The following is a 243,329-nucleotide window of genomic DNA, read 5'->3' as shown; positions in this document are numbered from 1 at the left end:
GGACTTTTCCCAGTGTTTTTTAAAACAGTAGCCCCACCAAATGCACAAACACAACCTGTGAAATCATATACTAAGCCAATAATAAGAGATAGAAACACAGCACTGCTACCCACCCTAACTTTGGGGAACAACTGAAAAGATGTGGTGCAAGGGGATGAGCTCCCCTACGGCATCTCATTGTGGACGTGCCCCCACTCTCTCCTGTACTTGGAAGGCCATCAGAGCCTTCCAAAGAGAGTAACCCGGTGGAGCAATGCCTATCATGAGTTGAAGTGAGCGGTCTACTTCTCTTAGTGGTGGAGCGATGCCTATCATGAGTTGAAGTGACAGTTCCACTTCTTAGCGGTGGAGCAATGGCTTTCATGAGTTGAACTGACAGCCTTGCTTCTTAAAAGACTGGTTGACCACCAGTCAAATTGGCAGCTGCTGCTTCCCCTCCCCTGGGCACGTCCCCCTATTGCTGGTAAAAGACAGATATAGCCTTTTTAAAAAAGTTCTTCTTGCTGTTTATTCAGCAACACTGCTGCTTTTAATTCCACCCCTCCTTTGTTTATTTATTTATTTATTCCATTTTATATGCATTACTGGCTTATCCTTGGCTCACTTCCTTATGCCCCCAGAAATGTCTGCTGCCTGCCTGCCTGCCTGCCTTCCCTCTCTCCTCCCCTGCCCGCCTTGCAGGGATGTTGTGTGTGTCTGGCTTTGACTCAGGGGAGAAGTCCTTCCTGCGCTCACTTGGAGTTTTGGAAGTTCCAAATCCATTTTTCAAGTGTGGAAGAAGATTCATATAGGTTTATCTCTACTCCCCAATTCATGGCATGTTGGGATTTCCTTTGAAATGGCCCCATTGAGATGTCTGCAGGTTTAAGCCCTGCCAAAAAACAGGGGATGATGGGACTGCCTTGAGTCTCGGCGTGTGGCGTATGTATCCCTGGATAAGCTGTCATGGTGGTGAGTTTGAGGTTTTTTTTTAACGTGCAAATTGACGGAGCTATTGGAAAGGGGTGTGAATGGGTGTTGGATTTTCATAAATTCCCCAAAAATCAGGGGATGATGGGACTGCCTTGAGTCTCGGCATGCGTATGTATCCCTGGATAAGCTTTCATGGTGGCGAGTTTGAGGTTTCTAACGTGCAAATTGACGGAGCTATCGAAAGGGGTCTGAATGGGGTGCCCGATTTTCAAAAATTCCCCAAAAATCAGGGGATGATGGGATTTCCTTGAAACTTGGCGTCCATGTGGACACATGGATAAGCTATCATGGTGCCGAGTTTGAGGTTTCTAACGTGTAAATTGACGGAGCTATCGAAAGGGCTGTGACTTAGGGTTATGGGTGGTGCGTTAGAGGTTAGAGCCCCGCCAAAAATCAGGGGATGATGGGACTGCCTTGAGTCTGGGCGTCCATGTGGACACATGGATAAGCTGTCATGGTGGCGAGTTTGAGGTTTCTAACGTGCAAATTGACGGAGCTATGGAAAGGGGTGTGAATGGGGTGCCCGATTTTCATAAATTCCCCAAAAATCGGGATGATGGGATTGCCTTGAAACTTGGCGTGCGTGTGTATACGTCCATGAGGTGTCATGGTGCCAAACGTGAGGTTTCTAACTTGAACCGAAAAAAAGTTGTTTACTTTTTTAGCTTTCAATGCAAGCCTATGGGGGGGAAAAACGGAGCTCCGATCCGGATCCGGAGCTCCGAGCGGAGCGGAGCAGAAATGGGCAGAGCGGGGGCGTGGCGAAGTGGGCCGATCCGAAAATCACGGATCTGGAAGTGAAGCGGAGCGGGGGGTCCATGCACACCCCTACTACACGACAAAAGTGCACTGGTGTTATACGCATTCAATTTCCCTCTTGCTTTGAAGTGTAAGTTTGTGGTGTAGCTACGTTTCTAAAGCCCATAAGGGCACAATCCAATGCATGCTTAAGACTGAAAAAAAATCCTACAACTCCTGGCATTCCCTAGCTAACATGGCTGGGGAATGTGGGAATGGTAGGACTGTATTGTGTCTAAACATACATAGAATTGCCCCCTACAATAATCTCCTCCTCTGGATGGAAGGATAATGCCCCGTCTAATGTGTTATTAGCCTCCCTCATTGCCCCCATCCTGCTCAGTACGGCGCTGAGTCAGAGGCGCCGGAGAGAAATCTGTATTTTTACATTTTTGCTGTCGTTCTCGAAGTCATGGCGAGCCGCTGTGTGTACTTGTCTTGTCCTCTTTCCTCATCCGGAAACCATAGCATGCTCAGCGTTAACCTAGTTATAGAGTCTCCTAGACTGGAGTGGAGTGGAATATAAATCATCTGGCTTGGAGTTTTCAGTTTCATGCACCTTTTCAAAATGATAGTGCCTGTTTGCTGCTTGCCGGCGTTCGAAGTGGGGAGGGGTGGTGGGGAGTAGTTGGGTCGGGGCGGGGGGAGATACTAACTACCACTCAGGATTGGTATCCTTATAAATATGCAAACTCTCCTACTCTGCCTAAAGAAGAAGTGATTTATTGACTATCTTGGACTGCAAGCGCCTACATGCTTTCTGGAACTCCGCGATAGTAAAGATAATATTTTGGTTACTTCTGCAGTGACACAGCCTGGGGTGAATGTAAATATACACACAATTGATTTCCAAAAGTGCTGTTTTCTCTTCACTTCTTTTTTCTATCTCCTCTGCTGTACAAATTTGTGTGTTATAAGTAGAATGGCTAACAAATCAGGCTTCTAATTAAAAAGTAGCCAAGTGTTCACACCTTCACGCCTGCTGATTCTCGGATCAGAAGCTTCTGGTAGATGAGTAAAAAACACGAGCAAAGCTCTACTGGTCACTTTCTAATTATTTTACTCCCCCCCCCTCCCTGCCCCCGGTGAACTTAACAGTTCATAGTTTATGGTAGCACTCACTGACAGCCTATTAACATAAAAGGAGCTCTGCTGGACTAGAGCAAAGGCCTGCGTCCAGTCCAGTCTCCTGTTACCTATAGTGTCCAAGCGACTTCCTCTGGAAAGCCCACAAGCAGGAAGTGAGGTCAAGCGTCCTCTCCTGCTATTCTACTCCAATAACAGGTATTCAGAGCCATTCTGTCTCTGAATCTGGAGGGTGTGAATAGCCGTCATGGCAAGTAGTCATGAATTTGTGTCTCCCCCCCACCCCTTAAAGTTGTTTGCCTCCCCATATCTCTAGGCTATTAGAGGATAATTTAGGGCACAATCCTATGCGTGTTTAGACAGAAAAGGTCTGAAAACTCCCAGCATTCCCCATCCCGCATACAGACAGGACATGAGTGCAACAGCACCCTTCTTCGGCTATTGGGTGGTTTAAAAATGTAATAAATAAATTCTGTCCATGTTTCCCAGCAAGTGGTAGATAACAGGCAGAGGGCACCAGGTTGTGGAAGGCTACTCTAGGCTTCTATGACACAGTTGAGACTTTTTATGATCTAAACCTGCCTCTTGCCCCAGACGTTGGGGTCACTAGGGGGCAGGGAATGGCTTGAGGCCCCATCCTAGTGGTTTTGCTATGAACATTATTTTGAGTTCTCCTGCCTCAGTGGTTTCATTCATTCCAATGGGGAATAATCAAGCGCTGTCCTTGCAGTGTTGCAGCATGACGGCAAAAACCTAGCCTCCACCTACCACTTGGCACCCAATACTAGGTGTCCCTCAGTGGGGTTCAACATTACTCCTCCATGTCCTTGCCATACACAGCCCTTTGCTCTGCACCCACCCGATGCATCTTAAGGGTGGACATTTTATAAGTTAAAAATTACATTCTCCCATTTAAATTACTATCTATGGCTACTGGAAGCTGCTGGCTCCAATATCAGTGAGGCAGTGAATCCTCTCTAAGTTTCAATCCGACCCAGTCAGAACTCTAAAGCAGCACCTTGGAGAGCTCCTGTAGGGTTCTGACCAAAACCTGGAGTGGATTCACTGCCCCACTGACATCAAAGCCACCAGCCTCCACTGGTGAAAGCTCAGAACAGGTGAGCTGGCAGGTGACCCCCCATCTGTGCTTTCAGATCTCGCCGGATTCCCTGATCCTCTGTGTAGCATTTTTGGAGGGCTGCTGTGCGGGGTAGGAGGGGGCAGGGAAGTCTGTTTCCACCAGCCCAGTTGCATGTGCCTAAGTCTGAATCTAACTCCAGCCTGGCTGACCTCTGACCTCATCCTTGCCTTCAAAAGGAGGCTACTCAATGTTGGGTAGCCTCCAACTGAGGACGATGCCTTTGTAGGTAAATTAAAATAAGGTCTGGATTTGCCCATTGGGCTGTAGGTTCCCCATCTCTCTGTTAAGGCATTTGAACCCCCCACCCCAAGGTTTTTTAGGCATCTCCCCTTTGGGGGGCACTTGGGATTTCCCCTCTTTGGTGAGTTACCGTGCAAGGATGTGATGGTGGATCGGGTGCCTCCTTACTTGGGGGAGACTGAGTATGATGTTTTGTCCTGATTCTGCAAACTTCCAGTGTTTCAGAGGAGAAATAGCACTGCTGCTTGGGTGGGAAGACTGCAGCAGAACAAGGGTGAGTCAAATTACAGGCAGTAGCTTAATAAGCTACTCACAAAGTGCCCCCAAAAGGTGAAGATGCCTTGAAAACCTTGGGGTTTGCAGGCTCCACACACAGCCTCTCCTATTCGGGAGGCACCCGATCCACCATCAATCCTATCAGTAGCTTATTAGCCTACTTGTGTGGTTGGAGATTGTTGGCTATTTAAAAACTAAACTACTGTGAGTAGTGTAACCCATCATGGCTATTATGATGTCTGAATACAGCCAGTGCTTTGACCTGGCCTGCTTCCCCTCTGCCTTCTTCAAAATCTTACACTTCGTATGTTCCTATAAAATAAAAAGTTGCCCCCTCTCTTTGATTACAGCAAAGGTAATGTTCTTATCCCTGCACAGAGCAAAATGTAGAGCGTTTTAACTTAGGCGGAATGTGAAATTCTGTTTTAGAACTCTGTTATCTCGCATAGAATAGCTATCTTGGATTGAGGCGTGGTGGTGAATAATGGTGGCTCATGTTCCCTCATGCACCATTTTTCTTGTGGATCTTCTCAAGCGCATCCCCATGAAGGACAAAAAGGCCTTCGGCTTTCATCTACAGAATGGGACGGTTCAGCCACTAGGATTTGATGCCGCTTTTCAGTTTAATTCATTCCCGATGCTGGAACGACCCTAACAAGAATGGCATATTTTGACTTAGCTTTTCTTTCTCGCTTTTCCCATTGTTAAATAAAGCGTAGGGAGTTCTTTGAGATGGTCAGCATCCACCTACACAGGACCTCTGGATGAGTTGGGAAGCCATATTAGGTGGAACACTTCACAGAAAACGGCTGGTGATATTCAAACGTTATACAAACCAAATCCAGGGCTCATTAAACGTGGCCATTTTGCTTCAAAGGCCGTCCAAAGGCGAGACAGCCTCAGATTTAATTAGGACAACCTTGCTCTGAAATAGGTGAGAAATCTATAATGTCTTTTCTAATAGAAAATTGTGTGTTGCTAATTTGTGGACATGAAAATACAAAGACAACAAGGCGTGATTCCATCTTGCTTGGGGATTTCGTAAGGTGTATTGTGCCAGGTCCAGTTTTTTTGAGGCCCTATGGGCAAGACACTCTCAATTGCCCCCTCATTGAGTCTACTTATGCACTACCAACTAGGCATGTGCTCCGCTCCGATTAGAAGCGCAGAAGCAGGAGCGAATTGGCCTGCTCCGCCTTGCCCAGAGGCGGAGTAGAAGCGGACCGCGGACCCCTAGAAGCAAGGCGAAGAGAAGCACCCATTTTCGGAGCGCTCCGGTTTCCGCATTCCGCTTCTATCGCCATCTTGAAACATTTCGCCCATAGGATTGCATTGCGGAAAAGAAAGGGGGATAACTGTGTTGTTTTTGAAGCTATCTTTCTAAAAATTCTTGTGCTTGGAGAGTCATGGATGGGGGTCATTTTGAGACTACTCTCAGCTCTCTGCGTGGTGCAGGTCGTGCGCTAGATTTTTTTAAAAAACCGGCGGGAAAAATACCTTTTCCGAAGGGCTGAGGGGCAGAGTCAACTCCCGGTCATGATCACATGATCCCAAAGTTGGAGGAGGGGATAGGCAAAACGGGTAACTTGGGATTCTGGGAACTTCTCTTTCTTAGTCTGAACGGACTTTTCCCAGTGTTTTTTAAAACAGTAGCCCCACCAAATGCACAAACACAACCTGTGAAATCATATACTAAGCCAATAATAAGAGATAGAAACACAGCACTGCTACCCACCCTAACTTTGGGGAACAACTGAAAAGATGTGGTGCAAGGGGATGAGCTCACCTAGGGCATCTCATTGTGGACATGCCCCCACTCTCTCCTGTACTTGGAAGGCCATCAGAGCCTTCCAAAGAGAGTAACCCGGTGGAGCAATGCCTATCATGAGTTGAACTGGCAGCTGCTTCCCCCTCCCCTGGGCACGTCCCCCTATTGCTGGTAAAAGACAGACATAGCCTTTTTAAAAAAGTTCTTGTTGTTTATTCAGCAACACTGCTGCTTTTAATTCCACCCCTCCTTTGTTTATTTATTTATTTATTCCATTTTATATGCATTACTGGCTTAAACTTGGCTCACTTCCTTATGCCCCCAGAAATGTCTGCTGCCTGCCTGCCTGCCTTCCCTCTCTCCTTCCCTGCCCGCCTTGCAGGGATGTTGTGTGTGTCTGGCTTTGACTCAGGGGAGAAGTCCTTCCTGCGCTCACTTGGAGTTTTGGAAGTTCCAAATCCATTTTTCAAGTATGGAAGAAGATTCATACTCCCCAATTCATGGCATGTTGGGATTTCCTTTGAAATGGCCCCATTGAGATGTCTGCAGGTTTAAGCCCTGCCAAAAAACAGGGGATGATGGGACTGCCTTGAGTCTGGGCTTGCATCTGCATCCCTGGATAAGCTATCATGGTGGCGAGTTTCAGATTTCTAACGTGCAAATTGACGGAGCTATCGAAAGGGGTGTGAATGGGGTGTTGGATTTTCATAAATTCCCCAAAAATCAGGGGATGATGGGACTGCCTTGAATCTTGGCGTGCATGTGTATCCCTGGATAAGCTGTCATGGTGGTGAGTTTGAGGTTTCTAACGTGCAAATTGACGGAGCTATGGAAAGGGGTGTGAATGGGGTGCCTGATTTTCATAAATTCCCCAACAATCAGGGGATGATGGGACTGCCTTGAGTCTTGGCGTGCATGTGTATCCCTGGATAAGCTGTCATGGTGGCGAGTTTGAGGTTTCTAACGTGCAAACTGACGGAGCTATCGAAAGGGGTGTGAATGGGGTGCCCGATTTTCATAAATTCCCCAAAAATCAGGGGATGATGGGATTGCCTTGAGTCTTGGCGTGCGTGTGTATACCTCCATGAGGTGTCATGGTGCCAAACTTGAGGTTTCTAACTTTCACAGAAAAAAAGTTGTATACTTTTTTAGCTTAATGCAAGCCTGTGGGGGGAAAAAAACGGAGCTCCGATCCGGATCCGGAGCTCCGAGCGGAGCGGACATGGGCGGAGCGGGGGTGGAGCGAAGTGGCCCGATCCGTAAATCGCGGATCTGGAAGTGAAGCGGAGCGGGGGGTCCGTGCACACCCCTACTACCAACGCTATTGCTCCCCCTTCTCTTATTCATGACTGCTACTGCTTGATAGCCAGTGAGCAAGTACACAGTAATTACTACTATTCCTTCTCTCTCTCTCTCTCTCGAGGCAGCTGAACAAGCAGGTTGTAGTGGTGAAAAGGAGGAGCAACTCCATGGGGCTCTTGTCAGTGGGCCTCTACTGAGGTGGCATGTGCCCAACCCTTGATGCTGGCCTGGACATAGTGTCCACAAAAGACACTCAGATATTTGACTGTAACCTAGCAGGAAAACTCAGACATTGTTTCCCCTCCCAAACTTCTCTAACAACACTGATGCGAGTGTCTGGACCGGACTTGAACTACTATTTTCATCTCCTTTTCCACACCGCTGTGATAGCAAAAGCGCAAGTGAGTTCTTCAAGAGTCTATTCCCTGTGCCAATCTTCTTGGAGTGTTCACCACACAGTTGTTCACCACACAGAATTTCTGAACATGGGCACATTTCTCCAATGTGCAGAGTAGGGATGTGCCATGTTCCTCTTGTGATTTGTCTTACAACAAGCAATGCAATGTTTTTTTAATGGGGACTTAACATGGTGGCAATGAAGAAATCCAGAAAGGATGAGATTCATTGATAGTATGTTCATGATAGTTACTCCATATACCATAGGCAGAATGCCTTAGAATAGCCTCGCCCAACCTTCATGCCCTCCAGGCATGTTGGACTACAACTTCCAGAATTCTCCAGCCTGGCTGGAGGATTCTGGGAGTTGTGGTCCAATACGTCTGGAAGTGAACCATGTTGGGGAAGGCTGTCTTAGAAGGTGTTTTGGTGTACAACTGAGCACATTGTGAGATGGCTAATTGAATTAGGAAATGGATCTGACGAGAACTGGTTGGGTATTGAAATGCAGGACTTGTTCTGTAGGTCAAGAGTTGGGATCTGTATCGGGTTGGTAATGATTTTCAGTCATTGCCCGTTCTTGGTTTACCATTGAGATTTGGCCGGACTGAAAAAGCGATCACAGCCCAGAGCTGCAAGAGTTGAGGCTAATGCAGGAAACATGCCAGTAAATAAATCAATGAAAACTGGTTATCACTGTGATGAATAAAACAGAAAACCAATATCACTGCATCAGCAGACAAGCCATGGGAGGAATGAACCTGGTCATTATAACAAGTTTCAGACCCTGTAATTTAGGAGTCAGAGATTAAGGGTGAGCTACAGTTTGGAGAGAGATACAGTTCCTCTAAATCAGTTCTTTACTGGCCAACTCAAGAGTAGCAAATTGTGCCCCAAACTCAGAAATCTAGAGAAAGTGAATTGTGTTTGCATCCTACTAAAAGTTGGCCATGATCAACTTAAATTCCATTAATTGCAATGGGGCTTAAGTGTGGTGGTCTTTCTCTTCTTTGCGGCACACAGAAGTTTTCATTTGTCTCCTTGCCAATGCAAATAGCATAAACTTGTTATTTTGGGCTCCAGCCAGGTAGATCACAGGTGTGAGATGCTTAAGCATCAACTAATTGAAGGCTGTTTATTCTGGAACCCTCAATTTCATTGCTGAATATAGAACAAAGTCACTTGCTTGTACTAGCTATTCCTAGACTTTTAGTTGAAGCTATGTTGATATACTTTTAAGCTGTGGATAAACAAAGCTCCCTGCACCAGGTTTATTCAGGGATATATGCTGTAATGTTTCTCCCATCACATGAAGAAAAATAGAGGATTTGCTCATATCATTTTTCTCCTCTGCTTCTATTGCTGCCAGGCAGAGTTCAAACCCTTGTCAAAAATTTTCTTCCACTTACCTGCAATATCTCCTGAAAATGGTAGACTTGGTGGGGGGTTGTAACATGTGTGTTGACAGAGAGCCTTCCTATTCAATAATCACTTACACCATGCTCAGGGAAAAGCCTTATATCGCCTTCTCTTCTTCTGTTTGTAGCAGTACAGCCAGAAAATGTCTCCCCACTGCCAGTTCAGACAACATGTGAAGCCATAGTCTAATGTGATTGCAGCAAATGGTTAGTGAGCGTGTTTAAACCGTAGTTATGTAGCCACCATGGTTAGGAATGGTTGGCATGACACACTACGGCTTAATAATGTTTAGCTCAAAATGCTTAACCTGCATGAGGCGATGCCTGGGTGTTCAGTCTAACAACCTGTTATGAGAATAAGGCATTTGTAGCTTCTCAAAGCAGAATGCGATACCAGATTTTGAATACCTCCCTTGCCAGAGGCTGACTGGGAGGGTGCCATTCAGTATTAACCTTTTTAATATTCTGCAGGCTAATTGACTGTCCATGCCTCCCTTTCCCCCTCCCAGGTTAATGAAGTGGTTAAGATGGGAGGGAGAGAAAAGCTTCCCAATCGCATTGCCAGGCAAACGGAAAAGGTCAGGGTAATACATTCTATTATTATCTCTCATGGGCTGTACAAAGGCATCCCAGATTTGGTGTCGCCTCATGACGGATTGTAACAAGAGAAGTGCTCACTGTTAAATCTGGTCTTTGTGACAAATAATTGTTGTTTAAAAAATGGGAGCTGGAAGAATTGTAGCCCAGCTTCTCCGGCTGGTTTTCAGATGAAAAGAAGGCAGAAGGCTTCTCTCAGACGATCACCAGATGCTATTCTTAAAAACAGCAAGTGTGGCTTTGCGTATTTCTGAATTCCTCTTTTGATTGTAATTACTGCATGGTGATATTTTATCCTCTGGGGTTCCTTTTCCTTCTCTGCCTCGTGCTGTCGCCCCTAAGCAACTCATTTAACTTCTCAGTAGGTGCCCACCTTCCCATCCCTGCCTTTCTTCAATTTAATCTTGCCACATGCTTGGCTTCTTCGACTCTCGAGACAGAGTGGGCCGGGCCTTTTCCAGAAGTTTTTTTTTTTTGTGTGTGTGGTTGTTCTTTTGAGGGAAAACATATTTTTATCAGCAAAACCAAAAGTTTCTGTCAGGAAGATGGCAGCCTCGTTATGATGGCTATATGCTACCTCCAGCACCAGAGGCAGTATGCCTCTGTATACTAATTGCTGGGGAACATGGGTGGGAGGGTGCTGTTGCACACATCTGGTCACTTACTGTGTGAACAGAATACTGTACTAGGTGGACTCTTGGTCTGATTCAACATGGCTCTTCGTATGTTTTTAAGGAAACAGTCCATTAATTTGTGGTGTTTACAAAGTGTCTGGAGATATTTTTTAGGGCTGAGCAAGCCTCGGCCTCAGCTTTGGAGTTCCAATGCCTTGACCGCCATTTTATGTGGAAAATGCCATTTTAACTGTGGGAAAGGGGCCTGTAACTCCCAGCATCCAGGAAATTACCAGACCCAGGAATGATGGGCACTCTTGGCCTTGCTGCCACTGCCGTGAGCTCCTGCCCACCAGTGTGCTCGCCTGTCTGGCCGTGTCATACAGGATGCATAAGTCCCTTGAGGTGGCTGCGACCTCGGGCTGTGCATAAAAATGGCAGTTTCAGCATAAAATGGTGGGCAAGGCTTCAGAATTCCGAGGCTGAGGCTGAGGCTTACACAGCCGTAATATTTTTGTTTTCAAATATAATTCCTTAAGACTTTGCATCACAGTGTTTGTATGGTACTTGTAAAATAGGCTGATGCAATTTATGACCCACCAAGCCTAAATGCAGTCCGCCAGCCATTTGTGGCAACCTGCTCGCACCCCAATTAACCTCCTGTTTTTTCTGCCTGGCCACTGCAGCAAAAAAAACCCCACAGTCACTAAGCACGAGGTGGGTCTACAATGCCTGGGTTTGCACACAACGTGCTAACCCACACTCAGTGTTTGAGTGTGGGTTATTGAACCATGGGTTGTTTGTTGAACTGTGGGTTAGCATGTTGTCCAAACCCAGGGTGGCTTGTTAACCATGCAGTGTGGCTTGTTAACCATCCTGAACAACCCAACAACAAACCATGGTTTCTCAAGGTGGCTTGTTTGAGAAGAATAAGCCGCTTTGCATGGTTAACATGTCACCATGCGGAAAATGTCCTGGATTTGGACAACACGCTTTCCCATGATTCAACAACAACCCACATCAGTGAGTGTGGGTTAGTGTGTTGTGTGAATCCAGCCACTATGTGAGTAGTGAATGGTATTTGGTTTGGTGGGCCCTAAGTTGTGGAGGCCTGGTGTAGAAGTCAACGTTTCTGTCATCCCTAGGGTGGTCATGTGTCCATTTATTTATTTTTAGAGGGCAGTCCTTCAATGCATTTAAAGGACGATCCCATCCAAGCCTGGTGTAAAGATAAAGAACCCTAAAAAAGGAGAGTAAGGGGGGGCCTTGTTATTCTCCATCCACAGTTAGCACGTGGACAGCTGACTGAGCAGACTCAGAAGCCATTGTCTTCCCCACTATGGTGTATCTTATTTCTATTTAAATTACAGTAATTACTTCTAAACTCAAATCTATACCTATAAATCAGCAAATGGAAATTTTCTGCGTTTCACCGTTTTTGGTGATGCCTGTCCTCTCTTTTGGTGACACGTAACTGGCAACCCCTTCCCTCCTCCAAGTCATTCTATCTTCTATTAGGATACAATTATGTAACTCTTCTTGGTGTTCGGATAAGGAGAATCGTTTTTAAAAACGTCTTATATAAATATTTACTCAGAACAACTCGACCTGAGAAAAGAAGAAGCACTCAGAAGCTAATCTTAATGACGCTTGTGCGGAGTTATCTTTCCTATTTATTTATCTTGCCCGCATTCATCAGAAAGAGATGCTTGTCACAGTGTCATAAAATTCCATCAGAAACCAAAAAATTGGCACAATTACATTTGCCTCCATAGTGCAATCATACTTTGTCGCTTCGTCTCAGGAGTCCACACAAAACTCAAGGTAGCTTGGATTATGCAGAAAACATTTGATCAGTTTTTGATTCCATTACACAATTTCTTTGAGTTGCATAAATCAAGCTGTTATCATGCTGGTGGGCTCCTGCGTTTTGCATGCATTTTGATTTAGGAGCTTATGAAAATCTTGCTGGGTTTTAAGAGGCAATACATTCCGGGAGTGCATGGCAAGAAAGCCATAGGCGTCTGAAGTGCTTCAGCCCAGTGCTAGCCAGTGCTGGTTCTGGCTGAACCATTTAATGCAGCAATGCAAACAGTGTTGTAGTGGAGGCAGGACATGTGGGGTCAAAGCACTGGGACATTTTGATTAGCAGGGACCATGACATAATCTGCCATCCGCTCCAACTTCTCTGTTCCTTCTGAAGTTTGCTGCAATTCTCACAGTAGCTGGAGTGGGTGTGGGGTGTGGCAGGATAGTTGTGAGCTATCCCTGTTGTAATGCAAAAATGTTTTGGGGTGACCTGGCATTGAATAGGCAACAAAATCCCATTAGCCTTACGGAAGACCTACTCCTGGCAGAAATGAACACTGCTAGAACTGGCTTGTTGATAAGGAACAATGCATCTGCTGGCATTTGGGGGCTTTCATTGAGGGTGTGGCTATGGGGGCTGTCATCATGAGCACCCACACTTCAAAATTTACCACTTATCGGCAAATTGTCCAATGGCAACTGGGCTGAAGCACAACTGGTCTGACTTGGACAGTCCTTGGTTGGGAGACTCCCTTCAAAACATATATACTGAAATTTTATTTTATATAAGAAATGTATGTTCCACCTTTCAAGGCAAAGCCTTCCCAAGGTGGGCTGCAAACACAATGGGCAGAGCACTTTTACTTTGCCGGGAACTGAGGGGAGAGATTTCATGGTGGAGCAGCCATCATATGATCTGCTGTTGCAAGGCAGCCAGGGTGGGAGGGGTGTTGTGTGAGGGGGCAAGTTTAAGAATATAAGAAGAGCCATGCAGGATCAGATCAAGGGTCCTTCTAGTCCAAAACTGTTCACACAGTGACCAACCAAATGTTGATTAGGAATCCAGAAGCAGGACACAATGCAACAGCACCCTCCCACTCATGTTCCCCAGCAGCTGGTGCATATAGGCTTACTGCCTTGGATACTGGATGTAGCACATAGCCATCAGGGCTAGTAGCCACTGATAGCCTTCTCCTCCAGGAATTTGTACAACCCCCTTTTAAAGCCATCCAAATTGGTGGCCATCATTACAACTGAAGATAGTGAATTCCATTAGGGGTGTGCACGGACCCCCCGCTCCGCCCCGTGGGCCGATCCGAAAATTTCAGATCGGCCCGCTCCGCTCCGCCCATACTCCGCTCCTCTTCGCCGCGGAGCTACGGCTCCGAATCGGAGCTCCGCAGTGGAGGGGAGTGGTGCCAGGTAAGGCCAGGAGAGGAGGGCGGGGGAGGTTACCGGGCCCTGCCGCCGTCGCCGCCCATGCGGCGACGGCGGCAGAGCCCGGTAAGGGACCAAGTGGGAGGGGGGCCTTACCTGCCTCCGTCCGCGGTCCATTGGCTTCTTCAATTGAGCCCACGGTTCAGCCAGGAAGTCTGAAGACGCTGATGGACCGTGGACGGAGGCAGGTAAGGGCGAGGAGGGCGAGGGGGGGTTACCGGGCCCTGCCGCTGTCGCCGCATGGGCGACAGCGGCAGGGCCCGGTAAACCCCACTTACCTTTCCGGCGGAGCTCCGGATCGAGGCAAGGATCCGCCTTCACCTCGATCTTCTTCGCCACGCTCCGCCGGCCCCCCAATCCTCTTCGCCTCTGCCTTAAGGGCAGGCGAAGCCCCCCGCTCCGCTCCTGCTTCTCCGGTCCGATTAGAAGCGGAGCACATCCCTATTTTATACTTTGAATGTTTTTAATTTTTGTGAACCGCCCAGAGAGCTCCAGCTATTGGGTGGTATAGAAATGCAATAAATAAATAAATATGCATAGGATTGCACCCTTAAAGGTGTATGACCAGTCACACAGTGAAGTCAGGGCTCACAGGCTCGAAGGGCCAGGGCATTTTGCTTAGCAGGGACAGTGATGTCATCTGACATCCCCTTCAGACTTTCTTGCTCCCTCTATGCTTAGCTGCACGCATCTCAATACCTGCGGAGGTGTGAGGAAACAGATGTCCCCAGCAACAATATATTGGTGTGACCTATCATTGTTGCAATGCAAAGTGTTTGGGGCTGGCTTGGTCTTGAATGGGCGATTAAGACTCATTTGCTTTACCAAATATATGTAAAACTTATGTTAAAAAAATACTTATCCCTGCTCAGATATATAGGAGGAGGAGCCTGGGAGCCCCATCGAGAGCATCTGGATTAAAATAAATGGGGCAAGGAATAAAAGGAGCATGATAGTCGGAGTCTACTACGGATCACCCAATCAAGAAGACAAGGATGAAACTTTTGAAAAGCGAATTGCGATGTAGTAGTGATGGGGGACTTCAATTACCACGATATCTTTTGGGCGACAAATTCTGCCAAAAGCGGCCCTTCCAAGCAATTCCTGACTCTACTATTCTATGGTTCTATGAAAAGGCCTGCTCCTGGTGTAGATGAAAATTGCTAGAAGCGGTGTTTTAATATGGATCAACACAGCTGCCTGCAGTTTTGTACTTTCCTTGGGGCATGGCTATGAGGGCTGTCATGATGAGCCCCTGCACTGCAAAATGCACCACTGCACCACTGGTGGGTTGAGTTCAGCTTGGCAGGTCATGACTTGTACAAGTCTAGTCTACATGCTTGAAAGACAGCTACGGTCAAAGGCTTCTGGATTTTTACATGCTTGACCTGCACGTCAGTGCCATTTCTGTAGAAGAGACAATCCACTTTGGAGTAAAAGGCTGCTCACTCCAATGGGCATCTTCTCATGGGAAAGACCCACAGACATGAATAGGAAGAGTCATGCAATGGAACCAATGACCAAAGAGTCGTGGGCTCTCCCACACTAGAGACATTCAAGAGGCAGCTGGACAACCATCTGTCAGGTATGCTTTCAGGTGGATTCCTGCATTGAGCAGGGGGTTGGACTCGATGGCCTTGTAGGCCACTTCCCACGCTACTATTCAACGATTCTATGATTCTATGACCCCACCAATTGGACAGTGCCTAAAACAGGGGATGTTGCAGCGATCCAAAAATCCCCTACCAGGTTTGAATAAACAAGACCATTTGGCATAAGATTCCAGTCAAGGTTCCCATGAACGTTTATTCCTGTCAGTGGAGACTAATGAAGTGCAGAAGCTTGTTGCTAAAGATGAGCTGTACGAAGGGGGCACCTCATTAATTTGAAGGCCAGCCTTTGTTGTCCCAGCTGTCAAATCCCTGCTATATTAATGTCCTCTGTTGCCATCTCCGGTGCAGGATGAGAGCCTCCTTCCCCTGGTAGGCCTAGCACGGCTGTTCGCTTTGAAGCCGCTTCATTTTCATTTTCTGCCTCCTCGCTGTTCTGAGTTTTTTGGTCTTCAAGAAACTATCTTCTAATTGGTATAAGAAGTCTTCTATTATGCCAACCTGCAGGCAAACACAAAAGGATACAGGCTGTCAGACAATGCAGCATCCACCTGCTTGCAGATATTCAGTGTTCTTTGCTACATGGATTACTTCCCCTTCAAACTGAAGTGGTTGGCTTTGTGAATATCTCATGGCGATGACGATGAGATGACGATGCACAAATTCTTTCCCAACAGTGCATTTCACACCCACGCTATGAGTCCAGCCTCTGCTATTCCCGTTTCACAGATGGGGAGTAGAGTTTGAGATGTAGCGGCCGTTTTAATCGAAATAAGAGCGAGCGCAAATGATAGGAAAACCATGTACCTGCGACTTTTCTTTGGCTGTCACGCTTGGAAAATTAATAGATTGCACCCACCTTTTAAGAGAGGCTGCTTAACTTCTTCTATTCACATATTTAAAAGAGCTGTCATGTTCAGTTAAGTCACTTGGGACCCCAGGCTAGGACAGACAGGAAGGTCTTACCAGCCTTCGCCAACTTGGGTACCTCCAGATGTTTTTGGCCACAACTCTCATGAACTCTGGTGGTTGGGGCAGATGGGAGTTGTAGTCTAAAACATGAGAAGGAACCAGGCTGGGGAAGGCTGTCTCAGGCAATGAGAGGCTCTTAACACTGCATTATCCTCGGAATCCTAAATTAAACCTAACTTTCTGGAGCAAATAACTACAAGAGAGGTTGTTGTCTATCAAAAAGATATTCAAGTCAAAAGATTATTCTACCTTACAAATTTAAATCATTTTGAATCCGGTTTAAGGAATAATGAGTATTATTGTTTTGAGATGGAGCAAAGAATTACCTGTTAGCGACTTCCGCTACACATTTAAACAGGCTGGAAAAAGTTCTGCTGTCTCAGCTTCCTCCAATCACTCTTAGGAATTACAACCATGGCAAATCAACAGTTACAAATCCCTAGTCCTAGAATCCTATCAGAGAACAATATTCTCAAGGTGTCCTTGGTTGAAGGCCAAGGTCTTTAAAACGTACTTAGAAAATGGTTTATATTTGTAGGGTAGACATGCTTTAGACCAGGGATGGGGAACCTCCAGCCCATGGGCCTAATGTGGATTTCAGAGTTTTCCCATCTTGTCCACGTAGGACTGGATTCCTTTTGCAGGACCCTAACCCCATCCCCAAGCCCTGCACCTGCTTTCTGGAGGGCTTGTGGAGGCAGTGGGGAGAAGAATCCCCTTGTTATATCCAAAGAGAGATTGGAGATATCAGTGGGGATTCTCCAATGCGCCGCTTCCACTATTGGGAATATTGCAACCTTGTCTGCAAGTTACAGGAAGGGGGCAGTGTTGCAGTTAGTTATGGGAGTAGCTAGCCTTAGGATCTCTATAGTCGACAGCGTGGTTTTCTCCTTCCTGTTCCTCCCCCCCTCTCTCCCTCTGTTTCTCTTCCTCCATTCCTGGGAGCATGTTACTGGCTTTCCCTCCTGCTGGTGTTATAGAACACTAAGAAATGGACTGAACAAAATCCCTTTTTGAAACTATGCTGTGCCTGCATCACATGCACAATAATACTTATGAATAAAGCTGAAGTATTTCTTCACTAAAAGAAAGGTGTGGATTCTTTTATTGTGTGCATGTTGCACTGGTAAATGCTCATTCCGTTTTGCCTTTTTTGTTTTTCCTCTGCTAACTGCCTTTCTAACGAGAGGCAGCAATATCATATAAACCCATTATCACCCCTTCCCAGTTGGACGACTGAGCAGGGGAGTCCCTGATCAGTGATCTGAGAGAAAGTCTTACTGTGAAATGCTTTCCCCACCACACATTCTCCCCAATAGGGGAAGGTTCAGGGCCGGCAAAGCTGCTCTGACAAAGCTATGGGCTGGAGGGTTGATCATCCACCCAGCACCTTGGCCAAGGAGGTTTCAGTATGTGCAGGTTGGCCTTGATGTCAGGAGGAGCCACCCGCCCCTTGGGTCATTCAGTCTGTGTATGTGTAGGGGGTGTGATCTGGCTCCCGTGCCCTCTAAAGTTCCCCACCCCTTCGTTAGACTCTTGACTGACTTGAACTGTGCACATTGGCACATGAGTGCAGTTACTGTTGTGTGGTATAAAAGGCAGGCTCTTGTCACACTACTTTTGACCAGGGCCATTATGAATATATTAGTTATTTACTGACCACATTTATATGCTGCCCATGTTCTGTAGGCATCTTACAGTACCATAAGGGTGTATAAAATGTTGTAATTTGCCCCTCTCCATTCCCCATTTAAGAAAAACCAAATAGTCTGTTGCACTTGACAAATCCTGCTTTAAGACTATGGGGCTGTTCACACAACACACTAATCCATGCTCAGTGGTTGAGTATGAGTTGTGTTAAACCGTGGGATAGTGTGTTGTCTGAACACAGCCACAGTGGCTTGTTAACCATGCAATGTGGCTTATTTTCTCGAAAAAGCCTGCTTGAGAACCCATAGTTTGCTGTTGCATTTTTCAGGGTGGTTAACAAGCTACGCTGCGGACGTTCAGACAACACTGTAACCCACCTGTGGAAAACAGACTGCATTCAGGCAACACACTAACCCACATTCAACAAACAACCCATGGTTCGAAACACTGAGTATGGGTTAGCATGTTGTGTGAACAGCCCCTGTGTGTATGCCCTCATATATGCATGCACATGTAGTATTCCTTTTGCCCTCTTCATAAGTCATCTATTATTTTTCCTGACGTGGGATCTGTTATTTTCCTGATGTGATGATAGTGCCTTCTTTGAGTTTGTGCACACTGCCGACGAGAATTTATCAAAATGCTGTCTTTAACTGGCATTGAAAAACAGCCACTTTAAAAGAAAGGCACGCCGGAAAAATTAATCTTGAGCAAGTTTTCCTGATAAGAAGAGAACGCCAACAGAAGAGCGGATGCTTCTGGCGTTTGCAAGCTGAAAGTCAGTGCAGGGAGAAAAATGTGCATTCCATACCGCCATGGCAAGAACCATTTTTCTATTAAATCAAAATGAAGTTCTGAATAAATACATTTCCCTGAGAAATATCATTCACCAGAGGGGTTCAGTAAAAGAATAAAGGATGCCAAAAAAATAATTCTTGCAGAGGCCATCCATCGTCTTCAAGAACAGACCAATAATTATTTTAATAAGTGGCATATTGAAATGCCTATCTCCCTCCCCCCCACATATATCACAAACAGCTCTAAAACAATTTCAAAGAGTATCTTTATGTGTACAGATGAGGACAGCATCCAGGTGTTCTGTATGAATAGCGCACGCACGCGCGCACACACACACATATAGCAGCATATAGTCATCATTCATGTTTATTCATAGGCATCACTATTCTCAGAAATGCAAATAGCCTGATAAAATGAACACAAGATAGCTGGGAGTTTGCAATTAATTATACACCGAGCCACCCCATCGCCTCAGTTCTGAGATACAGGTACAGAAGATCTGTTCCTACTGGATTGTAAACTGCTCAATCCCTTTTCTTAAAAAATACAAATGCATCGCTCTGACATCAGTCTGGTGGAGCGTGGTGTGTGTGTGTGTGTGTGTGTGTGTGTGTGTGTGTGTGTGTGTGTGTGAGAGAGAGAGAGAGAGAGTAGTCATAACAGACTGGAAAAATAAGAATCAATCTCAATATGGTTTGCTTACCGTTGCAACTATCTAAAGATAGGGCTCCCACATTTGGAGCTGAATCTATATAAACCCTTTCTACAGTGCATACTCCGATAGCAGGTAGCACTGGCGTGCTGCTCTGTTAAACTTCTAAGCATGGCTTAAACAGCTCTGTTTTAACCAGATTTCCCCATAGCTCTGGTTGTTCCATGTAAATCATCTGGTGTTAAAAGTCATATGGTCCCTGAAGGACGAGTGTCCACCATATGAAGCCACTGGTTTAGTTAAGATCTCCATTGCCCTGGGCCAAGTGCCGGTGGCAACCAGGAATTGGGACTGCTGCTCCCATGGCGATGCCCTGTTTATTTCCTCTTCCTTTTCAATCCCTTTTCCATTTGGGCCATGTCTTTCAGATTGTACCTGAGGCCATAGCCTATCTTACTAGTAAACTTAGGGTGACCATATGAAAAAGAGGACAGGGTTCCTGTATCTTTAACAGTTGTATAGAAAAGGGAATTTCAGCAGGTGTCATTCGTATGCACGCATGCAGTACCTGGTGAAACCCCTTCTTCGTCACAACAACAGTTTTAACTGGGGAGGATGGGAAAGGTGGGGGAAACAGATTCTGTAGATTTGAAGACATTCCCACTGGTAAAAGTTATAATTCTTTTAGATTTCCTCTCTCATCTCACACTATTGCCCCGCTCGTGCTCTTCGCTCCTCTGATGCCATGTTTCTCACCTGCCCAAGGGTCTCTACTTCCCTTGCTCGGCTTCGTCCATTTTCTTCTGCTGCCCCTTACGCCTGGAACACTCTTCCAGAACATTTGAGAACTACAAGTTCAATCGCAGCTTTTAAAGCTCAGCTAAAAACTTTTCTTTTTCCTAAAGCTTTTTAAACTTGATTTTGTTCTGACTTTTATACTGTTAGTTTTACTCTACCCTGTGCCTGTTTGGTGCATTCTCTTCCCCTTCTTATTGTTTTATTATGATTTTATTAGAATGTAAGCCTATGCGGCAGGGTCTTGCTATTTTATTGTTTTACTCTGTACAGCACTATGTACATTGATGGCGCTATATAAATAAATAATAATAATAATAATTTGAGCGCATTGAAACTGCAAGCACCAAAAAAAGTCATTGTAAAAGCGGTCAGGAGAAAAAATGGAATAATGAGTCAGAAATAGCAGTGGGGCAATGGGCTAGGAAATATGTCATGTGCTGCACACATCAGAGAGATGTTGCAGCACTAGGATGAAACGCTACTTTAGCTTGGCCCCCTGGTCCTGCTATTCCTATGGTTAAAAAGTTAGCTTAGTTCTTTGGAAACCACAAGATCATCTTGCCCCCAGTATTTCTTTTCCGGTAGGCCTTTGCATCTGTAACTGTTTTCAATGGATGTGCTAGGCCCAATCCATTGCTTTCATTGGGACTTGGGATCGCTCCTCATGTTCGCTTGAGTGTTATAGAAACTGCTAGAGCTATTGTCCCCTCTGCCCCCACTACTCCATTATTGTTGGAGGTGCTAGGTCAGGGAGGAACCCACAATGTGGCCCTTACCATAGGTGTATGCAAGGGGTGTGCTGGGTGTGCCCCCCGGCACACCCTAATGTCTCAAGCAATAAATGCCAAATTGAGGGAGCCATTGAGTAGGAATCCTGAGGGGGATTCAGTGAGAATGGTCCTCTGGCTGCACCATTGCCGCCTCCCCACCAACAGCACGCTGTTGCTTCTAGCAGTGGGAGCGAAAAGGAATCGCTGTGCTGGAAGCCTTTCTGCCAGGAGTCACACTTCAAAGAGGCCAGGAGGAGCGTCCTGAAAGCTAATCTCGCCTCCCAAGCACCTTGACTGAGTATTCAATGAATGTTTGCCTTTAAAAATAAATAAAATTCCCTGGGCGCACACCCTAATGAAATGTGCTGATCATGCCTGTGGCTCTTACACCAGCATTGCCCCTGCTGCTCCTAGGAAGGGTGATACTGGTGTGACTATGGAGCTGCTTCTCCCATCTGATTGGAACTTCTGACATTCAGTGCTGTGAATGAGTCAGGGGACAGCGGACAACCAGGTTGATCAGGGGTCTGGAAACAAAGCCCTCTGAAGAGAGACTGAAACAACTGAGCATGTTTAGCCTGGAGAAGACAAGATTGAGGGGAGACATGATTGCACTCTTCAAATACTTGAAAGGTTGTCACAAAGAGGAAGGCCAGGATCTCTTCTCAATCATCCCAGAGTGCAGGACACGGAATAATGGGCTCAAGCCACATTCTGGCTGGACATCAGGCTCTCCCACACTAGAGGCATTCCAGAGGCAGCTGGACAACCATCTGTCAGGGATGCTTTAGGGTGGATTCCTGCGTTGAGCAGGGGGTTGGACTTGATGGCCTTGTAGGCCCCTTCCAACTCTACTATTCTATGATTCTATGGACAACATGCTCCCAAGGACCAACAAGGGGCCTGTAGTCATACATCAATTTTGCCTGGTTCTGCCCATTGTACATTCCTGTTTGTGATAAGAAACTGGGGAAATGACCACTATATGCCTGCAAATTCCAGATTCTTGCTGTACTAATTCTGAGTTTCTCAAGTTCTTGAGGGGAACTGCTAGAGGGAGGTCAGCCTTGAACAGAAGATATTGGCAGATTACTCGGTACATCCTATTCCTTTCTTGTGCATCCTTGATCCCTCTCTTTATTGCAGTAGTTCCAAACCTTGGGCCTCCAGATGTTGTTGAACTCAATGTTTTCAATGATGTTTGGGGTAATGTTTATTATTGTATTATTTTGATATTTTTATTATTGTATTTTTTGTTTGTTTCATTGTTGTTTATGACTGTAAACTGCCCCAAGAAAAGGAAGCATGAGGCTCTTCATTCCTGCATTTTAAAACTGAAGTGCAAATATAGAAAGCCAAGAAAACGTCACCTTGCTCTGCGATTCTCAGCATTAAAAGCTAAGTTTGCATGTTTCATGGTAAGGCTGGGCCTGGAAGCAAGACAATGTCGCCCTGTCTGCAGTGTGCTGACTCAAGCAACTGCATCATGCTGCTTCATGATAAGGCTGCCCCTGCTTTGTTTTGCCTAGTCTGTAAAGTGTGAAGCATCTCTCTGCATTATGTTGTTGACTCATGATTCGACTTGCTCAACTTGATAGCAGGAAAGCAATAGGATTACAAAACAATCTGATTCCTCGGGTAACACAAAGCCAGAATAGACCATCCGGGTTGTGTTACAGCCATAGTATTTTCTATTTCTACCTCATCTGTCAAAACGAGATTCCGAATACCTGCCCACTGTTGTGGTGCGTGACAGGGTTTTTTGAAAGCAAAATTTCCAACTGCACAAATGCCCTGTCAGACATGCCCCCCCACCCCCGCATAAGCCAAACACATTATCTTTTCTTTCACGACTGGACAGATTATCAACACCAGTAGCAACTTAAACTTAAAGACATATTGACAGGGCCATACGGATACCCAGGAAGGACGGCAGACCAAGAGAAGTACACCACTGGTTGTCACCTACAGCCCCCAATTGAAACCACTGCAATGGATCATCAGTGAACTCCAACCTATCAGCAGCACAGGCATTTTTCTCTCACAAGCCTTGGGAGGCAGACCAGTCCTGGCCTACAGGCAACTTCCCAACCTGAAGCAGCTGCTAACCAGCAACAGTACACAGGACAGAGACACCAACAGAGGGACCAGACCATGCAATAGACCCCCGTGGCAACTCTGCCCCCGCATGTATTCAGGCAACACTGTCATAGACCCAACAACATCAGTCACACCATCAAGGGCTCTTTCGGCTGCATCCTTATACATGCCATCCCTGACTTTGTCTATTGTCACGTTCTTAATAAACACATCCACATAACACGTGTCTTATATTTTTCACCACTTTTTTCAACTGCACATTATCAGATTTGCATTTGAACATTTCTTTTCCCAACTGCACATTTTGTGTCCAACTGTACACTAAAAAAAACAAAAAACACCTGGTGCGTGAAGGGTGGGAGGAACTGTCGGCTGCGTAATTGATTTTTTTATGTCACCGCCGCATCTGATGATGTTCGTGACATAGCACTGAGACCAATCAAGTCATATAATTAAACTCTATGTAACCAGCTTGTGCGAGCATCGAAATATCACATGAGCAGAATGGGGATAAACACGCACATGCGCGCACTCACAGACACATGCAATTCTATCTTTTGACAAGACATTACGTGGAAAGGTACTACAAAAAACATCTGTTAGGCAGTTGTAGCGCCCATTTGTGAGTTCCTGCCTGCACATTTGATTTTAAAAAGCTGGGGTGGGGGTGGGGGTGGGGGTGGGAAAGACCGCCTGCCCTTTCCCTCTTTTTGTCTTTTTAAAGGTGCCAGTTCATTTCCCTTTGAAAAGAAGAAAAGCTGTGATGGTGCATCTCCCTGGGAAATGCCAGCACTTTTTTTTTCCATTTTGTGCTTTGTGGGGAAATGTTTAAAGTGCAAGACCTGGACGTCAGGTAGAAGAGCTGCAGTTGGCAGGTGGCAACTGAGGGGATATCAAAGAACAGGTCTTCATTGAAGCTGCCAACGCTGCTGCCACAGGGATTGGGATGTTTCCAGCGAAAGTGCTTCTGGCTTAAAACTAGAAAGAACTGCTCAGAAAAGAGCCGATTTAGCCTTTCAGTAATCAGGTTCTATACTGTGTCCTGGTACACTTCACAAGTACATGGGACAGGGCCTTCTCGATGGTGGCACCTAGGCTGGAGTTGGAGGGAAATTGAATGCACAGGCGACATGGACCTGTACTGGGATATTTTGTAGTATTGAGTATAGCAGAACACCCTAGGTAATGACAAAAGGATCCATCCCAATCCAAGGCCCAAGAATGAGCCTGTCAGAATTTGCCTGCCTGGAGACTTGGGTGATGAAGAGAGAGATGGATAGGCCCCAAAGGCCCTCCAGCTGAGGCTGGGGTACAGCTTTGCCTCTTGACTGGGGAAAGGAGGGAAGGAGAGCCCCTCCCTATCCATGGCCCAGGAAGGCCCCAAGTGGCCTCAGCCTTCGGTTCCTAGAGCCAAAGTGGTTCCTGCTTGAAAAACAGTGAACGTCACTGATCTAGGTAGCATTGTGTATCCTGACCAGTAGTGGCTTTCCCTGATTCCTTTAACCAGAGGCCCCAGAGACTGAATCGGGGACCTTTGGCATGCAAAGTATGTACCCCACCATTGAGGTAAAGTCTACCTCCAGTATTCTAAGCAGTAGGCCTATATGCATCAGTTGCTGAGGAACATGGGTGGATGCAGTTGCACTCTGTCCTACTTTGTTGGTCCCTGGTCGACAGCTGGTTGGCTGTTGTGTGAACAGAGTGCCGGACTAGATGGATCCTTGGTCTGATCCAGCAGGGCTCTTCTTATGTTCTTATGTAAATTCCTTCCCTAAAAACCAGCTCCTGAAGTTCTAAAGCAAGTTTTCCCTAACCTGGTACTCTCCAGATGTTTTGGACTTCCAACTCCCGGCAGTGGCAGCCTCCATATCCAATGCTAAAGAATGCTGGAAGGTGTAGTCCAAAACATCTGGAGGGCACCAGGTTGGGGAAATCTATTTTAAAGTTCCATTTCCAGGGATGGCTTTACCATGAAGCAAAGTGAGGCAGCAGCCTCAGATGGCAGATTGTGAGTAGCATCCAAGCCTGGCAAATGGCCGCCTCTTGGATTGTCTTATTGCTTCTCCTTTTATTATGTTGTTTTGATTTTCACATGATGGCATATTGCTTTGGCAACGAGCAGAAGGTACATTTTAGTATAAATACATGTATTATTTGATTGTGAGGAGATGGTTTGGATATCCCTTCACCACCAGTCTCCCTTTGTAAATTCCAGCCTGGGCTGGTACTATAAGTAAAAAAAGAAAAGAAAATGACGAAGGAAGAACTACGTGGATTAACATCAAGTGTATTTTGAGCCTTGAAGTGGTGTGAGAAGCTGAAGGAAGCGGTGGGGAACAGCGTAAGGAAAGAGACAGGGTGATGTGGTCCCCCAATCTGGTGCCATCTATATGTGTTGGATTACAACTCCCATCATTCCCTGGAAATGTTGGGAGTTGCAAACTAACAAATCTGGAGGATGCCAGGCTGGGGAAGACTGTGTTGGCTGGGGCATGCTGGGGGTTGTAGGAGGTTCCCCCCCTGTCTAAACATGCATAGGGCTGTTCCTTTAGAGTGTTAGACTAGGACCAGAGAGACCCAGGTTCAAATCTCCACTCAGCCATGAAGCTTACTGTCACTAGGGTGACCATATGAAAAGGAGGACAGGACTCCTGTATCTTTAACAGTTGCATAGAAAAGGGAATTTCAGCAGGTGTCATTTGTATATATGGAGAACCTGGTGAAATGCCCTCTTCATCACAACAGTTAAAGGTGCAGGAGCTATGCTAGAGTGACCAGATTTAAAAGAGGGCAGGGCACCTGCAGCTTTAACTGTTGTGATGAAGAGGAAATTTCACCAGGTTCCCCATATGGCACCTGCTGAAATTTCCTTTTCAATACAACTGTTAAAGATACAGGAGCTATGCTAGAGTGACCAGATTTAAAAGAGGGCAGGGCACCTGCAGCTTTAACTGTTGTGATGAAGAGGAAATTTCACCAGGTTCCCCATATGGCACCTGCTGAAATTTCCTTTTCAATACAACTGTTAAAGATACAGGAGCCCTGTCCTCCTTTTCATATGGTCACCCTATTACTGTCACTGTCTTACAGCCTAACTTATCTGACAGGGTTGTTGTGCGTATAGAATGGAGGAGGAAAAACCATAAATAAGAACTTTAAAGATAATATACCCCTGGTTTCTTTGGCAAGTGGAACTGTTCCTCCTTTGGGACCACACGACTGATATTTGGATTGTGTAGATAAGTAAATTGTTTGTACAATCACCTATATGGCTTGAACACACTGCCTGGTTAAATGACTAGGCCTCAGTGACCAAAGGAGTAACCTCAGCTCACAGGTTGGCAGCTAGAGTCAAAAGCCTCACTTAGCGTTCTGTCAACCTAGAGGCACAGATGGTTCCTTCTGGAAGAGGCCTCAGGTTCTTTTTGGCAATTGAGGCCCACCTTCTGTGGAGAGGGCGTCACTTTCCCACAAAACATCTGTTGGATGCCAGGTTCTAAGTGCTGTGGCAGCTTCAACGAGACATAAAAATTGAGGTTTTTTTTATGGCATGAAATATGTAAACAGATAATAGGCTCGGTACAGTTTATTCCTTGTGCTATTTAATTTGATATTAAATCCAATTCGTTTTACGTCGTCTATAAATTTTCCTTGGCGCTTTAGATTTTAGCACTGACAGCTCATAACTGCACTGCAGACATTGTCAGTTTTAGGAGCCAGAGGTTGATCTTGAGGGCTCGTGGGAAGCACTCGATGCCAGGAATGGAAGAGGGAAGCAGTTTGTGGCATAAATAAATTGGGCAGATATTACAAACCTGCCACAAAGATCTGTAGGGAAATTCTAAAGGTTGAAACAGCCATCTTCAAAATTACAACGCAATGTCTCTGCTGTTTTAAACTATTTTAACTCCCCCAATGTGCGGAAAGTATGAAGTTCATTTACATTTGCTGCTTGCTTGTATGATTTGCTTAGCTGTCATAAGGACAAGAAACTTAGGAAGGTATAATGAATTCCTTTCATATTTAAAGCTGAGATTAGAAAGTAGTCCTCAGCTCCTTCTGACTTTGCCATTGAATAGGAGGCTGCAGCAACTTAAAAGTAAATAAGATCTCTTAAGAGTAAATGAGATACTCACTGATCATTAGATTCCACAGAGGCTAAACTGAAGAACAAAACTGTTTATTCATTCTGGAAATAATAATAATAATAATAATCTGTATCTGCCTGCTTTTAAACAGGCATTAAAGCCTTTTTTTTATTTTAGCGGGCAATTTTTAATTAGAACCCCGAAAAGATGTGTTTTCATTTGCATTTCTGGATGTGTTTCATTGTGCCCTTTAATTGCTGCTATGGATTTGTTGTTTTTAGAGTTGCAATTTAGCTTGTTTTGTTCTTATGCCTTGAGTATGCCTATGACACTAAAAAGTGGAATATAAAACGAATAAACAAACAAACAATATGCTGCTAGAAAGCTTCATTCATTTGTGCTTTATAGCTTTTATCTTGTTTGCACACATGCATTGTCCTCCTGTTTCTCTCTTCCTCCTCTATTTATTTATTTATTGCATTTATATACCGCCCCATAGCCGAAGCTCTCTGCAAATATTTTTAGGTACATCCTGTTCAGACTATTGTAATGCACTCTATGTGGGGCTGCTTTTGAAAACTCTTCAGAAACTTCAGCTGGTCCAGAATGCTGTGGCCAGGCTGTTGATATAGCTGGTTACAGGGAGCACACAATTCCCCTGTTATGAAAGCTTCTCTGGCTACTGGTTTGTTTCTGGGCAGAATTCAAAGTGCTAGGGGCCGTCTATACGCACAGAAAGCCCCAGGGTGACTGCGCGGTGGTGCTGTGTCGATTATACGAAACAGAAGCCACCTTGCAGCCATCACAGGATTTTCCTGCAAAGCTGTGAAGCACAAAAGCCGGGGATTTACCCGACTTTTTTCTCTGGAGCGAAGTGAGTACGACGCATCTGCCATCTATCCTCACTCCGGAGTTGTGGTGGAGGCACGGCCAGGTGGATGGCGACCCCTGATTGGTCACTGTCCACCTGGGCAGAGGGCATAGAATGGGCCCAGCTGCCAGAAGCCCCACACTTTCGCTGCTGCGGTGTGATTAGCTGCCGCCACCCCAACGCAGCAAAAGTGTGGGGTTTTGCTTATCGTGGCGGCAACTCGCCACCATATAGACAGCCCACTACTTATGATCTACTTGGGACCAGGCTACCTGAAAGACCACCTTCTCCCATACAAGCCTGCCTGGTTACTACAGTCTTCTGTGGAGTCCCTTCTTTGGAGACCACCACCTTCAGAGGCACATTTGGTGGCAACATGAAAGAGAGCCTTCTTGGTGGCCGCTCCCAGGCTGTGGAACTCCCTACCGAGGGAGGCTAGGTTCACGCCCTCTTTGATGTCCTTCTGCTGGCAGGCATTGACTCGCTTTATTCAAGAAGGCCTTTTGCCTGTAAGTGGGTCTGGTGGGTTGGGCGTTGTTTTTTTAAGATTTTTTTCTGCGATTGTTATGTTTTAATGTTTTGTTTTAATCAAGTTTAATTGGCTCTGTAAGCGGCCTTGAGTGCCATTTTTTTGTAGAAAGGCAGGATATAAATAAAACAGTAATTCTAGCTTACCAGAAAGAAAGAAAGAAAGAAAGAAAGAAAGAAAGAAAGAATCGGGGCAAACTATATGTGAAGCATACTAAACGTGATTAGATCACTCAATATCTTTTATTTAATGTCTTTTTAAAAATGGGCTGAGGGCTGCCATGGGAAGGCTATGGGTGTGGGCGCTTGTGCGTTTCATTCTTTCTGGGATGGCTCCACATAACTGCTGCTCTAGGCCTCATTCCTTAATGTGGACATCTAAGTAATCATCAGATGGGAGGGGGGAATTGCGTTTCCCTACCATTGCTTTGCTCCTGCTTCTCTCCCACAATAGGATGAGCAGCTTTCTCTTTCTTCACAAGGGGAAGAAAGAGGAAGCAAGCAACGACCACATGGCCCATTCAGTGGGCGTTTTTATGGTGCAATCTCTCCTGCATATGGCAGAAAATACCGTATTTCTTCGATTCTAAGACGCCATCGATTCTAAGGCGCACCCCATTTTTAGAGATGTTAATTTGGGGAAAAAAGGGCATCTTAGAATCAAAGAAATACTTCCCTCACCGCCCAGCCAACCTCCTCCCCCCCCCGCGCTTTCTTCTAATGGTTGTGTCCTTTTCTTTTTTCCCTCTGTGAGAGAAGAAACTGCCGTTTGCGCGGGAAGAAGGGGGGGCGTTGAAACAAAGAGTAAACTTAACTCACCAGTCCCGCTCTTTACTTGTCTGTGCACCAGGGGACGATGACACGCGAGTAAGTCCCATGGAAATCGATGGGACTTACGAATAAATTTGCCTAACAAAAAAACAGGCGCTTACTCAACCAGCTCCTCGCTCGCATGGCTTGAGGCTGCTGCAGGAGCTTCCTCTTTTCCTCTTACCGTATTGCTTCGATTCTAAGATGCCATCGATTCTAAGACGCAGTCCATTTTTAGAGCTGTTAATTTAGGGGAAAAAGTGCGTCTTAGAATTGAAGCAATACGGTAGCACCAATTAGCCTCACAGCCAAAAGAATCGGATTTTCCGAGTGGCATTTTGAAGCTGGCAAAATGACAGAAGGAACGGGGGTCACACGGGAGGATTGCAGCAGTGTCAAAATGTCCCCTGAAGATCTGTGAGTGCCCAGTTGTGAGCGTGCCATAAAACGCTCATCTGATGACACACTCCGTCTGTGCCAAAATTTGCTGGACAGACCTGCCTTGCCTTGCTCTTGATGGCCAGCCTTACACCCTATTATTTGCCTCTGGCCTGTGGTCTCTTCGGCTGCCCATTGCACGACCTCTCTACTGCCTCCTCTTTGACCACGTTGCTTGCCTCTGACACCACCGCAGGGGGAAGGGAGTTGATTGGAAGGGAAGGTTTGCTCATCGACTTCTCCCAACTCCCAACTCCGGCCTTGTGCAGGCAGTCTCTCGGTTATGGGGCACCTACTGCAAGATGAGGAATTGGGAAGCAATAGAAGGGCTGAGAAGGTTGGAAAATCCATGGATCATTTCCCTCGGATTGTGGGGGAGTGTTAAAATGGGAGTCATTTTTTAATTTGAGATATTTCTTGGCTCTGGTGCTCAGGCTGCTTAGATGAGGTTGGCCCCCCTGCCAGTGACGAAAGGGGCAGGAAGTAATGCTTAAACTGGCCCTCAGCAACAGGTCTTGATTTTTGTGTGTGTGTTCCTTGCTCAAAAGGAATCTTTTCATCGAAGGGCTGTGGTTAAAGGGTATTTATATTCAATTTTCTATTTCCCCCCTTTTCTGTTTTTAATCTTCTTAATGTTAGAGATGGAGCACCTGTATCTTCCTGCTTTCTGTGCAACACCAAAGGAACTTTCAAGCACTTTTCATCCCTGTGCATCGGGAAAAGATGAAAGGTATAATTCACTCTGTAAATGGCTGGGTGGCCGACAAGTCAATTATTCGGCATTATATGTTAATTCTAAATTGACTACAGCAAAGGAGATGGCCTATGGTTCATTTAGCCACAGAGGAGAAGAGCAGTGTACATTTAACAAATATGCTATTATATTAGTCTGCAATAATGTGAGGAAATTACAAACAGTTAAATATTTTCTCTGCAATTTATTAAACGCTGTCGGGTGGCAACGAAGTCTCGTTTTGCAAGGTAACTGGATTAAGTTGAGGATGCTGAACTGTGGAATTGGTTCTCAATCAACAAGATGGATTTTTTTTAAAAAAAAAAAGTCCAGGGGGGATTTTTTATTTGGAAGAATTTTTGTACTATTCTTCCCCCCTCCTCCCAAAAGCTATATTAGATGGAAAGAGCTTCTAACTCTTCTGGGAGATAAGAAACAACACAATCGTTGTGTGAAATGAATAAAGATCGCTCTCAGGTCAAGAATGGCCCTATCTCAACAGAAGCATCTTGTCAAGGGCATAGACTGTTGGCTGGTAGATAAAAGAGGGGGAGAAGATAGAAGGAGCAGTCAGCAGACCCTGCCAGTCAAAAGAAAATAAAAAGGATTCAAGGTATAGCCACACACTACAGACTTAAATTGATCCGCTATTCCCTCTTCCCAGGGAAATGTGGGAATTGTAGGTCTGGGAAAGGGGGAAGAGCAAAGGTCTTGTACAGAATTCTCAATACTTTTTTCAACTCTGATTTCCAGGATCCTTTGGGGGGTGGGGGGAAAACCACGGTAGATAAAATGTAATAAAAGTAAAGCAAGTTTGTAGTGTAGAGAAGGGGGATCTACACTACTGCTTTTAAAGCGCTTTGAAAACGTTTTGAAACCTGTATATGCAGTGTGTCCTGGGCCCCAACAGTTGTCAAAACTGTTATAAAGCGCTTTAAAGCAGTAGTGTAGATCCCCCCTTAAGGTACAAACTGCTGAAGAAACGTTCTCTGTTCTGTTTTGGCAACACCAAATCTATGATGGCCACGTGCCCTCTTTTACATATGATAGTCCTCTGCTTAAAGGGCTGTCCAGTCCAATTGCAGGTTAAAGATAAAACTGGTGGCTGATTCTGGTCCACGCATGGTTAGCCTGGCCACTTGTAGTCTGCAGGTGGCCCCTACAGCTTGCAGAACCTGATTTATCATTTTTGGAGGCAAGTCTCAAAACAAGTGGAAATGCTCATTTCTGGAAGGGACGTATGCTGACCGAAAGGGGGCAGATTCGTTGGTGTTACCGCTTATTTTGTTCAATTTTCTAATTAAGTCCCATAGAACCCACATGAGTAGAAGTTATACTGGCTGGAGGTGATGAGGGTTGCTCCCCCATGTAGTGTAGGCTGCTTCTAATGGTACGTAAAGACTCAACACTTGGAAAAGGAGGGTTTTTTGCGGGTAGGGGAAGCAATGTATTTGACCCTTTTTGTCTTGGTGTTATTTTCATGCAATTCTGCAAATTCTGAGCTTTTCAACAGTACAAGAATCAGGCCTGTCAGAGCCGAGTGAGTGCCTCAAAATGACGCCCACACAATGCTGGTAGGAGGAACTTTTCAGGAATTTAAAAGAAAGAAACGGAAGGAAGGAAGATGTGAGTACTCCACTTGAATTCGTTTTCTTTTTAGCTGCAGTGCAGAATAGATCCTCAGTTCAATTAAAAAAAATTCACATCATTCAGAATCATTAGGATGGTCCAAGGAAAATGGAAAGAGAAGAAGATATATATCCATAGACACTATGAGAAGAAAATAAACTAGCCAACTGGCAAGTTCAGGGCTGACATCAAGGGGAGATGTGGTTGGGCACATATTGAGGTCCCACACCCCAGCAGAGACCCACTAATGAGACTCACCTTCTCTTCACCATGGCATCCTGCTTGTTCACCTGCCAGCAGTGGCAGTGAAAAGGAGGCGCAGTAGCTGTCACTGCCTACTTGCTGCGTAACTATCTGACTGTCAAGGAAGCAAGTGGTCACAATGATGGGAAAGAGATGGAGGAGCAATAGCAGCTGTTGACAATGGCCCTGTTCAGACACTACGCTAAACCACGATGGTTAAGCATTTTGAGCTAAACCTTATGGCTTAGCATGTCGTGTGAACCATGACTTAGTGGCCCTGTTCAGAAGACAGCTTAAACCGTGGCAAATAAGGCAAAAAGCCTTACTCACCATGGCTAAAAGCTGTGGTTTAAGGTGTCTTCTGAACAACCAATGTGTTGTGTGAACCATTCGTAACCACGGTCGCTACATAACCATGGTTTAAACACGCTCACTAACCGCTTGCCACAAAAGGGTTAGCAGCCTAACCATGGCTTAGCGTGTTGTCTGAACAGGCCCAGAGGTAGTGAGAAGGTAGACTAACTGGGGTAGGGCTATTGAGGGTGTCTTGTCCAAGAGGCCTGAATGATCTGGAGCTGGCACTGCTGATGCTATTTGCATTTATCAAAAGATGTGTTTATAGTCATGGTCACCTCCAGTTTGGTCTTAAGAGATGCTGGGGCTCAACCCTCCTCAAAGTCACAACATTTGGATTTTTTAGTGCTAAAGAAAGAGAAAAAAAAGCTACTTTGCCCATGCTCAATACATGGGCCCTTGCTAGACCTGCCGGCTTATGCCGGCAGGGAGGCGGGGCCGAGGCGCGCTGACGTTGGCGCGCCTCCCCCAGGCTACCAGACGGCGGACGCGTAGCGACGTCGCGTCCCTGCCGGCGTCCGCCATTTTTTTTTTAATTTTAAAGGGGCCGGGTGCGGCCTGAAGACGGCGGACAAGGTAAGTGGTGTTTTTTTGTTTTTTTTACGGGGGGGGGGGGGCGAAGGATCACAGGGTGGGTGGCAGGGTGGGTGGCACGGGGGGAGGCCGGGTGCGATCGCGCCGCGCGCCGCCCGAGCCCGGGCAATGCCTGGCATGGGGCGGCATTGCCCGGGCGGCGCGCGGTGCGATCGCACCCGCCCTACCCCCGTGCCACCCACCCTGCCACCCACCCTGTGATCCTTCAGGCCCCCCCCCCGATGTGCCTGGTCCGCGCTGTGCCCGGTCCGCGGCTTTTCGTGGCTCCTCGCGAGTAAGCGAGGAGCCGCGAAAAGCCGCGGAACTCTCCACACTTCCCCCAGCCCCGGCCTGAGGCCGGAGCTGGGGAAAAGGCGCGCCATAAGCGGCTTCGTTTATGGCGCGTAAGACCAGGCCTCAGCGCGGCCTGTCTCCGGATTCCCCTGTGCGTCATCTGGACGCACAGCAGGGAAGCCGGGACAGAATGCGCGCTAAGGCCTCGTCTAGGAAGGCCCATGGTTAGCATATCCTTCAGATATTAAAGTAAAGCTATGCTCTTTTTGTACCAAGGAGCACTTTGCAAGCCCCACCCCCTCTGCTATTCCACTGCTGGGCTGTTTGCTGTATTTCTTTCCTCCGCAGTAGTCAGCACTCCGCTGATCTAAAAGCCGAGAGGTCGATAGCTCTTTTGGTTGAAGATGGACTAGGAAAATGCAACAGCCCTAACGATGTGCTGTGAACAGTTCAAAATATATCGTAGGCTGCAACCCAAATATGTTACCTTGTTTGTATAACATGTCCGGAGCAGTGAAAAAAGAACACAGCCCCAGTTTCAGGGAGGTGGAGGAGGTGGGGAATATTAAACCTTGTCCTCCCACTGCCATTTTCCTAATCTAAATTCACACCAAAACTGCTAGAGTTCCTCAGCCAAAAATCTACAGGTACCTGTGGCTGCCATGCCTGTTGTGTTTTCCCTCAGTGGGGCTCCTAGCACCTTCAGGAATGGTCTGTTTAGATGAGAAAAATGATGCAGGGCTTAATGGTTAATTCCCTCTCCTCTCAGTACTGCTGCTCCAATCAAACCTGGATCCCCTGTGACTGCTCTGAAGTAAAAAAACGAAACAAAAACCCAAATAACAAAACCACAGGGACGTCCCATATCGCATCTGTTTTATCCCTACGCCCTGCCTATTGCTTTTTAAGTGAATGCATTAATATGATGATGAATGTAACAACTGGGACAGTATGTATGAGTGAGTTCAAATGCTGCTGCATGCTGTTAAAAGCTTGGTTCTTCTCAGTGTGCACAGCTACAGAACACAGTTAAGGAAAGACACCTTTGTTGTTTTCCTGGTAGGACGCTAATCTGCTAAATGCACGGTCCCACTGTCTCCTACAGTGTCCCATGGAGAATCATCTGTTGCCGCTCTTTGAGCCTTTTTATACAAGGCATTTATTGTGCACTTATAAGTCCTCAATAATGGTAGTTTGCAGGTCTTTTACATGACATTGTCATCCTCCTGGGCCTCTTCTGTGCTTTGCAACCATTTTAGTGTGTTTCTTTTTCCATTGAATGAAGTCATAGAATCATAGAATCATAGAATAGCAGAGTTGGAAGGGGCCTACAAGGCCATCGAGTCCAACCCCCTGCTCAATGCAGGAATCCACCCTAAAGCATCCCTGACAGATGGTTGTCCAGCTGCCTCTTGAATGCCTCTAGTGTGGGAGAGCCCACAACCTCCCTAGGTAGCTGATTCCATTGTCGCACTGCTCTAACAGTCAGGAAGTTTTTCCTGATGTCCAGCCGGAATCTGGCTTCCTTTAACTTGAGCCCGTTATTCCGTGTCCTGCACTCTGGGAGGATCAAGAAGAGATCCTGGCCCTCCTCTGTGTGACAACCTTTTAAGTATTTGAAGAGTGCTATCATGTCTCCCCTCAATCCTCTCCTCTCCAGGCTAAACATGCCCAGTTCTTTCAGTCTCTCTTCATAGGGCTTTGTTTCTAGACCTCTGATCATCCAGATCAAGTCTGGTATTATTGGGAATGGTGGGATAAAGCCTAGTATATTTGCGCAATTCTGCCATACCACAGTGCCACCTAGTGCTTGTGTAATGGAACGTAAGGAAAGGAAGAGAACGAAACCCTCCCAGAAAAAAAAAAAAAACCCATGTAAAGGAGCCAATCCTACAAAGAATCTGGAAACAGAAGCCTCAGTAAAGTGGTGGGATAAAAGCCTCATGTAGAACAGCCCTGTATGTTTGTCATTGTTGTGTCTTCCTCTTCCATGGAAGGTGAAACATTTTGGGATGGAAAGATGACTACCAACTGTGGAGACCCCTTGGAAATATAGTTTTTTTGTGTGTGTGTTTTTAAAAAATGGCAGGTAGTGAAACTGATCCTCTGGATATTGCCAATTTCCCACTCTGGTGGGCCAATGGTTGAACATTTGCCACTGGGGCAGGGTGGGTGGGTAAGTGAGGTAACAGCCAACAGCCTGCTCTTGGCTGTCCTGCAGCTTCACCCAAGCTTCCTGGTGGCTGCCATGGGGGACCTAGACTGTAGGGTGCCTCTTATGAATCGCCAAAACAGAGGAAATGGATCACTAAAAAAAGAGGACAAAAGAGAGCAACAATTTGCATGAAATTTGCATCTGCTGATTTATAGGTATAGATGCAAATTTAGAAATAATAATTATTAAATATTATAAATATCATAAATATTATTAATATCATAAATATTAAAAATATTATAAATTTAAATACAGTACATCTCACCATACCAGGTGATTTGTGTGCCTGCCTATTTAATCTGTTGTTCAGGTGCTTACTATTGATGATCAACAATTCTTACGGTTATTTTATCTTTAAACTGGAATTGGACATGACAGCCCTTCAGATAGGGGACAATCCTGTGGCAGCTTTTCAAACAGAGGACTGTTGTTTGTAAAAGAGGATGTCTGGCCACCCTACTAGGTTGGCTGACCATGCTCAGCTAGCCGCAGGCCCCAAATCTGTTGTTCATTTCATTTGTTACATTTCTGTACTGTCCAGTAGCTGAAGCCGAATGTGGGTTGTTCCGGCCTCTTGCGATGTGCTTCCTCTGAGCTCTAGTTGTCACCCCCTGCCGCATAGGGTGACCATATGAAAAGGAGGACAGGGCTCTTGTATCTTTAACGGTTGCATAGAAAAGGGAATTTCAGCAGGTGACATTTGAGTGCATGCAGGACCTGATGAAATTCCCTCTTCATCACAATCGTTAAAGCTGCGGGAGCCCTGCCTAGCATGACCAGATACAAAAGAGGGCAGGGTGTGGGTGTATGTTGGTAGGCCCAGTTTCTGAAGGTTTTCTGTATAATTTTTTGATGTGATGCTGGTGACTGATGTGACTAACAGAATAATTGTGACCTTTTCCTGTTACCATAGTTCTTTAACTTCCATGGCCAGTGGTGTATCTTTTCCTCTTCCTTTCCTAAAACATTTTTGTCATTAGGTATTACAACAACAACAAGCATGTATCACTTACTACTACAAAAAGCAATCTCGAAGCAATTTGCACACACAAATACAGAAATCCATAATCAATATAAAAACCCCAAATCAATATAAACTATAATCAACACAATAATGCAAATGAAAATGAACACTATAAAAATACAATTCAAATAGCGTTCACCAGCAATACACAAAATCATCCCCGCTCAACCCTGAACAGCCTACAGTGAACACCGCTTAGGGTGGCCAGGTGTCCTTCTTTATAGAGGACAGTCCTCTGTTTGAAGGTGTCCTCTGTTTAAGGGCTGTATAGTCCCAAGGGTGGTTTAAAGATAAAGAACCCTAAGAAGGGAGTTGTGCATCAACAGTTAGTATTTGGACAATGAACTGAGTAGCCACATAGGTCACCAGGTCACAGCCTTCCCCATTATAATGAGATATATTGATTCCTGTATTGAGCAGGGGGTTGGACTTGATGTCCTTATAGGCCCCTTTCAACTCAACTATTCTATGGTTCTATTTAAATTATGTTCTTTTTAAATTTGCATCTACACATATAAGTAAGCGTATGAAAATTTTTATCTAAATCTGTATCGTGTCCTTGGCCTTTTTTTGGGTGTGTGTGTGTGATGGATAGAGATGCACGAATCAGCAAAACTAAGGCTTGCCAAATTTCTCCAAATTCCTTCTCGAAGCTTGTTCTGGATCAAGTCAGTTTCAGATTGTGAGCTCTCCACTCCCACCCCATACATCTTTTCCCAAATGTACACATCAGTTGGGTGAATCTTTGAAATGTATGCATTCGTCTCTCGTTGATTAAAGTGTATTTGTGTGCATTTTTCAGAGGTACGCATTTTTTGATGAACGTTTTTCAAATGTACGCATGCTATTGATTGCATTTTTGGGAGTCTTCGAATCACACCGCAAGCTTGGAAATGTACAGACTTTGACCACAGATGGTGTACGGATCTGGATTGAGCCCAGAAGTGGCAAGCTGGGTAAATCCTGATAAAAAGTGAACGAAAATGAATTTCTCATACGTCCCTAATGCGTAAGTGGCCACCCTACACTCCAGTCCTTTCGGTGGCTTAGAAGACTTAGTCCTCCTCCACCCATGAAAGGATTGCAAGGGCTACAGGTTGCAGTTCTCCCCCTTACTTCTTTTGCAGTTGGGGCTGTGTGGGGCAGGGTGGGTTGGAGTGGGGGAAGAAATCATAGTGGGAAGTGCAGGAGGTAATTTCTAAGGGGGGGGGGTTAATATCCAAAGCAAATTTGCCACTTGAGTTTGCAATTACCGCATGAAATTAACATTAAATTGATGTGGACGAGCAAACAGCATGTTAACGCTTCTAGTATAGCCTTTTAGTAGAGCAAAATGGGGATTGGTCTAGATAAACTTCTTCCACTCTAACGTTATCAGTACAAAGTGTATTTAATAGTATCCCAGCAGGCGCTGGAGGTCATGCCGTCCTGAAATGCAACTTTCCCTACAGCAGTTATCTTTGTTTGCATTATCAAGTCCTAAGAAAAGCCGTCCTGTGGCCAAATGCTTATGCTTGAGAAAATTGTAATAGTACAGGGAAGTAGTAGAATATTCTTTTTCCCGCCATTAGCAGGGCTGGATCTTTTCCGGCTTGTATGTACACTCAGTGGTGCCATTAGGGCTGGACCACAAAGCGAAGGCCCAGCTCCCCCTAGTCTGGGGAGGGCTCTCAAACAACCCTCGGACAGGCTGTGGCAGGGCCTCCTGCCGCGGTAGCTCTCCACCACTCCTGGTCTACAACATCGACTGGCTGGCTGTTGCGGTGCTTCCTTTTACCAGTGAGTGTAAAACAGGAGGAGGAGGAGCCGCAGGAACGTCTCCTGGTAAAAATAAATAAAAGGGAGGTTTGGCAGCGCAGTAAGGCTGTGCGTGTGTGGGGAAAGCAACTTGCCTGACCCCCCATCCCCAACTTAGCAGCACCGCTTTGTACTCTGTTAGGGGCTGGGCCAGCCTGGGACATTTTGCTTCCTTAGGGGAAAGACAAGATAGCATCCTCTCATTCCATGTATAGAAGCTAAGTGGGCTGATAGATGAATTTTACTTCAATATGGGTGCATGGCTAGGATCCTCCACCTCATTTCAGGGCAGAAGGTTAGAGGTTCAGGTAGGCCAGCTCCGTCCTTGTAACACCTTCTGCTGCTTTCTGCCACCTGAGCTGGCTCCCTTTCTCTCTCTCTCTCTCTCTCTCTCTAATGGTTGGGCTGGTCCTAGGAGGTGTACAACCCTCTTGTGAGCACAGTTATCTGCTCATGGAAGGGCTGCTGAGGGAGAAAGAGGTTCCTCAAGGAACTCCCATCTACAGAACGGCACCTATCAGGGGGAAGGAAGGATGCAGCAAGGGGCAGGATCAGGCTGCACAGTCTTGTATGGCTTTAGTCGAAAGGAGAAAAAAAGTGTAAGGTCAGTGGGGCTTCTCTGGAGAAAACGGCTTTACAGCAGAGGCAATGAGCTACTGCTGAATTCAATACTGGAGAAGCTCTCGTACCATGTTATAGTGGTGGGTGGTACCCAAGGCAAAAGGGGTGGTGCCGAAAATACTAAAAATACCAGCATATTTAAGCTTACTCTTACATGCTTTGAGTGCTGTTTGGGGGCAGAAAGGCAGGAAATAAATCAAATACATTACTAGCAGTAAATAAGCCTTAGGGGAGGCATTTCAGCCTTCTAGAATGGGAAAAGAAAACCTTGTGCAAAACCCAGGAAACCACTAAACAACCGGCAGGCAGGCAGGGGTGAAGGGGCCAGGAGAAGGGAGACAAGCCATCAAGGCAAGGGAAGCCTGGAGGGGCGGATTTGGTTTGCATGTAAGCCAGATTTGATCCGCGGGTGGGCTGAATTTGGCCCACAACCCTGAGGTTCAGCGCTCCCAACTTTAGGACTGTAACCAGAGTAATTCCCCCCCACCCCAACGCACCCCAAGAAGAGTGGCACGCACGTGGCTTCAACGAGCCGTGTGATCAATAACAATATTCTTCCCTTCCGTGGATCTCTCTAGCTTCCTTTCGGAAGGGAGTTATCTTTAGTCCTGTCCTGCGGTTTGATTTCCATTTACAAGGCAGTACTAACCGGGGGGGGGGGGGGAATCTACACTACTGCTTTTAAAGCGCTTTAAAGCACTTTGAAAACGTTTTGAAACCTGTATATGCAGTGTGTCCTGGGCCCCAACAGTTGTCAAAACTGTTATAAAGCGCTTTAAAGCGCTTTAAAGCAGTAGTGTAGATCCCCCCCAGGAAGCAACAGCAACAGTTGATATGCTGATTTTATAACTGACCCAAGAATAGTTGTTTTAAATGGATATTGTTGTTTTTATACTTTTAGTGGTTTTAAATTTTGTATATCTGTTTTAATGTTCATTGTTTTTAACTTTTGTAAACCGCCCAGAGAGCTTCAGCTATGGGGCAGTATATAAATGTAATTAAATAAATACATAAATAGTCCCTGGCAGTTCAAAAAGTCAGGCATAGAGAAAGCAACGGGCTGCCACCTCGAAAACCCCACATATTTCCCCACAGATACGGTTGCCCCGTTGCGCTCATTTTAATCCTTCATAGTCCCATCTCTCGGCATAGCTTTCTACCATGTGTGTTTACTTTGATGCCTGCCGCGTCTGTTCTTTTAATGCTCTAAGAGGTGTTTATTTATTTATTGCATTTATATACCGCCCCACAGCCGAAGCTCTCTGGGTGGTTCACAGGTGTTGGCTTTGCTTTTCCAATTTATGAAACTGGAAATTCTTCCGAGACAAGTGCAGCTGTAGAAATAACAATAATTCCTGGAAGTCTTGGCCTCTGTCTGGGAACCCCCCCCCCCCATAAATTCAAGAATTGCATGAGATAGTTGCGTTTACTCAGTTGTGAGGGGAAAAATACACTCTGGCCATGCTCAGAGGCAATCTCTTATTTATCATTTCCCAGCCTCTAGTTTTCTTGATATGGGAAATATGTTTTGGGGTAAACCTCAAATGTTCACTGGCTTATATTAACCCCTGGTGTAAATTGGCTGAAGGTCCTTTCTTTTGGTGATGCGTTTCCTCTTTTTTGGCGATGTATAAGTGGCCAGTTGCTTTCCCTATTAAACATACACACAGACACCCTCATTGTTTTCAAGGTTAGGATGTGCCAGTACTGGCCAGCTATTTAGCACCTTTGTCCAGTGAGCAGTAACCTACATATGGAGGTGGCAGACAATTAACATCTGGTCAGATTCAATTTCCCTTCACTGCTTTCAGTTGAGGCCCATGGATACGTGGAAAGACCTGGCTCCAGGAATTCAGAAAATGCAGCAAGTGAGCAAAACCAATCAAAATCTGCAGGAGTCCTAAACTCTTAGCTACAGCACCATTTTCACTTGCAAAAATCAAGCATTTTTCTACTCACTTGTTTTCCAGCTTAAAAGGAAAACAGAAGTTAAAAAAAAACACACCTAAAAAATAATGTGTGCTTTCCCACCTTTCTTTTAAAGATGCTCCTCTTTGCAATGCTGTTTCACATTTCTACATCCTCCCCTCCACCTTTTCTTTTGGCTTCAGTTCTGTTGGAGCAGGAGAGCCCCATGGCTAAGTATGTTTTGATCCCCTTAATGACTTTGGACCCAATAGGCAACCATAGTTTGGCTGTGCCATATGTTGCTCACCACTGGGGCCTCATTTAGCTTTTTGGAATGTCAAACCAATTTCGACTTCTGCCTGAACTTTGCCAGATTTTAAACAAGGATGCAAATAATTACTCATCAAAGGATGCATGCCCTATTTTCTTACACTGTTTTCTTACACTGCCATATTCATATATATCTTGTTCTGTCTCCAACCCAATACGATGGTCTCTTTTGCAGACTTCAGGGCTTTTCCATCACACCCAGCATTCTCTCCCCCCCCCGCAAATCTCCAACCTGCTTTTCCTGTTTTGCTTAACAAAACAAACAAACAAACATGAAAGCTTGCTACTACATGACATTTGGTTGATCCTAATAAAGCTATTTACTGAGGCTATTGGGTTCCCCCCCCCCCACACCCCGGTAGTGGCCCAACGTGTCTATGTACAATTTCTGTCTCTTTTGTAACAAACCTAACAGAATTGGCTCCTCTTTCATCAAGTATCCAATCTACGTCCCCACTTAGAATCATAGAATAGTAGAGTTGGAAGGGGCCTATAAGGATCCTGGCTTCCTTGCTCTCTTGCTCTTTAATGATGTCTTTTGCTAGATCTCTTTGTTTCTGTTAATCATCCGAAACAGAGGTCAACAGCTACATTCTCCACTCAAGCAGGCTTAATACAATCATCCCCAAATGTATCCTTTTTTCCCCCTGGTCAATTTCCGCATATGGTTCACATTCCAGAAATAAAGAGGACGTGTTCCACTTTCTTCCAGGGCAAGGCTATTAAGTATGGTGCAGAATAGGAATCAGGCAGTGGCGTTGCAGAAATCCCATTCCTTTCCACTAGAGGTGTGCTCCGCTCCGATTAGAATCAGAGAATCAGAAGCGAATTGGCCTGCTCTGCCTTGCCCAGAGGTGGAGTAGAAGCGGACCGCGGACCCTTAGAAGCACGGCGAAGAGAAGCGGCCATAGGCGGAGTGCTTCTCTTTTCGCGGAGTGCTCCGATCGCCATTTTGGAAAATTTCGCCCATAGGATTGCATTGCGGAAAAGAATAGGGGATAACTGTGTTGTTTTTTAAGCTATCTTTCTGAACTTGTGCTTAGAGAGTCGTGGCTGGGGGTCATTTTGAGCCTACTCTCAGCTCTCTGCGTGGTGCGGTTCGCGTGCTATAATTTTTGGAAAAATCGGGTAAAAAACCCAGGAGAGGTACCTTTTTGAAGTGCTGAGAGGCAGAGTTATGATCACATGATCCCAAAGTTGGAGGAGGGGATAGGCAAGACGGGATACTGGTAACTTGGGATACTGGGAAACTTCTCTTTCTTAGTCTGAACAGACTTTTCCCAGTGTTTTTTAAAACAGTAGCCCCACCAAATGCACAAACACAACCTGAAATCATATACTAAGCAAATAAATAACAGATAGGAAACACAGCACTGCTACCCACCCTAACCTTGGTGAACAACTGAATAGATGTGGTGCAAGGGGATGAGGTCTCCTAGGGCATGTGGACGTGCCCAGTGCACACACACTGTGTCCTGCCCTGGAGGGTCATCAGAGCCCTCCAAAGGTTAACCAGTGGAGAAGCAAGCTATGCCTATCATGAGTTGAAGTGTTAGTTTGCTTCTTAAAGAATGGTCCCTAGACAGGGCCAGTCAAATTGGCACAGTTCCCCCTCCCCCTGGGCACGTCCACTTCCCTCTTACTGGTAAAAGACAGATATAGCCTTTTTTAAAAAAATCTTCCTGTTGTTTATTCAGCAACACTGCTGCTTTTAATTCCACCCCTCCTTTATTTATTTATTTATTTATTTATTTATTTATTTATTTATTCCATTTTATATTTACACCCCATAGCCCAAGCTCTCCTGGCTTTTCCTCTTCAGTGAAGTCAGGCAGGCTTTCATTGTGGTTCAACTCCTTATTGTTGTTGTTGTTATTGTTGCTATTAATATTAATTAGTACTGCTATTAACATTATTATTTTGTTGTTTAGTAATGGCTATGATCACAGTGCAGTCAATCAACTCTGAAGCAAGGATCACAAAGCTTTACTCTTATCCTCCTAGCCTCCTAGTTATGGGATGCAAAAGAAAAGGCATCTCTCTGTGCTGCTCCCACCTCACAGGGATGGTTTGCATTACTGGCTTTGAAACTATCCTTGGCTCACTTCCTTATGCCCCCAGAAATGTCTGCTGCCTGCCTGCCTTCCCTCCCTCCTCCCCTGCCCGCCTCGCAGGGATGGTTTGTGTGCGTCTTGCTTTGACTCAGGGGATAAGTCCTTCCTGCGCTCACTTAGACTTTTGGAAGTTCCAAATCAATTTTTCAAGTGTGGAAGAAGATTCATATAGGTTTATCTCTACTCCCCAATTCATGGCATGTTGGGATTTCCTTTGAAATGGCCCCATTGAGCTGTCTGCAGCTTTAAATCCCTGAGATACTGGGGTGTCCGATTTTCAAAATTTCCCCCAAACTCAGGAGAGGCTTGGATTGGATTGAGTCCATGCATGTGTATACGTCCATGAGGTGTCATGGTGCCAAACTTGAGGTTTCTAACATGAAAATTGACGTAGATCTAGCATGGGACTTGATTTGGGGTGAGTTAAAAGGTTAAAGCCCCGCCAAAAATCAGGGGATGATGGGATTTGCTTGAGGCTTAGCATGCATGTGTATCCATGCATGTGTATCATGGTGTCGAGTTTGAGGTTTCTAACGTGAAAATTGACGGAGATATCGAAAGGAGTGTGAATTGGGGTTATGGGTGGTGCGTTAGAGGTTAAAGCCTCTAAAATCAGGGGATGATGGGATTTGCTTGAAACTTGGCATGAATGTGGATCTAGAGGGCATCTGTGAGGGTGCCCACTTCAAATTTTTTTATCTGTCAAAATGTCGGGTAACAGTCAATGTCTGAAAATGGGGTGTCCAATTTTCATAAATTCACCAAAAATCAGGGGACACTTGGATTGACTTGAGGATTGGCATGCATGTGTATATGCCCATGAGGTGTCATGGTGCTAAACTTGAGGTTTCTAACTTTAACAGAAAAAACGTTGTAGACTTTTTTGGATTTCAATGCAAGCCTATGGGGGGGAAAAGCGGAGCTCCGATCCGGATCCGGAGCTCTGCAGCAGAGCGGAGCGGACTATAGGCGGAGCGGGGCGGAGCGAAGCGGCCCGATCCGCAAATTGCGGATCTGGAAGAGAAGCGGATCGGGGGGTTCGTGCACACCCCTACTTTCCACGCAGGTTATAAAACAGCAGGGTGGGTTGTGCTCTAGGAAGGAGAGGGTGGTGGCTCAAATTCCGGTGGGGCAGAGATACCGTTCTGGGTTTTAGATACAACCAGCCAGAAGTCTAAAGGAGCTATCCAAAGTACTGGACCCTATTCCCATAATAGATCCAGCACCTTGGATATCAGCTTTAGATTTCTGGCTGGTTGTAACTGAAACCTAGAATGGAATCTCCATCCCACCAAAATGGGAACCATGGGCGTTCCCTGGATCTAGGACCCTAGTTAAAGCAAACTAGAGCCCTCCCAATATTTTGGAATGCAACTCCCACAGTCCCTCACCATATAATCATAGAATAGTAGAGTTGGAAGTGGCCTATAAGGCCATCGAGTCCAACCCCCTGCTCAATGCAGGAATCCACCCTAAAGCATACCTGACAGGTGGCTGTCCAGCTGCCTCTTGAATGCCTCTAGCGTGGGAGAGCCCACCACTTCCCTAGTTAACTGGTTCCATTGTCATACTGCTCTAACAGTCAGGAAGGTTTTCCTGATGTCCAGCTGGAATCTGGCTTCCTGTCACTTGAGCCCATTATTCCGTGTCCTGCGCTCTGGGAGGATCGAGAAGAGATCCTAACCCTCCTCTCTGTGACAACCTTTTAAGTATTTGAAGTGTGCTCTCATGTCTCCCCTCAATCTTCTCTTCTCCAGGCTAAACATGCCCAGTTGTTTCAGTCTCTCCTCATAGGGCTTTGTTTCCAGACCCCTGATCATCCTGGTTGCCCTCCTCTGAACACGCTCCAGCTTGTCTGCATCCTTCTTGAAGTGTGGTGCCCAGAACTGGACTTCCTTTTGTGGCCTCTGTCTTGCTTTATCTCCTTACTGTGGATGCAGATTAAGTATGCTGTAACTCAGTCTCTCGCAACCTGGTACCCTCCAGGTTTGAGATGACATGCTGGCTGGTGCTGACAGGAGTTGTAATCCAAAACATCTGGAAGACACCAGGTTGGGAAACGCGGGTCTAGCTGACCAGAGAGAAGAGTTTTTCCTTGCTAAGCACTGAGAAAGGGAGTCTTTTTCAGTGCTCAGCAGGGAACAGGTCTTCTTTCTGATCAGCTGCTGGGAAATGGGCAGGGCCTCAGAAAAAAGCTAGAGGACTTAATGAGGAAGCCTGACAGACTGCACCTGGACTGCGGCTTGAAGATTCCCCATGTCTGCTGTAGCCTTTTAGGCAATGTATTTACTGGTCAGGAAGGTGGGGTGGAGAATAAATGGTACAGGAAACACAGATCAGGGCCGCCTGAGATATTTTGGTGCCTGAGGCACCAAATGTAGGACACAACCAAGTTAAGCTGCATAGCACTCAATGCTGGCCAAGTTATTTTGGCACTTCCTGGGTGTAAAGATACAATCATAAGTTGCAACCCTATACACACATACCTAGGAGTAAGTCCCATTGAATCCTATGCATATCTTCTGAGTAGATGTGCATAGGATTGTGCTGTAACTTAGGATTTTTTGGCCTTACATGACATCCCAGATCAGCTGTGGGAGACAGACGCCTAATGGTAGGGCTGGCCCTGGAGGATTTATGTCCTTCACCTCTTCTAGGAAAATGAGTCACAGGTTTCCAGAGGCAGGAATGGGAGCAGGGCTAGGGCCAGGGCAGTCCCACTGGGGCGGGGTAATGAGGCATCTGGCATGCCCAGCCAAGCAAGGCCAAAGATGCATAACAGCCAGTGAACTGGACAGACCTGCTTGTGGCCAAAACAACATATTAGCAACCCCAAATGATCATCTTTTTCTTTCCCTCCTGATGCCTTAAAAAGAAAAAAAAAAGATGCCAAATATATCTATTTTGAAAATCCATTTGCACACAAAAAAAGTTTTTAGAGACCCCTTTTGTCCCCAAGTTTGCTACATTTCTCTACATGTGGCTAAATCTGGTTGCCTTGGAATACAAATCCCTTTAAAAAAAAAAAAAAAAAAAGTGGTATATGTACTGTAGCCGGAACGCTGTCCGCCCCCTTTCTAGCTGTTTGGAAAATAGGCACCGCAGCCCATATTCTGCTGCTTCAAAGGAAAAAGCTGAATGTTTTTCATTAAGCACAACAGCTGCTTCTTTTGCAAGAGCCAGACTTCAGTACCGGGGACGGCAGTATCAGCACTCTTCATTTAACACTAATTGCACAGGCTTAAATTGTGGTTATTTTCTCCAACATGTGTAAATTAATTCGGTAGCAATAAAGACAAAAGAAGCAAACCTGGCGTTGTGATTGTGGGAATTTTTTGGGGGGTGGGGGGAACAGGTGGCAGAGAGCTGCAGGCTTGCTCACGCATGGGATGTCAGAGTCCACTGGGTCCATTTGACCGACTGAGATGCGTTTGAGCCAAATTAAAAGTGCAGGGGAAAAACAAACACTTGGGAAGCAACGTGCTTGAATGCTCATCCTTCACCCGCCCCTATGCCCCAAATTCTGCAAATAGAGAGCAAGTATTAGGGTGAAGAGATGTGATCTAGCATTCTCCTTAACGGGATAACTTTTTAAAATTCACTGAGTTTCTGGTGCGGGGAGAATAAATCCACTTTAATCGATGGGACAAGCAGGCCTGGCCGAGAGTATCCTGCTGCTTCAAGTGAGGAGGCGGTGCTGCCCCTGGCGCTGGTAACTGCTACCCTGTTTCTTCTGGGGGATGGTGGTAGCAGTGGGTCCTCTACCTTTCTTCCCGCCCTCCTCACCAGCTATAGGAGCCTCCCGGGACTGCTCAGGATACTTTGGCTGACTCTACCAGGAGGCCCCTGTGGCTGGGGAAGGAGACAGAAGTGGGCAGTGAGCCAACTGGCTGGCAAGTATGGAAGCGGGTGGGCGCTGCAAGAGGTGGTGGCAGCTCTTCCTCTCCTCTCTCCATTCCTTTCTCCTATGCCACCGCTGGCACCTCTGCTTGCCTCCCTGTTCACCGGCCTGCCTCTTGACCAGCGGCTTCTACCTTCTTTCCCAGCCGCGGGGGCCTCCTGCAGAGTCACAAAAGGTCCTGGCCACCCCTGTGGTCAGGATTTTGCATGGTAGTTTGGCAAGCTCTCTCAGGAGCTCTCTGCAACTGGTAGAAGCGGTTGGCCAGCGAGCAGGGAAGCAGGGGGGGTGGGCCCCAGAGGCAGTGGCTCTTCCTCCCCAATCCCTCAGCTACAGAGCCTCCTGGAGGAGAGTTGGCCCAAATAATGTGAGGGTCCCGGCTGCAGGAATGGCCAGGATCTCTGATATATTTTGGCCGACTTTGCCAGGAGGTCTGGACGGCTGGGGAAGAAGGTAGAACTGGCCAGCCGGCCAGCGATTAAGGAGGCAGATGGGCATCTGAAGTGACATAGAAGGAAGGAGAAGGGTGGCTGGCTGGTTGATGGTGGTCCCTTTGGGTGGGGAGAGCGGTGCAATTCACTGCTCTTCCCATTCCACACTATCTGAGGTGCTTAATTGTAGGACCAGCCCTGGGGAGAAGAACGTATGCTCAGAATTGATGCATACATCGGACAAATATACTCAGAAATATGCACAGATCTTCACACAAAAAGAAACCCCCAGCCAAAGCTTGCAAACTAATATGGACTCGCATAAGAACGGGTTTCGAGATGGGATTCGGAGAACTTCGGTGATGCTGAATTTTGCTGCTTCGCATATCCCTAGCTCTAGTTAATTTGTGTTTACTCTGATGCTGTTGATTACATTAATAGCACAGAACATATTGTGCTTATTATTTCTAAAGGAAGTTCTCCCAAGGACTCTGTAGGCAAATGGGAGATCAAACAGCAGCAAGCCTGGGAATTGTTTTTGTGTTTGCATTATTTATCTCTCGAGATGAAACACGCAGCAAAAGGGGGCACTGTTTGTTTCTTGGTGTGCTCTCAGGACAAATAGCAATAACAAATAAATTATTTGCACAGGGAGGCATCCCGTACAGGCATCGTGAGTCATCAGTCAACAAAACAAGGCACGGTTATTTTATTTGCTCTGTCAGATAGACAGAGGTGCACTCCCAGAACTACATTTTAAACCAGGTCCTACTTGGGGCCTTCCAGATGTGCTGGGCTACTACAACCCCCATCATTCCCAGATAGCATGGCTACATGGATGCTGGGAGTTGCAGTCCAACACATCTGGAAGGCGCCAGGTTGGCGAAGGCTAGTATAAACTAAGGACGTCCACTGGCGAATACCCGTTCTAAACGTGGTTGGATCCCTTGGTACCAGGGCTGCAGGGCCTCTTCTTCCATTTCGAAGAAGCTCTCGGGGGCCCCATTCCAGTGATAGGTGGGGCTGAAGGCAAAACGGGCAAGGCCACAAAACCCCAAATACCAGCGTATTATAAAGCTCTCACTGCCATTAATGAAGCCTTCGGAGCAGGAGAAAACGGCACAAAAGGAAGGAAGCCACCAAATGATCAGTGGTTGAGGGGAAGGAGGTGGGGCAATGAGCAGGGGGCGTGGTCTCCTGGGGAATTTCAGAGAGTTGGATTGGGACTTCCACAGGGCTGGATTTGGCCTCTGGTCCTGAGTTCCTGTACCCCTGCTTTACACTTACCCAACGGTTATGTGTTCTAATGAACTCAAGACATCTTAGTTTTACTTGATTAAAAAGAGAAATGTTGGCTTTAATATTGAATGACCCTCTGGGGCTGATCTAAGCCTGCGGCCCCAGAATATGCCTGCAGAGGATTTCTACAGGGTTCACTGGAGCCAGCTTTTTCCCTTCTCCGCCCCCTTGGCAGCATGGACACATGCATCGGCAGCATGATGGATGGTTGTGGTGAATGGGAGGACTGTGTTGCCTCCCACGTCCTCCTTCACTGCCCCTCTTAATGGGGACGGCAACAGCTCTGTGATAGGTGTAACAGCTCCAATCCCTGGCATGATGCTTCTGCAGGTGAGGCTGCGAAAGACCCCTGACTGAAATCCTGGGGAGCCAGTGCCAGTCAGCGAAGCCCAGGGCATGGGCTGCCTTGAGGCCCAAGAAATTTGGCTGCCTGAGGAAAAGAACAAGATGGCGGCCCCTCCCGTTTCACTGCACCTGAAGGTAAGAGGCTAGCTTTGGGGGTGCGGGGCAGGCTGCATGGCACACAGCTCTCTCCTCCAACACCTGCTGCCTCCCAGCATCTGCCACTTGAGGCAGCTGCCTTACGCTGCCTAATGGTAGGGCTGGCCCTGTGTTGAGGGCTGCATTGGCTCTGGGCATGGACATAAGGTGTTGCATGCCCACAGTAAGTGGGGCTACTGCCAGTGCTGGTATGTGTCCCCCTGGCATACTTTCCCAGACACACCCAGTTTCACACACAGACACGCTCCTATCCATACACATATGGCCACATATTTTTGGCCCCTCCCCTTTTGCTTGCGGTCCAGCCCCCTGTGCTTTTGGCCCCACCCACCACTGGAATACGCCCGCTGAGAGCTTCTCTGAAATGCAATTCTCTCCTCTGGCTGAAAGAGGCTCAGTGCCTTTGCCTTAAACTAAGGAATACAAGGACGTAAGGCCCATTAGCATTTCCAGCTCTCTCTTAAGGTCTTGCTCTGCTCTAAACAAAAGGCCGGGCACAGTGACCTCCGTGAATCAATTTACACGTTGCGTGAAGCACGTCTTTTTGACTGTCCGAATCTACCTCCAGTCTGTTTCATTGGGTGACATCCAGTTCTAGTATTATGATGTTGTGCAGACTTTATACTGTTAGTTTTACCCTACCCTGTGCCTGTTTACCCTACCCTGTGCCTGTTTGCATTCTCTTCCCCTCCTTATTGTTTTACTAGGATTTTATTAGATTGTAAGCCTATGCGGCAGAGTCTTGCTATTTACTGTTTTACTCTGTACAGCACCATGTACATTGATGGTGCTATATAAATAAATAAATAAATAAATAAATAATAATAATAATAATAATAATAATAATAATAATAGATGCAGCTGAGTGTAAATATAACATCCACAGATCCAGGGCTGTTGTACAGATCATTGAAATAACGTATGGTAAGAACATCTTTTCGCAAGAGCATGCCACGGGGGGCAGCCACCTGTTCTCCTGTATTTTTAAATATGCGCCTGCAATCCAAACTAAAATATTTTTGGGGTAAAATATAGAAATTGATAGGGGGAAAAAGTCTTTGAAAACTTTAAAGAAAAAGCCCTCCTTTGAGGACCTTCAGCTAGGCTTTTTCCGGTTCTGCTTGGGAAGCCAAAATATTCACACTACATTACGCAGGAACAGTATCTTTTTCCTTTTGCGTTATGCAGTGGGCTTGTTTGGATGTAAATGTGAAATTGTCGTTTGGCATTATGAGACGGAGCCCAGCCTCTCCCAAGACTCCCCCCAGTGGTTCTCAAACTTTTTTGCTCCATTCCCCCCTTTCACCATTGTTCAGAATATAATCCCCCCCTTCCCAAGACAGTCTAACTCAAAAGGTGCATTCCAAATAATATGCATATAATATTGAAAATCTTTTATTTTTTCTATATTAGTCCCATTTAAAGGGGCAACACAAAGCACGGCCCCTTTTACATTCTCAGCTCCCATGCTTTGTGTTGCCCCTTTAAATGGGAAGCATGAAACTTCTATGATTGCGAGGGAGGGAGGGAAAAGAGAGCAAAGGCCTGGCTTTTGCAGACGACATGACGCTTTTCTGGGATGTTTTTAATAACATGTGTAGGAAGACATAATCTACAGGACATCATACTATGCTGAATAGTGGTCCCAATTCCCCCCCCCCGAACCCTAAAATTCCCCCCTTGTTGAGAACCCATGCTTTAAACTAACTTTCACTTTAAACTAACTAGAGTTTACTGTGTCATCTGAAGCCAGAGAGGGTGGTTAATCTTAATTATGAATAGCAACAAGAACTTCAAATCATAGGGCAGTGTCCAATGCTGCAACTGCACCTCTGCTGTTTGTGTTGCACCAATCTTGTGCTAGTGCAACGTAGGTCTATTGCTTCCTACTGTCAACCCCGGAAATGAGCTGAAATGCTGCTTTCTAGAATGGGCCAGGTTAGCAGAGCTCCCTGCTACTAGCTCTCATGACCTTTTCTGTTTCGGGAACCAGCATTTAGGCTCATACCCAGTTGCTTTATGAAGCGCTTAGCTTTCCCTTGTAGCGGTGGTCCCTGCTGGCGCATCAGCAGCATTGGATACTGCCCATAGTTTACAAAACTGACTTTCCCCCACTAAACAGTTTTGGGTTCAGACACCATGCGAAACGGTGGTTAATGTAAAAGGGAAGTGGAAGCTTCCAATCTACTCGTTGCGGCTGTGACACATGAGCCAGGGGAGGGCGGATTAGGCTTGTCCTCACTTGAATGCAGCCACTTTCACAACGCTCCTTGCAGCCCTGGACTAACCTTTAAGCAATATCAGCACGTGCTTAGGGCACCAAGGGAAGGGGGGACGGGACCACAGAGTACCAGTACCATAGCTGTAGCCATCTAATTTTAAGGAATTCCAGATTAAAAATCATTCTCAATAAATTTTTGCATTTGCATTTCTCCCCTTATAACAGTTTTATTAAAAATATATATGCATACACAGTGATGAAAATTTGTATTTTTTTTCTGTTGCCCTAGTTATAAGAAAGTAATTGGCTTATACTGCTTGCTGCTATTTAGTGCTAAATAAATAGAATAAAAACAGTTTATATTTAATAATAATAATAATAATAATAATAATAATAATAATAATAATAATAAATTTATTTCTTACTCGCCTCTCCATTTTGATCGAGGCAGGGAACAACAATAAACGATAAAATACATAAAACTGAATTAAAAAAAAAAGGTTGTGTGTTCTCGTGTGGGAGATGGACTTGAAGAAAAATGAGTTTTTAATGTCTTATTTCACCTTCTGCACTTATTCAGTCTTAGGCCATGGCTAGACCAGTCCTATATCCTGGGATCATCCCCGTGCATCCAAATGACACACAGGGGATCCCGGGAGCAGGCAGGGACGACCCTTCCATTTGCCTGGGATAATCCTTAGGTCTAGCTAAGGCCAGTATGTCTTGCCGGCTAAGCAATGGGAGGGCCAAGGGGGCACCATTATTGGGCTCTGGCCTTAATCCAGCCCTGGCTCCTTGCATCGCTTGATCTCTGTCTCTGTCTGTGTGCGCACGCACACACATGCATGTCTATGGGCCTGTTCAGACGACACTTCAAGCTCTGTGGTTAGCGAAACTGTGGTTCTCTGGGGGTTAGCACTAACCACAAGCCATGCTGTTGCACACAACACTTTGAGCCATGATTAGAGCTGCTAACCCTGCTGCAGATGGTCCGACTGTAGTTAGTGAGTGAGCAGGGTCGCACACCACACCTTAAACCCTGCTGCTTAACCGAAAGCCTTAACCAGCAGGGTTTAAGGTGTCTTCTGAACAGGCTCTTTGTGTACATGTATATTGCACTGACCCTATTGCAGCTTGCTCAGTACTGTTCTGGGCAGATATTCACCAGTATCTTTTCTGTTCCACCATGGTGGATTGCACAGGAAGGGCTGGGGAGGGTGGGGGACAGGCTAGCTGATTGCTTATCAATGCAACAAACTGATTAGTTTGGGCACGAATTTGTGATGGCCAAACTTCCAGATAGTGATGTCACCAACGTTTTCAGCACCTTCAGAACAAATTGGACCCCCCCCGAGACAGACCTTTACTTCCCAGCAACTGTGATATCTGCTGAGTCTTCAGCAATGCCCTTTTTTTTTACCTTTTGAATTTTATTCCAGACACGTTCTTTATCACTTTTCCTTCCTTCGAGGGTGTCCATGGCATCTGCCATTAGTGACTGCAGCTGTGACACCAAGATAAAAATTATCGGAATGGAATTCACACAGAAATAACTTCTCTAAATACACAGATTAAAACCTAATTAAAAAATCATTTGTACGCTGATGATTTTATTGCTCATCTTTCGCACCACCATCTCTTCTTTCTTTCTTTTTTCTTTTTCTTTTTTGGTCTCATCCACATTGGCCTTGTGTTATTGTGGGATGTATAATGCCCAACAATAAGGAAGCCTCCATCGGAAAAATGTGGTGTTTTTTTTAGTGTAGGAAGTTTTTCCTTTTTAACAGGCAGGTTCGTAACTATTGTATTTTATAAATATAGAACATGAATATGAAAAAAAGTTAAATGCATTTATGTCCCATTAATTTCACTATGAGAGCGACTGCTTGAATTTCTTCCACTGATATTGACAGGGAAGCAAGCGTGTGGAACTGCCTGGATGGTGCCCATTAAAATAAATATAGAAATAATGACATTCCTTTCAGACTCTTAGGGGCACATGACGTGATTCATAAAAACCATTAAACCATTAAAAACATGCACTCTGTGATAGAGGGTTATACCTGCACAGAAGAAGCATCTGTCCAATCTGATTGGGAAGAATGCATCCGTCCAATTTGATTGGGTGCAACTAGTCAGGACAGGAGAGAGCCGTATCTCTCTCATTTTTTTTAAAAAAGTAGCAGCTGTGCATTTGTGGCGGTGGGTGATGAGACTGGACCCTTTCCCTTTGCTAGACCCTTTCCCAGTAGGGTGGTGAATCTGCACCAGATTTCAGTCAGAACTCTAAAGGAGCTAGCCAAGGTGTTTCTGACTGAAACCCGGAGCAGATTCACCACCCCACTGACATTGGAGCTACCAGCCTCCACTGTTCCCTACCACCGCTATGATTGCCCTGCAGGGGAAAACATAAAAGGAATGATTTCTTGCATGCACAGAAGTTTGGAGGCCCATTACATGGCATCCATAGAACCATAGAATAGCAGAGTTGAAAGAGGCCTACAAGGCCATCGAGTCCAACCCCCTGCTCAATGCAGGAATCCACTCTAAAGCATTCCTGACAGATGGTTGTCCAGCTGCCTCTTGAAGGCCTCTAGTGTGGGAGAGCCCACAACCTCACCAGGCAACTGATTCCATTGTCAATGACCAGAATGTCTCCCCCGCTATCCTCTGGAAATCTCGCTGTTAAAAGAACCACAGATAATATGGTAATGTACTAAAAAAAAGCAGGATTTTCTGCCACTACATGGTTCTGTATCAATGGAATTGAACAGGGCATGCTTAGAGAGGAAGTATTCAGTTTGAATCATGTGGTTGCACCTCTCTGCCATTCTAATGCAGCCCATTGCAGTTGTGCGAAAGAAGCAGGGAGCACAAAGCCCCAGTAAGGCAACAGGATTTCCCCTTAATGTAGAAACATTCATAGATTCTTGTATGTGTTCCCCCATGGAGCAAATAGCAGCTTTAAATTGGGGAAATGTCACACTGGAAAGAGATAAGCTTTCCCTTCCTTCTCTAGTGTTCTCTGCAGTCCCAGTCTAATTCAGTTCTCCACTAGTGGCTGCTATCAATGTAAAAACAAAATTGCAGGAGATTCCGATCATGGATCTCCTGCTGCACTACGTCTCGTTGTGCCCTAAGAAAGATGAGCTTAGTCATTGCTGAATATTCAGTCTGGGCTTCTGAAGCTGCCAAGTTTGATAAAGAAAAGACCAAAAGCATTGCAAACACTCCAGAGATCTGCTGGAATTCTACCCTTGAGAAGGTCACTGCGTTTTCCGGAAGGTGACGTTTGCAGCTGGGAGAGCGGGTGTTTAAGTAATGTTTTCACAGCATGTGCTTAAGCCGTGATGTATGACTTGGGCTGCCACCCGTCCCAGAGGAGAAACACCAGCCACCGCTCATTTGCATATAGTAATTAATTTAGATGCATGCACATTTAAAATTACCCATTGCGTCAATTTGAAGCTGAGCGCCGGTTTGCATCTTACGGCAGGAGGGCCGTTACATTTACAGAGGGTCTTCCGGGAATCTTTTTGTTGCCGACTCCCTTGATGCCCCCGAGGTCATGGAAAGAAGAACAAACACGCCCTTCCTTGGGATAAGTTCTTGTTGCAAAACCAGCTGCTTCTGGAGGCCTCTCAGACGAGGGTTTGAGCGTACAGGAAATGTGGTGGCTGAAGGATGCCAAGTACATAGTTCCAGACTAGATCAGGGGTGGGACACCTCAAGCCCAGGGGTCAAATGTGGCCCTCCTGGGGGGCACGCCCCCTTCTGCTGGCTCTACCCTCTTTCTCCCAGTCACCAATGGTTGCTGGGTGGCAGCACTGGGCTCAATCACTTTAACCTTTACCTCTAAGTTCTAATGAGCAAAACAGACTGCAAAGGCTGTGCTGCCGGATCAGAGATGAGCTCCGTGCAAAGACTCAGCTCCTTTGCAGTGAATGTGATATGTAAGACACAGTCCCATCAAGTGCCATCAAGGACTCGGCTCCTTTGCAGTGAATGTGATATGTAAGACATACCATATTTCTTCGATTGTAATACGCCATCGATTGTAAGATGCACACTAATTTCAGTACCACCCACAGAAAAAAAAGCTTTGATTCTAGAATAATAATTGTACCTGCAATTCTAAGACGCACCCCGTTTTTAGAGATGTTTATATGGGGAAAAAAGTGTGCCTTAGAATCTAAGAAATAGGGTAGTCCCATCAAGTCCTTGGCTCCTTTTCAGTGACTGTGATATGTAAGACACAGTCCCATCAAGTAGTTGCATTGCACTGATTGCTGAGGACATTTAGGGTGCAATCCTATGCATGTTTAGATAGAGAAAAGTCCTTCAACACTATTCTCCAGCCACCCAGCAATTGAGTGAACGCTACCTGAGATGTCCAGGCAAGGTGCCATGAGGGAGTAATTTTCTGTGGCTGTTACCACAGGGAAAGGGGCGTGAGGCTAGGCCTTAAAGGAGGAATCCTTCCTTCCTGAGTAGTGGAGAAGGCCAGTAGCAGGACATGAGCAGTAGACCTGGCCGACTGAGCCTCAGGAAGCAGAAAGAAGCTCTGCCAGAATTTGGAGGAGGTACTCAGGAGAAGAACAACCCAATCCCAATGAAGCACATCTATCATTCTGCTTGATCCCAGGCCAAGGAAGAGGTGTGGGCGAGAATTCTCACATGCAGTTCATGCCGGCCCTGGTGAAACAGCATGTGCTTTGCAAGCAGAAAGTCACCAGCTCAGACCTTGGCATCTCCAATTAAAAGGGATCAAGTACCTGATGAAGGGGAAGACTAGTCTCTGCTTGAAAGCCTGGAAAATTGCAGCTGGTCAGGATCAGCATCAAGGGTGGGCATGTTTGGCTACCTGCCATGAACCCACAGCCAGCAGGGGCCCTCTGACAGTGGCATCTGCATCTCCTTCTCCTCCTCCTCGCATCCTGCTTGTCTGCTGCCTCTTGCTCTGGGCCAGACAACATTGGTGGTGGTGGTGGAGAGGAGGAGGAACAGTAGATGCCATTGCCTCTACTTGCTCACTGCCTCTCAAGCAATCAAGTGGGAACAATGATGACAAAGAGGATGAGTGACAATGGCAGCAAGAAGGTAGACTCACTGAGGGAGGGTGTCTATTGAGGGTGTCTTGGACAAGAGTCTTCAAACACTTAGAATAGGCGATACTGGGTTAGACGGGCTAATAATCTAACCTGGTCAAGCATGGCTTCCTACAGGCTACAGCCCTCTGTTACTTTTGCACCCAGCAACCAGTCTTCAGCGGCCAGCTGCTTCTGCATCTGGAGATTCCATATAGCCATGATAACTAACAGCGATTGGCAGACCCATCTTCCATTAATTTGCCTTGCCCACCCTGCTTTTAAAGCCATCTAAGCTAGCTGCCATCCCCGTGTGTTGTGATCTTCCTGGTGAGCCTGGAGTTGCCACAGAATCCGTCCTAAAAGCCTTCCCTGTTCCTTCTCTCCTTACAACAAACTGCAACTGGGGCTACTTGGCCTGCCTGTCCAATCTTATCTATTGCTGCCTGGACATAAAGAAACATTTTACCTTGCTGCAATGGGTTTAGACTCCTTTTACAGCACTGCTTGGTGTTTTCCCTAAGCACAGCTTGGCATCTCCATTCAGCTCAGCTCGGCACCCCTTCTCAGCTCAGCTCGGCGCCCCTCCTCAGCTCAGCTCGGCGCCCCTCCTCAGCTTCAGTTTGATGCCCCCTTCAGCTCAGCGGCCCGTGTGATGCTAAGGGTGGACCTATGAGCCACTATACCACAAGCAGGGGAGGGAGCTATGGTCCCTCCACAAGCAGAGGGATTTGTGGACTTCCTGGTAGCATCTGGTTTTGCCTTTGAGAACAGTGTGCTGGACTAGATGGGCTTTATTCTGATCCAGCAGGGCTCTTCCTAGATTTTAACATTTGTTTCCTTAATTACCGTGTGATTCAAACGCAGTGCAATTGTTGCTCTTCTTTGGCTAGCACCAGTTATGGATATTGGAATGAACAAAGCTCCTTCTCTGATTTGAGAGGGGATTTTGCTCGCTTTTTGTTGCTCTCTGTATTGTGCCATAATTTATGCCATAGAATGCTAATAACGTTGTTTATAATGTGCATTGTTTCATAACACATTAAAACACAAAAGCGCATTCACACTAAATTGGAGAGTGGAAGGTGGCCCTTTGAAACACAATCATGATTCTTGGTGCTTTATATGGATTCTCTCTGCTCAGCTTTTGCTCTGCCAAAACGTGGTGTCCTGTTTTTCAGAGCTACCACTACTATTTTGTTTTAAAGTGCCAAGAGAAAATCATAATGACGTTATGCTTTGCTTCCTTGGTTGACTACTGAAGTCAACATGAGAATTGGAAAACAACAACAACCCAGAATGCTTACCAGTTCAGCATCCTGCTGGCTGATATCTTGAAGGTAGGGAATGGTAGCAAGCTCAGCCATGGCTTGATTGATCACTTGGGACTGCTCCTTGATGCGTTGCAAACGGCCAAGCAGGCTGGCGTGCTGCAGCTTCTCTATCACGCCTGAACACGCACAGAAAGTCTCCTGCACTCAGAACGGAAAGCAAATGGGTCAGATGAGAGCCACGGGATAGGGCGCACCCACCATTTTCTTTGAGAGCTTACTTTGCAGCTTATTGCCTTATATAGGGTGACCATATGGAAAGGAGGACAGGGCTCCTGTATCTTTAACAGTTGCATAGAAAAGGGAATTTCAGCAAGTATCATTTGTATGCATGCAGCACCTGGTGAAATTCCCTCTTCATCACAAGAGTTAAAGCTGCAGGAGCCCTGCCCTCTTTTGTATCTGGTCACTCTAGTATAGCTCCTGCAGCTTTAACTGTTGTGATGAAGAGGGAATTTCACCAGCTGCTGCATGGATACATATGACATCTGCTGAAATTCCTCTTTCAATACAACTGTTAAAGATACAGGAGCCTTGTCCTCCTTTCCATATGGTCACCCTAAAGCTGACAAGGGGCTAGGAAAGGGGTGGGGCCTTCTCGGGAATCCCAGAGTGCCAGGTTAGGACACCAGAAGGGGCGGATTTGGCCCCTCGGCCTGAGGCTGCCCACCCCTGGTTTAGACAGCACAATAAGATGTGGTTAAACAGAAATGGAAAAACGGAACTGGGGCCTTCTGACCTCCTTGCAGCTGCGCCATAGGAGAGATCAGAGTGGGATGGGGGGGAATGCATGAGACCGAGGCTTGCTTAGGCTTGTTCATGTCACACTAAACTGTGGTGTAGCATGACATCTTCATACAGCCATTGTGCTGGACTTCAAAAATTATGCTGCCATAGGGGACATCCTTTATCCACATCTTTTAAGCAATTTCCTCTAGCACAAACAACAACAACAACAACAACAACAAATGCAGTGCTTAGAGCAGATATGCAAGGATAAACTGCAAATAGGTAAAAGAATGTATTTTTCTTCCCATTGTCCAAGCTTTCCATAATCCTCCTTTTCCCCCCTTTTTAAATACTAAAAAAGGGGTTTTGCTATTTTAGTGAAATGTTAAGGTTGAAAATGACAATACGGTAATATAAATGTCGACACCCTTTTCACTGTCAATGTATATCCAGAATATTTAAGCAAAACCTTACAATGCTGACAAATGGAAGGATTTTAACTTGACCTTGCACACACATCAGGGATGGGCTTAAATTTATGCTCCTTTCCTCTGATGGAGTCAACAAAGCAAGTTGCTTGTTTCTGCTAAGGTCCTGTAAGATCACATGCTAACCTGGGACAGTGTTATCTTCGACCACGCTTTCGAGGGAATTAATTAATCAGAGGTTGAAGATTTAAAGAGTCTGGAGTGTCAATTGCAGATATTTCACAATTGTCTCATCTAGTTTAGCCATTAGCTAGGGGCAGAGTTCTGGACCATACCATTTCAGGCTGCAAGGTGGGGATGTAATATTTTTTAAAAAACTTCTTACACGTAGTAAATGAGCACAGTAGGTGTAGAGCTACAGTAAACTTTGCTCTCTACTGTGCTCATTTAGTAAAACAGGGAGTCCCCCCCCTTGCTTCCTCCCCAAGACCAAAATTGGGTACCTGATCTGGCTAAAACTCAATAGACAGGGGCTTGTCTATACCCCGACTTAAATGCGCATATTTGCATTTCAGGACACACGACGCAGCTGTCCATTCGCCATAGCGCTGGGTTTTTTAAGCGATAATGCGTATATTCGCATTTGCGATTTACGTCCGAGTTTGCACCGTGTTATGGTTATAAGTCTTTGGGGGAGTTAAATTGTATTTTGACATGTAGGCGGAGCTTTGAGGGTAGGACAACAGGATTGGCTAATTTCCCACCAATTGGCTGCCTCGTTCCTTCGTGCCATTTTTAGTTTGAATTCTCTGATTCTGCGAAGCTCCACAGAGAAAACTTATTAAAACAAAGAGGGGGAACAGGCATCCTTCTCTGCTGCCTTGTTCCTCCCCCCCACTCTCAGTTTCTTTGTTATATGAATCTGCGGAGCTTTGCATATTAAATTTATAGTTTGCATAGTCTCTACTCCGTAGCATTGTATATGCGCATGTGCGCTTTTATAAATGCACTATTAAAAAAATTCAAGAAATAAATCGGTGTTGCTGCTGCAGTGTGATGCTGTTTACCTAGATTCGAATCAACGAAAATTTGGGTTTGTATTTAATGAGGAGCAATCCCATTGTCGTATAGTTTTCTATAAGCCTACAGTGGGCCAGGAACTAATGGAACCAATCACCTACAGACTCATTCTCATTTTTTAAAAGGGGGAAAAAAGGGGGGGTTATAGTAGGTTGGTTGAACGCTGTCAGGGGTTGTGTTTCAGTGGCAACGAAAAATGCAGAAAGAGAGTGTAAATAACTGCTTCTGGCAGCAATAAGTGTCCACGGGGATATGAAGTGCATGATGAGAATTACCTGAGCTACAGTGGAGTTCAAGAGGCGACTAAGCTGCTGTAAAGGAAATAATAAAGTGGCCAAGGATGAAGCTGAAACCACCTCATCCTGGTACAGTGAAGGTTAAGTAAATAGCAAGCTTAAATGGAGGCTTTAGGCCGACAGAATTGGATGATTTAGCAGAGGAAAGAGCTGAATCTGACAAATGAGAACGGGGGCTAAGAAACAAACTCCGCGCAAGGTTTCCGAAAATGGGCTTTCGACAGGAATGAAATGAGCTAACGGAAGGGTTGTTGGCAGCAGGTAGAACAAGCTCCGGTTCCCCCTCAATTTTACAAAAGGCAAAAACAACAAACAGCAGCAGCAGCAGGAGAAGCGGGCAGTGGAAGAAAACGATAAAGGCAAAGCAAACACAAACTTGGCCCGCACCTGTTGGTCGGCTAGGATGGAATGACATGAACAATGGTCTCCAGAAAGGGCCACAGATGCCCCATCAGCGTTTTGCATCCTTCAAAGCTAATTGAGCAAAAGGGGAAAGCCGAAAAGAGTGCAATCCCACCCCTGCCCACAATGTAGTATCTCATGCATTGAGGACACTGCTTCCATCTGTTCCAGAAGGACTAGGAATGTGGTGTGAAGATAGTCTTTGCAATGCTGATGAGGCAAGGCGGGATTGGTTTTTTAAACCCTAAATATAGTTGTCTGTCACAGTGAGTGCAGGGTACTTCGTTTATTATTTGTTTATTACATTTACATCCAACCTGTCTTCCATCGTGGAACTCAAGGGGGGGTATATGTGGTTCCGACCTGTAGCTCTATCCAACGAGCATTTTATTGCATGCTCGTGACTGGGCACTCATGGATTTTTCTCAGGTTCCTCCCATGACATCGTCTGCCTCCCGTGCCCCTTCCGCCCTTCCTTGCACTGCAAGAAAAACCAGAAGAAGTCTGGTTGCTGCTCTCTCCTGCTGAGTGTGGGAGAAGGAGTGTGATTACAACGCTCAACTGAATGGGCCTCGTGCTCATTGTTTACTTCCTGTTTTCAAACAGGAAGCAACTGAGCAACGAAACCAGGAGCGGAGAAGAAGCCACGGTCGCCGGCGTTTCCCCCCAGGTGTGATGGAGGTTTCAGACTCCCCTCCAGCATTGACCAATTCCACACCTGCTTAGTTTCAGCAAAATGACCGATCCATGTGGCTTCAGACCAGAAGTGGGGAAAGCTCTAAGGCAGCCTTCCTCAACCTGGGGTGCTCCAGATGTGTTGGACTACAACTCCCAGAATGCCCCAGCCTGGCTGGGGCATTCTGGGAGATGCAGTCCAACACATCTGGAGCACCCCAGGTTGAGGAAGGCTGCTCTAAGGGCTTTACTAGCAAGTCGGGTTTTATGATTGCACCAAGCACTATTCTAACTGTGCGCGTGTGCATGTGAAAAGGGGGGAAGGGAATCCTTTCTAAAAAATCAACAGACATTAATGAGTCACGCAAGTCTGGATCCAACCTGACCTATTTTGGCGGAACTCCTTAATGTATTTGCAATATTTTGCACCCGACCTCTCAGTTTAAAATTTTGAAGGCAGATAATGATTTGGTCGTGCTCTCAGCTAAGCAATGAATGCAGCTGAAATGCTCTGGGCAAGGGAGCACAGGAGTTTCTAGATAGCTTGATGAGAAGCCTGAAGGAATTACACTGGATTTCCTGTCCTAGGTAACAGCTGAGTGTTCTGCAGTGAGCTTGGTACTATCAGTATCTGATGGAAGGCAGCAAGAGAGGACCCTGAGGGTGGGTGGGTGCTTTCTCCAGGTTTGTACAGCTATATTTGGAGGGCAGGGTGGATCATGCCCAGATGGGGCATTGCTAAGCCTGGGCCTGTGGGTTCTATTCTCCAGAGACCTGACTGCTCATTGGTGCCAATGGAAGGGCTCTCCCTGCCCCAGCTTAATTGCCATGCAATTTGGGGGGGGGTTTGCAGTGGTGGAGGGAAGTGTTAACCCTCTCCTTCCCATGTGCTGCAAGAGAATGCACTCCCCAAATCCACCCTCCACCTCCCGGCATGGCAATTAAGCGTAAAAGAAAATGCTTTCATTGGTACCAATAGGGAGATTTTAAAAAAGCTTATTTGCCGATCAGTTATGCAAATTTTATGAGGATTTCTGCCTTATAGGCGAGGCCCTGTATCTTGTCCATAATTTGCTCACAGTTTTGTTGCAGACTTAGGTACTTGCCTTCAGAGCCTAACCCACAAGCCAGTTCAGCTGAAATATTGGGAATCAACTCAAGCAGGCCGCTGACTGCCCATGGGCTAGATACACCGGAATATTTTGGAATAGGGGCTGTCTATGCACCCACATACCCTGTGGTGGCTGTGTAGTGGCGCTGCATCGTTTATTTGACGCAGCCACCAACTCGCAGCCACCATGGGCTTTTTTTTGTCGGAACTGCGCCCTTTAAAAGTAGCCGACTTCCTGTGGCTTTTCCCTTTGCTGCGAGGTCACCGCCTTCTTTCTGCCGTCGCGTCGGTGATGACCTCGCTTTGGGTTGAAGCCGGGGGTGTACTGGGGGCAGATCGAGGCCCAGGATAGGATGTGGTAACCCAGGAAGGCAGGGCATAGGGAAGGGGACAGGCTCAACGAGCCGAATGGCTGCTGGTGCTACAGCTTTTCCGGCCAGGAGGCCCATGCTCCCTCCTGCAATGAAGACGAATGCTCCCATCCCACAGCTGCGATGTTGCGTGTTTTCGAGGGAACAAACAGCAAAGGCGTAGTTGTCATTTCATTTATTATTATGGCAACCCTGAATGGGTTTTAGCCAATTGGCGTAGTTGTTAAGACACGGCCATAGTTGGCTCGCAGATTTGGGCTGTTAATTAGCTGTCTTCCTTCTTCTGCTTGCTGTCTGGTCCTGAGACTCTTCCATCACTGCCTTTCAACGGAAAACTAGCCAAAGTGTTTCCGATCACGCAGAAAATAATTGCTTCTTTTCAACTAAGGCATAATCCCCACCCCCACCCCATTAACTATCCTCTTCTAAAAACCAAGAGAAATTCAAAGAGCTTATAGCAGGTAACTTGAAAGGAAGTGTTCTATAAAGCACATTCTTCCAGGAATGAGTATTAAGGCTGATAAATAATAGCGGCAAATATAATTCAGACAAAAAATTGGACTACTTTCACAGCAAACCGGAGTGTCCAATTTCATCAGTGTCTAGACAGGAATGACAGAGCAGTTCTTGGCCCCCAGTTCCAACCCTAGATTGCTTTATAATCTGATTTCTGGGTCCAGGTGGTCACTTTTCATGATCACTATGTAAAAAGATGTTTACAAGAGAGGACCGGGATTTTACTCTGCAATGATGTGTTCTCTTCCTTTTGTGTGTGTATTAGACTGTCAGATGCTCTTTTTTTAAAAAAAATCCATGATAAACTGACTGCCCCCGTCGCATTAATGCAGACCGTACAATTTGCTAGTGCAACTCCTTCCTTCCCTCACCGCAAAAAGCCCTCTTGGGGGTGGGGACATGGTTATTGTTGGATGAAAATGAAAAATAAATGTAAAAGTCATTCTTTTGTTGGCTATTGAGGAGAGATTCTTTAGCCCTTTCCATTACTTTCTAGCGAATAATGTAAGAATTGCATTAAAACTCTAATTTCCATTGCAATATTTTAAAACTTTGAGCTTCCATTCTAATAAAAAAGAAGTACTAATTCTCCACACCGACACACAGCAATGGCCGTGCTGGCTGGGGATGATGGAAGTTGTTGTCAAATGCTTCTGGAGGGCACCAGTTTGGGGAAGGCTCTAGAATCATCTGCCCCGGAGACTATGCAGACATAGAATCTGCTGGAATTAAACTCTGAGGGGGAATAGCCTGAGGGGAGAGCCAGTGTGGTGTGGTGGTTCGAGTGTTGGACTGGGAGTTGGGAGATCCGGGTTCTAGTCCCCACTTGACCCTGGAAGCTACTGGGTGACTTCGGCCAGTCACAGACTCTCAGACCAACCTACCTCACAGGGTTGTTGCTGTGAGATTAAAATGGACACCACTTTGGGTTCCTTAGAGGGAAAAAGGGTGGGATATAAGTGCAATAAATAAATAAATAAATAAATAAATAAATAAAAGAGGCACTTGCTCAGCTTGGGTCTGTTTATGTTGCTGGCACATTGCCCTAGTTTGTCATATTGCACTGGGATCACAGTGCCTTTGTTCAGTCCTGTTTCCGCACGTAATAGCGTAAAATCTCATACAATTGACCCATAAATATACAGCATTGCACAGCAATTATTTCAGGTCTCCCCCGCCCCCCTGAAGTTCAACCTTGCTTCACTGCCTTTGCAGGACGAAGAGAAGGGTTATGTACACTGCCTTGAGTTCCTTAAGGTGGAAAAAAGGAGGGATATACATGCAATATTTATTTATTTATTATTTTATTTTATTTATTTATTACATTTATATCCCACTTTTTTCCCTCCAAGGAACCCAAGGTGGCGTACATAATACTCCTCCTCTCCATTTTATCCTCACAACAACAACCCTGTGATGTAGGCTGGGCTGAGAGCCTGTGAGTGGCTGAGTGGGGACTAGATCTTCCGATTCCTAGTCCAACACTCTAGCCGCTACATCATGCTGGCTTTCAAATAATATAAATAACACTATCTGCCTAATTGTACTCTGTTAATCTGTCACCTGTAGTGGGAGAGAGAACCTTGGTTCTGGTCGATTCTTCAATGGTTCTGACACCCAGTCTTGATGAAACAAAGCAATGATGTAGCCTCCATTTATCCTCCTGGAGGGGCCACAGCTCAGTGTGATAGAGCACCTGCTTTGCAGAAGGTCCCAGGTTTGATCCCCAGCTTCTCCAGGTAGGGCAAGGAAAGGGATCCTGCTGAAACCCTGGAGAGCCATTGCTGCCAGTCAGTGTTCACAATACTGGGCTAGATGGACCAATGGTCTGATTCAGTACAAGGGCAGCTTCCTATGTTCCTAGACATGTAGCCGGAGGAGAATGTGTATCTAGATGTCAGAACCTGACTTCCTGATGCAGTAGCAGAAGTCTCAGTAAAACCTTTTATTGTAGTAATTCCTGCAATTAGCTATAAACCTTTTTAGAGCGTCATAACACACAGGGGGAAATCATGTTTGCTTACCATCGCTCCTCCGCCTGCGCATTTGTCCCTCATTACTTCCTCTTTTGAAAGAGGAAGTAAACAACCTGCGCGGGGCCAATTCAGTGGGCCGTTTTGATTGCGCTGCTTCTCCTGCACAGAGCAGGAGACAGCGGCAACTTCCATCTTCAAAATAAATTGGACTTACTGGGGTGCTTTTTTTGTGGCGTCAAAAAGGCTAGAAGGGGTGGGAGGCAGACAACATTGTGAGAGAGACATGCGAAAATCCGTGAGTGCCCAGTAACGAGCATGCAAAAAAAAAAAAAAAAAAAAAGTGCTCGCCTGATGGAGCTCACAGTCTCCAAAACGATCCCCACAGAACAGATTACTACATAATTCTTTGACCAGAATCAGTTCATGAGCGTCATGGCAAAAGACTCAATCAGCCCTGGGTTCAGCACACAGAGTAAATCCAAACAAGTTTACAGTTCCAGTAAAACCAGGAAGCTTCCTAGGTTGCACAGATGTTGTTTCTAGCGAAGTCTACTGCTCATTACACTACCTTAGCTAGAGGGGAGGAGCTGCTAAAGTCATAGGACTTCTTTCCTGTCAAAACATGCATATATTCCCCCCCCCCTAGTATTGCAGCCCTTGTTCTCTGGAACACGCTCCCCATTGACGTTAATCAGTTGTGTACAGGTTTGACTTTTAGATGTCTCCTTAAGACCCATCTCTTTACCCTGGCTCCTCTGAAGTGGGACCCATTTAGGCACCTTTAAGGTAGTCATGACTTGAAACTTGGAGGCTTCCGGGTTTTGTATGCCCTGCTGGGCTGAAGCCAGCAGGGCAGGAGGGGTAGCAGAGGCCTGGGTGATTTTCACTAGCAAGAGCACTTTGGAGGGGGAGATAAGGAGGTTGGAGAAGGCTCAGGATAACTTGTATCCTGACCTCTCCTGTCTCCTCCCCTCTCTGCTCACTGAATCGCCCCCTTTCCTCCTCCTCTGAGGTCGAGTTTCCAATCTCCAAGAAGCAGCCGATGCGGTTCTCTCTGTGCCAGCGGCAACAGGAAGATTCTGGTCATATCTCCGACTCCACCTTCCAAGTTTGGACCACTTTCTCCGCCCTCGGAGGAGTCTTTCGAGCCATTGTATGGTCCCTGTGACATTCACCCAAGGACCGTGGGATGGCTCTCTTGATTGTTTTATGAGGGCCCCCTCTTTAGGAGGCAATGAATACTACTTCACTTACTTCAAAATGTGGTAAGCAGTGGAGGCTGTTGGCTCTGATGTCAGAATCAGTCAGAACTCTAAAGAAGCTACCCATGGTGTTTAACATATTTTGGGGATTGGATTCAATACCTTAGACAACTCTTCTAGAGTTCTATCTGAAGCCTAGAGCAGATTCACAGCACCACTGACATCTGCTGTGTTTGGGGCCCCCTCTCGTTCATTCTGTTGAGTGGGGCCCTGAACTTCTGAACCACTGGCTCATTTACTATTATCAGGAACTCTCTGGCCTAATCTACACCAAGCAGGATAGGGCACTATGAAAGTGGGATGAAAGTGGTCTATAAAAGACAGGAGTCACACCAAGCAGGATAGGGCACTATGAAAGCAGTATATGGTATGTGTCAGGCCGTTGCTAGATGAGGAGTTAGCCCGGTGTGAGGCCCGGTCTCCCTCCTGTGCATCCAGATGACGCACAGGGGATCCCGGGGTCAGGCCAGGCTAAGTCCTCGCTTGAACCGGGATAAGCAGATTTGCTTATGGCCTGGATTTTCTGCAGCTCCAGGCTGAGGCCAGGGCTGTGGAAGGTCTAGCAGGGTCCATGGCTTTTCCAGCTGCTCGCTTACTCATTACCCATCGGGCCGGGGGGGGGGGGAAATCACGGACGGGGGGGCACGGAGGGGGCATCGGACACGATGAGCGGGCAGGGGCGGGCATGGCGAGCGTGGACACAATTAGCGGGCAGGGGGTGGGCATGACGAGTGGGGACATGACGAGTGGGCAGGGGGTGGGCATGATGAGCAGGGACAGGGCCTGGCGGATGGGGGGGAGAAGGACGGGGACAGGCATGGCAGACGGGGGGAAGAAGGTCGGGGACAGGCATGGCAGACGGGGGGAAGAAGGATGGGGACAGGCATGGCGGATGGGGGGAAGAAGGATGGGGACAGACATGGCGGACGGGGGGAAGAAGGCGGGGGCAGGCATGGTGGACAGGGACAGGGCCTGGTGGATGGGGGAGGATGGGCGAGCGAGCGGGCAGGGGAGGCATCAGACATTGTGGGGGGGAATCAGGGGCAGGGGGAGCGGGGAACCCTTTATTTTTTTTAAAAAAGTCCTTACTTTTATGTTGGTGCGCTCCTGCGCACATGGCCCTTTAAGTTGGGAAAAACCGGAGTACGCAACGGGGCTTTCCATTGCCCCGTCGCGTGTTTACGTCTAGCAAGGGGCGACGGCGCACGCTAGCTGCAGCTACTCCCTACGCTAGCTACATTGCCCCTACTCCCGACCGGATTATCTGGTAGGTCTAGCAAGGCCCTCAATGGGCCCCAAGAGTGGTCAGTGCACTTCAATGCCGCTATAAAGCAATAGTGTGGCTCCTGCCTCTTATATACTTTTATATGCTTGGTGTGGATTAGGCCTCTGTCTTGGGACTCCCATCTTGCCTGTTTTTTTATGGTTTTCCATTGCCTGACAAAGAACTTTCTTCCATGTTTTTTAAATCCATCAGTGGGGGAGATTTTTTTTTAACACTTCTTACTTTTAAGCACTAGGAGGTGCTTGGTTAATTTTTATTGCTACTTTTGATGTGTTCAATTGCCTCTTAAACAAACAAACAAACAAACAAACAAAAAACTGCTACTTAGGGATGTCAGAGGAATTAGGTTTGGAGGTGGAGCTTGACAAGCTTTCGTTGGCTCATCCCCCGGACATTGACACATCTTCCCATAACTGTCTCCCCACTGGACATCGACTCGTCTTCTGGTAGCTAGCCTGATTCAGCCAGCTAGCAGAGTTTCCTTTATTTATTTATTTATTTATTTATTTATTTATTTATTTTGCGCAAATAGAGAGATACACAAATTTCAATCACAATTTTCGTAATTTGTGCAAATTTTGGCCACGATCTGCACAAATTATGCAAATTTACACAAATTATGGTCAGCACACACACACACACACTGAGTCCCCGGAGTATGGGAAAACCCATGGCTTGGTTCGCAAATGTAAGCTGAGTCGGGCAATCTGGAGAATTCCAGGATTTCCCAACGACGGATATGCTTTTATCCGATGGTGGTTGTTGTTGTTGTTGTTGTTATTATTATTATTATTATTATTATTATTAATTTATTTATATAGCACCATCAATGTACATGGTGCTGTACAGAGTAAAACAGTAAATAGCAAGACCCGGCCGCATAGGCTTACAATCTAATAAAATCATAGTAGAACAATAAGGAGGGGAAGAGAATACAAACTGGCACAGGGTAGGGTAAACAGGCACAGGGTAGGGTAAAACTAACAGTATAAAGTCCGAACAACATCAAGTTTTAAAAGCTTTAGGAAAAAGAAAAGTTTTTAGCTGAGCTTTAAAAGCTGCGGTTGAACTTGTAGTTCTCAAATGTTCTGGAAGAGCGTTCCAGGCGTAAGGGGCAGCAGAAGAAAATGGACGGAGCCGAGCAAGGGAAGTAGAGGCCCTTGGGCAGGTGAGAAACATGGCATCAGAGGAGCGAAGAGCACGAGCGGGGCAATAGTGTGAGATGAGAGAGGAGAGATAGGAAGGAGCTAGACCGTGAAAAGCTTTGAAGGTCAACAGGAGAAGTTTATATTGGATTCTGAAGTGAATTGGAAGCCAATGAAGAGATTTCAGAAGTGGAGTAACATGGTCAGAGCGGCGAGCCAAGAAGATGATCTTAGCAGCAGAGTGGTGAACAGAAACCAACGGACTGATGTGAGAAGAAGCAAGGCCAGTGAGAAGAAGGTTGCAGTAGTCCAACCAAGAAATAACCAGTGCATGAACAAGAGTCTTGGCAGAAGAGACAGACAAAAATGATAGAATCCTGGCAATATTATACAGGAAAAAAACACAGGATTTAGCTACTGCCTCAATATGAGGAATAAAGGAGAGCGAGGAATCAAATATAAAGCCAAGACTACGAGCTTCCTTGACTGGAGTAAGCGTGACATCGTTGACAGTAAGAGAGAATGAGAGATGAGGAGAAGGTTTAGGAGGAAAAACAAGCAATTTTACTGGCTTATTACATTTTTGGGGAGTGTGTTATGTTTTGTTGTCAGCTCCCTTGAGTGCCTCTGTTGAAATGGAAAGGCAGGATATAAATACTCATCAACAATAATAAATAAATGTCAGAAGTTCATTTATTTCAGAGGGTAGTGGAAGCAAAAGTAGTAAGCAGGAATGGAAGTGGAAGGCAGTAAGTGTTGCAGGTGCTAAATGGGGATTGCTGCAGGATTATCATTTTGTATTTTCTGATTTTGCTAAATTATAATGCTGCATTTTATTGCAGCATTACATTTATTGCAGAGAATCACAATATTGCTGTGGGATTACCATTTTGTGTTTTCTGAATTTGCCAAATCATAACGCTGCATTTTGACAAGGGCATGGCAAAGATGGGCCATTGTCCCCAAACATTTAATTTGCATTTTATCCTCGCTAAAAACTATTGGGGACCTTTGGGTAATAGCCATGTCTGAAATAACAAGTGTACAACACTTCATTACCTGCCTGCATGGAAATATTTCACATTTATCCAGAAGGCGGGGAGAAGGACACAGGAAAAAGATTTTTGTACTTACAGTTAGTTTGGTGCCTCTGATAAAATCCATTATTGGCAAGATTCGTTTCCCTATGGTCTCCAGGTGTCTTCCTGCCTCTTCTCTGGTGAGAGGACTAAAAGGAGCTTTATGTTCTGTGGGGATTTAAAAGAAGTCACAACTGATGTCGTGTCCAATACAGATTTAAGCTGAATCCATTGCATGGGTGGAAGTGGATTTCCCCAACACTGTCCTCCCCTGGCAGTGTCTCCAGCTACGGTGACAGTCAGATGAACCGCCCAGAGAGCTCCGGCTATTGGGCGGTATAGAAATGTAATAAATAAAATAATAAATAAATAAATAAATGACCCTGCTGAATAGGGTGAGCTCTGGGGTATGCATGTGAGGAGGCAGACTCCGCAAAGATTGGTGGAGGAAACTTCCACTAGCAGAGCCCTTTCTTTTGTGGAAGGCAGACCATGGAACCTCCTCCAGGTGCCTCCTCTGAGGGAGGCTCAGAGGGTGGCAACAAAGGAGAGGTCCTTCTCATTGGTGGCCCCCCAGTTACGGATAATCTCCCTGACGAGGCCTGCCTGGCACCAACATTATCTTTTTGGCAATGGGTTAAAACCACCTTCTTCTCTCAGGCATTTGGTAGCATACAATGAGTTTTTAATGAGGTGTTGGATTGTCTTGGGTTGATTGTTTAAAAAAATATTTGGGTGCATGCTGTTTGTCTATATTTATTTATTTATTTATTACATTTCTATACCGCCCAATAGCTGGAGCTCTCTGGGCATTTCACAAAAATTAAAAACATTCAAAGTATAAAACAACAGTATAAAACCATAATATAAAATACAATATAAAAGCTCAACCAGATAAAAACAGCAGCAATGCAAGATTACAAATTTAAAACACCGAGTTAAAATTTATTTATAGACTGTTAAAATGATGGGAGAATAAAAAGGTCTTCACCTGGCATCTAAAAGCATATAATGTAGGTGCCAAGCGAACCTCCTTAGGGAGCGCATGGTTTTATGTAAATGGTTTTGCACTTCGTATAACGAATTTGTAATGGTTTTTAATCTTTGTGAACTGCCCAGAGAACTTCGGCTATGGGGCGATATAAAAATAGAATGAATGAATCTATCCCAGTATTGTTTAAAAATAAATGATTACTGAATAGTGTATAGAGAGTGTGAAAAATATATATGATCATTTGCAACAAAAACATTGCAGTGTGCAGCATTCCTCTTCAGTGTTCCAGCCAGTGAGATAAACAGCCATGCCATGCCCTTTCCCAGGATGCTCCATTCCGTTGCAGACTCCTTATTGTGCTCTTTGGGGTTTGGGGTCAGTGTGTTTGAGGTCCCTTGGGCAAGATACCCTCAATGGGCCCCCTCCCTCAGTCAGCCTACCTTCTCAGCACCCATTTCTATCGCCCTTCATCCTCTTCTCATCATTGTGACCACTTGCTTGCTTGTCAGGCAGACAGCTAGTGAGCAAGCAGGCCTCTAATTAGGGTGACCATATGGAAAGGAGGACAGGGCTCCTGTATCTGTATTAAAAAGGGAATTTCAGCAGGTGTCATTTGTATGTATACAGCACCTGGTGAAATTCCCTCTTCATCACAACAGTTAAAGCTGCAGGAGCTGTACTAGAGTGACCAGATACAAAAGTGGGCAGCTTTAACTGTTGGGATAAACAGGGAATTTCACCAGGTGTTGTATGCATACAAATGACACCTGCTGACATTCCCTTTTCAATACAACTGTTAAAGATACAGGAGCCCTGTCCTCCTTTTCATATGGTCACCCTACTCTAATCCACCACCACCTCATCACCACCATTGCTGGGATCGGAGTGAATGCCAGACAAAGAGGGAAGTTGCAATGTTGAGGAGAAAGAGCAACTCTAGGGGGCTCTTGTTAGTGGGCCCCTGCTGAGGCGTGGGCCCATGGCAGCTACCTGACCACGCCTACGCTTGACGCTGGCCCTGGTTGGTAGGGTGACCATATGAAAAGGAGGACAGGGCTCCTGTATCTTTAACAGTTGTATTGAAAAGGAAATTTCAGCAGGGAGCCTGCTGAAATTTCCTCATCACAACAGTTAAAGCTGCAGGTGCCCTGCCCTCTTTTAAATCTGGTCACTCTGGTATAGCTCCTGCACCTTTAACTGTTGTGATGAAGAGGGAATTTCACCAGGTTCTCCATATATACAAATGACACCTGCTGAAATTCTCTTTTCTATGCAACTGTTAAAGATACAGGAGCCCTGTCCTCCTTTTCATATGGTCACCCTACTGGTTGGGGAAAAAGCAGGTGGGGGATGGACTTTTGGGAGAAAACCAGAGGGAAGGGCCGTGCGGCTTCCTTTTACCCAAAGCTTCTTCACTGCAATTGCCCTTTCCCTGCCATGATTTTCATAGGACAGCCGGCGGCTGGGGTTCAAAGACCTGTGTTTTAAGGAGAACCACAAGCTCCTCCTTTAGCTGATCAGTCTTCTAGCTCCCAAGCAGACATGGTATGAGGAATCAGAGGGTGGGTCAGTGAGGAACCCCGCAGGCCATATTTGTCACCTGAAAATGTCGGCAGCTTCCTGCAAGACATCTTTTCTAGGAACTTGCCCACTTCTTTGTTTCTGAAGCCCAGCGTCAGCAGGTAAGCCTGGGGCAATGGGCAAGACCAGTCAGCTGTCTGTGGCAAACTGTGGAGTCCATGGGGGTCTGAAAAATAGAAGGGGAGAAGGAACAACTTTCCCCTCAAAAAATTCCTGAAAAGAATATAACGTCTGTTTCGAAGTGAAACAGGCCTGCACGTAAATATTGTAAAACTCAAAGCAGATAAATGCTTTAGCAAACTATTTCTTCAGGAATGACTGAGGCGTTTTGCTTTCTAGCACAGTGCTCAAGCATGTGTTGTGGACACAATTCTTTCCCATGAGTGCTCCAGAGATCTCCGGAGTGGTGATGCTGAGCACCCCTTGCTAGACCCCAGGTGGATGCCCTGCTGCTGGCTAGGCACGGTCCAGTCCTCGTGGCCTTCTCACACCTTCCTTACAGTCATCTAGCAGCCTGTTCCTCTGCAGGCCTTCCATGCTCTGTGGGTTGTGTATCCCCTTACACGTCACCAAAAGAGAGGGCGACAAAGGACAAGATTTGCATCAAATCCGCCTATGCTAACATAATAGATGCAAAATTAGCAATAAATTTGTGTAATTTCACTAGAAAAACAATATATTTCACCCTAGTGGGGAAGACAGTGAGCAGGAGACCCATGTGCCTGCTTTGTCTGCTATCCAGGTACTAACTGTGGATGAGGAATGTCTGTTAGGAATATTGCAACCTCATCTGCAAGGTATAGGAAGGGGGCAGTTGGGCAGTTAGCTAGTTAATGCGTAGAATTTTGGGCATAGCCTCGAGACCTGTATAGTCTAGGTGTGGCTTCCTGCTCCTCACCTTCCTCCCCACCTCTGTCTGCCTTCCTCTATCGCTGGGAGCACAAATGTTTTGATCTCTCTCTCCTGCTGGTGTTATAGAACAAAGAAATGGATTGAACAAACTCTTCTTTGAAACTGCAAACTGTGCCTGCATATTTCAGTGTATGAAACTGTGAGCAAACCATTTTACCTTTCTTCACCAAAGAAAGTGTGGCCCCTTACTTTTAGCCTTGAGTGTGCATATGGGTTGGTAAACGCTCATTCCGTTTTGACCTCTCTCTCTCTCTCCTAACTGTCTTTCTAATAAGAGGCAGCAATCTATATAAATAAAAATGTAAATGTCCGTTCGAAACAGACGTTATATCTCCGAAAGTTCTTCACCGATTGCTTTGAAATTTTGACACAACATTGCATTCGAATACGCGAGTGTTGTTATGTAACTATGTTCTATATGGGGTCAAAGGTTTGTCTTAAAATCGAAGAAATAGGCCTCCTCAAAACCAGTCCTGCTGATCATTGTGACATCGCCAACCAGTAGGCCAATCCGCTGCCTCTGACTCCTCTCCTATTTGCATGTTTTCTCACAATTGGCTGAGTGAATATAGATGTCACGCCTGTGACAGTTACACGTTCTGAAGAAAGGTAACTGCCAGGAGTTTCCGCTAACCCTCTCACCGTAAAAACATCCTTTTTAAAAAACCAAACAATCTGCTTCACTTCATCCAAATAATGCCTCGCAGAAGATCACACTTAGGTCGTCGTACTCGCGGAGTGGAAGCACTGCGACGAGAAATTGCAAATCAGACTGAGGAAGAACGGGCATCAGCAAACGAGAAAAAAAAGAAAAAGAATGCCTCAAATACGTGCCAAGGAACCAGGCAAGCAACATTCAGCCAGACTTGAGGATGCACGATTGCGAGCACGGCAATCGCGTTCTACAGCTTCAGATCGAGTCGACGGACAACCTGGCATATTCAAAGAAACAACGATAGGCAGACTGTACACCGTGCATCCCAATCAAGATGAATGCTTCTTTCTTCGCATGCTGTTGGTAAATGTGCCCGGTCCAACGTCTTTCCATAATTGAGAATTGTCAACGGCGTTACACATGCCACTTTCCGCAGTGCATGTCAAGCTCTGAATTTATTGGAGAACGACCGACACTGGGATGTATGCATTAATGACGCATGCAACACGTCACATCCAAATCAAATTCGTGCATTGTTTGCAATCATATTGACCGCCTGCTCTCCTTCATCTCCAACAGAGTTATGGGAGAAATATAAATCGGACATGGCTGAAGATATTCTCCGTCGAATACGCAAAGAAAATTCAAATATAAACATGGATTTCACACCAGAAATCTACAACGAAGCGTTGATAATGATTGAAGATTTGTGCTTAGAAATCGCAAACAAAGTTCTCAATCAATTGGGAATGCCATCACCGAATCGAACTGTTGCTGCTTCGTTCGATGTAGAATTGCGTCGTGAACAAAATTACAACACGGATGATCTTTTGTCGTATGTGCAATCAAATATTCCTAAGCTAACGCTTGAGAAAAAACGCATTTACGATCAAATAATGAAAACCATCAATAACGGGATTGGAGAAATCTTCTTCTTAGATGCACCAGGAGGAACTGGTAAAATGTTCCTAATTAGATTGATTCTGGCAGCAATTCGATCCCAAAATGACATAGCCTTAGCTCTTGCGTCGTCCGGAATAGCTGCGACATTGCTACCTGGTGGAAGAACTGCTCATTCCGCTTTGAAATTGCCATTAAACATACAATTCATTGAAACTCCCACGTGCAACATTTCCAAAGCATCCGGCATGGGAAAAATATTACAAAAATGCAAACTTATTGTTTGGGATGAATGCACAATGGCACACAAAAAATCACTCGAGGCTCTTGATAGATCATTGCAAGATTTGCGTGGAAACATCAGACCATTTGGGAACACATTAATATTGCTTGCAGGAGATTTCAGGCAAACATTACCTGTAATTCCTCGATCGACACCAGCGGACGAAATAAATGCTTGCCTGAAATACTCTACTTTGTGGCGACACGTAAAGACATTAAAATTAACTACAAATATGCGTGTCCAGCTGCAAAACGATCGATCAGCTGAGATATTCTCACGTCAATTGCTGGAAATTGGGAACGTGTTGATCTGACCTCAGGATGAATTTTATTACCTCATAACTTCTGTAATTTAGTGATGTCAAAAGAAGAATTGGTTGAAAAAGTATTTCCAAATATTCAAACCAATTATAAGAATCACGATTGGCTGAGTGAACGAGCTATTCTTGCGGCCAAGAACAAAAACGTCTACGAACTTAACAATATTATTCAATCTAACATTCAAAGCGAGGCAGTCACATACAAGTCCATCGACACTGTTGTGGAAGCAGATGAAGCGGTTAATTATCCAACAGAATTTTTGAATTCACTCGATCTGCCAGGGATGCCACCGCACGTACTGCAATTGAAAATCGGCATGCCAATTATCATGTTGCGAAATATCAACCAGCCAAAACTTTGCAATGGCACGCGGCTTGCAGTAAAAAAAATTACTGAGCAACGTCATAGAAGGAACAATCTTGACAGGACCTTTCAAAGGTGAAGATGTCCTCATTCCTCGCATTCCCATGATTCCAACAGATATGCCATTTCAATTTTAGAGATTGCAATTCCCCATTCGATTGGCGTTTGCAATCACCATCAACAAAGCTCAGGGCCAATCTTTAGAATTGTGCGGTTTAGATCTAGACAACAGATTGCTTCTCACATGGACAATTATATGTTGCGTGTTCTACAGTCGGCAAACCAGACAATCTCTATATCTACACAGACAATGGAACAACTAAAAATATTGTATATCCACAAGCATTGTGAAATTAAACATATTAGAAACATCCACTTTGTCTTTTCTTTCTTTTCAATTTAACCAGACTGAGCCACAGCAACGCATGGCAGGGTACAGCTAGTAACATATAAAAACCATCAACATCAAAGCCGGTGTTCTCAGCATCTGCTGCCTGAGTCAGCTGCTGCACTCTGTCCAATGGTAGAACCAACAAGTAATTCCTTGGTTTCTTGGTTTTTATTTTGTATTTTATGGTTTCTTTCTCTAAGGATGCAATCTTATGAGATTGACACCCAAAGAATAGAAGCCTCTGAAATCAGAGGTTTCCAAATACCCTATCCCCTGCCAGGCTCTTGCTGGCAGGGCAGGAGGAGTGACAGGATATTTACAACCATCTGTAAGGGATGCTTTAGCGTGGATTCCTGCATTGAGCAGGGGGTTGGACTCGATGGCCTTGTAGGCCCCTTCCAACTCTGCTATTCTATGATTCTATGATTCTATATGTCAATGGGCCCCAACAGTTGTCAGTGCACTTCAATACCGCTATAAAGTGTGGCTCCTGCCTTTTATATACTACTTTCATACTACTTTCATAATGGAATATCCTGCTTGGTGTAGATGAGCCCTGGGATTGTGCTCTGATCTACCTTTTGAAACTGATATAGAAATTGAAAGGTGGGATATAAATATTTTCAAAATGAATAGTGAAATGCTATTGAAATCAATGGATATAAAAGTGCTTAATTTTGGTGGGTCCACTCCCTAAGTTGCCAAGGTCAGCTTTGTCACCTGTATATATGTATTCCACATAGTCAGGGTGCTTTTTTGTAAAAGCTTCCTTCAACTTGTCTATTTTTACAGCCTTTACTTTAGTTGCAAATGGTGTGTACATGACTGAAAAACATTCGGCTCTTGTGATGGCTTCTTCAATCATAGCCTAAAAAAAAGAGAGAAGAAAGATATGATACATGCTGTGTTTTTTTTTTTTTTTTTTAAAAAAAACCTAAACTGCTATTAAAAAAAGAAAGGGTGGGGGGAGGAGACAAGAAAAGGAAAACGAAAAATAATTACCTTCATGGATGATATTTTCCTCTTAATAATTGCACAGTCATGCAAAGATAACATATTTTGGGTTTGAATATTAATTAGAGAAAAATTCAAATTAGTTCCAGAATGCATTGCCTATCTCACCCTCAGAAAATCAATTTTAATGTAGAAAAAGAACATTTGTAAACAGTTTTCACTGTGGCGGGTCTATGCCTTTAGTAGGAAGAATAAACGCATTTGAGAAATTATCTCAAGGATAATAAGAAAATGAATTTTACTTTCTCTGAAGGTCATATCTACACTACTAGATATGTTGTTCAAAGCTTGGAGAATTGATTTAAATGTAGGTTGTTTCAAATATGGATTATCCAGAGATGAGACAGTGTACACAGGGTATAAGGAAAGGGCAAACAATTTATGATCCACGTAGGCTTAGTTTTAGGGCGGCCGCATGGCCAAAAAAGAGGAGATACATCACCCCTTCAAAAAAAGGACTAAAAAGGACCTATTTGCATAAAATTGGCATATGCTAACTTAGAAGCAAATTTAGAAATAAATACTATTGTTTAAATAGAAATACAATATATCTCACCATAGTGGGGAAGATTGTGAGCAGGTGACCTTTGGTGCCAGCCAACCTGCTTAGTGACCCTGTTCAGTTGACATGCTAAGCCTCGGTAGTTAAACATTTTGCGCTAAACATGGCTTAGTATGTTGTATGAACCATTCCTAACCATGGTGGCCACATAACCATGGTTTAAACATGCTCACTAGCCATTTGCTGTGAAAGGGTTAGCAGCCTAACCATGGCTTAGCATGTTGTCTGACCCAGACTGATATCCAGGTGCTAAGTGCTGACAGGCAACTTCAAGACACCTGCTCTCCCTTCCTGTGGCCTTCATCTTTAAACTGGACTTGGACTGGACAGCCATTCAAACAGGGCAGTGTATATTATTATTATTATTACACTTATATCTCCCCCAAGGAACCCAAGATGGCTTATATGATCCCCCCCTCTCTCTCCATTTTACCCTCACAAAAACCCAGTGAGATAGGTGAGGCTGAGAGTCAGTGACTGGCCTAAAGTCACCAGGTGAGCTTCATGGCCAAGTGGGGACTAAAACCTGCATCTCTTGAGTGCCATTCCAATAGTCTAACTACTACACCACACTGACTCTCATATTTTATCTGTGCATTGATTGTAGGGTGACCATATTTGGGAAACCAAAAAAGAGGACAACTAGTGTGTGTATGGGGAAGCAGCTTTCTGAGTCCTGCAGAAAGTACGTTATTCCCCCGCCACCTTAAAGAACCCGATTGGAGTGGAGGAGGGGAAAGGATTTCATTCTGCACCACCACCATCCACTCCAATTGGAGCCTTTTCTATAATGTCCACGAATGACCCACTTTCCCCTTTAAGACCTCAATTGGAGCTCAGGGTGGGGGAATGATGTGCCTCAAGAAAACATGTCACTCCCTCCTGCTATGCTAATGACAGCCTTAAAGGGGAAGGTGTGTCATTCCAGGACATTATTGAAAATTATTGAAAATCCCCCCTGACACCATGGAAAGAACAAAAACCAGGACAAATCCGGGAAAATCTTGACAGTTGGTCACCCTAATTGATTGTGTTCTATCCAGGCATGCATGCCCTTCTTGGCTTTTATGTACGTATTTCCATATCCAGTATCTGGATGTGGCATTGGGACAGATGAAAGTGAGAACAAGCTAACTTTAATCTAGATAAGATGGAGCTTTGGGAAGCCAGCCAATAAGGATGAAGGCTGGGTTTGGAAACCAGCCAATCAGGATGGAGGTGTAAAACTCATCCTGGATGGGGTTGTACTGCCTGACCAGGGATGCAGCCTAGGGGTGCTCCTGGGCTCCTTGCTCTTTGGAGAAGCTCAAGTAGCAGTGGTGGCAAGGTGCGCCTTCTACCAGCTCAGGCTTGTATGCCCAGGTGTAGCTCTATCTGGAGTGGCTGGACGTTGCCTTGGTTACCCATGCAGTAGTTACCTCCAGGATGGACAACTGTAATCTGCTTTATGTGGGGATGTTTCTATAGACTGTTTGGAAACTTCCGTTGGTGCAAAATGCAGCCACTTGGATGCTAATAGAAGCCAGAAAGTCTGAACATATAACATTATTTTTGCACCAGTTGCATTGGCTACCTGTATGTTTCTGGGCCCAATTAAAAGAATTGGTGTAACTTTTAAAGCCCTAAGTGGCTTGGTAATGGGTTACCTCAAGGACCACGTTTGCCCCATGATCCTGCCCATCTCACATCTACTTTGGAGACCCTGTTAGTATGCCTGTAGCTAAAATCAGTTAGGTTGGTGAGTGTGAGAGACAAGGCCTTCTTCGTGGTGGCCCTACAATTATTTGGAGTGCCCTTCCATTCGATTTATGCTTAGACCCTCCAGTACAGGCCTTGAAGAAGGCCTTGGAGGTTTATCTTTTCTTCAGAACGTGAATGGCTTGTGTTACTCACAACAGTTTCCCTCTTAGTCACTTTACACCTAACTGATGTGAGTAATTATACTTCTGTATCATTCCCCTTTGTATGTCGCTTTGTGAGGGCCTGGCTCTCAAAACAGCTTATAAATATTTTGAATCAACCAGTCAATCAGTTCTCATTCCCCATTGTGGCAGGAATTGGGTTTTGAGATGAGATTCAAATTAGTTAGCATCACGGCTAGATACATATCTGCCTCAGCCCTTTTACATTGGGTTCTGCCTCTCTTTTATTTTCAATTAACAATTCTAGCTGGGAATGATGGGAATTGTAGTCCAACACATCTGGAAGGTACCAGGTTGAGGAAGGATAAATTACACACAGTGGTGGTTAAGTTACCCTGGATTTCAAAAATCCAGGAGAAGCTATGAATTTGTGCCCTTTCCCCACCAGCTGGTTTTTTCGCTCAAAATCTTTCCCCTCTCCCCAGCTGCCCTGAACCACTGAAACCGTAACCAATTTTCAGGCTTTTGACATGCCAGCAGGCATTGCCTGCATACTTCAAAACATATCTTCGAATCCATAAAGACTAGAAGTTTGGCCTGTTTGAGAAAAAGAAGAAAAAACCTGAGGCCTTAGCTAGACCTACCTTTTATCACGCGACGGAGGAGGAAAGATCTCGCATTGTATTTAAAGCGAGATCCCTCCTCCGTTTACGTGCGATGCGCGACAACCTTAAGAGAAGAGGCGTCATGCCCGCCATTTTAAAATTTCTTTTAAAGAGAGCTTTGGCTATGGGACAGTATATAAATTTAATAAACAAATAAAGCGACGGGAGCGCACGAACGCTCGTGCGCAAAAGGTAAGTGGTTTTTAAAATTAAATTAATTTCCCCACTCTCCCCACCCTATCCCCGATGGGCGCAGCTCCTAAGACAGCGGAAAAACCAAGGCCAAAGTGGATGATCCCTCCCTGATCCTGGGATCCCCTGTGCATCATGTGAACACATAGGGACGATTCCGGGGTTCGCCCTGGGATAAAGCCCCGTCTAGCTATGGAACTGAGAATGTACATACTCTTGGTTGTATTTAAATTGTGCCTGGAAGGGGAGCTAGTGCAGATGTTGGAATAACATTGGTTCTGCTCTTGACACATGCCAAATGTTTTTGTGGCTTGGAGAAATCGTGCATGAAATTGGAAATACAAACCCTTTGTGTGCGAAGTGGGGTGAGTGGGAGGAAAGTGACTAACAAAAGTTAAGTGTAATATATACATACAATAGCCAACAACCACGAAAAACCAATAACAAAACAATGGCTAAAAAGAGTAGAGAGAAAAATGTGGTCCGAAAAAAGACCAGCAAAACAAGCAAGGAGCATAGACCCGTCAGACTAATTTGCTGCACTGCACCCTGTAAATCCTAGGAATACAAACACACAGTCTTTATAAAGGCTTTTGCAGAACACGGAACACCCAGAAGTAAGGGAAATAGGTGAACGTCCTGTTGAATCATCCCTTCTGTTGCTGATGTTCAGAGGTGAGTGTCTATGCTTATGTAGTAGTACAAATCACATGCAAGAGGGTGGTATCAGTAGGGTTGGAGAAACTCTAAGGTTTACAACACACACACACACATCTTTAGGGGAAAAAATAGTTCAAGGGAGTTGGCCTGAAAAACAGTGGACTAAATGAGGACTAAAGTTGCCCAGCATGGAATGCTGACTGACTGTTGTGGGGTGACAGTGGTGGGGGTGGAATGAAAAATTGGGGTTGGAAGTGTTGGGAATATTGCAGCCTCCTCTGCAAGTAACAGGAAGGGGCAGTGTTGCAGTTAACTAGTTAATGCATGGGGATTTGGGGCATAGCTAGCCTTAGGATTGCTATAGACTACGTGTGGCTTTCTGCTCCTCCTCTTCCTTCCTTCTCTCTCTCTCTCTCTCTCATCTCTTCCATTTGTGGAAGCACACGTGTTTGCTCTCTGTCCTGCTGGTGTTGTAGAACAAAGAAAGAGACTGAACAAACATTCTCTGAAACTAAATGCTGTACCTGCATTTTTATGCAAGAAACTGAGTAAACAATTTTACTTTTTTTTTTTTGACTGAAGGAAAGTGTGATCTCCTTTGTTTGTTTTTTATCCTGTGTGTGCGTTTGGGACTGGTAAACACTCATCCTGCTTTGTATTTCTCTGCTAACTGCCTTTTTAACAAGAGGCAGCAATACCAAACAATCCCATCTGGAAGTGGAAATGCAACGGAGCAGCTGGATGGGCTACTTGGTCATTGCTGCTTCCTCTTTCTCTCCCTGTGTAAAGAGATCATTGCTATTGTGAGACAGCAACAGAAAGCCATAGTGAAGGTAGGGAAACACGAAAATCCATCAGTCTGACGATGCTGTAAGTGTGATCTGTATACTCAGTTTTTTCAGAAGATGGATGCCATGGACACAATCTGTGTGCCATCAGAGTCTGTGTGCCTACTGTTTCTGTGTGTGAAGGCTCTGCGCACAAGGTCAGATCAATATGTAGAGGCCGGGGTTGGAGCCACTGGGATCAATGCCAATATCCCTTCCACATGTCGATTGTATCCAAACTTAGAATGTATAAAGGTTTGCCTTTTATTTTGGATATACAGGTTTGTCTAGTACCTTAACTAGAGAAACATGAGACCTGATGGGCACTTTTTGTCGGAGATTTAGTTCCCTTTAGTGGGTGGGTGGGAATTCACAAAGGCAAAGGAGGAAGGCATCCTGGAAGGACGGACTGAAACAACTCCGTGTGGAACTGAGAAATTGCCACTTGCCGTTTCACTGGCAGACTGAACGAACAGACATTCAAGGTCACTCCTCGGCGATGCAAAATTGCTGGAGAAATTATGTGTAAATCTGAGTAATGTTTCCAAAAGCCGAGACAATTGTCTCTGCTCGGCTGGAATGGAAAGGCTGAGGTTGTTCGGTATTTGTCTTCTCGTTGGTAATGGACACAAACAGGTACTTGGGTGCACATTATGCCACTTTGCTTGCAGGAGAACGCTGCCTTGGATGAAAGCAGTGATCTGATCTGTTTGCCCTCACACAATACGTCCTGGAAATAAAATGCACTCCGATGCCATCACGAGGCAGTGGATCTGCCCTTTCGAACCATTTCACAGAAGAAGCTATAGGTGAAAAAAAGATGGCTTTATGCCTAGAGAACAGGCAAGACTTGGGCAGCAAGGATCATACATTACAAAATAGCTCCTGTGCATTTTAAGGGCACTCTTCATACTGGGGGTGGGGGGACTTGCGCATTGCCAAAGGCGAGGGCACAGATTTGTGTGAAATTTGCACATGCTAATTTTTGTGGGTGAACATGTGGCTACTGATGCAGCTGGAACCTGAGACTGATGAGTGACTCTACTCTTGTTCCTTTTGGCTATATCCTTGAGACTATTGCAGGTAGGGATATCATAGGTGTCTGGTTGGGTGCAGGAATCCGGTGGGCAGCCCCCACGTCTAGATCCCTGGACCCGACTCACTGAGCCATGGGGCACTCACATGTGTAGTTGTTGAGTGCAGCGCAGGCCATGAGCGCCCACAGCTGCTCACTTCTCCCTGCAAGCTGGTTGCAAGCTGGCATTTTCTGTAAAAGCTGGGCTCCCAAAAGTGCACAGATCTGATCTCTCTCTGTGTGTGTGTGTGTGTGTGTGTGTGTGTGTGCGCGCGCCGTAAATGGCCATTTCTGCAACATTAAAGGAAGGGGCCCTTTACATCTCTGATCTTGCAGAAATGGCCATTTACAGCAGCCATTGTGCACAAGATTAGATCTACGCACATTCAGGAGCTCAGTTTTTACAGAAACTGCCGGCTTGCAGAGAGAAGCGGGCGGCTGCAGGCACTCGCGGATCTCCCACCGAGCAATCCAGGTGAGTGGCAGCGGGGAGGCCATGAGCGCCCACTGCTCCAGGCCCAGATGAGTCTGTCTATCCCTCGTCACAGGTCCTGCAATTTCTTCATCGTTTGATCCCTGTGTGCAGGGCCCTGCTGACAAAGGTTATGCCAGCACTTGCTTGCTCGATTCGCTTTTATTTGAACCAGACATGACTCTGAGGCAGGAGGAAAATCATGTCAACAAAGTCTTGATGGCATCCACAGTCAGAGTGACATGCAAACAGTGACTGGTTTGGAGGGAATCATCAATAAAAGGTCACATAAAACGGAAAAGCAGTAGATGAAACACCGCTATATATATCACCATGAAGGATATGACCCATTTTTCTGCCCCCAATAATGGCTGTGCACGTCAGAGCTATTTGCTTCATTCTCCTTCTGGATTTGTGTGTTTGTGTGTGCTAAAGTCTTCATGGACATGAAATCTCGAGTCCCTAAATATTTCATGATCAGAACAAGGGGAGTTTTTATTTTTAAAGAGTAAGTGGTGTTCCCCACAGTGTATTACTCACACTGAGTGACGTAAAGGTTGGTCATGCTCCTCCTGGTATGACCCTTTCTGCAGATTGTCCATAATATTCACTGCAGATTGTCCACAGGAAGGGAACAGTAGTTTTGCTGATGGTCATGGCACAGCAAAACAACCCTCCTTCTCTTCCGCTTCCTGTAGACCATGGGAATTTCAGCAGTGGAATATATTGAGCTACATTATCCTGAATCAGATTATGAATCCAGCCAGCTCAGTGTTGTTTATTCTAGCTAGTGATGGGATCCTTTAACCTGGAGGTGTTACAGAATTGAATCTGGGACCTTCTGTATGCAAAGTGTGTGTCCTCCTCCTCCTCCTCCTCCTCCTCCTCCTCCTCCTCCTCCAAAAAGCAAGTTTCTAACCGTCATGATCATATGGGGTGGTGGTAATATCTTCTAAAAGCCCTAGACTAAAGGAAACGTGGGGCCCATTTTGTCTAGCTGTCCTTAACTTAAACCTGTGACAGTATCCATAAAGACCACCAATATGTCGAATGCTGGATCAGCCATCTGTCCTGATGATCAGTCACCAGTCTTGCTTTAGGTTGGCAGTCATTAAACACACACTCACTCACACTACAGTAGCATGTGCATGTGTGAGGGGAAAGGAACCCAAGTCCCCTCCTCAAACTTCAAGAGGCCCCTGGTGCCTTACAGACTGTGAGCAGCTTGGCTGGTCCCATGAGCAATGGGGCCCATTGCGTTGCTGTTTAGCCTTGGGGGCCGCCTTCACCTTATGGACCTCTTCCTCATGGGTCTCCTCCTCCTCCTCCTCCTGCTACAATTTCAGCCTGGAAGCTTTCAGTAGACGTGCAGGGCTTTTCCTTGCTAACCAGGTGTCCCACCCTTCAAATAGTAGGGGTGTGCACAGACCCCCCGCTCCGCTTCACTTGCAGATCCGCCATTTTCCGGATCGGGCCGCTCCGCCCCGCCCCCGCTCCGCCCACTTCCGCTCCGCTCCGCCCGGAGCTCCGGATCCGGATCCGGATCCGGAGCTCCGTTTCCCCCCCAATAGGCTTGCATTGAAAGCTAAAAAATTATACAACTTTTTTTCTGTTCAAGTTAGAAACCTCATGTTTGGCACCATGACACCTCATGGGGATATACACACGCACGCCAAGTTTCAAAGCAATCCCATCATCCCCTGATTTTTGGCGAATTTTTGAAAATCGGGCACCCCACACACACCATCCCTGCGAGGTGGGCAGGGGAGGAGGGAGGGAAGGCAGGCAGGCATGCAGCTGGCATTTCTGGGGGCATAAGGAAGTGAGCCAAGGATAAGCCAGTAATGCATATAAAATGGAATAAATCAATCAATAAACAAAGGAGGGGTGGAATTAAAAGCAGCAGTGTTGCTCAATAAACAACAAGAAGAACTTTTTTTAAAAGGCTATATCTGTCTTTTACCAGCAATAGGGGGACGTGCCCGGGGGAGGGGGAAGTAGCTGCCAGTTCAAGACACTGACAGCCACAGCTCTGAGAAGAAGTAAAACGCTCACTTCGACTCAGAACAGGCATTGCTCCACCACTGAAAAGTGACCATTCACTTCAACTCATGATAGGCATTGCTCCACCGTTTTACTCTCTTTGGAAGGCTCTAATGGCCTTCCAGTGCAGGATAGAGTGGGGGCACGTCCACGATGAGATGCCCTAGGGGAGCTCATCCCCTTGCACCACATCGATTCAGTTGTTCCCCAAGGTTAGGGTGGGGAGCAGTGCTGTGTTTCTATCTCTTATTCTTGGCTTAGTATATGATTTCAGGTTGTGTTTGTGCATTTGGTGGGGCTACTGTGTTAAAAAACACGGGGAAAAGCCCGTTCAGATGAAGAAAGAGAAGTTTCCCAGAATCCCAAGTTACCTGTTTTGCCTATGCCCTCCTCCAACTTTGGGATCATCATGACCGGGAGCTGACTCTGCCCCTCAGCCCTTTGAAAAAGGTATTTTTCCCGCCGATTTTTTAAAAACGTCTAGCCCGCGACCCGTACGATGCAGAAAGTTGCGAGTGGTCTCAAAATGACCCCCATCCACGACTCTCTGTGCACAAGAATTTCCAGAACGATAGCTTAAACCCCCCCCCAGTTATCCCCGATTCTTTCCCTCAATGCAATCCTATGGGCGAAAAGCCGAAAACGCAGTTTGAGCCGCGCGGTTGACCCGATTTTCAAAAAAATATAGCCCGCGACCCAGACAACGCAGAGAGGTGAGAGTGGTCTCAAAATGACCCCCATCCACGACTCTCTGTGCACAAGAATTTCCAGAACGATAGCTTCAAAAACAACGTAGTTATGCGCGATTATTTGCCGCAATGCAATCCTATGGCGAAATGTTTTCAAGATGGCGACCGGAGCGCTCCGCCTGAACTCGGAGCTCCGAAAAATGGGCGCTTCTCTTCGCCTTGCTTCTAGGGGGTCCGCGGTCCGCTCCTACTCCGCCTCTGGGTAAGGCGGAGCAGGCCAATCCGCTACTGCTTCTACGCTCCTAATCGGAGCGGAGCACATCCCTATCAAATAGTGTTTGACAAACTGCCTGTGTTTTGTGAAGACCCCAAGGACTTTCCCAAGACATCTGGGTCTTTGGCTGAGAGATGCCATATCCATGTTGCTTGAGCAACCAATTGCAGTGCTCTCCCTTACTGGAACCTGGTGAGTGACTGGGTGCCATCTTAGGTACTGGCAATCATAGCCAAGTCTTTTTCATCTGGCTATCACTCCATGTTGGAGTCATTATCACTTGAGGCTTAGGTGGCCTCAGTGGCATGGAGTGCCTTCTACTAGCTTTGGCTGATGGTCCAGCTATGCCGCTATCTGGACAGGGATAACATGGCTTCAGTAGTCTATGCTTTGGTGACCCCCAAGTTAGATTACTGCAATGTGCTCTAAGTAGGGTTGCCTTTGAAGAAGGTTCAGAAGATGCTGCTTGTGCAAAATGCAGTTGCCAGTTTGATACAGTAGCAGGGACCAGAAGGCTGCACTGGCAAGATGCTCATTTTGACCTATAAAGACTTACATGGGTCGGGACCACAATACTTGACAGAACAGCTCTCCCAGTATGGACCTACACATATACTAAGATCAACATCGGAAGGCCTCCTTTGAGAGCCTGCTCTGAGGGAGCTTTGGGGGATGGCAACAAGGGAGAGGGCCTTCTCACTGGTGGCCCCCTGGTTGTAGAATGCTGTCTCCAGTGAGGTCTGCCTGGCACCAACATTGTCATCTTTTTGGCACGAGGTTAAGCCTTTCTTCTAAGCCCAAGCTTTTCACAGCATACTATGGGGCATTTTAATGTAGATGTTTTATTTAATTGGGTCCTTGTAGTTTTATGGTTGTTTTAAATATTTTCTATATTAAAGGTTTTATATTATGTTTTATCATGTTGTAAACCACCCAGAGAGCTTTGGCTATTGGGTGATCTAGAAATGGAATGAATGAATGAATGACGAGAGCAGGTCCCTGCCCGAAGGAATTTACAATCTAAAATTCAACATGGGAAAGCTACAGAAATGAAGATGGGGTAAACAGTGAAGCACTATGTGGTTGTTTCAGCTATGCATGCTTAGGCTTAGTTAACTTGCAGTATGATATGGAAACTAGGAGGCTGAAAAAGTGGGCTTAGAGGAGGATTTTGAACCAAGTAAGAGAGGTAGCTTCATGCAGCTGTTCTGAGAGGTAGTTCCAAGCAGGAGCGGGGCTGCACGGTGCCTCGTTCTGTGATCCCTTGAGGCTCACAAGAGAAGCTGGTAGCATTTGATGACAGTCAGAATGAGGCAAAAAGAAAACAGGACCTTGGATAGCTCCAGGTCATTTCTGCTGGCTGGAACTCTCTCCTACTACAATAAGATGTGGATGTTGTCTCAGCAGGGAGCTAAAGCCAACTGAAGCCATATGTAGGCTGATGAGAGCTGCAGTGTGGCCAGCTCCACCCTTCCTGGAGGAGCAGACTTGACTGTTAGAGGGTCTTCACCTGGTTTTGTAGTGTCAGGTTTCTGCGAGGCTAGAGAGATGGAGGTTCTGTGGGGGACTCAATTCACCAAGACAAAGGGTGGTGTCAGGGCTGTGATCTCTGGCTGGGAGGGGCATGAATAAAGCACTGATGGTCCTTCCTTCAAAGGAAGTAGTCTGTGCCTCATCCTCATTAGGATTCTCTGGAAGGTCCAAGGGCTGGGAGACATGACACAATGAAGAAAAATCACTTGCAGAACTCCTCTGGGATTGGGGAAGGGAAGGTCCACGGGCAGTGTCACAAGCATTAGCCAATTTGTGTCTCTCTCCACAGCTGGATTTTCCCAGCTTCCAAGTGACCTTGACAGTTTTTCAGTGCTCACCCTGGCCAAGAAAAAGCGGTGGTTTTGTACGAATGTGCCGATGGTGCTCCCAAACTGGGCCACTGCTCTTTGGAAAATGTTGTGTCCTCACCCTTCACAAGCTTTAGGAGGCATTCAGCACAGGAATCAGAATTCTGAGGTTTCTGACCTTTGCCAAGGCCCAAGGCACACACTCTTCTTACTTATCACTGACAAACATGCACCACAACAATGCTGGAGGAATGATTTTGGACTTGCACATCCTGGCATTTAGCTGATATATAGCCAAGCTGGGCTCCACAGAGGACAAGCTCAAATAAAACTTGAAGAGCCTATTTCAAAGGGAGGGGTGGACTCAAAACAGTGAAGTAAAACTGAAAGAAAATTGGGGGAGGGAGAAAGCCTTGTGAGGAATAGGAGTCAGGGAGCCACAAGTTGCTATCAGACATGAAAGAATGAAAGGATGCAAGCTTTTTGTCTTGGCTTGTTGGCCAATGGCTCCTCAGGGATGTGAGATCTCTAATGGGTATTTGTTACATATCATGTAGGTTCTGCAACAAAATATTGCAGCATGGAATACTGCCGTTCCTGATTTCAGCCACTCTATTCCATTCCCATTCTTAACCCTGTTCTAATATTGTTTTTCCTCTGAGTATTTTGTGGACACTGAACACTCTCAGTCCTCACTGGGCTGTTTTGGAGGATTCCCCCCTAATTTTTTTGGTAGTTTTGCAAATCTTGGGGTTTCTCCGAGTCCCTTGTGTGTGGGGTGGTGGTGCCATTTTGGCTACATAAGCAATGGCACTCACATCATGGACATCGGAAATAGAAGGATTGAATGATATTTCCATCATTAGGAATGACCAGCTTTGGGTTTTGAAAAATGCTGATTCCCTGAATGGGCCAGGAAAGGAAAGCCATGGCAAGGCACAACGTGGTGGGTCTGTGGCAGAGCTGGGAACTGATGTAATCTTATAGGCCACGGATGGAGCTTGGTAGGTTGTCAGCAGAGCCTGGTATTGTTGAGAATTCACTGGCTTTGCTAGTTACATTAGAGAACGTGGTTTTATTGCTTGGACCAGTAAGATACTGGTTGCTTCGTGACAAGCCTCAGGGGTGGAATTTGGGGGTAGGGATGGTGAGCGGCCCAGCTGACCTGCTTATTTTAGAGCGCAGGCCCAGCGTACCTGCTTACCAGCTTGCAGTTCCAGAATTTCACCACATACTTCTGTATGACTAAGAGAAAACAACAGAAGCATTCAGAAAAGACACAGGGAGTCTTCTGGCACTTTAAACACTAAGGGTATTATGAGGAGTAACAGAGGGAGCAAAGCATTAAGGGTCACTGAATTTTTGCAAGTCATGCAGGTCCTACCAAGAAACTGGTGTTGCTTACAAATTTGCCTCAATAAAGTGAAGGTCTCAACAGCAGGTAGGGGGAGGGGAAGGCAATGGAAAGAATAATGGAGCATTTAGGCTATCTTGTTACTTGTTTATTTGTTTGCTTGTAATCAACACCTATAGCACAAAAGTGATACCCAAGTTATGTGTGTGAGTGTGACAACGAGGGAGGGAGAGACAGAGGGAGTGCCTGGTGGCCACCAGGGCCTAATCTATACCAAGCGGGATATTGCACTATGAAAGAGGTATATAAACTTTGCTGTTTTAATTCCATATTTTAACCTATATCAATTTTTGCTGTGTAGTTTTATCCTGGTTGTGCTTTTTATATTGTATTTTGTATTTGTGTTTTTAGTTTGTTGGTTGTTTTTATGCTCTTCATGGTTTTAATTTTTGTGAACCACCCAGAGAGCTTCGGCTCTCAATCAATAAATAAATAAATGGCAGGGACCACACCAAGCAGGATACAGTGGTATGAAAGCGGTACACGGTATGTGTCAATGGGCCCAAACTGCTATAAAGCAGTAGTGTGGCTCCTGCCTTTTATATACTGCTTTCGTAGTGCAATACCTGCTTGGTGTAGATTAGGCTCAGGTGATATGGGCATGTGGGAAAGAAGATAAAAAGAGGAAAGAGAAGGGAAGGAGGGGAAAAGAAAAACCAATGGGACAAGGAAAGTGTTGGGGAATTGTGTTGGGTCATAAAAGTATTTTTGTTGCATTGGAAATGTATTGTTAGCATATCTCCTATGGCCTGTATCTAGCATAGTAGACTCTGGAGCGGTTCTAAGCAAGGTTTTATTCCGGGCTTAAGCACTGTCTCCACACAAGCTAGATCAGGTCAGGCAGTAGCTGTGAAAGATTCTAGTAGGCCTCAATTTAAATTTTAGTTTGATACTAAAGTTGTTGTAATGATAAAATCATATTCTCTGCCTGTGTGTGTGTGTGTGTGTGTGTGGTTCCCTGAAGAATCGTACAATGTGTTTTGTGCCTTAAATAGGGAGGTTAACATATCACCTACCTATCCCCATAATCTATGTAGGCCAACCAGATAGCATGGTAAGCATTTTGCGGTCTTGAGCACTGGGAAGACATCAATGAAGAGGCTGAGAGATAAGGTGTTCCCTCAGGAGGCCAAAGGCATCACGCGGCACCAGTCCCTAACGACTCCGATGCATCCCAAAGGGGTTTGCTGAGCTGCTTTCCTTTCTTATGTCTTTAGCTTGAAGTCAGACTTAGACTGGGCAGCCCTTCAAATAGAGGAGTACAAAATTATGCAAGGCGTGGAGAATGTGGATAGGGAGACCTTTTTCTCCCTCTTTCGTAATACTGGAACCCAATGGGGTCATCCCATGAAGCTGATTGGTGGGAGATTCAGGACAGATGAAAGGAAGTACGTCTTCACACAGCAGAGTATGGCTGCCTTGAGGCCCATTATTGGGCAAAAGGCGGGATACAAATTATTATTATTATTATTATTATTATTATTATTATTATTATTATTATTATTATTATTATGCAGTGGAATTCACTACCACAACATGTGGTGATGACCACCAATTTGGATGGCTTTGAAAGGGGATTGGATAAATTCCTGGAGGATACAGCTATTAATGGTTCTAGTCCTGATGGCTATGTGCTACATCCACTAGCAGAGGCAGTGTGCCTATGTACTCCAGTTGCAGGGGGGCACACGTGAGAGGGTGCTAGTGTGCGCATGTCCTACTTGTGGGCTTCCCATGAGCATCTGGTTAGCTACTGTGGGAACTGAATGCCGGACTAGATAAGTCCTTGGTCTGATTTAGCATGGCTCTTCTAATACTCTTATATTCTTAAAGAGTATATGAAGAATATGCTCTTACTGTTACAATCTCCTTAGGTTATTTTTATTTCCATGGGGGAAATAAGAACGGGGTGGGTGTGGGTGGGGGAAGTAGAATAGCACAGCACATTTTTTGCCCTTTCTCATTCAGCAGTGGTTATTCAATGAATAAAACATTCAGTGTACAACAGCTGGGAACATCTAGCTTATCTGCCATTTTCTGCTTCTACTAATGTAGGTCACGTCACATATCAGCTTATTATTTAGGTTCTTAAATGTGTTTAATAACTTAAGACGATGGCAGTATTTTTGTACATGATGTAGTTATTTTAAAACTGGCCTTGCGGAACAACCAAAAATATATCTCTGTGTTCTGCTGAGCTCTAAAAGGAAAAAGCACAAAGGCTTAAGAGATTTATTTTAAAGTTCAGGAAGTGTTAGATGTTACAACAAACTGTAAGTGTATTATTTTGCAGGAAAGTGGATCCAGACTTAGTGCCACTTCGATCCAGCAAAGGAGATATGCACGTGGAGGCAGTTTTCTAGCGTGGAATTCCTTGGTCACATTAGAAATTGTCTAGGTGGACATTGTTTTAGATGTCCACCTAAAACGATCATATGTCTGGAGCAATTCCTCTATGAGGAAAGGTTGCAACATCTGGGATTGTTTAGCGTAGAAAAGAGGTGAGTAAGGGGCGACATGATAGAGGTGTACCAAATTATGCATGGTGTAGAGGGAGTAGAGAAAGACATTTTTGTCCCCCTCTAATAATACTCAAACCCAGGATCACCCCATGAAGCTGATTGGTGGGAGATTCAGGACAGAAGGACTTCTTCACACAATGCATAGTCAAACTATGGAACCTGCTACCACAAGTCGTAGTGATGGCCACCACTTTGGATGGCTTTAAAAGGGGGTTAGACAGAGTCCTGGAGAAGGCTATCAATGGCAACCAGTCCTGATGGCAACATGCAGCCTCCAGTATCAGAAGCTGTATGCCCATGTACACCAGTTGCTGGGGAACATGGGCAGAGGGTGCAATCATATCCTACTTGTGAGATTTGTGTGGGCACCTGGTTGGCCAATGCTCGACTAGATAGGCCCTTCATCTGATCCAGCATGACTCTTGTTATGCTCTTAACGTACCTTGGCTAAAGTCCATGTAAGAACATAACAGCATGAGAAGTGCCATGGTAGATCAGACCGAGGGTCCATCTAGTCCAGCACTCTGTTCACACAGTGGCCAACTAGCTGTCAGTCAGGGACCAACAAAGCAGGACACAGTGCAACAGCACCCTCCCACCCATGTTCCCCAGCAACTGGTGCATATTGGCTAATTTCCTCAGATACTGGAGGTAGCACATGGCCATCAGGGCTAGTAGCCATTGATAGCCTTCTCCAGGGATTTCTCAGATCCCCTTTGAAAGCCATCCAAATTGGTGGCCATCACTACATCTTGTGGTACTGAATTTCATAGTTTAACTATGCCCTGTGTGAAGAAGTCCTTCCTTTTATCGGGCCTGAAAGTCCTACCAATCAGTTTCATGGGATCACCTGAGATTCTAGTATTATGCAAGAAGGAGAAAAATGTAGTAGCTTCAACACATTTACACCGTAGCAAGTCCCATTGAAATCAGAGGCCTTTACTTCCAAGCACATTTAGGATTGCACTGAATTCTGCTTATTATTGTGGCACTGGTATTGTGTGATGTGTCGTGCAGTGGAGGCTGGTGGCTCTGATTTTGGAGGGGTTGTAAATCCATCCTGGGTTTTAATCAGAACCAGCCAGAAGTCTAAGGGAGCTATGTCATGTGCTGAACCCTATCCCCAAAAGAGGCACAGCACCTTGGATAGCTCTTTTAGAGTTCTGACTGAAACCCAGAATGGATTCATAACCCCACTTAAATCAGAGCCATCAGCGTCCACTGATCCCAGGCTCAACCCAGTTAAAACATCTTGGGCGAGGGGTTTGAAAGGACTAATCTGCTGCGGACTTTGGCAAGCTGCTGACAGATGGACCAATGGTTTGACTAAGGCATCAATATATGCCTCTGGGCCCAGAAAACCAGCCTGCCCCTAAAGAAGTCAAATGTGATGTAGCATAACAATGCACTCTGGGAGCAGGTCCCAACAGCACAGCTAAATGAGAGAGGGAGATGATTCCAATGGTTTATTTCAGTCATAGACCAGCACAGGGAGGTGGATGAGAGTGAGAAGCAGGCCCATTCCACCAGCCCCACTGAAAGAGCATTTCTACATTAAGGGAACTCCCTCCCCCCCGGACATCCTTACACTATTCTTCTTCTGGGGTCTTTCTGCGTGGACTATGGCTTCTTTAGATGGTGACCAACGGCGACCACATGATTTGTAATTGAAAACTTCCCCTCTTGGCAATATTCCAGAAAGTTAAATAAAACAATGCCATCTAGTGGCCTGTGTCATCCCACAATAATTTTTAATAGGGCATTATATTTGATCTTTTTAAAAGCAAGATTTCTGAGGGAAGGTGCAGCTTCCCTCAGAAGGCGTCATGTAAAGGACCTTCAAACTTCCATGAGTGGCCAATCATGAACATGCGATAAATTGCTCATGCAGCGAAGCTCTTAAGGTATTGTTTCCCCTCTCCCTCACTATTCTTTTCCCTTGTGTGTTGTTTTTTTTAAAAAAAAATTGTAAGTTTGTGGACATGGACTGTCTTGTTTTACTGATTATATCTGGGAATCTTTTTGGCTGAAGGGTGGGATAAAAATCCTATAAATAATTTTTTTTTTGTGAACCGCCCAGATAGCTTCAGCTATTGGGTGGTAAAGCAATGTAATAAATAAATGAATAAATAAATAAAAAAATAAATACTGAGATGTCATGGAGATGGCCTCCAAAATCCAAAATTACTATTCAGTGGGGGATTCATGACCCTCTGCCGAGTTTGGCCTATGCTATGTGCTTGGGTAGCACATCCCAAATTAGGTATAGCTGGCCTCTGATCACTGCAGCTTCTTGGGTTCCCCATTTTATTTTATTTTTTTGTTTTGTAAATGATCCAGAGGTTTGGTTGGTAAACAGTGGTGTAATTTCAGTGCCCTCGGAACAGAATTTACTAGGCGTGTGCAGCTGCACGGCAGCGTTCTCCTTCTAAGTGCGAAGAGTAGCCTGACGCCAAGCCAGTAGACGGTCATGAGCCTCATCAATTTCGCACTGCTGCTGGTGCCGTGCAAAACGGGCTGCTACTTAAATGCTCTGCTTCTTCTCTCCCCAAGGACAAAAGGATTAGAAGCTCTTCTCTGACGGAGGCTTTTTAAATAACCTGAACTCAGAAGGAAATGGCTAAAAACAGATGGGCCCTACTGAGGGCTTAATATCTGTCAGGACCAGCCCTGCGTAATGATGGCTTGGGAACAGAGCTGTCCACTTACACCTCTCTCTGTCTGTAGCCTCGTCCACAGTCTACAGCCTGATCCATAATCGGACTGGCTTCAAATTTGAGGGAGCCCTTGGTGGAGGTGGTGCAGTGCTGGGTCAGGCAGGCTTCCCCACATGGGCATGGATGGAAGGACATTGGCTCAGGCAGGGATGGGGGCATGAGGTGATGGTGGGGACGGAGGCTGAAGGGAAGGAAGCAGGCTGGTAGACTGGCTGAGCATGTGCAAGAGAGTGTCCAAGTACCACCAGCAGCAGCAGCAGCAACAACAGCCCTGCTAAGAATAAATCAGGCTGGGGAAGGGAGAGGGAACCCCAATTTGTTCAGGATCAGCTCAGAGGGGTTGCCCTCCCCCTAAAGGATGTTTCATAGTTTGGGGGTGCTCTTGGATCCAGAACTGTCACTTGAGGCATAGGTGAACTCGGTGGCAAGGAGCACCCTTATCTGGATAGAGATAGCCTAGTTACAGTTAACCATGCTCTGATAAGTCTTGTCTGGATTGCTATAATGCTTTATATGTGGGGCTGCCTTTGAAAATGGTCTGGAAACTTCAGCTGGTCCAAAACAGGGCAGTAAGATTGTTAAGTGGCCAACAAGAACACTGCTTTTCCAGCTTCACTGGCTGCCAGTCCAGATCCAGGCCTGATCCAAAGTGCTGGTATTAACATTCAAAGCCTTAAACAGCTTGGGGCCAGGTTATCTGACGGAACGCCTCCTCCCATATGTACCTGCCTGGACCCTAAGATCATCTTCAGATGTCCTTCTCCATGAACCCCTGCCAAAGGAAGTCACGCGGATGGATACCAGGAGGAGGGCCTTCTCTGCAGTGCCACCCCACCTGTGGACTGAGCTCCTAGAGAGGGTTGCCTGGCACCTATGTTGTACTCTTTCCGGCACCGTGTGAAGATCTTTTTATTTCCCCAGTATTTTAACATTTGACCATTCTAGTCTTTTAACTTTGCTGTTTTAAATCTGCATTGCCGCTCGGTTTTATTCTGGTTGTACTTTTATATCACGGTTTAAGTTTTATACTATAAGTTGTACTTTATGGTTTTAATTTTTGTGAACTGCCCAAAGAACTTCAGCTATTGGGTGGTATAGAAAAGGAATAAAGAAACCAACCAACCAAGGGGGCATATTCTAGCCATCAGCACCCTTGTACCACCAGAGCCCAAATTAAGACGGAGGTGGGGAGAAGGTAGATCAAGGGTGGGGAACCTCTTTCGGTCCAAGGTCTCGAGAGCCACATTCCCAATGGTGGTCAGGACTGAAGTCAGAAGGGGTGAAGCCTAAATACTAAAATAGCCTATTTTCGTTTAAAGTTCTTATTGCCAGTAGCTAAGCCTTTGGAGAGGTGTTTCACTTTTTGGAATAGGGGAAAACCCATGCAAAAACTGTACATCCACCAAATGACTAGGGCCCTTTCTATACCTAAGGATTATCCCAGGAAAATGGAAGGATCGTCCCTGCCTGATCCCAGGATCCCCTGTGTGTCACTCGGATGTACAGGGATGATCCTGGGATGATCCCTGGAAAAAAGGCAGGTGTAGAAATGGCCTGGGAGTTGGGAAAATGGGTGTGATTCTGGGGAAATGCAAAAGGCCAGACTGGGACCACAGGGGGAGGGGGGGGTCAGAGATGGAGCGAGATGAACACCCTTGCTGGTCTGTACTTATTCATATGGGCAAAGATACCTGTCAAGAGACAGATCTTTTTTTATCTTGCAGAATACGTTGTAATAAGTTCTGCTGCTGGGCACAAGCAGAATCTAGACAAATTTGACAAGAAAACAAAGCGCAGTTAGAAAAACAAATAAACCCGTAATTAATCAGACAGACAGCTTGTGAAGGAACATGATGGATTTCCTATCAGAGAAATCTTTAGAAGAGAGACGGCTTCTGTGGGCTGGTTGGGGAAGGGGAGAGACGGAGGATACAGATGGAGGATATTAGGCTTTGTGAAGGAATTGCTAGTGAAATGATATGCCCTGCACATTAGGTAGGAGGTCAGTGTAGATAATCATCCCTCGTGGCTGTAAAGTATTTCAATCCGTGATAATTTATTATCTTCCCAAGGCAAAAATGACACTCCTGAACCCAGATCAGCGGCTCGAAAGAGGGGAGGGCCAGAGGAGAAAGGAGTGAGGATGCCTTGAAGGTTTGATTGATATTTTAAAGAGGACGCACCCCTTTTTTCTTTTTGGAAACCCCCACCCCCACCCCAGTATATGTAAGTGATAGGTTCCTTGCTCCCTGTCTGTGTGTAAAGTGGCCAGGTACTAACTTGGATGGTGCCACTATTATTTATTTATTTATTTTATTACATTTATATACCGCCCCATAGCTGAAGCTCTCTGGCCGGTTTACCAAAGTTAAAAACAATGAACATTAAAAACAGATAAACAAAAATTTAAAACCATCAAAAGCATAAAAAGTATGATAGCCTTTTCTCACACACTGTAGTAGTAAAACTGGGTTTGTTGCTGAAAGTACACTAACCATTTAGGGTTGTCAACTGATGACTGAAAAAAGCCCTGGCAATAGTTAGTGTAGGGTGACCATATGGAAAGGAGGACAGGGCTCCCGTATCTTTAACAGTTGCATAGAAAAGGGAATTTCAGCAGGTGTCATTTGTATGCACGCAGCACCTGGTGAAATTCCCCTCTTCATCACAACAGTTAAAGCTGCAGGAGCCCTGCCCTCGTGACCAGGTATGAAAGAGGGCATGGCTCCTGCAGCTTTAACTGTTGTGATGAAGATGGAATTTCACCAAATAGGATTCGGTGTGTTCTGTGTTCCCACAGAGATACTGGTGCTGTCTACAGTCTCACAGCATTTTGAGAAAATTCAATGAAGTCATAGTTCCACTCTTTTCTACATTAGTGAGGCCACATTTAGAGGACTGTGTCCAGTTCTGGGCTCAACATTTTAAGAAGGACATTGACAAACTAGAGCGTGCCCACAGAAGAGTAGCCAGGATTGTGACAGGACTGGAAATCAAGTCCTATGTAGAATGGGTGAAAGAGCTGGGTATGTTTATCCTGGAGAAGAGAAGACTAAGGGGAGACATGGTAGCAGCCGCCAAATACCTTAAAGGCTGCCATGCAGAAGATGGAGCAGACTTGTATTCTGTTGTTTCTAAGGGCAGGAGTAGAATCAATTGGTGGAAATTGCATGGAAGCTGATTTTGCCTAAATATTAGAAGAAACATCCTAATACCCAGGGCCGGCGCCAGACTATTTTGCGCCCTAGGCAGGTGGGTGGCTTCCAGCCAGACACGCCATTCTGAAGCATGCCCAGAAGTGGCTTCTGGGCGTGCTGTTCTAAAGCCGCAGCCCCGCCCCCCAACCCCAGTGTCCTGGCTTCGAAGCCAGGAGCGGCTTCCGGCTGGGTGCTGGCTTCGAAGCCGGAATGCTGGGGTTGGGGGGTGGTGCGGCGGCTTCAGAGCAGTGCACCCGGAACACGCTCTAGGAGAGTAGCTTCTGGGTGCACCGTTCGGCGTCCTCCTTTGTTTGGTGCTCTAGGCCGCCACCTTAGCTGCCTCTATGGCAGCGCCGCCCTGCTAATACCGAGAGCTGTTCCAACTAGTTATGGACAGACTCACCTCAGTCCATTCTCACCAGGTAGTCATTTACTTGCCCCTGCTCTCCCCTCCCCTGAACTGCCTTTCTGGGGATTTGAACTCAGCTCTTCAGAGTCTGAATCCAACCATCACTACTCTCTCAGCCTATACTACTAGTCACCGGATTATGATGAAGATAAAAAGGGCAGGGGAGAGACATGAATACTGCTCTGGTATGTTTGTAGAAATGGTGGAATAAAAAGGTAATAATAAAATACATGGGTTGTGAAGTATATCATAGAATGTTATGGTTGGAAGTAGGGATGATGGAGAAATCCACAATGGAATAAAATGCTTTCAGATTTCTATGAATTGACTTGTGGATTCTGCAGCAGACTGCCTTTCTACGAGTTGCACGGATTCCACAGATTTGCAATTTTTATTTTTATTTTACTTTCAGGAATTTTACACAAACGTAGACGTACAAAAATACGTAAAATACATTAAACAACAACACTGACCAAAAATGTGAATTTTCCCCATAGGGAATGCACATTTTGGAGGGTCTGAATTTACACAAATGCAAATTGCGCAAATTGGAAAAAAATTCCAATTCTGCTGGTGAGTGAATGAAGGATTGAAAGGCACTTGATAATCCATGAAACGGATTTTACAAAATAAGTACACCCTTATTTGGAAGGAATCTTGAAGGTCATGTAGTCCAACCCCCTCCCCCCAAAGGCATCCATTCAAGAGGCAGCTGGACAACCATCTGTCAGGGATGCTTTAGGGTGGATTACTGCATTGAGCAGGGGGTTAGACTCGATGGTCCTGTAGGCCCTTTCCAACTGTGCTATTCTATGATTCTATGTAGAAACAGGATGTTTGCCGTGGTTGCATGCACCCCAGTAAAGTTTTCCTTCTGGGAGATTTGTTGGATGAAGATGGTTTTATTCCCATGGTAAATCTGCTTTCTCTGACCCCCCCCCACCATTTTTCTCCCCATTCCCCTGCATTGTGTGTAACTCAAAGCCAGTGGAACATCTGAGCCTTTGTTAGTGATGGAAAATATCCTGATCTATGTCTCTTTTGCATATTTTTACCCATAGTTCTATTTTATCTATAGTTTTGTTTTATCATTTCCACATTAATCTGTGATTTTAAAAAACACACATCTCAACATATTTTAAACATTCATTTTGTCTCTATCCGCCTCTGGCCCGAGAGTTGCATAGCATCATTCAGGGAAGGGTGAACTATGTTAGATTGCTAATTTCTGATCTGCATATTTGTTGTAGAGATGCAGATCAGGAGATTGCATACAGGAGTTTGCAAAGATCACATTCCTCAAGAATCCTTTACTCTGCAAAAAACATTTTCTGGGTGAAATGGAAGGATTCCTCTGGTGTAAGCTCAGATGTCTCCTAATGGTTAAATTATCACCGTTCGCAAAGAACAGGAAAGAATATGAAAGGATTGTGCTCAATTTTTTTTTTAGGAAAGCCTGTGTACCAAGTTATATATATTCTATAGCACTTGGGATGATACAGTATCAAAGATGAAATTTTATGTCTGTCTGTAAAAGTGAAGTATGAGCCAAGGGTTAACCACCTTGAATTTTACCTTTAAAATTAGTCTTGGGAAAAAAAATCTACTTCATTATAAATACGTTACTGCTATATAATGGCCTCCTGATTGATAAGCCCCAGAGCAACCTGAGCCGGCAGTCTTTCAAGCACCAATCCTTCATTTGGGTTCTAGCAGTGAGAGGGCCACCTCCTTCCTAGCTGGGCCATCAATTTTTACCTGCCAATACAGTTTGATGAGCTTGCTGGTATGTGGCTCCTTTCTTCCAGACAGCCAGTACATGTAGTCAGCGACCATGGTGCTCCTGATGATGGAAACAGAATAAGCAATTGAAATAATGGAGCGGGAGAAAGAAGGCTGATGAAAATACAAGGAGGTGATGTTCGTAACTTAAAGACTGATGTACGGCACGAAAACATTATGCGGCCCCAGGCCAGCAACTGGAAGCCCCTGTGCAAAATCCATCTCACTGGGGTGCTTCTCCCTACAGTTGCCAATCTGGAGGGAGAAGCTGCACTAGTGGGATTCAATAGGATGGGTGTCTTCCCAAAAACGGAGGCCCATGGGGTGTGTTGGATCCTAGAGATTGCTGTCAGGCAGGTGGGCTAGAGCTGCAATTGCAGGATCTTCGACAGCTCTGAGCACTTGTTCCAATGAGGTCTGGTCTGGAGCTCAGATTTATATCTCTTGTATTAGTATACACTCAAGCTCCTCCTCTTTCCTGAAGACTGGAGGGCTTTAAAGGGATAGTCCTGGGGTCCAGACCCTGGCACTCAATTACGCACTTGTTATATCCTGCCTTTTTCTTTTCCAGCTCCAATGACCAGTGGCTGGGGAGCATGAGGCTCCTGCTGTAAACCTGGTGTGGGGCCTGTATTAACCAACTCTATGGATTACACCACTGCTCTTCCTTTTCCAGGATGTTGTCCCCACCCCATATTACACATCCTGGCAGCTGCTCTCGGTTAGGGTTGCAACACCACCATTCCATACTGTCTTGTCAAAGGGACTCTCTGGCCAAATCTAGTTGCTGATCATGGACTAAGGCTATTTATATTCATGTATACTCATAATAATCAGTCATTGGCAGAAGACATAACACCCATGGGGAGATTCCAGGGATCTGTTTTAATAGACAACAAAAATGCAAGGGGAAAAAACAACACCATCACCCAACTCTAAAAGTTGATGGGTTTCCTCACTATTTTTCTTGTGTGCAAATATTTAACAGACACTCAAAAATGCTTTATTCTGGCTTGCCGTAAAGTATTTATGGACTCCCATGCGTTATATACAGTCAAACTTTCTTCCAGGGCAGTGGTGGAGCGCTTGATGTAGTGTGATGCTGGTGTCAGAGAATATCTTAGTCTCTGGCAAAGTCAAACATAGTTCACCTTTGATTAAATTATGCTTGTTGTTACGGAGTGTGTGAGGGGTGTGTGTGTTGTGTGTGTGTGTGGGGGGGGAATGGCAAATTCTACAACTAATTGAATATGCTTTAGTACCTTGAGTGTTTGTAACAACAGCCACATTTCTCTTATTAGAGTGGGAGGATATTAAAAACTATTGTGCAATGGATATTAATGCAGGCTTTAACAGACTTCAGAAAAACACTTTGCTTTTTACTGCTGCTCCTCCAATACCCCTCTCGGTTTCCTTCCCTCTGGAGGTTCCAAATCCAATTAAATGCAACTAGATGTAATTCCAAATTGTCACTTTAGTCAATTAAACATATAATAATCTTGTGCGCCTAATTACTAGCACAAAAAAGTTTATTTGTTGATGCTTTCCTATCAGCGTGTAGTTGCTCATCTCCCCCTCGTCACTGCCGATATATTTATTGCTCCTTGACATTACTGTAAATTGAATTTGGAATTCTCTCTCCGGTTACATGTGTTATAAAAACCCTAATCCCAGGCCAGGAGTAATGCCATTTTAGAACATGTTGTCGCAAGCTGCATTATGTTCTTAATGAGATACGGCCGAAGGAAAATAAAGGAAACGGAGTGTTTAAATCACAAATGGTTCAGAGTCATCTGGGTGTGTTGGTTTGGGGCAGGGGGAGGAATATTGTAGCGATACTCTATGGCCAACCCAGCAAAAGATAAATTTGTCCTTGTACAGATGCATGCTGCTCTTGAATTCACTAGAAGAGCAATACTTTGGGCAGGAGTTCTGTGGGTACTATAGATCAGGGGTGCAGAATCATAAGAACTTAAGAACATAAGAAGAGCCATGCTGGATCAGTCCAAGGCTCCATCTAGTCCAGCACTCTGTTCACACAGTGGCCAATCAGCTGTCGACCAGGGACCAACAAAGCAGGACATGGCGCAACAGCACCCTCCCACCCATGTTCCCCATCAACTGGTGCACACAGGCTTACTGCCTCAGATACTGGAGGATGCACTTAGCCATCAGAGCTAGTAGCCACTAATAGCCTTTGCCTCCAGGAATTTATCCAAGCCCCTTTTAAAGACATCCAAATTGGTGGCCATGATACATCTGAAGCACAAGGGCAAAACCTAGGTCCACAGATGGCCCCACACCCTTCCTTTGCCTCCACCCTCTTTCTCCCCACCACTAATCATCTCAAAATGCCTCTCCTAAGGTTTAGTTTCTGGCAATAAGAGCTTTAAGCTAAAATAGGCCAGCCTTTTCGAGATTTTGGCTCTGTCCCCTTTCCCTTTGGGCACACCCCTTCGCCTTTGATTCTACCCTCCACTGGAAGGCTGCCCCCAAGAGCTTCTCATAAATAGGATTTGTCCTTTGGGGTGTAAGACGTTCTGCACCCCTGTGCTAGATACCATGGTGAGGACGGTTCCCAACTCTCATACAAGCTGCTGGCAAAAATGATGAAACCAGGATGACTTCTGAACTGAACGCACTTAATAAGAAATCTGCCTGTAGGTTACAGCATCCTTGGGACAGAGCTGGGGCAAATGAGAGGGCCCACTGTTCTGGCCACCAATCAGGAGATGGGAGGTGGTCCAGCAGCAGTATTGTTGGGCGCACCTTGGGCTCATTGGCGCTTTCATCTGATCTCCGCTGGCTCTGCTCCCTACATGCATCTTGGGATGGAGCCGGTTGAGTTACAATGATGACGTGGCCAGTGAGCCTGGGCACTCCTGACGGCATTGCCTCCACTGCCACTATGGTGGGCCTGCCTGACAGTGGACTTTCCCCTTGTAAAAACAACAACCTTGAGGCCAAGAAGTAGGCAAAGTTTGGGGACTTCCTCCTTAACCCCAACTCTTCTAAGTGAAGGGATGTTTCTATGAAAAGGAATCACATAACTTCTAATGTGAAGCCTGAAGTGGTGCAGCCCAGAGGAAGTTTGACCACCTTAATGAGAGCCAGGCCACACAGCTAGCTTGATCTTACCGAGTAGGATAAATTGGGCTTGAGCCCTGCGACGACACGGACCTCACACAGAAGGCCTTGCCTAGCACACCCTTCTCAAGCCAAGCACCACCTCTTGAAAAGCCTGAGGAAAGGGTACAAAACAACACAACCTCTCCCCTATATGTGACGGTACAAGGTAAAAGGTTTTGGAAAATAGGTTCTATTGTTGAGGTACTGAACTGCAGGTGTATTGATAGGTGTTTTTACACTGTGTAAAATAGCAAGTAATAAATCTGAGCTGACACGTGGTTTGTGGTAACCGAACACAAAGTAAAGTTTATTGAAATTGAACAGATATTTGGTATTTCAATTTAGATCAAACCTTATTTTTATATTTAAAACAAGAACCCCAAGTCCCTTAAAGTCCTATAATTTTTGTGAACCACCCAGAGAGCTCCGGCTATTGGGTGGTATAGAAATGTAATTAATAATAAATAAATAAATATCTCTTCTCACTCCTTACACACCAAACACTCTCAAGAAGCACAAGCTTCAGACACTCCACAAGAATAATAATCAGACTCAGACTCAGACTGGACCAAACCAAACTAAACCACAATCCCCTCAGCCAACCTATTTATACTCCTCCCTCCCCCTCTCTCACCGCATCACTAGCCACACCCACTCAGTCAAACATTCCGCACTCACTAGACATACAAACCCACAGACATACCTAAGGGACAGAAAGGTGGGTATCGCCACAAGCCCCTCAATAATTTCAAGCACTGGATCTTCCTTATTGTTCCAAATTCAGCCAGATAAGATTTTGATTTGCTCTCACTCTGAAGACCCATAGATGTGCTATTTCCTCTTCTCTTGGTTTCACCCCTTTTCACCCAACCACCCATCGTTTGATGGTTTCTGGTAGGGGTGTGCACGGACCCCCCACTCCGCTTCACTTTAAGATCCGCCATTTTCGGATCGGCCCACTCCGCCCCGCCCCCACTCTGCCTGTGCCCACTCCGCTCCGCTCGGAGCTCCGGATCCGGATCGGAGCTCCGGTCCCCCCCCATAGGGGGGGTTACCGGGCCCTGCCGCCATCGCCGCCCATGCGGCGACGGCGGCAGAGCCCGGGAAGGAGGAGGGGGGCCTTACCTGCCTCCGTCCGTGGTCCGTCGCCGTCTTCAATTGAGCCCGTGGTTCCACCAGGAAGTCTGGGCCGCACTGCTGGAACCACGGGCTCAATTGGAGACGCTGACGGACCGCGGACGGAGGCAGGTAAGGGAGAGGAGGGGGGGTTACCGGGCCCTGCCGCCATCGCCGCCCATGCGGCGATGGCGGCAGAGCCCGGTAAGGGACCAAGGGGGAGGGGGCCTTACCTGCCTCCGTCCGCGGTCCGTCACCGTCTTCAATTGAGCCCGTGGTTCCACCAGGAAGTCTGGGCCGCAAGTGCGGCCGAGACTTCCTGCTGGAACCACGGGCTCAATTGGAGACGCTGACGGACCGCGGACGGAGGCAGGTAAGGGAGAGGAGGGCGGGGGGCGTTACCGGGTCCTGCTGCCGTCGCCGCATGGGCGACAGCGACAGCGGCAGGGCCCGGTAAACCCCACTTACCTTTCCGGCGGAGCTCCGTATCGAGGCGAAGGATCCGCCTTCACCTCGATCCTCTTCGCCACGCTCTGCCGGCCCCCCAATCCTCTTCGCCTCCGCCTTAAGGGCAGGCGAAGCCCCCCGCTCCGCTACTGCTTCTCCGGTCCGATTAGAAGCGGAGCACATCCCTAGTTTCTGGTAGTGCTGGGCCAAATCCTGCTCCCTATTTTTGGGAACTTTTCCTCTCTTTCTGCGAAAGAGGCATTGCCTTTTCTGCCTTCTGTGAAGAGAATTCAAAGAATTTTCTCCTTGGGGAGGGGGACAGCGTTTCCACTCACATACCTTTTTTAAACATAGCCAATTGCTGAGCGGGATTCTTCCTATTTTTTAGATTTTTAGAACAAAACCCCCACCCCTTCCCCCGGCATTTGGAGGAGCCCAGCAACTCTTAGTGAATGCCTACTGGAGACCATGTGACCTCTCCCTCTCCAATAAGCGTTCAGGAAGAACTTCTGTGCTCCTGAAAATGCTGGGGGTGTTTAAAAAGAACAAAAGAAGACCCCTTAACAACTGGCTACATTAAAAAAAAATGTATGTGGAAAACCTGTCCCCTCCCCAGGAGAAAATTCTCCAAAATTCTCAGCTCTCCCAGCCTCTTTCGGACAAGTTTTCATTCCCTCCCTCATGAAATGCCAAAAATGGAATAGTCAAAATATTTGGCACAGTACTAGTTTCTGGGTTTCGTGCAATTCACTCCACCTTTATGAAAGTTGAATTGCCTAGTAACTAGCAGTAAGAGCTTTAACCTAGAGTAAGATTTCTTTCTTTCTTTCTTTCTTTCTTTCTTTCTTTCTTTCTTTCTTTTCTTAACCCTACCCCTTTTACCTTTGACCTTACTCCCTTTGCATTTGGTCCTACCCAGCACTGGAATGAGGTCTCCAACAGTTTTTCCAAAATTCACTTCAGCCTTCAAGCTGAAAAGAGTTCCCTTCCCCCTGCTGTAAAGTATGCCTGCATCCTGATCCCCATAGCTCAATGGCAGAGCACATGCTTAGGGTGGCCACTTATGCATCACCAAAAAAAGAGGAAACACATCACCAGGGAGGACAAAAGAGGATACCCAAGGATTGTATCCAATTTATTTCTAGTTAGAAAAGACCCATTGAAATGAATGGGGCTTAAGTTAGTTCAGAGGGAGAGGCGGGTAAGAAATAATAATAATAATAATAATAATAATAATAATAATAATAATAATAAGTCATGGTTAACCTAAGTCACATTCATTTTCAATAGGTTTACTGTAAGTAGGAATAACATTTTATACAATCCCAATTTGCACTACATTTGCAAATGAAGAAATATATGTATAGGCGCAAATAGAAACAATAGCTATAATTTAAATAGAAATACAATATATGTCAACATAGTAGAGAAGACTGACCAGAGGGGCATCTATATGGTGCTGCTTTTGCTACTGATTCCCCTGCAAAACCTGCAGCATCGCTGCAGCAAAATGGCAACAACAGGGTTACATGGCAGGAGTGAGCCATGGGCTATCCGAGCAGGAAAATTTTCAGCGCTGTCGTCACACAGCAAATATTAATTAAGCAGCAAATATTGATTGGCTGAAAATCTCCCAAAACTTTTTTGTTTTTGTTTTCTAGCAACTACGCAACATTATAGCTTTGAAAGCCTGTATCTGCGCACCTGCACAGCTGCAGTTCATTGAATTTATGCATTATTCACAATAACTGTCCTTACTTTCATTCCAGAATGAGACTTTAATGTTGCCTTGGCGGCCATTACTAAACACACACCTGGAGGCCACCCCTGCCTTGTATCTTGCACCTCCCCTGCACTGGGATCCTCCCCATAATTATGCCCACTCTTTTAATCTGTACTGATGCCACCACTGACATGCACACGGCATTGGAGCAAAGTAAAAACTTGCAGTAAAATGAGACATCAAAAATGTACAGCTTCGACGGGAATAATACAATATGGCTGCGAATTGGTGGATGCATCCTATAAACAACGGAGCACAACTGCACAGCCACGACAGATATTTTTTTTAGTTTCATGGATGTTCATTGTGGATTATTACTCCAGAGGTTTTGAAGCTTCAGGACAAGTTGGCTGCTTCTATAATAACCAAGATGAAGGCTACTGTTTGACGCCATGGTATACCCAAGGAGATAGTGTGTGACCATGTTGTCCCCTTTGCAAGCACACTTATACTGCAGTTTGTGACTGACTGGGTTATTTAGTTGATCCACTCCTGCCCAGATTATCCACAAGCCAATGGACAAGCAGAGCGTACTGTCCAAACTGTCAAGCTCCTGTTCAAAAAAAAATCTGCATTGGAAGACTCTGACCCCCCACCTAGCTTTACTGCATGTCAGGAACACACCATTCACTGGGTCACAATTTGCACCAGCATGAATATTGATGGGTCTGCTGCTGTGGAGCACACTACCGGCTACAGCGTTGGCTCTCACGCTTCCCTAATGACGCCCATGAGCAGCTAAACACTTCTCAAACACGCCAGAAAAAGCACTCTGATACTCATGCATCACCTCTTCCTTCATTATCAGAAGGAGAGCGGGTCTGGATGCAGGCAGGCAGATGAATGGTTTCCTGCAAAAGATGTGAGCCTCATTCCGATGATGTGAGCCTCATTCCTCCATTAGTCAGGGCTAATGGAGGAAACACTTATCGAAAAAGCTGCCGGCACCTAAGGAAATCCTGTGCTTCAGCTATGCCACAGTCTGACTGCAGCACACAAGAGTCTTCAAGAGAATGTCACACTGAACCACCTGAACAATCGTGTCAGGAGGGAAGACCCCTACCAGGGCCTGAAGACAGGTACTTCAGCAAAAGACCACACAGATGTGAAGTGGTCGGACTGTGCCCTTGCCAGCAAAGTATCATGGTTTCATACTGGGTTAGTGGTAAGACATCACCCCATCGGAGAGTCAAGTGCTTGTAATCTCTGACTCCACAATCATCAGTTAATTCACATTGGCTTATTTTGTGCTACTTTTAATTGAGGAAGGGGGATGTGGTGTTAAGAGGAGGTTGTCTATAGACACTCCTCTTCCCATAACTCAGTGGGTAGGACTTATATTCTGTGTTCTTCTCCTCCCCACAGTCAGTCCTGTGCTTGTGAGCCTCAAGACCAGTTATATTTCTTCCCTTAAGCTGTTCAGCTGTTCTTCAGAAGTCTGCTGTAGTGAATGGTCAACAGAGAGAGTCAAATGAATGACTGCATGCAAGGATATTACAAAACTGACAGTCCTTCCTCCCAGCTCCAATAAGCAGGTAAAAATTAACAACTGATGAGTAGATATTCTGGGTGTCTCTGCAGGGCTGACATTTTGGAGCCTTAATATAAATTGAAAATAGGATCAAAGGATGGTGATAGTTCAAGGGATTAAGTCTGGAGAAGAATGGATATGTCACAGGGTGGCGGCAGCTTTGTATCACGTACATCCTTCTGCTTTGAAACTCAGGCCTTGCTCTCAGAATGGCAGACTTCTCCTGTGCTTTCCCAAGCAGAAATGAAACCTATGACCTAATCTACACCAAGCAGGATATTGCACTATGAAAGCGGTCTATAAAAGGCAGGAGCCACGCTACTGCTTTTTAGCAGTATTGAAGTGCCCTGACAAATGTTGGGGCCCATTGACACATACCATATACTGCTTTCATAGTACTATATGTTGCTTGGTGTAGCTCTTGCCTTTCATATACCACTTTCATCCTGTTTTCATAGTGCAATATCCTGCTTGGTGTAGATTAGGCCTGTGTCAAAAACAACAGAATATTAGGGTGTCTGGCAACAACCTCGTCAAACAGGACACCTTCAACTCGAGGACTGTCCTCTGCCAGCTCTTCACAATAGAGGATTGTCCTCTGCAAAGTAGGACACCTGGACACCCTTTGAATGCAAAACATTCCAGGTTCAAACCAGGCATCTCCAAGTAGGGCTGGGAAAGAATCCTGCCTAAAACCCTGGAGAGCTGCTGCCAGTCAGTGTTGGCAATACTGGGTTAGATGGACCAGTGCTCTGACTTGGGGCCTTGCTAGATGATGGGGTAGCCTGGTACGAGCCCTGGGCCTGCCTCTGTGCATCCAGATGATGCACAGGGGATCCCGGGCCCAGGCAGGGGTAACCCTCCCTTGGCCTGGGATAACCGGCACCACTTCTGGCCCGGTATTTCCCGCAGTCTTGGGCTGAGCCTGAGACCGTGGGCATGTAGCCTGTTCCACCGCTTTTCCCGGCTACTGCATTTACTCACGAGGGTGGGGAGATGGGGGGGAAATGGAGCCAGGGGGGAATAGGGATTGGAGATCGTGGGCGGGTGGGGAATCGGAGATCATGGTGGTGGGGGACATCGGGGGCATGGGGGAGTGGGAAACCCTTTTTTTTAAAAAAAAAAAGTCTACCTTTCTCGTCGGTGAGCTCCTGTGCACATGGTCCCTTTAACCTAAAAAAGAAATGGCAGATGCGCCAGGTCCTTCCTGCAGCCTGCCGCATCTTACGTGTAGACAGGGGCAATGGCCCAAGCTATTTTTAGTGCAAGCTGGCCCCTACTCCCGCACGGATTTGCAGGTAGGTCTAGCAAGGCCCTGAGTGTAGCTTTGTAGGAAGCTGAGACTTGCCTAAGGCTGTTCAGGAAGTTTATGGCTGATTTTAATGAAGGACTTTGGGCAACAGCAATAGATTCTTCTTTCCATCGTTAAAAAATGCTGATCATGCTGCCCAGGTTTACCTTGTCCGTGCGATATGGAAGCCCCAAATTAGAATGTGCGAGGATGAAGGGAAGTTGCAGGATGAAGCTTAAGCCATGTAAAGCTTTTCACTTGGTTTCATTTGAAAAGAATGCTAGTTACATAGATCACTGTGTTTATTCATTAACCAATATCGGACACTTCCAAAGCAACTGCAGTTTTAAGAGATTACATTCTGCAGATCTGCACTCTCAAATGCCACCCCCCCCCGTTCGTTGTGGAAAGAATGTTACACTCTGCTGGCGCTGACAAGCAGCTCCATGTTGGCCAAGTGAAACTACTTGGGGTGGCATAAGCTAGTGGTTTGCTTCCTCATCTTTGCTGTTGGCAGCCTAGGCTGAATTCTCTCATCCGTTTGACTGATTTGCAAATATAGCATTTTTCTCTCTGTCTTCTTGCAATAAAGCCAGCCCACTCCTAGCACCCGAGGTGGAAGTACACGTTGTAAGACAAATGGGTCTGTCTCCGAAAATGGCAGGCCAGTGTCTGATTCTTCCCGCCCTTTGTGCAATGTTTAGTGCAGTTTAACTCATGTCCTGACGCCATGGCCGGCCCTACCATTAGGCAAAATGAAGAGGATGCCTCAGGTGGCAGTTATTGTGGGGCAGGGAAGGATGGCAAGGTGTTAGAGGATGGAGCTGTGCCCTGTAACCTAGCTGGCTGCCCTCAGGTATGGTGGATGACTCTGTCCTGTCACCAGTGTTGAGGAAATATTCAATGGTCAGTCCACTTAGCTTCTGTAATGGGGGCAAGAAGCATCTTGACTTTCATCTCAGGTAGAGTTAGGTGACTCTGCCAGTTTTGCTTTCTCCCGCATTCAGATGTTTTAATCTCAAGTTTCTTTCTCTTCCAAATATGAAGAACTTTGTGAATTTTGCTCAATCTGACCAGAAACGGACTGAAACGACTTTCGCACTCATCTACACCAGCCAAAGTCAATAGGTACAGCTATTCCCATCAGGTACCATGATGTACCTGCCTGCGATATAGCTGTTAAAAAGGTGGTAAACCTAATTCAGCACTAACATAATTGAATGCAAACCCAGATTTTTAAGAACAAGGCACTCAAAGCCCGGCGCCTGGGTGAACAAATCTGTCATTTTTGGTTTCTCCCACATTTGGTTCATCCTGAATATGGAGAAGGAGAATGTTGCGAATTTTGGTAAATTCTTATCCCATCCCTAGTCTCAGGTGGCAAAATGTCTTGGGCCACTCCTGTCTGATGTCACTCGGATGTTGTCCATGTAGAGCGGACATGGGACAGCACATAACTGAATGCCATCAGGACAGGTGATAAGTAGTATTACATGTGACAGAAGATGTATTGAGCATATGAATGAGTGAGCTCAACAAGAGATGGGCATTTTGATGGCTGTCCTTTGCTTCTTATAACATGCAGTTCTACCCTTTCTGAGGCTTTCTGTCTGAAAGATTAGATTACAGAGCTGGCTTCACTAGCTGGGCCGAGGCGAGTCACTTAGGGGACAATTTAGTGGAGTCAAGAGGGACTATTGCAATTTAAGTGGTCCCTGAATTGCCTCTTGAGTGACTTGCTGGAGATCGCAAGGGAAATTCCTCAGCTCCTTGTTTGTTGGGGGAATGACTTGCCTTTGCCATAAAGACCATCTGTTTTTCTGACAAGGATGATCTGCAGAGCTGTCAATTCAGCCCTTCCAAGATTTCTCCAGGAAAGGAAAGAAGCAATGGTAACTAAGGGGTGGGAGGGGCACCAAGGTAGGAGCATTGGACATAATTCATTGGGAGGTTTGCTGGGCTGCGCAGGCCTCACTGTAATGAAAGAGAGCTGCATAAGGGCATGTTAGAGAAGGCAGGGGGGGTCTCCAGAGGTCAATTCCCCCCTCTGCATTAATGGTGGTTGCCGTTAGGGTGAAAGGGGGACATGCACCTTTTTTGAGCAAAGCTTGCATATTCCTCATCAGGTTTGCAAAAATCCGTTCGTTAGAAAAATGAGCACTTTAAAAAAGGGCATGTTGGAGAAAGAAGAGCATTTATATGCTTTAGTCACTGGGAGGAAATTATGTATTTGGGTGCACACTTTTTTAAAAATGCATACTTTCCCCATTCAAATTAATGAAAACAAAAAAGCTTGCATCTGGACTGAGCTTCCAAGTGAAACTCGGAGAACCTTGATGAGCTCAGTTCTGCCATCCTCATAATAAGCCTGTGAGGCAGGCTAAGCTGAGATACAGTGGTTCAAGATCACCCATCATGACTGAGTTGGGATTGGAAGATGGGTTTCCCAAACCTGGGGTTGCTCCAGTCTTTGTCTGACAAGACGAACCTAGCTTTCCCCAACTAGTGCCCTCCAGATGTTTTGGACTTCAGTGCCCATAAGCCTTGACACACACATAGCCAATGGTCATGACTTATGGGAGTTATAGTTCAAAACATCTGGAGGATGCCAGATTGCCTACTCCTGCCCTGGCATTTAGAGTGCCTTCTAAGCATCTGGTGCTGATGCCATGTGAATCTCAAGATGAACACACTCAACAGCCTGGCAAAGACAACCATTGTTTTGGTTTGTCTTTGAAGAGCCTCTTGAAGGAAGATTTGATCACCATTTTTGTGGAACACGCAACTGTGCCCTGCAAGGGCAAAGACGTCGTAGCTAAATCACAGTGGAACAGCCTCAATTTCAGTGGTGTTTATATTTTTTTTATTTGCTGCATCTGGCCACTGGGTGGAGTAGAACCCTAAGATATATAGTAACTGTAGGGCACCCAGCAACAGAGCCTGCACGTCGTAATCTTTAGCCCCTTTTGCCAACGTTTATGAGATACGTACTTTTAGAGTCAAAGCAGTTCCTATTTTTCTCAGATTTGCCTTGAGTAAAAATTGTATTGTGAAGATCAGGCCAGAGACAATAGCCCGTTGACAACTAAAACAGTTTGACATTAAGCACACAGAATCACTTTGTTAACATAGTGTTACATTCATTAAATAAAAACCCCTACGGTTTGCAAAACAATGTTAAGGCTCTACAGGTTTCAAACAAGCACCAAAAAGCAGGGAAATTGGGAGTTAAGGCTCACAAGCCTTAATGCCACATCATCCCTAAAGCGGCAGGAAGTCAAGTGAAATTCTTACTCTCCCAAAGCAGATAAACCATGAGGACAGGATGAAGAATAGGATATGCAGAGGTGACTGTGGGGTTGTGGAAAACTGATCACGAACAACTTAGGGCCACCTACTTCTCTTTTTTTGTTTAGAGCAGCCCTTTCCCCGACCTGGTGCCCTGCAAAGGTGATGGACTACAACTCCCATCATTGCAAGTCAGTATGTCCCATGGGCTGCTATCAACTAGCTCTGATTACCAGAGGAGGGTATGAACAGTTGGGATTGGTACCAGTGACCGATGATGTAGCATCCCTTGTTAAGGCCCGTAAGCAGTCCAAAATAACTATTTCCCCCCCATCCTAATTCTGAGAAAAGAAAATTACCAGTTAATGAATTACAGAACATTGAGTCCAGGCCAGGTGATGAGATTTTGGACTGGTCATTGGGCTCTCATTGTATAATGAAGCCCCAGGTGAGAGATGTTACTGAGAATTTCCGCACAATAATCCTACAATTAACGACTTGCTGTCTGTGTGTGTGTGTGTGTGTGTGTGTGTGCGTGTGTGTTGTTGTTTCATTCTTCATTTGATCATTGCTGCTGATGCTTGATTTTCAATTTAATCCAAGACATGTCTACTCAGAAGTAAATACTACTGTATGCAATGAGTCTCACATCCATGCACTAATTTGAAAGGGTGTGTGGATTTTGTTGTAGTTGTCTCTGGGAGTGCTGTGCATTTAGGGACTTTTTGTGAATGAAGGGTTTAAGCTTCCTCCCCTCCCCCGCAATTTCTTTTTAAAAAATCCATATATTTGATGTTTAAAGAATTGTTATTCCTTGAGCCCCTATCTGACTTCATATTGTGACACAGCTACTTGTGGAGCCTCAGAGCTGATCAGAAGGGAGGGGCTCAGGAGAAGAGCCCCATTGCACTGGGAAAGAGGGTAGGAAGGAGGAAAGTTTCCCCCTCCTTTGTCCACCCCACTCTGGCAATCCAGTCCGACTGGGAATCACAATATGGATATATACTGCTTGGGCTCTTATTAGCTATGATGGGTTTTAATGTAGATAACTGGGAGAAAGATCTAGTGTAGGGAGAGGTTTGGGGCTGGGGAGTCTTATCTTGAAAGAAAAGCGTTACCAATTTAAAAAAAATCTTTGAAATTTAGGAAAGCACTTGAGACCCAAATAGTGCTCTTCTATTTTGCCATAGCTAGGACATATAGTTTTGTCACGATATAGGAGGTAGCCACTTGTTTTCTGACTACTTGGGATTGGTTATAGTGCAAAGCTAAGGTTTTAGTGTTGAGCTAATAATGCATGCTTACTCCCAAGTAAGTGTGCTGAGCATCTTATGTCTACTCAGAAGTAAGTCCCATTGGCTTCCATGGGGCTTACTCCCAAGTAAGTGTGCTGAGGGTCTTATGCCTACACAGAGTAAGTCCTGGCTTTCCTGGGGGCTGCAAGGAAACAGTACCGCAGACGTCCCCCTCCCATCCTTTGCACACATGCCAGGGAAGGAGGGAGGCACTTACAGACACTCTATGTGTTTTAAAATTGGTAGGACTTGCTTCTGAGTGAACATGCATTATTAGCCCAACATTGAAACCTTAGGATTGCATTCTAAACCAACAGAAGTGTCTGTGGTGTTACACCCCGCAAGTCAGTTCCCTAATGTAAGATTTGTAAGTCTATTGTGTTTAGAATTTTGACCTGAGTGGGTGGAGACGGAATATCTTAGGAGGGGGGAGGAGGATATATATAAGGGAATGACTGAGGTGATAAGGGGGTGGTGTGTTTTAAAGTACTTTGATTCGAGGGGAGAATTAGAGGATCAGGGTAAAGAGGGTTGTCTTTTGAGTGTAGTGTGCAGATAGTCAGTTGGTGTATATTAAACGATCCTGATAATAAAGAAAGTTCAAGAGTGAAGGTGTGAGAGAAAAAAAAGTGTGTGTGAGAAGAGAGAAAGGATTGGATGAGAGGTTTAACAAGGGTCTGAAAAGTTTTATTATGAAACAAAGTTTGTGAATTTATCTCTAGATGTTTATCTCTATTTATCTCTAGATGTTTTGGACTTCAGCTCTCAGAAGCCCATTATTATTATTATTATTATTATTATTATTATTTATTTATTTATATAGCACGATCAATGTACATGGTGCTGTACAGAGTAAAACAGTAAATAGCAAGACCCTGCCGCATAGGCTTACATTCTAATAAAATCATAATAAAACAATAAGGAGGGGAAGAGAATGCAAACAGGCGCAGGGTAGGGTAAAACTAACAGTATAAAGTCAGAACAAAATCAAGTTTTAAAAGCTTTAGGAAAAAGAAAAGTTTTTAGCTGAGCTTTAAAAGCTGTGGTTGAACTTGTAGTTCTCAAATGTTCTGGAAGAGCGTTCCAGGCATAAGGGGCAGCAGAAGAAAATGGACGAAGCCGAGCAAGAGAAGTAGAGACCCTTGGGCAGGCGAGAAACATGGCATCAGAGGAGCGAAGAGCACGAGCGGGGTGATAGTGTGAGATGAGAGAGGAAATCTAAAAGAATTACAACTTTTACCAGTGGGAATCTACACTGCCCCCCTCTAACCTAGCTTTCCCCAACCTGGTGCTCTCCATATGTTTTGGCCCTCAACTTCTACCATCCCTGGCTAACTCCCAGCAGCCCTGGCTATCTCCCAGGAGCCCCTGGCCAACTGGGAAGTGTAGTCCAAGACATTTGGAAAAACCCTAGTTGAGGAAGGCTGCTGTGACTTAGTGGAGGCTGGTGGCTCTGATGTCAGTGGGGCTGTGAATCCCCTCTGGGTTTCAGTCAAAACCAGCCAGAACTTTAAAGGTGCTACCCAAGGTGCTGAACATAGTTTGGGGATTGAGTTCAGCACCTTGGATAATTCCACCAGCCTCCACTGCTCTGACTGCTATTTTGTAATGGTCCCAGGGTTTGCCTGCTATTGAAAATAAGCGCCAGTTGTAGTAGCCTAGATCCTGATCATTCGCTTTCCTCCTGTCTCCACCTTTACACTTCCCTGTGACTTAATGCTGTAGTAATATATTTCTGGCTGACTTGAACTCTCTTTGCAACCTGCCAGCTCTGAGCCGTTATCATATAAAAAGGAGCCATTGAGAAGCAGCATCAGGCGGTCCCAGAAGGGCCTGAGCCTGCTGTTTCCATAATGTGCAAATTCCCAGGTGACTTGGGCAGTGCAAGACTCGGGCTGGGAGGAAGAAATAAATCTCCTGCAAGGCACCAGAACATTAACTGCCGGGCCAAAGACACACTTCCTTTCGCGCTTTCTCTCTTTGTACAGTGGTTGCTATTAAAGTAGAAACCCATCTCGGGGTAATAAGCTGTAATGTTTCTATTCCTCCAAAAGCAGAATGTCGCAGTGAGGGAAATGCGGTGTGAGGGCCCCGACAACGGCAAGGGAGGGAGGGGGAAGGAGCCTCCTTTAAAAATGACGGTCATTGTACCATGCAAGAAAGGCATAACCTGCCCCAAAGTGAGGCATAATGGATACACAGGTGGGAAAAAGCAGAAAATTCGGCGGAACAAAACAACTGGAGGCGTAAAGCAAAGCGAGCATTAACAACAATACCGTTGGCCTTGTTGAGTTCTCATGTCTAACAAAGCTGGGTCACGGTCCATATTAAATGTGATTTTAATGCGCACATCTTTTTTCTTTCTTTCTTTTTTTTTTTTTTTTAAAAATGCGAACAACATCTGTTGGGATGGGTTGGTTTTTTGTTGATAATTATCAGGATTGCAGTAAGCAGGGATGGGGGGAGTTTAACCTGACCAAAAAATGTTCCTCTGAAGCTCCTATTTGTACTGGGAAGATATACAACCGGCACTAATGAGAGCTAATGGCTACTCGCCCTGATGGCTATGTGCTACCTGCAGTACCTGAGGCAGTAAGCCTGTGTGCACCAGTTGCTGGGGAACATGGGAGGGAGGGTGCTGTTGTACCATGTCCTGCTTTGTTGGTCCCTGGTCGACAGCTGTTTGTCCACTGTGTGAACAGAGTGCTGGACTAGATGGACCCTCGGTCTGATCCACCATGGCTCTTCTTATGTTCTTATGAGCTTTGCTGCTAATGTAAATAGCAGATTTGGAGGAGTGGTTTTTGCCAGGGTGGCAAGGGGGGAGAAAATAAAATTTAAACTCCCCACTCTCCTCCCACTTTCAGTTTATTCAATGTTGTATTCAATGTTGTTCCCTGCCTCGATCCAGAGGGAGAGGCGGGTAAGAAATTATTATTATTATTATTATTATTATTATTATTATTATTATTATTATCATATATAATAATAATTTATGAAGAAAAGCATGCAGATATTGAAACCCATTGTTTCTATGTTCCCTGTTGAGTAGAGGGTGGCAAACCAACCAGAAAACAATCAAGCTGGGCTAGGTAAATGATATAGGAATACATCATCATCATCATCATCATCATCATCATCATCATCATCACAAGTATGACTACTTTTGGTATTTTCAGGGGCATGTGTGGCTGTTATTCAAATAACTGCTTTTTATATTTTCCAATGGAGATCAGTGCCATTGTTTCTTTTCTTTTTTTCCACATTTACCTTTCACAGATGCAACCTTCCTTTCTATTTTGCGCCTAACACAGTTTATCCTGCTTAATCCTGCGCAACAACTCCTTCAGAGTCCATTTACAAGCTCCAGACTGGGATTTTTCTTTTGTAGCCAGGAACCTATTTCTCTCTATCTCTCCTTCCCCCTCCCCCCCCCCCACTTTTTTGGCTTATCTCCCAGCCTGAAGAAGTATTCTGGGGAACTGCAGAGCTTGCTCAATACGTCGAGCGGTTTTAGTTTGCCATAATAAAGAACATAAGAAAAGCCATGCTGGATTAGACCAAGGATCCATCTTGTCCATTATTCTGTGCACACAGTGGCCAACCAGAGGCTTATGGGAAGTCCTAATGAAGGACATCATGGCAATAGCACTGTCCTGGCTGTGTTCCCAGCCACTGGCATACATTGGCCTACTGCCTCGATATTGGAGATAGCATACAGCCACCATGTCTAGTTGCCATTGATAATTTATCCCCCATAAAGGCTTTATCCTTGCTTACTTTTTTAAAAAGAGCTATACACCAAGGGTAGACAAATTATGGCCCTCCAGATGCTTTGGCCTACAATTCCCATTGTCCTTCACCACTGGCTATGGTGGTTAAGGCTGACAGGAGTTTTAGGCCCATAAATCTGGCCACCAGTTGTCCCACTCCTGTTTCAGACCATAGATGAATAGATAGTTTTTGCTCTAAATTTGTCCACCAAGAAACCCCCTCCAAGAACTGGAAAGACCTGTTTGGTTCTGCCCAACATCTGCCCAAAATGTTAAGGCCCCTCCTCTGAGACTCACAAAATAGTCCTGGACTCCACTTTCTCTTCTGGGCACTACTCTTTCCAAGGAACTCTGCCGTAGATTTAACCTATCCATGATGGCTAAGATGTGAAGAGGTCTCTAGTCTCCTTCACATTTAGTTTTTAATGTAGTGGAATAGTTTTTCTGTAGAGGAACTTTCAGTCAAGTGACCCCCCCCCACCCACACTTGAAGTCTAAAATGGTACAGCCCATTTCAGGTGGAGATTCAATACCTCGGTGAGAACTAGGATTTGACACTTATTTAAAGTACCATAGACAGTAAAGAACACAAGAAGAGCCCTGCTGGAACAGAACAAAAGATTATCTAGTCCAGCATTCTGTTCCCACAGTGGCTAGCCAGGTGCCTTATGGGAAACTCACAGGCAGGACATGAATACAATGGCTCCCTCCCACTCCTGTTCCACAGCAACTGGAATTTAGAGGCATTTGCCTCTGATACTGCAGATTTTATTATTATTATTATTACATTTATATCCTGCCTTTTTTCCTCCAAGGAGTACATAATCCTCCTCCTCTCCATTTTATCCTCACAACAACAACACCCCTGTGAGGTAGGTTGGGCTGAGAGTCTGTGACTGGCCCAAGTCACGCAGTGGGTCTCCATGGCTGAGTGGGGACTAGAACCCGGATCTCCTGACTCCCAGTCCAACACTCTAGCCACTACGCCACACTGAACATCGCTATCATGATGACTAGTAGCCATTGATACCTGAATCTCCTATGAGAGTTTGCATGCTAGATGTCAAACCTATGACTAATTGATTGTAATGGTGAAATATATTCTAATTTTAGGATGTTTTTGTCCTGGCAGGATTATAATTTCAGCTCTGATGCATTCATTCCCTTAATTTATGAATGCATTGCCATCTCATTTACAGTATGACCCTGTTCAGACGACATTGCAAAGCAACAGCGGTTAAGCATTTTGAGCTAAACATTATGGCTTAACATGTCTTGTGAGCCATGACTTAGCGTGTTGGGTGAGCCATTCTTAACCATGGTGGCTACATCACCATGGTTTAAACGTACTCACTAACCATTTACTGCAAAAGAGTTAGCAGCCTGACCATGGCTTAGCATGTTGCCTGAACAGGCTATATTGTATTTTAAGGTTTTTAGTTTTGTTTTGTGAGCTTCCCAGACAGCTTCATCTATTGGGTGGTATAGATATATAATAAACAATACTAATAATGTTGTTGATGATGATGACAATGATGGTGATAATAACAATATATACCCAAAATTAAGCCCCATTAAGTTAAATGAGCCTTACTCTCAGGTAAGTATGATAAGATGGCAGCCTTAAGGAATAAATTGTGCTAACTTGGATAATATATTGCTTTTAGTAAAGAAAAAATACCCAGTAATCAATTTCCAGAACTTAGCCCAGCTCAATCCTTTTATATCTAAATTTGCATGTACTTAGGCATATGCAACTTTTATGCAAATATGCACTGGTTGATGCATAAATGGTCACTATAATCCACTTCAGTCATGGTAGGGGCAGTTGTGTGCTATTCAGTGTCCAATAATACCTGTAATTGTTGCTTTTAAGTACAAAGCAAACTTAGAGCACAATCCATAGATGATGTCTGAGAAGCCATAGGATGCTGGGAATTTCCTCCTCTGAGGCCATAGACAGAGCTATGAACTTGGAGAGGGAACTTTGAGCAGGGATTCCCACCTGCATTCCTCTGAGCTGTGGAAAGCTTGGTGGTGGTGGTGGTGGTGGCGTTGGCTCCCTTTCCAAATGATGAAGCTCTGGCCTTGGGAAGGAGAAGTTGGAAAGATAGGACTCTGCCGGTGATTTGGGAGATGAGATCCAATGGTCATAGCATTGCGAGCAAGTGAAGGTGCTTCTCCAAGTGAGGAACCAACAACATCCTCAGATGTCTGGGCTACAGGCTGTGATGTTCCTGCCCTCACCTTCTTTCCATCCTTGTAGGAGACTAAGGGCATGTCTACACCATGCCTTTCCCCCCAGGATTGTCCTGGGATCATCCCTGTACATCCAAACGACACACAGGGGATCCTGGGAGCAGGCAGGGATGATCCTTCCACTTCCCTGGGATAGTCCTTAGGTGTAGAAAGGGCCTAAAATGTTCTGGTAGAAGAATTCCTCTTCCATGTTTATTATACCAAAGCACACTGATTTTGACATGCCTTTATGGCTCGAGACCATTTGTAGTTCTCTCCCTCTCTCTCGCCCTGCCCTGCCCTGCCCTCCCTCCAAAATCTGGTCTTATAGTGTTTCCAAACCATTGGAATGTGGCAAAGGGGAAATGTCGTCCCAGGGGCTCATTCCCTGGGGAGACCTGGAATGCATGCGAGAGGCTAAACACCCTCCCTCCTACCTGCTGATCCTCCCCTCCAGGGGTACTCACTCCTGCATTCCCGTTATCTTGGCATACACTGGGCTGAAAATATTTATTTGCCAATAGGCAATTCTGCCTTAAGGAGGCCGTCAAAGGCAATTTGACAGACCCTTGGCAAACAACATGAACCCCTGACATCGAGCATCATCACTTGGGGGGAAATCGTGTTTCCTTACCAATACTTATCTGCCCCTGCCTTTGTCACTCATTACTTCCCCTTTCTTCCCGGAGAGGTAAGAGGAAGTAAACAAAGACCACGTGGCCCATTCAGGGGCCGTTTTTATTGCATCACTTTTCCTGTACACAGCAGGAGATTGCGGCACATTGGTTTTTTTTTTTTAAAAAAAGTTGGATTAAAAGGGGTCTATTGTGCAACAGAAAAATGGGCAGAAGGAGTGGGAGGCGTGTAGGAGGCAGACGACGAACATCTGTAAGTGGGCCGTAGTGAGCGTGTGATAAAACACTTGTCTGATGATGCCCTGAATTGAAGGGAAAGCGGAAGCGTAGGAAGAGCATTGTCTGCTCTGACTTTTCCACAGGATATTATAGCTGTGATATCTTGGCAGGTTCCATTGATCCAAGACTGCTCCATTTGCACAGCCAAGAGAAATATAGTCTTACTGCATTAAGCTGTTTCGAGTGGATGTGTGTTGGAGGGGAAATCCTTCCAGCCCATTTCCATATGAAGATAGATGGGCGCAGAGTGCTTTCCTTTCCTGGACAACTTTTTTTGTTCTTCCATTTGCGCTGGGAGCCCATCTGGACTTTTCTGCTGCCCTACAGCTCTGTGAATGTTCCAGATTTGTCCTCAGATGGTCCAGAAGCAAATCAGCAATGAATGAAGCAGCTGCTTTCAGAGGTTCCCAGAATGCATTCCAAATGAAAGCGCTGAGGCCATTCAATGCTTTTGATTGGATAGCATCAAAGGCCCTGAATAGAAAAGTACACTTCAATATGGGACAGGGCTGGATTGTAACAACGTGCTGGAAATTTCCACAGAACGCGCAGTGATTGGAGGGAACGCTGCATACTCCTTTTGCAACTGCTCATTTCAGTGGTTACCGACAGACCTATGAAAATGATTCAGAGTTACATAAAGGATGTAATGCATGGATTGTCCGTCAGGGCATACGCAGAGCCAAGCAGGGATAACAGTGCTGGCTCCCGGCTTTTGAGGGCTCTTGGGCAAGATACCCACAATGCCCCCCTCCCCATTGAGTCCACCTTCGCACCACCCTTGGTAGCTGCTATGGTCCCTTATCCTTGAGCAGGGGGTTGGACTCGATGGCCTTAAAGGCCCCTTCCAACTCTACGATTCTATGATTCCTCTTTCTCATCATTGCTACCACTTGCTTGACAGGCAGAGAGCCAGTGAACAAGGAGGCAGGGGCATCTACTGCTCCTCCTCATCACCACCAATGTCTATCATGAATTGTGCTCTACATGGGGCTGTCAGGATCAGGCCTGGTCTCCCTCATGTGAATTCTGAATTGGACTTGGAGCAAGAAGAAGAAGAAGAAGAAGAAGAAGAAGAAGAAGAAGAAGAAGAAGAAGAAGAAGAGCCAAGACAGGAAGCAGGGGAGGAAATTCTCCAAGACTCTCCAGGAGTCAAGAAAGAATCTCCCCAGGAGCTTATAGAACAGGAGGCTCAGGCTCAGAGATCATCTTCGCTCTCCTTCCCATCCCTGGGAACTCAGTCTTTGTCAGAGTGGAAGGGAGCATCATAATTGACAGATCCCAGAGTCCACAGTAGAGTCATGTAGGCAGAGTTGAGAGGAGGTGGGAGGACGTCCAGTAGATTACAACTTGATGAATTTTTGGTAAAAGCCTCTTGGGCGTGGCAGGAAACTTTCCATTTTGTTGATAGGCGCCTTGCTTTGTTAGGCTAATTCAGCTTAGAGGCTAGCTCCTAGCATTTACACTCCCTTCAAGTGTGAAGAGATGCCTACTTACTGAATAAAGCTTTGTGGATTGCATGGCAGACTTCTTTATTGTCTCACATCTCGTTTGGAGGGCTTGGAATCACGGCAGGGGCAATGCTTGAAAAGTATGAGGAAGTTTCAGTTGATCCAAAACAACACTGCATGGCTAGACTGTTTTCTGCTGCTGTCCAGGTGGAACATATACTCTGATGTTGTTCAACTTTCATTGGCTACCTGTTCATTTCCAGACTCAATGCCAGGTGTTGGTCACAACCTTTCAAGCTCTAAATGGCTTGTGAACCAGGTATCTTCAGGAACACCTTTCCCTGTACGTTCTCTCCCATGCATTCTGCTCACCACCAGAGTCCTGTTCCTTGTCCCGCCACTTGACTGGTGCAGTGGGGGCAGGGCCTTTTCAGTTTTGGTGCCAATATGGTGGAATGTTGACCCTGGGGAAGCCTGCCTGGCCCTGTTCGCAGAACCCACTAGTTTTCCCAAGAGGCATTTAAGGGAAGAGAGCTAATTCCCAGAAATGTTGCTTCTGCTTCTGCAATGGTGTTAGGAAGTGGAGCATCTGTTTATGTGTTGGTTTCTAATGCTTCAGGTGTGCTGTTAACTTTTTTAAAAAACAAAAAAACAAAAACAAAACTCCAAACTTAAAACGATCTATGAATGTTTAACAATTTATTTGTGTACATTGCATTTCAAAAAGGAATCTTTTCTTTAACTATAAAATTATTCAAGGGGTGGTACGTGAGGCTTCTTGGTGATGTCATGTGCACCTGCCAATCAGTGCTGTGCGCAAACCAGCTACTGCTGTGAACTCACAGAACCATTTTCCCCCTTTTGGTCAAAGCTCAACTCCAGGAAGGCATAAGCACCTTTGTTTTGAACAAAAGGAGATACTTCCAAGTGAGCTTACTATTTTGGCTGGTGATAAAAAGAACAGCCGTAAAACTTCACACACAGAATATGATGATGCAGTTCAGTCAAGGGAGTTTTTTTTCTTTCTGATCAGCAGAAAGATGACAGTACCATAATTATTATACATAAAGCCAAAAAGAAAAAAAAATCAAAACAAAAACTGAAGGCTTGAGGGCTTTAAGTGGAGGCCAAATGTGAAGCCTGGTTGTTTTTTGTAAACTATCAGTTTGCACTCTGTGTTTATTCTGGGTCAATGCTCTGGGTCTCTTTTTAAAGATCGTAAGATTGTCTTGCTGAATCAGACCAGAGGTCTATCTAGCCTATCATTCTGTCTCCAACAGGGGGCAATCAGATCATCCTTGGGAAAGCACATGAGCAGGGAATAATTCTAACAGTCATCCCTTGTTGTTTGTCCCCAACATTTGGGAACACCCGAAGTTATGCTACCTCTGAATATGACAGTTTCTTTTCCAGTTATCATGATTATTAGAGTCTGGAAGTTCATTAGTCTAAACTTTTCAAAATCCATCTATGGTCAGGACCATCACAACATCCCATAACAATGTATTCTGTGGCCCGCTTTGGTCAAACTTCTGTTGGATGGCATGATGGGAGAGAATGTAACAAGAAAGTAAGAACCTACGGATTCCCTTTCAGGATTGTACCAAAAGCCTCTCTTGCGAAGCATGGCATCTCTCCCTAATAGTGGACCATAAGAAGGCCCAGAAAACTTCACAAGCAAGTATCAGAAAACACAGAAGTCTACATTCACAGGATTCCTAATTGTTCTGGATCCTGCACTCTACTGCTAGAATGGATTGGACTGTGTGAGAGATGATGAAGTCTTGAAAGCCACTGACTGAATCAGCAGCTATAAGCTTTGGCTTGTACATAGGCTTTCCAAGGTCAGATTCAGATTCAGATTTTTATTATGCGGTCACAGACCCAATAAAAGCAATACCAACAATCATTAATTTAAAACCATAAAATCACAGTCTTTTGTTCAACAGGCTAAAAGAGTTATTTAAAACAAATATATAGGCATAGTTAGTAAAATTGGGAAAGTGGGCCCCATGCTGCAGGTTGGGAATCCGAGGTGGATCCTGGGTCTGGACCAGTTGAAGACCACTAGCACATGAAATATTCTGGCCTCTGAGCACTGGGGGCAAGAGCGTCAAATCTCTTTCACCTCTGGTGAAAGAATGGATTGGACTGTGTGAGAGATGATGAAGTCTTGAAAGCCACTGACTGAATCAGCAGCTATAAGCTTTGGCTTGTACATAGGCTTTCCAAGGTCCCTATCAAACATTCGGTCCCAAAGTGACCGCACTGGTCCACATTGCTGATGGTGTGGGAGGCCTATGATGTGACATGCTTTCCATGTTTGATGAAACAGATTTAATCTTCAGTTAGGAAACTTCAAAGCTGGGACAGATTTCAATGTAACATCCTGAAAAGTTGGGTTCTTCACTGCCTGGCACGACTGGGGGCATAGAAAGGCATCGGTCATTCATTTGAAGGATATAGCGATTCCTACAGTTAATCTGATGGCTAGAACAATCCTGAGACTCTCAAATGTCACTTTAAAAAAGCAAGTAATGTTCTAGTCCTCATGGTTCTGAAGATACTTTTGAAAAGATATAGGCAAGTGTCATCAAGCAAGTATGCATACAAGCTAGCAAGAACCAATGCCCCATAGACCATTTCGGGGGCTTGCCTAGAACTTCCTTTATGATATTTCCCCACTCCAGCTTTCAAATAGTAAGAGCATTTATGGACATTTGAATTGATCAGAAGTTCTAAGAGCCTTCAGTGTGGTGGCCTCCTTTCTTTGGAACTCCCTGCCCCTGAAGGTAAGGCAGGCACCAACACTGTGTTGCTTCCAGTGCCTCCAGAAAACAGCTCTATTCCAGAAAGCATTCCTTAACTGACCAGCCACAGTTTTTATTAGCATTCTTTTTTAAAAAGTGTAACTTTAATGTTATTTTAATTTTTGTGTCTTTTGCTATTTTGCTCCTTGTGTTCACTGCTCAGGAATCTGCTTCAGATATGGAATGGTATACAAATTTTGGAAATAAATTACATGGCCCAAGGTTAGATGATGGGGATACTATGCACTGTTGGCGAAAAGTGTTTGAGCAAAGAAAGTAGGAGACAGCCCTATACCCTAGAAGAAAGAAAATACCCTGGAAGACAGAAACAAACTTCAAAGTGATCTTGCTAGGCTGTAGCACTGGGCTGAAAACAACAGAATGAAATTTAAAAGGGATAAATGCCAAGTTCTACATCTAGGAAATAGAAACCAAATGAACAGTTACAAGATGGGGGATACTTGGCTCAGCAATAGTACAAACAAGAAGGATCTTGGAATTGTTGTAGATCACAAGCTGAATATGAGCCAACAGTGTGATGTGGCTGCAAAAAAAGCAAATGCTATTTTGGGCTGCATTAATAGAAGTATAGCTTCCAAATCACATGAAGTACTGGTTCCCCTCTATTTGGCCCTGGTTAAGACTCATCTTGAGTATTGCGTCCAGTTCTGGGCACCACACTTCAAGAAGGATGCAGACAAGCTGGAGCGTGTTCAGAGGAGGGCAACTAGGATGATCAGGGGTCTGTAAACAAAGCCCTATGAAGAGAGACTGAAAGAACTGGGCATGTTTAGCCTGGAGAAGAGAAGATTGAGGGGAGACATGAGAGCACTCTTCAAGTAGTTGAAAGGTTGTCACACAGAGGCAGGCCAGGATCTGTTCTCAATCCTCCCAGAGAGCAGAGTGCAGAATGGACTCAAGTTAAAGGAAGCCAGATTCCGTCTGGACATCAGGAAAAACTTCCTGTTAGAGCCAGTGACCAAGGGAGGTTGTGGGGTCTCCCACACTAAAGGCATTCAAGTGGCAGCTGGACAACCATCTGTCAGGTATGCTTTAAGGTGGATTCCTAAATTGAGCAGGGGGTTGGACTAGATGGCCTTATAGGCCCCTTCCAACTCTACTATTCTTTGATTCTATGAAATGGTGGCCAGCTATTAAATTGTGTGCGAATATAAGAATATGGCAATGGTGTGAGTTGGATCCAGATTTAGACACATACACCCGGCCGTCTCCTCCTTAGGGCAGTCCCCGCAGCCCCCCGAAAATGCTACACAGAGGGTCAGAAGACACTGCTAAACAGGGTGAGATGTGGTGTGGGAGGGAGAGAGAAGTGGTGGCACCTTCTATGAGCAGATGCAATACCATATTGTATGAGTATGTGTGGAGTAGTCTGAGAGAGTGAAGGGAGAACAGATGCAGAGAAGGTATCACACACAAAAGAACGCTTCTGCAAATTTATGAGCGTCTCCACTTGTATATCTAAGAACAGACCTTGACTCTTAATTTCAAAGGCAGATATTTCTGGACACCGGTGTCGGTTCATTAAAGATTTACGGTCGCCACATTAACCTTAACGTTCCCTCTTTATGGGCATGTTATCCCTACCATAATTCTAGCGCAACTCCTTATTGCAGTTTGCTCGCAAACTTCTCCGGGACTCTATCTCACTTGGGGGAGAAAATCATTAGCCTTTCTGTCAGGCTTGGAGTCCCTTTCCTAATACTTCATCCTTTTCCTAATACTTCATCCCTCCTACCATCCAAACAAACCCAGTTTAGAATCTCCTCCACTACATTTTCGCTATTTGACATTGGCAAAACTATGCGATGGGATCCTGTTTCGTCTCCTGCGTTTTAGCTGACCAGAAGCGATGCTAAGATTATTCTAAGATTATCACACCTAGAGTCCATCTGTTCTAGTATCCTGTTTCCAACAGTGGTCAGCAATATTTCTTTATATACAGCATTTACAGGGCAATCCAATACATGTCTAGCTGGAGGTAACCTCCATTGAGTTCAGTGGGGCTTACCCCCAGCCAGTGCTGGGTTGAGGTTTTTGAGGGCCCTTGAGAAAGACACCCTCAATGGTAGGGTGACCATATGAAATGGGTCTCTATTTCTCTTTCTGACCCCCCTTTTTCTTTCTTTCCCTTTTCCTTCTCACAACATGGACTTCTAGGGAAGGGACAGATTGGTTTTACCAAAGGTGTGAACATATCACATGCAGACAGCTTCTGAAATTAGGTTGAGGGACTCAGATGGTCTTGGGCTACTCACCTCTGATATGGAGATTCTACAGGTTTATGACAGAGAGATTGTTCACATAGCTACAGTGTGGGGCAGGCATGGAGAAAGAAGTCCCCACACTGCTTTCCACCTGTGTCAGCCTGTTGCAAAGCTTATGCAATTCAGCAAAGACCCTTTCCAATGTTAATTAAAAGTTTCCTGCTGGCACTGGCTTTATTACTTCCTGGCTGCCTGGGAGATCAGTGGTGAAAAGTTTGAACATGTACATAAGTTTGGAAAGGGCGCAGGTCACTTATGCCCTATTTTATAGAGGACAGTCCTCTGTTCTGGAGACCTGGCAAAAGACAGTCCACTATTTGAAGGTGGTCTCTATTTGATGAGCTGTTCAGTACAAGTCCAATTTAAAGATTAAAGAAACCACAGGGAGGGGAGAGCAGGGGCCTTGAAGTTGCCCATCAACAGTTAACACTTAGACAGCGGACTGAGCAGTCATACAGCTCTGGTCAGTCTTCGCTATGGTGAGATGTCTTGTATTTCTATTTAGATAATTTCTATTTGCACCTATACATATAAATGTGCATATGAAAATGTTATGCAAATTGGCGTCCTCTTTTTCTGGTGTACGAAATCATGTGTGATGTGGAGAATGTGGATAAGGAGACTTTTTCTCTCCCATAATACTAGAACCCAAGGGGGTCATCCCGTGAAGCTGATTGGTGGGAGATTCAGGACTGATAAAAGGAAGTACTTCTTCACACTGCGCATAGTTAAACTATGGAATTTGCTACCACAAGGCCACCAATCTGGATGGGTTTAAAAGAGGGTTGCATAAATTACTGAAGGAGAAGCTTAGCAATGGCTACTAGTCCTGATGGCTATGTGCTACCTCCAGTATCCGAAGCAGTAAGCCTATATCCACCAGTTGCTGTGGAATGTGGGAAGTAGGGTGCTGTTGCACCTGAATCCTGCTTGTGGATTCCTGGTTGATAGCTGGTTGGCCACTGTGTGAACAGAGTTGTGGACTAGGTGGACCCTTGGTCTGATCCAGCATAACTCTTCTTATGTTCTTATGGTGATGCATTTCCTCTTTTTTAGTGATAAGTAGGTGGCTGTCCTACTCACTGATCTCCAAATGAGGGGATCGGTGAGCCTGCCACTTCAACCACCCTCCTTAGTTTTTTTGGGAGCAACATTTACAATGAAGAAAAAGTTGGAATTGAATACAGACTGCAAAGGAAGACGGTCCAATTAATCCCAGACCTACCTTGCTGCTTCAGAATATCTTTCTAAGCATCGGAACACAGTGGCTTGGCGAAGGTGGTTACGGAAGTAGGCAGGGTTCAGAATAATACTCCTGGGCAAAAAGCAAAGCAAATATGCGAGTCAAAGCTATAAAGTGACACATCACTGTAAGATCATTTAACACCCAACGCCAGATAGCTTGCAGGTTTTATATCCACATTCCTCCTACCGGTTCCATTCTGAGCGTGTTTCTCCCCAATACCCAACAATGAATCATCACATCTCCTCTGTTGACAGCTGAGATCGACGAGCAGGCATTATTAAAATGTCTATTAAAGCTGTGTCATAAAAATAATTTCATTCATAGCATCTCCTATTACAGAAGCGGTGGTTAAGCCCCCCGTGAGCATATGTTCGACTGCATTTAGTGAGAATATAAAAATCAGCAAGACACTATACATAATTGTAATAATGCCTTTTGTTATCTGTCATCTGCATTTGGGGGCTGCGATAATAACCATATATTATGCATGCAAAAATCAACAATACAAAGCCAAGACCAAAACTATTGCTAGAACCAGCTGGAATGGTACGATCTGATTTTGGGGTGTGTGGGTGCTTTATTGACATACCTTGTAATTATATCTCAATAGGCAGGCCCCACACCTGTTTGAATCCCTTTGAAATGTTCAGAGTTTCTATTTCAGACTGGGCTGGAGGTACAACTTTCAGCAAAGGCTCGCGAACTAGCTGTTGGGTTTTTTGGGGTGGGGTAGGTTATAATAGGGAGAAGTACTTACGTAAGAACGTTTTCATATATGACAGTATTTTTGGGGTGCTTGGATTTCTTGGAAAGTTATTAGGAGGCCTTTAATGAAGGTATTACTGAGCCCAATTCAAGGTGCTGGTTGTTACCTTTGAAACCCTAAAGGACTTGGGGCCTAGGGGCTTTTTACACATCCTCTAAGCTCCACAGTGGCTCTGCTGTGGCACTGGGTCAGTTATACGACGCAGCCCCCAACTTGCAGCCACCGCTGGGCTTTTCATCGAAGCTGCGTGGTTACAAACGATGGGAACACATGCTGACTTTTTTCTTCAAAGCGAGGTCACCACGGTCCTTCTGCCATATGACCTTGCTCCAGGGTTGAGCCGGGGGTGGATGGCGAACCCTGATTGGTTGCTGGAAGCTAGGCAGATGGCAGGATTGTGTGGATTAACTTCTCTGATGCTGAATTAATTCACCCCAATATATGTCTGAAAGTGCGCTCTGAAAGGGAGCACCCCGCCCCCCCCCACATTTCACCCCATTCCAGCAAGCTGTCAGGGAGCACAGCAGATCTCTAGTTTTTATGAAATGGAGTTGAGCAGCTATGCATCAGCAAAGTAAAGGACAGGAGCTCTCTCCACAAATGCACAGAATCTCCCTCCAGATCCTGCCTTGGATAACTTTTCAGAACAGTGGGCATAATGGGGAGGGGGGAGCTATTATTTCCGCCTCCCACCCACCCTGAAATATGTTTTTCTTGGCACTGAAAATCTGGGTTTTAGGGACAGCTAGCTCTGTCTTATAACACTGACGGAGCAGAGCCGATTTCAACATACTGCGGAGAATAAGAGCAATGTGCTTTCCTCCTGTGCTTATCAAGATACCTGAACTACTGCCTCCTCTCATTCCATCCTGCATTATTTCTCCAACAGCGGGAGAAATAGTCTAAGCAATTATAAAAGAAAGGGCCTTCTCTGTGGTGGCATCCGGACTCTGGAATGCACTTCCAGAAGAGATACAATTGGTGCTGACTCGTTTTCTTTTTGGTTGCCAACTTAAAATGTTTCTTTTCCCCCAAACATTATATATATTCATGAGAACGATCCTTTGGTCCCTGGAAGAGGATACCAGAGACCATAAGATATTTTGGATTCTCTCCTCTGAGGCTGTCAACTCCCATGACCTTGGAGGAGGGAATCTGAATGGGGAATGTTGCCCCGCACCTCTCACAACGGCCGTGGAAAGCATCGAGGTAGCTTCCTCACCTGAGGTCCAGACTCGGACCTCAGAAGAGAATGCAAATGAAGCGGAAGAAGGGGCAGGAGGTGCTGAAGATCCACGCCATCTTGAAACCTCCCACTTCCCATCCCCACCCTGGCTCTGCAGCTCTACTAGACATGCTCAAAAGCGCGTCCCATGAGAAAACAAAAAGGAAGACTGTCACGACACAGGCCTCACGCACCGGGCCTTGTCGCACACAAACCCTTGTCAAGCCAAGCGCCTCCACTTGAACAGCCTGAGGGTAGCGTATTATTTATTTATTTATTTATTTATTTATTTATATAGCACCATCAATGTACATGGTAAAACACAACCTTTCCCTCATAGGAGAGGGTAAAGGCTAGAATCTGAAAAGGTTTTACTGTGTATGTAATAAGCTGAAGGTTATATATAAGGTGTTTACGATAGTAACTGTACAGCAGGTGATAAAGCCAAGCAGACATGTGGTTTGGGGTAACAAAACAAAATAAAATGTTTATTTTTGTTTAACAGATCTTAGTTACTTCAAATTCAAGTTAACCTGCTTAATCTACAGCAAATGGCAGCCCTGGAAACTAATAATTATTGGGATCCCAGCAGAAAAAAGGGGGAGAAAGTGAGTTTAACCGTTCTCTCTCCCCTCCCCCACCCCCCCTGTGACTCTGACAAAAAATGCTCCTCCAGATTTGCTGCTTGGCATTGGAATGGCTGTCCCATGGGAACTTTCCTCCCAATGCCAATGGTAGCTTTGGAGGAGTGATTTCCATCAGGAACACAACAGGGAAGGAAAGGAATAAACTCCACATCTCAACTTCTGCAATCCACATGAAGATCAGCCCTGCCCGACCCCCTTGCCCCGTAAATGTACGTGTTAAATGCTAAGACACATTTAATGACATGTCTTGCTTGGCTCTGAGAAGATCAGTAATGGAAGGCTATTTGAAAGACAGTTTGACCACCACAATGAGTCTTACCCTTCTTTAGGCACACTCTAAATTCATGTGGGTTCTAAAGGCCGCACCAAATGCTCTGCGTGGATTAGTTGTGTGCAATAGAACATACCCCAGGATCCCCCGCAGCAGCATTCTTAAGAGCATAAGAGGCCTTGTAGATCAGACCACCCTTTCCCAACCTGATACCTACCAGTTATTTTGGACAACTCCAATTATTCCTAGCCAGCATGGCCAAGAACTCATGATGCTTAAAATATAATTACCAGCATTGGGCTCCATGGTTAGCTTTTGAAGCAACGGCCCTTTATTTATTTATTTATTTTTAAATAGATTTATATACCATTGACTATATTAAAAATATCTCAAAGGGCACAATCCTATGTATGACTGGGGAATGTTGGGAGTTGGAGGAGTGTTTTTTTCTGTCTAAACATGCATACGATTGCGCCCTGCTTAGACATGCAAACCCAGCAACAATCACATTCACACTTATAAATCAGTAATATTCTGAACTAGAAAGTAAAATACAGTAATTATCTAACAGTCAGGACATAAAAAGTCCATAAAACTCCTAATGTTGGCCAGTTCTTGGTCCTTCTATCCATCCTGAGTTTGGGGACGGGAGAAGCTCTGTATTCAAACAAACAGTGGAGGTAGATAGAGAGCTCCATCACACCGGGGTGGGAACGACGACACGCTGCCTACCATCGCTTCCCCACCCATGTTTTCGTTGCTCAGTTACTTCCTCTTTCAAAAGAGGAAGTAAACAACGAGCACGAGGCCCATTGAGTCCATTGTTCTAATTGCGCTGCTTCTCCTACACACAGCAGGAGAGAGCAGCAACTTCCGGGTTTAAAATATATCGGACTTTGTGGAGCATTTTTTGTTGTGCATAGAAGGCCAGAGCGGCGGAAGGCAGGTGGGAGACAGATGACATCATGGGAGGGACCTGCAAAAAATCTGTGAGTGCCCAGTAACGAGTGTGCAATTAAATGCTCGTCGGATGGAGCTCAATGTGACTCCTCTGATTCCTGCTATTTTTCTTTCTGCAGTTCCTGGTCAATTCTACTTCGCTTTGGATCACAGTCGCCCACTAGTTACGGACAAAACCTTTGTTGAAACCCCAAGATTAGATAAAGCAATTCCACAGTGTCCAAACGTTCCCCCCCTTCCTTCGGTGCTTTTAAGGCAATTGGGCCCAGAGCCTTAACACGTTAACAAACTGGATGATCACCGAGACTGTCACAAAAGATTTTAAAGGCGATTATTGCTTTTGCAAACTGTAGTCAACAGTTGATAATAGCTGTATTGATCCCCCCCTCACCAGGTTATTGGCTGTACCACAGCTAAGCAATAGCACTGGGGGTAAAAATCAATCATTTGCTGGTAGTTAGCCACCCACTTTCTTCTCTTAGAGCGTGATGTGTTCTGAAAGGTGTGTACACACACACACACACACACACACACACACACACACACACTTCCGACAGAGCTCTAGCAAAATCTCAACAAATTAGTTTTCAGGTTTTCCCCTTTTCAGACCAATCTGTTCCTAATGTTAAGAAGATCTGCTCTACAGCTTTTTCTCTTTATCTCTCCCTCTTTGGCCTTTATGGAAGAATATCATAGTGTTTCCTAATACCTTTCTGTCTCACTTGCTAAATGCAGAGATCTGTAAGCTACTTTTGTTTACTTGAGAGTTTCAGGATTTCTCCAGCTGATTGTTCGAAGCATGCCCTGACCACGTTTTAGCCTTGGCAGCATGGTCCCGGGAGGCCCAATGAAAACTGGTAGCATACCATCAAGTCCACGTGTCGTGGAAGGGGGAAGCAAAGATGCATACTGCGGAGGGACAGCAAGGGGAGAGGCTTGCTGAGTGGAAGGATCATGTTTATTGCTTTCTTTTTCCTCAGAGGAGAGAGATGTGTGCTACTCAAGTAGAGAGAAGAGGGACAAGGCCTTCAAGAAACTTTAAGAAATGTAGATTCCACCCACCCCCCCAAAAAAAATAAAAGCTCACAAAATGACAGCACTGGAAGAGAAAAGTGTCTTCTGTTTTTGTTTGCTGTGGAAGAAGAAGAAGAAGAAGAAGAAGAAGAAGAAGAAGAAGAAGAAGAAGAAGAAGAAGAAGAAGAAGAAGAAGAAGAGCAATTTAAATGTCCCTGTACCTTTGATTAAAAAATCCCAAGGTTTGATTGCTTATTCCATTATTTATGTATTATTTAATTATTCCTATTAGAGCACAAAGAATGACCTCTATTGTGATTTATGTGCCTGTAAGTGCAACTGAATGGCTGCATGTGTTCTCCTCATGAACTGTTTTACCAACCAGGACAAGGGAAGTGTAGTTAGAAAACTCAGGTGGTGACAGAGATAACAGGATGGGCCTGGTCCCTCTGTGACTTCCCACCTCAGGGAAACAAATCTCCACAGTGAGGAAGCACACTCTGGGCACCGAGGGCACACACTCCCAGTTAGGCTGGATTGGGTCCCTCCCTCCCTTCCTCCCTATGCTCCCCTGACCCTCCAAAGATCTTTCGTACTTCTGCAAACTTCAGGGTTACCCTGAGCTGCTGACACCTCCACTGTATGCATGGGCTGTTGCCGTTTTGGTTGCATAAGTGACAGCACTGGGATAAGGGTGCAATTCTATTGGTGATTAGACAGAAAATGCCCTACAATTCCCAGCATGCCCCAGCCAACCATGCTGGCTGGGGCATGCTGGGAGTCGTAGGACTTTTTCCTGTCTAAACAGGATTGCGCCCTAATGGAAGCAGAATTATAGTATAGGACAATGTAAGTCGCCATTGTTGAACCACAGGCCCGTGGTCTTAATCTTCCTTGCCTGGGGTCCCAATTCAGCCTTCTGGGGTATCCTATTTGGCAACGCCCCCTTTCCCCGCTACTGATTATATGGTAGGGTGACCATATGAAAAGGAGGACAGGGCTCCTGTATCTTTAACAGTTGTATTGAAAAAGAAATTTCAGCAGGTGTCATTTGTATATATGGAGAACCTGGCAAAATTTCCTCTTCATCATAACAGTTGAGCTGCAGATGCCTTGCCCTCTTTTAAATCTGGTCACTTTAGTATAGCTCCTACAGCTTTAACTGTTGTGATTAAGAGGGAATTTCACCATGTTCTCCATATATACGAATGACACCTGCTGAAATTCCCTTGTCTATACAACTGTCTATACAGGAGCCCTGTCCTCCTTTTCATATGGTCACCCTATATATGGTGGGTTTCCAGCTTTTGCACATCCCTCTCCCCCACCATTCTAAAAGGTGGAAATGCTTCTCTTAAAGCTTAGTTCCCGGCAGTAAGAGTTCCAGTCTGAAATGTGTTGCTAGTTTTGGTATTTTGGCCCTGCCCCCTTTTCCCTTTGGCTCCACCCACCTCTGGAATGCCCCCCTCCCATAGCTTCTCAAAAGTGAATCTGGCCCTCCGGCTGAAAGAGGTTCCACACGTAAACACTCAGTGAGAGGTTGCACTGGGAGCTGTCTCAGGTTGTGCCGTTACTGACTTAACCTTGACTACCTGGAACCTCGAAGTTTCTCTCCTTCCCTTTCATCTTCAAGACACAAAGAGGGAAGGATTACCAAGAAGGGATGAAACAGGTATTACTCAGCCCCACAGACTTCACAAATGGCTCGTACGCTGTATCATCCTTCCAGAGATCTGCCCTATTATTCTGTGTGTGGCAAGTTCTGTCTAAATGGAGGTTGTTTTGCTTAGGTGTACCTATTTACGGAGCATGCCAAGGTGGCTACAGAGGCCATTCCTACCCTCGAAGCTGTACTGTAAGGAAGCAGGTTACAGTGGAATGACATAAGGAGCCTATGCCGGCAATGTCTAGCAATCAATGAGTTTTATTTTGCCCTCTGTTCATTCATATATTCCTCAGCCTGGCATCTTCTTAGAAAAACTGCTGAGCTTTGGAGTGTTCAGAGTTGTAACTTTTCTAAACAAACGAATCTGCCTTTGGGCCATCAGATGAAAAGTCTTAGTAGTGGCCCCTCGGCAATTGGTATGTCGGGCACAGAGCATGAAAATGGGGGTTCCAATCCCCACTCAGCCATGAAACTCATCAGATGACTTTGGGCTAGATATAGCTCAAACTATCTCATGGGATTGTTGTGAGGCTAAAGTGGGTGAGAAGAAACATGTACAGCGCCCTGGACTCCTTGGATGATGGGTCGGATATAAACCAAAACAACAGTAATCGTAAGCACATGGCAACCAAAATGATTTCCAGGGTGTCACGTTACAGGTAGTGAAAGACATTGGGTTTGTAAGTTTATATGTGCTCACCTAACTCACAGTTCCTGGATTCAAACATGGACCTGAAAGGAAATTGTGACTCGAAACCTGCACATTTATAAGCTTGTGATCTGATTTGCACCCCCTCAAATATGTACGATTGAAAAAAGCACATAAAAATGCATACATTGGGAAAATGTGCACAAACATGCTTTAGTTAATGGGAGAGAAAAAAGTTTACTTTTGAAAAATGTGTAGTAAAACTGAACATTTAGAAAAATGCCCATGGAAATGCATACACATCTCTTTCTTGAGTCGGAAAGACCATTGACAACCTCTGTGAGCTTAAGTTTTGCTAATTTGCTCATCCATACTTACAAGTGATGCTTGCCACTGCATTCATTACCATCACAGATGTGGGATATGCTGGTGGGGAATAGTCAATGGCTAGCCATAACCCTCTCACTATGGTGACTTGCTGTCGGTGATCAGGCTTTGACCCTCCCAGAGGAAGCGGGGGCTCACTGAGGTCCTAGCCCCATGGCTGATGAAAACATGGTTATTGGGTAACCCAGATTTGAAGAAAAACCCATCCTGTGTTAAACAGGAAAACAAGAGTCAAGATAGATGGGTTTTTTTAAAAAATAAATAAATAAATCTGGGTGTGATGCTAATAGAAGTAAAGAAGAAAAGCTAACCATTAAGCAAGAGCAGATGGAGAGTCCATCTGGCTGTGTGGGAAAAGTCCAGGATGTGAACATTCAGAACAAGTACATGTTGCAAAAGCTGCTTAAATCTAGGCCAGCTACACAAAGCATTTCAAAAGCCTGAGAGGTGGAGAAAATGGTCCTGGAAGAAACACGGGCAGACTGGCTTAGGGATGGTTCATTTTAATGTTTGTGTGAAGGCACCTCTCTTCTTCCCACCAGGTGAGATTACCTGGAAGCAGGTGCACATAAGAATATAAGAATGTAAGAAGAGCCCTGCTGGATCAGACTAGGGGGCAGTATCGTGTTTCTAATAATGGTCAGCCAGGTGCTTTTGGAAAGCCCACCAGTGGGGTAGCTACAGCCCTAAGGTCAGTGGAGCCTGGTAGGATTGAGAGAAGGCCCTCCCCTGAAGATCTCAGCGCGCAGGCAGGCTCATAAGAGAGAATATGGTCTTTCAGATAACCTAGCCCTGAGCCACTCATTGGTATTCAAGTAAGAACGTCACCAAGAGAAGATCAGCCTGGCCTTCAGTGCACTGAAATGCCTGCTTATAGCTCATCACCTTGTTCTGGCCTTGAAAAACAGATCTCCCTTTTCTCTCTGCTCCCCTTCCCTTGTGTCTCTTGTCATTTTAGTTTGATGGAAGGGCCCATCTCTATCTCTTTATTAAGAAGAGTTGCTTTGGCAGACAATAATTGTCTGAAGAGCGGAATAAAAACGCAGCAAATAAATAAATACGTATTCCGTGGCATACTGCCTGTCAAAATATAGGTTCTGTATAGCCCTAATGGCTAATGGCTGCCGATAGATCTGCCCTCCATTAATGTTTTTACCCACTTTTCAAGCAATCGAAGACAGCTCCAGCAGCACATCTGGTGGCAGTGAATCCCACAAACCAGTGACCTATGAAATGAAGAAACACTTTAATTCAACTCTTCTGACTGCTAACCAGTTTAAATTGGGTGAACCTGTGTTCTAGTATTGAGAAAGAGAGAGACATTACCTTCTGTCCGATTTCTCCATGCCATTCATATTTTTTTTTTAAATTAATCTCTTATTAGTCATCTTTCTTTTGCTAAAGAAACAAAAAAGTCCCAAAGGCTTTTACTTTGTTTCATATGGATAGTGTAAAGAAATAATAGACCTCCTAACTTGAAACATATCTTGGAACCAGGATACCCCAGAAATTAAAGTGAACTAGGATCAAGGCTCCTAATAATAGGCAGCTAAAAAGACCTTTCCCATTTCTTGGTGTAGCTGAAAACCCAATGGCAGCATAGGAATCTTTCAAGGCTACACACAGGCCTTAGCTAGACCTAAGGTTTATCCCAGGGTCGTCCCTGCCTGCTCCCGGGATCCTCTGTGCGTCATTTACATGAACAGGGATGACCCCGGGATGATCCCTGGATAAACCTTAGGTCTACCTAAGGCCACAGTCTCAGGAATGGTGAGAAAAGAAATATGCCAGTTTGCCAAATGTACAAACATCTTCCCAATAAACACGCTTGACTGTCTCAGTAAGAGTGATCTTTGGTTGTTTCTTAAATATATGTTTGTTTGTTTATTATTAACAATATATATACACCAATAACATACGTTCTCTGGGCAGTTCAGATAAGATAAAAGGATAAAATCCAATAAAAATCCAATATCAACACTGTAAAATGCAGCATATTTTTTCTGGGTGTCCTCCCCTCCTGCCCAACAAGAGAAAGATAGTTGAGCAAAAGAAAGATATACAATAATAAATTACAAAATCAGGTACAGAAAGGCCAGGTTTTAAAATCATGCTTTAAAAGTCTTGGATGAATTAAGGAGAGAGGAAAAAGAAAAAGGATTCACGCGGTGCTAAAAAGACGATAACGAAGATACCAGGTGAGCCTCTCTGTACATGGTTTTTGACAGCTGGGATGCCACCATCAAGAAGACCTCCTACCTGGTAGCAACGCGCCTTAGTTGACTTGACAGGAGCAAGGTTTTGTGTATAGGATTTAATATTAGTGGATGGCATGGTTACCCCCCTGCCCCTTTTATAGGATGATTTGTTTCCTGATGTAGAAGAGTTTAACAACAACAACATTTATTGGCTGCCTTTCAGGGCAAAAGCCCTGAGAAGGAGGCTTACAACAACAAAATACATAAAACAGATAAAATATTAAAAGCAATAAAAACATGATCACATTAAAATAGCTATTAAAACAATAAAACCAACAATAAAACCAGCAGGAACAATGATAGCAGCAATAATTATGGGAAGGCCACAGAAAAATAATTTTTTAAGGCCTTCTTAAAAAGCCTGCAAGGAGGGTGCACAGCAGACCTCCGATGGGAGTTTGTTCCAAAGGTTTGGGGCCACTGCAGAGGAGGCCCTCTCCCCTAAAGCCACTGCCTAAAGAAACCTATGAAGGCTAAAGAGAAGTCCTTTTCAAGGAAGATAGAAGAAGAAAACTGTAATGAAAGGTGTTAGAAACAGGCTATTCTAATAGTTGTCTCTATAAACCACACTGAGAACTTTTTGTTGAAAGGTGATACGTGAATATTGCACATGTTTTTTTTTCTTCAAAAAGAAATGTAAATAAATAAATAATAAAGGGAGATGTTCCAGCCTCTTGAATTCTCCTTGTGGAATGAACCATTCTTTGGCAAAACGAATAACATTTTCAGGCTTCCAGTGCATATATTGATGGTCGACATAGCTGTCATTCATTCTTTCTCTGTCTGGGTCAAATATCTATTTTTACATTATGCATACATGCACACACACACACACATTTGAATTAAGAGAAATACGCAACTCAAACTCTGTATATGAATATTAGACCTGTCACCTGGTGATGCTTTCCCTCCTGCCACTCTTAAATGGCTGCACTAAAGTAAACACAAAATAGATTTTCATTTATTTTTCATCTTCCCTGTAATCTAAAGGCTGTCCTGTAAATGCCTTCGGTAAATCACTTGGTCAGTTTTCCCTCAACCAAACCGCCTGTAAGTAATACAGTATATCAACCCATTTTTTGACATTTTCATTTTTTCTTCCTGACACCTTCTCAAAAACCTTCAAAATAATACAGTGTTGGCCCTATTATCTTTTTTTTTTAGGCATTTTTTTTTAAAGTGAGAAATAGGTGGTGGGGAAGCTAGGCATCACCTCTCCAATGCAAAAGCCATCAGAGCACTTGGATAAGGAATGTTCATATTAGACCATCATTCTCTTCTTACACTTGGTTGGTTCATGTTTGCTTGCCCAGTCCAAGGAAACTGATACATTGAGAAAATCCAGGGGTTGTACAAACAAGATTCCTGAAAGTCAGGGGTCCCAGGTATTAACGGCCCCAGTAAACACCTCGTAGTTGCCATCTTTGTCTCCTAATTTTTGTTCCCGGGCCATGTGCAGTTATGTTGGGAAACCCTAATTTGTGTTAGGAGAACCCTACCTACGATGTCTGGGTTTTAACAATCATTTTTAATGCATTCAGTTCTTAGACCTGGTCTACCTATGCAGCAGTGTCAGGTGGTAAGACTCCTGAGGTGGTAGAGTGGACTGCATCACTTTGGACAGCAGGTTGGGACACCATTTCTGAATGCTCTTATATGTGCAAGGTGTCCTACAAGTAAAATAAAAACAAGAAATGAGCACACATCTGGATGAATGGCTCTAATGCAGACCTGCCCCTACTGTGCTGGCTTTTTACACACCCACCCACACCCCACTGAAGGAGGTCTTCCACTTGCAGTCTGAAGATGGGGATGTATATACTTGTTAAATTATGGACGTATGTCATCTTGTATTGTTCTGGCTTCAAGGACTTCAAGGTCAGAGCAGAACTGTTTAGGGTGACCATATGGAAAGGAGGACAGGGCTCCTGTATCTTTAACAGTTGCATAGAAAAGGGAATTTCAGCAGGTGTCATTTGTATATGGTGAAATTACCTTTTCATCACAACAGTTAAAGCTGCAGGAGCTATACTAGAGTGAGCAGATTTAAAAGAGGGCAGGGAACCTGCAGCTTTAACTGTTGCACTGAAGAGGGAATTTCACCAGGTGAAATGACACCTGCTGAAATTCTCTTTTCAATACAACTGTTAAAGATACAGGAGCCCGGTCCTCCTTTTCATATGGTCACCCTAAGCAGAACTCTTGCCAAATTGTACTGAATGATTTCAGCTGAGCTTTTCTTAGAATTTTGTAAACCCCCACCCCCACCCCCACCCCAGAGAGCCTGGGAGAACAATTCAGCCACCTAGTGATTAGCTAAGGAGGCTCACATTTGTCAAAGGCTTTTGGGTATAAAAGAAGGGGGTCTATGGCTGCTCTTTGTCTTTGCACTTTTCTTTGTTTTGGTCTTCTGTCTTATTTCTGGCTTGGGACTTTGAGCATTACTTTTTGGGCCCTGTTCTTTTTCTTTCTTTTTTTTTTAAAAAAAAATTATTTGCAAATACAAAAACTTAAAAATTATCATAATAAAGAAACCATACATGCAAGGAATAATAGATTACATATGCTTTTTTTTTAAGAAGAAAGAAAATGCTACACAATCCAACAATATAAACACACAGTACAAATTATTTAACATTGTAGGCAGTTTTAAGGGATAATTAATTAATTAATTAATTGGGAGGATAGATCCCCAATCAAGGCTATTGCTCTAGCATGTGCCCTATCACATTGGCCTATTGCCACTCTTCTCCCCTTCCCCTTCAATTGCAAGTGTCATGAACATGCTGAATGGAGTGTACCAGGCCATGACCAGGAATGGGGAGCCCATGTGGTCCTCATGTGTTCTCATTCACCCCTTCCTTACCCAGATGCAATGTTCTTGAGCTTATAATTCACATAACGTGCTTCTGGGTGTAATATTAATTTGGATGGTGATGTATTTTTTAACCTCACATTTTTTCAGATAGCATTCTCTCTCTGTGTGTGTATGTGTGTGTGTGTGTGAGAGAGAGAGAGAGATCGAGAGAGAGAGATAGAGAGAGAGAGAGAGAGAGAGAGAGAGAGATCTATTCTGAACTGCAAATAAACAGATAAATCTGTCCACCAGCTCTAAATTCATTAACTAGAGGAGAGAACAAGCAGATTGTTTTCGTACCCTCCTTGCAAAATGGAACAGGAGCCTTGCTTTTGAGCATCAAGATGGGCACCCTGAATTACTCCCAATTCAAGTGGACAGATTGTGCTTTTCTGTCTTGTTCATGTGGTACGTAGCTGACTGATTTCCCAGTAGAATAAGGACCAATTTCTCGATTACCCAAATCTTGCTAACGTCTTTACAACAGTTGTCATTTCAAGGAGGAGACGTAGCATTACTTTGGGGAAACCTGTTTGTCTTTCCATTGCTGCTATAATTTCTACTCTATCTGGGGAATTCTGTTAAAAGTTTGCTTTATGTGCTTCTCTGAGAATCACCCACCCCCCAACCCTACCCCCACAAATATTGCAAGATGGACTTCTCTTTCACTGAACCATCAGAATCAATGTGCGTATATTCCTTTCAGATTCTGTAGGACCAATAGTGTACCTAAGGATGCCGTGGTAATCCAAGAAGTTTGATGGCTGAGCCGAGTATGCTGGTTCTGTTGGCCCAGACGATTTCCCCAAACCCTCTTTATATTCCATTCTATCCATGTAATTTGTTTCTTAGGGGGGAAATGATCTGGGGCTGTATGTACAAATTGTTGTGTAAAGTTGTCTGTGATTGCAATTAATCTGGTTAGTTTTAAAAATGTAAATAGTAGCTGCGTGGGGGGGGGGCATGATCAGGAGGAGGTTATCTTCCTGAATGAAAATCCCATCTTCAAGTAGTAGAATTGTTGCAAGTGTGAGTGAAACTCAGCTAGCTTCAAAGAGAAAAGATGGCGTGTCTGCATTGGAAAGGGAAAAGAAAGAGAGGACTTCCTAGGGCCTTGCTAGACCTACCTGATACTCCGGTGGGGAGTAGGGGCGAGGCTGCGCTGCAGCTATCGCGGGCCGTCGCCCCTAGCTAGACGTAACACGCGACGGGGTAAGGGAAAGCCTCGTCGCGTCAGCCATTTTTTTTTTAACTTTAAAGGGGCCATGTGTGCAGGAGCGCACCAATGAAAAGGTAAGTCATTTTTTTTAAAAAAATAAAGGGTTCCCTGCTCCCCCTGCCCCCGATTTCCCCCCCACAATGTCCAATGCCCCCCTGCTCGCTCGCTCGCCCATCTGCCCCCTGCTTGCCATGTCCACTCCCCGCTCACTCGCCCGTCCGCCCCCGCTTACTCACCCATCCATCCGCCCGTCCCCCCCGCTCACCATGTTCACTCACCCGCTTGCTCGCCCACCCATCCCCTGCTCACCATGTCCGATGCCCCCTCCGCCCCCCCAGCTGTGATCTCCCCACCCTGGCTCCACCCTTCCACCCCCATCTCTCCTGCTGGGTCCGCTCTTCTCCCCCGGCCCCCATCTCACCCCCGCGATTCCCTCCTGGCCCGAAGGGCACAGCGCTCGGTTTTTCCCGGCTACTCACAAGTAAGCTGCGTAGCTGGGAAAAGCCATGGAACCAGCTAGACCTTCCGCAGCCCTGGACTGAACCCAGGGCTGTGGAAAGACCAGGCCACAAGTGGATCCAGTTATCCCAGGTCAAGGGAGGGTTTAGCCTGGGCTGACCCCGGGATCCCCTGTGCGTTATCTGCACGCACAGGGGTGATCCCGGGTGTCAACCTGGGCTAAACCCTCATCTAGCAATGGCCCTAGACTATCTTCTGATCTGTGCTGACCTTCCTTCCCATGGTAGACTGATAATCTTAGGGTTGCTGTCCTCATTTCCTACTTCCTTCTTCATGCTCTTGCCTCTCAGAGAGGAGACATTTCTTAGGGTCTCCCTCCACCTTGAGTTGGGGACCTTCCTATCCAACATGTGTTTCCTGCAATAAAATGCAAGCATTCTTATGCCGTTGAACCAGAGTCTCCAGTGTGATTTATCCATGCTCCTTCAGCTAGGATTCCACACAACTCAGCCCTTCTCAGGTTCTTGCTGTTCTGCTAACAAAAATAACTTTCTTGTGGTTATATGGTGAACCGCCCAGAGAGCTTCGGCTATTGAGCGGTATAAAAATGTAATAAATAAATAAATAAATAGAATTCTGCTTTATGGCTATGTTTGGCCACCAAGAAAGAGTCACCAAGATAGCCTTGAGATTTATTTATTTATTTATTTTACAAGAGAGAGGCATTATTCCAAGAACATAAACCAGAGTTAAAGAAAAGGGTGTAACAGCCAGTCATAAAACTGTTTCACTAGAAAATGTGTCATTCTTCAAGTCCTGGCTTCTAGGTACACACAGTAGGATGAAAATGTGTTACCTTTGAGGTTGAGACTAAAGTGCTCAGGAATTTTTAGGTTTCTTTTGCATTTAAGTAAAAACAAAACGCCTCCCTTTTCCCGATCCTTGTTTTCCCCCTGGGCACGCCTCTTGAAATTTTTCATTATTTTTCTCTCCAAGCAGTCTCAAAGCTGAAAAACAGTTAGGGACGTACCCAAGAAAGTTGGATGGTTTCCTTAGGCACGTCCCTTTAGCCACTATGTGGAAATTCAACCTTATCGAAGGCTATTTCACCCTCAGGAATAATTTAAAAGAAAATAAGGCAGCAATCCTGTAAATCTTACTTGGGAGTAAACTCCACTGAACTCAATTTAGGAAATCAATGGGACAAATACACTGACATTTGGTTGCATCGTGCCCAGTCTGTTTTAAATAAGAACAGGAGCAGGGAACCGGTGGCCTGCCAGCTGTAGTTGGACTCTAACTCCCATCAGCCCCAGCCAGCATGGGCAATTGTCAGGGATCATGGGAGTTGTAGTTCCAGATCTGAAGGCCCACAAGTACCCCACCTCTGATTCAGAATCATGACAGAACCTGTTGTTTTTGATCAGACTGAAACATCTGTTTTATTAGCTCTGAACGCAATGAGCAGAGGAGGCAATCAATCCTCCAGCCTACGCTATAGAGTTTTGAAGAGAAATCTATCCTAACCCACGGTGGAATAAAATCTAGATTGTTTTGATCCTTGGCCTCATGTTTGATCTCTGTTTCTAACGAAGCATCTCCATTAGTAAAGTCAGTAGAATGCTAAATTCTCCTTCAATCATAAATTCCCTGTCTGCAAGCTTTGCAATTTTTTGAATGTGAAATTGATCAACCAGCCTTTTCCATCCCAAACCACGGGAACAGACTGGACTAGATATATGCTCTTGTCTGTAGATTGTGACCTTTATCAGTATAAATCTTCCTTATAATAGGTTTGTGTATAAAGCACAATTTTGTTTATTAAAATTACCACTCTCCCTCCCCCTTAAAAAAAACAAAATCCATGTGAAGAGTAATACCCTTTGCAGAATTTATTACAGGCTGATTTACATTCTTGGATGCTTGTTATAATTGGTTTACAGAATATACAATTTCTGGGTTTTCTCTCCTGGTATTTCTTCCCCTGATTTACGACTCCTTTCTCTTTTTCTTGGAAGATTTAAGTGACACCCACTGATGTGTGTTATCTATTTGTTGGACTGAATATGGATCCTGTCCCATGCAGAGGGTGTAGGTTAGGCACTGTGTTAAAGGTATGAAAATATATGTCTTGCTAGGGTCACCTGAGAAACATTTACCCTGATCTAGCTATGCATTTTCAAATATTTACAAGGGACTAGTTCCATGAGATTGTGGAGAGAGATACATATTCAAGGCGCATCCCACATGGACGTGCTTCTGTGGAGGCTGGTGGCTCCAATTCTGGTGGGGCTGTGATTCCATTCTGGGTTTCAGTCAGAACCAGCCAGCATTCTAAAGCAACCGTGCACGAGACAGAACCGATGTTGGGACTAGGGTTCAGGACCTTGGTTAGGTCCTTTAGAGTTCTGAGTGGAACTCAGAATGGAGGGACAGCCTCACTAAAAAAAATGGAGCCACCAGCCTCCACTGTTTCTACACTTTACTTGATCATGGTGCTTCTGTTCCATTGTTTTTATTTTGTGTTAAAAATGTGTTCACTTAGATACTAAATATATGTACAAGCTGCCTAAAATAGGTCTGCAGACTGGTATTGGCCCTGATCCAAAGATCCCTGAATTATTATTATTATTATTATTATTATTATTATTATTATTATTAATAATAATAATAATAATTTATATAGCACCATCAATGTACATGGTGCTGTACAGAGTAAAACAATAAATAGCAAGACCCTGCCACATAGGCTTACATTCTAATAAAATCATAATAAAACAATAAGGAGGGGAAGAGAATGCACCAAACAGGCAGTATAAAAGTCAGAGCAAAATCAAGTTTTAAAAGCTTTAGAAAAAGAAAAGTTTTTAGCTGAGCTTTAAAAGCTGCGATTGAACTTGTAGTTCTCAAATGTTCTGGAAGAGCGTTCCAGGCGTAAGGGGCAGCCGAAGAAAATGGACGAAGCCGAGCAAGGGAAGTAGAGACCCTTGGGCAGGCGAGAAACATGGCGTCAGAGGAGCGGGAAGAGAATGCAAACAGGCACTGGGTAGGGTAAATAGGCACAGGGTAGGGTAAAACTAACAGTATAAAGTCCAAACAGCATCAAGTTTTAAAAGCTTTAGGAAAAAGAAAAGTTTTTAGCTGAGCTTTAAAAGCTGCGATTGAACTTGTGGATCTCAGATGTTCTGGAAGAGCGTTCCAGGCGTAAGGGGCAGCCGAAGAAAATGGACGAAGCCGAGCAAGGGAAGTAGAGACCCTTGGGCAGGCGAGAAACCTGGCATCAGAGGAGCGAAGAGCCCGAGCGGGGCAATAGTGTGAGAATACCTACAAAATAGTATACAAAGCCCTATTTTGTACACATATGAAGCCCTATTTCGTACACATACAAATTAGGCCTTCATATGGCTACTTGAAGTGATAAGTTGCCTCAAGTACCTGACTACAGAGAGGGTGTCCTTTTCTCTCCCCACCCCCGCAACCCGTATCCGACTCTACCATTTTAAAAATGAACCCTAACCTGGAGCAGGGAGAGACCTTTTTTGGCATTTTGTTTTAGGTGCAAACATGGTTAATGCTGGCATGGCGCTAACTTCCTGGAGAAAAGTCCTGAATTGCAGCTCTGCCCGCAAATACTGCCCACATCGCAAGTGGCTTCTTGTACTTGGCCAAAGTTTGAGAAGCTGCTTGTAAAGCATTATGGGGGACGGGGATGGTGGGGGATGGGTGGGGGAAAGGAGACAACCCCCTGCTGATCTAACTGCATGCTTCTCTGGATCTGTTTTCTGTTATGTATAAGATTGCCATTGATTGACACTGCCTTAGACGGAGTCAGAGTATTGGTTCATCTGGTCTAGCACTGTCTGCAGAATTTCAGACCTGGTGGCTTAAATTGTCCTCCTGTCCATGTTATGCACACAATAAACCTTCCTCAACTGACTAGGCACAGTTTTTCTGGTTCCTTTGTTTTTAAATTGAACAATTTTAATTTGCTTTTTTAGTCTTCTTTCTTTTACTGTTTATATCTATGTTCACTGCTCTGGAATCTCTGTGTTAGATAATTGAGCAGTATATAAATACCGTAAATAATAATAATAATATTAACCCAGTAAGGTTGTTTAGGCTGAGAGTCAGTGGCTGTCTCAAAGTCACCCACTGAGCTTCATGGCCAACTGGGGACTAGAACCTGCATCCAACACTCTAACCACTAGACCACACTAATCACTGGATGTACAAAATGCAGAGATGGTTCACAATCATAAAGGAATGTTAACAATCCCTTATTCATCTAGTCAATGCCTGAAAATATATCAGGAACGTGGATGAACACCTACAGAACTTGTCATTGTTGACATTATTCATCCATCGTTTTGGACATCCGCCCCATTTGTGCCGGGTTGTTAACTGTACATTGCAACTGATGAAGATCACCCCATTTTGGATCTTCATAGTCATATATATTAATCAACAGATATTTTTCTCTCCTGTTCCAGGGCCCTCCATTTTAATTTTATCTTCAGCCCAGTCACACAAATCACTTCTAAAAGATGCAGTCACGGGAAATGGATACTGTTTTGACACATCAGGGTAAAAGCTAGTTTACATATAACAATAAGCCATGGCTCTTTTCTTTTCTTTTTGTCATCTAGCTTGTCATCTTTGAACCCATACCTATAAATAAACCATGGTGTCTTAGCCAGCTGCAAACCACAAATAGAAGCCATGGTGTGTTGCTGCCTTACACAGTCTGGCTTGTTTAAACCATGGTGTTTTGTAATGTCTAAACCCAGAACTGACCTAACCCAGCAAGAGTAGGTTGAAAATGAAAATGCTGTGAAGGCTGGCAACATAGGCAGGAGAGAAGTAAACCAGAAATAGGGAAAACAAGCCATAGTTTGTTTGCTTGTCGGCAAGACAATTCATGGCTAAAGCAACAAGCCATGGTTAACTTGCAGCCTAAATGTGGCTCTTGCTTCAATCAGCTTGGCATGTGAATATGAAAACTACATTGACCTGAATGGCTATTCACATTACAAATGCCTCTATTCCCACTTTCTCTTATGCATTAGCATCAATCAGATGTTCTCATAGATACTACATAACAGGGAATTAAATTGCTCAAAGGCAATTTACGGTCAAAACTAGACATTATAAAGACATGCACATCTACAGAAAAATGTGGCACCCCCCCCCCCCCCATAATGTCTCCCTGTCTTCCTGGCATCATTATGTGGACTGTCCCACCCACTCCAGCACTAACTGCTGGTGCTGCTAGCTTTAGGCAGGGGAACAGTTGGTTCAATGATGTCAGTTCTCCCAGACATTACAAGGAGAGGACCTCTGCACGCAGCAGCCATTTTTGGCAGCAGTTTTACATTCTTGCCCAGTCACCACGTATGGTGAAGATCTTTTTGTTTTCCTAAAAGTAGCTGTGGATGTGGATGTGCCACTTCGAGGTGGCAATCTGCAGCAGGGCCAGCGGCGGCTGGTGACTCTGATTTCGGTGGGGCTCGATTTCATTCAGAGCCAGCCCAGAATGCTACAAGAGCTCTCCAAAGTGCTGGACCACATCCCCCTACAACAGGATCAGCACCTTGGATAGCTCCTTCAGAGTTCTGGCTGGCTGTGACTGAAACCCTGAATGAATTCAAAGCCCAACTGAAATTGGAGCCACCAGCCTCCACTGATCAGCGATATTGCCACGAAGAAGGGAGCAAATTAATCTGACAGCCTGTGTGGATTCCCTGGTGCAAATCTCCCTTCTTCTCCAAGGTGGCTATTACCAAAGGATCCCTTCCTCCTATAAATACAGAGAGGACACTTATGCACATAGCCGCAATGCTCCTCCAGAAAGGACACCGATTTGCATAACATTAGCATATGCAAAATTATATGTATAGGTGCAAATTTAAGAACAAAAACTGTTATTTTAATAGAAATCCAATATCACAGAATCATAGAATAGTAGAGTTGGAAGAAGCCTAAAAGGCCATCGAGTCCAACCCCCTGCTCAGTGCAGAAATCTACCCTACAGCATACTTGACAGATGGTTGTCCAGCTGCCTTTTAAATGCCTCTACTATATGTCAACATAGTAGAGAAGATTGACTAAGGTGTCCTGTGTGCCTGTTCATTTTATTGTGCAGGTGATAACTGTTGATGGGCAACTTTAAGGCCCCTGTTCTCCTCCCATATGGCTCTTTGACTTTAAATCAGATTTAGACTGGCCACCTTCTCAAACAGCGGATGCCTTTGAAGTGGCAAACAGGTTCATTCGAGTAGGATAGCCAGCTACACGTCTCTGAAAAAGAGGAAACTAGGGGTGTGCACGCACCCCCCACTCCGCCCCGCGGGCCGATCTGAAAATTTCGGATCGGCCCGCTCCGCTCCGCCCATACTCCACTCCTCTTCGCTGCGGAGCTCCGGCTCTGAATTGGAGCTCCATAGTGGAGGGGAGTGGCGCCAGGTAAGGCCGGGAGAGGAGGGCGGGGGGGTTTACCGGGCCCTGCCACCATCGCCGCCCATGCGGCGACGGCGGCAGAGCCCGGTAAGGGACCAAAGGGGAGGGGGCCTTACCTGCCTCCGTCCGCGGTCCGTCGACTTCTTCAATTGAGCCTGCGGTTCAACCAGGAAGTCTGGGCCGCAAGTGCGGCCCAGACTTCCTGGTTGAACCGCAGGCTCAATTGAAGAAGCCGACGGACCGCGGACAGACGCAGGTAAGGGAGAGGAGGGGGGGTTTACCAGGCCCTGCCGCTGCATGGGCGACAGGGCCCGGTAAACCCCACTTACCTTTCCAGCGGAGCTCCGGATCGAGGCGAAGGATCCGCCTTCACCTCGATCCTCTTCGCCACGCTCCGCCGGCCCCCCAATCCTCTTCGCCTCCGCCTTAAGGGGAGGCGAAGCACCCCGCTCCGCTTCTAATTCGCCGGTCCGATTAGAAGCGGAGCACATCCCTAGAGGAAACATATCACCCCCAAAAGAGGACATCAATTTGCATAACATTTGCATATGCACATTTGTATGTGTAGGTGTAAATGTCGAAGGAATAACTCTTATTTAAATAGAAATACAAGACATCTCGCCATAGTGAAGAAGACTGACCAGGTGATGTTTGGGCCTGCTCAGTCTGCTGTCCGGGTGCTACCTGTTGATGGACAACTTCAAGGCTTCTCCTGCTCTCCCTTCTTATAGTTCTTTGACTTTAAACTGGACTTGGACCAAGCACCTCTTTAAACAGAGGCCACGTTCAACTAGAGGACTTCCAACTGTCCGAAAAGAGAGGACTGTCCTCTGTGAAATAGGTCATGTGGCCACCCTATGAAGTGTGGCAGATGGCTACTAGGGGAGAGCTTTTTTTCAGTTGTGAATGCCCTACCCAGAAAGGCTCGCTTGACACCTATACTGGTAAACATCTCTCCATTTTCCCAGGCCTTTTCACTTTACATGGTTAAGCTTAAATTCTTGTAGTCAGCCTTGTGCCATTTTTAAAAGTTTTGTGAAATCTTGGAGGCATCTGTAAGTTTATCATAACTTTTTATCTACTGCTGGTGGTTTTTTTATGCTGTATTTAGAATTTACGGATTTATTTTGCATGTATCAGTTCTCTTTTATTCTAAGACACCCCCCCCCCCGAAAACATTTGTTAGTTGGTAGCATATAAATATTGCAACACAATTAATTAATTAAAAATAGTTGGTGGTTGGGGACAGGGAGAAACTTTGGGTACAGTAGGGGAACCTATATATTTCCTTCTCTATGCCATTGTCACTAGCTGCAGCCATTCCAGCAGGCTGTACTGAGGGAGATGAGAGGGGAAAGCTACATGAGAGAGATGAGAGATTAAGGAGATGACAGAGAGAGAGAGAGAGAGAGAGAGAGCACAAAGCCATTCCATCAGCACTGCTGAAAGCATTCTTTCCTCTTCCCTCCCCATTCCTTCTTCCTTGCCTGTTGTGTCTTTTTAGATTGTAAGCCTGCGGGCAGGGCCTGTGTTGTTTAATTGGTTATCTGTAAACCGTTCTGGGAGTCTTTTTTGGCTGAGAAGTGGCAGAAAAATATTTCAACTAAATAAATAATAGGGGCTTCAGAGAGCAATTGAATCAGGGAGTTGCTACGGGTGAAGGATTAACTCATTCCCCTATGCTGAGACTCCGACACAAACCTCCGTGCTGCTGGTTTTAGGGAAATAAAAAGATTCCAGGGGATCTCCTGCATTGTGTGTAACTTTATGCAGCATAAAATAATAATAATAATAATAATAATAATAATAATAATAATAATAATAATAATAAAATCCAAATGGTGGCATTATATTCCTGTGAGACATGTGTTTTTCGTGTAGCGTAGAAACTTAATTATGTTTCTCTTGCTGCTTCTCTAAAGGACAGGATTAGCCGCGGAGGCCAAAGTGCTCCATTGCCAACTCCAGAATGTGTTGAGATGGGGATAGTTACTCAACCACTTGGATTAGTTGGGAGTGACGCAAGCCCTAAACACCGCTACTAGGTTTTGGAGGCTGTGCTTTGACTCCACAGACCTCCACTGCTTCACCATCTGGCATAATTCAAAACTGCCTTCTGCAACAAAGGGGAAGACCTAATTTCAAAGTCAGCCACATGGGGTTCTGAGAATGATTAACTCCCCGGCATGCCACCATGCTTGGGCCAGAAGGTTTGGACAAAAGGTAAGAAGCGTACAGGGCATTTGATGGCTTTAAAAACTGAGTGTTGGAGATTTTTGTCTTCTTCTTTAGCTAAGGCAAATCAACCTATTTACAATTATTATCCCACCTGCTGTAAATCTTTTGATAGGAAGTCCTTGAAGAACATTCCTCTCAATGAGCTGTGTACATTTTAAATGCTTCAGGCAAAGAACTAGAATCCAATACTGCCCAATCAAGTATCCAAAGAACTAGTATCCAATATTTACTGCACAAACCTACAACATGTCAGGCACAGAGGACATTTCCTTATACCAGGTCAGATGAATTGTACATCTATCCCTGGAGGGTTATTCTGACTGGAAACATTCTGTAGGGTATCAGATAGAGGTCTTTCCCATTACATTATGTGGAGGACACCGGTTAACTTGAGATCCTCCACTTGTGAGCTTCCCACAGGCAGCTGGTTGGCCACTGTCTGAAGAGAATGCCAGACTAGATGGACCCTTGGTCCGATGCTGCCCTGCTTTTCTTATGTTCTAACTGGAGCTGCCATTTCTGCATGCCAAGCATGGGCTGTATTGCTGAGCTATGGTTATTGCAAAGAGAGAGAGAGAGAGAGAGAGAATGCATCACCAAAAAAAGAGAACAAAAGAGGGCACAGAACTGGTAGATGCTAATTTAGGATTGACTCAAAGTGGAAAGAATGATTATAATTTAAAGAGAAATGCAACACACCTCACCCTTGTGGAGAAGATTGACCAGGTGGCCTGCTCAGCCTGCTATCTAGGTGTTAAGTGTGGATGGGCAACTTCAAGGCCCATCCCCACTAAGAAGCTGCCAAAAGTGAGTCAGAGCCTTGGTCCATCAGGCTTAGTATTGTTGACACTGACTGGCAGCAGCTCTTCACCGGTTTCACCTGGAGTTCTTCCTGTCTTACCTGCAGATGCCAGGGATTGAACCTGGAAGCTTCTGCATGCAAAACATGTGCTCTACTGCTGAGCTACGGACCTCTGAATTTCACAGCACCTGGGATTTCCAACGGTCCCTCATCATCCAAGTACTAACCAGGTCTGACCTTGCTTGGCTTCTAAGATCAGTTGAGATCAGGAATCTTCTGGGTGGTGTGGCCATAAGCTAAGGATGTCGGAGGAATCTGTCCTTGAAGTTTACCAAGCTTTCAGTAGCTAGGTTTACCTTCATGATGCCCAACTCGATCTGTAATTGAGCCGGGCCAACTCGCAGATTTTCAGATTTTGTTTCCCCCTCCTAAAACTGCAATTTACACAAACTGCAGCTGCATAAGTTTTTGCATTTGCATAAGTTACACAAATTTTGCCAATAATTGGCTTAATTTGCACAAAATCGTGGCAAACTGCAGGCATGATTTTCACATAATTAAGAATATTTCAGCAGCTGTTCGTGCAAATTAAGCAAATTACAACCACAATTTGTGAAAATTAAGCAAAATTAAGGTTGAAATTGCAACCAGAATTTGTGTAAATGGTGATTTAAAAGGGGGGCGGGGACAACTGAGAAAGTCCCCAGATTTGGGGGAAAAGCCTGTGGCTCTGTTTGCAAAATGCAAGGTGAGCCTGGGGCTCCAGGGGAATCCAGTGAACCCCCAAAGGGACAGATTTCCTGGTGACGGCCATCCCTACCGTAGGCACATGGCTTTGTTCTGGCAGCACCTACTCATCCAGCATGTATTCAGTGTGGCCAATTTTAATACAAGACTTCCCACTAAGAAGCTGCCTTACAGTGAGTCAGAGCCCTGGCCCATCAGGCCATAGTTTTTAGAATGTTTTAAGGATGTTTTAATCATGTATGCTATGTTTTTAATCCGTTTTTAATGTGTTTTATATTCACTGTTGTTCCCCGCCTCGATCCAAATGGAGAGGCGGGTAAGAAAATAAATTATTATTATTATTATTATTATTATTATTATTATTATTATTATTTCCTTCTCCTCCTGGAAATGGAAGGAAGGGGATTGGATTCAGCGGGTGATTGGGTTTGACAGCTTGCATTTGTCTGTAAGTGCTGGATCATGCAGATAGACTTCAGCAGCTACAACACGCCTGCCTGATTCCTAATTTGGCATTAAGTGCTTCAGGTGTCTGAACTTTGACAATTGGTGTCTGCTGCGTTTCTGCATGGCCTTGCCCTCAGCAGACCAGACAAGAACACTTAATTATTCAAGCCAGCCATCACAGCAAGCATCCAATAGAAAATAATAGGCCATTTGTACCAGCTGGTAATGCAGTTTAGTCATTGGTCAAACCAGGCCTCCTTCCCAAGAGACTTTGCATGATAGGGAATCTTAGTGTTGTTCTCTTCCAAATGAAACTGCCTGTTACGTTCTGATGGATCTTGCTCCAGTGCATACTCTGGGGCAGTTGGAACAGGGAATAAAGTCACGTGGAGGTTGGTAGCCCTGATTTTGGTGGGGCTGTGAACTCGTTCTGTTTTGGGGAAAATAGGGCTCAGTACCTTGGAAAGCTCCGTTAGAATCCTGTCTGGTTCTGACTGAAACCCAGAATGAATTCACAGCTCCAGCGAAATCAGAGCCACCTGCCTCCACTGCAAAATAAATCTTTCCCATCCATTTTGGATACAGATGCAGACGCCTGCTCTAAATGTTGTGTGGCTGTTAGCTGGCCTGGCACATTTCTCGATGTCTGCAAATAAAACTAAGCAAAATGATCTCTGTGCAAAGAAGAAGAAGAACATATTAATTAGATGCATTAGCAAGGGATGAATTCAGCCTGGCCTTGATTAGGCATGCCAGGATGTTTACAGGGTTTGTAGCAACCACCTAGCAAATGAAAATGAAGATATGAATTAGCCTTGAGCCACAATTGCTACCGGACTGCTCTTATGCAGTAACGAGAGTTAAGACTCAACAGAAAGGAAAAGAAAAATTACATAATGGATGGCTGAGAGCTATTTATAGTTGGAATGCTCAGTATAATTTATTTATCCTTTTTTTCCTTTTTGAAAAAAAAGTACAGCTATTGATTATGCTTCAGTGTCTGTCTATGCTAATTGTATCCCTGAATTTTTTCATATTAATGTGCCGTCTGTATCTGCTCCTGCTGACCTGCTTTTAGTAACGTGACAGGCATAGGAGCAGCAGATTTATTCTGCATTCACCATTATAAATTGCATTCAATTATTGTGAATTTGGCAATTATTCCCAGACAGCTTCCTTCTTCCTCTTATACCCTCTTAATAGGCAAGCGATTTGTAACTGAATCACACTTTTATTTTTGCGATGGTGTTAGACAGGCCCGTGTATATAATAGCAATGACTCTCAACGGTGTCACTGAGCAAAACGACCGATCCGGGGCGCGTGCCCAAACAGACCTCCTATTTAGTTCAGTGGAGGGGGCAGCTCCATCCACACCCCTCCTCATCCATTACGTATTTGCTTGTAATATTTATATTCTCATTTTTCTATTAGGAATTCCAAAGCGGTTTACAACTTCAGCATAAACCCATAACAAAATTACACACCGAAAACAGGATGAAAAAAAAAAGCTATTTAAAACAACAAGCGAGGTAAAGTGAGGGAGCAGATGACAAATTATACCATGGCAGCTTCAAAACACAAAGGTATTAAATACAATCAGTGTTAAAAACTTAACCTGAAAAGCAGCCCCAGTAATGAAAGCCTGAACAAAACGTTATCAGAAAGGAACACATGTATCCTATCCTCCAATAGAGACAAATCACCTGCTTTTTCTTTTTCTTTTAAGGAAGTGTCAGAATAAGAAACAGTCATTAGTTAAAACCCTCAGTATTGCGAGAAAAATAACTCAATGAAAAGCCACTGAATGGCTAATGCATGCAGGGAGTGGGGGGGGGATGCTAGGTTTTGTTTCACCTTTGCATTTTTCTTCTACTTTGTCTGCTTTTAATAATATAATAATAATAATAATAATAATAATAATAATAATAATAATAATTTTATTTATTACCCACCTCTCCCTCTGGATCGAGGCGGGGAACAACATCAAACACAATACAATACATAGAATTACTTAAAGGAGCATGTAAAACCAATACAATATTAAAATAATCACAGCATCTTAGGCCATAGCTAGACAGGGCAATATCCCAGGGCGATCCCCGGGATCGTCCCTGTGCATCCACATGACACACAGGGGATCCCAGGAGCAGGGAGGGATGATCCTTCTCTTTCTTCAGGATATAGCCCTACCCTTTCAGCCTGCTTTTTCCACGGTCTTGGGATGATCCCGAGACCGCGGAACGTGTGGGTGGGCATCACGGTTTGTCCTGGCTCCTTGCAGTTACTCGCGAGGCTGGGAACTGTGCACAGGGCACAGAGCACCCTGTGCCCATCGAGGGTGGGGTGGGGGAAGCAGGGATATATATATATATATATATATATATATATATATATATAAACCCTACCTTCTAAAAAAACAAAATGGCGGGCACGACATCCTCTCCCTCTGAGGTTGTCACATGCCGCATGTAAACAGAGGGGGCGATCTTGCGATAACAATATTGCGAGATCCTCACCCTCCATCATGCTAGACCCGTAGGTCTAGCTGAGGCCTTAAAATTCAGGATATTGCACTATGAAAGCAGTATGAAAGCAGTGTATAAAGGGCAGGATTCACACTACTGCTTTATAGAAGTATTGAAGTACACTGACAACTGTTGGGGCCCATTGACACACGCCATATACTGCTTTCGTACAGCTTTCAAAGTGCAATATCCTGCTTGGTGTAGATTAGGCCTCAAGGAAGGGATGAAGGGTTAAACACTCCCTCCATATCCCCTGTAGTCTTGTTGCTGCTTGGGCCCATATACAGCTGCTATTTGCATTTTTCTAAAAATGTGCATGCTAATTCCATGCATGTAATTAAAATCATGTTTAGTTTGACCCTAAAAGTTTTTTGGTTTTGGATGCAAGAGTAAACTGTGCTTTGGGGAATTTTGATTGGGAAAATCAGCAATTACACCTTCGAGAGGTTTGGGAAACATTGCACTAAAACCTCAGGATAAGGCCTGTAAGGGCACCTCCCCAAGTCACAGTGGGTTTTTAATATGGGATTTTGTTACATTATACCTTGTATTATGTTTTTTCCTTCTTCTGTGCAAGAGCTGCCTCAGATACCGTCATAGCATAATGAACATAATGCATAACAAACATGATCATCAGAAATGTGGTTCACCCAATTACAGATGAATTAATAAAAGGAATACTTGAGTAATTTGTGCAATAATTCCTATCGCAGTAATTAAGAAACAAGCACCAACTTAAGACCAACTCATTTTCCAGAAGGCCTCCTGTGTAAAAGAATGAAATGAGTTTCACCTCTGTCTTAAGCCTTATGTAACCAGTTGGTTATTCTACTTTTTTTCTAGTATCGGGTGGCAATAATTTTATCCATGGCCAATAAGAATGAATAGTTATGGATTTAATTTGTGACATAATTTCCAAACAAAACTGCCATTTTTGGCCTATCAACACTAAGACATGGTGAACAAAAAGAAATAGATAAGGGACAAAACATAGGGATAAAGGGGTTAGTGAGTCAAATATATAATATATTAGTTGAGAAAGGAGGGCTGGATAGTGCTGGGAAAATGGTTTGGGAGACTGATTTGAAGATACAAATAGGACAACAGAGGTGGGATGGACTATGGAGACAGAGAGTGTTGAGAAATATGTCAGTAAGAATAAAGGAGAATTACTATAAACTTGTATGGAGGTGGTACTTAACTCCGGTTAGATTAAATAAGATTAATAAACAGCTTTCAGCAGATTGTTGGAGGGGTTGTGGAGAAAAGGGAACGTATTTACATATGTGGTGGGATTGTATATATGTGCAAAAGTTATGGAAGATGGTGTTTTATGAGATTGAACAGATTGTGGGATTTAAAGTAGAAGTTACACCAAGGATTGCATTACTCTCACTGCATGATGATCCTAAATGTAATAAAGAAATGAAAGAATTGATAACGAACCTACTGACAGCTGCGAGGTTGATAGTAACTAGGAATTGGAAAATTACAGGAGATTATTGTATTGAAGAATGGTATAAAGAAGTGTGGGACATTGCTATAAACGATAAATTGACATGTAATATAAAAATGCAAAGAGGCATAGTAAAAACGAATGATGTTGAGAGTATATGGAAAAAGTTCCTGGAGTTTGTATTTTCTAAAGGAAGGGGGGTTCCACCAACAGATGAAACTATGAGTTTTTGGAAACAAGAATGAGATCCCGAGGTGGGGGGAGCACTGTTATGTTTATTATATTATGTTTAATAGGTTAATATTGAATATATGATAGTAAGGTATGATAATATCTTGTATTAAGTGATTTTGATTTGTGTTTGTTGTTTCAATAATAAAAATATTCAAAAAAAAAAAAAACACTAAGACATGGGTGGCAGAGTACTGTTGCACCTTGCCTGCCTATGGGTCACTGGATGACAGCTGGTTGGCCACTGTGTGAACAGAATGCTGGACTAGATGGACCCTTGGCCTGATCCAGCATGGCTCTTCTAACGTTCTTATGTGATTGAAGTGTGTGTGTGTGTGTGTGTGTGGACACCCCCTCCATTGCAGGCAGCATCCAGCAGTGGGGTGTCCCCCCCCCCCCCAAGGTGCTTGCCCAGAACCAATGGGCTGAAAAAGGTTCCCCACTCCTGCTATATAGGGTTTTAGGCTGAAATCCTGTTCCTTGTTTTGTCTATTCAAGCCCATTGAATTCAATGGAAACAAGCACAAGAGATTATGTACAAATTGACAAGGTTAAAGATGAATGCTAGCAGTTTGACTTGTTTCTCAAAGCTAACAGGCAGCCAGCACAGTTTCCATAGTACCTACATTTCCTGGACCGTAGTATCAAGCATGAGCTCTTGAACAATTCCATGCCCCTACACACACTGATATTTGTGTATGCATTTACAAACAGGTGCCTGAAGTCTTCTCGGAAAAGATTGCATCAAGATGTTTGCTTTGTTTTGCTTTACCTGTGAGAATGATTCAGAGCAAGGTCAGGCTTTCTCATTTTCAAGTAGCAGATCACAAGTTTTGTCTCGATGAAACTGGCAATACTTGAAATATCTTTTGCAGAGGCTTCAAAGGGCTTCCCTAGAGCGGCACCTTTGCTGCAGAGCTGGCAAGAAGACAATTAATTATATATTAAAATGACAACTTACAAGTTTGAGGATTCAAAACTGTTTGAGAAGTAAATGTAATTTTCCAGATGAAAAATGGAGCAATCAATTAATATTTACAATGTCCAAAGCACTTGATGCACATTAATGTCCCGTAAGCGTACAACAACCCTGAAATGTAGCTCAGTATTAAAGCCCTTCTATTGCAGGTGTTGGGAGCTGAGTCTGAGAGACAGAGCCTTGCCTACGGTCTCCTACTGGGTTTGTAGGGGGAGGGGGCATCCTAATTCATGGCGCTACAGGAACTGTCTAATGAATCATTATTGCTTATTTTGGATTGATCGGATAAGCTGCTGAGCAGGGATGTAGCAGATACGGAGGTTGACTTGGGGCGGGGAATTTTCCCAACAAATTCTTTTAATTTGCTGGCAATAATTAAACAAAATTCTCCCCACTTGTTTTATTTCATGTGCTGCTAGAATTCGATATACTTTTTTTAAAAATTGAACTACTATCCACTTTAGACCTTCACTCACTCCCCCAGGTAATTGGTTCTATTGCCAAACTACTGCTACTGTTTAAAAAATGAAAAAGGTCCATCTGAAACCTAAGCTCCTAGGGCGTAATCCTATGCATGTTTATTATTTATTTACAAAATGTGTATACCGCTACATATCTGAAACAGATTCCAGAGTGGTGAACATAAGAATTAAAACAAAAGATCCAAAAATGTAAACACACAATGCTAATAACAACCTTGACTGCCAGTGAAGGAGTGCTTCCTGGAAAAGAGCTGTTTTCAGGAGGCATCGGAAGCAACACAATGTTGGCGCCTGCCTGACCTCCAGAGACAGGGAGTTCTACAGAAAGGGGGCCACCACACTGAAGGCTCTTTTCCTTGTAGAAGAGCCATACGTCCACGTGGAACCACCAGGAGCATGCCTTATGACGACCTGAGTGACCGGGCAGGTTGGTTAGGGAGAGGACGCTCGCTCAGGTATCCTGGTCCCAAGTTGTTTCGGGCTTTGTGCACTAGTACCAAAACCATAAACGAATAGGCAGCCAGTGCAGTTCCCTCAGCAAAGAGTCACATGCTGAAAGGGGGCAGCAACTAGCAACAGCCACCAAACTGCTGTGTTCTGCATTAGCTCCAGCAAGTGGGCTCTAGGTTGCTGGGAGTTGCAGGACTTTTTTTCTGTATAAACATACACAGGATTGTGCTCTTAAGCCCGTCAAATCTAGTTCAGCTCTCTGGAGCAGTAGAGAACAATTATTTCCCCCTTTTATATGAGGCAGCCCTACAGGTGTTTGAAGAGTGCTATGATGTCCTTTTTAGTCTTCTTCCCTTCAGGGAAAACACACTCACTTCCTTCCACCTTTCCTCACAGGACTTGTTTTCCATTTCACCAGCCACCTTTTGTTGCCCTGTTCTCAACCTGGTGAAATCTGTCTACGTCCTTCTGAAGGTGCGACACCCCAAGCTGGAGACAATAACTCCAGGTGAGCTCTGATGAGTTGACAAAAGCCCCACAGACAAGACAAGACAAGACACATCCACCACCCGATCAGTGCTAATCTCTGTATCACTTGCAGCAGAAGTTCCAAAGTTCCTCTTTGGGATTCATTGATGATAAAGTAGAGAAGAGAGATGGGGGACGTCAAAAGAAGAGTTTAAAAGGTGACATCCTGCTTGTCCTGCAGTCTCAGGGAAGGCCTTCTGCCCATTATGCTGGTTATTTCACCGTAACAAAGTTGATTGATTGATATATTGATTGGCCTTCTGCCCAGGGCCACCCCTGCTCAGGTAGCGGATGCCCTCTACCCATGCAGGGAGGACCCCTGTGAGCGCTGTGGCAAATGCATCAGTGAGAAAGCAGCCATTGGGGCTCCTTGGAGCAGTTCCCGTGCTCCAAGGAGAGGCCGCCCACCTGCTCTCGCTTTGAGAGCTTTCCCAAAGCAAGATAGCAAAGCGGCTGATGCACCTCTCTGGAGAGGCCGCCCACCTGATCTCTTATTCTGGGAGACTGTCTCTCCAGGGCCACCACACAATACCTTGCCTTTAGGAACGACCCCTCAAAGAGTGGCATTCGTGTATAGACAGCTCTCTCTCGAGCAGCCGACCTGATTGGTCATTCTGTGTGGTGGCAATAATTCTGTGTGGGGAGGGAGTGTGGGCAGCAACAGCAGCGGGGGAGTGGAGAGGCAGGGTGCATCCTCCCACCTCAGGCGGTGCCACCACTGCCAGGGCCGGCCCTACCATTACTCAGAGTGAAGCAGTTGCTTCAGGCGTCAGATGCTGGGAGGTGGCAGCAAAGTGTTGGAGCTGAGTGCTGTTGGCCTGCCCTGTGTGCCCTCTAAGCTAGCCTGCTGCCTTCATGAGCAGTGGAGGATGATGTTCCATTGTGAGTATGGAAGAAACAATCCAGTCGGCTTTTGTACATGGAGTGGAAGAGGGAGCCATCTTGTTTTTCGGTTCAGGCAACAGAACTGAGCCGGCTGTGCTTCTGCCTAGGATGACCATATGAAAAGGAGGACAGGGCTCCTGTATCTTTAACAGTTGCATAGAAAAGGGAATTTCAGCAGGTGTCATTTCTATATATGGAGAACCTGGTGAAATTCCTTCTTCATCACAACTGTTAAAGCTGCAGGAGCTTTAAAAGATTTAAAAGAGGGCAGGGCACCTGCAGCTTTAACTGTTGTGATGAAAAGGAAATTTCACCAGGTTCTCCATATATACAAATGACACTTGCTGAAAATCCCTTTTCAATTCAACTGTTAAAGATACAGGAGCCCTGTCCTCCTTTTCATATGGTCACCCTACTTCTGTCCCCAGGGTACTGGGGCCCCAGAGAATCCGTCCCACAGCACCCTGTTCAGTTGTGCACAGCGCCTCCCCAATGCATGTCCAGGATTGGTGCGGGCTTATGTAATATGCCTGCATTGAGGCACTATTCATTGCACACAATGTGAGAGAACTTTTCAAAGAGGCGTCTTAGAGCAAATGAAGGATGAATGGAAAAACACACATATATTCTAGGGCCATTTAGCATAATTTTCTCTCAGTGACCAAACTGAGAGTCTGATTTGCATATCCCTTAGTCAGTGAAAAAGGTCATGCCCAAAGAAATAAAAATCTCAGAATACCTTTTATGATCCCCCACTACCTCCCCATCCCCATAATAATAGAGGAGATTCATATTAGAAAAGGCTGCTTTAATCCAACCATCAAGAACACCATGGAAGACTCTAAGTAGAATAATAATAAAAAAGGGAGCAATTTCTGTTCTTAATTCTCAGTTAATGGAAAGGAATCATGTTAAAAGTGGTCCACCAGATGCTTTAAGGACGAAATAGGCTTGTTTTCATATTTCACCCGTATTCTTCTCCCGTGGAATTTAATATAGAATAATCACCTTATTACCACATACTTTAAAAGCGTTCTGAAATTCTAATGCCAAGGCTATAAGGTTCTTTCTCGGTTTATATGGAGCAGTTTTGGAACTTCTTGGGACGGGAGCGATTTTCTCGCCATTTCACATCTTCTTTTTGCGAGCACAGTGGTGGCAGAAGGTATTACTGGGAAGTGAGGTATCTGACATTTAGGTATCAGAATTTACCTCCTCATGGAGCAAACAGGAGCTTCACTGGGGAGATGACATGCGGAGGTGGGTGACGACTGTGTTGCAGCCCTCATCTGAATTGCCCCCATCAAGTACTAGTCATGATGGCGATGTATTGCCTCCAGTAATAGAAGTGTATAAAATTACACATAGGACATGGCTAGATGGGGTGATATCCCGGTGATCACCCTGGGATTGTCCCCATGTGTCCACATGACACACAGGGCATCCCAGGAGCAGGGAGGGATGATCCCTTCCTTGGCCCAAGATATCGCCCTACCCTATAATCATGGTTTTTCCACTGTCTCAGGATGATCCTGAGACCACGGAACGTGTGGCTGGGCATCCTGGGTTGCCCTGGCTCCTCGTGAGTAACTGCAAGGACCCAGGCACGTCGCACATCGAGAGTGGGGGGGAAGGGGAGGTGATTTTTTTTAAAAAAAATCTTACTTTTTTTGACGAGCACTTGTGCGCTCCTTCTCCTTTAAAAAACAAAATGGCGTTTGCGATGTCGCGCGTCGCTTGTAGTTGAGGGCAACGATCTCGAGATCACAAAATCATGAGATCGTTGCTCTCAAACCCCCTCGACTAGCCATGGCCATAGTGTGGGGAAAATGGATAGGGAGACATTTTTGGCCACCTTGAGGCCCAGTATTGGGCAAAAGGCGGGATACTACTACTACTACTACTACTACTACTACTACTACTACTACTACTATTTTTTCTCCCTTTCTCAATGTACTAGAACTCGGGGTCATCTCATGACATTGATTGTTGGGAGATTCAAGACAGATAAAACGAAGTACCTTTTTTACACCGCACATGGTCAGACTATGGAATTCACTTCCACAAGATGTAGTGATGGCCACCAATTTGGATGGCTTTAAAAGGGGGTTAGACAAGTTCATAGTCGAGGTGGCTATCAATGGATATTTGTCCTGATGGCTATGTGCTACCTCCAGTATCAGAGGCAATAAGTGTATATACACCAGTTGCTGGGGAACATGGGTGGGAGGGTGCTGTTGCACCACGTCCTGCTTGTGGGTCCCTGGTTGACACCCCTACAAGATGGACCCTTGATCTGATCCAGCATGGCTCTTCTTATGTTCTTATGATGCCGTTTTCAGGAAAACATGTACTGCATTTACATGAGTACTGCGAAAGTTCCTTCAGCAGGCTCAAGGCATCACGCCGCAGGAGTCCCTAACGACTCAGTTGCATCCCAAAGGAGTTTGCTGAGCTGCTTTCCTTTCTCGTGAAGCCTTATCTTTAAGCCAGACATCATGACTCTGCTTGCCTGCCTCTCTCCAGAGCAGTTTTTCAACTTTACACCCTAATAGTTTTCTTTGAAATAAAATTAAGAGCTCCATCACACCTACCAGCTGGACATCAGGAAAAACATCCTGACTGTTAGAGCAGTACGACAATGGAATCAGTTGCCTAGGGAAGTTGTGGGCTCTCCCACACTAGAGGCCTTCAAGAGGCAGCTGGACAACCATCTGTCAGGGATGCTTTAGGGTGGATTCCTGCATTGAGCAGGGGGTTGGACTCGATGGCCTTGTAGGCCCCTTCCAACTCTGCTATTCTACGATCCTATGATTCTACTTCCATCAGCTCAGTTTGAGTTTGCAGTTTCCCCCTCTGTTTCCTTATTGAGTCTTGCACTGGGCATTTTCACATCTCTGTGTTGTTGCGCTATTTCAACTCATGTATCTTTTCACCTGTATCGCTACTATCCCGGCAAAATCTCCCGCCCTGTCTCCTACGTTCTCCTTCCCCTTGTAGTTAATTTTTTATATTTATTATTTCCCTGCAAATACAATAGTACGGCAGCCTGAAACTGCGCAATTATGGTAAAACAACGCTTTCTCCTAAGATCACACTAAACAACGTAAGTGAAGAGAAAGTATCACAATTAGTTTTTGGAGAAGTTTGTGGTCAATGTTGGCATGGCAAGGGGAAGCTGACATTGTTCTGGTCAGGAAACCTAGACATGCCTACTCAGGAGTAAGAACCATAGAGTTGAATGGGACCAAATCTCAGCCTTGGTCACCATCTCCGCAGGGTGTTCAGGCACCCTCTCTCCCTCCCCCTTCATGGTTGAGCAGAGGACCGCCCCGCCCTCTTCTTTTGTCAGTGAGACCGCCCTTCGACACACACACCAAACAAAAAACAGGATGGTCCAATATAGTGCAAGGACAGCAATATGCAGGATGGAGGAGTGACTTTATTGCACACCGAGGGGGTGGTGGAAACAGACTTTCCCCACTCCAAAATAAGATGGAAAACGGAGGGGAAGAGGTGGGATGAGCACAGGACAGGGATGATGTCATCTGCACCACCCTGCAAAAACACATACCAGGCATGGCGAGAGTGTGCTAAATCGCTGGTGTGATGGAGCTCGATATGTGTTAACCAACTTTGAGATGCTTAAGATACAATTGGTGATTTAAATCATAAAAAAGTGAAGGAGACGGGCAAAACTGAAGACTAAATAAGAGCCATCAATGGCATTTGTCATTGATAACACAGTGGTGACAGGAAGCTGGACTCCCCCCTGGGAGAAAACAGTCACACTGACTTCTGCTTTCAGGTATGTCTATTCTGGACACATGCATAAGTTGTAGCACAATCCTATACATGTCTACTCAGATGTAACTCTCATTAAATTTTATGAGGCTTACCCTCTGGGTAAGTGGGTAAAGGATTGCAGCCTGAATTAAACAACTAATTTCTTCCAATGTTGCTATCATGTGCCTTCTCCTGTAGTAAGCCCCATTGAACTCAATGGGACTAAATTTTGAGTGGAAACATTTAGGATGATTGCATATTAGCCATGATTAACCACTGCATTGGGGCCCATATTTTACAATTGATGATAGTAATAATACCTAACATTTATATTGCACTCAGTGTTTGAGCATTTCACATATATTATCTCTGCAATCCTTACATAGGAACATGAGACTTATACATTGGCCCATCTACTGCATGCAAAAGAATATGCTGTACCACATATGAGCTACATCCCCTCATCAAAAATATCCACATTTTTGTTATATCTGACTCTAGGGTGACCATATGAAAAGGAGGACAGGGCTCCTGTACCTTTAACAGTGGCATAGAAAAGGGAATTTCAGCAGGTGTCATTTGTATGCATGCAGCACCTGGTGAAATTCCCTCTTCAACACAACAGTTCAAGCTGCAGGAGACCTGCCCTCTTTTGTGTCTGGTCAAGAGGGCAGGGCTCCTGCACCTTTAACACTCTAGTATAACATATTCTAGTCTGAGCCTGAGAAAATATATGTGAATGGCTCCGATCACTTGAAATATGCCAGACAAACGCTAAATATGATTACCTCTTTTACTTTATCCCACCTTTACCAGGAAAAATTGAGGACCATATATGACACTCCTCAGTTTCAAATCCCCATATCATCTTGTTACAGGTAAGTGCCATAAATCAGAGAGTTCATTGCTTGTAACTTTACCCCTGCTACCATATATATCCTTTGAAGTGTCTCAATAGGGAAGATGTATATATGCCTGAAAGTGCCAGAGAATTATTTTCACACACCTCAGAGAGCACAAAGGCATTGTCAAGTTTTTTGGGGCAGGCTTTGTGTGTGTGTGTGTGTGTGTGTGTGTTGGTGGTGGTGGTGGTGTAGTTAACATTTTTCGACAGACCAGATCCTAGCAAAAAGTTATGGAAACTGGAGAATGGACTTTGGAAGCTTTCAAACGATGGTGGAAAAAAGGGAACAATTTGGAATCTTTACATTAAAGCCTTGTCCTTCAATACTTTTAAAAGCATCATTTATTTTTATTTTATTTTTGCCAATTAGAAGAGTTTGGTTCAGCACCATAATCCCCCAAATGGCATTGAAAGGGGGGTAGGAAAAACCACTGAAAGTTACATTTGAGGATGGGTTTCCCCCCCAGATGTTCTTTGATGTGGAAAGGAAAGGAGGAACTTGAATATCAAGTGCTGGATTAAAACTCTGCAGCCTCCATGCGGCTGGAAAGCTTATCTTTTGAGCACTTTTGGGTTTTTCAACTTAGTTTGTATAGCTGCAATCTATGAATGAGACCCAGATTTTTGGTTCTCTTGAGAGCTGGAACATGAATGGAGGCCCCATGTGATATGTTTGTTGTTGGCTTAACACCATGTGAGACTGCAAGTGGGACAAGTGGGATTCTTCAGGGGGCCTTTTTGTCCCCCATGCTGTTCAACATCTACATGAAACCACTGTGTGTGGTTTGGAGTTTTGGAGTATGTTGTTATCACTATGCTGATGATATGCAGCTCTCCTTCTCATCTTCATCAGGTGAGGATGTGGATGTGCTGAACCAGTGTCTGGCTGTGACAATGGAGTGGATGAGAGCTAATAAATTGAAACTCAATCCAGACAAGACTGAGATGCTGTTAATGGGTGGTTCTTCTGACCGATGGAGGGTGCTCAACCTGTTCTGGATGGGATTACGCTCCCCATGAAGGAGCAAGTTCATAGCTTGGGGGTTCTTCTACAAACATCTCTGTCACTTGAAGCTCAGGTGGCCTCGGTGGCATGGAGTGCCTTCTACCAATTTCGGTTGGTACCCAGCTATGCATCTGTCTGGACAGGGATAACGTGGCTTCAGTCGTCTATGCTCTGGTAACCTCCAAGTTAGATTACTGCAATGCACTCTTCGTGGTGCTGCCTTTGAAGACAGTTCAGAGGATGCAGTTTGTGCAAAATGTGGTGGCCAGAATGATAATGGGACCAGAAGGTCTGAACATATAAGGCCAACTCTGGCCTGCTTGCATTGGCTGCCTGAACGTTTCTGAGCCCATTTCAAGGTGCTGTTTTTAATCTATAATGCCTTACATGGCTTGGGACCACCATACCTGACAGAACGCCTCTCCCGACATGAACCTACCCATACACTATGCTCAATATTTAAGGTGCCTCTCTGGGTGCCTACTCTGAGGGAAGCTCAGAGGACAGCAACAAGGGAGAGGGCACCTTCTCAGTGGTGGCCCCCCAATTATGGAATGATCTCCCCGATGATCTCCCTGCCTGGCACAAACATTGTTATATTTTCGGCGCAGGTTCTTCAGATGATATTGTGACCCTCCACTTTCGTTCCTGTCTCTAACAAGCACTTTCGGCGACTTTCTTCAGAGCAGGGAAAATGCGACATTTAATTGTGAAAGCCAGAGAAAGTGTGATTTCCTCTTTTGTATTTTGTAAACGGCCCAGAGAGCTTCGGCTATTGGGCAGTATAGAAATGCAATAAAATAAATAAATAAATAAATTTGTCCTATTCCACCATACTTCAGTGCCAACTAGAGGCTATATAGCAGAAAAGTAGGAAAGGAAACATTCATTCTGCAATGAAACCAAAAGTAGATACAGCCAATTAACAGCCACACGCACAAAAGCTCTGTGTCTTCTATAGCTGTCAGCCAGCTTAGTCCAGCTGTTCCTTTGCATTGCGCTCTTATTGGCTTAGAAGTAAGCCCCACAGAGTTCAATGAGGCAGTGGGAATTTACTGAGCATGCTCAGTGTTGCACCTTTAAAAGTGATTTTCATAGAATGGCTCTACCATTTTAGATTCATCTAGCCTAGCAGGATTTGTTCCACTAGCAAAAAAGATGGTGCAGCTTTTGCAAAGAACTTCCCCACCTTCCTTGCTTGTACAGCGTGTGCGATAATCAAATAACATGCACTGTCTCCTTACATACAACTCAGACTCCAAGTAAAAAGGAAGTACGTAGCATATAGTAAACTCCGGAATTCACTGGCACGGATGACTTTAGAATGCGGTTAGACAAATTCCTGGAGGAGAAGGCCAGCAATGGTTACCAGTCCTCATAGCTATATGCTACTTCCAGAATTGAGGGCAGAATACCTCCCAGAAGCAGCTGCTGGGGAACATGAACAGAAGGGTGCTGTGGGCTTCCTAGTGGGACATCTGGTTGGCCACTGTGGAAACAGAATGCTGGAGTAGACAGGCCTTTGGTCTGATACTTCAGGACTCTTCTTATGAACCTAACTGATCCTGAAGAATACAGAAGTTGGCTGTTCTTGTTTTCAGAGGTGAAATTCATATCAGGAAGTACATCCTAAGGTAGGCTAGTTCAGGGAATACTTCTCAGAACACGGCATGCCACTCACTGCTGCTTGCTACGCTGTACCCTGAGGCATTCATCTGAAAAGATTGTAATGTACTAGACAAAGAGGAATATCTCAAACCATACTGCAGGTGATACTTAACGTTGCCTTCCAGGTGAATGACAGGAAGCCAGTATAATGATGGACTAGTTAATGATAATGCAGTGTGTGTGTGAGCTTCTCTACATTTTAAAAAATCCCGCTGCCTTACCGGGGCTTTCTGCTTTCATGTTCTTTCCGGGATTATGATCAGTGCCATTACACGGGCGGCCACATGGTTTGAATTGGATATTACTTCTTTCTGCATGTTCCATACACTTCAATGAAACATTGCCATCTAGTGGAGGAATTATAGTGCAATGCCAACTTTATATGGGGGCAATTTTGTGTGTGTGTGTGTGTGTGTGTGTGTGTGTCTATATATATATATATTTATATATATATATTTATATATATATATATATAGAGAGAGAGAGAGAGAGAGAGAGCTGATTAATTTTGTGTTTTTTGAAAGTGGAATAAGGGGGGAAGCTGGAGAAGCCCTGGAGGTTGGCGGTGTCATCTAAAGGGCCTGCAATCTTCTGTGAGTGGTCAACCACAAGTGTACAATAAACCCCTCATGTAGAAATGCTTTCTCTCTCTTTCTCTGTGTGTAGGTATATTTTTATTTTTATTTATTTATTTATGTTTTACATTTATATCCTGTCTTTTTTCCTCCGAGGGACCCTGTGAGGTAGGTTGGGCTGAGAGTCTGTGACTGGTTCAAAGTCACCCATTGAGCTTCCATGACTGAGTGGGGATTTGTGAACCACCCAGAGAGCTCCGGCTATTGGGCGGTATAGAAATGCAATAATTAAATAAATAAATAAATAAAAGAACCCGGAACTCCTGACTCCCAGTCCAACACTCTAATCATTACACCATGTCAGCTCTCATGAAATGTAGACCCTGTTCAGATGACATTCTAAGCCCCAGTGGTTAAGCATTTTGAGTTAAACATTATGGCTTAGCGTGTCATGTGAATCATGACCTGGGGCAAATCTACACATGTGCTCCTAGTGATGTATATTTATTTTATTTATTTATTTATTACGTTTATATACTGCCCCATAGCCGAAGCTCTCTGGGAGGTTTGCAAAAGTTAAAAACAGTGAACATTAAACACAAATATACCAAAATTTAAAAGCAAATAAACAGCAATGAGTCCTTATGATGTTTTTATATGTCTCCGTGCACACTCGTCCCTTATAGCATTACTTTCCTTCCTTATACCCGTCAAAACACCAGTTAAACAGGACACTCTCTCTTCCTTTTACCGCATTAGCGGGGCATCTATTTAACCATCACATGCAGCAACTTACTACTTACAGTGGGACGCCCACTTCGCTCCCCACCCCCGCACTCCCTTTTCTTTTTTTTTTCTTTTTTTTAATATTCGTTGATCTCAGTGCTCCAGCAGTAATGCGCAGACAGCAATGCAAGGACAAATTCTTTTTTGAGCAAACAGTAGAGAGTATGTGACTAAACACGAAGACATCCGCCATCGCCACTGCTGATATCGGCACCGAAATGAGATGTCCACGCCCCCCAGGGCAGTGATTGGAGAACAGAGAATGTTTGAATATAGGCAGACATAGCAGTAACGCTGAGACAAGACACTGAGATGAGACGCTGAATATGAGCCAACGCTGTGATGTGGCTGCAAAAAAAGCAAAAGCTATTTTGGGCTGCATTTATAGAAGTATAGCCTCCAAATCGCATGAGGTACTAGTTCCTCTCTATTCAGCCCCAGGTAGGCCTCATCTAGAGTATTGCGTCCATTTCTGGGCACACTTCAGGACGGATGCAGACAAGCTGGAGTGTGTTCAGAGGAGGGCAACCAGGATGATCAGGGGTCTGGAAACAAAGCCCTATGATGAGAGACTGAAAGAACTGGGCATGTTTAGCCTGGAGAAGAGAAGATCGAGGGGAGACATGAGAGCACTCTTCAAGTACTTGAAAGGTTGTCACACAGAGGAGGGCCAGGATCTCTTCTCGATCATCCCAGAGTGCAGGACACAGAATAATGGGCTCAAGTTACAGGAAGCCAGATTATGGCTGGACATCAGGAAAAACTTCCTGGATGTTAAAATAGTACGACAATGGAACCAGTTACCTAGGGAGGTTGTGGGCTCTCCCACCCTAGAGGCATTCAAGAGGCAGCTGGACAACCATCTGTCAGGGATGCTTTAAGGTGAATTCCTGCATTGAGCTGGGGGTTGGACTCGATGGCCTTATAGGCCCCTTCCAACTCTACTATTCTATGATTCTACGTGCTACATGGTGCAACGGTATTACTACGGTGAGAAATGTGATATATTGCAGGAGATAGAAGGATAAAATACTGAGGACAAAGCGTGAAATGCAGTGCGTCATGTGGCCCATGGAGTCATTGCTTACTGTTATATCACATAAGTGTAGATTCCCACCTAGTGTGTCCTGTGAACCATTCCTAACCATGGTGGCTACATAACCATGGTTTAAACATGCTCACTAACTATTTGCTGCAAAATGGTTAGGGGCCTAACCACGGCTTAGCGTGTTGTCTGAGCAGGCCCAAAGACACACATACTGTGTATATAAAAACAGACACACATACAAAAAGAGGGGGAGAAAGAACAGTGCTATCACTGCTCATTACCCAATCTCCCTTGCTTCCTTATTCAATTCGATGTGTTAGTGACAACTTGGGATATATTTTCAGCTGAGCGAGCAGGAATGCTATTTACAAAGAAAAAGAAAAACCCGACACCCTGCCTTTATTGTTAATGAGAGTTGTGTAAATAACTTCCTGCACAATGTCTTGAAATTTTCATTTCATGTTAATTCAATACTAAATCTGCATGCAGCTGTCAACCAAGACTGGCTAAATTTACTAGCTTTTATGTGAACCATTCCGCAATTGCTGTCATTGAGAGTTTTATTGTTTGTTATTCCCACAGCACTATCAAGGAGCTAGGTGGGCAGCGGCTGGCCTGAAAGTCTGGGATGTCTGATAATGCCTTGGTCCGTAGGGTGACCAAATGGAAAGGAGGACAACAGGGCTCCTGTATCTTTAACAGTTGTATTGAAAAGAAAATTTCAGCAGGTGTCAGTTGTATATATGGAGAAGCTGGTGAAATTTCCTCTTCATCACAACAGTTAAAGCTGCAAGTGCCCTGCCCTCTTTTCAATCTGGTCTCTCTACTACAGCCTGCGCCTTTAACTATTGTGATGGAGAGGAAATTTCACCAGCTTCTCCATATATACAAATGACACCTGCTGAAATTCCCTTTTCTATGCAACTGTTAAAGATACAGAAGCCCTGTCCTCCTTTTCATATGGTCACCCTATTGGTCCGCGAAGCCATGTCCATATGGGAGAGTGGTGTTAGGTAAGGTATTTAGCTATGCTGGAGACTCGGGGCTTGTTTGCCAAATCTAGATAACAGAGGTTGTTCCCCAGGGTTGTTATTCTTGAGCAAAGACTCTCTGGCCGCTGGCAGTGGTTCAAACAAGGCTAGACCTTGGAGTAGGGTGACCATATGAAAAGGAGGACAGGGCTCCTGTATCTTTAACTGTAATGTAGAAAATGGAATTTCAGCAGGTGTCAATGGAAGAGGGTGAAATTCTCTCTTCATCGACACAGTTAAAGCTGCAGAAGCCCTGCCCTCTTTTGTATCTGGCCACTCTACTATAGCTAGTGTAGCTTTAACTGTTGTGATGAAAAGGGAATTTCACCCACTTCAATTGACACCTGCTGCAATTCCCTTTTCTACATTACTGTTAAAGATACAGGAGCCCTGTCCTCCTTTTCATATGGTCACCCTACCTTGGAGCTAATGACCACCCGAAGAGTAGCAATTTCCACAACTGGGACACGATGGGCATGGCAGGGCTGACACTGATCACCACAGCATTATTCCTCCTCCTCCTCCTGCTCCTCCTCCTCCCCCTCTTCTACTTATAGACAGTTTATTGTCAAGGAGTGGCCACCCAGGCATTTACATGGTTACAGATGTAGATCACAAGCTGAATATGAGCCAACAGTGCGATATGGCTGCAAGAAAGGCAAATGCTATTTTGGGCTGCATTAATAGAAGTATAGCTTCCAAATCACGTGAGGTACTGGTTCCTCTCTATTCGGCCCTGGTTAGGCCTCATCTAGAGTATTGCGTCCAGTTCTGGGCTCCACAATTCAAGAAGGATGCAGACAAGCTGGAGTGTGTTCAGAGGAGGGCAACCAGGATGGTCAGGGGTCTGGAAACAAAGCCCTATGAAGAGAGACTGAAAGAACTGGGCATGCTTAGCCTGGAGAAGAGAAGATTGAAGGGAGACATGATAGCACTCTTCAAATACCTAAAAGGTTGTCACACAGAGGAGGGCCAGGATCTCTTCTCGATCCTCCCAGAGTGCAGGACATGGAATAACAGGCTCAAGTTAAAGGAAGCCAGATTCCAGCTGGACATCAGGAAAAACTTCCTGACTGTTAGAGCAGTGCGACAATAGAACCAATGACCTAGGGAGGTTGTGGGCTCTCCCACACTAGAGGCCAAGAGGCAGCTGGACAACCCTCTGTCAGGGATGCTTTAGGGTGGATTCCTGCATTGAGCAGGGGGTTGGACTCGATGGCCTTGTAGGTCCCTTCCAACTCTGCTATTCTATGATTCTATGATTTTATTCTTTTTTGCTTTTAAACTATAGCAGCCTTTCCTACAACACAATAGCGTTTATCCCCTAGTCAGGGCACAATCCTATGTGTGTTTAGATAGCAAAAAATCCTACCACTCCCAGCATGCTCCAGCGAGCAAAAAGTCCTACCACTCGTTGTGCAAGTACTTTCCCCCCAAACGCCATTGCGGCTCTGTGAGCACACTGTCTGCTGGGTTTATAAGGTGCTCAAGTGCCATACACCAAAGCATCTTGTTGCAATTGTGGGAGGAGTTGGAAGAGTCTGAAAAGTCACATGGTTTTTATCATTTGTGTTTATACGGTGAGTGTATGTCACAAGCCGCAGCACAATGCTGCAATTGCATGAGAAGTGGGAGGCTGTGGAGATGGTGCAGGGTGCTTATTTTTTTAAAAAGGTCTGCTAACTGCACGCGCACCTTCGCTGCTGTGCAGGAATGCAGGTTTAAAAATAAACTGTACAGTAATTGAACAGCCGCTCTGCTTTGTTGGGGAGCAGCGAAAAATATCCTAAAGATAAATAACTCACTGATTTTCTGCCTGCCAAGCCCTTCCCCTTCTGCCACCTGCGGTCAACTCAAAGGAGAGGGCTTGGCTTCTTGTTAACCCTGAACACCAGAAAATCTTTGTAGTACTTTGTGTTTCCTTTTATTTCCCCCCTCCTTTCCTGCTTTTAAAGTCATGCTCCTCCGTGGAGCTTGAAGGAGATGCAGCGGTCCCAGCCTTGCTTGCTAGAAGGCTTTTCTCATCAGTCCATCTGAGCAAGGTTGCAAAAGAGCAAGGCTGTGTGTTTCAATCGAGAGCATAGAAAGTACAATCACCTCCCAAAAAGTCATTAAAGTCACTTTGGTTAAAAATAAAATAATAATAGACAACAGGTTTTAGTACTGGGATAAAACACTGCTGTAGTTTAGCCCCGGAAGTGTCCTCACTGTGTTCAGTATAAATTAGGGATGTACAGATTGTGTAAAATCCATTCCCTCTGTGTTTCGTGGATTGTCAGGCAGCCATTGATGGGATTGGATTTTTTAGTATCCAAATTTGGCCAATTTACATTAGCGCCAATGCGAATTAGAGCAAATTTGCATGTGCTAAGGTATGCAAATTACCCCAAATATGCATTTCCATGCTTTAACCTATGGGAGAAATGCATATTTTTGCCCATTTTTAATTTTTCTTGGCAATTTTTTTGGGGCATATGATGAAAGTTGTGCAAAATTCCCAAAAGTTAGAAAAACAGCCTGCAAGTCTGTGGACTCTGCCCGCCAGGGAAAAAGCTGGCCCACTGCAGAATCCATGGGTCAGCCTCAAAAAAATCTGAACTCAGTCGGTTGTGGTGTGGATTCCTCCAAAGTCCCTAGTACAAATGCATCTTTTCTCTCCCCATGGCTTAGCTCTAAAAGAAAGTTTTTGCTCATTTTCTGTAAAAGTCACTGGTAGACAACTTCAGATGGGTTATGCTTGAGACCGGTAAGATTCTCCAAATGCCACCTTGCCACTCGTCTTGTCAATTGTCTTGGGGTGGATTCCTGATCACGAGTGCGATCACTGCTCGCTCTGTGCGAATGGGAGAACTAAGCAAATCGAGCAGGGATCAAATGTGAAATGTGTGCAAGGTACTATCCAAGGTCCTGAACCCTATCCCTAAAACATGTTCACCGCCTTGGAAAGCTCCCTTAAAGTTCTGGCTGTTTATGACGGAAACCTGGAGCCAGTGTGGTATAGTGACTAAAGTGTCGGACTGGGAGTCAGGAGATCCGGGTTCTAGTCCCCATTCGGCCATGGAAGCCCACTGGGTGACTTTGGGCCAGTCACAGACTCTCAGCCCAACCTACCTCCCAGGGTTGTTGTTGTGACGATAAAATGGAGGATTATGTACACCGCCTTGGGTTCCTTGGAGGAAAAAAGGCGGGATATAAATGCAATAATAAATTAAATAAATAAATAAAAATTCACAGCCGACATTGGAGCCACTAGCCTACACTGCTTCTGTCTTCACCCTAAGCAGGCATAGGTTTGCGCCCCTCAGCATGGGAATCCTGAAGAGCACAGCTACCGATTTTACTGTGCAAATGAATATTGAAACTGCACCCAGGAGGCATGGGGGTAAAGGAACACTAATGCATTAACCGCCTGCCACATGCACCACCCTGGGAGGACGTCCACAAGACTTGTTTCACTGATTTGGCCCGACGTTGCATGCTCTTCCTGAGCAATGAGCTGACACGGCCCGCACGGCCAGCTCTTCTCCTCCTCTGCCACGTACATGGGGGAGCATTGTTCCCCAAAGCGGCTGTCACCACTCAGCTGCTGAAAGCTAGCAATCTCAGATGCATTATGAGCAAACAATCAAATAAAAAACCACAACACACCAAACCGGCCCCTATCCTGACTGGAGCCCAAAAGCTCCGCGCGTCCTCCCACACCTTTCATTGTCTCTTTCAAAAGCATGGCTCCCCCCTCGCCCAGCTCCCCCCACCCTACCCCGCCGCTGTTCATCTTTTGACACTGTACAATAACAAACGTCTCTGGTAACAGCTGTCACCGTGTCCTGCCAGTGTGTCTCTGCACAAATCGCGTAAATGCAAGCAAAGTGCTTTAATAACAATCCTGCCCCTGCCCTCCCCCACCCCCCCGGTCCTGTCCTTGCAGATAAAAGTTCCTCTCAAATCAGTCTGTGAACTTTGCGCCTTACCGGTGGTGTGTGTGTGTGTGTGTGTGTGTGTGTGTGTGTGTGTGTCCTTTTCCAGTCCTCTTCAGAATATAATGAGTTTGCCTGGGAAAGCTCTTCGGGCACAAATGACTACAAGCAGAGCTAGTAGCACATGCAGGTTAATTAAGCCTGTCATTAGGGGTTCTCATCATCATCATAATCTTATCATCATCTATTACATTTATATACTGCCCCATAGCCAATTAAAACATGGAATGTTAAAAACCAATCTTCAAAATTTCAAACCATCAAAAGCATAAAAAAAGATTACGTCAGTACTGACAATATCTATTTAAAATAACTACTCTGGGGTCAGTTAAGAAACTCAACATATGCTATTAAATGCCTGGGAGAAGAGAAAAGTCTTGACCTGGCGCTGAAATGATAACCATGTTGGCACCAAGCGAGCCTTGTTGTGGAGATCATGCCATCTTTGGGGGGCCTCCACTGAAAAGGCCCTCTGCCTTGTTGCAGCACCAGTTGGCACCACTGGGCACATGTTGAGGTCTACATCCCAGCAGGGGTTACACTGCTGATCCCCTGAACCTTCGGGCCCAACTTTGCCTCTTAGGTGTCTTCAAGGTAAGGTCTGACCAGTGCAGAATAGAGTGGAAGTATTACTTCCTGTGGTTTTGAAACAATACTTTCGTTGATGCAACCTAAGATTACATTTGCCTTTCTTGCTGCTGCATCACACTGCGGACTCGTATTCAGCTTGCTATCAACTCCCACTCCGACATCCTTTTCATACATACTGCCATCAAGCCATCTCACCATAGCAAAGACTAACTAGGTGTCCTATGTGCCTGCTCAATCTTCTGTTCAGGTCCTAAGTGTTGATGGGCAACCTCAAGGCTCTTGCTGTCCTTCCTTGTAGCTCCTTGACTCTAAACCAGACTTGGACTAGATAGCTCTTCAAATAGAGAACACCTTCAGATAGAGGACAGTCCTCTGCCAGCTCTCTAAAACAGAGGACTGTTCTCTGTAAAGAAGAACACCAGCATCCTATTTCAGACAGGTGCTAGATCATAGAATCATAGAATAGCAGAGCTGGAAGGGACCTACAAGGCCATCGAGTCCAACCCCCTGCTCAATGCAGGAATCCACCCTATGCTACTGCTTTATGGCAGTGTTGAAGGGCACTGATAACTGTTGGGGCCCAATCCACATCCCATATACTGCTTTCATAGTGTTATATCCTGCTTTTTATTCCACATCTAAAAAGATTTGACACAAGGGCCGGACCTACACTATGGATTTATAATGGTTTATCATGCTATTGGCAACTGTTGGGGCCCATGACACATTCCATATATGTTTTCAAACCGTTTTCAAAGTGTTATATCCTGCTTGGTATAGATCTGGCCAAGGTGTAGATCTGGCTTAGGACTGAGAGAAAGAAAGAAAAAATAACACCATGCACCATACTGCTAAAGAATTCCTTATTTTTGCTAGGCTTTTTGAAATGCATATTTTATGTCGCTCTCTAGAAGCTCCTTATAGGAAGGTAAACAGGTTGAACTGTAGCCCAGCATTTTCTGAGTTCAAATATTGTCTTTGTCATGGATTCAACAGCAGTCTTTAATAATGATGTCCCTTACCGTGTTGGCATAAGGATTGCTGAGATGATGCCAGGATAAGGTATTAAAAATATAAAATGCACGGACCCTTATTGCTTTCCCAATAAGATAAGTATAAGTAAGAATGTAACAGATCTAGATTAAAAAGTTAGCCAAATAAAGTAGGTTTTGAGAAAGGATTTAAACTAGGAATACATATGGCACTGATAAACCCCTTTTTTTTAAAGCTAGGAGAAAGAAATATGTGCGGGCAAGGGCACTGGAGAGATTTATTGGGCGTATGAGACATTTGACCTGGGTGGTGGCTCAATAGAGTGGACCAGTTGGTCAGCTTCTAATGAATCACCATATCTATGACAAGCTACACTTTAAGGAGTGAAGAAGCAGGGAATAGTGGGCGAGAGAGAACAAGCAGAGAAAAATAGAGGTGGTTGTAGTAGCTTGGCCTCCTGGATGCAAAGAGCCCAGTAGCAGGGACCTGGCAGGGACGTCAGGAGTCAGGGAACATAGATTTGAAGCAATGGTGCAGACATGGGAGCAGGTACAAGATCAGGTGTCCAAAGACCTATAGAAGTGCATGGTTGTCTGGATCCATTGTCTGCCCCACTTGGCCTCTAAGTAAGCCTCTCAATATAGGAATTTCTGAGCATTGCTCCTCAGTGAAGAACCTTTGGGACTGAGGTAGAAAGGAGTATAAAGGGTTCCTGTTGTAGATGCGTCTTGCCTGAGCAGCAAGGTCTACCTTTATTCTGGTATGCCCTCAGATTTCTCCTTGGTGCTAACTCGTGGCCCAGATCTTACACTTGGTACAGATACGATCCCATCATGGTGGTGCTATATCCCTCTCTAGTGCCTTCATATCTTGTAGCCTACCCAGGGACATCTGTTGAGGTATTTTGGATAATACGGAATAAAAAGCAGGGACTGATGCTAGAAAAGCAGACGACGGAATACCTAACGCGTCATCAGACGAGCGTTTCATCGCATGCTCGCTACTGGCCACTCACGTTTTCCCACGGGTCCTTTTGACGCCACCTCCTGCGCGTATCCTGCTCCTTCTGGTCTTTTTTCCATGACAAATTAAGACCCGGTAAATCCGATTTTTTAAAAAAATTGAAGCGAAACTTGCCGCCATTTCCTGCTGTGTGCAGGAAAAGCAGCGCGATAAAAACACCCACTGAATGGGCCACGTGGTCATTGCTGCTTCCTCTTTCTTCACCATGTGAAGAAAGAGGAAGCTGCTCATCCCTATAGTGGGGTAGCAGCAGGAGGCCAAACCAACGGTAGGGAAACGTGATTTCCCCCTGTCTGATGATACTCGTAATGTTTCCCAGCAGTTATCAGTGCATTTCAATACCAATACAAAAGCACTCGTGTAGGTCTAGCCCTGGTTTTCTCTCTGATTCTGATTGTTCTTCAGTCCTGATTCCCCGCTCCTGACGTGCTCCAGATGGCCCAGTCCTAACAGTAGCCCTGTTACATCAGTAGTGCTTCTCTGATTGCTTTGCAAAGCTCTTACAGAGACAACTACAATATCATTCAGTAACCCACCACAACAAAGAGTCTTGCTTTTGATGAAACAGGCTAACATGTCTACTCCTCTGGAAACTCTTACGCAGACTATCGTGAGGCACGGGATGCAAAACATCTTCCAAATACACTGTTCCTGTGGCTTTAGCGCAATACACTAGATGGGGTTAGGTGCCGTGTTTGGGAATTCTGCAACTCACAGGATAACAGCATCCACACATTTATTACTGTACAATGAATCAATAGTCAGGAAAAGGCTCTTGATCTTAGTAAAAATCCCCTTTCTGGCTTGATCAGACATCAAGACACTCATCAGCTGATCAGTGGAGCCTTTATACGAAATGTAAATGACACCTCGTGGGGAAAGTCTGGAATTATTATTTCATGTTTTTTGAGCAGCAGTGACATATTTGCAGCTTTAGAGAGATTGTCAACTCTGAGTAAAATAACCAAATGTACAGAGGAACCAATTAGACCTAATTATAAATTGCCCAATCTGTTCTAGTTCTATCTTTCTCTTTAATGGAGAATTCTTGTACATCTGAGCATGTGGTTGCAAAGAGATTCAGAAGATGTTCCTTGGAGGAGGAGGAGGAGGAGGAGGAGGAGGAGGAGGAGGAGGAGGAGGAGGAGGAGGAGGAGAGGAGAGGAGAGGAGAGAGAGAGAATCCCCCTTGTAAAACCAAATAAATAACATGTAAAGAGTGCAGGCAGAACAGGAATTCTGGTGGACAAATAACCAAATTGTTCCACCTGCCATGCTGAGGATGATGGCACATAGCAGAAATGCCCCAAAGATGAATAGATTCAAAATCCAGCTATCATATGCGCAGGGGTGACGGAATAGATCATTAAAATGATTTTAAAACAAAATCCCTTGCCATCATAAAAGAGAATATAAAGCATAGAAGTGTGTGTGTGTGTGGGGGGGGGGAATACGTGAAAGATTCTTGGCATTGCCATCTAAAATATAGTGATGATGCCACCGTGAGAAAGAAAGGATTCACATAAAATATATATTAAATATGACACTGTGTGGCTTCACAGTTGCATTCAGCTGTACTATGCTGGAGGAATGATGGGGAAAATGTGAGGCGTCCTTAATAAAATCCCCAGGTTGTAGCCTTCTAAAACAATAGCTAAAGGGGCCATTGCAAAAGGTAAGGAGACTGCCCCCTCTGCAGTTTGAGCAGTGGGCTATTTTGAGATGGGTGGAGCTCTTTTCAGTGGCAAGTTGTCTAGAAAAGTCCATTAACATTCACTTTGGATGGACATGCATGGTAAAGAATGCAGTCACGTATTAACAACACACTTCACTCAGTATTCTAAACGCATGTTTGAAATTATCCTTTTTGATTGATCATGTGAGTCACCATACCAAAAAAGCAAAAGAAGCCACGTTGGTTCATAAGAAAAATTCTAAAATTCACAGGTGGGCAGCGCCTATCTTTATGATTAAAATGTCACAAAATAGCAAGCAAACTTTCAAACATAGGGGCATGGAAAGCTGTCTTATATGGAATCAGGCCATTGACCCATCTAGACCAGTATTGTCAACACTGACGGGCAGCAGTTCTCCAGGCTTTCAGGCAGGAAGTATGCTGGGGATAGAACCTGGGACCTTCCATATGAAAAACAGGTGCTCTACTACTGAGCCATGGTGCAGTGACAACCATTGCCATGGCTCAGTCACTGAGCTTCAAGTTCTTTCCAAAACACTTAATTAGGATGAATATTAAGCAACAGCAAAGAGAAAGAAAAGTGGTAGAAAAGCATGTCCCGCTTTTAGAGCATTCCTACATGAGCAGTTTATTGCACTCTTGTGACTGGCCACTCACAGAAGTTTATGGGTCCTTTAGATGACATTGTCAACCTCCAGGACGTCTCCCGCACTTTCCCGCCCCATATCCCACTTTTAAAAAACACAGAAATAATTAGCTATCAGAAAACAAAATGCGCAAAATTGACCCCGTGTAAAGTTGGCATTGTGCTAAAATTCTGCCACTAGATCACACTGTTTCATTGACGTGAAAGGAGCACGCAGACAAAGGAAATATTCAATTCAAACCACATAGCTGCCTGTGGCCACTTGTGTAATGGTGCTGTTTGTAATCCCAGAAAGAAAGGGGAAGCAGAAAGCCCCAGTACGGCAGCGGGTTTTAAAAGTGCAGAAAACCTCTTAGGATCCTGAATGAAAAAGTGGGATATGATGAACAGACAAATTGCTCCTTCAAGTTGGGGCTATTACCTGGCTATGAGCCGATTCATACATTACTACCTGCAGTGTGGGATCTGCTGCCAAAGGGGCAGTTTCCATGCCACTCTGGCAATATGTGAAGGAAGCTGATTAATGGTAGGGATGTGCTCCGCTTCTAATCGGACCGGCGAATTAGAAGCGGAGCAGGGTGCTTCGCCTCCCCTTAAGGCGGAGGCGAAGAGGATTGGGGGGCCGGCGGAGCGTGGCGAAGAGGATCGAGGTGAAGGCGGATCCTTCACCTTGATCCGGAGCTCTGCCGTAAAGGTAAGTGGGGTTTACCGGGCCCTGCCGCTGTCGCTGTTGCCCATGCGGCGACAGCGGCAAGGCCCGGTAAACCCCCCCTCCTCTCCCTTACCTGCCTCCGTCCACGGTCCGTCGGCTTCTTCAATTGAGCCCGCGGTTCAGCCAGGAAGTCTTGCGACCCAGACTTCCTGGCTGAACCGCGGGCTCAATTGAAGAAGCCAATGGACCGCGGACGGAGGCAGGTAAGGCCCCCCTCCCCCTTGGTCCCTTACCAGGCTCTGCCACTGTCGCCACACGGGCGGCGATGGCGGCAGGGCCCGGTAACCCCCCTCCTCTCCTGGCCTTACCTAGCACCACTCCCCTCCACTGCGGAGCTCCGATTCGGAGCCGGAGCTCCGCGGCGAAGAGGAGCAGAGTACGGGCGGAGCGGCGTGGAGCGAAGCGGGCCGATCCGAAATTTTCGGATCGGCCCGCGGGGTGGAGCGGGGGGTCCGTGCACAACCCTAATTAATGGTGCAATCCTATCAGGATGCCTTGGAGGCTCATGGGCATTCTATGCAGAGCAGGAGGAGCGCAGAGGCAATCTTTGCCTCCATGAACCTCCAGCTCTGCATTTTTGCTAGACAGGCTTTTTTTCCTTGTCTAGCAGAGTGGAAGGGAAGGAGGCTGGGGAGGCCAGAGGACTCTTTGCAAGCCATCCTCCCCAGTCCCCTCCACTCCTACAGCAATGGCCCCTTTCCATCCCTCCAAGGTCATGTCCGCGACCTCAGAGAGGCTGCTGGTGCAATTTTTTCTGCGCCAACTGCACATGCAGCTCGGACTCGTGGCTCTGAGGTCAGAACACTGCCTCTGAGCTTGGATCCAGGAATCTGAACAATCCTATCTCTTTCCCCACCCCAGACTCTGTCTAGGGGCCACAGGATTGCCAGGTAATGGGGTTTCTTTCCCACACTAGCATCATCTCATCCTGGGAGCCAATGATGGTCTGTGTGGGAAGTAGCCAGGTTGGAAGCTCCAGCTCCGTGGTTGCATTGTTTGAACATCACAAGAGTGGGGTGGGAACAACCATGCCACAAGAGGAGCCAACTCACTCTTAATACATTCTGCCTTGGCTCCATTGCTTTCTGTCTTGGTGTGTGCATGCACAAGAAGGGACCCCCAGTAATGTTGCAATTCTGTGCTGGGCCCAGTTCCCAATTATTCTAGGATGCTCATCTCAGGAACGAAAAACCAAATGAACCTGACGTACACCCAAATATCTGGTGGCAGCATGGACCTGAATTTATGGATCTTATGACCACAGGTCCAGATCTACACCAAGCAGGATATAACACTTTGAAAGCGGTTTGAAAACAGTATACGGAATGTGCCATGGACCCCAACAGTTGTCAGTACGCTTCAATACTGTTATAAAGCAGTAGTGTAGATCCTGCCCAGGTTACGAAAAGAAGTGACAGAAGCAGAGCTCAGCGAATTATATTGAAACGTGAGGTACTGGTTCCTCTCTATTCGGCCCTGGTTAGGCCTCATCTAGAGTATTGTGTCCAGTTCTGGGCTCCACAATTCAAGAAGGATGCAGACAAGCTGGAGCGTGTTCAGAAGAGGACAACCAGGATGATCAGGGGTCTAGAAACAAAGCCCTATGAAGAGAGACTGAAAGAACTGGGCATGTTTAGCCTGGAGAAGAGAAGATTGAGGGGAGACATGAGAGCACTCTTCAAATACTTAAAAGGTTGTCACACAGAGGAGGGCCAGGATCTCTTCTCGATCCTCCCAGAGTGCAGGACACGGAATAACGGGCTCAAGTTAAAGGAAGCTAGATTCCAGCTGGACATCAGGAAAAACTTCCTGACTGTTAGAGCAGTACGACAATGGAATCAGTTGCCTGGTGAGGCTGTGGCCTCTCCCACACTAGAGGCATTCAAGAGGCAGCTGGACAAGCATCTGTCAGGGATGCTTTAGGGTGGATTCCTGCATTGAGCAGGGGGTTGGACTCGATGGCCTTGTAGGCCCCTTCCAACTCTGCTATTCTATGATTCAATGATTCTATGAAACCTGAAATATACTGAATTGCTCCCCTGAATACATTTTTCTTTGATCTACACAGAAACCAGTCCTTTGCGTCCTTACTCAGAAGTATGTCCCACCTTGTTCAGCCAGTATAGGTTTACAACCCCAATTGACAGAATAACCATCTGTCTCAGTAAGGGTTAAGGTTGCTGCACGTGTTCGTTCTTCAGAATTCACATTACCAAGGAAGTGCAAGCTAAGCTAGCAAAAACTGCACAGCAATTATTGTGAATTGCAAACAACACAATGCACAATGATTGTCACACAGTATTAGCTGGCTTGGCTTAGCTTGCATTTCCTTGCTTTTGTGCGTTTGGGTTTTGAAAAGTAATCGGTACAGCAGTCTTTTCCACTAAGAAAAGAGATATTTTTTGTCTAACTTCCTGTGTTTTGAAAACTTTTGTGTTAGAGACAAAAGTACATTTTTTGTTTTTGTTTTTTTGGGTGAGAATCATCAGCAACTGGTGTCATTATCGCCATTGTGTTGTCTCTTGAAACTTGGGGCTCATCTACACCAAGCAGGATATTCCACTATGAAAGCAGTATATAAAAGGCAGAAGCAACACCAAGCAGGATGTTGCGGTATGAAAGCGGTATACGGCATGTGTCAATGGGCCCCAACACTTGGCAGTGCACTTCAATACCGCTACAAAGCAGCAGTGTGGCTCCTGCCTTTTATATACCTCTTTCATAGTGGAATATCCTGCTTGGTGTAGATAAGCCCCTGGCTACTGGTTTGGGCTCCACACAGGTGCTGGTAATGTAGTGATTGTATTAAACAGGGTTATACGCAGCTCCATGGGAGGACTCTAAACTCAGGCCTTAGTTAGACCTAAGGTTTATCCCGGGGTCATCCCTGTTCATGTAAATGACACACAGGATATCCCGGGAGCAGGCAGGGATGACCTCGGGATGATCTTGAGATAAACCTTAGGTCTAGCTAAGGCCATAGACTTGGAACAAGATTTTCTCCTAGTTCAAAGGAAGAGAGGGAGTCTGGCTTGTTAAGGGGAGAGTGCATAGTTAATTCATTGTGTCTGCATACAGCACAGCCACCATGAATGAAATGCATATCAACCACTCTGGTCTTCACCGAACTATATCAACCAGTTCATTGCAGAAGCTCCAGAATGCGCCATCCTTGATCTTGCTCAGGTGGGAAGAAGCAACCAGTGGCTCTCCAGGTGTTTTGGCCTAGCACTCCCATTAGCCAATGGTGTAGGGTGATTGCAAAGGGTTAATTAGGTTGAGCTCAAGCAAGGACCACCTTCACCCATATCAGCCTGCCCGCACTTTAAGATCAGAAAGAGAGACCCTTTTCATTTGCCCACCTGTGAGAGCAATGAGGTGGGTGACCACACTGGAGAGGGTCTTCTCTGCAGCGGCCCCACACCTTGGAAAAAACTCCTACCAGAGGATAGTAGGGAAATTCATGCATGCAGAATTGCCCTTTGTGCATCAGAATGCACGTGAGGTTTCACACTGGATACGTGCCACTGGTTGCTTTGCTTATTAGGACACCCCACAAAGAGTTAAGCTAAAATACTGAGACCACAATTAAAAAAAAATAAAAAATAGACTGACACTTATGTTTATTTCACAATCACATCGGCAGAGCCCATAATGACCATCTGTGGGTTGTGGAATTAATCCAGCTCATGAAAAGAGATCGCTATGGCCCTCTGGTGAATTAATCACACTTTATTTGAGATCTTCATTTCGCATCCCAGAGACAAACACCACACTGGATATGGCATGCACGGTGATACAGTCGGAGCGCTTTCTAGGCTTTAAAGTAACATACCAGCCATTAACTTACTTCATTTGTTTGTTTAATGACCTGGAGGAGATTATTTTCAGGACAACAGAGTGTAAAATTTAATTCTGGAAGAGATTTATGGGACAAGGAAACCTTTCTAGAATGTGTAGGCCATCTTTATCAGTATAATTAATTGGTTGTCAAGAGATCTCTTGCCCCAAACATCTTGCTAACTGCTCCCAGTCCTACAACGAAGCCAAAGGAAGGCCAGTTTATTTCAGTGGGGTAGCAGAGTACATTAACTGGCGTTGAATGTACATCTTCCATGGTAAATAAGAAGTGTTAAGTGCCTCCTGTTCCCTGGTTTTGTACTTCTTTGGTAACATTCAAAGCGGGGACCTTTTAAGTCTGGCCTGTGCCCATTGCAGACCCAACTGCCAATTTAAAGGGTAAAATGAGTGTCGCGTGTTGTTCTCCCCACTGGAGCATTGTGGGAAGCAGCCACACAGAAGTGGCAGCCACTCAGGAGATTTTAAAACTAGGACACAGGATTATTGCAAGGGCGAACGGAATAAAGATAATAAAGCAATTTGCAAATTAAAAGCAGGGTTTCCATCAAATTCCATCTCAAATTAAATTTTGGTTGGAGGCTCTGTAAACGCAGGACTGGGTTGTGATATTGTGGGGACATAGAAACCTGAGTTGCTTTCATGATATCAACTGAGCTTCATCCAGAAAATGCTCTGCTTTTATATTTTGTATGCTCATAATTGCATACCTGAGAAAAATGCTTTGTTCATGCAGTCACAAGACTGCAAAACCCACAGTGTGCTGGAACTATGGCCCTGTTCAGATGACACGCTGAGCCATGTCGATTAAGCATTCTGAGCTAACCATGACGGCTTAGTGTGTTGTGCGAATGGCGTTTCCCCATGGTGGCTACATAACCACGATTTAACCATGCTCACTAATCACTTGCTACAAAAGGGTTAGCAGCCCTAACCATGGCTTAGTGTGTTGTCTGAACAGGCCCAATGAGTGAAACACACTGGTACAAAACTATCTGTGGCCTGTAATTCAAATGACAAATTGCTTGTAGGAAGTATAGCAGATAGGGTGGGTGTTTATGCATCGCCAGAAAAGAGGAAATGGATCACTAAAAGGAAAGGCATCACCAAGGGAACTAAAGAAGACAGAAATTTGCATAAAATCTGCACATGCTAATTGATAGTATAGATGCCAGTTTAGAAATAATGAATGCAATTTAAATAGAAATGCAATGGATTTCAACATAGGGGCCGGCTGCTCAGTCTGCTGCCCAGGTGCAGTCAATTGGCAACACCAGGGGCCTGTTCTTCCTTCTTAGGATTCCTTGTCTTCAAACGGACTTGAACTGGACAGCCCTTCAAATGGAGGACTTCTCAGGAATATTGCAACCTCGCCTGCAAGTTACTGGAAGGTGACGGTGCTGCAGTTAGTTCATGGGAATGCAGGCCACAGCTAACCTTAGGATCTGTATAGCCTACAATGTGTTTTGCTGCTATTTCCTCCTTTTGCTCTTCTGCCCCCTTATCTGACCTCCACCATTACTGGGAGCATGTGTGTTTTCATCCACTCCTGCTGGTGTAATGAAACACAAAATACATCTAATATGTACCCTTTGAAACTCTATGCTGTACCTGCATTGTATATGCAAGAATATTTGTGAGTAAAACTGTTTTTCTTTCTTTCACTGAAGAAAGGCATGGCCTCCTTTTAAGATAGCCTGTATGCATGTGGGACTAGTAAATGCTCATTCTGTTTTCCTTTTGATTTTTCTCTGCTAGCTTCTTTTTTAACCAGAGGGAAAAGTACCAAATAATTCCAATCACTGCCAAGGACCTACACTCAAGCAGGGTCCCATTGACAAAAACCTGCTTGTTCATCTGTCTCTCATCTTGGCCCAGTCAAGAAGGAGCAGTCGATGCCACTGCCTGCTTGCACACTGTCTCTTTGCCTCTCAAGCAAGCAAGGGTTAGTGATGATGAGGAAGAGGATGGGGAGGGGGGCAAGAGCAGCTGGTGAAAATAACAATGAGAAGTTGGACTTACTGAAGGAGAGGGAGCATGGAAGGTGTCTTACCTAAGGGCCCTCAAAAACCTGGCACTGAATACACAGTTAGTGTGCCAAGCTGGGTAGTCACAGTAGGGTGAGCATATGGAAAGGAGGACAGGGCTCCTCTGCCTTTAACAGTTGTATAGAAAAGGGAATTTCAGCAGGTGACATTTGTATATATGGGGAACCTGGTGAAATTCCCTCTTCATCACAACAGTTAAAGCTGCAGGAGCCCTGCCCTCTTTTGTATCTGGTCACTCTAGTATAGCTCCTGCAGCTTTAACTGTTGTGATGAAGAGGGAATTTCACCAGGTTTCACTTGTAGGCATGCAGCACCTGGTGAAATCCCCTCTTCATTAGAACAGTTAAAGCTGCAGGAGCTATACTAGAGTAACCAGATACAAAAGAGGACAGGGCTCCTGCAGCTTTAACTATTGTGATGAAGAGGGGATTTCACCAGCTGCTGCATGTCTACAAATGACACCTGCTGAAATTCCCTTTTCAATGCAATTGTTAAAGATACAGGAGCCGTGTCCTCCTTTCCATGTAGTCAGCCTACGCAATGTATTCCTACCGTAGAACTTCGGGTTTTAGCATAGATTCTAGCATAGAATTCTGCTAGCGGTTGTCCTTTATTAGTGAGAGTTCAAGGCAATCAATATTAGACCGCAGAGGAAAAGATCAAGCATTTTAGCGCCATGTGAATTACTGCATGAGAAATGCTGTAGCCTGCTTACCCATAAGAGGAGCTAACACCTCTCTTGGGTTTAGGTGCTGAGGAAACAGTCCCTCTTGGGATAAATTACAACAGCTAATTTCATTCCAGTCCTCCAATGAAGAACACGGTTTGATAAACACACACACACACACACACACACACACACACACACACACGCACGACCATTTTACTGCCTCCGGGGAGCACTGCATTACCCAGAATGACAAAATACACCTTTTCAGTGGTTTTGAACAGCAGAGATCCTGTGATAATGCGAATGAGCTGCAAGTCACGGTGCAAATCAGAGATGCCGGTTTTGAGAGGAGGCGTTGCTGAAATGGGAGATGCGTGCACTGAGATGGGGATAGAGGAAGATCTAGAAGGTTAAAGAGGAGAACATGGTGGTGAGGATGTTAGTGGGAAACCTAGGTGCCTGCCTCTCCCCCACAGTACCTGGCAATGTGGTTCAGCAGATACATGACTGACTGCTTCATGCAAGCTGGTGTAAATTGTGGAGGTGGCCCAGGTCAGCCCTCAACATCTTGTTCTGGGAGCTCTCATCTCTCCCTTTGCACTTGCTGTTTGGGGAGGTATGACAAATCCCAACATCACTTCCCCCTCAAATGCCACTTACTCACAACGGTCACAAGAGAACAGATTGTGCCAGAGTCCCAGCAAAGAGATGTGAGAGGATTACGTGGAAAAAATACCCCTGAAGAGCACCCAAAGCCCACTCCTGCAAACCAAAGCAGAGGAAGGCTTTAAAAAAGAGCCATGGCCCATATGGAAAAGAGGACAGGGCTCCTATATCTTTAACAGTTGTCTAGAAAAGGGAATTTCAGCATGTATCATTTCTATACATGCAACACCTGATGAAATCCCCTCTTCATTTCAACACTTAAAGCTGTAGGAGCTATACTAGAGTGACAAGATACAAAAGAATCATAGGATCATAGAATAGCAGAGTTGGAAGGGTCCTACAAGGCCATCGAGTCCAACCCCCTGCTCAATGCAGGAATCCACCCTAAAGCATCCCTGACAGATGCTTGTCCAGCTGCCTCTTGGATGCCTCTAGTGTGGGAGAGCCCACAACCTCCCTAGGTAACTGATTCCATTGTCTCACTGCTCTAACAGTCAGGGCTGTTAGAGGGCAGGGCTCCTGCAGCTTTAACTGTTGTGATGAAGAGAGAATTTCACCAGGTGCTCCAGGCATAACAATGACACCTGCTGAAATTCCCTTTTCTACATAACAGTTAAAGATACAGGAGCCATGTCCTCCTTTTTGTATGGTCACCCTACCTTCTCTCCCCCCCCTTTCCTAACTGTGGTGGTGGTGGTTGCTACAGTCTCCGCCAGCCCTGGCAGATGGTGTACTGTTCCATAGCACACCAGACACAAATAAACCCAGGAAATGTGTCGTCCCCGTCCCCCCCCCCCCCCCGCTCAAGGCTTATTGACATTCACAAAAACCGTTGGGAAAACTACATTTCCCAGCTGTGCTTGAACGTGGAGCAGTGGGGAGAGGCCTCCTGCTGCCACCATGGCTCTGAGAACCAGCAGCCGAGTAAGTAGGTTGGAGAGTGTTTGGGCCAGTGTGATGGGGAAGGATATGATGTGTGAGAGAGGTTTGGAGGTTCAGGTGGGAGGAGGACTTGGGAGAGGGATCCAGGGCCAGCCCTCCCATGAAGCAGGGTGAACCCGCTGTCTTAGGTGGCAGAGAAGGAGGAGCAATGAATTGCATGTTTTGCCCCACCCCATGCCAGGAGGCTGCTGCTACTACTCTCACCCACACTGTTCCTGCCATTGCTTACTGCTCTGTGGATTGTCTCAGAGCGAGCTAAGAGTGCCTAAGCTCTCTGAAGAGCCACGTCAGCCACAAAGGCAGCCAGTGCGTCTCTTCAGAGAAGTGGCCACAGCCAAGTGCCTAGCACTGACAGGTGCTTCCTTGGAGTCAGGCATCACCTGCAGTACCGGCGCTCCCCCTCTCACAATGCCTGACTCTGAGGAAGAACCCCTCGAGTCAGGGATCTGGGCATGGCCTCTTCTCTAAAGAACTGCACCAGCCACCCTCCCAGCTGCTGTGGCTTTTCAGAGAAGCTCAGCTTCCTCTCAATAATAACGCAAATAGGTAGGGTGTAGAGAGAGGGGGATAGGAAGGAGACAGACTGGATGGGTGGGGCTGAGGAGGAAGGCGATGCCAGCCATGGTCACTAGCGGTGGCGCATGTGCTGTCCGGCTTCCGGCGGTGGGAGAGTTTGCGTTTCCACTGGAGGGATCAGACCCTACTGCTCCCCTGACAACACCATTGGGAGCCCAGTGGATCCAATTCTACATAGAATCAACAGCTGTTTTCCAAGTTTGGGATGAAATAATTCTAACCCCCACCCCCTTGTAAGCTCAACCAGGGCAAACTTTACGTTTTACTTCCTAACTGATGATAAAAACAAAGTTAAGGGCAAAGATATGTACAAAATTTAATACAAATTAAAAATAACATTTTTACACAGGAGCACTTGTGGTTCCAAATTTTGCATCCAACAAATTATCAACGTCTTCTTCAAGTGGCCAAATCACTAGGCTTGTACGTACATCAGAATTTTATCAGATGAGGCTGACTGCTTTACATCCTTCTCAAGTAAAATCGTCAGTATTCACAAGTAAAACGTTTCAATTCCAGTTAATCTCCAACTGTATGTGTTTTATATTCGCTGTTGTTCCCCGCCTCGATCCAAGTGGAGAGGCGGGTAAGAAATAAATAAATAAATAAATAATCTGGTTGAAATGCGTATGGCCATTTGAAAGAAAGCACTATTTTAATCATTCGTTGGATATAAAAATTGGAACCACAAGTGCTCCTATGTAAAAAATATTGTTATTTTTAATTTGTATTAAATTCTGTACATATCTTTGCCCTTAAGTTTGTTTTTATCATCAGCTTGTATTCTGTTAAGGCTAGAACCTGTGTGTGTGTGTGTGTGTTTACTTTCTAACTGGAAATCAAACTAGGCTGGCCAAGTGTCCTACTTTCTGTTTGAGGGTGCCCTCTATTTCAAAGGCAGCCTGGTCCAAGTCTGGTTTAAAGAACTAGGGTGACCATATGAAAAGGAGGACAGGGCGCCTGTATCTTTAACAGTTGCATAGAAAAGGGAATTTCAGCAGGTGTCATTTGTATATATGGAGAACCTGGTGAAATTCCCTCTTCATCACAGCAGTTAAAGCTGCAGGAGCTATACTAGAGTGACCAGATTTAAAAGAGGGCAGGGCACCTGCAGCTTTAACTGTTATGATGAAGAGGAAATTTCACCAGGTTCCCCATATCTACAAATAACACCTGCTGAAATTTCCTTTTCAATACAACTGTTAAAACAAACAGGAGCCCTGTCCTCCTTTTCATATGGTCACCCTAAAAGAACCATCAGAAAGAAGAGAAGCTAGACACCAGCAGGAACAGGCCACCTAGTCCCTCTCCTCTGCTATGGTGAGATGTTTAATATTTCTGTTTAAATTACACTTATTTCTAAATATGTACCTATACATATAAATGTGCATATGCAAATTGGCAGCCATTTTGTCCTTTTTTTTTATTTTGGCTGATGCTTCAGCGGACAGCTTAAATCAGACTCTCCAATGAGGAACTTGCGTCGACGTTACTGCAATGAATTTGGGGGCTGGCCCAGCCCAATTCTTCCCTGAACCTATTACCCTGGGTCCCTGTTGCTCCCAGCGGCTGCCATCTCTCAAGCACAGCGTCTTACAGAATTGAACCCGGTGCAAATGTGGCAGCCATCGAGAATCATTGGGGTGGGTGGGTGGCATGTTGACTGTAGGAGTGGGGTGGCAGCGATGCAGCCTGGGGTTTGCTGCAGCACGGATTTATGATGTGCGGCACCACTCGAGCGGGCTGCTGTACACAGACGAATCTGGTCATACAGCTGTAAATGCCAAGTCCCCAGCAGGCTCGATATGCTTTTCCAAAGTGCTAGAGAGACACATGGGTTTTTCAAATGTCGCCTCCCTGTGGGATTAATTGTCAAATGCTGGGAAAGTAGGTTAGATGTCAGAAGTGGCTCGTTTGCAGCCTGCACACTTCAGCTGGCAGTCGCACGCCAGACGAGGTGGCGTTTTTTTGCGAAATAGAAAAACCTGAGCGATCGTGGCGGCAAAGGTCAGCGGTCGCAACCCACGGCGGACAGAACTTGATATGAGAGGAATTTGTAGGCAGACGCAGCCAAAAACAGCAGCCCCATATCTCTCCCTCCTCTTGCCCCAGAAAGGCTCTTCAGCAGGTGTCAATTGTTTACATGCAGCACCTGGTGAAATTCCCTCTTCATCACAACTGTTACAACTGCAGGAGCCCTGCCCTCTTTTGTGTCTGGTCACTCTAGTATAGCTCCTGCAGCTTTAAATGTTGTAATGAAGAGTGAATTTCACCGGTGCTGCATGCCTACAAATGACACCTGCTGAAATTCATTTTTCTCTACAACTGTTAAAGATACAGGAGCCCTGTCCTCCTTTCTGTATGGCCACCCTATGTAATGTGATAAAATGTTCACTGAAGGGAGGGGAGAAAAACTATACTGAATCAGACCAAGGGTCCATCTAGCCCAGCGTTCTGTAGAAACAGTGGCTGACCAGCTGCTCATGGGTAACCCACAAGCAGGACAGGAGTGCAACAGTACCCTCCTACCCATGCTCCCCAGCAACTAGTGTAAATAGGCCTACTGCCTCTGACACTGGAGGCAGCATATAGCCATCAGAACTAGTAGCCACTGATAGCCTTCTCAAGGAATTGGTCCAATCCCCTTTTAAAGCCATCCAAATTAGTGGTCATCACTACAACTTGTGGTGGTGAATTCCATGGTTTAACTATGTGCTGTGTGAAGAAGTACTTCCTTTGATCTGTCCTGAATCTCCCACTAACCAGTTTCATGGCTTCTAGTTTTATGAGAGAGGGAGAAAAAATGTCTCCTTATCCACTTTCTCCACACCAGCTATAATGGTGTACACTCTGAGGCACCATGGGAAATTTAAAAAGTCATCCTCCCAGATCCAAACACCAGGCAGAGATCCCAGGGCTGGTATCACTGCGAGGATACTGAGGCTTTGGCGGACGCCTGAGGCCTACAGGTGCTGAGGCCACACCTGAATGTGCCAGGTAACCGTAGCTTGGGTTAGGGTGTATATTTCAAGGTTGAGGGGACAGTTGTGTGATATTCTGGAGGCATTTCCTTCGGTGTACACTGCCAGTGTGACCCTTCTTGTGATGCGGCCTTCCGCCCTCGAGCACTGCAACTTTAACGAGCCAATCGCCAATGATTAAGAAGGCTCGATGCCATCATTAAGGCTGAATCTGCACACGAGCAAACAGTTTATCATAGCCCTGTTCCCAGCAGTGCTAATCTAATTTCTGTTATTTTTCATTGTTAAAATGAATATATATATATATATATATATATATAGAGAGAGAGAGAGAGAGAGAGAGAGAGAGAGAGAGAGAGAGAGAGAGAGATAAAGAGGGGGAGAGAGAGCTGCCATACATCAATCTGATAAAGATGTTTAAATAATGGTTGCTGCTTTTTCTTTTCTTTTTTTTTCTTTTCTTTTCTTTTCGGTGTGGGGGGGGTGATTATGTCAGTTTTATAGCAGCGTTATGGAAACATGACAAGGAAGCTAAAATCTGATTACGCCTAAATCCTGGCCCATTATGTGATTATTATGAGCCTCAGCACAGTAGGAGTTACATCGTTATGATAGAAGGGATTTCCAATATAATTAGATCAGATTGGCAGCATCATAGAAATCAGGGCAGAGCGTTACGATGGCTTTCCTGTAAATGCCAGTAGCCCCAGCTTCCCGTCAACACACACCCGGTAGGTGTAAATGTTAGACTCCCGGTAAGGTCTCTTAGCAGAGGTTGACATTTCTCTCTTTCTCCAGTTGAGCTACTGGCTGGCAGTGAGTTTCCAGGCTTACGTAGGTGTCGTTGTTTTTTCACTTCATGCGGCTGGGATTTGAACTAGGAACCCTTGCCTCTCTGTGCCGTTGTGTTGTGTTAAAAGCTACCAGAGATGTGGCTTAGAACACCTCCTACGACAGTGAAGTATTCCCAGGCTCTGGACCATGGCTGACCATTGGTCCTCTTAGACAGGAATGGCAATGAAACTCTAAAGGAGCTATCCAAGATGCCGAATCCTACCCCCAAAATAGTTTCAGCATCTTAGACAGCTCTTTTAGAGTTTTGACTGGTTCTGGCTGAAACCCAAACCCAGAGCAGATTTACCGTCCCATCGATATCGGAGCACCAGGCTCCACTAAATGGGATTAAAATGTCATCATTATCACAAAGGTTCTACAGAGGTTATCATCAGGAAGTAAAGCTATTAGACCTCTAGCTGCCACCTAAAACTCCTAGTTTGGGAGGTTCTGAAAGGTTATTGAATCCGCCCCCCATGGTGTGTGTTCATTGTACATGAATGAATGCCTGAAAAGGGTTTCTACTTTCTAATCTTACATGTGCTTAATTTAGAGCTGCCTAAAATGGCGTCATGGTGGCCACCATTTGCATTTCGCCAGTTTGTCATGGCTGCCCAACATGCTTGCTTTTCCCATGATGACCAAACCCAGCTCTCCTCCTTCATTTTCCCACTTACCTCAAGGGCTGTTCTGAACTGCCCTGCTGCCACTGCATACTTCTTCTGCCTATAGCAAGTGCTGGCATCCTTTAAGGACACCTGGAGCCATTTATCCATCTGGGGCAGGATGCTCGTGTTGGGAGACCTCTGGAAATCCATGCTTAGGACTTCTGGACATTTTGGTTGGTCACTAGTGGGCACCTGGGACTCAAAAAACTCATAGGTGACGTCCTCCTCATCTGTGTAGACCAGCTTCATTTCCACTTCCATGAGGTTCTTCAGGGAGATATGGGACAAAACCATTGTAATGGGCTGATTCTCCAGCTCGGTCAGGCGTGCTTCTTTCCTTACAGCTGGCTTTCCCTCATTTTCTGACTTCCGTTTAAGGCTTGACCTGTCTAAATCATTATTCTGCTTTTCCTTGATGTTGTTCTTCCCTGCTTTGGGTTTCTCTGTTACATTTCCCATGCTTTCTCCCCCTGAGGGGCCTTTCATCTCTTGCTGAGCTTCCGGAATATCGTTCTGTTGGTGCACCGTTCCCCTCAGCTCTTCGGTAATGTACTCCTTTCGGAACACTTCATTTGTGGTGTTCTCAAAACATGCGTTGCTTGCTGACTCCATGAGTTACAAAGGAAAGCTAGACAGAAGATCCTAAGGAGGAAGGGTGGGGAGGTGAGAAAGTTTACAATTCTGAGCTTTCCAAATAAACCATGCAAAGCAAATATTTCATTCAATTTGCCCACAGCTATTGACCTCAAATAGTGCCAATGAGCTATAGTTAGCAAAGAGCAGCGGTTTTGTTTTGTATTGAAAGATCTCACAATTCTACCCTCTTTTGTTTATAGGAAAAAAGAATAGTGCTTACAAAACAGTTGTAGAATACGTATAAGGTCACAACATTGGCAACTATTTAGCTTTGAGAAAAGGCGAGTGAGAGGAGACATGATAGAAGTGTATAAAGTCACGCATGGTGTGGAGAAAGTGGATAAGGAGACATTTTTCTCCCTCTCTCATAGTATTAGAACACAAGATTACCTCATGAAGTTGATTGGTAGGAGATTTGGGACAGATAAAACAGAGTACTTCTTCACACAATGCATAGTTAAATTATGGGATTTGCTACCACAAGATACAGTGATGGTCTCCAAATAAAATGGGTCATGGAGTATAAGGCTATCAGTGGCTACTAGTCCTAATAGCTATAAGCTACCTCCAGTGTCTGAGGCAGTATGTCTATCTATACCAGTTGCTGGGGAACATGGGCAAGAGGGTACTGTTGTATTCATATCCTACTTGTGGGTTTCCCACAGACAGCTGGTTGGGCAGAATGCTTGACTTTGGTCTGATCCAGCATAGTTCCTTTCATGTTCTTATGTACCTAGTCCTGGAAACTGCCTCAATTTATTTTCCTTTCTGGAAGTTTTAAATTTTTTGTTCCATAGGTCAGGAAATGGGTTTGGTTAGCAGGTGGAATAATGGATGATGTGTTGGACTAGGAATGAGGAGACCTGGATTTGGATGGCTTTAAAAGGGGTTGGATAAATCCCTAGAGGAGAAGGCTATCAATGGCTACTAGTCCTGATGGCTTAGTGCAGCCTCCAATATCAGAGGCAGTAAGTATACACTAGTTGCTGGGGAAAATGGGTGGGAGGGTGCTGTTGCATCGTGTCCTGCTTGTGCATTTCTGGTCAACAGCTAGTTGGCCACTGTGTGAACAGAGTATTGGACTAGGTGGGCCCTTGGTCTGATCCAGCATGGCACTTCCTATGTTCTTATGGATTCAAATATCTGCATAGTCATAGAACGTCCTGGGTGACTAGGGGCCAGCCACCATCACTCAACCTAACCCACCTCACAGGGTTGTTTTGAGGAGCTAATAGGATAATCCTGCTGAATACCATCATGAAGCCTTTGGAAGAAGGGGTGGGATAAGAATGTGTGAACAGCCATGTTGACTCAGACTAAAAGGCCATCTAATCCAGTGTTCTGTTCCCACAGTGGCCAGCTAGCTAGCTGTCACAGCGGGACAGTGGGACGATAGCATCCTCCTGTTCATGTCCCCCAGGAACTAGTATTCAGAAGCATACTACATCCCTTACTGGAGATAATACATTGCCATCACGACTGGAAGCCATTGATGGACTTATCCTCCATGAATTGCTCTAACCCCTTTTTAAAGCCATCCAAGTTAGCGGCCATCACTACATGTCTGGATCAATATATTTGGATCTTGATTTTAGAACCATGATGATGATGTATACAAGGAAATGGGTGGGAAGTCCTGCCAGGGTGGGCAGTGAATTAATTATGATGTGGGCAGTAAGCATGTTGTAGGCCTGCCCCCACTTGATTTCCTCTGTTCTAATATTACCTGGTTGATATGGGAGGAGAACACAAGGGAGCAGTTCCTGTCCATTAAAGAAATGTGCAGAAAAAACGGTCTCAGTTCACAGCTTCTATGATGGGAGTAGCAGTCCGCCACCTCACAGCGTGGTTGAGCTCAACTGAGAGAAGGTTTTCTGCTCTTTCACTCCTCTGCTGTGCCTGATCAAGGGTATGGCCCAGCCACAGTGAAGTACCTTTAAGTCCCATTGATTTCGACAGGGATTAAAGCACACACTTGATATCTGCATTGAAATCCATGGGAGTTAAAAACAACAGCAAAAACAACACTTGACTTCAGCTGTGTCACTGCCATGGGTTGTAAGCTCTTTGGTGGGGGATCCCATTATTTCTCTGTGCTCTGCAGCACCTCGTACATGGGCAGGAGTTAAATGAATGCCACATACATAGAACACGACAGGCCAAAAGCACACTGTGAGATTTCCAGACAAGCCCTTGCCTAGGGAGAAAGGGTGTCATAGAATTGGAAAAGATCTGCCAAAGCGCCACCAAAGTGATCACAGGCCTACAAGAATCATAGAATCATAGAATAGCAGAGTTGGAAGGGTCCTACAAGGTCATCGAGTCCAACCCCCTCCTCAATGCAGGAATCAACCCTAAAGCATCCCTGACAGATGGTTGTCCAGCTGCCTCTTGAAGGCCTCTAGTGTGGGAGAGCCCACAACCTCCCTAGGTAACTGATTCCATTGTCGTACTGCTCTAACAGTCAGGAAGTTTTTCCTGATGTCCAGCTGGAATCTGGCTTCCTTTAACTTGAGCCCTTTATTCCATGTCCTGCACTTTGGGAGGATCGAGAAGAGATCCTGGCCCTCCTCTGTGTGACAACCTTTTAAGTATTTGAGGAGTGCTATCATGTCTCCCCTCAATCTTCTCTTCTCCAGGCTAAACATGCCCAGTTCTTTCAGTGTCTCTTCATAGGGCTTTGTTTCCAGACCCCTGATCATCCTGGTTGCCCTCCTCTGGAGATCTTAAAATGTGGACAAAATGTGCCACTGAATGCCAGTTGTTGGGGGCAACAGCATAAGAAAGTCTTGCTTGTGGGCTTCAGAGGTGTTGTGTTATATTTCAAAGTGCAGGAACTCATGACGCACACACATGCAGCAGTACATAGCACAATCATACCCAATTTGTTAGGCTCAATGTGATTGAATCCTATGCACAGCTACATGGGAGTTAAGTTCCATTTAACTGAGCGGTGCTTATTTCTGACTGCATAGGTTCAACTTGTAAACACACGGAGCTTTAACAAAAGACCTTCAGACAGCTGAAATGCAACCTTTAGCTTTTAATTAGGAATGCAAACAATCTCGCTAAGAAGTGTTGCCACTTGAACAGCTGGCACAAGGCCAATAAAAGGAAAGGAGCATCCAGCTTCTGCTTAATTCCTTCCTTCCTTCTCTGACCTCCTCTCTGGTAATCAGTCACAAATAATGGTAACACTTGAAAGCCTTGTTATCACTTCGTTCACTTGCCAGGGCAAGGAAGGTCTCTCAGTTACCTTTATACCCTGACAGATAATGTTATCACACTCCTGTTCTGAAGAAAGACCCAGAGTTGCTCTCCCCTGATTTTCCCCTTCCACTACATCACTAGTGGACCTTCTGACGGCACCTGGTTGGACTCTCTGATGGGTATTACATCTCAAGAGCTGCCGAGAGATTCCCAGCCATTAGGAGTGTTTCTCCTGCCATTTGCTCCCATGGATGAAAGATCAACTGATCGCCTTAGACTAGCCTTCCCCAACTGGCTCCCCTCTATATGTTTTTGATTTCAACTCCCATTAGCCCCAATGGCCAGGAATGCTGGAAGTTGTAGTTCCAAAACATCTAGAGGGCTCCCAGGTTGGGAAAGGCTGCCCTAGGTGAATTCCAAGTCAAAAGCCTAATAAAGGATCGTTGCCTAATATACATCACAACACACACTTATTTAGTAGACATCATGGTCCTGCACATCCTATCTGTGTTGACATGGGCCAAACTGTGTGTGAGCTTCATCCCATGTACCTCTTTCCCTCAAATGATCACTTACAGCGCTAAGCTGTCACCGTTGTTGTTGTAGCTACTGGGCGGCTAGATCCTTTGCATACCAGGAAATGGGTTTAAGGGAGGAAATGTAAAAAAATCATAAAAAATCAATAGATGACCCAGTCTGATTCTAATTTGGTATGCTTAAAGCTCTCTTTAATATCTATTACTGTGCCAATTTTGATGTCTTTAACTGTGAAGCTTACACAGATGTGAGATGTGTTTAGTTTTTCTTCAAATCCTGCTCCTGCAGCCCAGTGGCCGCTCGGAAAACAACAAATGATACGCTCGAAAACTAGTAGCAAAATATTGCACTTCTTTTGGTTAAGAAGCACAATTAAACGTATTTACATATGTGGTGGCAATGCAAATATGTACAAAGATTATGGAAGATGGTGTTTTCAGAAATTGAAGAAATAGTGGGAATGAAAATAGAACAAACACCAAAAATAGCATTGCTGTCACTATTTGAAGAGATAAAGTGTGGAAAAGGAACTATAGAGCTGATATCGAGTTTGTTGGTAGCAGCACGGTTGATGGTAGCTAGGAACTGGAAGATCCAAGGGGAATATTCTATTGAAGAATGGTATAAAGAAGTATGGGATATAGCCATCAATGATAAATTGACATGTAACATTAAGTGGAGAAAAGGCATAACTAAAATAAATGAGTTCGAAGGAATTTGGAAACAGTTCCTAGTGTTTGTGTTTACTAAGGGAAGTGGGAAACCACCAGCAGAAGAAACGATTAGATTTTGGACTCAAGAATGATCCCGAGGTGGGGGGGTGCACTTTTATGTTAAGAGTGAAGATGTTATAGTTTGATAAGGTATATGTAATAGCTTTTGATATTGTACTCAACATTTATTCAAGATGTATGTAACAGATGTTTGATGTTATTTTTTTTTCTTATTGTGTTGTTTTAGTTATATTTGGTAATGTTTATCTATGTTTATATAGTGTTGAAAATGAATAAAAATTATAAAAAAAAAAAGAAGCACAATTAAAGCAGGATGCATGGGAGTACTTCACAATAAAAGCAGATCATAAGCTGGAAAACTTCGGAGTCCTTTTCACGCAATTCACAGTGATTGCACAGTATAACACTGGTGTGATAAAGCTCTGTATGTGTGTGAGTTGTCTTCCCCATGGTTGGTAGGAATTCAATGGAACTAGATTCATTGCTGTTTGATGTATGATGGTCCCCATACCAATGGCATCTAGTGCTTACTTACGTATAAGGGGAGGCGGACCTTTGCCGAAAAGTAAGTGACCTGTAGTGCCAATTTGAGTATTGGAACCAGCTGTTCTGTGCATGGAATTTGTAAAGGTAAATGGATCACTTGACAGCTTTAAGGAACAACATTAGCAAATCATCTCCATCGGATAAACCTATTTCCCTGATCATTTCTCTCCAACTGCCTTTTCCTTTCTTTTTGGGAGAGGTCTCCTGTAAAATTGAATTCCTTGCCAGTGATATGCTGTTGCAAGGCTAATTCTAGTTATAAGCAGTCAAGGAAAGGATTTTTTTCCTTTTCACCTAAAAGGTTCAATAATGAACATAGCACATCAGGAATGAAAAGAAGAGATGGCTACCAAACGTTATTTGCAGAGAGCAATTTCGTTCAAATTGACTTTGCACGTTCCCCAAAGTGCTTTTATTTGGTTGATGGCGATCCAGCAGCCTGGTCTTTGTATTTTTGGAATTAACTCCCCCACACACATTTTTTTTTTGCTTGGACTAACAGTGACAGGTCACAAAAATGACAAATACAACAGCAAAAGTGTGCAACCCTTTCAAAACAGAAAAGTCCTGATCAAAAAGATAACCCATATAAAATGGGGTAGGAAGAGAAAATTGCACAGCCATAGTCCTGCCTTTTAAAACAATCTAATTTTAGCTTCCAGCATGCTCCGCTCTTGCTAGGGTGAAAGGGAGGGGGAAAATCCCTTCTAAGGGGAAAAAGAGAGTCCTTTTTATAAAGCATTTCCAGACTCCACTCTACATTTGGCACACCGGCCCTATATTTTTCTTCTATTTTATTCAATCGCAAGTGTGGTTCTGCTTTCACTACATTCTCTTATCGCTAAGGACCAGGGTCATATTAAAAGAGCACCTGCAGCTAAGTCACACTGACACTTCTGATGGCCCTGTTGTAAAACTGGGCTATCAAGAGTGACCCTGCTGCAGTCTTTGTAATTTGACCTTTATTTCCTCCCCCCCCCCCCCGCACAAGCACTTAGGGGAAAAAAATGCATCTCTCAGTGGAGGTTGGTGGCTCTGATTTTGGTGAGGCTGTTAATCCATGCTGTGTTTCAGTCAGAACCAGCCAGAACTCTGAAGGTGTAATCCAAGGCACTGAACCCTATTCCCAAAATAGTTTCAGCACCTTGGGTAGCTCCTGTACAGTTCTGGTTGGCTGTGATTGAAGCCCACAATGGATTCACACCCCACCGAAGTTGGAGCCACCAGCCACCACTGGCATCTCTTACACCCCTGCGAGGTAGGTTAGTCTGAGAGTCAGAGACTGGCGCAAAGTCACCTAGTGAGCTTCATGGCCAAGTGGAGCCAAAAACCTGGATCTCCCGCACCCCAGTGCAAAACTATAACCGCTGCACCTCGCATGGTCTCATGAGCATGGCACTCCCACCTACAGTCTGTAGTGATGCAGTGCGCACGACCACCTCTGGATTTTATCACTTCATTTTGTTGCAAGTAAAACCCAGCCCCAAGTGTGCTTACAATGCAACAGAAATAGTACACGATAATAACCCACCTGAACATTTATGTATGTTTGGATCTCTCAGCAGATTGCTTGTGTGTGTGTGTGTGTGAGAGAGAGAGAGAGGGGTGGCGGCGGCGGCGTGTGTGCCTAATGTGGCCCACTGAGGTTGCCCATCCATCCCATGGAGCCTTCTTGGCTTCCTTCAGGAATAGGGTGACCATATGAAAAGGAGGACAGGGCTCCTGTATCTTTAACAGTTGCATAGAAAAGGGAATTTCAGCAGGTGTCATTTGTATATATGGAGAATCTGGTGAAACTCCCTCTTCATCACCACAGTTAAAGCTGCAGGAGCTATACTAGAGTGACCAGATTTAAAAGAGGGCAGGGCACCTGCAGCTTTAACTGTTCTGATGAAGAGGAAATTTCACCAGAGTCCCCATATATACAAATGACACCTGCTGAAATTCCCTTTTCAATACACCTATTAAAGATACAGAAGCCCTGTCCTCCTTTCCATTTGGTCACCCTATCCAGGAAGGCAGGGTTTAGCCTCCAAGCTCCACCCCTAGAGGAATCCCTACTGTTATCTCCAATCCGTGATCAGAGATAACAGCAAGGATTCCCCTGCACCTGGCCCCCATCCCAATTTCGCTGCCCACTCCTGGTGTAAAGCCACTTCTAACTGCTGTGGCACAAACAATGGTTTGTGCTGTAATACAAGAAACACAGTAATTGCCTTGCTGGAGCAAATTAAATGGTCATCTTGATCCGAGTTCTTTCTTGCCAACATTGGCCTGATGAATCCGGGTGGTGCCACAAGAGGTTCAAGATGACAGCAGGTGTCATGCCTGGCCCAGGTCTGACCTTGGATGACTCCTCCTCATTTGCAGAGGCGGGCTAGGAATGGGTCTACTCTGTGTAGGACTAACATTGGATACTATCCTTTATCCCCAGCATCTGGTGATGAAAGGTATATTCCCACTGACTATGGACATTCTATTATTAGCCATCAGGGCTAAGATCCAATGTTAGAAGTATAAATGTGTCTAATAGTTTGTTTGTAGAAAAAAAAAGGGGGGGAAGCCATCTACATTAGCAGCCCTTACCACATCTTGTGGAAATTAATGTTGTATGTGAATTTGGCATGGCATTGTCAGAATGGCTTTATTTTGTTTACTCTGATCCTACTGTCAATCAATTTAATTAGATACGGGTTTATTTTTATTTATTTTTCTGAGAGAGAGAGAGAGAGAGATTGGGTCTATTCACAGCCTCCACAGCATTGCCTTTATCAGTGCTAGTCCAAGACATTTTGCTTCTTGAACCAGAGCCCAAATGGGGACACTCCCCCTCCCTTGCTGGGTGCAAGGCTTTAAAAAGTCTTGCTGCACTTTTCAGACCCTAATGCCTGCTTCCATCTAGTCCTCCATCCCTTTTCATAGTGCTGCCTGAAGCAGGTAGCTTCACTCTGCTGCTTGGCAGGGCCAGGCTAGAATTCTATATATTCCATCATATAGGTTAAGGGCGGCTCTAAGGTCCAATCAGGGCCATGATCCAATGGTGTGTGGGGACATAGGCAAAAGGAGTGAAGAAAAATCTAACATATTTTAGCTTAAAGCTCTTATTACCAGTAGTTAAATCTTAGGAGAGGCATTTCAACCTTTCAGAATGGTGGGGGGGGGGGGCAAGAACTGCAGTAAAGGCAGAAATCCACTAAATGATTAGTGGTTGAGGAAACAGGGTTGTCAGGATCAGGCCTGTTCTCCCTAGGATGGGGGAAGGGGTTTCAGGCTATCAGTCGGAATCAGATTCCGAACTAAAAGAAACAGGACTAGAAATTTACCAGCCAACACAGGAAGGGGGAGAGGAGACTCTTCCAGGCTCTTCAGGAGCCAAGGATGAATGTTCCCTGGACTTTATCAGAAAAAATGCATTGCTAACAACTCAGAGTCCATGGAAACTCAATTTTCCTCAGAGGGGAAAGGGACTTCAGAGTTGATTGATCCCAGAGTCCACCGCAGGGTCAAGCAGGTGGAGCTGAAAGCAGGGGAGAGGTGATCAGCTGAGCTAGCTTCTCACCAAAGACACCTTCAGAAGAATCCTTCCTGAAGCAAAAGTGGCTCAGGGAAAGCTTTCCCTTTTGTTGAAAGGACAAATGCCTAGTTTTGTCAGCCATGTTTTAGCTTAGATGAAAGCTCCCAGTGTTTACACTCTCTTCTGGTGAGAAGAGATGTTTATTTGTGGATTAAAGTTTTGTGGATTGCTTGGCAGACCTTTTTATTGGCTTGGAATCATGATGGGGTGGCGACAGGGAAGGGGGTGTGGCCTTGTGTGGAACTCTAGAGGGCCAGATTTGGCCCTCAGGTCTGAAGTTCCCCACCCTCTATGAAGGTATTATAATAGATAGGTGCTTAATGTGAGGAACGGTGAGTTTTCTGAGGATGAGGACTCTGGGGATGAGCAGCCACAGGCGGGACCCAGTACCAGCTTGGCTGATCAACAGCCAGCAGAGGCCTCATCCAGTGCAAACTTAGAAGAGGAGCAAACAGACTTGTTACACGTGCCCTCGTTCAAACAGCAAAGGGCAGAGAAGGAGGCTTTACGCCGATCCAAGCGGATTGCTAATAAACGCCAGCTGAACAAGGAACAGCTGTGAGGCTGAGCTGGTGTATTTAGGTAGCAGTGCGCAGGCCAGCAAATTGTCAGAGCTTATCTGGTTTGCCTGGGAGAAGCTCTGGACCGTGTACCCTTGACTGTGCCGTGTTCCTGTTGGATTGTTTTGGACTCTGGACTTCTTGGACCCTGTGACTCTCTCCTGCCCTTTGAAACTTGGACTGGCTTATGGACTCTGGTGACTTGCTCTCTCGTGCCTTTTGAACCCTGGACTGTTATATGGAATTGGCTTGGAACTTTACGTGAGCACTAAAGACTGTTCTATTTGGTGTTTAACTTGTGTGAATACACATTATTGTTTATTGTTTAGTGCTGTGTTGTCTGATTCTTGGCGGGCTTCCCAGTCTGGGCACTCTGCCCAAAGAGATAAGCGAAAGTGGCTAGCTTCAGACCGGCTTCTTCAGGACACTTAATACATAGTAGTAGTAGTAGTAGTAGTAATAGTAATAGTAATGGCTTTTATGAACTCCTTAGTCTTTACCTTAGAAAGCACCTCCTTTTTGTATGGTGCTCCATTCCCTGACCCTTAAATCACTCTTTTCTGTACTTTCTCTAACCCCATGATGGCCTTTTTGAGAAGTATCTTCCAGAATTGCATACAGTATTCAAAATGTGGGCACACCATTGTTTAATACATTGGGCAGCATATGATACTTGCTGCTTTATTTGCAATCCTCCCCCTAAAGCAGTTCTAGCCCTCGCTCATACATACAATCACTCTTAGAACAGGCTGAATGTTATTCCAAAACACTGATTATCCATTGTAGGTTCTCTACACAAAGAACCCACTTAATTCGTGTAAATTGTACCTTTGTTTATCCAAATGATGCATTAACTGAAAGATATGGCTATTATAGTTAGATTAACAAACTCTCTCTCTCTCTCTCCCTTCTCCTTGTGTGTGTGTTGAGGATTTTGATGCAGTCTTTATATTGGCCCCTTCCTTTGGAGGTATATGGTGCTATTTGCAAGAAGAAAAGAAGACACTTGTTTACAATGTTTACATTGAACAAGCAGCACACAGTTTCAGAACAACGTTAGTTCACAGTGCCCAAATCCATCCGATATCTTGATAGGCACACCTAATTCAGAGGCTTGTATAGGGCAATATTGTGCAGAACCACTGAGCGAATTTTCCTGAAGAGTAATCACATGATGAAACATGCCTCAAACAAATGTCCTATGAAGGGGCATCTTTATGTGGAAACATAAACACTCTTGTATTTTATTTGTTTTAAACAGGAATGGCAACTTCCAGGGCTTGGGGGACCTCATAGCCCCTAAAACTTTGATATGGATAAGAAGCAACTAAGGGATTGGCTATTTTGGATAGATTCTAGGAAGGATCTGCAACTTATTAAAAACTCTAAATTTTCCTGGTGGTTCCCTCTTTTGAAAACAGAACATTTTAGAGCCAGCTATTTCTTAGGGAAACTGAGGCCACTTTCCCTAAGAAATGCTTTTATTGAACTGAGATTCCAAGTGATGCCAACTGCAGTTCTGGACGGATGCTACCACAAGGTGCCGTTTGAATGCAGACTATGCATTCAAAGTGGAAGACATTGTTCACTATATGATAATTTGCCCTCTGTATAGGAATGCCCTTGCAGAAACAGTTCTTTTTCTTCTGAGTTATACCAACAGTTAAGTGAAACATAAAGTGGCTTTCTTTGCTCTGGCAGCAAAAAAGATTAAGAGAGAACTAGACAAAATTGCCATAAGGGGTACTAATCAGCAGTGCCCCCACAATATCTTAAAATTGCGTTGCCTACTTTTGGTCATATGCGTTGGTGGCAGCGGAAGCCGCCAGACGCAAGAATGGCGGTAGCAGATGGCGAACGGCAGCAGCGGACAGAGACGGAGGCAGCAGGTAAGGGACCGCCAAGGGCCGCTCCAGAGTGCCAAGGCACCCTGAAGCTTCGGAGCCAATTGGCTTTGGGGTGCCTTGGGCTTCGCCCGAACTGCCTCGGAACCAAGCTGAGGCGGGCTGAATCTGCCCGCTTCAGCTCAAATTCGGGGCCTTGGCCCGAGGCGCTGCACAGCCTTAGCACGCATCCTATTTCCAAGCAGAATCACATTCTTGGGAAATTTCCAGCACATGATTCCGCTTGCAAGGAAGGTGCACGCTCTTGTTTCCTTGTAAAATTGCTGTGTTTTGCTGCCCCCACTGAGGCAGCAAATTCAGCAGCAGGGGCAAGGGCCTTGCAAAAATGGCTGTGGGGGACGACACGCATATGCGGTATGCAAGCTGCATATGTTGCATGTTGCCCACCCATGATTTAAACCATTTATACTTTGCTTTTCAGCTGGAAAGGCTCCCAGAGTGGCTTTCAGATCCATAAAAATACGGGGTCCTCATTCCCAGGCTTACCATCTAAAAAGACACAGCATGAAAGGAAACAGCAATGCAGAGGGCAAAGGAAAACTAGAAAACTCTGGCACTGATTCTTAATGAGAATTGTTATATTGAGTTTGACCATTGAACCATCCAGCTATGAGTGGCAGCAGCTCTCCAGAGTCTTAGCCAAAGACCTTTTTAGAACTGATATATGAAGTAGGGATGGGCAGATGAATCTGTGTCCTGTCCATGTCAGTTTTTGCACGTGTTCATTCATAAGCTCATTCCATCTAGTTTCTGAATTAATCTGCAATTATTTTAAAGGGAAAAATGTGCAAAAAAGCACATACTTTTTCCACAAAATTTGTGTATGCATCTTATGCACCCTACCCTTGAATGTACATTTGAAATACATTTTACCCTAAAATACGCATTTTAATATGTATTTTGGTACATTGGTTTTTTTGAGCTGAGAACTGTACTGCAAAATTCAAAGAAGCACAAAATCTGGAGATGGTTCTTGGGACCTTCCATATTCAAACTACAGGTTCTACCCCTGGACTATGGTCTAATTTAGACTCTCTCATATGAGAGGGAGCATACACTAAATACATAGAAAGTGTGGGGAAAGCACTGAAAGAACTTTGCTTCCTTGGAAGCTCAGGTTCTCCAGAAAGAAAGTGGCAGACAACTTCTGTGGGAGTTGAGAAGCCAATTCCTGTGATCAGAGGTATGCTTTAGGGTGGATTCCTGCATTGAGCAGGGGGTTGGACTTGATGGCCTTATAGGCCCCTTCCAACTCTACTATTCTATGAGAGTTAGTTCTTCGTGGAGGGAAAAGAAACAGACAGGCCATAAGTCACACCCCATAATCCTTCTTCACTTTAGCCAACAGAATTAAGCCGTTTCCTGACAGGTTAGCTGCACAGAATGCCGGGGTGTTGTGCACAATGCAATTTATCTGGAAGCTTCCGCTCAGGTGATCCTTAAAGGTAGCATTGGAATTCTTCTGCTTGGCTTCCGCTGCCTAATAGGAATCTAAGTGATAACCGGTGGGAGGGCGCTGAAGCATTCATGCATGTGCAATCGCCAGATGCACATCCACACCCTGGAATTTCCCAGTGGCATGAAAGAGAAGGGCAAAAGTCACCCCAAACTTTCAGTATGCATCTTCATCCTAGCTCGAAATAGGGGAGAGAAGATGTCTCACTGGGACTATGAGGAGTTTTATCCCTCTGATTCAGTTCCATCTGTGGCAACATTTTAGTGAGACCAGGGGGCCATACGCAGCGCCGCTTCCAATGCTGATCTCCGAAAACGACGACACCACCATCACAGTTTCGAAGCGGCTACTGCTGTGATGCATGGGTGGGATTGAACACAGAGCAACTGGCCCCGGAACTTTGCAGCATGGAGTTACATGTGCAGTAAATCATGACTAATGATGAGGCTCTCCAAATAATTTTTTTCCTCTTCTGTGACGCTGCGCAACTATGAAGCTACAGACGGTTGAGTCTTGGCATTTAATGTACATTATCTGCCATACTTTGGTTCACCAATGGTACCTGACCGTTGCCATGCCTAGTGTTTGTAAACACTCACCTGGGTCCCGCCTCCCACCCTGCACTCGCAAAGTCTTCGCACATGCACAGCTGCGAAGGAACAAGGCGGGGAAATGAAAGCGGGAAGTTCCACAGCAGTGGTGGGGGTGGGATCTTCTCCTAAAGTATGCCCACCATCCTGACCCGCTTTCACCCCACCAGTGACATACGACTGGAGAACCATGGCAATGAAGACCAAAGAGAAGGTAGGCAGTGAAACGCTACCATGGAAGTGTGCAGCTTCGAAAGGAAAACCACGATGTGGCTGCGAATTGGTGGCTGCGTCATGTGTCCAAAGGTGAGCAAATTTGCAGCCATGATAGAGTAAATGACGCGTGTACATATGCCCCCGAAAATAGAACGTGGCATAGGGCCAATAGAGGCTGGTGTCTCCAGTGCCAGTGGGGTGATGACTTCACTCCGGGTTCTGGTCAGAACCAGTCTGAACTCTAAAGGAGGTATCCAATGTGCTGAACCATATCCCCTAAATAGGTTCAGCACCTTGGATAGTCCCTTTAGAGCTCTGACTGGTTCTGATTGAAACATAGGCCATAGCTAGACCTAAGGTTTATCCCGGTATCATCCCAGGGCTGTCCCTGCCTGCTCCCAGGATCCCGTGTATCATTTACATGAACAGGAACGACCCTGGGATGATCCCGGGATAAACCTTAGGTCTAGCTAAGGCCATAGAGCAGATTCACTGGCATTGAAGCCGCCAGCCTCCACTGGATAGGGCTATGAAGTAGATGCAGACCTGAATTTGGAGATCACTGGGTGACCTTTGGCTACTCACTATCTCTCACTCTAAACAACCTCACAGGGTTGTTGTGATGACAAAATGGGGCAGGAGGCAGATTCTTGTATGCCACCCTGAGATTATTAAAGGAAGAGTAGAATACGAATGTAAATTTTCCAGATTTAAATCCTGCTATTTACCTGGATGACAGGAATGCAGGAACCTGGATATTTTGTGCTGTAAGGTGGAGCATTTGAGGTTTTAAACTTTCTCCTCGGTCCTGATCTGAATTGCCCCCTAAGTCCCATTCGTGCTTTTAAATTAAATTAAAACACTCACACAAAAATACCTGCAGGATATTGTGTTCACAGAACTTCCACATCTTATTTATAGAATCATGGAATCATAGAATAGAGTTGGAAGGGGCCTACAAGGCCATCGAGTCCAACCCCCTGCTCAATGCAGGAATCCACCCTAAAGCATCCCTGACAGATGCTTGTCCAGCTGCCTCTTGAAGGCCTCTAGTTTGGCTCCTATTGCCTTTACTATCCCCACATAAAAGATTGGCATCTTTTCCCCTCTAGGAGGACTACTGAAGTGCTGCAGTTTGGGGCAATGGTGGCCATGTGTCCTACTTTGCAGAGGGCAGTCCTCTACATACTACCTTCATATGACACATCATTTGCTACTGCAAGGTGTGGGGGAGGGCCACCAAGCTAGACAGCTTTGGGAAAGGATTAGATCAATTTGTGGAGGATAAATCTTATCAACAGTTATCACTCATGACAGCTAAATAAAATCTTTTTGTCCAGAGACAATGTACCTCTGAATACAAGTTGCTAGGGGACAAAAATTGGAGAAAAGTCTTCAGCGTTCCGCCCAGTTTGATGTTGCTGCTGCTGCTGCCAGTTGCCACGGGGCACTGTTGGAAATGGAACAATGGATTAGATGGACCTTTGGTCTGATCCAGCAGAGCTGATCTTATGAGCGCGCGCACACCATGGGTGACGAGGCCTCCATCACACCACCTTCAATTTTCTGCAAAGAAATCATTTGTCTCCAGCCACAGATGTTCACTTAAGTATTCTTCCTCCTTAGCCCTTCCTTTCATTTCCTCTCCTGCCGACAGCTGGAAGGACGCCAGGGTTGTCACAGACTAATGCTTTTGCTTTAGCCCATGATTTTGTAACCTTTAAGTTAGCATGCAGTAATGTTTCATTTTATGACCTTCCCAAGAAAATTCCACAAGGCTCAAAAGGGTGCAAGACGTTGTCGCCGGAATTTCAATGCGCAGGCAAGGTGACTCTGGCTTCTGCAATGGTAGGCATTGTTTGGGATCTCAACTACCCTACACAATAGCAATGGAACCGATTTTCTCCCAACAGGAGAAGGTCTCAAGAGATTCCTCTGGAGTAGATTGTTTCCATAGATCCTCCATCTTTAGGATCTGTGCTAAAGTGGCCCCATCAGCATTGCCAAAAAAGAAGAAACATCACCCAAAAACAAACAAAACAAAAAGAAAAAGAAAAAAAGAGAACAAAGCAGTGATTTGCATAACATTTACATATTGTCATGTCTAACCCTACTGCCCTTGTTTTGGGAGAAGGTGTTTCAGGTGATCAATCAGTATCAGATTCAGAACTAGAAGACACAGTGCGAGACACCAGCCAGCCTGTAGCAGTGGGGGAGGAAGCTCTCACAGGTGATACTCCAGCTGGGAGTCAGCCTTCTCCAGAACTTATCTCTTCAAGGCCAAATCCTACACACTCAGTGGGAAGTGAGGTTTCTTCCAGAGGTGAGCATCCCGACAAGCTAGCTCATGCTAGGGTCTGCCGGAAGCTAAAACGCACAGAGCAGAAGGAAGGTGTGAGAAAGTCAGTTCGATTACGCCAGAACTTGCCTCTGCACCAGGCTCTCTGAAGTTATGGGCGTTTGAGAAGTAGCTTCCTATTCTTTTTGAATGGACAACTGTCTTGCTTAGTTTGCATAGTTATGCCTAGGGGGACAGTATGTCTGCTCAGTCCGCTGTCCAGCTGCTAACTTTTGATGGACAGCTTGAAAACTCCTGTTCCTCCTCCTTCTGGTTCTTTAACTTTCAGTCAGACTTGAGCTGGGCATCTCTTTAAACAGAGCACACCTTTAAATAGAGGATTTTCCCCTGCCACCTCTCCAAAATAGAGGATTGTATTCCCTAAAGCACGACACCTGGCCACCCCTGATCTGTGCCAAGAGGAGTTTCTTTTTCAGACCTGGGAAAATGCATTAGGGCCACACGGTATGAAATGGAATCAAAGGCGCCTCGTGTTTTACTAATAAAGGGAAAATCACAGCAACACATTAGATTAATTAGTGCTGACAAGTGATTAAATAATTTTTAGTTGATTATTCACCTGCTTTTTAACCAATTAAATGATGCATTAATTGATTAAATTTTAATTAATTTGCATATTATCAAATTACCTATATAAGGGAGGGCTACACTGAACTTTTCTCCCTGAGGTACTCATTTACATAACAGAGTGTTTGTTGCTGTTCTCAACGTGGGGGACATTTTAAAATGGCACAGTCCCTCTCAGTTTACCATGCCGCTCTGGGTAATGAGTAGATGAGCTCTGAGAAACACACACACATCTCTTCTATAATTTCACAATGCTGGTCCTAGAGGAGCCATTGCATTAGAAGCATTCAAATCATAAAGATGTGCGGTCCCCCCACCGCCCCATACCCTGGACCAGACCCTACAAAAATAGATGAGTACTCAGGAAAACAACATCCATCTTCATCTTGTACACCAAGAAAGTTCTGTTCTTCTAATTCAAGATGAGATTACCGGAAAAGATTTTATAATATAATTCCTCTCCCCCCAGTAAAACAGATGAAAATAAATGGCAATATTTTAAAAAATTGTTGGCATGAGAGTTCTAAATTCGACAAGGGAGAAAAAGTTTCACTTCTTTTCCCCTGGCCATTATTTCTGCATATATATATCAGACCAGCAAGCTAAGGTCTGGATAATTAGATATGTTACATATTATTAAATTAGCTGAGAGAAAATAAAGGACACTTATGGAGATAAAAATCAAAGCTCTTGGCAGAGGGAGAAAAACCGAGAGAGTTTTGTCTCCATAGGCATGGGTTTGCAACCAATATTCTTTCTCTTTTGATTAATACCGGGGAACTGTTCACAGTGAAGTCCGATGGTTAGAGTTGGAATTAAGAGCAGGGACAACGTGATTGTCAGACATCACCTCCGCTACATACTCTGTGGATGCCCTTGAGACAATTATTTTTAGCCTCATTTATTTTGTAAAGAGCAACTGAATTGACAAGATTCTTGGGAGTGTTAAATCCCTCCACTAACATTGTGAAGAATGTTATACATTTCGAAAGTGCTTTATTAAATAATAAAAAGGGGGGATAGTTGTATTCATTTATTTTATCGTGCACACAATCCATTCTGTACCAGGATCCTTGGCAGAAATGGGGAACATACACAGGCACTGAAGAGAAGGCACTGCTGTATTATTGTTATTGATATGTCTGATAGTCTTGATGGCTATGCACTACTACCAGTATCAGAGGCAGTAAGTCTGTATACTCTGCTTGATGGGCAACATGGATGGGAGGGTGCTTTTGCACCGTGTCCTGCTTGTGGGTTCTCCATCAACATCTGGTTGGCCACTATGTGAACAGAATTCTGGACTAGATGGACCCTTGGTCTGATCCAGCGTGGTTCTTCATACGTTCTTAATAAGAAATCTGATTACTATATACAAATTTTATGCAGATCTGAGTCCTCTTTTGTCTTACTTTTTGATGATGCATTTCCACCCTTTTGGGTGGATAAGAGGCCACCTTAGTCTTGACCAATTTGGTCTCATATTTATGCTTGAAACAAAAAGGGCTTGTGTTCCTGTTCAGGTGTGAATGGGGTAAATTCTGGTCATAGATGAACTGAAATTAATTACTCATACATCCCTAGTTAAGAACACAAGGTCTATAACAGCCTTTTTGCACAGCCTTTTTGGCCCCAAGGGCTGCATCCAGTATCATCAGGAGGCTAGAGATAGATGTTTGCACAGGTACACATTTATTCGTTATAATTTAATTCCTTTTAGAGGTGTATTTTTCAATTGGTACCCCTCTACCTCCACCTTCCCCCCCAATTAGGCAATTTCATTTAATTTTATAAGTTAATGAATGTTTCCCTTTCCATCAGATCAACACCCCTCCACTCCACCAAGCTGAGGGTCTCCAAGTTTCATTGAAAGCAAAATTCTCATCTTGCTTTCAAAAATGGTGCTCGTCTCAAGCAGCCAAAACAGCTGTATCAGAGGCAGTAAACCTATATACACCAGTTGCTGTGGAACATGGGTAGGCAGGTGCTGTTGCACCATGTCCTGATTGTGGATCTCTGGTCAACAGCTAGTTGACCACTGTGTGAACAGAGTGCAGGGCTAGATGGACCCTTGGTCTGATCCAGCAGGGCTCTTCTTACGTTCTTGTATGACACTGTTATGGCTGAAACCTTTAGGTGCACTCCCATGCAACTTTAGACAGAAAAAAGGCCTGTCTAAACTTGCATAGTATTGTGCCTTTAGTCAATGGATTGTTTCAATTAATCCAGGGATGGGCAGAGGGTTGCTCTGGATCATCTGGTAGGTCCTCTGGGTGATTTGCAATAGATCACCCAGGATTTCTGACTCTTTCACAGTAGCAACAACAAAATGACTCCCCGCCCACCCCAAATTATACTGCAGAAACAGAGAAAGATTGGAGGAAACAGTAGTGGGTTTGGGTGTGAACCACAGAAATCATGACCCACCAAGCCAAATAAGGTGGGTACGTTAATGTATGGGGCCTACCAGAGGCTTGATACACCACCTTGCTTTTTCCTCTTTGCCCAGGACTTTCTGTCAAGCACTAAACTGGCTGCAATATGTGGCAGCTGGGCTGTGTTTGGCTTAGTGAGGCCCAATTTATGCAGGCCTAAACTAAGGGCCTTGGTAGACCTACCGGTGTTCCGTGCTTGAGGAGGGGTGAAAGCAGGTTTTCCTGCATAGGTGTGATGCCTCAGGGTCCGCATGTTGTGTGGGTTATCCCGGTATTGGAGGGAGGTTGTTGTGGGAGTTTTTTGTGGTTGTGGTGCTGTTGGGTCGAGCATGGGATGTGAAGCTATACACCGGCCTGATTTTTGGTGTGTGTGTGTGTTCATCCACGGTGCGATTTGCGCAAGTGCGAAAGAGCGCAATCTGTGGTGGTTGGCGGTGGCTGAAGTGACCCTGCTGCTTATGTTGGATTCCCCCGCCCCCAGGGCTGGGCACAGAGGAGCCAGTTGGCAGTGGGGGATGACCCGCAGGGGGCGTGGCCAGTGGTGGCAGGAGGATGGAAAAGCGTAGCATTGTTGAGCGGCAACATTGACAAGGCAGAGATGCTGTCATTTTCTTTTGGGGGTGATGACGGTGCAAAGGAGGAGCATGGTCGACATTTATGCACGGGCAGAAGTCCTGTATGATTCACATCTGCAATAGGAGGGGTCGCCTGAACCTGCATATAGTAGTATGTCCACTTCAGATGTATTGTGACCGGAGGGCAGTCGTCTGCATGTGCACGCTGCGCCTACATCTCCCATCTGGCCTCTGCCTATTTCCAGCGATGACCGGCCCTGCGCCCCTCCCCGCCATCCCACGGAGCCATCCCACATCTGGGCGTAGGCATGGCAGCAGCTCTGAACCAGCTGCACCAGCGGAAGCGCATTGTGCCCAAGCAGCATATGCGGGAAGGAGAGGCAGCCCCTGCGTGTGTGTGTGGAGCGATAGCGAGGGGAGGGGAGCTATGGAACATCTCCGCGAGGGAGCCCTTGTCACCCTTCTCATGGGCGCACCCATGTACATCAGGGCTGTGGCGCAGGGTCAGCGGTTCCGTGCGGTGGTGGCTGCCAGACGGCGGCAGTGGGAGACAGGACTACTGATGTGGGTATGCTGCCACACCAACCTAGTGGTGACCCCCCCTCCCCTCCCCTGCGGAGCCATTCCTGATACCTGCACATGGGCCTAGCAGAAAGAAGGCGGGGGGGGGGCTTGGCAGTTTCCGCACCAGCGGAGGTGCGAAACCGGCGTCAGCAGCCTGCCACCATCACTCCGCCCCCCCCACTCACCCAGCAAATGCAGACAGAATGATGGGTGTGTACTGACACAGTGCAAAGGGGCCCCAGGGCATGTGCCCACCCCCTCGGCTGATGCTTCCCTGACCTTCCGCCTGCCGCCACGTGGCCGATGGAAGATGGCCGCCCACCCTCGCCTGTTGCCCCCTTACACCCAGCTGCCGCATACCCACACCAATAGGCACACAGCCCTGCCTGCCTCTACCGTGCCTGTCATCCCCCCACTCGCCTTTACATCATCCGCGCAGCCTACACCACCGGTATTAGGACGGTACCTGCGGCTACCCACTGCGACAGTGGGGAGGGTACAGCCCACTAACTTCCCATTAACGTTGGATGCCTGCCTTCCCAAAAAGTTCCCCACACAGAGGTAACAAGCTGCACATAACCCATACATCCACAACACCACCCCCCCCAACTCGGCAGACAGTTTTCTGTTTGTCCGTTTGTGCGCAAAGCGGACCCGTTTAGTAAAAAAAAAAAAAGGCGCCGCACCGCTGCCAGAGCTGCACACGGGGCGCAAATGGAGGATGAGGTTTGGCCGAAACCACTGGCCACTCCCATTAGCACGCCTTCTTCCTGACCTCACCTGAAACCGCGCTGACCTCATTTCGTCCCACACCTCCGCCACCCGCATCCAAATTAGCCCGCACAGACAGGAAATACCGGGCTTAAAGCCGTTTCACAAAATATGGGAAAACAGAGGTTTCAACACAGGATGGACACGGATCCTGGTGAACGTCATGTGGACCTGTAGGGACGCCGGCGGTATGTAACCCGTGCTACAGCCCCGTCTAGCAACGGCCTCCGTAATAAGCATTGCCCGCTGGAGAAAAGGGAAGAGGAATTGTATCAGATTGCCTGGAACCAGACAATCTCTCTGCCAGCTAATTGGGAATAATCCACGCACACTAACTGCCCTGCAAGAGAAGAGAAGACACGCACGCGCACACACACACACACACACACACACGCACAGAGGCATGCACAAAACTCCCCATTGTACAATGCTTCTTAGATCAGCGATGCCATATATGATTACAGGAGACAATTATTTTGCTAGAAGAAATTCTGCAGACACTATCTTCTAACAACCCCCTGAGGCAGGCCTTTGAATAAGCTTGTGGGGCTTTGTGAAAATAAACATTTTGCGTCCTGAGAACCCGTTTCTCCTTTTTCTGACCTGTGCTGGATGCTCTCCTCCTTTTGTTTCCATTTTTTAATTCTTGTGAACTGCTGAGAGGGTGGTATAGACATGAAATGAAATAAATAAAATAACGTAGGCTAGGCTGAGAGAACATGCGTGGCCCAAGGTCACTCAATGACTGTCGTGACTGAGTGGGATTTGAACCTGGGTCTGCATGGTCCTAGTTCAGTTCTCTAGGAACTATACCTCACTGTGTGTGTGTGTCTAAATGCTCAGAAAGCCCTGGGGTGGGTGCCTGATGGCGCAGCATCGATTATATAAAGACATGCAAGACGACGTTAAGACAGCCCTAAGACTCACTCTGGAGTCGCAGTAGAGGCATGGCCAGGTGGTGCCTGGTGGAAGGAGACCTGCAATTGGTCGCCTTCCACTAGGAAGAGCGTGGGGTCAGCTCTGGTCCCTGCAGGGCCAGCGCTGCCATAGAGGCCAGTCAGGCGGCCACCTAGAGCGCCAAGGTAAGGGGGGCACTGAACGCCACGCCCGGAAGTCGCCCTCCCACTCCCAGAGCCACTCTAGCTGAACGAGGGCAGCTTCCGGGCGCACCGTTCCAAAGCTGTCCTTCAACCCGCCCCCCAGCGTCCCTGGCTTGGCTTCGGCTGGGCGCCCACCCAGCCAAAGCCAAGCCGAGACACTGGGGTGGGTGGGGGGCCGGGTGGACGGCTCCACATTCTGATGTCTGGCGCACCGCGGAAGTCAGAACGTGGAGCTGTCCGCCTGCCTGCCCCCCCCCCCCCAGCGTCCTGCCCAGTCGAAGCCAAGCCGGGACACACGTTCTGACTTCGGGCGAGGGAAAGGTAATGTGGCCTCCATCCCCACCTGTCTCTGCCTACCTGGGGTGGGGGGGTACAGTGGGGTGGGGTGGGGGTGGGGTGGGGGTGAAAGCAGCTCACCTTGCCTAGGGCGCAAAATAGCCTGGCACTGGCCCTGGGTCCCTGGAAGGCTGCCGAGCAACCCCGCGCTCCCTCCTTGGGGTCTGGATTACCTGATCCCCCCCCCCCGGGAAGTGAAACCATGGGGTTTCTGAGAGATGCGGAACCAAGTCGATGCCTTGAAGACCCCCCCTCTCTTTTTAAGTTCAGTATTTTTAAAAAGATTTTCAACCTGTGTTCACTCTTCCTCCCTTCCTTTTTCTTGCCCACCCCAACCCCCTATTATTATTATTATTATTATTATTATTATTATTATTATTATTTTATCAGCTTAGGTAGGGTGACCAACTGTCAGGATTTCCCCGGATTTGTCCTGGTTTTTGTTCTTTCCATGGTGTCAGGGGGGATTTTCTATCATTTTCAATAATGTCCTGGAATAACACACCTTCCCCTTTAAGGCTGCCATTAGCATGGCAGGAGGGAATGACATGCTTTCTTGAGGCACATCATTCCCCCACCCCGAGCTCCAATTGAGGTCTTAAAGGGGAAAGTGGGTCATTCGTGGACATTATAGAAAAGGCCCCAATTGGAGTGGATGGTGGTGGTGCAGAATGAAATCCTTTCCCCTCCTCTACTCCAATCGGGTTCTTTAAGGTGGCAGGGGAATAACGTACTTTCTGCAGGACTCAGAAAGCTGCTTCCCCACACACACACTAGGTGTCCTCTTTTTTGGTTTCCCAAATATGGTCACCCTAGCTTAGGTTGATATACCAACTATGCCCTTATCTGGACAGAGATGGCCTAGCTACAGTTATCCATGCTCTGATAACCTCTCGTTTGGATTACTGCAATGCATTATACGTGGGGCTATTATTATTATTATTATTATTATTATTATTATTATTATTATTATTATTATTATTATTATTTTAATAATAATAATATATTATTATTATTATTTTATTATTATTTTAAGTATTTTAACACTTAATTTTAACTTAAATTTAAATTTTACTGTTCTAACTCTGTATTTTACTCTTATATCAATTTTGCTGCGTGGTTTTATCCTGGTTTTGCTTTTTATACTGTATTTCGTATTTGTGCTTTTAACATGTTGGTGGTTTTATTATGATTTTAATTTTTGTGAACTGCCTAGAGAGCTTTGGCTATTGGGCGGTATAAAAATGTAATAATAATTATTATAATTATTATTATTATTATTATTATTATTATTATTATTATTATTCCGCCTTTTGCCCAATACTGGGCCTAAAGGCGGTCTTACAAAGTTTAAAACATACATTGTAAAACCTAGGAAAAGAAATGTAAAAAAAAGAAGTTTATATCTCTTCATGGATCCAAACACCCCAGTAAACCCACCCATGGTTTTTATTTTATTTTTGTGTCAGCTTTTTAATGGAACTGTTGCATTTTATGAATGTCGTAGCCCACTTTGGGGACTCCGGTCCATAAACAGGATACAAAGCTAATAAGTACAATAGTGAATTCACGCAGTCCCCCAAACTGGCAATGTCTACTCACTGTGCCGGACTCAGGAGCAACAGTCCCGGGGCAGACCTAGTGTTTCTGAGTGCCTCGCTCTTGCATTGCCTCTTGAACCACACCGAGAACCAGCCAGTTCTGTGTTTCTCCAACGGGCAGAATTCGTGCATCGGATTTGAAATGAAACATTCCAGAAGCAACTGCTGACTCACCCGGCACTCTGGAACACCGAAGAGAAGGTGGATTCAGATGATCATAAAACAAAGTAAACCATGTTGGTTCATAAGAAGAAAAAACAGAACAAAATTCACAGTCAGACCATACTTTTATTAGGACCAATAAAATAGATTGTAATTAGATTGTAAGCCTATGCGGCAGAGTCTTGCTATTTACTGTTTTACTCTGTACAGCACCATGTACATTGATGGTGCTATATAAATAAATAATAATAATAATAATAATAATAATAATAATAATAAATAAATGGTGGGCCGGCTTTTGAGATCTCCAGATCTCTTTGTTAGGCAAGATGTCATGAAAAGAAAGGCTGGGGAGCAGTAGGTGAAAGAGATGGGGAAGAAAGAGTTAATGTGATGTTTAGTCATTGGCTGGGTTCACACAACATGCTAGTCCACAGTGGATGAGTGTGGGTTGTTGTTGAACCATGTTGTTGAACCATGGGTTGTTGTGTTGTCTGAATGCAGTGTGTTTTCTGCAGGGTGGGTTATTATGTTTCAGAGTCTTAAGATGGAGGAGGATATGAAGACTTAAATGGATTAGGCCTGGGCCACATGTTTTAGAAATAACTTCCACTATGCCTGACCATTGGCCATGCTGACAGGCTGATAAGAACTATCCCTGGTTTAGGCTGGCCTTACTAGGTTTCATGCAGATTTCAGGTTCCACCTAGGGACATAAAAACACATAATGGTGATTCCCTCCATGTATGAATAAATAAATAAAATCCAGCTGTTACTCGGATTTGGTTCCAACTTTAGGTGAAAGGCACACGTTCCTTGACAGGCAGAGAAGAGAAGTAAGGCAAAACATAGCCATATTTATATTAGGAAAACTGGAGATTAATTTGGGGTGGTGCTCTAGGTAAAAAAAAAAAAAAGAGAGAGAGCGAGAGAGAGAGAGAGAAGTTAATAGAAGCCAAATTGGGTAGTTTTACCTAGTAGCTGGAGGCAAGATAATTCTCAAAGAGTAAAGTCCCATCTTTGGAAGGCAACTTTGTAGAATCTGCATGAAACCTAGAAGAGCCTGGTCCATTTAAATCTGTGCCTCCTCCTCAATTCCATTTTAAGATTCTGATCATGCGGACTTCATGACTTCAGAATCATGTCGCCTTTCTCCCTCTCCCTCTCTGCCCCATTTTTTGTAACATCTTACCTGATGAAGAGGTCTCAAGATCTCGAAAGCTTCCTCATAAATGTGTGCATATATGCTTGGTCAGGATAAAGCTATTGCCTGACAGCGGGTTCCAGATGACCATGTTATTAGTGTAATAAAAGTCTCAAGATGTTCGATCGAAGCTGATATCTAGAGTACTACTGTGTGCTTGGCCAAGTGCCCTTCCAATACGTTGGATAAAGATTTTACAGCCTTTCCTGGGAAATGGCCCCCATATCTTTTGTCTTTTACCTGCTCATATGGTTTTAGATGGCTCTTAACGAAATGCTGATTGAAAACACCCTGCAATTAATGAAGGTTAAAGGACACCGTGCAGCTAGACATTGGATGCCAGAAGGTAGAGAATCTGGTTCACTTCTTTTTGGAATGCCCGTTGCATTTAGACAGGAAGATTCTGTACCTTGATCCACTTATGGTATTAGAGATAACTCCCTTTTAAACAAAATTTTATTTTTATAGGCTGGGACAGATTATTTTGTGAATACTGCACTGTTAAATTTGTTAAGCTAGCTCTAGGGAAGAGGAAATCTCTTATCTCGACAGGTGATAATACAGGTTATTGAGCTATTTTAATTAATCTAATCATTTTGAGTGTACATATCATTTGCTGATGGCTTGTTAAAATATCACTTATTTTCTTATTACTATGCTCCATTTACTTTTCTTGTATGTTGGCATTTTTCTTGTTTTGTGTGCTTAATCTGATGTATATGGTTGCCTCTCAAGCAATAAACTGAGCTAAACATGTAATAAAAGCAGCATTTACATGGTAGCTGACATGTTAAGCTCTTGTCATATCATCACTATGAGATAGCTTCGTGCAACACAATCCTATACATGTCTTCCCAGAAGTAAGCACTATTTCTTTGAATAGTGAGTAAGTGAGTATAGATTGTAACTGTAATTGCCCACTTCTACTGGACTTCCTTCCTTGCATTGAAATCCTATTTGATTAATTTTATTGACTACATTATTGAAAAGCTCTCTGGGAGGTTCATAATCTCTATCCTGAAAGCTGAAGCTACCTTCCCTTTCCTCTTCCCTAAAGGCCAGAAACATACATTTGGGACATTGAGAAAATAGCAGCAGCAGGAGATCTTTGCCCACTGAGGGGTTCTGGGACTTGTAGTCCTAGTCCCTGATGGGGAACGATGCTCCCCTAAGGCCTTGGGAGCGCTTGTGACCTTTTGGGATGCATGGTGGGATACTTTGGTATCTTTTAGGAATCACTCTAGAGTGGCCAGGAATCCTACTTTACAGAGGACAGTCCTCTATTTTGGAGAGCTGGCAGAGGACAGTACTCGATCTGAAAGTGTCCTTATTTATTTATTTATTACATTTTTATACCGCCCAATAGCCGAAGCTCTCTGGGCAGTTCACAAAAATTAAAACCACGAAGAGCATAATAAAACAACCAACAATCTAAAAACACAAATATAAAATAAAAAGCACAATCAGGATAAAAACCACACAGCAGAAATTGATATAGGATTAAAATACGGAATTAAAACAGCAAAGTTTAAATTTAAATTAGGTGTTAAAATACTGAGAGAATAAAAAGGTCTTCAGCTGGCGATGGAAGTACAGTGTAGGCGCCAGGCGGACCTCTCTGGGGAGCTCATTCCACAGCCGGGGTTGCCTCAGCAGAGAAAGCCCTCCTCCTAGTAGCCACCTGCCTCATTTCTTTTGGCAGGGGCTCACAGAGAAGGACCCCTGTGGATGATCTTAAGGTCTGGGCAGGTACATATGGGAGGAGGCATTCCTTCAGATAACTTGGCCCCAAGCCGTTTGAATGTTAGTACCAGCACTTTGAATCGGGCCCAGACCTGGACTGGCAGCCAATGAAGTTGTAAAAGGAGTGGCGTGATGTGGTCTATTGATGGTCTGTTCAGTCCAAGTCTGGTTTAAAGTCAAAGAACCATCAGAAGGGAGAATGAATGAAATTGCCCATCAACACTTAGCACCTGGGCAGAAGATAGGTCACATAGTCAGTGAGATGTCTTCTATTTCTATTTAAATAATAGTTATACTTTTTAAAGTCGCACCTGTACATATACATTTCCATTTGCAAATATTATGCACATGGGTGTCTTTTGTCCTTTTTTTTAGTGAAGTATTTCCTCTTTTTTGATGATTGGCCTAATCTACACCAAGCAGGATATTGCATTATGGAAGTGGTATGAAAGTGGTATATAAGAGCAGGTGCCACACCAAGCAGGATATAGCACTATGAAAACAGTATATGGTATGTGTCAATGGGCCCCAACAGTTGTCCGTGCACTTCAATACCACTATAAAGCAATAGTGTGGCGCCTGCATCTTATATACTGCTTTCATAGTGCAATATCCTGCTTGGTATAGATTAGGCTGATGCACAAGTGGCCACCCTATGTTGACAACTTGATGCCTTCCTTTTATTTTATTTTATTTTATTTAGGGTGACCAACTGTCAGGATTTCCCCGGATTTGTCCTGGTTTTTGTTCTTTCCATGGTGTCAGGGGGGGATTTTCTATAATTTTCAATAATGTCCTGGAATGACATACCTTCCCCTTTAAGACTGCCATTAGCAGAGCAAGAGGGGATGACATGCTTTCTTGAGGCACAGCATTCCCCCACCCCGAGCTCCAACTGAGGTCTTAAAGGGGAAAGTGGGTCATTCGTGGACATTATAGAAAAGGCCCCAATTGGAGTGGATGGTGGTGGTGCAGAATGAAATCCTTTCCCCTCCTCCACTCCAATCAGGTTCTTTAAGGTGGCGTGGGAATAACGTACTTTCTGCAGGACTCAGAAAGCTGCTTCCCCCCCACACACACTAGGTGTCCTCTTTTTTGGTTTCCCAAATATGGTCACCCTAATTTTATTATATTTATATACCGCCCCATAACCAAAGCTTTCTGGGAGGCTTACAGCAGTTAAAAACAGTGAACATTAAAAACAAGTATACAAAATTTAAAACCTTCAAGAACAATCAAACAACAATATCCTGCAAAGAACCCCACCATATCAAGGTGCTCTAAGGAGTGGTAAATAATTGGATTTTCTTCCTTGCTATTCCAATTCATGCTTATGGCTGAAGAGAGTATTCTAGCTGGCATGAGCAATGGTAGTCCTTCCATCATAGCATACTGGAAAATAATGAATCAATATAATGATGGTAAATGTACGGGTTTCATAAATCCAGTCCTCCCAGTCATTTTTGTAGTTTTGTCACACAGTACTTGAGGCTGGTTTTGTTTTCACTGACCTTGCTTGCTTCTCCACCTTGCCTGAACTCTTCTTGTGTCTGTGACAGGCTTAGAAAGACCAATAGGACCTGGCAGGTATTTAGGCCTTAATCCAAGCAGGCTTCTTTCCCATTTTTAAACAAATTAGTCTGAATATTTCTTAGGCATTAATGTCTAAGAGAGGATACTGTTCACGTTCCATAACCGCTTTTCATAAATGTTTTAATACTTCCAGGCTTGAACTCCACTTAGGTCAATTTGAAGATTCCAAATAAATCTCTCTTTCCTTCACAGATTTTTTTACCGTACTGCCTATATAGCAGGCAACGGTGGATTTTGTTTCTCTCAGACAAATAAAAAATTACAACAGCTTTGCCACTGGAAAGTACCAGGAATGCATTGTTCTTGGGAGGAAATTTAGGGTAATATTTCTAAGATTGTGTGTGTGTGTGGGGGGGGGTTAGTTTAGGACCTTCCCTGAGATAATTCACTAGTGAAACTGTTTTTTTTTTACTGATATTCATGAGATGTTTCTCACAAGAAGGAATCTCCATGTTCACGTCAACCTTCTCCATTTCTTTTTTTCCTTTTGCATCTCATCTCTTTCAGTACAGCATCTCAGCCTGTATCACCATTGGAATCTCACAAACCTTTGTTTTCGGAAACTCATGTGCCACTCATTACCAGGTGCTGAGGGTGGTGGGGAGCGATGGAAATTGAGGGCCATGGCCTTTGTGCGGCATTTTCGGCCTTCCCTGAGGCATCAGGTTGGACACCGTTGGAATCATGGTGGGCAAGCCTTCCCCAACTGGTGCCCTCCTGATGCTTTGGACTACAACTTCCAGCATTCCTGGCAATTAGCCATCCTGGGTGATGCTGATGGGAAGGCCAAAACATCTGGAGATCACTAGGTTGGGGGAATGATAGCTCTGTTGAATCAGACCTTCAGTCTGATTCAGTAGAGCTCCTCTGATGTTCTCCTGAGAACATTCTTGCATCTCATAAACTCTTGTAGTCGTTTATTGCATGGTCTATATACACCAGTTTCTGGGGAACATGGGCTGGAGAGTGCTGTTGCACTCGTGTCCTGCTTGTGGGTCCCTGGTTGACAGCTGTGTGAACAGAGTGCTGAACTAGACTGACCCTTGGTCTGATCCAGCCTGGCTCTTCTTATGTTCTTTTCTGTAACTTATGCTTATTGTGTTTATAACTTTTTTTCCCTTGGATGTCAAGCACAGATGGCAGGTGGTTTTTTTTTTTTAAAAAAAAACCAGAATCATTGCAACCATTTAGAGACCAATACCTGAAGTAGACAGTTGTAGGGGTTTTGGTGTGTGTGTGTGAAGAACAGGGCAAAATCAATCTGCCACATATTTCAACTCATTGGGCAATTATGTAATTCCATTATTCTATTGCATTTGATTCATCAACCCTTTGTATTCATTCCAGGTTTGGCTGGATTGTGGCATATTTCATGGGATTAAAAAGAGACTGTTTACCTCCCAAATAGGAGGGGGGGAGTGTGTTTCATGCTGTTTAATATGTATTTTATAAAAGAATACGAAGAGTGTGTTACTGTGAGTGGCTGAAGAAAGGTTTGCCACTAGAGGGAGATATCAGCATAGTCATCAGGATGGTAAACCTCATGCATGCCGTTCTTCATATGTTGCTAATGTTCACGCTGAGGCCTGGTTCCCTTGATTTCTCGTCACTTGATTATTTGGGGCTTGACGACTAGGGCCTGAAGGTGTGAATGGACTGCAGAGAAACACATTGTGCTCAAGCTGTTCTGAAATAACATGAAATTCCTGTCTGGGAAGTTTGACCTGCAATGGGTCATTCACGTGCTAGACATCACTTGATGATGCAGCCATTAAAGGATGGATGTGGGAACCATTTCCCCTAAGCTGGATGCAACCTGGGTCCCTGCCAGATGCTTTGGACTACAACTCCCATAACCAGTGATCATTGGCCATACTGGCTGGGGCTTATGGGAGTTGTAGTCCAAAACATCTGGCATGAGCCACAGCTCCCTCACCCCTGTTCTATTTATTTCAGCCTCTAATTCTTTCCTTCAACATGTATCAAGCCTTCAGAAAGAATCCAGTTACCCACAATTTTTTTTGTGGGCTGTCTCCCTTCTCTAATTCTGATCACTTCAACAATTGGATATTTTCCATATCATTCCAAACATCAATAGTAGGAGTATTCTTATTTTTTCCAATTAGTCACAACAAGATAGATTTTGCTTGTGGATAGTAGATTTATGATAAATTCAATAACATGGTTTTCTTTCTTACCTTTTCGTTTATTTAGGACACACATTTCAGGGTCATTAGATAACTCATATAGTCTGATATATTTAATTCATAACCTAATTATCTCTGTCCAATAAATCTTTATCCTGGGGCAAACCCACCAAATATGAATAAAATCTGCTGGTCGGGCATTGCTTCTCTAGGACACAGCATGCTCTAATGTATGGCTTTTGTCGGAAGTTTACAAGGTGACAAGCCCCAATTGTGACCGTGCATCCCTGATCAAATGTGTATGTGAACTCATGTCTGTACGCTTGTATTCGATTGACACGGGAATGCTAGGATCTTTCGCAGAGGCGTAACACACACCTGGCAGATGGTATGCTCCATTTCAGGTAAAGCAGAGAGGAATTAGCTAAAGAACCTTGAGAAAATGTCAGATCTAAAGCATACAAGTTTAATTGCAACCCAAATGTTTACAGAAAGAAAGCGTTGTTGATTAGTTATATTCCCCCCTGGTTTTGACCAGCAGACTATTCCGAATGAAAGTGTGGAACATGGAAGTGGGGCAGTCAAACAAGGAGCAGGCAGGTGACTTGGGAAAGGGCGGGGTGGTACTTGGAGGCTGTAACGCAACAAGGGAAAACTTGAGTTGCAATGGCACAGGGTTGGCCATGTGATGGGCAGAGCGGATAGGCTAGGGTGACCATATGAAAAGGAGGACGGGGCTCCTGTATCTTTAACAGTTGCATAGAAAAGGGAATTTCAGCAGGTGTCATTTGTATATATGGAGAACCTGGTGAAATTCCCTCTTCATCACCAGAGTTAAAGCTGCAGGAGCTATACTAGAGTGACCAGTTTTAAAAGAGGGAAGGGCTCCTGCAGCTTTAACTGCTGTGATGAAGAGGGAATTTCACCAGCTTCTCCATATATAGAAATGACACCTGCTGAAATCCCCTTTTCTATACCACTGTTAAAGATCCAAGAGCCCTGTCCTCCTTTTCATATGGTCACCCTACGATAGGCTTATTCTAATAGGGTGTCCATATGAAAAGGAGGACAGGGTTCCTGTATCTTTAACAGTGGTATAGAAAAGGGGATTTCAGCAGGGGCTTGTGTTGACGAGGGTTTTGCCCCGGGGTAGATCCACAGTGGCGGCAGGTTTTCTATAAGATGCAGCCACCATCGCGAAGCCATCAAGGGGCAAACCCCTGAAGCTTCAGTTTTAAAAAGTCTGGCACTTACCCCAACTTTGTTCTCTTGGAGTGAGGCGTCGATGGCATCTGCCATCTGTCACCTTGCTTCAGAGCTGCAGTGGAAGTGTGCCCCAGCTGATGGCAACGCCTGATTGGTCACCCAGCCAGGACAGGGGGCGGTTTAGTGACCCGAACGGCTGCTGGAATAGCTCCACAGACCTCACGGAGCTTCATATAAATAAATAAACTACTTAATGAAAAGAAACTTCAACTAAGCGGGGGCACACCAAGACAGGTGGGAACGGCAGCCAAGCAAGCCGACTGGCCGCTGGGCCGCCTCCGCAAGTCCGCAGAGTAGCCCATTTAAAGTAAAAAAACAAGAAACAAACCTGGATCCAACTGCGACACACCAGGAGAGGTGGGAGGAGGAGGCCCAGTGGCTTGCTGGGTCACCTATGCGCCTCTACACATGAACACAAAGCCAGGAAATCCCCCGGAGCGCCCTGGTAAAAGCTGCAGTGGCTTCATGTAACCTTTCATTCTGTTCTGAGTTGTCCATTTACTAACATGGGCGTGTGTGTTCCACAGGGTTTCTTTATGTTACAATAAAATGGAGAGTAGGGTGACCATATGGAAAGGAGGAGAGGGATCCTGTATCTTTAACAGTTTTCTAGAGAAGGGAATTTCGGCAAGTGTCATTTGTATACAGGCAGCACCTCGTGAAATTCTCTCTTCTTCACAACAGTTAAAGCTGCAGGAGCCCTGCTCTCTTTTGTATCTGGTCACTAAGGCAGGGCTCCTGTAGCTTTAACTGTTGTGATGAAGAGGGAATTTCACAAGGTGCTGCATGCATATGAATGACATCTGCCGAAATTCTCTGTTCTAGACAATGGTTAAAGATACAGGAGCCCTGTCCTCCTTTCCATAATGTCACCCTAGGTTTATCAAGTCAGACTATTGGTCCATCTACCTCAATATGATTCCTCTGAGTGGCTGTAGTTCTCCCAGGCTTCAGACAATGGTCTTGTCCATCCCTACCTGGAGATGCTTGGGACTGACTTTGGGACCTGCTGCATGCAACACATATGTTCCAACGCTGAGACTCAACCTTTCCCTCATTCCTGCATAAATCACCTTTCCCCAACATGGTGCCCTACAGATAATTTGGACTGCCACTCCCATCAGCCCCAGCCAGCATGGCAAAGGGTCCAGAATCCTGGGAGTTCTGGTCCAAAACATTTGGAAGGCATCAGGTTGGGGAAGGCTGCTTTAAACCATTATGTTGCCACTCGCAACGTACGGCCCACCAAATATTTTGGCCTACAACTCCCATCATCCCTCACCATTGACTAGGCTAGCTAGAGCTGATGGGGGCCACAAGTTGTCCATGCCTGATCTAGCTGCATCATAATGTCAAAGAACACTCATTCATGCAAGACCATCTGTGATCAGAGATTCATATAAACGTTGCAAAGTACGTATGCTTCCCTCTCTGACCATATATATTTTCAAAAATGTTTGTGTTTTATGAGATGTTGAGTAGCATAATAGCAACATATTAAGGAGCAGGAAACTGTTGTCTTATTTAAATTTTTGACACTTCTTTCTTCTATCCCCTTTACAGTTATGTCTATGCCCAGAGCAGCCACATGGCCTTAGCTAGACAGGGCGAAATGCCAGGGCGATCCCCGGGATCATCCGTGTGTGTTCACATGATGCACAGGGGATCCCGGGATCAGGGAGGGATGATCCCTCCCTTGCCCTAGGATCTCGCCTTACCCTTTGAGCCCAGTTTTTCCGCACTCCCAGGCTGAGCCCGAGACCATGGAATGTGTGGCAGGGCGTCGTGGTTTGTCCCAGTTCCTTGCAAGGAGCTGGGACCTGCGCATGGGGCGCAGAGCTCCTCAGGAGCTCTGTGTCCATCGGGGGAGGGGTGGGGGAGCAGGGAATATATATATTTTTGAAAAGCTTACCTTTTGCGCACGAGTGCTTGTGTGCATCTTCTACTTTAAGAAAATTTTTAAAAATGGCGGGTGTGACGCCTCTCCTTCTGAGGTCACTGCGCGCTGCGTGTGAACAGAGGGGGAGATCTCATGATAAAAATATCGTGGGACCTTCACCCCTCCGTCCCGCTAGACCGGTAGGTCTAGCTAACGCCTGGAGATCAGTTGGTACATGGTCACGTCCCTAGGATGCAGGAAATAGTGCCCAGTTGACAAAGCTGCCCTAGGTACTGTCTTTCTTTCTTTAGGAAAAGGACTGTAGTTCCGTGGTAGAGCACATACCTTGCATGCAAAAGCTCCAAATTCAATCCCTTGCATTTCCAATTTAGGTTGGGGAAGAACCAGCCTGAAAACCCTAGAGAGCTGCTGCTGCTGCCAGTCAGTGTTGGCACTACTGAACCAGATGGCCCAAGGGTCTGGTTTGGTGTTAAGGCAGCTCCCTCTGTTTCTTTTCTATGACATTAAGGCAGCTGAGGGATGCACATCTGGAATTTTGGAGCCCTGGGAAGTTGTCTGATATGCCTTTAGGGTTGGGCTAGCCGTTGGCTTGTTGCAGCACGGCTCACTACAACCCGCCTTGCTGCTTTTATGTGTCAAAACCCTCTAGAAATTCTAGCCGGCTTTCCTGCATTTGAAGTTGAGCTCGAAATTGTGCTGAAAAGGTAGTTCTTGGAGAAAGGCATTTCGGCTGAATTAATTATCCTAGAATCAATCCATTGAGAAGCATCGGGTGATGACCTCAGCCAGTCTTATCGTCAATCACGCTTGCGATTCAGAATATTACTCTGGACATATTGATACAGCCGTTATTTCTCCCCTAAATGCTACATACTTGTTATGTATTTGGCCGTCTTGATGTCAAAGAAATTAAAAACAAAACAAAACCCAAAACCGAGGAGTCAAAGACTCTGGCAGTTTGTCTGTGGCTGAGAAATCTCTTGTTGGTTCATTAAATGTTTGTGTCCTGAACCCACAGTGTGAAAAGAAATGTGTCTTGAAAATTAGTAATGTTCAGCATCAGCTTTGTTAATTCCAGCCGGAACTCTTAGAAACAAGTCTCTTGATAGAAGCAGGGGTGCGGGAGGGGGTGTTCAAACGATTCAATAAAATGCATAAGGGGAAAAAAAAGGAGTTGCTTGATTTCTTTTTATTTATTTTTCTGTGCAGAAGAAATGTAATCATTGCCTTAGATTAAGAACAAAACAGCGACAAGTGTGGCTTTTTATTACCCAACAAGCCAACTTTTATGACTAGTGGTGCCACTGAAATTGACAATACCTGGCTCACAGCATCTGAATGTATTTTGAGACATGCTCCCTCGCCCCTGAAAATGGTGCTCTGTCTGCAACTGAAATCAGAAATACTGGCCTTGTTCAGAAGACACTTTAAACCATGGCTTTAACCATGGTGAATAAAGCAAAAAGCCTTATTCACTGTGGTTAAAGCTGTGGTTTAAGGTGTCTTCTGAACTTGGCCTGGCTTTCTGGCTTAACCACCATGGTTAAAGCCATAATTTAAGGTGTCTTCTGAACAGGGTCTCTGTGTCGGTGTTGTCTGCATTCCATGGAGTAGGTCAGGGGTGTGCAACCAAGGTTCACATCATGTGATGCTGGCACAGGGGTTGGGGACTACATGTATACAAATGCACATATATATGTGCACACACACACACACACACACATCTCAGTGATCCTCATACAGATCGCTGTTTTCTGGCTGTAGCGGTGATGTGGAAAGAGCCATCTGTGCATGGACCTCATGGGGAGGGAGTGGAGAGTACTGATGGTGGGGAAATCAGCATCAGGGTGTGTGTGTGTGTGTGTGTGGGAGGTGGTGGAATTTGGTGCCAGGGAAACCAGCTGGTTGAAGCAAATGCTTTGGGGGTGAACCATGTGCGACCTACAGGTTGTATGCCCCTGGAGTAGGTGCTCAAACAAGGCAGCTGGTGTATTGGCAGTTGGTTGGTACATGGCCATTCATTGCTGACACTGATTTTTAAATACGTATGTAATTGACAGGACAATAGCATGGGGTTAGCTTTACACATATGCTCAAAGGGTACTGTATGTACCCTTTCTGGGGGGGGGTTCCAGTTGTTGTTGGGGGAAAACCTTGTCTCATGAAATACCTTTTTTTTCTCCCAAACACCAAATACAACATGCCACTTTCTGAAGCCTCTGCACTACAATTCCCAAGCTGCAGTGTGGATGTCGCAACCACCACCACCAGAGAGAGAGAGAGAGAGAGAGAGAGAGAGAGAGAGAGAGAGAGAGAGAGGGCATGTCTACACTAGTCCTTATCCTGGGGATCGTCCCGGGATCATCCCCGTGCATCCACATAATGCACAGGGGATCCTGGGGGCAGGGAGGGATGATCCCTCCATTTCCCCAGGATAAATGGGACAGCTTTTAGCTAGGGTGACCAACTGTCAGGATTTCCCCGGATTTGTCCTGGTTTTTGTTCTTTCCATGGTGTCAGGGGGGATTTTCTATAATTTTCAATAATGTCCTGGAATGACACACCTTCCCCTTTAAGGCTGCCATTAGCATGGCAGGAGGGAGTGACATGCTTTCTTGAGGCACATCATTCCCCCACCCCAATCTCCAATTGAGGTCTTAAAGGGGAAAGTGGGTCATTCGTGGACATTATAGAAAAGGCCCCAATTGGAGTGGATGGTGGTAGTGCAGAATGAAATCCTTTCCCCTCCTCCACTCCAATCGGGTTCTTTAAGGTGGCGGGGGAATAACGTACTTTCTGCAGGACTCAGAAAGCTGCTTCCCCACACACACACTAGGTGTCCTCTTTTTTGGTTTCCCAAATATGGTCACCCTAATTTAGCCCGATTCTTCCATGGTCTTGGGATTGTCCCAAGTCAGTGGGAGGTGTGGGTGCCCATCCCGGCTTTGTCCTGCCTCCTTGCGAGTAAATGCAAGGAGGTGGGAAATGGGCATGGGGCACAGAGCTCTGTGCCCATTGGGGGTGGAGCGGTTTTATCTCTCTCTCTCTCTCTCTCTCTCTCTCTCTCTCATCTATCTATCTATCATCTTTTTCATTGGAGTGCACGTTCATTCATCTGTCTGTAAAAATAATAATAATGGTGGGTGTGACATCCCTCCTTCCTCCTTTGTGTGTTTGGACAAATGGGAGGATCTCATGATCAGAATATTGCGAGATCCTCCCCCTCCCTTCCCTGGTCAAGAGAGAGAGAGAGAGAGAGCAGATCTACACCAAGCAGGATATAACACTATGAAAGCGGTTTGAAAATGGTTTATTGAATGTGTCATGGGCCCCAACAGTTGTCAGTGCACTTCAATACCATTATAAAGCACTAGTGTAGATCCTGCCATGCAAACAAATGGGAAAAGGGGAGTGTGTGTGTGTGTGTGTGTGTTCCAACGATGCCTGTAATTGGCAAGGCAGTCAGAACTCTAATCTGCAGACATTTACCACTCCTTAACGATGACTGATATGTGTATGAATGAAACCTAAATATGATATGGATTCCCAGTTGGAAGAGAACCATGTGTTATCTGCAGGGCATTTTGCATTTATCTCACATAATTCAATGGGATTAATTCAGAACTGATTCTGAACCTCTCTACAAAGACCATGCACTTCATTGAATGAGCGTTTTATTGCACGCTCGTTATTGGGCACTCACGTTTCTTCACGGGTCCTTTTGATGACGCCATCCACCTCCTGCCCCTTCTGCTCGTTTTTCCATTGCAAAATAGATCCAGGAAATCTGACTTTTCCAGCTGTAGTGAAACATCCCACCATTTCCTGCTGTGTGCAGGAGAAGTAGTGGGATAAAAATGGCCACTGATTGGGCCATGTGGTTATTGTTTACTTCCTAAACCCGGTGTAAAGAAGAAGAAAGAACAAGGGGACAGGAGCAGGCAGAAGAAACATCATGGCCTGCTCCTGTTAGACTCTTCCCCCCCCCCCACAGGACAAACTGCCATCTTGGCCCTGTGGGGAAGAAGAAAGAACAAGGGGACAGGAGCAGGCAGAAGAAACATCATGGCCTGCTCCTGTTGGACTCTTCCCCCACCCCCACAGGGCAAACTGCCATCTTGGCCCTGTGGGGAAGAAGAAAAGAACAAGGGGACAGGAGCAGGCAGAAGAAACATCATGGCCTGCTCCTGTTGGACTCTTCCCCCACCCCCACAGGGCAAACTGTCATCTTGGCCCTGTGGGGAAGAAGAAAGAACAAGGGGACAGGAGCAGGCAGAAGAAACATCATGGCCTGCTCCTGTTGGACTCTCTCTCTCTCCTCCCCCCTCTCTCCCTCCTGAACCCCTGTTCCTTGTGTGTCATGTCTTTGTTAGACTGTAAGCCTGAGGGCAGGGATTGTCTCTTTTTTGCTAAGTGTAAGCCGCTCTGAGAGCCTTTTTTGGCTGAGGAGCGGGGTATAAATATGATAAATAAATAAATAAAAATAAATAAAGAAAGAGGAAGTATTATGGGACAAAAGTGGGAGGAAAAGCGACCATAAGGAAACACGACATCCCCCCCCCCCAGTGATGCTTCATGTTCCTTCATCAGGACCCAATTCTGGGTTCTACTTCTTGGCTACCATATAGTAAGAAAGACCCGTCGGAACTGGCTTTTATGTAGATAAAATTTGTGGCTTTTAATGCTGACTCTAAAACCTCAGGGATTAGGGACGTGCAGGTCTTATTTGTTAAGGTCTAATTCTTTTCAAAATAGGTGACATGGCAACATCACCACAAGGTGACTTCCCCCAATTATTTTTGCATGCACATCCATATGTCATTAGTGTTGGTCATTACCTTTAAAGCCCTAAATGGTTTGGGTCCAGGTTACCTGCGGGATCGCCTTCTCCCATACAGTCTGCCCCGCACACTCAGGTCTTCTAGGGAGAACTTACTTCAGTCAGCCAAGACTAGGCTGACATCAGTTTCCCAGAGGACCTTTTCTTCTGTCGCCCCTGGATTATGGAATGGCCTGCTGGAGGAGATTCGTAATATTAACTCTCTATGTGATTTTAAGGCAGCGTTGAAGACTAGCCTTTTCCGGCAGGCCTACCCAGATTAATGTAAAATCAAGAATGTTAAAGATGTGTTGATTCCTGTACTAATGTTGTTCCCTGCCTCAATCCAAAGGGAGAAGTGGGTAAGAAATAAATTTATTATTATTATTATTATTATTATTATTATTATTATTATTATTATTTATATGGGCCATGCACTAGAAATTGTTAGATTTTGATGGGGCTTCAGGTTCTTCAAGTAGTCTCCATTCTGAGCCATTCTGATGTAATGGTTAGTGTGTCAGACCAAGAGTAGGCAAACTCAGGTTCAAATCCCCACTTAGAGCTTTTCTTCATGAGGCATTTATTGTGTGCTCATGATTCCTTACAGTTCTTTTTATAGGTTCTTTAGTCAATGGGCCTGTTCAGATGACACACTAAGCCATGGTTGGACCGCTAACCCTTTTGAAGCAAATGGTTCGTGAGCATGTTTAAACTGTGGCTATATAGCTACCATAGTTAGGAATGGTTCACGTGACATGCTAAACCAAAATGCTTAACCACTATGTTTTAACATGTCATCTGAACAGGGTCTATGTCAGGATCTTTCAGTTTTGTTTCTGTTTTTTTAACAGCACTTTCCTGTTTTTGTTTTTGTTTTAGAGCGGAGACAATTGGGTATTATTTCTGAAAGCAAAACAAAAGTTATTTTCCTATTTGTGTAATTGCATTATGCTGCTTTAACACAGTGCCACCTAGAGGTTATGTAGTGGAAGAGCAGGAAAAGAAAATCTCGGATCTCAATTCTGCAATTAAAAGTGGATATAGCAATTATAAGCCTTGTGTAGAAAAGCTCTTAGCCATAAAGCTCACTGGATTACTTGGGGACAGTTATTATCTCTCTACCTAACCTACCTCATAGTGTTGTTCTGAAGATGGGAAGAAGAGCCAAGTAGATTGCCCTGAGCAACTCATTTATTTTATTTGTGATATTTATATACTGCTAAATATAATAAAAACCCAAAGCTGTGGGATAGAATAAATAAAATAAATATGCCATGTAATCATGTGTGTTCTTCTTCCTTTCAACGAAGGGGCAGGCAGCCTTATTCTGTGCGGCATGGGAATTTAATGAAATCCGTTCTCAAAATGGCACAGCAGCAGAGTCACCGCTGTTGGGAACCACACAGCATTGCAGGAGGGCATTTTTTTTTAAAATGAAACCTCACTCTCTGATGTATCTAGCATAATGATTAATACTCCAGCCCTGAGCAGGCAAGAGGCAGCTTAGTAGAGAAAGAATGGGATTGTGTTTTTGGAATCTCAAACTTCAAAATACAACAACAACAACAGAATCTGGTTCCTTTGAAATATTCAGATTCAGATTTAGATTTGTTTTGCTTTTTTAAACAACAACAACATCCAGTCACAGAGTGTACACATTGTATTTCAAAGCTCCTTTCCTTTAGGAGATGCTGACAAGAGTACAACTTTGAGATCCATTTTCGACAACCTTATTCATTTGGCCAGAACTCCCCAAAGAGAGTGGTCAACCTCATTACATGGGGATTCCTGAACTTCTCTGACTCAACACTGGCCTTTTCTACACCTAAGGATTATCCCGGGGAAATGGAGGGATCATCCCTGCCTGCTACCGGGATCCCCTGTATGTCATTTGGATGCACAGGGATGATCCCAGGAAGAAAAGCAGGTGTAAAAACAGCCAGTGTGTCTGTTTCTCCCCCAGGCATCAACATTCTCATGACTTCAAAAGATCTTATTAATAGTCGAGATTGATTACACAGCACTGGGATCATGCTTGCAATGGACGGATGTCTTCTAGAGTTCCATGGTGTTCGGAAAGTTATTTGGATATTGCTGTAGTTTCCAAAGCAGTCAAGGGCTTCGTTAATACATCGAGGGTGGGGTGGGAAGGATGAGGGACGTCATGTTACTCCATACTCCCATCCTGCAGGTGGAGCCACCTCTGCAAATCTCTGTTCTCTTCAGAGAGCTTTCCATGTCTCCAGCTAAAGGCAACTCACCTGTCAAGCAAGAAGGGGCCATAGCTCAGTGGTAGAGCACCTGCTTTGCATGCAGAAGGTCCCAGGTTCAATCCCCAGCATTTCCAGGTAGGGCAGGAAAGAACTCCCACCTGAAAGCCTGGAGAGCCATTACCACTAGTCGATGATGATAATGCTGGGTCAGATGATCCAAAGATCTGACTCAGTATAAGGCAGCATCCTATGTTCCAAAGAACACAAACACAAATTTGAATTGACCAATTCATCCAATGTGTGGTGTATTCGATGGTTGAAGGAACTTAGGCCATAGCTTAAGAAGTAGCTGCTTGCTTGCTTGTTTATTTAAATATCACCACCAATGCACATAGGGAAAGTCCAAATGGCGTAGTCCCCTGCCTACCAATATCCCCTGCTGTTATCTCTGATCCTGCACACAGGGGATTCCTTTAGGCAAGCTCTGGACGGTGGTGGGCCAGTTGGGCAACCTCTGCTGGCCAGATTAGGCTGGTGGGCTGGAGGTTGCCCTGCCCTGGAATAGTGGTTAGAGTGTCAGATTAGCACCAGGAAGATTTGAGTTCAAATCTCCACTTGGACATGAAGCTCATTGGATGATCTTAGGCCAGGGTCTCTCTTTCAGTCCAAACTACTTTACTGAGTTGTGAGCATAAAAATGTTTGAATGTGTGCATGTGCATGAGAGAGAGAGAGGGAGAGAGAGAGAGAGAGAAGAGGGGGAGAACTAATTTCATAAAAAAAGTGCAGTACAGAGTAACGTATTTCCCCCACCACAGATGAACACAAAGGTCCCTGCCCTAAGAAGCTTGCAATTTCAACCGTGGAGACGCAGCAAAGCTAAGGGAGAGTCCAAGGTTATGAGCGATGTGAATGTGAGCAGTGTTGGTAACAGCTCCTCCCATCCAATACAAAAGTTGCTCCCTTGATTGCAGCTATATACATGGAAAAATTGTTGTTGAAATTCGATGTGGACCTCTCTAAGGAGGCATAAAGAGTTGCTGGAGGAAGGAGGACTCTCTCGGGCCCATTTTATGAGTGTGTTTGTTTGAGGCGTCTCCTCTCAATCACGAAAATTGCATCCTGTTCCATTGGTGCTAATTAACATTGCAGAAGACCAAGTTGCTTTTCTTGCAACTTGAAGTCAGGGCTGGCCCTACCATGAGGCAAGGTGAGACAATCACCTCAGGAGGAAGGTGCTGGGGGGCAGCAGTAGCCCGACCTCTGAGCCATTCCTCCTAAGCCCCCTGGCTATTTTCCTCCCTTGGAGGACAGCCTGTCCTTTACCCCCTAAACTAATCTTCTGGCTTCAGGTGTGATGTGGAACTCTGTCCTCTTGCTACTGTTGAAAGCAGATCCAACTGCCAGGGAAGTGTAATGGAGGGGGACTTTATTTTGTCCTTCTCCTGAGGCTCAGGCAGTAAGTTCTCCTGGACTGGTCCTGCTTGAAGTCACAACTTGGGCCTCTCGCTTTAAATTGACTTCCTCTGGGCAGGAATCAACACTGCGAAGTGAACTGTCTGTCTTTGTAAAGCGATTCCTCTTCATTCGTGGAGAAGTTGCAACGCCTCGTCTTCCTGCTTAGGAGGCTTATTACAATCCAACAGAGAATGCCTGGACCAGAGTCAGATTGGTGGGCGAAAGAATCGCTGTTGTCCACCTGAGCAATGCTGGCTCTACTTCTTGCCCCATTTGCAGATGGCATCCTCACCTGCCCTTTGCGTTCCCTGCATAAATCATTGGGCAGGCTGGCCCACGTAAAATGTCCCTGCCACATCGAGGCGTGAAGTTCTGACCTGACTCATATCCTAGTCAGAATGATTGGCGTAAATGAGTATGCAATTTGACCCTGAGTGAATATTCTTGTTTCTTTGCAGTAGCACCTGCAGTGTGTTTACAAAAAGCTGCCGTCCCTTTCCAAAGAAACCTAAGTGCTATGGACAGGATGACAGGCAGCGGAGGCTGGAGGAAGCAAGGAGGGAGCGAGAGAAGGCATTTCCATGCAAATCTTCCCCCTCCCCCTCCCACTCCTCCTCCCCCACCTCCATTTCTTGTTTCATGGTTTTCTTTTCTCAAACCTTCCCAGTGTCAGATTAGGACTTGGGAGACTCAGGGCTTTGCTAGACCTACCTGGGAATCCAGGCCTGTAGAGGGGCCAGCCCATGCTAGAAGTAGCATGGGCTGTCTCTCCTAGCTAGACGTAACACGCGACAGGGTGAAGGAAAGCCCCGTCATGTCGGCCATTTTTTTCAGCTTAAAAGGGCCATGTGCGCAGGAGCGCACCAACAATAAGGTAGGGTTTTTTTTTAAAAAAGGGTTCCCTGCTCCCCTGCTCCCAATTCCCCCCCTGCAATGTCTGATGCCCCCCCGCCCGCCATGTCCAATGCCCTCCTCGCCCACCATGTCTGATGCCCCCCTCACCTGCTCGCGATCTCTGATCCCCCCCATCGCCCCTGGGCTGCGATTCCCCTCCTGATGTCCCCTGGCTCCGCTCTTCCCCCCCATCTCTCCCGCCGGGTCTGCTTTCCCCCCCCCTGGCCCCCACATCCCTCCCCCTCACGATTTCCCCCCCTGGCTCCAATCTCCCTCTCCCCATGATTTACCCCCCTGGCCTGATGGGCACAGCGTTCAGCTTCTCCCAGCTACTCGCGAGTAAATGCGCTAGCCGGGAAAAGCGGCGGAATGGGCCGGGACTGTGGAAAAACCGGGCCAAAAGTGGTGCCGGTTAGCCCAGGGCCAGGGCAGTTTGAGCCCTGCCTGAGCCTGGGATCCCCTGTGCATCATCTGGACGCACAGGGACGAGGCGGGCCTCGCACCACACTAATGCCTCGTCTAGCAAGACACTCAGGCCTAATCTACACCAAGCAGGATATTCCACTATGAAAATGGTAAATAAAAGGCAGGAGCCACACTACTACATTATTGTGGTATTGAAGTGCACTGCAGGATCTAAGCTACTGCTTTATAGTGGTACTGAAGTGCGCTGACAACTGTTGGGACCCATGACACAGCTACACCAAGCAGGATATAACACTATGAAAGTGGTATATGGTATGTGTCAATTAGGGGTGTGCACGGACCCCCCGCTCTGCCCCGTGGGCCGATCCGAAAATTTCGGATCGGCCCGCTCCGCTCCGCGCCACTCCGCCCATACTCCGCTCCTCTTCGCCGCGGAGTTCCGGCTCCGAATTGGAGCTCCGCAGTGGAGGGGAGTGACGCCAGGTAAGGCCGGGAGAGGAGGGCGGGGTTTTTTTTACCGGGCCCTGCCACCATCGCCGCCCGTGCGGCGATGAAGGCAGAGCCCGGTAAGGGACCAAGGGGGAGGGGGGCCTTACCTGCCTCCGTCCGCGGTCCGTCGGCTTCTTCAATTGAGCCCGTGGTTCAACCAGGAAGTCTGGGCCGCAAGTGTGGCCTAGACTTCCTGGTTGAACCGCGGGCTCAATTGAAGAAGCTGACGGACCGCAGATGGAGGCAGGTAAGGGAGAGGAGGGGGTTTTTTACCGGGCCCTGCCACTGTTGCTGCATGGGCGACAGCGACAGCGGCAGGGCCCGGTAAACCCCACTTACCTTTCCGGCGGAACTCCAGATCGAGGCGAAGGATCCGCCTTCACCTCGATCCTCTTCGCCACGCTCCACCGGCCCCCCAATCCTCTTCGCCTCTGCCTTAAGGTCAGGCGAAGCCCCCCGCTCCGCTTCTAATTTGCCGGTCCGATTAGAAGCAGAGCACATCCCTAGTGTCAATGGCTCCTGAGAGTTCTCAGTGCACTTCAATACTGCTATATAACAGTGATGTGGCTCCTGCCTTTTATATACCACTTTCATACCACTTTTGTAGTGGAATATCCTGTTTGGTGTAGATGAGCCCAATGTGAATTTTGAACCTTAAATCGGGCTGAAGGAAATCCCAGCAGTGAACCTTTAAATTTCCAGAGTTGTGCACTTCGGGGGGGGGGGGAGGGGGGAAGGAGAAGAAAAAAGAAAAAGGAACTCCACACAAACGATGTGATAGGAAGGGTCAGCAAAGGGAAGGGGGAGAACCTTGGGCTGTCGCTCTAGACTCGCTGGAGTGCACAGAACATAATGGGATATAGCTGCAATTTCCCCCGACCGTAAAAGTTCCATAAGAATTCCACTTACAGTTTAAAGCCAAAGAGCTATGCTTGGTGGCTGGAGAGACTCCTTCACACGGGGCTTATGTAGTGTAATCAAGAAGTAATTGGATATTCCCCACCCCCAAGTGTGTATAAATAATAATATGGGAGACAAATGGGAAACAAAGAAAAGTTCCACAACACGCAAGCTAATTTCTCACCTTTCTTCTCTTCTGTTTCGGAAGGACACCGTCTTGTTCTACCTGGCCTTTTGGAACAGTTCAAGCAGAGCGGCACACAGATGTGCAGACATGCGGAGCGTTACACGTCTGGATTGTCATTCGACTCTAATTTTGAAAGCTGTGCTTTTGACAGTCTGGTCCTGTGCACCTGCACTTGGAAAAGTAAATTCCAGTTAAGTTAAGTGCAGCTTACTTGTGAGTAAGTGTACTTAGGGCTGTAGAATTAAAGCACTTCGCAGGCCACATTTTGAGTGTCCTTAGACTATGTTATATATTAAATTATGCATTCAATCAGGAAAGAAACACGTTTGAGCACTGACTGCACATCATACTGCTTGATTAGAATATGGAATGAAATTTGGGAGAACATATAAATAATATTTTCTCTTTGACCTGAATAGGAGGAAAATGCAGGGCCAATTCTACTCTTAATTTTACTGATTTTTACATAAATCTGGCTGCTTTTGCACTTGATTTATATGTATCTCAAATGAGAACACAGTCCGAACTCATTCGTAGCATGCTTTTTAAGGAGACAAGTGAAATTTTGTTTACAGCCTCTTGTCAAGTGCAATAAAAACTTAATAGAAAATTGGAAGTTAAAATACTTTATAAATTTTATACTCTAACTAACCAGTGCAATATCTCTGGAATAGGTTTCCAGGAAGCTGCTTTACCAGGGCCTACCATACCATTGGGCAGAGTGAGTACCATTAGGCCAACTGTAGGGTGACCACATGAAAAGGAGGACAGGGCTCCTGTATCTTTAACAGTGGTAGCGAAAATGGAATTTCAGCAGGTGTCATTTGTATGCGTGCAGCACCTGGTGAAATTCCCTCTTCATCACAACCGTTAAAGCTGCAGGAGCAATACTTGAGTAACCAGATACAAAAGAGGGCAGGGCACCTGCAGCTTTAACGGTTGTGATGAAGAGGGAATTTCACCGGGTTCCCCATATATACAAGTGACACCTGCTGAAATTCCCATTTCAATACAGCTGTTAAAGTTACAGTAGCCCTGTCCTCCTTTTCATATGGTCACCCTAGCCAACCATACCATTAGGCTAAGCTCCCTCAGGGGGCAGATATTGGGAGGCAGGGAGCAGACAGGCCTGCACATGCCATGCCTTTTGCCCTAGCCCCCCACCCCACCAAGCTAACTTGCTGCCCTCCTGAGCAGCAGAGGACATCATCCCTGGTCAGCTTTTGTAAATGGAACTGGGGGAGATGCCATCTTGT

General features: G+C 45.2%; 1 protein-coding gene across 1 annotated transcript; it reads right to left on the bottom strand.

Moving 5' to 3' along the window:
* Window positions 1-15,842: 15,842 nt before the first annotated feature.
* SPATA16 (spermatogenesis associated 16) lies at window positions 15,843-197,011 on the bottom strand. The gene is made up of 10 exons (XM_063131969.1): window positions 196,409-197,011; window positions 160,164-160,309; window positions 130,090-130,179; window positions 101,490-101,574; window positions 78,017-78,164; window positions 73,492-73,638; window positions 70,953-71,065; window positions 58,519-58,683; window positions 53,545-53,628; window positions 15,843-15,965 (listed from the first exon to the last, which is right to left on the bottom strand). The coding sequence occupies exons 1-10, from the start codon at window positions 197,009-197,011 to the stop codon at window positions 15,843-15,845; spliced, it is 1,704 nt and encodes a 567-aa protein (XP_062988039.1).
* Between the last annotated feature and the right edge of the window lie 46,318 nt (window positions 197,012-243,329).

Source organism: Elgaria multicarinata, chromosome 8, assembly GCF_023053635.1.
Source record: "Elgaria multicarinata webbii isolate HBS135686 ecotype San Diego chromosome 8, rElgMul1.1.pri, whole genome shotgun sequence".
Taxonomy (NCBI): domain Eukaryota; kingdom Metazoa; phylum Chordata; class Lepidosauria; order Squamata; family Anguidae; genus Elgaria; species Elgaria multicarinata.
The sequence above is the reverse complement of the archived record's forward strand: the minus strand, read 5'-3'. Positions and strand labels throughout refer to the sequence as shown.

What these genes read in the sequence shown, in the direction of transcription:
- SPATA16 (XM_063131969.1), bottom strand. Translation starts at nt 197,011, where the DNA reads ATGGAGTCAGCAAGCAACGCATGTTTTGAGAACACCACAAATGAAGTG. An exon ending in TCATCAAACTGTATTGGCAG is followed by an intron (nt 78,165 to 101,489) that starts GTAAAAATTGAT and finishes TCTTTTTTTTAG; the next exon opens with GCTATGATTGAAGAAGCCAT. An exon ending in TCAGAGGCACCAAACTAACT is followed by an intron (nt 58,684 to 70,952) that starts GTAAGTACAAAA and finishes TTCTGAGTGCAG; the next exon opens with GAGACTTTCTGTGCGTGTTC.